The following is a 279,408-nucleotide window of genomic DNA, read 5'->3' on the forward strand; positions in this document are numbered from 1 at the left end:
TAGGAACACAATGAGCCATCCTACCCAAGAAACCAGCAGGCATCTATCTTCTGGGACTCCATAAGCCCATATACAGACTCCCCGGTGGGACTTGGTTCTCTCTTTGGTGCATCTAGATCCAGTTGTAACACTTTTCCAGCACACTTTGAGTCAAATTGCAACACGTCGCTCTGCATTGAGCCAGGAACTGTTCTAAAAGGATGGCTCAGAGGGGTATAAATAAACATAATAATTTTCCTGGGAAAGGTCCATCTGGAGCCCTGAGATAAGAGGTTTAGGAGGTTTCTGAGACTCACCTGTACCTAGAACATTCTTGGAACGCATTAGGCAAACAGCCAAGGAAAAGCAAGTCCTGCAAATGTTCTGTTTTAATAGGTCCATGATTAACACTGAACAAACACCAAGCAAGCCGTCCTTTTGTGTCTATATTTAGGTGTATTTGCACTGTGAGGGCAAAATACAGTTCCTGAAGATAAAGTGCACTACTCCTCCTTTTTGAAATACAGCTGCAGGCCTTCTTCCTTTTGGGGTTGCGCAAAAGGAGCTCCAATATGAAGACATACAAACATTGGTTTTCCCCAACTTGTTAATAAACCTCTTCCTTGCTGCTTACAGCAATCCATGAAATGGGGACGACCGCTGCAGCGTGATTGGTCTCTTTCAGACACTGAAAACCTCAGCAGCTCACCCAGCGGCTGCGTTCTAGTCCAGCTCTTCCACCCAGCAGCCTAGTTTGCCAGGAGGTCATTCAGGCAGCAGCCGGTCTGGGCGTCCTTGAGGAGCATGTTCACCACGTCATAGAACTGGTTGTCGTAGGCCAGCTTGTAGTAGACGTAGATGTCGTCGCAGTAGGTCAGCAGCCTTTTCAGGTTCCGCAGGGCTGCCTCACTGCCTGGGTGCTGCTTGGACCTGGAACGGAGGAGGTGCAACGTCAGCAAGGAGAAGCCTGCCTCATCACACAACGGCGGCGCAAGAAGGAAACATTCCAACAACATAGATAGTTGAAGGCTTTCCCAGCAAAAATCACTGGGGTATTGTGTGGTTTTCAGGCTGTCTGGCTGTCTTCTAGCAACATTTTCTTCTGACGTTTCACCTGCATCTGTGGCTGGCATCTTCAGAGGCTCTGATGATGGTAAAGCAAGTGGAGTATATCTAACTGTGGAACGCCCAGAATGGGAGAAAGAATCATTGTCTGTTAACCAAGCTAGATTTACAAGTGTTAAGTGGAATCTACACATGAGTATGTGAGTATGGCATCTGCATAGAAGTGGTGCGGCCTTTGTTCCCTTTGAATTGCTTACTGCCTTAGACATCCTTAGCAAGGGTGGTGTTCACTAGCCCTTGACTGCTTACTGCCTGGAGACCTCCTGTGCCTGGGTGGTGTTCATTAGTTACTGTCTTGATCTTGGTGCTTTTCAGTACTGGCTCTTATTTATTTATTTACTAGCCATACCTTGCCACGCATTGCTGTGGCCCAGTCTCTGTATATGTGTTTTGTGTGTGTGTATATGAGTATGTGTATGTTTGTGTATATGTGTATATATGTATGTTTGTGTATATATGTGGTTTTGCGCATGCGTTGTAACGTAATTTTTGTTTTTTGGCTTTTTAAGTTCCTTCTGCTGTTTTTTCCAGTGTTTTTATGAGTGATGGTCACTCATTGGCCTGAGAGGTGTATTGTGTCTAAATTTAGTGTCAATTCGTCCAGTGTTTTTTGAGTTATGTTAATCCCACAAACGAACATTGCACTTTTATTTATATAGGTCTATTTATTTATGGCATTTATATCCCACCCTTCTCATCCTGAAGAGGACTCAGGGCAGCTTACATATAATTGGCATTTTTCCATGCCCAAACAACAATAATTAAAAGCAATTAAACAACAAATTAAAACAACATATGTAAACATTAGATGACTATTGTGCATAGATCCAAAGTCAGATAGTCAAATAATCTTTCTCCCACCCTGAACGTCATTCCACAGATATAGGTATTCCACTTGCTTCTTCTATCATCAGATCCTCTGAAGATGTCAGCCACTGATGCAGGTGAAGTGTCAGGAGAAAATGCTGCTAGAACACATTGGCCGCACAGCCTGGAAACCACACAGCACCCCAGTTCCAACAATATGTCCACAGAACAGCTGCTTTCCTCCCTGTTGGCACACCTTTGTGGCAAAGGGCCCATGTTCTGGGGCCCTCCTAGGTGAAAGAGGCCCCTGACAGTGTGCCAATCTGAGGATCCATGTACCTGCCATATAAAATCCAGATTATCTGCTTTGAACTGGATTATATGATTCTACACTGCCATATAATCCAGTTCAAAGCAGATAAACTGTTTTTTACATGGCAGTGTAGATGGGGCCTAATTCGCACATAGCCTTTATTGACAAACAATAACAAAATCGCAGGCATATACAACAAGAGGAAGTCACAGATAAAAGCGGAATGCATACTTAAGCGTTTACTATTCTCATTTACAACAGTCTCACAAAAGAATGCATCAGAGTTGTTTAGAAAGTATGGGAGTTTATAATACACTTGCCATTGAGAACATTGTATTTCATCTGTATATTATATCTGTCAAGGGGGAAGCCCCCAGTGGCGCAGTGGGTTAAACCTGTGTGCCAGCAGGACTGAAGACCGACAGGTCACAGGTTCAAATCCGGGGAGAGTGTGGATGAGCTCCCTCTATAAGCTCCAGCTCCTCATGCGGGGACATGAGAGAAGCCTCCCACAAGGATGATAAAACATCAAAAAACATCCGGGCGCCCCCTGGGCAACGTCCTTGCAGACGGCCAATTCTCTCACACCAGAAGCGACTTGCAGATTCCCAAGTCGCTCCTGACATGACAAAAAAAATTGTCAAGGGTACTTTGTACTTTTCCTACAAGGAAGAAGGGGATTGGACTAGATGGCTCATGTGGTGTCTTCTGATCTTATGATTTTAGGGCATGCAAACAAAGAAAATGGGAAATGTTTCAACAGAAACCAAACCATGTTTTTATATCTCCCATCTCAAAGAGCTAATGCCACCTGACTCACTTGCAGGCGATCTCCTCAATGGTGCTGGCCTTAAGCAGTCCCCGCTGCTTGTACTCTGCCAGGTAGTTGAAGTCGCCCTTCAGGATCACATGCTGACAGAGGACCTCTGCCCAATCGGGAACGAAGTCATAGGCCTCAGCCACAATGGCCGCCTGCAGGAGACGAATCCCGGCATGGAGTCAGCCTGGGGAGGGATCTGAATGGCCAATCCTTGGCAGAAGACAGGAGATCCCCTCACTCACCTGGTAGAACCTGGGCAGGGCCATGATGCACTCCAGCAGGCTCTTCCTCCTCAGGTTGATCAGCTTGGTGCTCTGGCCGGTGTTGAGGAAGTGCAGCTGCAGCGTAATGAGTTTGGTCAGGCGGCTGCAGCGCAAGGACTGGCGCACACAGAAGTCCTGAAGCAAGACGGAGAAAGAAAAGAGTTAAAAAGGAGAAACAAGGACCCATGAAGTTGGAACACTCCAATTCCCCCAGATTTACCTTGGAATAACTTTCAGCAGCATCGATGAAGAGCGTCAGGGCTTTCATCAGGAGCTTCTTCAGGCCTGGCACGTTCTGGAGGCACTCCTCTGGAAAGGAGAGGCAGAGAGAGGGGGCCGATGGGGTGGAAGGCCTTGGAAGGGCACGAAGCTGCCATCCCTAAGCCTAAGGGCCCAATCCAGAGGTAAGAGGAGGCAGTCAGCAGGGATGACTTGGGCACAAGCATGCATTCCCTCATGGCAAGCTTTGTGGAGATTATCAACAGCCACCCCATCTTTTTAGGCCAACAACTGGGGCAACGCAATGGGACAACTGCCAGAGAGGATTGGCAACTCATAAAAGATCATGGGGGACAATGCCTGGCTCGACAGAAGGACTTGTGAAAAAGATCTTGGATGTGATGCAGCAGTTTAAAAAGCCAATGGGATTTTGGCCTGCATATACAGGAGTCTAGTGCCTAGATCCAGGGAAGTCCTGCTCCCCCTCTATTCTGCTTTGGTCAGACCACACCTGGAATCACACTGTGTCCAATTCTGGGCACCACCTTTGAAGGGAACTGGAATGTGTCCAGAGGAGAGTGACTCAAAGGATCAAGGGTCTGGAGAACAAACCTTATGAGGAGCGGCTTAAAGAGCTGGACATGTTTAGCCTGCAGAAGAGAAGGCTGAGAGGAGACATAAGGGTCATGGATCAAGAGGTGAGGGGAAGTCATCGGGAGAAGGAAGCAAGCTTGTTTACTGCTGCGCTGGAGACTAGGACGCAATGGAATAATAGCTTCCGACTATAGGAAAGGAAATTCCACCTGAACATGAGGAAGAACATCCTGTGAGAGCTGTTCACCAGTGAAACTCTCTGTCCTGGAGTGTGGTGGAGGCTCCTTCTTTGGAAGCTTTTAAACAGAGGCTGGATGGCCATCTGTCGGGGGTGCATTCAATGTGATTTTCCTGCTTCTTGGAAGAAAGGGGTTGGATTGTATGGTCCATGAGGTCTTTTCCAACTTCAGGAGTCTATGATTCTATAAACTTTCCCCACAAGCTGAGCAGAAGGAAAAGCTGGGACCCCAAAGCTAAGTAAATCCCCATTTTGGACAAGGTTTGGTGGATTCCCATGCAGATGCTCAGACATATGTGCCCCTTCTGCATCAGCATCACACTCCCCAAACCCAGTTTCCCTCTTGGAAGCAGACGTTCTGCTACACAGGAGGAGGAGACCTCCCTTCTCATCATTCTGCTATTTCTCCCATCTGCTGCAGTCAAAGCCCCTCCCGATTATCCATTTTCCATTGCGGCCCAGAGGGTCTCACCCCAGGGCTGAGACTCAATGAGCTTCAGCTGGATGTGGGCCGCTGCCTCGTGGTTCTCCCCAATCTCCCGGCACATGCTGAAGCAGAGCGCGATCATGTTGTGCTTCTCGCTGTCTCCGGGGCGGCAGCGCTTGATGTAGTCCAGCAGCGCCGTCTTGAGGGTCCCGCTCTGCAAAGCAGATGGTGGCAGCAGGGTGTTAGGAAAGCAAGTGGGGGCTTCTAAAAAGACAAAATGCCCCTGACCGCCCTTTGGGTGCCCTTGATGGAAGGGCTAGAAGAGACCAAGGAAGAGGGGGTCGGCCCCCGTTGTACGCACCGGATCCAGCTTTTTCCTCATCAGCACCTCAAAGTGATGCTTGTCATGTAGCAGGTCAAAGATGTAGGTCATCTCATTGTACCTGCCGATGCCGGTGAGGAGACGGACCTTGGAGGAAGGAAGGAACAGCCCTGGCGTCAGGAAAAGCCCCACAAACACGGATGGGAAGGAAAGAGCCATCTGTCTGGAGGGCTTTGATTGTGCTTTCCTTGCATAGCAGAAGGGAATTGAACTAGGCGGCCCATTGGGTCTCCTCCAACTCTATTACTTTATGTAATGAAATTTTAGAAATGTTCTGTTCCTGGTTTGAAAGTGTTATTTCCTATTTAATTGTGCGATCCTTACTTTAAAAGTTGTTATGCTCCATAAACTTCCTTTTTTGTGGCTGCATTTTTTGTTGAGACAGTCATTGAAAAACTAAAGCAAAATGTGCTACAGGATGTCCCACAAAATTAAGTTTTTGCAGCATAATGAACCTTTTCCATGTTTTTGATAGAACCAATTAGGTAAAATGGTAAAATATCCGGGCGTCTCCTGCAGGAGACTAATTCTCTCCACACACCAGAAGCGACTTGCAATTTCTCAAGTCGCTCCTGACACACAAAAAGAGCCACTGTGGGGAGAAGATTTCCGTGCAGGCCTTCATAACCTCTTGAATGTCATCTGGGCTGCAGAGAGATGCTGGGGGGAAGCAGGACAATGGTTGGCAAGAGGGGTCTGCACACAAGGCATTTTGGGGTCAGCCACTTACCACGAGACCGTACTCTTCGCTAGGCGCCAAGTGTTCCTCGGTGAGCAGCCTTGCAGCCTGGAGGACGCGCGTGATCCCTTCCATGTGGCAGGTCAAGCTGAAGCAGTTGTGGGCCAGGATCAGGAGCTCTGTGGCTGAGGAAGGAGAGGAGGAGGAGGCCCCACCAGTCATCCCACAGAAATGCAAAGCAAAAAAAAAAACTGGCCTGGAATGGACCCTCATCTGCCCAATGGGAACAGTGTCATGAACCCCTCTGAGATACCAAAGGACTCAGTTGCAAGTATGGGAATAGCTAGATAGAAGAATAGGACCCCTTTCCCTGTGACTGTTTACATCATAGGGAAGTGCAGCAGCCACCCCGTAAACTCAAACTGGCCCCATGGAGAACTGCAGGCCTCCCCATCCAGCTCCAACTACCCACAATTACAGTGGCACACATAGGAAGTAAAAGGTAGGAAAGGGCACAAGGAGGTTCCTCTGGCCAAACCCTCCCCATATTTTGCTTGGAAGAGACATCCTATGGACTTGGGTCATTCCTCACAAGAGACCACTTTGTGGAAGATTCCATAACACTATGAAACAAAATTGGATATTTTTTTTCTGTTCCTAGTTTCAAAGGGTTATTTCCTGTTTAATTGTGTGGTCCTTCCTTTGAAAATAGTTGTTCTACTCCAGAAACTTCATTTTTGTGGCTTCCACAAACTAGGTTGAAGTGGTTGAGACTCAATGATGACATATTCATTGAAACACTATAGCTAAATGTCCCTCCCACAAAAACAAAGTTTTTGCAGTTTAATAAACTTTCCCCATGTTTTGATGATAGAACCAATTAGGGAATGACACTGATAACCCAGGAACAAAATTTATAATGTTACATAGTGTAATAGCAGGGCCGCCCCATGGTCCCCTCCCTTGTCCTCCTCCACTTACTGCAGGCGAGCTCCCCGGGTGGCACTAGTGCAATTTTATCCAGAAGCTTCATGCCAACCAGAGTGCGGTCTGGGCAGAGTTTGGCCAGTTGCAGGAAGGTCTTGCTCTCCTCTGCGGGATTCAAGACTTGTTTTTGACCTGGACAGAGAGACAAGACTGTGAGTGAAGAGCATCCTGTTCCATTCCAGTTCCGGGAATGCTTTCATCGCCCGCCTGCGCCTGAGAAAGCAGTTCCACTTTCATACCAAGACCATCTTCCGCAGGACAGAAATGCCAGCTCAACATGGCTGGAACAAACATGTCAGAAATATTAAAAATTAACTAGGTATTTTTAATTAAAAAAATGTGAGTCAAGCACTGAAAGGGTTAAATGGATGCAATGACTCAGCAAAAGCTGCCGTTCTATATAAACAGGTATGCCTGTAGCTTAGTAGCCTTCAGTCTGAGGTAAACCTCAGTGGGAGAAAGGTCTCAGTCTGTGAGAAGGCCTCACAGTGTGAGGTAGGCCTTAGTCTGTGAGAGAAGCCTCAGTGTGAGGTAGGCCTTAGTCTATGAGAAGGCTAAGTGTGAGAAGGCCTGGTGTGAGAAGCTCCAGGTTGAAGGCCTCATGGTAAAGCTCCAGTATAAAGGCGGCTGTGTGTAAAAGGCTACAATGTGAAGCTCCAGAATAAGTTTGTTGTGAGAGGAAGATCTGTGAGAGCGAAGCTGTTTATCTGCATGAGGAAGAATCCCAGAATGGAAGCAAAGAAGGAAGAATAAAACACTTTATTTGTGTTGTGGAAATCTTGTTCTTGTAAATAGTATAACTATATTATTTTGCGACAAAGAAAAGCCTCCTATGGAAGAGATAACATTGGTCTGTGTGTTTTTGTTCTTTTTATCACTTTCGGCTACTGCTGCTGAGTCACGCTGCTTCTGAGAAGTTACTCTGCTGTACGTTTATGGGGAGGGTCTTTTGTTAATAAGCCCACTCACCCAGCAAGAAATAATCACATCAAGACAAACTGCAGGCTTACTAATGTCTTTCTGCAGCGAAGGTGCCAGTAGCTCCCGCAGGACCTCCTCTGCCACGAGCGCTGCCACATCCTCCGCCTTCAGCCCCTGGGCGCTGATGAAGGCCTGGGCCCTGCGGCACCGGTCCAACCGCTGAGAGGACAGGATCATGCGCAGGAGCCTCTCGGGATCGTGAGAGGAGATGTCGCTGAAGGTACAGCCCAGCTCCTGAAGAGAAGGAGGGGAGAGTGCTACTCATCAGTTACAAAAGCAGAGAGCCAACCCATGCCTACTTCCTGCCTCCTTTCTCCCATCACATGCGCACCTTGGCAAGTTCGTAGAGGCATTGGACCTGCCGGCAGTAGTTCCGCCCATGGACGCTTTCGGCTGTCAGCGCCTGCAGGCCTGCCGCGACTGCACCGCCTTCCACATTCGAGGTCCCCGCAAAGGACCAGCTCTCCAGGCTGGAGGCTGAAAGCAAAATGAAGGGAATGAGGCTGGATGGAGGTGCCCCACTGGCTGGAACAGGCCTCCAACACCGACAGAAGAAGAGCAAGAGCAGGCAGGACAGGGAAGAGCAAATCAGGTCGGTGCTATCCACCCGACACACACCAAAGAGAGAAGCTGGATCTCAGGAGAGGAATCTATTACTTACTGCTCTGTGGCCGGTTTTTCTGGGCTGCCTCCATCTCCTCCTTGCTTTCTCCCTTCTCTAGCGCTCCAAGGATCTCCTGGATCTCTGGGTGGAACCAGTCCTGGGGGCCTTCCTCGGAAGCCAGAGCGCGGCAGTGGAGGACAATCGCCACGTCCCTGCTGTAGAAGCCAAAGTAGCGGCAGACGCGGCTGGCCTCGTGCACGGAGCCCTCGTCCAGTAGTCGGCCGATAAGGAAGTCCAGCGCCTGCCTTTCCTCCCCCAGAACTGGGTCAGGAGAGGCTCCCGGGAGAGGCAGGCCCTCCAGCCGGAGGTATGCTGGAGCGTTCAAAGCGGCCATCTTGGAGAAGGAGAACTCCCTGGCCAAGGAGCCAAAGGACAGCTCACCAGTGGCCAAAACTGGGGTGGAAAAGGTGTCATCCGGTGCCTGCCCCACGCTCCGCCTCAAGGCCTGCTGGGAGACACAGCAGAGCCAGATCTCCTTCTCGATGCGCTCTAGGCCATCGAGCGGAATGGGGTCACCCCTGGCCAACCAGTGACCGGCCAGGGTCAGCAGGAGCTGCCTCTCCAGCAGGACGCAGCACTGCTCGCCCTCGGAGGACTCCACCACGCTGTCAGCCTGCGCCAGGAAGAAGCCGGATGCAGCCTCGGTAGAGATGGCATTCTGCACGTAGTTCTCGTGGCATTTCTTCCAGAACTCGGCCCTCGTCCGCTCCTGGGCCCAGTGGCCAATCTGTTTGAGATGCTCAATGCTCTGGAAGGCCTGCAAAGCACACAGAGAGAGGTAAAAGGGCTGCCAAAAAAACTACTAGATTGAATAACTCAGAAATGCAGCACAGGGGTTATTAAGGAAGGGAAGGACATCTTTACATTTACTCCCTCTCAAAAGGGGGCAATTTGGGACCCCCTTGGCTTCTGAATCTCCTTCTTTTCCCTTGCCTCTCACTTCCTACTTGGCACTCATTTTTGTGCATAAAACAGTACAGGACGGCAACACGATCCCTGGGATGGCTGCCAGCAGACACAAATAATGCAATTCGCCACATAATAGTCGCCACCACATAATGGTTGCACCCCCTTTTGTGGCTTCAAAAATAGGCTTCCATCCTTTCTTTTTTTCATATAATGGTCACAGAGCCGTTGAGCCTGATCCTGCCTTCTTTCCTTCTCTGAATGCAATCCAGTTTTTAAAAAACTGAAATGGAGATCTCCAGATCTCAGATATTCCTTCCTATCTGCAAAGAGCTCCATTTCAGATTTTGTGAACTACCTTGCCTTCAGAGAAAAAAGGGAGGGAGGGAGGGAAAGGGAATCTTCCTTCCTCCTTTCTCTGAGGCCTTAAGACAGTTTAAAAAACAAAATAAAAATGGAGCGGTTGGTTTGAGGCTGGATCCTCCCTCTTCTTTCTCAGAAGTAAGGCACTTTATAAATAAAAACAGAAACCAGAGAAACAAAGACAAATTTCTTTTCCTCACATAATAGTCGCATCCCCTTTTTATTTTAAAAAGGGGGAAAAGTGCAACTTTTATGTGGTGAAATATAGTACTTATGTTAAAGAGAGCTTTTCATCGAGAAATCATTCTAAAATGACGCAAAGTAAAGCAAGATTCAACGACAGCAAGTAGTTCAAAGGCAAGGTGATGGAGATGTGTGAGAGGAGGCTGTGTCCTGACACAACCACGTTGGAAAGAGGAACATGGCTGAGCGCACCTCCTGGATGACCACATTGTCCACAGGAAGCCCCGCCAGCTCTGCCACACTCCGCGCCACGGAAAAAGCACTCCTCTCCTGCAGCTGCTCCAGAATCCTCCTGCATTCCTTCTGGAAGTTCTCAGGGGAGAAACTGTGGAGAAGGGCACGGTCCATGGAGACGGGGGAGCCCCTCAAGACGTCACTCAGGGTGCACAGCTTCCTCATGTCGGGTCCTGAGTCCAGAAAAAGAGGACAAAATCCCATTTGAAAAGGCAGATTTGCAGAGAAGAGGTTCCCTGACATTAAGTTGAGTCGTGTCATCTTCATTTCTAAGCCGAAGAGCCGGCGTTGTCCGTAGACACCTCCAAGGTCATGTGGCCGAAATGACTGCATGGAGTGCTGTTACCTTCCCGTTAGAGCGCTCTTCTCACCCTGAAGGGGACTCAGGGCGGAGCACAACATATAAGCAGCAAACATTCAATAGAGTGTGCATACGTAGTGGGCATAAATAGTGTGCACATATATAAACATTAAAAAATTTAAATCATTTATCTCAACATTAACTCCACTATTTAAACCATGAACATGAACAATATCCAGCTACCAGTATTAAAAAACTCCAAAATCAGGACAGTAAATTAAAAAAAAAAACCACTCAGAAAACAGGGGAATTCCAGACAGGAAACAATCAGGGCCAGCTAACACCTCCCAACAAAGGATCCCGAGGCAGGAATCTGCAAGGCCATTCAATGCTAATCAAGGTGGCCAACTGCAACATTCACCCTTTGCCTTGAGCATACAAGAGTTCTTTCTTCCACCCTGGACCTTCCACATATATATAAACCACACTTGCCTAGTTTCCAACAGACCTCACAACCTCTGATGATGCCTGTCATAAATTTGGGTGAAATATCAGGAGAGAATGATTCTCGAACATGGCCATGCAGCCCGGAAAACTCACAGCAACCCACCCTGGAATCATTCTCTTGAGATTCCAGGATGGCACAAAAATATCTTAAGGGGATTCTGTTATGCCTAAATGCAGAATTCATTGAGAAGATAAACTCTTTGTTGCTCAGGCCTCGCACTTATGGGGTTCCACAGACAGAACGCTGAAAAACTGGGAACAAATGAATTCAAAAAGATGCATCTAGCAACAGGTCCAGGAAACCTCAGTAAGGAAAGAGAAAGAGAAAAAAAGAGAAAAAAAGCCATCCTTACCGTGAGGAAAAACCGTGTTGGCATCAGCAAAAAGCCGGAGGAGTTTCCCCAGTTCGTACTCGGTCCTGCACTGCTGCAGCATCAGTCCAAAGAGGAACGAGGCCTGCGACTCCAACCACGGCACTGGCAGTGGGGCATCTGGCTGCAAAGGGGCAGCTCGAAGCTGTGGGAGAAGAAAGCAAGTTTTACAAGGTCTATGTTTTTATTTGCAATTTGCCCCAGAATTCTCTTGCTTTTTTACTGGACCATTTAAAATATAAATAAGCAAGGCTCTGAAAAGTTCTGAAAAGATCCTTCTCCTTCCTCAATTTAGCTACCAAGAAGCCGACGGAGGCTTAGGAAACGAACTGTCACTCCACCATTCCTTCTACTTCTTTACGCAAACCTTTCCCTGAGAAAAGTTGGCGTCTGCCTTTGGGATCGTCCAAGGGATACTCTCTTCCATGGGCCAGGAGAAAACAGACACCCGAAGCAACTGGGCTTCCTAAATCTGAAGGTTGTGGGGTCCCTTTACTCAGGATGAACCACCTCCTGTCTTACCTCCGAAAGCCTGGCTTGAAACGCAAGGAGCTTGGCTTGGGCTTCGCTGTAATTTTTGTAGTCCATGCATAACTCATACACTTCGAGCACCGTCTTCAGAGGGGAATCCTTAATACAGAAACATCCCAAGTTGGCTGCATGATTGTTTTATTTTAGCATGGATAATAATAATAATAATAATAATAATAATAGTTGTTGTTGTTGTTTCCAAAGTGTACACATTATAACATAACCATTGGTGTATAAAAGCCACCAATTAACAGTAGCAAATTTACACTTGTGCCAGCAGGATTGAAGACCGACAGGTCGCAGGTTTGAATCCGGGAAGAGCACGGATGAGCTCCCTCTGTCAACTCCAGTTCCTCATGCAAGGACATGAGAGAAGCCTCCCACAAAGATGGTAAAACATCAAAACATTCAGGCATCCCCTGGGCAACGTCCTACACCAGAAGTAAACAGAGGCTTAATGGCCATTTGTCGGGGGTGCTTTGAATACAATTTTCCTGCTTCTTGGCAGGGGGTTGGACTGGATAGCCCATGAAGTCTCTTCGAACTCTATGATTCTAAGTGACTTGCAGTTTCGCAAGTCACTTCTGGCATAAAAAAAATTACAAGAATATTTTCTGATCCTATACCGAGATAACAGTCTTACAATAGTTTGTCCTATCAAGCAGTGTATCTTTATATATGTATAAATTTTACGTAAAGTATTTAAAGGTGACTTAATTGTACAGCATTGATCATAATCTTGATTTTCCTTCTGTCAATGTAGGTTTTTTAACAGCTGCCCAAGATGAATGGGCTTTCTGACAGACCCATCACGTTCCACTGCTGCTCCCAAGTCCTGCTGCACAAAGGACTGAGGCAGGCCTTTCAATTTGAGTGAACTAAGTGGATATCTGTTTGCGGGGGAGGGGGGGGGCTTCATTCAGTCCCATTGGGAACAATTGCGAAAGATCCTAGAAGTACTCCTAAAAGCCAGCAGCAGAGCCTCCGTCCCTGCCACACCTCAGCTGATGGAGATTACCTTCAGGAAGAACTGGAAGCCATGGAGAAGTGTCCGACTCTTGCACCTCCTTAGAAGCATCTGCCACAGAGCAGACAAGTCCATAAGATCCCACTGGCGGTCGTCAAGGCGGCCTTCTATGTGGTCTGTTACTTCGGCCATGGTGGAGCAGTCCAAGGATGTTATGATCCAAACACAGAGACAATGAATAACGGGGGCATCCTGCCAAGGCGAGAACCCATGGGCACACACACAGAGAAAGAGAGGGTTAGTTCAGACTACACTAACAAACTTTGGAAAATATTCTGTTCCTGGTTTGAAAGTGATATTTCCTGTTTAATTGTGCGGTCCTGACTTTGAAAGTAGTTGCTGTATTCCAGAAACTTTGTTTTTGTGGCTGCCACAAACTGTGTTGAATTGGGTGAGACTTGATGATGGGATATTCATTGCAAAAGTAGAGCAAAATGTGCTATAGAAGGACATCTTGCAAAACAAAGTTTTTGCAGTTTAATACATTTTTCCTACATTTTTATTTTATTTAAACCACTAGCCGTCCCCTGCCACGCGTTGCTGTGGCCCACATGGGGGTTCTGTGTGGGAGGTTTAGCCCAATTCTATCGTTGGTGGGGTTCAGAATGCTCTGTGATTGTAGGTGAACTATTAATCCCAGCAACTACAACTCCCAAATGTCAAGATTCTATTTTCCCCAAACTCCACCAGTGTTCTCATTTGGGCATATTGAATATTCGTGTGTAGAGTTTGGTCCAGATCCATCATAGTTTGAGTCCCCAGTGATCTCTGGATGTAGATGAACTACAACTCCAAAACCAAAGGACACTGCCCACCAAACCCTTCCAGTATTTTTTGTTGGTCATGGGAGAACTGTGTGCCAAGTTTGGATCAATTCCATCGTCGGTGGATGTTCAGAATGCTTTTTGATTGTAGGTGAACTATAAATCCCAGCAACTACAACTCCCAAATGACAAAATCAATTTTTGAGTGAATGACATACATTGGGTTGTGTCCAAATTTAGTGTCAATTTGTCCAGTGGCTTTTGAGTTCTGTTAATCCCACAAACGAACATTACATTTTTATTTATATAGATTGATTATAAAATAAAAATAGAAAAATAAAAAATAGAAAAATACAAGGAATTATAATTGAAAATAATAACAAAATGGTATAGAACACCAATTCAGCTGGCACATATGATTCAGGGATTAATTCCCAAATGTTGGCATTGTGGAAGTTGGGAGGCATGGTATTCACATCTATGGTGGGAGTGTGAAGAGATACAAAAATTCTGGAGTCAAATTCTAATCCAGGTAGAATTACATACTAAAATAAAATTTGATATAAATATGCAAGTTTTGTTAATAGGAATATATGGTGACAGAAGAGTTAAGGACCAAGACCAAGAATTAATGGTGATGATGTTTAGAGCTGCACATGCAGTAATAGCTTGGGGTTGGAAAGAGAAAAAAAAAGAAATGGATACTTGAAAATGGTATGAATATGTGTGGGACCAAATACAATTGGATATTATGGACATAATAAGAAGCAAAAAAACATGGTCAGAGAAACAGAAGAAAATTAAAGAAATGTGGAAATGGTATGAATTGAAAATGGTATGAATATGTGTGGGACCAAATACAATTGAAAATGGTATGAATATGTGTGGGACCAAATACAATTGGATATTATGGACATAATAAGAAGCAAAAAAACATGGTCAGAGAAACAGAAGAAAATTAAAGAAATGTGGACTCCATTTAAAAGATGGTTACAGGTCACTAAACCAGATAATGAAAGATGGAAGAAAAAATTGGATAGAATCAAAAGAAGGCTCATATAATGGGGGAAAAAGGATTATATTGTCAACAGGGCCTTCTCGGCTGTGGCCCCCCGCCTATGGAATACACTCCCAAATGAGGTAAGATCCGCTCCCTCCTTCCTGGCTTTTAGGGAAAAAAAAATCATGATTCTGGGACCAGGTCTTCGGACAGTAGATGTATGTAGCATTTTAGAGGGACATTGACTGGAACGGCGTTTCAACTGACGAGACTGTTTTATTGTTTTAATGTTTGTTGATGTATTGTTTTAATTGTGATTTATATTTAATTGTGGTTTTACTATTGTGATTGTTTGTATTGGAATCGTATCGGTGCCCAACGTAAGGGATTGAATCTTGCCATTATTTATATGTAAACCGCTTTGAGTCCCCCCAAGGGTGAGAAAGGTGGTATATCAATACTGTAAATAAATAAATAAACAGGGAAGAGGGAGGGGGTGGGAGTGGGGAGGGAGAAGGGAATGATAAAGGACAAAATGCATAGCAATTATGGTTATGTATAATTGTTTTATAAGAATAATAAAACATTTTATAAAAAGAATAAAATTTTCCTTGGTGGCTGTTAGGAATTCTGGAAGTTAAAGTCCAAAACACCTTTTAAAGTTTGCCCAAGCCTGCTCTAGAGTGTCAGAGTAAGACCCAATGGCATATGGCACTGCCTTATCAAGAAGGAAAACGTACCTGAAAACATGCAGCTAGCATACTCAGGACTGGCGCATGGTGCTCCACCGCTTCGCCTAGAAGGTAGCGCCAGGGCTGCGTCTGTTCCTGGCACCGCAGCAAAATGTGGAAGAGCTCCCCCGAGCTCGGCTTGGGCTCCTGCTTGAGCGGGTTGGTGCTGGTCCCTTGGTCTCTCAGGCGAGGACCGTCTGAGGACTGTGGAGCCTCCAGGGCCAGACGCATGTGATCCTGCAGAGGATGGGGGAACTCCCCTAGGAGGGGGGCGACCTGGAGGTGGGGAAGAACCCATAGGTGTCTAGGCCCAACAATTTAAGAGGGATATTGACTCTAAGATGAAGGTGAATCAAAGCAGAATTGTTTGACACAACTTCCCTTGATTTGGACACTAAGTAGGACCAATATTGTCCCACCCAAATGGCTCCTCACCTCACTTGGAGAGTAGCTGTACATTTGAGCCTCAATGAGAAACTGCAGCCACTCATTGGCTCTGGCGCACACTTTCAGGTACGATGTGCTCAGCTTGATTTCATGAAGCCTGCAGAACTGTATTACCAAAGACCACTGCTCTCTGGCCTCACTGGACGTCCTGCAAAGGAAAGCTGCATTCAAAACACTTATAAAGGTTTTCCCTTGATATTAAGTCCAGTCATGTTCACTTATGGTCACTAGCAACAACTCATGGTTTCCAATGGCAGTTTGTTATCTGCAGCCTCACTGGAGACAGCCACAGTAATTGACCACAAGAAGCAGCAAGAGGTGTCATTCACCTCTCTCTAGAATCATAGTTGGGAGGGAGCACCAAAGGCTATCCAGTCCTTCCTCTTCTGCCAGGCAGCAAAAGCACAACGTATCCCGGACTGATGGCCATCCAGCCTCTGTTTAAAACCCTCTCCTGAGGCAGAGAGTTCCACTACTGAAGCTGTACATGGTCACTTTACCCCAGTCAGGAGGTTCTTCCTATTTAATGTTCCGGTGGGATCTCCTTCCCTGTCATTTGAACCCATGGCTCCATTGAGTACTAATTCCAGGGCAGCAGGAACAAAACTTGTCCCTTCTCAACATGGCATCCTTTCCAAATATGTAAACATGGCTATCAGCCTTCTCTTCTTGACCCAGATCTTTAGGTTGCTACTCCTGAGAGGGATTCATGGTTTCCAGACCTTTGACTTTTTTAATTCTTGTGCTATGAGTCTAACTTTCTGGCAAGCTCTAGTTGACAACTTACTTTCCTATCTCCTGGTGCTCAATTTTATCCCAGACCGCTTCCTCTAAGCACAGAAGGAGCTCCTCCGCTGCAGTCTTCTGTCCACTAGCCAGCTCCGCTAGCTTTTCAACTGCAAAGAGAAAGCATTTCAGTGCTGCTGTAACTCTATGTTGGTAGAACAAACATTTTGATAAACATTGAAAGTGGTCCTTTCTTCAAGCAGAGACCTACAACAGTTCTGACACCATTTGTTGTTGTTTCGTTTGTTGTTTTGCACAGAGGCTCCACACAAAGTACAAAAATAGTACAAGAATTTAAACGAGGGCCAGCTGGGCCAAGTGCGAGAAGTAAAAATTGTAAAATCTATAGGTGAGGTAGATAAAGTGCTGTATTTAGTGAGAGACTCGGGTGGGATAAACAATGTAGTTATTCTCAGCTGAAGGATGAGTCTGTTTCTGTGGATGGTATCTTCAGAGGACCTGATGGTAGTCAAGCAAATGGAGTATTTATTTACTTACTGTATTTGTATACCACCTTTCTCAGCCTGTAGGCGATTCAAGGTGGTGGTTAACAGGGCAAAATTCAATACTTACAATGTCATAGATACAATTAAAAACATAACATATAATAAAAACTAAATAGTATATATGCTTGCGGAATTTCCAGGGTGAGTTGAAAAACACCAGTATTGAAAAACACCAGAATCAAGACATAATTAATGAACGCCACCCAGACACAAGAGGGGAGCAATTGAGGGCCTGTGAACACCATCCAGATAAAGTATGTCTCCAGGAGGTAAACAATTCAAATGGAACTTCTAGGTAGATGCCCTCACTAATTGACTATGCTATCTTCATGGTTACTCACATACTAATGGGTGGGTTCAACAATTGCAAATCTAGCTTGCTAATTGCACCTTTCACACTAGTTTAACAGACAATGGTTCTCTCTCCCACCCTTGACATTATTCCACAGGTATATTATATACTCCATTTGCTTTATTACAATCAGGCCATCTGAAGATGCCAGCCACAGAAAGGAGAAAATGCTGCTAGAACACATGGGCCACACAGCCCACAAAACACACAACAACACCCCAGCAATTCCAGCCATGTGAAAGCCTTTGACAATACAACCACAAAATAAAAAGCTTGCATTCATTCCAAGATGAAAACAAGAGAGGAAGGGCTACCCAAGGACTGCCGGATGGAGTTGTGTTGAGGCTCCTCCCTTCTGGACATGAAGCTCAAGATGACCCCTGCTGCCTTGACGTCCACCCGGAGTTTGAGGCTCTCCAGCCCCAGCAGCTCCAGGAAGCAGGCGCAGGCTGCAGCAACTGAAGGGACGTAGAAGGAAGAGAGGGCCAAAGCATAGGCCTCAGCACCTGCTTGCTGGATCCTAACAAAAGAAAGAAAGAAAGAAAGAAAGAAAGAGACATAAGGAAGCAAAGAGAGACTGAAACCCAAGTGCCCAACTGAGCACATACTTGAAATCCCAGTCGTCATCATCATTATCATCATGTTTATTTACAACCCGCTTTTTTTCTCTGCAAGGAGACTCAAAGCAGCTTACATTAAAAACATTTCAACACAGTTTAAAAGCTACCAATAAACAAACATTAAAACAGAATTAAATATCATAACACTGGTATTTAAAAATTCAATTTATAGAAATACATTTTAATATGTGCATTTGGGGTGTCTTTACAACACTTATGTGTTTTAATTACCGTATATATTCAGTTATAAGCAGAGTTTTTCAGTCCTTTTTAAGGCTGAAAAAGCCCCCTTCAGCTTATACTCAAGTCAAAGTTATTTATCATTTTACTCTGTTATTATTTTTCTTACATTTACTATTTTACTCTATTTGTTACTACTATAATTATTATTACATTTACATTATTTTATCCTATTATTATTATTAATAATAATAATAATAATAAATAGAGTAAATAATAAATGTAATAATAATAGATTATTATTATTAATAATAATAATAATTATTATTATTATTATAATTATTATTATTATTATTACAAACAGAACAAGAAGAGTCCACAGAAAAATAAGATTGCTCAGCTGGCTGTTGTATTGGATCTCATGTCGGATACTTCCCAAGTGTCTAGGACTGTGTGATGTATCGGCGAATAATGCGTGCAGATCCCAGTAAGGTGGCGTTTTGTAGCTGGCAGATGGTAATCTTGTCAGCGCCAATTGTGTTTAAGTGCAGGCCAAGGTCTTTAGGCACTGCACCCAGTGTGCTGATCACCACTGGGACCACCTTTACTGGCTTGTGCCATTATTAAATTGATTATTTTAATCTATTATTATTACATTTATTATTTACTCTATTTATTATTATTATTATTATTACATTATTTTACTCTATTATTATTTTATTACATTTATTATTTTACTCTATTATTACTGATATTCGTACATTTCCATTATTTTTCTCTATTATTATTTTTAGTACATTATTATAATCTCTTTATTATTATTGGAAGGATATGTAAGCACATTGACATTAAAGGTTAGAATAATGGTTTAACCAGAGTTGGAGAGTCTTACTTTAAATTACAGCTTTATGTAAATATTCAAAAACATTTAGCCTACGGATGCCTCATTTAATGTAATTTTTGGTGTCTATTTTTATTTTGAAATTGAACACTAGATGTCGCATTTCCCACCCTCGGCTTATACTCAGTGGACATGTTTTCCCAGTTTTTTGTGGTAAAATTAGGTGCCTTGGCTTATATTTGGGTTGGCTTATACTCAAGGAAATACAGTATACTGTAACCCGCCTCAAGCCACAAGAAGAGGCAGAAAATAAATAAAGTATCATAAGATATTCAAACCTAAAAACTACAGCTACCCCTGACTTGATCTTGAAAACCTTCTTCTTTAAAAGCCTGACTGAATAAAAAATGTTTTATAATCTCTTGCTAATGTAAACTTGAGGCCTTGGTTCCATTTCTTCTGTGGTCTATGCTTTCAATACTGCAGCTGGTTTTCTGTTTATTTTATATCTTTACATCCGGTCCTTGCTAACTTTTTAGATCAGACCTTTACAAACTGTGCATCGCGACACGCTTGTGTGTCCGCTGCAGCATGTAGGTGTGTCGCGCAAACATTAACAAGAAGCCTCTCAATCTATGTGAAACAACAATAAGTCATATATGAAGTTTTGATGAGACAAACTTACATATGACTTATTAAAGATGGGCTGAAAAATGGGCTTAAGCCAACCTTAAAAATTGTGGCATACACACCGAGAGAGAACTGGGAAGCCCTGGCTTTTGAGTGCTCTAACTGGAGGTCAGCTGTGACCAGCAATGCTGCAGAATTTGAAGAGGCACAAATGGAGAAACGTGCCAAGAGGAAGGTGCATCAAACCAACCCTGACCAGGACCACCTTCCACTGCGGGAGAACATGTGGATCAAGAATAGGGCTCCATAGTCATCTATGGACCTACCACCAAGACCCTACACTGGAGGACTATCATCCTTAGTGTACGAGGGATTGCCTAATGATGATGAATTTCATGAGACATGATGTGCCCCCAGGCATTTCGTTATTGCAATTTAGGTACTCTAAAGGGTTGGCTTAATATCTGGTTTAGCAGTAACACTGGATGACTGTATTGCGAAATGATGCATGTCTTGGAAAGCTCTGCTTGTTTACAAATATGTAAAGAGATTAAACTATTCTCCTTTTAACTGGAAAACTGGTGATATTGGTCCAGTTTTAACTTAAAACGCTGCCTGTGTTTGTGATATACCGTATATACTCGAGTATAAGCTGACCCGAATATAAGCCAAGGCACCTAATTTTACCGCAAAAAACTGGGAAAACGTAGTGATTCAAGTATAAACCGAGAATGAGAAATGCAGCTGCTACATTAATTAAGGCATCAGTGGGTTAAATGTGTTTGAATATTTACATCAAATTGTAATTTAAGATAAGACTGTCCAACTCAGATTAAACAATTATTCTAGCCTTCTTCAATGTAAATGTGCTTATGTATCCTTCCAATAATAATCAAGAGAATAAAATAATAAACGTAATAAAATAATAACAGTGTAAAATAATGGAAATGTAACAATAACAGTAATAATGGAGTAAAATAATAACTGTAATGACAACAAAAATAAAGTGAAATAATAAATGTAATAATAACAATAATAATAAAGTTAAATTATAAATAATAATAATAATAATAATAATAATAGCAGAGTAAAATGATAAATAACCTTGACTCGAGTATAAGCTGAGGGGGGCCTTTTCAGCTTAAAAAAAGGGCTGAAAAACAAGGCTTATACTTGAGTATATACAATATATGCGTTTCCGGAACCTCGCTGTCTTGAAGGTACTCACAGCTGCTTTGGGGTCTTGCTTTTCGCCAGCTGCTGAACTATAAGAGTCCCGAAAGCGAAAGAAGGGCGTTCGTGGCACAAATAGTAGGAGAAATCCAGGCGTTCAATAACGGCGTATTTGTTGACAAGAGCCGGGCAGGAGAAATGGGGGAGATCGCTACCAATATCTAGGCAGAAGAAACAGTGGACACATGCATCACTCTCCCATGGGACCAATTTTCCGGGCGACAACTAGACTTCTCCTGTATCAAATGGGCGGAAAGAACCCCCAAAAGCCTTCTCTGCTTCTTGAAGAATATGCTACCCTTAGTCACTAGGGCCGAGGTTAAACCCTTGTGCCGGCAGGACTGAAGACTGACAGGTCAGAGGTTCAAATGCGAGGAGAGCGTGGATGAGCTCCCTCTGTCAGCTCCAGCTCCCCATAAGGGGACATGAGAGAAGCCTCTCACAAAGATGGTCAAACATCAAAACATCCAGGCATCCCCTGGGCAAAGTCCTTGCATACAGCCAGACTCTCACACCAGAAGCGACTTGCAGTTTCTCAAGTCGCTCCTGACACGAAACAAAAGTCACTAGGGCTAGATCTACATTGCCACATAATGCAGTGAACCCAATTACATGGCAGTGCAGTCATATAATCCAGTTCAGTGCAATTAATCTGCATTCTGGAACTGCAGTGGAGTTAAATCTTTCATGGTAATAGGCCAAGAAAATCATAGAATCATATAGGAGAGAGACCCCTTGTTGCACTCTAGCACTGGAACACCTTTTCACCCATCATCACACCACAGTCCAGTAACACTATCTTAAAAAGTTTATTAAGGAAAGCAGACACAAAGAAAAAAAGAAGGGTACCTCCAAAAGTAGAATAGAAAATAGAAAATAGCAGTTATCCAAAAAATAAGAAATACAAAACAGAAGTAATCCAAAAATGGAAAATTACATAAAAACAAGAGAACCAGATTCCACAGCAGTTATTCAAACATTAATCCATAAACCAGTAAACAAGAGGTTCTTCCAAGGCAAACCCTTACAGGAACAAAGACATGAGTCAGAACAGGAAACTTGAATCATGAACTTGAGAGCAGAGACAGGAAAATCATCCTTTAGCATAATAATAATAATAATAATAATAATAATAATAATAATAATAATAATAATTTATTTATTTGACCAGTCATATGACCATTTCAAAATATGACAGAGACAGGAAAATCATATGACCTTTAGCAAAGTTGTTTCCTCTGAGAGGCCTGAAGCCAATCCACTTAATTTAAGCCTATCCAGACACCCCTGACATTATACCGAATACACTTGGACTTCAAGGTCTTCTCACGGAGTCTATGAGAATATCTAGTTTGTCTGTTTTTTACTTCCTCTGTTCTCAGGTCTAATCCAGTTTCCTGGGAAAACTACCCATCAGCCTAAGGACTTTCACTTTGCCCTGTTGCTTGGGAATCCCAAACATCAGCCTCCTCTGCTTCAGCCTCATCTGCCTGCAATTTTCTCTGATCTGAGGCCTGCAATTCTCTCCAATCACACACAGACTCCTCATTTTGAAATCCAACATCCCCCTCATCCTCTGACAAATCCTCATTCGCTTCATGTGCTACAATACCGCCAAAGGCCATCCAGTCCAACCCCCTTCTGCCAGAAGAGAAAGCACAATCAAAACCCTCCCAACAGATTGTCTATTCCAAAGCCTCCAAGGAAGGAGGTTCCACCGGATTCCAAGGTAGAGACTTCCACTGCTGAATAGCTCTGACACTCAGGAAGTTCTTCCTACTATTCAATTGGAATTTCCTTTCCTGACATTTGAACCCATGGCTCCTGTTGCACTCCAGAGCAGGAAACAGGGCCCTCTTGTCATTAATACACCACACCTTGGTTTAGGAAAAATACAATCCTTTTTATTGAATGATGAATATAAAATAGATAGAAGTCCAAAGGTTAAAAAGCCAAAATGAAACAGCAAACACCAATGTCCAGAAAGCTTGCAGAAAATCCAAAGCAGTAATGACCAGAAAACTTTCAATAGAAATCCATGAACAGATTAGCCCCCTGCTAATCTCACTTGAAGCCAGAAATTCCCTTAGAGACCAGACCACTGGAAACTGGAAAACCCAGGAGGTTTGTACTTGATACTAAATGATGCTTGGTCTGAGGAAAGCTCCCTCACAGCCACTCTTAAATCCCAAAAATTGATTCCGGCTAACTCTAATCTTTGGTTTCAGTTGTCGGATTCTTTCGGACATACGTAAACATTGAGCCTCCCTGCGATTCTGGCTTATCTCCAAACTGTGGCTGTTATCATTGACCCAGCCAGGTGTCAAGCTATCTTCTCTCAGTCTGACAGAAACTTTCTCATGAGAACTTGGCTTTTCCCTTGAAGCCTCTAAATCAAAGCCTGTAGTATTTTTATTGCCCAAAGTGTCTCCATCTTGAGCCTGTCCTCATTGATCACTTCAGCCTCACTATCCAAACTGGGCCCATCAACATTAGCATCAACATTAGCATCAGTGTTAGAGAATACAATCAGAGATTCAGGCTCAGGTTCACACACAGGCTGAATCCCAACAGCTCCATTGATTCCTGGTCTCCAGGACAACAGAAAACAAGGTCTGCTCCCTGTTCCTTGTGGCATCACTTCAAATAGCTGGGACCAAAGAACCTTTCCTTCAAGCACCTTGGGCCTATTTACAAGCACGTGACTCCCTCTCTGTATGACATGGTGGGAAACTCCACCCACCATGCATTTTATTGAGACATTGTGGGTCTGTTACTTACCAGGAATGGCAAGCACATTGGTTGACTGCCATCCAAACAATTTTGCAGGGTCAAACGGAGCTAATGACTGAAAAAAATTGAAAACAAGGCATTAACATTCCAGGGAGTTTAAAAAAAGAATAAACAGGTGATAAGCCTCGATAGCATGGCGTTTCTGGCCCTTCCTTGCTGTGTAAAGTCTAGGAATCTCACACAAGAAGGAGGTGCACTGCAGGCTTAGAGCTGGGAAATCAGAAGTACTCAGGGCTTTTTCTCACTTTGTGTTATAACCCAGGAACAAAAATCGTGTTACATAGTGCCGTCAATTATTAATTGCACAATAGCATTAGGTCGAAAACAATGATGCAGAAATAAAAATTTGTCAGGATATGATGCTGTGACACAAAATGTACAAATCTGATAGGCAACGAAATGACTTACTGTATATTGTTGGGGGGATTTGGGGTGAATTTAAATGTAATTTTAATTGTATTCACTGTATTTTAACTTTATAGTCACGATTTTTAAAATTTTTGTATTTGCTTTGTTTTAAATTGTCGTTAGATTGTGTGGCATGCTGCAAATCCCTTCTGGTGTAAGAGAATCAGCCGTCTACAAAAATGTTGCTCAGGGGATGCCCAGATGTGTTACAATCCTTCGGGGAAGCATCTCGAGCACTGAGAATTACCTGGGAAGGAATCCCACTGGAGCATTGCAGCACAACCAAAATAACTGGGAGTCACTCTGGACCGTGCTCTAAAGAAGAACCGCTTGACTATCAAGCAAAAAGTGAGCGCTAGAAACAATATCATACAAAAGCTGACAGGTACAACCTAGGGATCACAACCAGACACAGTGAAGACATCTGTCCTTTTGCTTTGCTATTCTGCCGCTGAATATGCATGCCCAGATACATTTGATCACGCTAAAACAGTGGATGTAGTTCTTAATGAGACATGCCGCATTATCACGGGATGTCTACGCCCTACACCACTGGAGAAATTATACTGTTTATCCAGTATTGCACCACATGACATCCATCAGGAAGTAGCAGTCAATAATGAAAGGACCAAGGCAGTGACATCTCTGGCCCACCCCCTGTTCAGATATGCCAACACCAGCATGCCAACACCTTAAATCAAGAAATAGCTTTCTAAGATCTACAGAAATACTTGCAGTAACACCTCAGCAAGCCAGAGTCCAAAAGTGGCAGGCAAACACCTGGAACCTCAATCTGTGGCTGATACCAAATGAGAGACTCCCTCCTGGGCACACAGAAGACTGGGCAACTTGGAAGGCACTGAACAGGCTGTACTCTGGCACCACAAGATGTAGAGCCAACCTTAAGAAATGGGGCCACAAGGTGGAGTCCACGACATGCGAGTGTGGAGAAGAGCAAACCACAGACCACCTACTACAATGCAACCTGATCCCCTGCCACATTCACAATGGAGGACCTTCATATAGCAACACCAGAGGCACTCCAAGTGGCCAGCTTCTGGTCAAAGGACATTTAGCATAATGCCAAGTTTTTAACTATGTTTGTGTTTTTAAATACATTACAATTGTATCCTCAATTCATTTCTGACAAATAAATTATATTGAGTTTCCACAGGGAGGGGTATAAATGATGATGATAATAGTAATACCTGAAGAAGGTGGTAGAGGGAGATGTCTGATGGGAGGAGTCCATGGGCAGCGCACTGGGGAAAGAGGGCTGCCCTGAGCTTCGGATATGGAGCAAGGGCCATGCGGAACAGCTGCGTGTCCACCTTCTCCCCTCGGTCTCCGTTCTGAACCACCTGCAACAAAGAAGAGACAGGAAATACTATTGAGACAAAGCGTGTGGCACAAGGTGTTATTTGCATCTGGGATGAATGGGACAGCTCCATCCCTTTCAAGAGAGTGAACTGTCGGTGTACAAAATTATTATTAACCAGCTGTACCTGGCCACGCGTTGCTGTGGCCCATTGTGGAGAAATAGGAAAGAAAGAAAAGAGGTAGAACTGGTTTCTAAGCAATCAATACACAACTGAAGCAGCAAAGTGTCAACCTAATATAAGCCCATTTCAGTCTCCTCGAGGCCAAAGGGTTATATGGATGTGTGGAAGGGCCCTGGGTTACCTGAGTCCACACTGCCATATAACCCAGTTCAGAGATGTTATATAGGTATTATTATTGTTATTATTATTACAGACATATAGATATTACTTTAGGCATATAGATATTATTCTTATAGACACAAATATTATTATTAAAGATATATAGATATTATTATTATAGACACAAATACTATTATTAAAGATATATAGCTATTATTATAGATGCTATCTATTTATTTATTTCTTATAAAAAGGATTGTGGGGGGGGGGGGTGTTCTTTTAATGCATGCTCTGTTTAGTCATTTAGCTTTGTGGGGTTTTTAAGATCTTTCCAGTTAATTTTTTCTGGGTTTCTTTTAGTGAAGGACATACATTGGTTTAATGTATTGTGGCCAAATACGATGCCAATCGTCCAGTGGTTTTTGAGTTATGTTAATCCCACAAACGAACATTACATTTTTATTTTTATAGACTAGCCGTCCCCTGCCACGCGTTGCTGTGGCCCACATGGGGGTTCTGTGTGGGAAGTTTGGCCCAATTCTATTGTTGGTGGGGTTCAAAATGCTCTGTGATTGTAGGTGAACTATAAATCCCAGCAACTACAACTCCCAAATGTCAAGATTCTATTTTCCCAAAATTCCATCTGTGTTCACATTTGGGCATATTGAGTATTCGTGTAGAGTTTGGTCCAGATCCATCATTGTTTGAGTCCCAAGTGATCTCTGGATGTAGGTGAACTACAACTCCAAAACCAAAGGACACTGCCCACCAAACCCTTCCAGTATTTTCTGTTGGTCATGAAAGAATTGTGTGCCAAGTTTGGTTCAATTCCATCGTTGGTGGGGTTCAGAATGCTCTTTGATTGTAGGTGAACTATAAATCCCAGCAACTACAACTCCCAAATGACAAAATCAATTTTTGAGTGAAGGACATACGTTGGGTTGTTAGGTGTCTTGTGTCCAAATTTGGTGTCAATTTGTCCAGTGGTTTTTGAGTTATGTTAATCCCACAAATGAACATTACATTTTTATTTGTATAGATACTAGTCCTGTGCATTTGTATAGAATCGCAATTCGTTTGGTTTGTTTCATTTGTCAGCCCCCCGCTTTCATTTTTGCGTGCCTTCCGAAAATTGGTACCTTTTTGAATGAGCTTTTCTGTTCCGCGTCTGAAAGAATAAAAAAATTTGGACCATTGGCCAACATGGGCAGGCAAATACCCCACTGCTCACCTGGTCGATCCCTCCTGGGCTGTACATGGTTGTGGCAAGAGCCAGCAAAGTCCGTCCCTCCAGCAGCATAGTGCTCACACTGGCCTGGTTGCTGGGAATCAGGATCTGGGCATTGGCCAGGCTGGCCTGGAAAATCAACGCTGTATCTGGGGAAGAGAAGGAGACACGCCGATAGCGTTTTCACTCAGAGACATTCACACACAGTGGTCTTAAAAGGCTGTAACTCCCAACCAAGAGTCCAGAGAGGAACACCTCCAGCAACTCCAAAGACCAGATCAAGCTGGTGTTGATGCACCAATATCTCTAGTCCCTTTACTTTCCAATCAAAGACTAGAAATGAGGAGATTAGACAATGTGATTGGACAATGTTTTTAACAGGAGACTCTAATGTTCATGTTTTTATTGATTTTGTTATAGCTTTATTATCCAGCTGTTTTTATTGTATTCAAATTGCATTTTATGGTCTTGGCACCAATTGTAAACAGTCCCGAGTCAACTGCAAGCTGAGAGAGACGGTATTCAAAGTGCTGGTTTTCACCTATGAAACCCTACACGGTTCCGGCCCAGTTTACTTGTCTGAATGTATTCTCCCCTATGAACCATCAAGACAATTAAGATTTTCTGGTGCGGCCCTGCTCTCGGTCCCGCCACTTTCGTAATCGCATCTGGCGGGAACGAGAGACAGGGCCTTTTCTGTGGTGGCTCCTCGGCTATGGAACTCTCTCCTGATTGAGATCAGATCTGCCCCCTCCCTTCTGTCCTTCAGGAGGCTGGTGAAGTCCTGGCTATGGAAGGAAGCATTCCCAGAGTAATGGCTGAAATCGGCTACAGAACAAAGTTATCGACCACAAATACAGACTGAGTTGGACATGATTTTATCTTGGTGATTTGGCTTATTTGTAATTTTAATCATCATGTATTTTAACTTGTTATTATAGGATGTTTTTAGATTGTACTATTAGCATTGAATCCTTGCTGTAAGCCGGTCTGAGTCGCTCTACGGAGGTTGAGAAGATCGGGATATAAAAGTTTTAAATACTGTATATACTCAAGTATAATGCTAGTTTTTCAGTCCTTTTTTTAGGCTGAAAAAGTCCCCCTTGGCTTATACTCGAGACAAGGGTATTTATTATTTTACTCTGTTGTTGTTGTTCTTATAATTATTATAATTATTATTATAATTATAATAATAATTATTATTATTTCATTCATTATTTTATTCTATTTATTATTATTATCTTTATCATTTTACTCTATTATTATACATTTATTATTTGGCGCAGTGGGGTAAACCCCTGTGCCGGCAGGACTGAAGACCGACAGCTCGCAGGTTCAAATCCGGGGAGAGGCGGATGAGCTCCCTTTATCAGCTCCAGCTCCTCATACGGGGAAATGAGAGAAGCCTCCCACAAGGATGATAAAAACATCAAATCATCTGGGCGTCCCCTGCGCAACGTCCTTGCTGACGGCCAATTCTCTCACACCAGGAGTCACTCCTGACACGACAAAAAAAACTAACTGCATAATTGTTGTTATTGCTACATTCATTATTTTACTCTTTTTATTATTGTTGTTACATTTATTGTTACTCTCTTTATTATTATTGGAAGGATACGTAAGTACATTTACATTGAAGAAGGTAAACAATCAATTAATCAGAGTTGGGCAGTCTTATCTCAAATTACCATTTTTGTAAATATTGAAAAATATATAACCTACTGATTTCTCAATTAATGTAATTTAATTGGTATCTATTTTTATTTTGCAATTTACCCATAGCGGCTGCATTTCCCACCCTCGGCTTATACTTGAGTCAATCCGTTTTCTCGGTTTTTGTGGTAAAATTAGGTGCCTTGGCTTATATTCAGATTGGCTTATACTCGAGTATATATGGTAAATAAATAAAAATATATAAATATAGTAAGTAGGTAAGTAAGTATGTAAAGATTAAAAATACAAATAGTTTAATTCTGCAGAAGAACTAAAGCAGAAATTGGCAAACTTGAGCCCTCCATGTGTTTTGGACCTCAACTCCCATCATTCCTAACAGCCTCAGGCCCTTTGCCTTTCCCTCTTAGCCGCTTCTCTTCACCTCTCACCCAAATCTATTACCGTCTTGGTGCTAATCAATGCTTATTTCTCCCATATTCCTTCACTCTTAACTTCTTTTTTTCTTCCTCCTCAACACTCTTTAACCTCTTCTTCCTTATGACACTCACCTTACATTTCCTGGCCCCAACACTGATAAAAAGTAATTTCCGCTCACAAAACCCCAAAAGCAAAGGCAGGTCCAGATGAGGCGGATTTCCCCCTGAGGAGTCTGAGGACTCATCATCCTCTCTATTCCACCAGAACTGCATTAGGGACATTTTAAAAATGCAACCAAATTACCGACACAGGGTCCTACCTTCAGGGCTGCTGGCAATGCTCCGGCACTGAACTAGAAATTCGAACCACGGATGAGCTTCGTGCAAGGCTTTATCGTTTAAAACAGAGCAGTTTGAAGGATATAAACTGGAAAAAATGAAGGGGAAGCATCTGTTCATGCGCCATAGAGAAAAACGAAGTGCTTTCATTTCCCAAGTATCTGTTTCATGCACCATAGAGGAAAAGGAAGCACTCTCCTTTCCCAACCAATGCGGGAAAGTTGGAGAGAGAGACACATGAAGGGATCTTTGCTTCACGAGTTCAATGTTTTGTCGAGGACAGTGTTTCTCAACCTGGGGGTCAGGAGCCCTGGTTGGGTCGCAAGGAAGGTGTCATGGGGGTTCTGTGTGGGAAGTCTGACTCAGTACTATCATTGGTGGGGTTCAGAATGCTCTTTGATTTAGATGAACTATAAATCCCAAGAACGACAACTCTCAAGTCGAGGTCTATTTCCCCCAAACTACACCAGTGTTCACATATGGGCATGTTGAGTATACATGCCAAGTTTGTTTCAGATCCATCATTGTTTGAGTCCACAGTACTCCCTGGATGTAGGTGAACTACAACTCCCAAACTCTAGGTCAATGCCCACCAAAGCCTTCCAGTATTTTCTATTGGTCATGGGAGTTCTGTGTGCCAAGTTTGGTTCAATTCCATCTTTGGTGGAGTTCAGAATACTCTTTGATTGTAGGTGAACTATAAATCCCAGCAACTACAACTCCCAAATGACAAAATCAATCCCCAAACCCCACCAGTATTCAAATTTGGGCGTATCAGATATTTGTGCCAAATGTTGTCCAGTGAATGAAAATACATCCTGCGTATCTGATATTTACATTACGATTCATAACAGTAGCAAAATTACCGTTATGAAGTAGCAACAAAAATAATGTTATGGTTGGGGGTCACTACAACATGAGAAATTGTATTAAGGGGTTGTGGTATTAGGAAGATTGAGAACCACTGCTCTAGGAGATACACACAACGATCTCTGAACATGCGTTCCTACCTATAGTAGTCCAAATAAGTGTAGAGAAGATGATCCAGCCCATGCTCTAAACAGTAGAGGATGAAACGGCCATGGAAATCCCTGCCATCTGGAGATGTGTATCGTGGGACCGGGTGTGGATTCTGCATCACTCCTCCCACAAGGGTCAGCCTATGCAGGAGGCATTCAAAACTGTCCAGTTCTGTCGGCACAAAAGTCCCATTTCTAAGCAAGACAAAACAGAGCAAGAGTTGCACGCAAAGCAAGCGATGGAGTTGCCAAATAAAACATTACATGACTAATAATCCCCATGAAAAGGGCACAAACCTGGCCAGGTTATCCAAGATTTCATTTTGCATGTAGGGACTGCACAACGTGCTCTGGTTTATGGTCTCGATAGTTAGCTGGGGCCATTTTGCGTTCCTTTCTTGCTGCTGGGAGTCTGCCATCCATGAACTAATATTTGCCCAGTCCTGCCAAGAGGACAGATACATCCACAGCACCTCCGGTTTACATGACTTGAGTTCTGCGTTTTCAAACATCCAATACATGTCATCAGTGTGAATGCTTGTACGTGACACACTGGCAAATACCTATGTCAAACGACATTCCTTTCTACCAGAGCCAAATAAAACATTCCTAATTTGGAATCACATATGAATACCAGCACCATCCGCTGCTCTGAGATCAGAATGAAGATAGGAGCCATAAAGGCAGTTCCATATTGTCTCCTTCACTGTGCTTATAATATAATATAATATAATATAATAATATAATATAATATAATACAATATAATATAATATAATGTATATACATATGATATTGATAATATCATAATGTATTACAATATAATGCTAATAATATGATATTATAATTATATATTTTATATTAAATGTAATATTACTAATAATATTATAGTATAATGTTATTGTACAATGTAATATATAATATTAATATTGTGCTATGGTAATAATATAATATATTGTATTTACTTTTTACTTGTAAGCCGCTCTGAGTCCCCTTCGGGGTGAGAAGGGCGGCATATAAATGTCGTAAATAAATAAATACTATACAGGGGGAAAAGAGTGAAGGGGGGGGGAGGCAGGGGACAGTTCCACCTTGTCTCCTATGCTATGCTAATAATATAATATTTATTATTTATTTATTTATTTATTATTTGCACTTATTGACCGCCACTCTCAGCCCTAGGGCGACTCGTGGCGGTGAACAGCAACATGGAAAAGACAGTGTACAGCAAATCACGACAACACATACCAAACTACTACTACATAACATACACTAAAAATCCGCTTCGTCGAAATCCTGGGGTCATAGTCAATTTCGTAGTCATAATCCATTCCAGTATCGTTCCAATGTTACACTCAATATTTATAATATTATAATGTAATACAATATAATAGTAATAATATATTATAATTATATATTTTATATTACATGTAATATTACTAATAATATTACAATATAATAGTATAGTACAATATAGTAATATATAACACTGATATTGTACTATGCTAATAATATAATGTATTGTATGTATATATATATCTCTTGTAAGCCTCTTCTGAGTCCCCTTCGGGGTGAGAAGTGCGGCACATAAATGTCATAAATAAATAAATAAATCTTTAGAGTAGAGTATGGAAATGCTTCCTACCTTCAAGAGATCGTTTGGGGAGAAGAATCATCTCTTGTGCAATCTGATCCCACCATTGGGTCCAGTTGAGCATCAGCTTATGTTCTCCTTTGCGCACCCTGTCTTCGTCGCAAGTCAAAAGGGTGTCTAAAGCATCGGTGTGAATAGAAAGGTCTTGTTCTCTCCTCCAATGCCTAGAAATGAAAACAGAACAGTTTCACAAGGTTCAAATGTTTACATCTAGTGATTGGTCCCAAAGGAAATCAAGCTCAAGCTCAAGTTCAAAAACATCACATGCGTAAGTACATACATTTCTATAAGAAAGGAAGAGAACAGGAATGCACTGCAGAATATCCAGAATTTAGCACCGAGTTCTCTCCAGCATTAGACTGGAAGAGCCTACAGTGGTTTAGGAATTTAAAAACAATCTAAACACCTATCTCTTCCAGCAGAAGACCTACACAGCCAGTTTTAAGCATGAATTTTAAACTCGATGTCTTATGTTTAATCTCTGTTCTATATATTTTAATATGTATTTTACAGATATATGTTTTAATGTGTATCTTTTATAGAAATACATTTTAATAGCGGTATTTATATATTTTTACAATGTTTATGCATTTTAATTATGCTGTAACCTTGAGCCACAAGGAGAGACAGCTAAGAATTATTGTTGTTGTTGTTGTTGTTGTTAAGGAGGAGAGAGAAGGCCTGATTCTTGCAGCCCAGGAGCAAGCCATCAGAACAAATGCAATTAAGGCCAGGATTGAAAAATCAGCTGATGACCCAAAATGCAGACTGTGCAAGAAAGCTGATGAAACCATGGATCATATCCTCAGTTGTTGCAAGAAAATCGCACAGACGCACTACAAACAAAGGCACAAGTACCACCTGCCAGTAGTAAAGAAGGGTGGGATCATAAACCTGCAAAGGTAGTGCAAAATGAACACACAAAAATACTGTGCGACTTTTGAATCCAGACTGACAAAGTTTTGGAACACAATACACCAGACATCACAATTGTGGAAAAGAAAAAAGTTTGGATTATTGATGTCGCAATACCAGGTGACAGTCGCACTGAGGAAAAGAAACAGGAAAAACTCAGTCGTTATTAAGAACTCAAAATCGAACAGCAAAGGCTCTGGTATAAACCAGTACAGGTGGTCCCAATGGTAATCAGCACCCTGGGTGCCGTGCCAAAAGATCTCAGCTGGCATTTGGAAACAATATACATTGACAAAATCACGATCTGTCAACTGCAAAAGGCCACCTTACTTGGATCTGTGCACATCATTTGAAAATACATCACACAGTCCTAGACACTTGGGAAGTGTTCAACTTGTGATTTTGTGATACGAAATCCAGCATATATGTCTCGTTTGCTTTGACATACTGTGTTTTTGTGTCAGTAAAATAATAATAGCAATAATAATAATAATAATAATAATAATATCCAGCATATATATCTTGTTTGCTGTGACATACTGTGTTTTTGTGTCAATAATAATAATAATAATAATAATAATAATAATAATAATCTTGTCTGCGGTGACATATTGTGTTTTTGTGTCAGTAAAATAATACTAATGAGTGAGAAGGACAAATGTCTCATCCCTTTCCATAGTTCAGACACTGGCAGCAAGAGACAACCAGGCCCCCACTCTTTCAAAGATAAGCTAAAAATCCAGAAATCCATGCACAAGTCCTCAGCACAGTCATGACTTTGGATAAATATGCATTACCTGGACTGGGCTGGACTCTCTCTATTCTCCTCAAAAGCTCCGGAATAAACACCTTCCACTTGATGCACAAAGTCTATCATTCCCAGACACTTGGGAAGTGTTCAACTTGTGATTTTGTGATACGAAATCCAGCATATATGTCTCGTTTGCTTTGACATACTGTGTTTTTGTGTCAGTAAAATAATAATAGCAATAATAATAATAATAATAATAATAATATCCAGCATATATATCTTGTTTGCTGTGACATACTGTGTTTTTGTGTCAATAATAATAATAATAATAATAATAATAATAATAATAATAATAATCTTGTCTGCGGTGACATATTGTGTTTTTGTGTCAGTAAAATAATACTAATGAGTGAGAAGGACAAATGTCTCATCCCTTTCCCTAGTTCAGACACTGGCAGCAAGAGACAACCAGGCCCCCACTCTTTCAAAGATAAGCTAAAAATCCAGAAATCCATGCACAAGTCCTCAGCACAGTCATGACTTTGGATAAATATGCATTACCTGGACTGGGCTGGACTCTCTCTATTCTCCTCAAAAGCTCCGGAATAAACACCTTCCACTTGATGCACAAAGTCTATCATTTCCTTCTCGGCATCAGAGAAGCCGTTTTCCTCTCGAAGCCTCTCCACCTTTGGGAGTCAGATCAAAACGGGATGTGTTTTAAAAGCTGTAGGAGAATGCAAACTTTCCAGAGAGGGGTGTTATGAAATCACAGATATGGCCAGGAGAAACCAGAGCATGGATATCTATCCCATCCTTGCTTATTGTAACAAACAATGATACATCCATTCAGGATTTCTGCTCCAGCTACTAAAGAGACAGCTCAGCCTTCACTGAGGCTTTGATGTATTAAGGGAGTGAAACACACAAACGTCGGGCTACACCCAAAAAATTATACATACGGACAGGAAAACATCAGTTTTTCCTGCACTCACCAAGTAGTCCCGGACATGCTGATCAGTCACATAGAAGCATATTCTGTGCAGTTGCTCCACCACATTGAAACCCTTACAAAAGTAAAATAAATATATAATGTCAGAAAATGTTTTTTTAATATAATGGTGTGTTTTGATCTACTGTATGTATGTTATTGTATTATTTTATGTTGATGTGTTTGGACTTTGCTGTCCTCTTGTTCAATCCACTAGGAGTGGCAGATTACAAGTAACATTTATTATTATTATTATTATTATTACTACACAAAGTTTGCATAAAGGAAGGCTTTATGGCAGGAGCAAACTACTTCTGGGGCAGGGGGAGAGTTTAAATAGTTGTAAGCCACTTTGAGTCTCTTTTGGGGGAAATAAAAAGGGTGGTATAAATAAAAATAATCATAGTAATTCCAAATGAGTTTAAAATAGGTTTTGCTGGATCATGCTCAGAAATATTTTTCTCCTAAATCAGTCTCCCCTTCTCCCCATCTTTAAGCAGAACATGGTCAAAGAGGAGAAAGATACATCAAATTACAAAGCAGCTCAAGGTACATTATGAATTTCTAAAATCAGCCAATGACCACTTGTTTGCCTTGTAAGGACCAATCCACCCCTCTCTTTGCATGGACACAAACAGAGCAAAACACCCACGTCCAATGCAAACATTTTCTACTCACCATGTTTCTTAAGAGCCTGGAAGCTTCTTTTATGTCGTATTTCAAAAGGCTTTTATAAACCAGATCAAGCCCAATTCGGGTCAGCTCCTTGAGCTGCTGCGCAGGGTTGCGAGTCAGACGGAAAAAAGTCTGAGCCTCTGGCAACTTGTTGTTCAATATGGCTTCCACAACAATCCTCTGGAGAAAAAAAAAGCAAAGAGTTTTTCCCCACCATTTGAAAACATCCTAAAAATCAAATGCCGTCTTCCACCTGAATATGAGGAAGAATTTCCTGACTGTAGAAGCTGTTCAACAGTGGAACTCTCTACTTTGGAATGTGGTGGAAACTTTTAAGGAGAGGCTGGATGGCCATCTATCAGGGTTGCTTTGATTGTGCTTTTCATGTATGGCAGGGAGTTGGACTAGATGGCCCATGGGGTCTCTATGATTCTTGAGAAGTTCAAGAAAAGGTTTAGATGGGGAATGGTCTACATAGATATTTTAATAATGGCATTTAAAGATCTGACATGAGGAACTGGACAGTTTTGGGTCAATTACATCTCAGGAGTTGAAACGAAAGCTCTGGTTACCTCTGTATCCAATGCTTCCCACGCATGGCTTTCCTCTATTGGGGGCACATCCTCTTCCGGGTCACAAAGCAGGGTCACAGCACTGGTTGTCTTGGGAGGGAACTTGATCATGAATGTCCGGAGTCTGGTGATGTAGCTGGTTAACATCTCAACACATCTGTCCAGATTGTCATCCAGTTCTGGGGAGAGCAAGAGGCACATCCGGATGAACTGATGCCTGAAGACCCATCATGATGTCAAAAATACTTTTTGAACCTTAAAAATGCTTTTCAATCCATTTTTTAGGGAGAAAGATTACATTAGGGACTTTCAGAGAAAGAAGTAGGCTCACAGACCCAGTACTGGTTTCATAATAGCAATATTCATTACACAGACAAAAAGGGGAAATATATATTCTGCATTCACTCCACATTCATTCAATCATATTACATTCTCACCATATTCTTCTTCATTCAGCCCATCTTGGAAGGAGGCTGGTGGACAGTTTGTATTCCTCCCAGATCTGCCACACTTTGGAAGAGAAAAGGGTCTTCTTATGTAGCATTTCTGCTGCTGTTGTTTTCGATTGATTGACAACTTGTTACTCAACTGAAACTTGCTGATGCTCCATCAATTCTGGACAGATGTTGTTTTTCTTCCTCAATTAAGGAACCACTGCATTTAACTTCCTTAACTTAGAGCCAATCCAGACAGTACCTTTATCCCAAGAGCTCCTGGTTCAAAATGGAGTGTGTCCAAACGATGCCTCCAGTAAAAGAGGATTAATTCGAGACAAAGCAGCCCATTACACCTGCACCTTTGTGGAAGACTCAGGTCTAATGGGCTATGGCTCTGCGGGAGCATCTAGACAGCCCCTCTAATGTGGGAGTTTCTGCAATAAAAAGAGGGCTGTCCATATGACTTCCTGGACAAACCCAAATGAATTGGCCACAAATCGGGAATTAATTTGATATTGGCGAATTAATTGATAGTGGGTTTATTCCGCACCTTCTAGTGTCTGGACTGCATTCCAGACAGTAGTCCCACAGTTTTCCGGGCTAAATTAGCCCAGAAAACTGTGAGAATACCAACCCCCTCCCCAAAAGCCCCCCAAAGCCCTTTAAAAAACAAAAGTATTTACCAGGCCTCCATTAGAGAGATGCTGGAGCTCTCCTGGCGTGTCTAATGGAGGCCAGGTAAGTACTTTTGTTTTTAAAGGGCTTTTTGGGGAGGGGGTTAGAGTGCCTGGGTGTTCTCCCGGGAAGTTCCAGGATAACATCTGGACACCCACCCCAGAAAGAGCGCACTTACTGTAGTATGTGTAGGTGGGCCTCTGGGAACATCCATGTTTTTTAAATGTGGATGATTCTGGGATAACGGCCTGTCTGGAAGCGCCCTGTGTGGACAGGCCCATGGGGAGTCCTGGGACTTCCCTGCAGCCTATCCATACACCCATCTTGCATCTTCTGGGCTCCTGTACATATGTACATATAATGGTACAATGTACATATAATGGTACATTCCAGGAAGTATGCTGCAAAGCCTAATGGTTGCTGGTTATTTTTTACTTTTTAGGGCTTCTAGGGTGGGGGATGTTTTCTGTCCTAGTGCCCTGCTGTGCATGTGGACACCCCCACCCTGCAAGAAAAGCACACATTTTCTGGAGGGTGTGTGGCATGGAACCCGGTGCAATTACGTTTTTATAATGTGACTGCTCCCGAGTTAAAGGGCTGCGTGGAACCGCCCTTAATGAGTCATGGTCACTGAACATGTAAACTTGTCCTATTTAAACCAGAAGTTCCAAGATTGGTTATCATCAGCAATTTCCTCCAGCAGCACTTTTCATGACACAAGTTAATGCTATCTTCCCCTCTTCCATAATGCCCTTTTCCCAGGTCCCAATTCTCTGAGGATGGTGTCTTCAGCTTTGGCGAGTCTTCATAGCCCCTTAGCCAAATGTCAATCAATCATACAATGTCAATCATACAATTTCATTCATTCATCCACTCATGACACTGAGAGAGGGGACTAAGAAAAACACCTTTTGTACAAGCATAGGATCACAAACCACCCCTCACAACATTGTGACTGGGCTAACACCCATATGCTCTTCTTCTTCTTTCATTGCCTGTGATTTAACACGTTGCATGTATATGTCGCATGTGCTTGCAAAAGGGAATCAATCAAGGAATGGGAACGTTTCATGGTGAGTGCAGAATGACAGGCTGACTCAAACACTATAGCTATTCACATGCAAACAGCTCTACCTTCTCGATGCACAAAAATCTCACAAAGCTGTTTGTTGAGAAAAGACAGGGTGAGATTCAGCAACTGCTCGGAGAAATGCTTGCTCTGCGCTTCCAAATCACTTTCTTGGATTGCCATACACAACAGGTCCAAAGCTGGCCTCAACTCCTTCATGCCTGCAAGAGAACGGGTAAAAAAATAAAACAGAGAAAATACCTTTTGAAAGAAAAAACACAATCTGAAAACACAGGGCACAACCCATATCCAGCAGCCACCCAACAGAGCTCCTGTTCTTTTCAATGTGGTTTTGTGCAGAATTAATTCCATCTCAACCTCGCCCCGGCACAATCACATTCCCAATGTCTTGTGCCCAGAGTTTCACTGACTTTTCAAGTACAGTTCCGTCCCGACGCTTGCTGGCTGGTCTTGCTCTGAGCAAGATGGCGAAGGGCTGAAAAGGTTCTCCTTGTTCTTTAGAAAGAAGTTCACGGTGTCCAACTGACGATTCTCCAGACCTGTCTAAACAAAGACAGGATGCCTGTCAAACAACAAAGGCTCTCCCAGAAGCTCTCACAATTCTGCTTCAGCAATGGGAGACTGGCTGAAGCAGAGTCAGAAATGCCACAGAAGGGGTTAAGTCAATTCCAAGAGAAGATTCTTTTTTTTAAAGAGAGAGACTCCAGAGATTGCAAGAAGCAGTCTCCCAAAAGAGTTGCTGTGAGTTTTCTGGGCTGTCCAGTCATGTTCCAGAAGCATTCTCTCCTGACGTTTCACCCACATCTATGGCACGCATCCTCAGAGGTTGAGTGGTCTGTTGGAAACAAAGCAAGCCTGAGGCCAGTGTGAATGTTGCAATTGGCGACCTTGATTAACATTTAATGACATTGCAGCTTCAAAGCCTGGCTACTTCCTGTCTGGGAGAATCCTTGTTTGGGAGGTGTTAGCTGGCCCTAATTGATTCTTGTCTGGAATTCCCCTGCTTTTTGAGTGTTGTTTTATTTACTGTCCCAATTTTATAGTTATTTATTTATTTATTTACAACCTTTATATCCCGCCCTTCTCACCCTGAAGGGGACTCAGGGCGGCTATTTGTTTATTTTCATAATCTCCTCCTTTCTGTTGAATTGTCCACATAATGCTTCTAGATTTCAATGGCTTCTCTGCGTAGTCTGACCCGGTGGTTGTTAGAGGGGTCCAGCATTTCTGTGTTCTCAAATAATATGCTGTGTCCAGGTTGGTTCATCAGGTGCTCTGCTATGGCTGAGTTCTCAGGTTGAATTAGTCTGCAGTGCCTTTCAGGTTCCTTGATTTGTGTTTGAAAATGAAAATTAACAAAATCTGGCTACCAATATTTTAAAAACTCTAAAATCAGGACAGTCAGTGCTCAAAAAGCAGGGGAATTCCTGACAAGAATCAATCAGGGCCAGTTAAGACATCCCAACAAAGGATTCCCCAAGGCAGGAAGCAGCCAGGCTTCAAAGCTACAAGGCCATTCAATGCTAATCAAGGTGGCCAATTGCAACATTTACACTTACTTCAAGCAGACAAGAGTTCTTTCTCTCACCCTAGACATCATTCCACAGACATATAAACCCCATTTGCCTAGACCTCACAACCTCTCAGGATGCCTGCCATAGATGTGGGTGAAATGTCAGGAAATAATGCTTCTGGAATATGGCCAGACAGCCTAGAAAACTCACAGCAACCCAGTGGTTCTGGCTACAAAAGCCTTCGACAACAAAGTCCCCCTAAAACCAGAAAGCAGTAGAATCTGAAGGTTCAATTTACCTCCAAAGTATGTATAGGAATGGAGCACCTTCCCCATCCATTGAGACGGCAAAGAGAATCCACAGTGCCTGCACTTCCGTGGATTATCAGGCGGTTCAAAAATTCCTCTTGAGTCAAGCCAAACAGAAACAAGGAGAGACCAGGCTCTAAGGAATCAGAGAGAATCAGAGAGAGATGTTCTTCACATCCATGCCACAATGTCAAGATTTCCAATGCTTTGTGGAACTGAAGGAAACATCCTCAAATCACTTTCATGCCATTAAGCTGCAGCCATAGGTTATCAGTGACAAGAAAGATGCTCACCTGAAAGGATGAGGCACAACTGCTCTTCTCTGCTACATTCCACAAAACAGGCATTCTTCCCCACATGAGAATGCACCATCTCCCGAGTCTCCAAATCCCACAGCACAACAGTCAGTCCTTTGCTCGCGCTCGAGATTGTAAACAACGCACTGAAGCCTGTCACCGACTTGCACTCAAGTTCCACCCCATCTTCTGGATCTCCCGAATATATGTTTTTCCACTGTCTATCTCCTTGGCTTCTGGTTGCCGTTCCCTTCCCTCTTGAATCTGAAAGGACGTAAGCAGCATCTTGAAGAAGGGATGTCTCAGAAAGTTCACGAGTTGCATGGTCTGGGTGCTCTGGGTGCAGAAAGGACTGGTACCAAAGCAAGGAACTCTCGGGGAGCAAATAGGGAGAATAGCACCTTTCTGTTTTGTCGCGCAAAGACAACAAATGTGCCTTCCAGGACCTGGGAAAAGAAGGGAGAATTGTACCAATGTTTTAACCAAGGGAACAATACAAACTCTTTCAGGTGTCTGTACTTGATGTAGTTGGGATGCATTAACATAAAGATGCACGAACCAAAAAATCAATAATATCTATCTACTGTTGCACTCCAGGACAGGAATAACCCTCTGACTTTAAAACGCCACACGTTGAGTAGGGGAAAACAATCCTTTTATTGAAGATAAGTAGAAGCAGCAAAGTAAAAAAGCACTTTAAAGGAATAGGTAAATCCAATTAGGTAAGAAGATAAGCAGGAACAAATTAATCAGCAAAGTCCAAAAACTAAGTCCACACTTCTCTAACAAAATCCAAAGAACCAGGAAACGTTGATCCAAGGCATGATCAAGAGACAAAAAGCCAAACCAAGAAACAAGAAATCCTTAAGCATAAATCTTTTAAGCAAGGCTTCATGAAATGAGGACAAGAACTTAGCAGGTTTCTAAATGATGCTTCATCTGGCTACATTTCCCATGCTTGGAACTTTTATCCTTTCGTTAAGCCATTCCAAGCACTCAGGAACTGGTTTCGCTTTCCTTGAGCACCCCTTATCTTTTTCTGGCAGAATGCCGAAGGCGTTGCTCAACCTGTCTGTTTTGACTAATTTCTTCCCATCTATCTATATGCTCATTAGTTCCTGCAGGTGCCAAGTTGTTTTCAAGCCCCAAATCCTGGGAACTCTCTGGGAGCAATTCAGGGAGTAAACCATCATCCCTAAACCCTGTAGGGACATTCTCATAGGAACTTTGAACAGGTGTCTCTGTGTCATTCTCTGCATCAATATCACTGACCAAACCATTGCCATCTTGAACCTCATTTACATTGTTCCCCACATCCAAAGCACCTTGATCCTGAAACACAATCACAGGCTGAACTCCAACATCTATCCTTCTCAAGAGGCAAGCAATATTTTCCCCTACTTTTCTAAAGATACTTTACCCTGCGATGGCACAAACAATAGCTTGGACCAGAGCAGCTAAAATGGCAAACATATAAAGGCCGACTAATTTGCTTCTTCCAGTTTCACTTATTATGCACAATACCCACCCTATCACCTTACCTGTCTGTTCGGAAGGCTTCTTGCACAAATGCCATGCTGTACTCTGAACTTCGGAGGTCATCCTCATCTGTTCCCTCCCACGGCTTTATGGGGCGGCTGTCCGTATTTCTCTTGAAAAGTAAGTGGTCAGGATACTGTCTGTGGGCAGAGTCAGTTATTTCTCATTATTCACCTCTTTGCTGGCACCATCATCATTCAAAAGTGCCATCATTAGCAGAAGTATTAATTTTACTGTCCTCCATTAGAGAGGAACATGCGTTGTAACTTTCACTGTTCAATCTAATCATAATGCAAATAGCTTCTGATGCAAACAGCTAACAGATATCGGCCACTCACAAGACAGTTCCTTCAGCAAAAGCCAGATACTGTATAAGGCAGTACATGATTCTGGATGGTTCTTGGGCACACTCTTAGCATTCCTGAACAAAGTAAATATTTCACTTCATGAAAAACTATCAGAGACTTAGAACCAAGGATTTTCCAGTTCGAGGTGGGCAACCCTTATTTATTTTTTTAGGAAGCAGCATTGGCCCACAGGAAAACTCAGTCAGGGCTGCCAGCAATGTTGGGCAGTGCCAGGCCAGTAGGAAAGGTGGCAGTATTGCATAGCTATTTCTTGCTGGGCAACTGCAGCCCTTTCCTGCACAAATCCAAGGGGGACAGTCTGGACGCTCCACAAAATATAGAGACTATCTATATTTATATATTTATATAAATAAAAAATGTAATGCTCGTTTGTGGGATTAACATAACTCAAAACCACTGGACGAATTGCCGCCAAATTTGGCCACAAGATACCTACTAACCCAAGGAGTGATCATCACTTAAAAAATTGATTTTGTCATTTGGGAGTTGCAGTTACTGGGATTTATAGTTCACCTGCAATCAAAGAGCATTCTGAACTCCACCAATGATGGAATTGAACCAAATGTGGCATACAGGACTCCCATGACCAACAGAAAACATTAGAAGGGTTTGGTGGGCATTGACCTTGAGTTTGGGAGTTGTAGTTCACCTACATCCAGAGAGCACTGTGGACTCAAACAATGATGGATCTAGAACAAACTTTGCATGAATATTCCATATGCCTAAATATGAATGCAGATGGAGTTTGGGGGAAATAGACCTTGACATTTGGGAGTTGTCGTTTACTGGGATTTATAGTTCACCTACAATCAAAGAACATTCTGAACCCCACGAACGACAGAATTGGGGCAAACTTCCTACACCGAAGCCACATGACCAACAGAAAATACTTAAGGCCATCCAGTCCAACTCACTTCACCAGGGCAAGAAAACATAATCAAAGTCCTCCTGACAAAGAGCCACCCAGCCATAGATAGGGATATATGATTCACACACAGAGATATAGTATCATAGATTTGAAAGGGACCCCTAAAGAAGGAAAATTATATGTCATATATTCCAGAGTAGGCAAACTAGACAATCTCCACATTAACACTGGCAAAGAAACAATAAGAAATACTGTTTCCCCACAAGCATAAAGAAATCACATATATTAGAAACCAACACTTTTTCATTACTTTATTTTCCAGATCACCAGACTGGGCCACAGCAATGTTTGGCAGGGGACGGCTAGTATCTATATAAATATAGAGATTATTATATTGAGCGCAGCATGAAATCCAGGTTATGATCCCATGTGGCACTTGAGTCACATAGTTCAGCCTACCTGAAGTATAAATTGAGGTCAATAGATGCAACAGAATTGCAGCAACTGGCAATCACAGCAACACTAAGATCATGAGATACATTTAACCGGATAAGCGGAGGCAGTGTGTCTGTACTCTTCTCCTCTTGCCCTTCTGATAGATAAAGGGAGATATCGACATAGGCCAGGTACGTCCCATCCGTAGCATCAAATAAATCTTTGTAGCCATGTCAAAGAAAGACACTAACTCAAATATGTAATAGGCATGCATATACTGTATTGTTTTAGGCATTATAAAGCACTTTGGGTTTTATTTTAAAGAGAAATAGTGGGATAAAAATAAATATAATAAAAATAAATGACAAGTATATAAATAATAAATTACCAAATAATAAATATTTAAGCATCCTCCCCTCCACTTTGCTGTTTCCAATTAAAGCATGAGTGAGAAATATTTCCAAATAAGTATTGTTATACCCAAGGGCTGCACAGGGTTGGGTGGGCATCTCCTTTGGGAAGTTTTAGTCATGTATTTCTATATGGCTGAGAGTTAAAAGTGGGAAAGAACCGCAAGGACCATTTAAGTCTATGATTCGGCCTCCAACCCACTTACTTTTACACATTCCTTTGAAATCTAGCCTCCCCACCACAAATAGCTGAGATAAGGAAAATGTTATCTGCACTCCTTTAATCACTGGTCAGATGTCTACTTTATCAGGAATGACCACAGAGAGGGTTTCCATGCAGAGCTAATAATGAAACGAGGAAGAAAAAATAACCAGTAGGTTTTAACAAAGGAAGGACTAAGTCAGAGAGAAAACACTTTGCCTAGACTGCTAGCCACCAGCTTCAAAGGATACAGATCCAACCGGACTTGTCTAACAAGAAGAGAATGCCTCTGCAAAGGGTCACATCTACTATTCTCTCTGATGTTTGTGGTGACAGATCGAGAGCAAAGCAGTCCTTCAGGGTTATGGCCTCTGGTTCTCCCGCAGGAAAAGAAAGGCGCGAGAGAATAACGTTGTTGAGCAACACTAAAGCTGTGCAATTTTCAAATGACAGCAGCCTCAATGAGGAGAGCGAAGAGAAACCTGTATGATTATGACAAATGGCATATTTTAATGATCTCAGGGGGAACAACAAAGTGCACAGAGACAATAGGTTTTACTTTTTGTGAAGGATAAATGCACACATCAAGGCACACCTCATTCCTGGATATGTCATTGGACACATATTCAGAAGAATGGAAACTGTTTTATCAATACATATCGAAAGGAAATACCTTCTGTACAGATCTGGAGACATAAAATATTGGGATATTCACTTGTAAACATTAAAACAAACAAAAGTGAGCAACTTGATGGACAAAGTGGAACAAAACACGTTGAATGTATAAAGAAAACGACAAAAGAGAAGCTGGAAATTCATGTTTAAAACTAATTTCTATATATATTGGTAGTTTTAGAGTTACAGGTAGAAATGTATTTATTTATTTATTTCATATACTTGTATATGAAATAATAAATAAATAAATAAATTTCTCACTAAGTCAGACACAAAACACTTTGTATTGACTGCTGGCCACCAGTTTCAGACACACAGCATCAAAGGCAATCATTGTCAAAGTATGTCTATGTTTATAATAAATAACAATAAACTTTATTTATACCCCACCACCATCTCCCAAAGGGACTCAGGGAGGATCACAAAGCACTAAAAGGCATGAACACGCAAAAGACAAAAATTGCAGAAACAATAACATGAAACAATAGCAGCCAACATAAATATCTCCCTACACAAAGCACCCTGGTTAAAATCAATAAAATACAGCAATAGCTGCAGGTAGAAAACAACAGTAATCTATCTCAGTCATGTAAAGTGGTGAAATCTATGGGTACTTATGTACTTATAAGTATTGTTGCTTTTCTTTTTGTGTGCTTCTTATTGTCAAAATTTTAATGAAAAATATTGGCGACTCACTCTTATCCTTAGAAGCAACCAGCGTCTTCAGTCTGTCTTTGGGAAGACTTTCCCAGAGTGCGGCTTCACACTTTCCAGCCTCCAGAGTCACTTCATATACGAAGAGGTCGTGGCTCTTGCTGAGAGCAAGCAGCCTGGGTCCCTCCGCTGTGGGATCCTCCTCTTCAACACTCTCCCACAGAAAGCTGAAATGACAACATTTTCAGAGATGGGACCTTTCATTCCAGTTCTTTTTAGAACTTCTAAGTAGAGCTTTTAAAGAGGCAATGGAAATGAAGGCCCCAGAACAAACTGCTTTTTGCCCAGATCCCAGCCTGGACATCATTCCACAGATATATAAAGCTCACTTGTCTAGTTTCCAACAAACTTCACAACCTCTGAGGATGCCTGCCATAGATGTGGGCAAAACATCAGGAGAGAACGCTTCTGGAACATCACAAGACAGCAAAAACCCAAAGCTGCTGCTGCTGTTATATATTTGGTCTTCTTTTGTGGCCAAGAGACACAGGCAGTGACTGAAGGTCCAAAACTTCAGATTTGGGTATTATTATTATTATTATTGTTATTATTATATATTTGGTCTTCTTTTGTGGCCAAGAGACACAGGCAGTGACTGAAGGTCCCAAACTTCAGATTTGGGTATTATTATTATTATTATTATTATTATTATATATTTGGTCTTCTTTTGTGGCCAAGAGACACAGGCAGTGACTGAAGGTCCCAAACTTCAGATTTGGGTATTATTATTATTATTATTATTATTATTATTATTATATATTTGGTCTTCTTTTGTGGCCAAGAGATACAGGCAGTGACTGAAGGTCCAAAACTTCAGATTTGAATATTATTATTATATTTGGTCTTCTTTTGTGGCCAACAGATACAGGCAGTGACTCAAGGTCCAAAACTTCAGATTTGGGTATTATTATTATTATTATTATTATTATATTTGGTCTTCTTTTGTGGCCAAGAGACACAGGCAGTGACTCAAGGTCCAAAACTTCAGATTTGGAGGCAGTGACTCAAGGTCCAAAACTTCAGATTTTAGCATTATTATTATTATTATTATTATTATTATTATTATATTTGGTCTTCTTTTGTGGCCAAGAGATACAGGCAGTGACTGAAGGTCCAAAACTTCAGATTTGGAGGCAGTGACTCAAGGTCCAAAACTTCAGATTTTAGCATTATTATTATTATTATTAGGTGCAAAGATTACGGCAGATGCAGACTGTGGCCAGGAAATCAGAAGACGCTTACTTCTTGGGAGGAGAGCAATGTCCGGTCTCGATAAAATAGTGAAGAGTAGAGACATCACACTGGCAACAAAGATCCGCATAGTCAAAGCCATGGTATTCCCTGTAGTAACCTACGGATGTGAGAGCTGGACCTTAGGGAAGGCTGAGCAAAGGAAGATAAGATGCTTTTGAGCTGTGGTGTTGGAGGAAAGTGCTGGGAGTGCCTTGGACTGCGAGAAGATCCAACCAGTCCATCCTCCAGGAAATAAAGCCCGGCTGCTCATTGGAGGGAAGGATACTAGAGACAAAGTTGAAGTACTTTGGCCACATCATGAGGAGACAGCAAAGCCTAGAGAAGACAATTATGCTGGGGAAAGTGGAAGGTAAAAGGAAGAGGGGCCGACCAAGGACAAGATGGATGGATGGCATCCTTGAAGTGACTGGACTGACCTTGAAGGAGCTGGGGGTGGTGACGGCTGACAGGGAGCTCTGACGTGGGCTGGTCCCTGAGGTCACGAAGAGTCAGAGACGACTGAACGAATGAACAACAACAACAACAATTATTATTATTATTATTATATTTGGTCTTCTTTTGTGGCCAAGAGACACAGGCAGTGACTGAAGGTCCAAAACTTCAGATTTGGGTGGCACAGTGGTTTAAAGCACTGAGCTGCTGAGCTTGTGGATTGAAAGGTTGCAGGTTCTATTCCGGGGAGCGGCGTGAGCTTCCGCTGTCAGCCCTAGCTTCTGCCAACCTAGCAGTTCGAAAACATGCAAATGTGAGTAGATCAATAGGTACCGCTCCGGCGGGAAGGTAACGGCGCTCCATGCAGTCATGCCGGCCACATGAGCTTGGAGGTGTCTACAGACAACGCTGGCTCTTCGGCTTAGAAATGGAGATGAGCACCACACCCTAGAGTCAGACATGACTGGACTTAACGTCAGGGGACTACCTTTACCTTTACCTTATTATTATTATTATTATTATTATTATTATTATATATTTGGTCTTCTTTTGTGGCCAAGAGATACAGGCAGTGACTGAAGATCCAAAACTTCAGATTTGGGTTTTCTGACATGATCAACATCACATTTGTGGATGGTGAATGATGTGTCAAACCACGTTCTTTCTAGGCTCATTACACTATGTAACATGATCCTTGTTCCTGAGTTATAACTGTGCAATGAGGCTTACTCTTCCCAGCGGCCTGGCAGCCGTGAGGGCAGCTCCTCGGCCTCCACACCGGACACAAGCAGCCCCGTCTCCGCCACGCTCGCCAGCACTCCTCGGGCTCCTCGGCTCAGCTTCGCCCGGCTCCTCTTCTCAGCCGGAAAGTCCCGGAAAGGAAGCAGCAGCACCTGCAACGGGGCCGCCATCCCACTTTGTTTTCCTTCCCTGAAGGAATAGTCCTTTTTTTCAAGAACCGGAAGCCGCCATCTTGGAAAAGGTGCCTCTTCCGGTTCCCGAGAGAAGTGGAAAAAAACTCCCTCTCCCGTCATGCCTCGCGCGGGGATTCCGCCTAGGATGAAGGGCGGGAGCGTCGCGGGCGTCGCCGGGAAATGTAGTTTAAAGCTCTTTTGGGGCTTTCCTGAGGCCTTCCTGAGGCAGATGGAGCCTCCGGAGCGGGTGAAGGGCAGTGGAGGGCGGGATGTTGTCGCTGGGGCTGCTGTGGAGGGCGCTGGCGGGCGGAGGCCATGAGGAGAAGAGGAAGGAGAAGGAGGACAAGGAGAAGCCCCTGCGGAGCCGAGCCAAGGCCATGGAGCAGGAGCGGGCACTCGAAGTCTACGGTCAGTGGCTCTATCTCAGGGATTAAGCAAATTTAGGCCCTCCAGGGGCTTTGGACTCCAACTCCCACCATTCCTAACAGCCTCAGGCCCTTTCCTTTTCCCCCTCAGCCGCTTAAGCGGCTGAGGGGGAAAAGGAAGGGGCCTGAGGCTGTTAGGAATGGTGGGAGTTGGAGTCCAAAGCCCCTGGAGGGCCTAAGTTTGCCCATGCCTGCTCTATCTACACTACCCTATATCCTAGAATCTGATCCCATATTATCTGCTTTGAACTGGATTATTGTTGGAATCCAACCCCACATTGCCCAAGTCAGCAGTCCTCAGTGAGGAACAGTTAGTTAGCATTAGAATTGGCTAAAGGAATCCTACTGCAGCCAGGAAATCAGAAAGGCACACCGCAACACCAATCCTAATTGACTTGACTCTCTCATCAGAAGGAATCCCACTGGAGCATCGCAGCACGCCCAAATACCTTGGAGTCACTCTGGACCGTGCTCTGACCTACAAGAAGCACTGCCTGAATATCAAGCAAAAAGTGGGTGCTAGAAACAATATCATACGAAAGCTGACTGGCACAACCTGAGGATCACAACCAGACACTGTGAAGACATCTGCCCTCACGCTATGCTACTCTGCTGCTGAGTATGCATGCCCAGTGTGGAACACATCTCACCACGCTAAAACAGGGGATGTGGCTCTTAATGAGACATGCCGCAATATCACGGGGTGTCTGCGCCCTACACCATTGGAGAAATTACACTGTTTATCCGGTATTACACCACCTGACATCCGGTGGGAAGTAGCAACCAATAGTGAAAGGACCAAGGCAGTGACATCTCCAGCCCACCCCCTGTTTGGGTATCAGTCAGCACATCAACGACTTAAATCTAGAAATAGTTTTCTAAGATCTACAGAGACACTCGCTGGAACACCTCAGCAAGCGAGAGTCCAAAAGTGGCAGGCTCAAACCCAGAACCTCAATCAATGGCTAATACCAAATGAGAGACTCACCCCTGGGCACACAGAAAACTGGCCGACTTGGAAGGCACTGAACAGACTGCGCTCTGGCACCACGAGATGCAAAGCCAACCTTAAGAAATGGGGCTATAAAGTGGAATCCACAGCATGCGAGTGTGGAGAAGAGCAAACCACAGACCACCTGCTGCAATGCAACCTGAGCCCAGCCACATGCACAGTGGAGGACCTTCTTGCAGCAACACCAGAGGCACTCTAAGTGGCCAGCTACTGGTCAAAGGACATTTAATCAACTACCAAGCTTGCAAACTTTGTGTTCTGTTTTTTTGTTTGTTAAAAAATGCAATGCAACTGTTTTGTCTGCTCCTGACATGATAAATAAATATCTCATCAGCCAAAAGTGGTCCCACACTTCCCACTGAAATACTTTCAAGTTTATGTTATTTACAATTGTTCCCCGTTTTAAATATTGTATTCTTTCATGTTTTTTAGCACTACAAATATTTATTTATTTACAGTATTTATATTCTGCCCTCCTCACCCTGCAGGGGACTCAGGGTGGATTACAATGTACATATACATGGGAACATTCAATGCCATAGACATACAACATATATTGACAGACACACAGAGGGTGTTTAACATTTCAACTTTTTCATGAGGGGATTCATAGAATCATAGAATCAAAGAGTTGGAAGAGACCTCATGGGCCATCCAGTCCAACCCCCTGCCAAGAAGCAGGAATATTGCATTCAAATCACCCCTGACAGATGGCCATCCAGCCTCTGCTTAAAAGCTTCCAAAGAAGGAGCCTCCACCACACTCCGGGGCAGAGAGTTCCACTGCTGAACGACTCTCACAGTCAGGAAGTTCTTCCTAATGTTCAGATGGAATCTCCTCTCTTGTAGTTTGAAGCTATTGTTCCGCGTCCTCCCTCCTCCCTGTGGCTTCCTCTCACATATTTATACATATTACACATATTTATTCTGGCCACCAGGGGAGCTGTTGCTTCACCGTCCATTTGTCACACCGATGAAGTACTTCCTCATTCGTTGCAGGCTTGCTGGAGATTTTTATGGCATCATAAATTACTTAAATTAGTCTCCCCTCGTGGGTGGTACCTAAATTTCCTTCTTGACAGATGCAACTGTCTTTTGGACTGCAAAGGTTGACAGCAAGCTACACAAATTGGTCGGACACTCACTCCGACCCAGGCTGGGTTCGAACTCATGACCTTTTGGTCAGTAGTGATCTTAATGCACCTGACTCCCAACCAGCTGCGCCACAGTCCCGGTGTAACAATGTAACACAATTTTTGTTCCTGGGCTATAAATGTCATTTCCTTATTGGTTCAATCCTACAAAACATAGAAAAATGTTTGTTTATTTATTTATTTACAACATTTATATCCCGCGCTTCTCACACCGAAGGGGACTCAAAGCGGCTTAGAAGATATATACACACAATATATATACATAAAATATATTACGTATATTATTAGCATAGTACAGTATCAGTATTATATATTACTATATTGTACTATACCATTATATGGTAATATTATTAGTAATATTACATATAATATAAAATATATAATTATAATATTATATTATTATTAGTATTGTATTGTATTGTTATTACTAATAATATTACAATATAATGGTATAATGCAATATACTATTATTTAATACTGATATTGTACTATGATAATATAATATAGTGTGTGTGTGTATCTTGTAAGCCGCTCTGAGTCCCCTTCGGGGTGAGAAGGGCGGCATATAAATGTCGTAAATAAATAAATAAAATAAATAAGTATCTCATAGAGTCTCAGCCAATTCAACCTAATTTGTGGCAGCCCCAAAAATGAGGTTCCTGAAGTAGAACAATTACTTTCAAAGTCAGGACCGCACAATTAAATAGGAAACAACACTTTCAAACCAAGAACAGAACATTTTTCAGCAAAAGTATGATAGCTGGGACTCAATGCTGGTTGCGTGACACGGATCTGAATTAGAGAAGTGAAGATGTTACATATTTGAATGTGTTTGCATATGATATCTGGATAGCCTCAAGTACTATGCTTGCCTGTTTGTTGTCCCCTCTCCTCCCGGCAAACTATCTTGCCATGACTCTGTCGCAAGTGTGTCTCTTACTTGCTACGCTGTCTTGGCATTGGGTCTCAGCTATCATACTTTTGCGCATTTTTCAAATGTTTTTACACAGTGTAAGATATTTGCAGTGAGCAGAGGAATTTGTTCATGTTTTTTGCAAACTATAGTCCAGCCCCCCAACAGTCTGAGGGACTGCAAGCCGACCCTCAGCTTAAAAAGTTTGAGGAACCCTGTTTTAAGGGGACAATGCAGAGGGTGCATGCTTTGCTGTTGCATTGGTTGCACAATGTGCTCTGGGTTGTGCAAACTTTGCAGTTCCCTAGCAAGGTTGTGTTGCACAACCGGGGCTCAGCCTCTTGGTTTGTTAGATTATATTAGAGCCGTGGCATTCGAAAGAACACTCTTCTCCTGAAACAGGCATCCACATCTATTATTGTTATTAAAGGCAGTACCCAAGTTACAGACAAGATTGGTTCTGTAGGCTTGTTCTTAAGTTGAATTTGCATATAAATCAGAACAAGTGCATTTTAAGTTCGATCCAGATAGATAGATGTTAGCTTTTGATATTATGGGGAAGGGTTAAAACCCTTGTGGTGTTTGTCCCTGTGATAATTGGATCTTGAAAAAAAATGGCTTGGTGTGGAAACAAGGATTGGAGAGAAAGCTTCAGTGGAGCTTTCTTTCCAAAGGAAGCCAATTTCAACATTCACACTTGCCTCAAGCAGACAACAATTATTTTTCCTACGCTGGACATTCCACAGATATATAAGCCTCACTTGCCTAGTTTCCAACAAACCTCACAACGTCTGAGGATGCCTGCCAGAGATGTGGGCAAAACATCAGAAGAGAATGCTTCTGGAACATGGCCATATAGGCCGGAAAACTCACAGCAACCCAGTCCCAAGGAGTGCTGTTTTTGCAGTGATGCTGAGGCACTGCAGCACAGAAAAGCAAACCCATGTGATGTGGAACCAGGTTGTGAAGAATTCAGGTTTGATCCTCCCAGTAGTTTTACAGCTGCATAGAATCGAGCTGGACTTTCCTCTTATAATCAAATAATTGTGATGTCTTTGTACCTGTTGTAGATATAATTCGAACCATCCGGGACCCTGAAAAGCCTAACACTTTAGAAGAACTAGACGTGGTGACAGAAAGCTGCGTTGAAGTACATGAAACCAGCGAAGATGAATATTTAGTTACTATCAGGTTTACGCCAACTGTACCTCATTGCTCTTTGGCCACTCTCATTGGTAAGGTCTTTGTGTGTTTATGTCTGTATTTTTCTGCTGCTTGGTTCAGAATTTAGACACTGTATTCCATAAAGAAAAATAAACCTTAGAAGGGATGCAAGTAGCAAACTATGTTTAAAAACACATTCTGTTTGCCATGTTTACAAACCAAATGTGTTAACAGGCTATTCAAGACTGCTTGCCAGCAGGTGTTTCAGTAAAGAGATGTATGTAGAAAGAAAACTGAAATATTTTTTGTTAAAATATAGGGCTGTGTTTGAGGATCAAGCTTCAGAGATGTTTACCTTTTAAACACAAGGTATGTCATTTGTACACTTCTTTTCTATATCTGAAACATACTGTATAATGAAATCCAAAGGCCAGTGGGTTAGTAAATCACAAAGGGAGAACCTGCTTCCCCAAATGTGTTAGTTACAACCAGAATTGGCTTTCTGAAGACACAATTATTGTTGGGCGAGTGTTGGGCGAGTGGATGAGGAGGGTATTTTGTTAATAATACCCTCCTCATAAACGTACAGCAGAGTATCTTACTAGCAGCAGCATGACCCAGCACCAGTAGCTCAAAGTGATAAAAGGAACAAAACACACACAGCAATGTTATCTCTTTCTTAGGAGGCTTTTCTTTATAGCAAAATAATATGGTTTCCATAACACAAGTAAAGTTCATTATACTTCCTTCTTTGCTTTCACGCTGGACTTCTTTTTCATGCAGATAAATAGCTTTCACTCCCACAGTCTCTTCTCACACCGAAGTTACACAGGAGCTTTGCACAGGAGCTTTTTACACACAGCAGCCTTCACACGCGATGGCCTTCAAACTGGGGCTTCTCTCACCGAAGCTTCTCACAGCAGGCCTTCTCATACTGGGGCCTACTAACACTGAGGCCTTTCTCACACACTGAGGGCTCTCTCAGACTGAGGGCTTTCTCCCATTGAGGTGAACGAACACTGAGGCCTTCTCATACTGAGGCCTGTTAACACACTGAGACCCGTCTCCTACAGAGACCTCACAGACTGAGGGTTACCAAGCTACAGGCACACCTGCTTATATTGAACTGTAGCTTTTGCGGAGTCATTGCATCCATTTAACCCTTTCAGTGCTTGACTCACATTTTTGTAATTAAAAATACGTAGTTAATTTTTAATATTTCTGACAATTATTACTTGTGTGACTTCAGAGACTCACAAAAATTGCCAAACTTTGAATGTACTCATAGAAGCCCAAGAGAAGAAAGACATTGAAAGGATCTTCATGTCATGACCATATTGGAGACTTATGGGGCTTCCCGGTGTTTAGTTGGCATCACAAATAGCCATCCTTGTAGTGGTGTGTATTCTGTTGTGATGTGGGAAAGAAATATATCTAAGGGGACAATTTTGTGTCTCGTTTAGCTAGAAATCTTCATATCTGAGGGAGCACATTCCATCGAGGAGGACAGTAAGTATGTCTCCAGGTTATTCTCTCACACAAAGGTGTGTTTCCTCGTGCGGCGGATGCGGGAGGGTGGTTTTCTCCAAGGACAGTACCAGGTGCAAATGGGAGTGTACTTCATTTTGTGGACTTGTGACACATTGAGGACATGAAGAAGTTAAGTCACTGCAACTGCAAAAAACTGTCTTGGAAAACAGTTCATAATCTCTGTCCTTGGAAAGCTGAGGCTGAGGAGCCTGTATTTTCTGAGTTTGCAAATGTGTGGCAGGGGCAGCATGGCAGTGTTTGTTGTTTCATTCCTTTGGTGTAAGAAATAGAGAACACTGGGTCATTTTTAAAATGGGTTTTAAGGGGCTAGACCGGAAGCCTTCCACCTTTCCCCTTGTTGCATGGGAAAAGTTCAGAGTTACTGCATGGGAGGCAGTTTTCTAATTTAGACTGGTTTAAGGATGTCCATTATGGGAGGCAGGCAGGCCTGTGAGATCTAGCATTTTGAGCCAAGTCAGAAGTGACAGCAAGGAAGAAGACATCATGAAAGCTAAGCTTGAAGGAAGACATTGGCTCCTGTGTTCCTAACTGTTGGAATTATTATTTTCATCTCAGCATTGTGTTTGTGCCACATTTTATTGTACTTTAAAGAAGCATTAGGCCTAGGCTTATAATTTTTCCTTCCTGACAGATACTAAAACATGGGGTGGGGAATTGCAACTAGCTGGTTCCTTAAACACACATTTCAATGGAACATGTACCACCACCAGCTTTTTTTGTTCCAGACTAATCTATATGGGGGCATACAAATATATTTCTGTCGGTAATCTTTCTATGTATCTGTACTACCTTAGGTATCCGGTGTTGCTCAGGTTTGCATTTGTATTTTAAGGGTCTTTATTAGTAAAAAAAAAATAGTAGTTAGTCTTATGATTGAATAGATGGCTCTATCACCAGAGTGAAACACAAGCAGGACTTTCTCTGTCCCTCAGGGAGCCAGCTGTTATCCCAAGGGTCACTGGAGAGTTGCAGGAAAAAGCCAGCTGTTACCTCAAACGGTCGCCCGGGAGCCATGGGAAAAACCCAGCTCTTACAGCAAGAGATCACTAGAGCAGTGGCTCCCAACCTGTGGTCTGTGGACCAACAGCAGTCCACAAAACTAAAATATAGTCGGCTGCCTCACTGTTACTGCACCGTTGCTACGAGAGCAACTGGTCTCGCAAAACCCTCTTATAGTGCCGAGGATTATTAAATATGGTTTTCTGTGGGCAAGCAGATGGCAGCTACTGGATGACATATGTTCTGTATCAGAAACTAGAGCTGATGTGGTCTATCCAATGCAGTTTTCTGAATCAGCACCCCAAATAACCAAACCAAATCTAAAGTTGACCAAAAACTGATTCGTAACCCTTTTGGTACTAATGTTGGAGAGTGCTCCCTGATCAAGTGGTTCCTGGTCAAAAAAAGATTGGGAACCACTGCACTAGAGGATTATGGGAAATAGCCAGATGTGACCCCAAGAGGGCCCCGGAGGGTTGTGGAACAGAGCCAGCTGTTATCCAAAGGGATCACTAGAGGGCCGTGGGAAAGAGCCAGCTGTTATCTGTTATTTCAGACAGTAGATGGGGGGGGGGGGGGAACCAAGCTGTTCCCGCAAGGGGTCACTAGAGGATTGTGGGAAATAAACAGCTGTGATTCGGAGAAGCTTCTAGAACAGTGGTTCTCAACCTGTTTTGGCCTTCAACTCCCAGAAATCCTAACAGCTGGTAAACTGGCTGAGATATCTGGGAATTGTAGGTCAAAACACTTGAGAACCACTGCTCTAGAGGAAGGCCTGCACAGCTTGTGGCTTTCCTGGTGTTTGGACTTCAGATCCCAGAATTCCTGACTATTAAACAATCTAGGATTTCTGGGAGTTAGAGTCCCAAACACCTGGAGGGCCACAGATTATGCAGGCTTGCTGTAGAGGGCAGCCATAGAGCCCTAAATCAGCCAGGTGTGCTTACTCTCCGAGGGACAGAGAAAGTACTGCTTTGTGTTTATATTCGGTGATAGAATCAGCTACAATTACAAAATGCAAATCTGGACAACGCTGGGGACCTAAGCTGGTTATGAATAAAAGCCTTCTTTTTTGTTTTTCATTCCTTTCCTGCATACTGCAGTCAACAAGCAAATTAATGATAAGGAGAGAGTGGCAGCTGCCATGGAGAACCCCAACCTGCGGGAGATTGTGGAACAGTGCGTCCTGGAACCGGACTAGCTCCCATGATGGCCACTGACAAGGGACTTTGCTGGCACATGGGTGTTAATATCTTTGTAAAAAAAAAAAAGATGGAGGCCTTGGATTTAATATTGGAGAGTACTTTTTACCTCTGCATATTTTTAAAGAATCATTTTATAAAAAACCATTTTAATTATAAGAGAGAGCGAGAGAGCAGTGTGTTGCTCAATCTTAAGTGAACTGCAAATGATTGTGGGAAATTCACAGTCCTTACTGAAAATCGATCTGTTGTCGCCTCATGTATATAGGCATCGCTGTTTTAAAAACTTGATTGTGAGTTAATTTTTCCTCTTGTGGGATGTATTTGGACAGCAGCAATGTGAAAGATGAATAAAATACTGATTTCCTCAAATCGGAGTTATTTCAATGTTGCTAAAATAAAGCTAGGTGGAAGCAGGCGAAGAAGAGTGCATTTTAGATCTGTCTCAAGGAAAGTGTGACAGAAATCCCACATTATGGCTGCAATCGACAAAATTTTGCTGAGGAGTCAATCCACTGAGCCCAGTAGAAGCCACTTCCAGGTTAACATACTTGGGATCTCTCCATATGTTTATAAAAATACATAATATAAACATATACACATGTAGGCCTTTCTTCCCCATCTTCATTTGATAGAAGTTCTTGCTTTTCTGAAGAGCTTGCATTAGTCATCTTCTCATATGACATATGAATTTCCACACAGACTTCTAGTGATGTTTCCTTTCAATTTTCTGACAGCTTCTTGCATTGTCTTCTCAATAAAACCCAAGCTTAATGGTGTAACATTAGAAAATGTTGACCATTTCCACTCCTTTGGCAGCCACCTCTCCACAAAAGTCAACATTGACTTACAATGTGAAATACAACACTGTCTGAGCTCTGCGAGTGCAGCATTTTTCCAAATTAATCAGAGAGAGTTTGAAGATCAGGACATCTGTAGGGATACCAAGTTGCTTGTTTATAAAACTATTGTCCTCCCAACCCTGTTATACGCTTGCGAAATGTGGACTGTCTACAGACGTCACACTCAACTCCTGGAATGATTCCATCAACGTTGCCTCCGAAAAATCTTGCAAAATCTCTTGGGAAGACAGGCAGACATATGTCAGCGTGCTGGAAGAAGAAGCAAAGACCACCAGAATTGAAATGATGTTCCTGCACCATCAACCACTGGACTAGCCACATTTTCCAAATGCCCAATCACCATCTCCCAAGCAGTTACTGTACTCCCAACTCAAGAACAGGAAACATAATGTCAGTGGAGATTTAAAGATGGACCTAAAGCCAACCTTAAAAACTGTGGCATAGTCACTGAGAACCAGGAAGACCTACCCTTTGAGTACTCTAACTGGAGGTCAGCTGTGACCAGCAGTGCTGTGGAATTCAAAAAGGCACGAATGGAGGGAGAAACGTGCCAAGAAGAAGGTGCTTCAAGCCAACCTTGACACCTGGAAACTAATGTCCTCACTGTGGTAGAACATGTGGATCAAGAATAGGGCTCCACAGCCACCTACAAACTCACTACACTTGGAGAACCATCATCCTCAGACTACGAGGGATTGCCTAATGAAAAGCCAAGAGTTATGTGATGTGGGGTATGAGGTCTGTGCTATCAATAAAAATGTCAAGATTTCACCTTTCCTTCTTTTAATCGTGGTACATTTGCAAAAGTTGCACGATGTTGGGCATTGGAGGCCAGAAGATGACAGTTTTGCATGTTTTGCTCAATTTTGACCAGGAGGTGGCTGTGGAGCTCTTTCCCACATTAGGAAAGAGAAGCAAACAATTTCAGATACAAAGGAAAACAAGAGGGTTGGCTTCTCTTTCAGAACAGATACAACTTTCAAGAGAAGGCAGTGTGCAGATTTTATTTGGCGCCAGCTTTTGTGGGCTGGAGCTCATCTGAAACATCTGAGGCTGTGCCTTTGGGTGGATTTAGTCCAGGAAAGCTTGATGCCAGACCAAATGTGTTTGAGAGAAAGTGGATGAGCCTCAGGAATGTTTGAAGATTGGGTTTTTTTGTTTTTGCAAAAACCCTGCATGTTTTGGCTGAAATATGTCAGGATTTCTTTAGAAAATAAGAACTATCTTTTTAGCATGTGTCTCCTTAGACCCTGTGTCTCCTTTTCTCCCTTGTTTGTTCTCCAGACTTGGCTTCTTTGAGATGTCACAACTCTTTGCTGCCATCGCTGTAATAGAACTATGAGATATTAATTGAAAAACTAGAGCAAAATGTGCTGCAGGATGACCCTCCCATAGAAACCAAATTTTTGCAGTTCAGTTAACTTTTCCCAAGTATTTATGATAGAATCAATAAGGAGATGGCTTTCGTAACCTAGGAACAAAAATTGTGTTACATAGGGTTATTGTAGCTCCCCCTGGTGGCGCAGCAGATTAAACTGCTGAGCTACTGAACTTGCTGACCGAAAGGTCACAGGTTAGAATCCGAAGAGAGCAGGATGAGCTCCTGCTGTTAGGCCCAGCTTTTGCCAACCTAGCAGTTTGAAAACATCCAAATGTGAGTAGAGCAATAGGTGCTGCTTTGGTGGGAAGGTAATGGTACTCCATGCAGTCATGCCGGCCACATGACCTTGGATGTGTCTATGGACAACGCCGGCTCTTTGGCTTAAAAATGGAGATGAGCACCACCCCCCAAAGTTGGTCACGAGTAGATTTAATGTCATGGGAAACCTTTACGGTTGTTGCTGTTATTGTAGGATTGTTGTTGTTATTATATAGAGCAGTGTGATTTCCTAAAGCCGAACCCTGTTTCTTCTATGTAGGATCTCAACCGTATTAGTTAACCTAACCAGACTAGACCCATTGAATCAATTGCTATGTAAACTGCCATGGTTTAACGGTTATATATTTATAGATTTTAAACTGTACTGAAAGACTTTTAATGTAAGCCACTTTGAGTCTCCTTGTTGGAGAGAAAGGTGGGGTATAAATAAACATAATAATAATAATAATAATAATAACAACAACAACAACAACAACAATGTGGAAGGTAGTTAAGAACCAACATTGATGGAAGTCAACAGTAGAAAACTGCTTAAAGTGCAAAAGACAAAGAGCGAATACCGTAAAAATTCAATGCAGAGCAGAAGAGAAAACTGGCCAAAGAAGGCTCTCCATGGACAGTTCCTGGGAAAAACTCAGAGCCAAATGGACAAGGAAAAACACGGATGTGGCTCACAAATGGAACTTGGAAAAAAGAGGCAAAGGAGGGTCTGATTCTTGCAGCTCAAGAACAAGCCATTAAAACAAATGCAATCAAAGCCAGAACTGAAAAGTCGACAACAGATCCCAAGTGTAGACTCTGCAAGGAAGCAGAAGAAACGATAGATCACATCCTCAGCTGCTGCAAAAAGATTGTGCAGACGGAGTACAAGCAGAGGCATAACACCGTTGCTCAGATGATCCATTGGAACTTGTGCCACAAATACCATCTGCCTGCAACAAAGAACTGGTGGGATCACAAGCCTGAAAGAGCTACAGAACGTGAACACGTCAATCTACCCTGGGACTAATAATAATAATAATAATGCAAAGACTGGCGCAAACCAGTAAAGGTGATCGGCCCACTGGGTGCAGTGCCTAAAGACCTTGGCCTGCATTTAAACACAATCAGCGCTGACAAAATTACCATCTGTCAGTTACCGAAGGCCACCTTACTGGGATCTGCACACATTATTCCCAGTCCTAGATGCTTGGGAAGTGTCCGATGTGTGATCAATACAACAGCCAGCAGAGTGATCTTGTTTGCTGTGGACTCATCTTTTGTGTATCAAATAATAATAATAATAATAATAATAATAATAATAATAAGGCAACGGAAATCCCATTGATTTGGCAGTTCCTTGCATCAAGATGCCAAAAGTGGCATTGGGAAGGCCATTAAAGCACATGGCTTGGAGCTCCTCGTATTAAACAGATGGGGTCCACAGGGAGAGGGTGGGTTTCCTCCTGGAGTCAGAAGTTTTCAGTTTGGGCCCAATGGCGGCTTTCCAGACACACTTTTCCGCTGGAAACATCTGCTGGAGGTGCTTCCTTTGGACGGAAGCCCCAGCCCCAAGGGGCTCCTTGTTGTGGCAGTTGTTGCTTCCCCAAATCAGTGGTTGCTGTTGCTGGGAAAGTCATTTCCTCCATCCGAGAAGCATCTGGGGTTCGGTCTGCCTTTTCTGTCTTTGCAGTCTGGGATTTTGAAAATCAAGGAACAGCAGCATGGCCTGCGGAACCCTTGAGTCTCTCTTGGAAAGCAACACAAAGTACGAACCTTCAATGTTTCTTTTTTAGATGACTGCATGTCTGGGAGTCTTTAGAATCACAAAGTTGGATGGGCACCCAAAGGTCATCCAGGCCAACTCCATTCAGCCAGGCAGGGGGGAAAACACAATCCAAGCCTTCCAATGGCCATCCAACTCCAGAGAAGCAGACTCCAATGGATTTCCAGGCAATCTATATTCCACTAAAGTAGCAAAAGGTCCAAAGCTCATCTAAACCAACCTCCTTCTTTCTGCCATGAAGGGGCACACAATCCAAGCCCTCCTGACAGACAACCATGCAGCTTCTGCTTAATCATCTCCAGAGACCACCTAGAGTCGATGCATTAAATAAGTTTTCAGTGAATTAGTCAGTTGATATATCCAGCGTATTCTACTGGTGTATTTCACAACTATGAAGGCAACATGCTCACTACACAACAGCCCCAAAGATACATCCACGCAGGTCTATAGCACCAAATTATCTTGGTTGTGATCATTTTCATTTTTAAACCCAGCAACATCTGGGTTTAAAAACCGAGTCATTCTAGGAAAACGGCCTGTTGGGCTGATGAGCTTCTCAGCAAAGTCAGAATGGCATTTCCAGACATTTCTACAAAGCGGCTGATTGTACAGAAAGGATCGTAGAAATATTTGTGTGGGCACAAGCGGACGGAGGACTGAAATGTTGAAGTGCCTTTGCACCTACTATCATTAATCTTTGCCAACAAAATCCTTCCACACTCTGCATTGGACATATAGGAGAATATGTAAAAGGATCAATAGTTACAATGCTGACATTAGAAATGACACTATCCCCAAACCACTTCCAGAACATTTCATCCTTTCTGGATATTCATTAAGGGATTTACAGGTCACAATCCTTAAACAAGGAAAGAAAGGCTACAAACAGCTGAATTGAATCATACTGTGTAACACGATTTTTGTTCCTGGGTTATAAAAGTTATTTCCTAATTGGTTTAATCATAAAAACATGGAAAATGTGTATTAAACTGCAATTTTTTTTGTTTTTGTGGGACATCCTGCAGCACCTTTTGCAACAGAGGCGGGCTTCACAGATTCTTTTTGCATGGTCTGCCAGGGCATTCATTGGATTGAAAGGAGAACAACTACATTCCAAGGAAGGACTGCACAATAAAACAGGGAATAACACTTTCAGAATTTTTTTTCAATTTTTGTGACATAGTGTTGGATTTGCAAATTGCAGTCCGTTGGCAGAGGTCTGTGCGCAGAGTCCTCGTTGCATAGAAGGAAAAGAATGTTCTCAGATCCCAAGGAAGTATGTCTTTCACAAGATCTGTTTCGCATTACACACATTGGAAATCTAGGGCAAGGAGCACGTTTTGCACCTTCCTTCGCCTTTCAAAGCATATACGGCTTTTTGCACTGGAAGAAATTCCCATATTTTGTTCTGAAATTTTGCAGCAAAGTGGTAGACCAGGCATGGGCAAACTTGGGCCCTGAAGGTGTTTTGGACTTCAACTCCCACAATTCCGAACAGTCTCAGGCTCTCCCCCCCCCCTCCCCGTCCTTATCTAATGTTGCAGTTTCTGGCTCCTCTGACTGACCTTGAAGCCCTGGGCCTGAGGCTATTAGGAATTGTGGGAGTTGAAGTCCAAAACACCTGGAGGGCCCAAGTTTGCCCATGCACAAGGTATACCCTGTGCATTTTGTTTGACCCAATAAATATAGCAGGATTTTGACTCCAGACGTTTCTCATTCCGACGTTTCTTGGCCTTTGAAGCAAAGGGAGGCCATGCTGGTCTGTTTTGCCGCAGCTTCCTTTGTTCTGGGTAGCTATAAGACCCATGGCCAAGAAACCCCAAATGGACATTGGTTACCAAGGGGACCAGATGTGAGTCAGTGTTTACAGGAAACAGACTTCTCCTTCGGAGAGGCATCTCATGAGAGAAACAATGCAGGATGGTGCCACTTTTTCCAGCCACGTGCCGCACCGGAAAGGAGCAGAGAATCCATGCATTTGGGGGGTTGTTAGTCATTTCAATGGAGGCTTGCATCTGCTTTCCTGAGCCCAAAGTCCCTGGGAAAACAGCAGGAGTCTACTGGTTGTGGGGGACGTTTGGGCTGGGACTGAGTGGAACATGCTGTTTTAGAGGCATTTGTATGCGTTTTGCTTGGCTAAAGGGAGGACTTTGGAAAATAACAGTCACACAACAATGGTTTAATTCACACATTGTGACGGTTTTTAGTGTTAGCTGTTCTGAGTCTTCTATGACAGAGAAAAGGTGGGTTATTAATATTATAATTAATAGTATTAATTATTAATATTTATTATTATTATTAATAATAATATTTATTTATTTATTTATTTATTATTTGCATTTGTTAACCGCCACTCTCAGCCCGAAGGCGACTCGTGGCGGTGTACAGAACATAGAACATAAAGACAACAGTTACAGTAAATTCAGGGCCATAACACACATCTTACTAACACACAGCTAATTAAACTAAAAATCCGCTTCGTCTTGTTTGGGTCATAATCAGTCTCGTAGTCATAGTCCATTCCGGTGGTCATTCCAACGCATAGCACTTATTATTATTATTATATTATTATATTATTATTATTATTATATTATTATAATAATAATAATATGCAACATGATTTTTGTTCCTGGTTTGTAAATGTAATTTCCTCTCTTTTCCTCTAATTTCTTCTATCATACAAACATGGGGTTGATATATCTGTGGAATGATGTCCCTGGTGGGGGAAAGAGCTCTTGTCTGCTTGAGACCAGTATGAATGTTGCAATTTACCACCTTGATGAGCATTTAATGGCCTTGCAGCTTCAAAGCCTAGCTGGTTGCTTCCTGGGAGAATCCTTTGTTGTTGTTGTTGTTGTTAGTATAAGAGAGAAGATAGGCAGGCTGTGGAGGAAGACACACACAAGGCTCTTTGTTTGTTATAAGAATTTAATTTAACACACTTGAGAGCTATAGTCATTTAAAAAAAAGAAGAAAAAGAAACCAAAATTGCAGCCATACTCTTGTATGTCTGTGCCAAAAGGGAAGGCATTTGCATTCCCGTTCTGTCTTTGTGTGGAGATATTTCATAGATAGATAAAACTGAAATTGAAGGCAACTCAGAAACAGGGACATTTGGAGAATTCCACTGCGTTCCCTTCCCGTGGCATTTTTTCGGAGCCTCTGTGAAGGAATACATGTGATAACAAACCCCCAAAGTATGCAATCTTTAGTTCCCAAAACAGAGCAAGACCAAAGTATATTAGGAAGAGAAAGGAAATCCTGCTCAATGGCGATGTTAATATGGAAAGGCAAACGTTTTTCCTGAGTTAAGAGACGAAAGAGAAAGATCTTGGGCCTCTTGTTTGGCCGAAGGATGGTGTTAAGGAGGGAGACCCACTGATCCTCAAAGGTCCCATCAAAAGGAACAAGTTGGATTCTCAGGCCAAAGTCAAACCATCCCCAAGACCATGAAGTTGGCCCTCTGAGTAGTATCGGGTTGCAACTCCCAGCAGTCCTGGCCAGTTGTAACGGGTCCTGCGAGGGGATCCATTCAACTCATTCCATCACGAAGCAAAGCCATGGCGGCAATCCAGGGAGGACTAAACAGAGATGCTAAACAAAGGGACAAGGCAATGCATCTTCAAGGCAAAGGCTACCTCTGGGTGCATCCACATGATTGAATTAATGCAGTTTGGCACTACTTTAGCTGCCTTGGCCCATTGCTATGGAATCCTGGGAGTAGCACCATGGACTCTTTGGCAGATTTTACAAGACGACATCTCCCGTGACACCATAGCACTGAACCATGGCAGAGGGCTCTATACTCATGGATGGAGGGGATGATGGGAGTTGCAATCTGACAACCGCCAAAGGCCCACTGGCGAGGAAGCCTCTCTTGGAGTTTCATTTGAGGTGGTTTGACGACAAAAAGAAGACCACCTGCAGAGTAAAAAAAGACCCATGCAACAAAACATACACCATTTGGAATGCTAGATGCTCAGTGGTATAAAATATTAAAAAATAAGGTTTACAAACAATGAAAACAACAACAGTCCAAAGAGCTTTGTGCTGGCCCGCCAACACCAAGAGAGAGACCTGAATGGAGCCAAATGTGGGATAGCACCAGAGAGCCTTTTGCGGCAGTATTGGAGCCAAAGTATAATTTCCTGAATTCAAGGCATCCAAGGTTGCCCTCCACTGCTGTGCGTTGCCCAGGAATGAGGCAAGGGGCCCATTGCCGCAGTAGGCTGAATGGGGAGGAACACCTGGAGAGGTGAGAGCGTCACTCTGGAAGCCGGTCCTGTAAAAGGGATAAGTGGTAGGGGTGGCTGGACCTCGGCCGTTGTGCTTTAGGGGGCGGTCTTCATTTCCGGGAGGCGCGCTGCTCCCCACGGTTTTGGTTGTCGCCCCGTTGGCAGGACTGGCAGCACTGGGCACGGACGGTGGGCAAGGAGCACCTCCCCAGGAGCCTCAGGGTCTGGCAGAAACCGAAGGAGAGCCGGTCACGGTCGCAGGAAACGCCTGGGCAAGGAAAGAGAGGACAAGGCATGTGTTGTAGATCACCCAGAAGATTATGGTTTAACTGATGATTTAGAGAGGACTGAGAGCTTTCCTTTGGCACAAAGTGATGGGCTCTCAAGTCTGGGAAATTATGGTACTCTCTGTGAGAAAACTGGCTTGGAAAGTGCAGGGCCTCAAGGTCTTTCAGGGGAGTCAGAAGTAGCAACAGCAGATAAGGCAGCAAGTGAAGAGCTGAATGATAGGGAGGGTTCCCAGGAGAAACTACCTGTAGCCACAGAGATCAACAAAAGTCTTTATTTACAAATCAGAGCCAAAAATAAATTGTATTGGTCAGAGAGATTACGTGGGAAAGTTGTGGAGAAAATTCACGGAAGACATAATGCTTTCATGGATGTCTATTAAACAATAAGTTGTTTACCGTCAGGACAGTTCAGGCAATGCTGCATTAGAGTGAAAAACTAAGCCTGAGTTCTCTTGTTCCTGGTTCAAGTCTAGCCTTGGTTTTGGATTTAATATATCCTGGAAATCTTCTATGTTCCATGTACTCCTGTTCACATTTTAGTTATACCTTCTTGCTGGTGGACTTATGCTGTACCTGTGATTTCTGGCTGTTCCTGGACTTTGTCACCTCTGGAACTTTATGAGACATTTGGATTACTGTTTGGTTTTCACCTGTTGCTAAACCTTTTTTGGATTATATATCTTCCTTCCTTATTTCTGAATTTCATATGCTTATTATGTGTTTCTATAATAAACTGTTTGCTTATATTCTTGGACTCTTGTGTGGTGCAGTGATCATTGGTATTTCCAGGCCAGGAGTGCAACAGCAGGGCTAATTTGGTTGGGATTCTGTGTTCAGTCTATCAACAAGAAAAGCTAAGTATCTACCCCATGAATCCTGTAGGACTGGGGTATAGCACCATTTTTTGGCCCAATAAACCCGCCAGAGAGGCCTAGAGGAGGTCAGACTTGGGGTCCAGGTGACTCAATTCAGGAAACAATCCCACGGCCTCTGCTCCACTTACTCGGCTCGCCGAGGCTGCAGTCTTGCGGGCTGCACTTCTGGATGTTTTCCGGCCAACGTTCGTGGCTGCAGCGGCTCCGGTCCTCTTCTGCTTCACCTGTCTTTGTGTTCATGCACTTCACTTGCCTCCGCTGGATGCCCCCGCCGCACGAGACCGAGCACTGCAAGGCAGAGTGGAAATTGAGTCCCAAAGATTGGCTTCCGTGGGTCACGGCTCTCTCCCAAAGATGACCAATGTTAGGTATTTTTGTACCTTAACGTTCTGTCCATGTACAAGCGGAAGCTAGCTCTTAGCTCCCTTACACACAGCTATATAAAATCTATATTGAACTGCAATTTATGGCAATGTGGACTCAGATAATCCAGTTCAAAGCAGATATTGTGGATTATCTGCCTTGATATTCTGTGTTATATGGCTGTGTGGAAGGGCCCATAGTAACTCTGGAGTTTACCTGATTTGAACAGCAAAAGTATCTTTCTAAATCAATAAGGCTTTTATCTCTTACAGCGATACAACACATAAACAGTCTGTACAAAACACAACCTCTCCTTCTTTCCACTTGCAACCAATTCTTCGACATCTCTCTCTCTCCAACAAAACATCAAAAACACCAGTATGATGTTTTTGATGAATTTCTATCCCAATTCATAGAAATATCATCCAATTAAGTATTGCATTACTTCATCTTTGTTGTGTAGGATTACTGCATAGTTGCACCAGACAATGAATTGCCTTATGCTCACAATTAATTGTATACTTGTATACACATCCTAGCAGGACTTGCAAACCATCCGTATTCCCGCCCATTGGGGGTCCAAGGCCAGCTTACCTGGCCCCAGGGCCCCACCGTCCACTTGGTGCAGGGTTGGTTGTGGCATGGCCTGGTAGCGTTGGGCCGGAGGGCTTCGTCGCACCGTCCAAACTCAGGGCAGGTGACCAGGCGCTCCTGCTCTCCTCCTCCGCACAGCTCAGAGCACTGGGTAGGAAAGAGGCTATTAGTGGGAAAGGAGGCACTTTGAGAGATGCTGAGATGGGACACTCCAAAGCAGAACAGAGATCAGGTTCAGCACCTGGGAGGGCTCCTTTGGACTAAATAACAGAGCGGACACCTCTGTGACCTCATAGCCACCTGCTTCCATTTGTAAACTGTGGGTCTCCTTTGCTTAAAGTTTTCTGAATGTCACCTAGTGGTTGTTTTAGATGTTTACGCAAACCTATTGTGCAGTGTTTCTTTTTTTAAGATAGAATTTTACTTAGTCATGCAGATAAATGATAACAATGACAATTACATTTCTGTACTTTTCTACTATTTATACCTATCCATTTATTTATTTATTTATTTACGCACGCTATTTCTATCCAACCCATATCAGCCCAAAGGCAACGCATTTTCCCTCCCCCCTGGGAACAGTAATACTTCTGCTCTTTATATTATTATATACGTTCGATCATGAAAATTGTCTGATTCAGTTTATTTTTCTTTCCCTTTTACTCTGTTAATATGTATTTTTATAGAAACTTTTCAATATGCATATGTACATATGTATATGTGTGTGTGTGTATGCAGTAGCCATCCCCTGCCATGTGTTGCTGTGGCCCAGTCTGCAGATCTGGAAAATAAAGTAATGAAAAAGTGTTGGTTTCTAATATCTATAATGTCTTTATGCTTGTGGGTGAACAGTATTTCTTGTTGTTTCTTTGTCAGTGTTGATGTGGAGATTGTCTGGTTTGCCTACTCTGGAACATGCAACATATAATTGTCATTCTTTAGGGGTCCCTTTCAAATCTATAATACTATATGTGTGTGAATCATATATATCTATCTATATCTATGGCTGGATGGCTTGTTGTCAGGAGGGTTTTGATTGCCCTGGTGAAGGGAGCGGCCTTAAGTATTTTCTGTTGGTCAAGGTCAATGCCCACCAAACTCTTCTAGTGTTTTCTGTTGGTCATGGGAATCCTGTGTGCCACGTTTGGTTCTATTCCATCATTGGTGGAGTTCAGAATGCTCTTTGATTGTTTGTTAACTATAAATCCCAGTAACTACAACTCCCAAATGACAAAAATCAATTTTTGAGTGATGGTCACTCCTTGGGTTAGTAGGTGTCTTGTGACCAAATTTGGTGTCAATTCATCCAGTGGTTTTTGAGTTATGTTAATCCCACAAACAAACACTACATTTTATTTATATAGATAATTTTTACAATGTGTATGTGTTTGAATTATACTGTAAATAAAATAACAATTGTTGTTGTTGTTGTTGTTATTATTATTATTATTATTATTATTATTATTATTATTATTATCGAGATTAGGTTTTTCAAAGAGGAGCTCCTGAAGCTGCTTTTCCTTTGGCTTTGGCTCAGCACTAAGAGGAGTATATTACGCAAATCCAATATGCACCCTCATTTTGGGAAGGTCATTTGGGAAGCTAGTTTGGATCTCATTTGGAAGTGATATAGTGAGATATACATAAAATAAATATATTATTATTATTATTATTATTATTATCATTAATAATAATAATAATAATAATAATAATAAAGCCAAAACCAGGTGAACAATTAGATTTGAGTAAATATGGTAAACCTAGATCTGGAAAACAGAGGTGTGCCCAACGGGATCCCCTCTGTCCCCAACTACTTTCTCTATGCACAAGAATCGATGCTCTTCCTACACTTCCCAGAGCTCCACTCACTTCTCTCCAGGCAGAAGTGTACCATCCGAGGCAAGGATCGGTGTGGCAAGGCATGCGCGTCGGAGGCTTGGAGGGGACGGCCTGGCAATGGAAGGGGCGTAAGGGGCGCTGATCTCGGGTGTCGACGCACTGGGCATCCCGGACCTTCACTCCGCCTCCGCAGGCCTTGGAGCACTGAGGGGGAAGCAAGAATTGGGAGGGGTCCATAAAGGTCATTTAGACAAACCCCTTACAGTAGGCATGGGCCAACTTCGATCCTCCCTCCAGGTGTTTTGTACTTCATGCTGTACGAGGGGGAGTAATGGGAGATACAGCATGAGGACATCAGGGGGTGCTTCCTTATGATGCAGTGCCTTGCCATGGTTGCCTTCACCTACCTTGCTCCAGTTTCCCACTCTCCAGGTGGAGCAGGGCCTCAGGTAGCACCTTCGGGCCGGAACGGGCCTCCTGGCTGCGTTGCAGTCCTTCTCATCCCCAGTGCTGCAGTGCACGGTCCTCCATATGGCCCCCAGGCCACAGGTGGTGGAGCACTACAACCAAGAGAGACCACAAAATACCCAGCTCAGCCCCATGGAGGTCAATGGGGCATGAAGAGACCCACCTCCGTTATTCCCTGGACATTATTCCATAAATATATAAACCCACTTGCCTAGTTTCCAATAGACCTCACAACCTCTGAGGATGACTGGCATAGATGTGGGAGAAACATCAGGTGAGAATGCTTCTGGAACATGGCCAGGCAGCCCAGAAAACTCACAACCCACCAATTGAATTCTTTGATGGCTTCGGTAAGGAGGCTTCTCGTTATAATGGTTTCCTTATAAAGAGTCTATGTCAGGCATTAGCAAACTTCGGCCCTCCGGGTGTTTTGGACCTCAACTCCCACAAGGGCTGTTAGGAATTGTGAGAGCTGAAATCCAAAACACCTAGAGGGCTGAAGTTTGCCCATGCCTGGTCTTTAGTCTTCCTAGAAAGAAGTGAGGGCCCAGCTTTGTCCTTCCTCCATCAGACTCGACCCTTCAGTCCCACCACTCTAACCTCAGAGCTCTGCCATTATGTTGTGCTACTTCTCAACGGGATGCTGGGCAGAGAACCGTTCCCTGGAAAGGGAAGAGGGAGCTCCTGATTCCCACCACAGAACTTGCCTCGCTCCAGTTTCCGGCTTCCCAGCTGGCATTGAAGACAGCTGCCGCGATAGAAGATGGTGCTGAAGACGCCACCGTGAGGTTGGGCTCAAGACCAGCAAAGACCCAGTTGAGCCCGTTGGGTGCGCTTTCGTTCCTGCCCCCGAGGAATTCTTGCCCACCAGGAAAATAAAGGTTCCTATTTTCCGAGTCTATTTTCATCTCACTGGGTTCCTTCGATCTTGGTGAGGTTGGCTTGGGAAGCAGAGGGCCAGGTGAGGTAGAGCCCTGTGCCAGAGACGTAGGTGCAGAAGGCAACTGTAGCCTTGGACCATGAGATAGAAACGGTTCTTTCTGGGGTGCAGGTGAGCCAGGATAGTCAGCCGTGTCCTGGATGGAAAGGGCAGGGGTCGTTCCTGCAAAAGGCATTCCCTGGGAGGAGACCTGGAAAGACCACTGCTTCGTTCTTGGAGCTACAGTTGTGACCAAACTAATCTGGGCATCTGGAGTTGCTGGACTGTCCCCACGTTCTATCGGGACCGCAAGGGTAATGCTTGCCTCCTCCTTGCCGCTCTCTGTCGTCTTCCACGAGCCATTGGGAAGCGCTGAACCTTCAGGATCTTCCATCCTGCTGTCGGGAAGCTGTGCTGTTACAAATTCATCGCCATTGTTTCCATTGCCAGAAGGCAAACTGGGATTCATATTGGCCAACGAAGGAAGGGAAGTTGGAGACAGCCCGTCCTCTTCGGAAAGGTTTTCCGAGGTCTCTTTAGTGGAGGAACGGTGACTGTTTCCAACGAGGAAATTCCTTGTTGCGGCTGATGTGGGCGAAGGATCTGTCTGGGTGCCTTCCCTTTGCTCTGGAATGGAGGGCCTGGTTGAGGTGTCAGCAACAAAGCCAAGGGAATTGGGTAAACTGGCATTGATGTTGCTCCCCTCAACCTTGACAGCTTCTTGTTTGTTCTTTTGTTCAGAAACTGGAGTTGGCAAGCTTCTGCTTCCATCTTCTACCTTCATGGTTGGGAGGAAAGAGGGCCCCTTCTCTGGAGAATCATCCTTTGCATTGCTCACAGTCTTCACCTCAACGTCTGGGACTGTCTCAGTTTTCCTACTGTAATCTTCCCCGATTGAGTCATAAGAAAGGTCTTCATGGAAATTGATGAAATTATAGTCATAGTAAAAGTCATCCACAAAGACGTTCCCCTTTTGATTGCTGTCGGGAGATGAAAAGTCCTCCTCGGTGATGACGTTGAGGTCTTCGGACCTGGGCGAGGACGGGCTGAATCTGGGCATTGGGCGCTCAGGGATGAAGTTGATCTCGTTGGAGGAGCCACTCCCAGACCAGTCTGGAAGGGTGTTTTCCACTTTATTATTATTATTACTATTTCGGCATGGCAGCTTCACGCAAGACATTTCGGAGGCCGGCCTTTGCAAGGGGTCGCAGCTGGCCCTGGCGTCACGGGGGCAGTAGACGGGGCGTCTCTGAGCTCCACTTCCACAGGTCACCGAACACTAGAAAGGCAAGAGAAAGAGCAGCCTCAAAAATCCTGGAAAATCATGCTAGGACTTATTTGGGGAGTAGGTCTCATTTTTTTCCAAATTGGCATCATCATCATCATCATCATCATCATCATTATTATTATTATTATTATTATTATTTTACTGACAAAAAAGGAAAGTATGTCACAGCAAACAAGATATATATGCTGGATTTCATATTATTATTATTATTATTATTATTATTATTATTATTATTATTAGAAACACAACAAGATGAGTCCACAGCAGAGAGTCCTCTGCTGGCTGTTATATTGGATCACACGTTGGACACTTCCCAAATGTCTAGGACTGTGTGATGTATTGGCAAATACAGATCCCAGTAAGGTGGCCTTCTGCAGCTGGCAGGTGGTAAATATGTCAGCGCGGATTGGTTTGAAGTGCCAAGATCTTTAGGCACTGCACTCACTGGAACCACCTTTACTGACATTATTATTATTATTATTATTATTATTATTATTATTAGATACATAACAAGATAGGTACACAGCAAGCAAGATTGCTATGCTGACTGTTGTATTGGATCATATGTCGGACACTTCCCAAATATCTAGAACAGTGTGATATATCAGCGAATAATGCACGCAGATCTGAGTAGGGTGGCCTTTTGCAGCTGACAGATGGTAATTATGTCAGCGCTGATTGGTTTTAAGTGCAGGCCAAGGTCTTTAGGCACAGCACCCAGTGTGCTGATCATCACTGGGACCACCTTTACTGCTATCATCATCATCATCTTCATCATTATTAGTATTAGATACATAACAAGATTGGTACACAGCAAGCAAGATTGCTATGCTAACTGTTCTATCGGATCACATGTCGGACACTTCCCCAATATCTAGGACAGTGTGATGTATCAGTGAATAATGCATGCAGATCCCAGTAAGGTGGCCTTCTGTATTATTATTATTATTATTATTATTATTATTATTATTATTATTAGGCTTAACATGAAATCATCAGCATAACCATTTAAAATATACAAATATGTGCACATTAAAACAGGATGAATAATAAGGCAAAAAGGTAAAGGTTTCCCCTGACATTAAGTTCAGTTGTGCCTGACTCTGAGGTGTGGTGCTCATTTCTAAGCTGAAGAGCCGGCATTTTCCATAGACACCTCCAAGGTAATGTGGTCAGTACAACTGCATGGAGCGCCGTTACCTTCCCGCAGAAGCGGTACCTACTGATCTACTTGCATGTTTTCAAACTGCTAGGTTGGCAGAAGCTGGGGTTAACAGCAGGAGCTCACCCCGCTCCCCAGATTCGAACTGCTGACCTTTCAGTCAGCAAGTTCAGAGATCTGATGCCTTGAGGATATTTAAATGCCTGTGTTTCTTTGTTTTAATAACATGTCTTAAGTTGTGCTCTCCATGTGTTGTAATTGTCTTTGTTTTTACTTGAACCTTTCAATGACTTAACTAACTAAAAAGTCTGATGCCCGGAGGCATCCAAGGCCATCCATATGTTTGGTTTTTCCGAAGGCAAAACACAGTACAGAGATTCCTCTTGAAGGCAGGAACGCAAGACTGTGGTTTGCCCACAAACAACAAAGGAGACTGTCTCTTGGGAAGAAAGGAGATAAGACACTCGCTGACCTTTCTGCAGCCTCAAAAACAACCCCCTAATCTCACAAATGCATTCCACAGGCGCATGCGAAGGCCTCCCCATTGAGAAAGAGCGCACTTTAGGGAGACCCACGTCTGAAAACAGCCCTTGTTTCTGCTCCATAGAAACCCCACTGGGCCTGGCTGTTTCCTCCCAAAACACACTGATTTACAGTTTGAGCAGAGGTCAAAAATCCTGGGAAATCATGCTACGGCTAGGCCGTTTTAACTTAATTAATACCACAGTGCAGAGGCACCCAAAATAACAGAAAAGCAAAGAACGAGATAAGAAGTTCCTTTTCCAACAAGGCAATGTGTAGCAGCTGATGCAGAGCTTTCTAAATGGTGTGTCGCGACATATGAGTGTGTCACGGCTGCAGTGTGTCGCTGTGTCACACAAACGTAATGAGAACGCTCTGAGTCTATGTGAAATAAGCAACAAATTATATACATTTAAAAATATCAATGAAAGGCTTTTGTGAGATACCTTGTTTCCCCATGTATCTTGCTGTTACAATTTATGTACATCTCTTATGAGGGTTGATTTGCTAATAAAACTGAGTGACCGTGTCGCAAAATGATCCACGCCATCAAAGTGTGTCACCGGCATGCAATGTTTGGAAAGCCCAGGTCACGTCATGGGTCTGCTGTGAACAGACTGCGGGTTTTAGTCCAAACTTTAGAGGAACAGCATTTGAACCTATTACATTATGTAGGCAGGTTAAAAAAATAAGAATAAGAAGTAGTAGCAATTGTAGTAGTATGAGGCAGCTAACTAATATTAATAGTAATAATAATAATAACAATAATAATAATATGTAGTAGTATGAGGCAGATAACAAATAGAAATAGTGATAATAACAATAAGTAGTAGTAGTATGAGGCAGGTAACTAATATTAATAGTAATAATAATAAGTAGTAGTAATATGAGGCAGGTAACTAATATTAATAGTAATAATAAGTCGTAGTAGTAGTATGAGGCAGATAACAAAAAGTAATAGTAATAATAACAATAAGTAGTAGTAGTAGTATGAGGCAGGTAACTTTTCTTTTTTTTGGTCGTGTCAGGAGCGACAAGTTGCTTCTGTTGTGAGAGAATTGGTCGTCTGCAAGGACGTTGCCCAGGGGACTCCCGGATGATTTGATGTTTTTATCATCCTTGTGGGAGGCTTCTCTCATGTCCCCGCATGAGGAGCTGGAGCTGATAGAGGGAGCTCATCCGCCTTTCCCCGGATTTGAACCTGCAACCTGTCGGTCTTCAGTCCTGCCGGCACAGGGGTTTAACCCACTGCGCCACTGGGGGCTCCAGGCAGGTAACCAATATTAATAGTAATAATAAGTCGCAGTAGTAGTATGAGGCAGATAACAAATAACAAATAGTAATAATAATAATAAGTCGTAGTAGTAGTAATATGAGGCAGGTAACTAATGTTAATAGTAATAATAATAATAATAAGTAGTAGTAGTAGTAGTAGTAGTAATATGAGGCAGGTAACTAATGTTAATAGTAATAATAATAATAATAAGTAGTAGTAGTAGTATGAGGCAGATAATGAATAGTAATAATAAGTAGTAGTAGTAGCATGAGGCAGGAACTAATATTATTATTAATAATAATAGTAGCAGTAGGGGGCAGGTTAAAAATAATGATGATGATGATATAATAATAAGTTGCAGTCATAGTATGAGGCAGGTAACTAATAATAATAATTAGTAGTAGTAGTCGTCGTATAAGGCAGGTTACAAATAATAAGAAAAAGAATAATAATAACTACTAGTAGTATGAGGTAAGTAACTAATAATAATAATAATAATAAGTAGTAGTAATAGTAGTAGTACTTGTAGTACAAGGTAGGTAAGAAATAATAATCATCATAATCAATAGCACTAGTAGTAGAAAAATCATGTTACATAGTGTTATGGTGACAGGGTTCAGCCCCTTGAACCTGAACAATGTAGAAGGCAATTTGGCAAACAGTGTATGGTGGGCACGAGCAAACTGGGCCCCTCCAGGTGTTTTGGACTTCAACTCTTACCATTCTTAACAGCCTACCGGCTTGAAGTCCAAAACACCTGGAAGGGCCAAGTTTGCCTATGCCTGGTGTATGAAGTATCAGTAACAATGGATTTTGCAACAGGAGCTGTTCTCGGCTCATCTTACCTCGGACCAGTTGCCAGTGGCCCACTTTGCCGGGCAGGAGACCTCTCGGTTGCAGGGGGCTGTGGCGTCCGGCCTGGAGAGGTGCTGGCAGTGGCTCGGTGGCAGGGCCTTCTGCTCATCCAGGGCCACACTCTGGATGCAGAGGACCGTCCTCTTGACCAGGCCAGAGTCCCCACAAGTGGCAGAACATGACTGCCATTCACCTGTCCACCACCTGGCAAAGGAGGAGAGCGGGAGTCAAGCTCTAGAGCAGGAGTTCTCAACCTGTGGGTCCCCAGATGTTTTGGCCTTCAACTCCCAGAAATCCTAACAGCTGGTAAACTGGCTGGGATTTCTGGGAGTTGTAGGCCAAAACACCTGGAGACCCACAGGTTGAGAACCACTGCTCTAGAGAATGGGCAATAATACTCTCATAGAATCATAGAAGAGTTGGAAGAAACAACATGGGCAATCCAGTCTAGCCCCTTTTTGCCAAGCAGGAAAAGCATAATCAAATCACCCCTGACAGATGGCCATCTAGCCTCTGTTTAAACACCTCCAAGGAAGGAACTTCGAGGCAGAGAGTTCCACTTCTTATGGTCAGAAGAAGAGATTTGAAGTAGGCAGCAACTGTAATCAACACCTTTTTTCGGCCAAATAATTAAGAGCATACTTTTGGCCCCTGAACCTTACGTTCGGCAGAAAATACTTCTTTTTGGGTTTCAAGGTTTAAAAAATTGAGGTGCACAATAGATTCGATGGCGCATGAGAGTCGAGCCAATACAGGTAGCTTGAAATGCAATTAGCAAAGCGTTCAGCTATTTTTATTTTGTCGTGTCAGGAGTGACCTGAGAAACTGCAAGTTGCTTCTGGTGTGAGAGAATTGGTCGTTTGCAAGGACGCTACCCAAGGGACGCATGGATGATTTGATGTTTTATCATCCTTTTGGGAAGCTTCTCTCATGTCCTCGCATGAGGAGCTGGAGCTGATAGAGGGAGCTCATCCGCCTCTCCCCGGATTCGAACCTGCGACCTGTCGGTCTTCAGTCCTGCCGGCACAGGGGTTTAACCCACTGCGCCACCGGGGGCGTTCAGCTATGAAACCTGCACACTGTTCACCTTCTATTATTATTATATCAAATACAGAACACATTATTCATACAGCCCAGAAACCACAGAACACTCCAGTGATTCCAGCCTTTGATAATACATTGATCCTTTCAGTGTTGGCAGGTTGAACGAAGGAGGCAAAAGCCTGCTAGGAGAGGAAGGAGCTGACCTGGCTGGACAGGGGTCTTCACTGCAGCTCCTCTGCTTGTCGTCCGGCCGGCCGAGCCCCTCGCAGTAGCGCTCTTCCACGGCTCCAGCCACCTTCTCCATGCAGTGCACCATCTGCCTTTGGACCCCTGCGGAAGAGAAGGGAAGAGAATGAAATGTTATGAGTGTGAATCTCATAAGACTAAAGTTCTATAAGTAAGTTGAAAAGGAAAACTGAGAGAGGAAGGAATTGGAAGATTTGAGAACAGTGTTCCTCAACCTTCCTCATGCTGCGATCCCTTAAAACATTTCCTCTTGTTGACCCCCAACCATAACATTATTTTCGTTGCTACTTCATAACTGTAAGTTTGCTGTAAGGTTTGTTACGAACCATCGTGTAAATAAATATCTGATATACAGGGTGTATTTTCCTAAACGGTTTGGGACCCACCTACCTACGTGACCGCATCTCCGTATATGACCCCACATGATCCCTTCGTTCATCCAGAGAGGCCCTGCTCACGATCCCACCTGCGTCGCAAGCGCATTTGGTGGGGACGAGGGACAGGGCCTTCTCTGTGGTAGCCCCCCGACTCTGGAACTCTCTCCCCAAGGACATCAGACAAGCTCTAACGTTGGCAGTATTTAGGAAGAGCTTGGAGACCTGACTGTTGTGTGCCTTTCCAGAATACGAAACTCCCAGCATCATGTCCCAAACGCACTTTATTAGAGATTTAAGACTGCCTGCACATTGCACTTACCCTCAAATCCTTACATTTCACCTGTCACGTCCAGCACTGTTTAAATTTTATTCACTACATTTGGCCTGGCCCTTAGTTTTTAAATGTGTCATGATGTTATTGTTTAATGTTTTATTTGTTTGTTTTATGAGTTTTATTGTTGTATTTGTTATGCTGGTGTTTTATTGAGGGCCTTGGCCTTTGTAAGCCGCACTGAGTCCTTCAGGAGATGTTAGCGGGGTACAAATAAAGTTAATAAATAAATAATAAATAAATATTTTCATTCACTGGACCACATTTGGCACAAATACCCAATACACCCACATTTGAATACTGGTGGGGTTGGGAGGGGGTTGATTTTGTCATTTGGAAGTTGTAGTTGCTGAGATTTATAGTTAACCTACAATCAAAGCATTTTGAATTCCACCAGCAATGGAATTGAACCCAACTTGGCACACAGAACTCCCATAACTAACAGAAAATACTGGGTTTGGTGGGTATCGGCCTTGAGTTTGGGAGTTGTAGTTCACCTATATCCACAGAGCACTGTGGACTCAAATAATGATGGTTCTGGACCAAACTTGGCACAAATACTCAATATGCCCAAATATGAACACAGATAAAGTTTGGGGGAAATAGACCTTGACATTTGGTGGTGGTAGTTATTGGCATTTATAGTTCACTGTAGACTCAGACAATGATGGATGTGGACCAAACTTGGCACGAATACTCAATATGCTCAAATGTTGCATATTGAGTATTGGGGGAAATTGACCTTGACATTTGGGAGTTGTAGTTGCTGGGATTTATAGTTCATCTACAATCAAAGAGCATTCTGAATCCCACAAATGATAGCATTGGGCCAAATTCCCACACAGAACCCCCATGACTAACAGAAAGTACTGTGTTTTCTGATGGGCTTTCGCAACCCCTCTGACACCCCCCTTGCGGCCCCCCAAGGGATCCCGACCCACAGGTTGAGAAACACAGATCTAAAAGCTCATTCTGCCAGTCTCTGCTAGACAAAACAGAGATCAGCCGGAGCCTCAGATAAGCAATTGAGAAAGATGAGAGTGGGTAAAAAGGGTTCAAAAGGACTTTATGTCCTGAAGAGAAAGGAGGAAGAATGGAAAACAGTAAGAGGATAAGAGGCCCTGAAAGTCGAGAGGAGTGTGAATGGGGAAAAAGTTTGCACGCACATGTTTTCTTCCTTTGGAATATAAAAAGACCGAGCTGCAGCTTAGAGAGTGTGGCACATTTTTTGGTTCAGAATTGGGTTTTTTAAAATACTAATGAGGTTTAATACTGTTTTCATGTTGGTATATTTTAAATTGTAGTGTAATGCTTTTTAATGCTAGCTGCTTTGAGTCTCCTTATGGAGAGAAAAAGCAGGATATAAATAATCATAATCATAATAATGGAGCCCCCGGTAGCTCAGTGGGTTAAACCGCTGAGCTGCTGAACTTGCTAACTGAAAGATCACAGGATCGAATCCAGGGAGAGGGGTGAGCTCCCGCTGTTAGCCACAGCTCCTGCCAACCTAGCAGTTCAAAACATGCAAATGTGAGTAGATCAATAGGTACCCCTCTGGTGGGAAGGTAACGGCGCTCCATGCAGTCATGTCTGCTACATGACCTTGGAGGTGTCTACGGACAACACCAGCTCTTCGACTTAGAAATGGAGATGAGCACCAACCCCCAGAGTCAGATACGACTGGACTTAATGTCAGGAGAAAACCTTTACTACTACTGCTACTACTACTACTACTACTACTAATAATAATAATAATAATAATAATAATAATAATAATAGATAGACACATAGCCACTTTGGGTCACTTTGTGAAGAGAAAAAGTAGGGTATAAATAATAATAATAATAATAATAATAATAATAATACATTCTAATACACCACCCCCAGAGTCTGACTCGACTAGACTTAATGTCAAGGGGAAACCTTTATCTTAGCCACTTTGAGTCTCCTTGTGGAGAGAAAAAGTGGGTTAATAATAATAATAATAATAATAATAATAATTCAGCCAACAAATGAATTGATCAATTAAACTTGCTTTCACCATTTGATTGGATAAACATAATAATAACAATAACAATAATAATAATAATGGAACCTGTGCCACAAATACCATCTGCCTGCAACAAAAAACTGATGGGATCACAAGCTGGAAAAAGATACAGAAAATGAAGCCGTTCCTCTGTGACTTCCAAATTCAGACAGACAGGGTTTTGGAGCACAATACTCCTGACCTCACAATCGTGTTAAAAAACAAAGTGTGGATTGTTGATGTTGCAATCCCAGGTGACAGCAGGATTGAAGAGAAACAACTGGAAAAGCTGACACGATATGAGGATTTATAGATCAAACTGCAAAGACTCTGGCACAAACTAGTAAAGGTGGTCCCAGTGGCGATCGGCACACTGGGTGCAGTGCCTAAAGACCTTGGCCTGCATTTAAACACAATCGGCACTGACAAAATTACCATCTGTCAGCTGCAGAAGGCCACCTTATTGGGATCTGCACACATTATTCCCAGTCCTAAATGCTTGGGAAGTGTCTGACGTGTGATCCAATACAACAGCCAGCAGAGTGATCTTGTCTGCTGTGGACTCATCTTGTTGTGTTAATAATAATAATAATAATAATAATAATAATAATAATAATAATAAAATACATCACACAGTCCTAGACACTTGGGAAGTGTCTGACGTGTGATCCAATAAAACAGCTAGCAGATTGATTTTGTCTGCTGTGGACTAATCCTGTTGTGTTTCAAATAATAATAATAATAATAATAATAATAATAATAATAATAATAGAATGGAAGAAGATGAAGATGCAAAATGTTTAAAATGCCCCTGTTCTGTATCCACTCTTGTACCCTTCCCATTCTTCATCTTTTTGCAATAACAACTATAGGGAAAACAACAACAAAATCAAAATGTTGTCCGTTGCACACACTGGCTCTTTTTGGAGCAAGGGAAAAGGTTAATGGCCGGGAAGGCTCTCCAAAGCAGGACTGAAGGCTGAGCATTCCTGGCTGCAAGAGACAGATGCAGAGGGAGGTCTGGAATGCGATAATTAAGGAACGGCAGAGAAGTAAGGGAGGGCCGTGGGCAGGGGGTCAGCGGGGTCAAGTTGAAAATGCATTGGGCCAAGACACACTCGCAGGCACACAGGGATCGCCCAAGACGCAACAAAGAGCTCTCTTTGTGTGTGAGCCAGCAGCCCTCTTTAAGTCCCTTCCCCAAGAAAGGGCTGGGTTGCTGGAAATAATAACAACAATGGGTTGCTGTGGGTTTTCCGAGCTGTATGGCTATGTTCCAAAGGATTCTCTCCTGACGTCTTGCCCACATCTATGGCAGGCATCCTCAGAGGTTGTGAGATTTGTTGGAAACTAGGCAAGTGAGGTTTATATATCTTATATACAGTTTCTGGAGTAGAACAACTCCTTTCAAAGTAAGGACCGCACAATGAAACAGGAAATAAAGAATTTCTAACCAGGAACAGACATTTTTTTCAAGTTTTGTAACATAGTGTAATACTAGTGTAGAATAGTGCTGACTCTCTTGGATTCCATGTAACAGAATCCTTTTTTGGGGGCGGCAGAGGAGGAGGAGGAGGAGAAAGGGGCCCGCTTGCAAAACGTTCCAGTTTGGAATCTGATGCGACTGTTTGTTCAATGCTGCTGCCTAGAATAAGGCAGGAGGGAGGAATCTCAAGGGTAAATCCAGGCTTTATTCATAAAAAAATAATTATAGTCCAACCCTTCAATTTATTGCTCTGCTCCATATTGAATGGTGGTTGCCTAGCAATGGGGACGCCCAGAGGGCCAGCCACGGACAATGCCACAGATTGTCTGCTGCTGCTGCTGTGGGAACAACAAGGGTGCCTTTGTTTTCCCCCAGTGATGGCGGGAGAGGGGCATTCGACTTGCGGATGGCATTTTTACTGGCTTGGAACAGAACTTCCTTCTCTGCAGGATTTATAAGTAGAGGGTGCATGGCTATCTGTTGGGAGGGCTTTGATTGTGTCTTCCTGCCTAACAGATAGGAAGGCCTTGGGGAATCCCTTCCAACTATAGGATTCTATTATTATTATTATTATTATTATTATTACACAGGGGCTGGATGGCCATCAGGGGCGGATCAACCCATTACGCAAAGTAAGCATTTGCAGTATATTTGATTTTGCCCAGGGGCGCTCTTGAGGCGCTCTTGGGGGGAAATAGACCTTGACATATGCGAGTTGTAGTTACTGGGATGTATAGTTCACCTACAATCAAAGAACATTCTGAACTCCACCAATTACGGAATTGAACCAAATATGGCACACAGAACTCCCACGACGAACAGAAAATATATATCAGTGATTGGTTGGGGGGGGGGGGGGGAATACTGTTTGCTTACCATTGAAAATTACCTAGGGCCGCCATCTACCAAGAGAGCTTTGATTGTGTCTTCCTGCCTGGCAGAACAGGGCTGAACTGAATGGCCTTTTTTTTGGGGGGGGGGGGGGGGTCCCATCCAACCATAAGATTCTATAATAATAATAATAATAACAACAACAACAATAATAATAAGCAGAGACTGGATGTTCATCTGCCAAGAGTGCTTTGATTGTGTCTTCCTGCTTGGCAGAATAGTGCTGGACTGGATGGCCTTTGGGGGTCCCTTCAACCATAGGAATTATTATTATTATTATTAGTAGTAGTAGTAGTAGTAGTAGTATTAAGCAGGGGCTGGGTGGCCATCTGCCAGGAGGGCTTTGATTGTACCTGGAAAAGCAGGGGGAGCCTCTGGTCTTCAAAGCAGATGGGAAGAAAGGAAGGGGCAGCTAAGGATGCAGGAGGCAGCAGAGGTTGTCCTTGGCTTTGGAAAAACACTACTTTGTTTAGAGATTCCAGTGACAATGAAGGACCAACTTTTGATTGTGTTCTGCTCACCTCAAACCATTAGGACTGGCTAGTAGCAAATAAGAAGAACAACTAGACGTAGCAGTAGTAGTTGTAGTATGAGGCAGGTAACAAATAATAATAATAAGTAGTAGTAGTAGCAGTTGTAGTAGTATGAGGCAGGTACTACTACTTATTGTTAACATTAATAATAATAAGTAGTAGTAGTATGAGGTAGGTAACAAATAAGAATAAGTAGTAGTCATCATAGTATGAATCAAGTAACAAGAATAAGAATAATTAGTAGTAGTAGTTGCTGTTGTAGTATGAGGCAGGTAACATAATAATAAGTATCTGTAGTAGTATTTGTAGTAGAATGAGGCAAGTAACTAATAATAATAAATAGCAGTAGTAGTTGTAGTACTATGAGGTAGGTAACTAATAATAATACATAGTCATAGTAGTTGTAGTTGAAGCAGGAACTAATATTAATAAGTAGCAGTAGTAGATATTGTAATAGTATGAGGCAGGTAACTAATAATAATAAGCAGCAGTAGTAGTTGTCGTCATTGTAGTATGAGGCAGGTAAGTAATATTATTATTAATAATAATAACTAGCAGTAGTAGTATGAGGCAGATAACAATAATAATAAGTAGTAGTAGTAGTACTATGAGGCAGGTAACTTAATATTATTATTAATAGTAATAAGTAGTAGTACTAGTAGTACAAGGCAGGTAACAAATAATAAGAAGTAGAAATAGTAGTAGTATGAGGCAGGTAAATAATAATCATAATGATAATAAGTAGTAGTGCTAGTAGTGTGGGGCAGGTAAATAATGATGATAATAATCATCATCATCATCATCATCAAACAAAGGGGTACAGTTCCAGCAGGTGATGGAGCAGGCATGGGCAAACTTTGGCCCTCCAAGTGTTTTGGACAGGTGTTACCGGCTGTTAGGAATTGTGGGAGTTGAAGTCCAAAATACCCGGAGGGCGGAAGTTTGCCCATGCCTGCAATAGAGGCAGGAACTGTGTGTGTGAGCGAGAGTGATGGAGTTGCTCCAGATCTGCCACTCGGAACCTTTTGTGGCTGCTCTCCTTGGGAGGCTTCCCTTGCCAAGAGCTCTCCCTCCTTCCCAAAGAGGCCCTGCCTGGCCCAGCCGAGGGGAAATACAAGCCGGCCCCTCCATCCTGCAGGGTTTGCATGAGGCTGGAGCCGCGGGGCTGTTCCCCTGGGCAGGCGCCTGCAGGAACTGAGACGCGTCTGGCAGCCTTTCGCTCTGGCAAGGAGCCCGAGAAGCAGCTCAGCCGCCAACAATCTCTGCTTTCTGCCAGGTAGTGAAGGGACCTCCTAACAGACCGCTGGGGGAAACAAAAGCATGCGAGGCATCACTGTTATTATATATTTGGCCACCCAAATGGGCCAGCGGTGTGGCTACCTGTGCCACAGGTGGCAGTGCATTTGGTCCAGGGACCGTATTTCCAGGAGAACTCGGCTGGCATGATCTCATTCTCAGCCTCCGATTCCCTCTGAATGGTGTACTGGTAGCGGACGCCTGGGTTCTTCTCCTGGAACAAGAGCTGAGAAGAGACAGAATGGGGTCAATTGCTATATTTAACTCAAATCTAATGCTCACCCTTTTTGGGCTAAACAACCTTGCCAAAATTGGGCAGCACATTAGATTCACATCATATGGTTGTCGTAGTGCTGAGCCAAAACCAAAGAGGAAGCTGCTTCCGGAGCTCCTCTTTGGGGGACCTCATCTCTAATTCAAAGGTCAGGGCTCAATGCTATGGGGTCCTGGGATTTGTAGTTTGGTGTGGCATCAGCATCCTTTGAAAGTAGTTGTTCAACTCCCGAAACTTTGTTTTTGTGGCTGTCACAAACCAGGTTGAATTGGTTGAGACTCGATGGAAAATTCAATGAAAAACTAGAGCAAAACGGGCTGCTGCAGGATGTCCCTCTCGTGAAAACAAAGTTTTTGAAATTTTATAAGCTTTTCCTATGTTGTTACAATAGAACCAATTAGGAAATGACATTTATAACCCAGGAAAAAAAATCATGTTGCATAGTGTAATAATAATAATAACAGCAACAACAACACAACAACAACAATAATAATAACACAATAATAATGCAATAATATTAATAATAATACTGCAATAATAATGCAATAATAATATTAATAATAAAAATGCCATAATAAGAATTCCATAATAATACAATACTACTAATAATAATAATGCAATAACAAAAACAACTAAATGGGGCAATCTACAGTGTTGTTGTTGTTGTTATAATTATAATTATTTGAAACACAACAAGATTAGTGCACAGCAAACAAGATCACTATGCTAGTTATTGTATTGGATCACACGTTGGACACTTCCCAAGTGTTTAGGACTATGTGATGTATCGGCGAATAATGCAGATCTGATTAGGGTGGCCTTTTGCAGCTGACAGATGGTAATTTTATCAAGACTGATTGTGTTTAAGTACAGGCCAAGGTCTTTAGGCACTGCACCCAGTGTGCCGATCACCACTGGAACCACCTTTACTGGCTTTTGCAGTTTGATCTATTATTATTATTATTATTATTATTATTATTATTATTATTATTATTATTATTATTTTGAAACACCATAAGATGAGTCCACAGCAGACATTTTGCTGGCTGTTGAATTGTATCACACGTCAGACACTTCCCAAGTGTCTAGGACTGTGTGATGTATTGGTGAATAATGTGTGCAGATTCCAGTACGGTGGCCTTTTGCAGCTGGCAGATGGTAATCTTGTCAGCGCCAATTGTGTTTATGTTTAGGCCAAGGTCTTGAGGCACTGCACCCAGTGTGCCAATCACCACTGGGACCACCTTGACTGGCTTGTGCCAGAGTCTTTGCAGTTCGAGCTTTAAATCCTCATATGGTGTCAGCTTTTCCACTTGTTTATCTTCAATCCGGCTGTCATTATTACTATTATTATTATTATTATTATTATTATTATTATTATTGAGGCACCCAGTTTGCCAAACCAATACGTCTCATGCTATTGCATTTGCAGGGATAGCAATTTCTCTTTCAATATGGAAATGAACTAAGAATCAGTAGCAAACAGTCCTCGGATGGACCACTGCTTTGAGTAGCAAAGCGACTATAAACTCACTCCTGGCAACAGCAAGTCTGTGAAGGAGTGCCAAAACCATGGACCAGATTTCCTCCTGGCCTTGGCGGCATGGACAAAGTGCCGTGGCCATTTAAAACAGCTCCAAGCGGCCTTTTCAAACTGGTTTGACTCCAGATTGGCTGAGCCCGGCCAGTGCTCTCCAGGCTTCCCTTCCGGCCAAAGCCTTGTTGATCTTGGAAGGAAGGATGGCGCCGCTCCAAAGAGCCCTTGATGGATATCCCACATTTCTCCTTCTCTTCCTCTCCCCTTTATATAAAAAATGAGGTTTTTCAATTACACATTGCACCAAGCTTGCCAAGGGATTATCTGGTGTTAGGCTCCTCCGAGCTGTGAACATAGATGCGATAATCTTTTAAAAGAAGGAAGAAGGGAACTTGACACGTTCCCTCCGGCAGTTCGTTCTAACTAGCACTCATCTATCCACACGCCAGCCAATTTCCCCACTTTCACAAAGTAGCAAGAAAAGGAATAAAAACAGTGTTGAAACCCAAACTATTTGGATCGGAACCCATAGTTCTGCTGATGAAATTCAAAGTCCTAATCCAAAGGTTCCCAAAATAAGGCCTGCAGGCCAGATCTGGCCCTTTAAAGTCATTTACTTGTGCCCCATTCTAAACTTTAGACCAGGCATGGGCAAACTTAGGCCCTCCTTTCAGGTATTTTGGACTTCAATTCACACAATTCTCCATCTGTTGGGGGTGCTTTGAGTGCAATCTTCCTGCTTTTTGGCAGGGGGTTGGACTGGATGGCCCATGAGGTCTCGTCCAACTCTATGATTCTATGAATCTATAATTCCTAACAGCCTCAGGTTCTTTCCTTTTCTTCACCCAATTCCTTATCTAATGTTGCAGTTTCTGCCTCCTCTGACTGACCTTGAAGCCCTGCACTTTTCAGTCAGCTGAGGGGGAAAAGGAAAGTGCCTGAGGATGTTAGCAATTGTGGGAATTGAAGTCCGAAAGTCCTGGAGGGCCCAAGTTTGCCCAGGCCTGCTTTAGACTATCGTCGCTACCATTCATGCTATCTCCATCCTCTTCTTGCTCCTTAACTCTCCTTTCCTTTCCTTTGGTTTCTCTATCTTCCTTCAAAACGGATTCTCTCCATCTCCCTCTTGCTTCTTAACTCTCCTTTCCTTTCTGTTCCTTTTCCCTTTCTCTATTTTTCCCCAAAAGGGAGAGAATCCTCTCCATCCCATTGTTGCCCCCTCCAAAACATAGGCAGGGAAGGAGGGAAGAAAGAAAGAAAGTAAGAAAGAAAGAAAGATAGAAGGAAAGAAGGAAAAAAGGAAGAAAAAGAAGAAGGAAAAAGAGAGGGAAGGAGAAAACGGAGAAAGAAAGGTAGGTAGGAAACAAAGAGGGAAGGAAGAGAAGAAAATGAGAAGGAAAGGGAGTGTTGTAGATCAGGCGGATGCTCCTGAGGCTGATGGGTTCACTGATGATTTAGAGAGGATTATGGGATCGCCTGTGGTATTTCCTGGGGCATGAAGTGATGAAGATTCAAGTCAGGGGAATGATGCTTCTCTCTGTGAGAAATCTGATTCAGAAAGTGCAGGGCTTCAAAGTCAGTCAGAGGAGCCAGAAACTGCATATTAGATAAGGAGTTGGGTGAAGAACTGATACAGAAGGCCTGGAGCTACAGAGATCAACAAAGGTCTTTGTTTACAGATCAAAGCAGAAAATAGACATCGTAGGTCAGAGGGATTACATGAAAAAGTTGTGGGAAAAAATCATGGGAAACTGAATGCTTTAATGTGTATCTATTAGCAACAGGAAGAGAGGAAACAGAAGGAAGGAAGGAAGAAAAAGAGAGAAAGGAAGGAAGGAAACAGAGAGGGAAGGTAGAGAAGAAAAGTACAAAGAAAAGTAGAAAGAAAGGTAGCCAACGGAGAGGGAAGAGAACAAAGGGAGAAATGGATTATATGACCATGTAGACTCATATAATCCATTTCTCCCTTTCTTCTCTTCTTTCCTTCTTTGTTTCCTATGTGCCTTTCTTTCTCCTGAATTAAATGAGTGTACACTTCCATATAATCCAATTTAAAGCAAATAATCTGGATTTTATATGGCAGTGTAGATGGAGCCTGAGTAACTGAGACAGAAGCTTGTGTCCCTTGCTTTCAGGTTTTGGCACTGAAATTGGTGCTGCTCCCAAATGGACAACCTGATCCAGATTGACCCCAGATCCCATCCTCCCCGGGGGTCTCTGAAGCCCCCTCATTCTTCTGTCTCGGACTTGGATGCAGCTGGAGGAGAGAGGCCTTCCTTGCCGCTCAGCAAAGAAGGTTGGAGGGGGGAAAGGCAAAGAATGCCTTGGCTGGAAGGGTAAAGACTGCTAAAGTAAACACCTCCCTGCGAGGATAAATAAACCCCAAAGAAACTCATTAACTCCTAAGTGCTTTCCTGGGAAATCTGGTTGACTCCAAAGCTGCAAGGCATGGAGGTCTTTTCTGCTGAAATACAAGTCATTCTCTAAGGAGTCAAGGAGCCGCTCTCCTTCCTCTCCGGTCTCTCTTTCTCTCTGTCCAGAAATCCAGGATTCTGGCCTAGAAACAAGCTCTTGCAAAAGGTCTTCCCATTGGGTGTATCTTTAACAGCATTGCTACTGTCTTGTCATAGCCAAGAATGGAGAATGTCCAAAGCAAGAGTAAAAAGGGAGCTGGCCATGAAAAGCTTTTGGACACTATCCTTTCTTAGGGCTATGCAGCCTCAAAAAAACTCGGCATTAATGGTGTCGTGCAACACTTGTGCTGAGCAAGGCCCTTGTGCAACCAAACCAAGGCTGCATTGACACTACAGAATGAATGCAGCTTGACACCACTTGAACTGTGGCTCAACGCTACGGGTTCATGGGAGTTGTACTTTCACAAGGTTTTCAGTCATAGCTGCCCAAAAGTGCTGGTGCTTTGCCAAACTACAACTCCAGGGTTCAATAGCATTCAATGGCAATTAAAGTGGTGTCAAACTGCATTAATTTTACAATGTAGATGGACCCTAATATAGCCATTTCTTAAAATACAGCTGTCAAAATACCCATTTCTACAAAATTCTAAATTTAAGTTATTACACTTTGGTTTGTAAACTACTACAAACATAAATGGGTTGAAACACACTTAGCATTTACAGTGGTTATATAGTTTACAAACAAGTAAGTGATAAAGATACATATGTTTGTCACAGAGGAATAATAACAAGATACAAACACATTTAGTAAGTATAAGCTGGAAGTGGCTTCTATACCATCTCCCCCCTTCCCAAAATGTGAAGTGGGCCTCTCTTTCTCTCATTGCTGGAGATGTGCGCCGGTTTTGTTGCACAAGCACTTTGCTTGGCACAAGTGTTGCATGGTGCAATGAGTGTGCAATGAGCATGTACCTGTATCCAGACGGGCTCCCGGGTGGGTCCCGGGGAGGTGAGGTTCTCCCAGTTTCCCATCCGTTCGTAGGTGAAGGTGGTCCCAGCTACCTTGTACTCGCCGTTCCACTGGATGGTCCAACCGCCATTCAGGAAGTACTTTTCTGGATCCTCGCTCCTCAAGGCCAGGAAGTTCTCCGCTTCGGCCACTTCCTCAATCTGGATCTCCCGAGCTCCTGCCGGGATCAGCCCCACATCAACGTAGCCTTGGTCAGAACAGAGGAAGGACACCTTGATGGCACCAGAAAACCTTTCTCATCATCATAAGGTTCTCCTGGGGGCTGACTCTTTCCTAGGATGCCTCTGAGCACAGTGAATGGTACCATTTCCCAGGAGGCCCTGGTCCCTCTCTGCAAAGCACAGGGAGGCCTCACCCAGTCCCTCGCGTTCCTCAAAGGTCTTGGTCACTGTCTGGCAGGTGGAGCCGTCCCCTCGACAAACGCCGCACCGGTCTTCAGCCGCAAAGGAGTCGATTTCATAGTCACAGCCCACATTCTGGAAGGAGGTGGAAGAGGAGGGAGATGGAGATGGAGAAGGTGAAGGAGAAGATGGAGCAGACGAAAAAGGGGAAGAAGGGAGATGGAGAAGGGAGAAAAAGACAGAGAAAGTGAAAGAGAAGACAGAGAAGAAGAAGGGGGAAGGAGAAGGGAAACAGAAGGTGAAGGAGAAGATGGAGAAAGGAAGGAGAAGATGGAAAATGGGAAGAAGGGAGATCGAGAAGTAGAAGCAAGACATAGAAGGTGAGCGAGAAGGAGACAGAGAAGGGGGAAAGGAGAAGGAGATGGAGCAGAAGGGAGATGGAGAAAGTGAAGTTGAAGATGAAGAAGAGAGACAGAGAAGGAGGACAGAAAAGGGGAAGGAGAAGGGAGAACGAGAAGAGAGAAGGGAGATAGAGAAGGTGAAGAGAGAAAGAGACAGAGGAGACAACAAGGAAGTGGAAGAAGTAGAAGAAAAAGAGGAGAAGAAAGAAGAGAAGGAAGAAAAGGAGGAAGAAGAGGAAGAGGGTAATTAACAAAAAGAAGAATTAGAAGAAGAATAGGAAGAGGAAAAGGAAGGTGAATTATCTGGAATTGATGGGATCACTATTTGGATCCATGCCTAAAAGGGCAGATGCATCATCAGAGACCCATATTACCACTATCGCTTCCGTCAGTTATCAAGTCATTGCTTTCTCATCAAGGTCCACCACTTCCCACCTTTATATCTCCTGCAAAAGAGACCCCAAGACCTCTGCTTACCTTGCAGATCCCATTGATGCACAAATCCCGGCTGGACGTCCCTTCATAGCAGGGGGTTCCATCAAAGACAGCATCCCGGAGCTTCTCGGCAAAATACTCATTCTCTGGGCGGCAGTGCAGTTCACAGGGGCTACCTGCCAAGGCAGAGAATGCCATTGGGAAGTTCACCAGACCAGTGGCATTTAACTGCTTCTCCCTTTGCCATTTCCATCTGTCACAAGCCAAGCCAGATCTCAGCATGTTTGGCTCAGGGATCAAGAGGCAACAGGGAAGCTGTTTCCCTTCATGCAGCGCATAGTAAAACTGTGGCCACCAGATTGATACCTTGCCAAGTGGGATCGCTTTCAAATGGGACTGGGCATACTTCACACTCATTGGTGCCATGGCTGCACGCAAGTTAGAGAAGGAAGAGAGACTTACTGTTATGAGGAACGGGAGTCCATTTGTAGAACTTCCCCTTGTAGGGCCGGGCATCAAAGCGACTGCACTGAATCTGCCGGAAAGAAGGCTGCTCTACAGAGCAGGGCTGGGTGCTGCAGACCCGGAAACGCTTCCGTTCTCCCAGGCAATACCTTCCGCCGTATTTTGGCCTTGGAAGCAAGGCAGAAGAAGAGGAAAAGCAATTTCAATTTTTCTGTTGTTTTGTTTTTAACTTTGCTGTATTATTTTTGGCCTTGGCTTCATGTTAGCCGCCCTGAGTCCCCATTGGGGAGATGGTGGTGGGGTATAAATAATAATAATAATAATAATAATAATAATTATTATTATTATTGTTATTTCAACCTCTCTGAGTCATGAAGACACCCTCCCTGCTTTCGTTTCATAGCTTCCAGCTCTTTGCACTGGGGTTAGAATCCTGAGAGAATGGACTCCTGACAAAAAAGCGTCATCCCTTCCTCCAAGCTATTGCCATGTTTGCTCCTGAAGTCAAGATCTCCAGTCACTGCATGCACCCCAACACCCTGAAACCCGCTCCGCTCCCTTTGAACCAACAGACACACTGCGCACAACATCCGGCTGCTCACATGGGGCTGTCGCACTGCCTTTCCGCACTCTGCACTCCAGCTCCGCAAGTCCGGGAGCAGCTGGCCCAGGAGCCCCAGGCTGACCAGCCTCCGTTGGTGGACTCCGGCCGGTAGCCGACGTGGACACAGTCACCATCAAAGCACCACTGGGGATAGAAGGCACACCTTTAGAGCATCTGATGGGACAGCCTCCCATATCGACAGCTTGGGTCTGACATGCACTCATACATTCAGATTGTGGTGGAAACAATTTTTAAAAACTGGATAATATAGCGATGTAAACACCCTGTGCTGGGAATGGCTGCCGTCTGAGTCCCCCTCGTTGCAAACAGGCTGCAGCTCATGTGAAAGCATGCACTACATAATATAATTTTTCTACCTGGGTTATAAATATTGTTTTCCAATTCGTTCTATCATAAAAACATGGAGAAAGTTTACAAAACTCCACTAACTTTGTTATTGCATGGCATCCCGCTATAGGACCTTTTGCTCTGAATATTTTATCATAAGAGTCTCAATCAATTCAACCTAGTTTGTGGCAACCACCAAAACGAGATTTCTGGAGTAGAATAATGACTTTCAAAATAAGGACCACACAATTAAACAGGAAATACCACTTTCAAACCAGGAACAGAACATTTTTCAAATTTTGTTACATAAGGTAAAGGTTTCTCTTGATATTAAGTCTAGCCGTGTCCGACTCTGGGGGGTGGGGCTCATTTCAGTTTATAAGCCAAAGAGCCTTCGTTGTCCGTCGATAGCGCAGGATGCATGCATTTACCTTGTTCTCGTCGCATTTGGTGCCATCGACAGCAGCATCCAGCTTGGAGTGGCAAGTGTTCCCCACAGAGCACCAGAGAGTATTGCAGACGCTCTGTGGAAGGAAGGGGAAGATGGATGACCCACTCAGGAACAAAAAAAAATAATCAAATTTTGTTACATAGAATAATTTAGTTCAATGCCACTTGAACTGCCACCACTCAATATTATGGAATTACAAGGTCTTCAGCCTACTCTGCTAAAGAGGGTTGGCACCTTACCAAATTGCGATTTCCACAATTCAATAGCATTGAGTTGCGGCAGCTAACTATATTTATTCTACCATGTAGATGCACCAATTGGCACTGTATTTGGGTCCCTTGGCTACAACTGCTTCTCGTCAAGATTATGTATCTGCACTGGGTTCTGAACGCCCTGCTTCGAGTAGCATATATTCAGCAGGTTGCATTTTGCCTGAAGGACGATGGCCATGGCTTTCTTTACTTAGCTTCCCCCGGATCCAATTTGCAATGGGCTCTTCCCCATGCCAGTATCGGTCGCTTACTGGAATGGGAATGATCATAGGCAGAGCAGACCTCCTCAGCAGCCCTCTCCCCGCACCACTCTTTCCCAGCTCCCGAAAGAGGGGCCCCAGACCTCCATTCACTCCTTACGTCCATGTCGTCGCAGTAAGTGGAGTAAGGCCCATACTGGAGGCGGCACTGGTGGCTGACGTCATAAAGGACCCCTGGCGGAACGGAGGGGAAGTCGATGACGTCTTTGGTGGGAGGGTCATCCAGGCAGAGCCCCCAGCCCCGGCTGCAAAGACACCCACAAACAGAGTCAAGCATCAGGGTGAGAGCACATGGGAGGAACAACCACGGCATTTTTGTATAACATTTTCCCACCAGAGAGTGGAAGATCAAAGACAAAAATCCATCCATCTGTCTGTCTCTCCATCTATCTGTCCATCCATCCGTCTAGCCATCCATCTAGCCATCCATCCATCCATCTATCTATCTATCTATCTATCTATCTATCTATCCATCCATCCATCCATCCATCCATCCATCCATCAATTCGCCTAGCCATCCATCCATCTATCTATCCATGCATCTATCTGTCTAGCCATCTATCTATCCATCCATCTATCTATCTAGCCATCTATCTGTCTAACCATCCATGCATCCATCTAGCCATCTATTTCCATCTGTATCAATCCATCAATCCATCAGTCTAGCCATCCATCTAGCTATCTATCCACCCTTCCATCTAGCCATCTATCTATCTAACCATCCATGTTTGCACCCGTCCGTCCGTCTGTCCATCCATCCATATCCATCCATCTATTCATCTGTCTAGCCATCTATCCATCTATCTATCTAAAAGTTAAAGCATACACGTATGTATGTATGCTGTTTGGTTTGTACCACAAAGGCTCATCCATGTCTTGATGTATCTGGACCAAACTTGGCACATGGACCCTTCATTATCCAAGAACAAAATCCAAACATGGGCAATACCAGGTATATAGTCCACTATGTATATAACACACCCAACATCCCACCGGAATATTCAAAAATAGCCCCAATTATGTCCTTTGAGTATCACAAAACCTTGAGAAGAAGAATCCTGCACTGAAGAATTCAGGGCTCCAAAATGGATTTTTTGCACAGGAAATCATACTAATAGAAAACAATATTATTTTCTGCACTGAAAATGTTTTCTGCACTGGGAATGCATTTGAATTTTGTGCAGAATATGCCCTGAACCGTGCTTAGTCTTCAAAGGTTGCACCATATTTTAACTCTGTCTTGCATTGAGAGGGAAAATGCTAACATGGGGACTCTTTATTCTGAGGAGGGAGATAGGCTGCCTTTACATTGCTGTAACTTGCATTGTGTCGTATTTATCATTAGCTGCCTTGAGTCCCCCTATATTCGGAGAAAAGTGAGGTGAAAACTAAATAAAAAACAACATCCCAGAAAGAACAACAACAAAAGAGGATGGTCTGCTGTCCAAGGCTGGATCTTCACTGACCATTTAATGCAGTTTCAAACTGCATTATACGGCAGTGTAGATGGGGGCCCAAGTGACTGTATTTTGGCCAGAAGATGGCTTCAAGGAAGCCGTCTTGGGGGCCGCATGGAAGGGATGCTATTTCTGGAAGGAATGCACATTTTGGGCAACCCCCTCCTTTTCCTGCTCCGATGGAGACAGGCATTTTGGGCCTCTTTTTCCCTCCTTGTGAGGAAGGAGAGAAGGAGACGTCTGGCACGTCATTATTCGCTCGACTGTGATGAAAATGGGACCTGGCTGTGTTTATTCCGGGAGTGTTTGATACATGAAAGGGCCCAGCTGTCCCTCCGGAAAATCCAGCTGCGGAGAGGAAGCAGTGTGCGGTCACAAAGAGGTCCTTTGGCCAAGAGGCAAGGGACCGGCAGCGGACAAACGGAAGGAGCAGACAAAAAGAATACAGCAGAAGACCCTTCTTTCCTCCACTTCCCAACAAAGGCCAGCAATGGATCCTGGGGGTCTCCTCCATGTGGAACCGACCACCAAGCTGCCTCCCTCCCCCCACCCAATGGAACTGGCTCCAGAAACCACATTATGGCTGCACCAATGCTGTGCACACACAGAGGCCCCAGCCCTGGTTGCAAAGAGAGCCACAATCAGAGTCATGCATCAGGGTGAGAATGTATGGGAGGAACAACCACAGTATCTATGTATATATAACATTTTTCCATCAAAAGGTGGAACATCAAAGACAAAAATACACCTGTCCATCTGCCCATCTGTCTTCCATCCATCCGATTATCCATCCATCCATCTGTCCGTCCATGTGTCCATCTATTCATGCATCTATCCATCCATCCGTCCATCTGCCTGTCTATCCATCCGTCTGTCTATCAATCCATCCACCCGTCTATCCATGCATCCATGCATCTATCCATCCATTTGTCCATCTATCCATTCATCCATCCATGCATCTATCCATCCATTTATGCATCTATCCATCTGTCTGTCCATCCATCTGTCTCCTCCTTCCATCCAGCTGTCTGTCTATCCATCCATCTATCATGCATCTATCCGTCCATCCGTCCATCCATCCATCTATTCATGCATCTAGCCATCTGTTCGTCCATCCATCTGTCTGTCTATCCATCCATCTATCCATGCATGCATCTATTCATCTATCCATCCATCTCTCTATCCATCCAGCCATCCATTCATGCATATACGGATGTCCATACGTCTATCAATGCATCTATCCATCCATCTGGCCAGCCATCTATCCATCCATTCATCTCTCCATGCATATATTAATCCATCCGTCTCTCTATCTACCCATCCACCAATCCATCTGCTATCCACCTCTCAGCAATGGCCAGTAATGGATCCTGGGGGCCTTCTCCGTGCAAAACTGACATCCGGAATCCACATTATGGCTGCACCAATGCTGTGTGTACAACATGAGAACCCAAGCCATTCCCAGCAGGGCCAGATCAGGCATTTCTATTCCCTTGCAATGCCATCTGCAATCCAGCTGTGATCTGCAGGGACTCCTTTGTGCATTTCTGGTTCCCTAAGGAAAGCAGACAAGGAAGGAGGGGGGAGTGTGAAAGTGTGTTTGTGTTATGTGTCTAGGGGGTGGGGACGCACAGATGCAAACCTCCCAGTGACAGTCACGTGCAAAGCACAAGGAGTCTGCAGCAAACCAAGGCTAAAAATAAATGGAGGCTGGAAAGAATTTGGCTCCAGGGCCACGCACCAGTTTTTGTTAACTGATGTTGTTAATATCATTGTCTAATATGTTGATGTTGTCCAAGGGCAGCACAATCCCTTTTGCCAAAGGAAGAAGTTGCAAGCCTATGGCTACATGGGATCCTTGAGAACCCCCCTCCCCTCAAGTCCCAACTTTCCCAGCAGAAAACAACCTAGATTGGGGCAAGGAATTCTTTAGCATGCTCTCATGTGGTCCAATATGCTGTTTTGGGGGCACTTCGAAATTGCATAACCTCCTCCTTCTATTTCAGAGTGACATAAGGTCCCACCAGAGGGATTTTTGTTCATCTAAAGCAGGGCTTCCCAAACTATGGCCCGCAGTCCGGATGCGGCCCTCCAGGGCCATTCACTCGGCCCCTGCATTAACTTTAGACTTAGGACCACCCTGAGTCTGAAACATCATGAAGGCACACAACAACAATCCTAATGAACTTGAGCATCTGATCAGCCAAAAACAGGCCCACATTTACCATTGAAATACTTCCCCAGGACTGTCCGGTCCCTTCCACTGACCCCAACCAAACCCTCTCCCCATTCCGTGCCCCAAAGAAGAAAATTGGAAACGTACGGAACCCGGTCCCTTCAATGGGGTTTAATGGGGGACTTACTCGAGGAAGCGGGTGATGTACTGCCGGCTGCAGTGAGACCAGGTGAGGGGCGAGGCGTCGTACAGGAGCTGTGGAGACATGATGAAAGGTCTTTTCCCCACTGGCTCACAGTCATTGCCGCTTCCGTCATGTTGAATCCCAAAACTGCAAGAGCACAGCCCCCCAAGGGGAAGGTGAGCCGCACGCCGGGAGGACCCCACAAAGGGGCTTCTTGCAGGGCCTGATGCACACCCACTCCCAGGGCCTCCTCTTCAGGGACCACAAGAAGGGCCAAGCTACCAAGGAGGGTTTCCAAACTGGCAAGGAGTGGTAACTGGGGCCAAGCTGGAAAGGAGACCCTACAGCCCCCAAAGCTGTCTTTTCATTGCAAAAGATAGGCAGAGGAGGCCCCAATATCTGTGGGGTTTGCAGATACCAAAACCTATGAACACTTCCATTCCACTGTATGCAATGGTGGAGTAAAATGGGGTCCCTTATATACAATGGTCAAAATCACAGTTGCCTTTTTGGAATTTTATTTTGAATGTTTCTAAGCCATAGTTGGAATCTGTTGACATAGAATCAGTGGAAATGGAGGGAGGACTGTACTATTTTTACTTTCTCTCCTCCAAGAGATGCATTTTGTATTTTTAAATAAAAATTAAGACGAATTGGTTGATTGAAAAAAACAAACAAACAAACAGAATAATTGTTTGCAGTGCCTCATTCCAAGGTACAGAGACACCAATGGTGCTTTGAGGCATGTTTTGCAGGTATTCCTTTCAGCTTCCATGCCTTCTGTGTTGTGGACAGGGTAGCAATCGTGCATTCCATTATGTGGTATTGTATTGCAGCTCCCATTGTCCCCCATCTTTGGTTCTCCTGGCTCTTACCTGTGTCCCAGTTCATGTGCCACAGTGAAGGCCAACGGGAGCCCCGTGTCCTCATTGATGTTGCAGCTCCGGTGCGGCTGGCACATGCCAGAGACGTGCGACAGGCCCAGCGTCTCGCAAGGGTGGTTCATGGCAGTGCAGAGATCCTTCCTTGTTCAGATCAGACAAGACATACAGAAGGAGGAAGAGAAGATGGTTACTTACAAGTGCCCTCTGAGTGCCGAGTAAGCTTTCCAAAAACAAAAAAACAGAAGTTGAAGCTGATGGATTTAGGATAAACGAGGCCCTATGTTAGTTAAGTGATGGGGCCCCTTCCTTGGGTCCTGAAGGAAGGAAGTCTATCTGCTTGATGGCACACTCCCATAGACCACATGTTACCTGACTCATACTACTACAACTTATTACACTATGTAACATGAGTTTTGTTCCTGGGTTATAAATGTCATTTCCTAATTGGTTCAATCATAAAAACGCGGGAAAAGTTTATTAAATGGCACAAATGTTGTTTTTGCCAGAGGGACATCCTGCAGCACATTTTCCTAGTCCACTTCCCCACTGAAGCAACATGGCTGCCTTTTTCCAAATGTCCTCAGCAGTTTGACCTTTGTGCAGATAGATGTTGCTGAAGTGGCACAATTCTAAATGTGAAGGCATTCTTTTTCAGAGTGATTCCAGACATTCCAGACATAATGATAGAGTTGACAGCACTGAAAAAATTCTGTTCCTGGTTTGAAAGTGTTATTCCTGTTTAATTGTGCAGTATTTACTTTGAAATTAGTTGTTCTACTCCAGAAACTTAGTTTTTGTGGCTGCCACAAACTATGTTGAATAATGAATGGCCATCTGTGAAGAGTACTTTGATTGTGCTTTTCTTGCATGGCAGCGGGTTGGGCTAGATGGCCCATGTAGTCTCTTCCAACTCTGTGATTCTATGGTTGAGACCCGATGCGATATTCCTTGAAAAACTAGATAAAAATGTGTTACAGAATGTTCCTGCCTCGAAGACAAAGTTTTTGCAGTTTCATAAACTTTTTCCATGTTTTTATGATAGAACCAATTAGGAAATGGCACTGATAACCCAAGAACAAAAATTGTGTTACATAATGTACTACTACTAATAATAATAATAACCCGGTGGCGCAGTGGGTTAAAGCCCTGTGCCGACAGGACTGAAGACCGACAGGTCGCAGGTTCGAATCCAGGGAGAGGCGGATGAGCTCCCTCTATCAGCTCCAGCTCCTCATGCGGGGACATGAGAGAAGCCTCCCACAAGGATGATAAAACATCAAAAAAAATCATCCAGGCGTCCCCTGGTCAACGTTCTTGCAGACGGCCAATTCTCTCACAACAGGAGTGGTCGCTCCTGACACGACAAATAATAATAATAATAATAATAATAATAATAATAATAATAATAATAATGAAATAATAATAATAATAATGAACACGTCAAACTACTCTGGGACTTAGATAGCAAATTCAGATAGAGAGAGTTTTGGAGCACAATACTCCTGATTTCACAATTGTGTTAAAAAACAAAGTATGGATTGTTGTTGTTGCAATCCCAGCAGAATGGACAAGAAGCATCAGGAAAAGCTGACACGATACAAGGATTTAAAGATTGAACTGCAAAGTCTTTGGAACAAGCCAGTAAAGGTGGTCCCAGTGGTGGTCAGCACACTGGGTGCAGTGCCTCAAGACCTTGACCTGCACTTAAACACAATTGGTTCTGACAAAATTACCATCTGCCAGCTACAAAAGGCCACCTTACTGGGATCTGCGAGCATTATACACCGATACATCACACAGTCTAGACACTTGGGAAGTGTCCAACGTATGATCCAGTACAACAGCCAGAAGAATGATCTTGCTGTGGACTCATCTTGTTGTGTTTCTAATAATAATAATAATAATAATAATAATAATAATAATAATAATGGCTCCCACTGGCTTGGAGGGCACATTATTATTGTCAGCCGAAGTCACCAAGGAAAAGCAGGACTACCTGGTGAGCAGGATGGCCACGTCGTGGTGCAGCGGGTGAGAGTCCCCTTTGATGTTGATGGCTTTCTGCCACTTGCAGAAGCTTCTCAAGGTGTTGTCTGCGTGGTGGGTGATTTTGAGGTCCTCCTACAGAAACAGAGATCGGGACCCAAACTGTTGGATGTGATACTCGACGATGCCAAGGACGTGAGAGAACAAGATGGCCAAAAGAATATCCCAAAACATCAAAAGGAGTGCAGCGTTGAGGCTAAAAGGAATCATATTCCCATCCTACTATGTGAGCCTTGTCCCGTTTTCAGCTGAGTACTCAACCCAATAAACCAACATTGACAGAAGCATGATTTCCCACAACTGCACTTATCCTTTGGAAAGAGCGGTAACCTGAGGAGGAAAAACTAACCAACTGCTGGAATTACTCTAGGGAGAAAAAAAACAGCTGCTGTTTGTAGGGTTTTGTCCATAGGATTAGAAGGAAATCTTACTGAGTGGCTGGAAGCAACACCACAAACACAATAAGCTTGGTGTACAACAACCCTACTATTTGTGGTGAAGGGACCAAGGCAAAGAAAAATGGAAAATTACCATGCCAGGGAAGGTTTCGACAAAGCGGGGGGGGGGGGGGGGGCTGAGAGGGAGATAGTAACTTTCTAGCCAAAGCAACAAGGAAAATTAGATGGAAAAGGAGAAAGTTCAACTGGATGATCTGCCAGCCTAGAAGAGGGGGAAATTGTTGTGAATTGCTGTTGTAAGTTGCTGATAAGGAGGCACCAGAAGAGAACAAAGAGGAAAGAGAAGTATAAATGAAATAGTTTGTGTGCACATGCTTAAAACCTTTTGACTATAAAATACTGTGAGCTGCATCTCAGAAGGGTGGCACTTTCTTCCTTGTCGACCCAACAGGGAAATTTGTTCAAATAAATACATTGTACCCAATCTCCTCGCTTCATAGTGTCTAATTGAATAGAGACCCTAGTGGATTTGGGGTTGCCTTTTAAAAGGGACACAGCAGCGGTTCTCAAGTTGTCAGACTGTACTAATTCCAGATCTGTATTGCAATTCTCTCCCCATTTTCTTACCTCCTCCTCTTCCAAAAAGATCAGGCGCACAACGGAGATGTGGATTGGGTTCCCAATGCTGGCATCGTGGAACAAACCAGCCACCTGGATTGTGGAATAAAGGGAAACAGTAGAGGAAACACATGGAAAGGGAAGTATCACTCTACTCCCCGGCACGCACACAAAAAGACTTTGAGATGTTACTTTTGTTGGACTACAACTCCCAAGATCCCCCAGCATTTGGAGGACTTGTACTCCAATATTTTTTTCACCCATTCCAAAGCTCTGCGTGCCGTTTATAGGTTGCGAATTGAGCAGTAATGCCTGCCTTTTTTTCCTCAAGCCTTTCTTGGGAAATGACCATACATCATTGGAGAGCTTTATTGGTGGTAAATAGCTGCAGAGCGTCGTCTTCAGCAGACAGAAATACCCCAAGGCTTCATTTGAATCCCCCCACTGGAAATGGGCCCTAAACAATACATTTTCCCCCAAACTATCCTGCAGCAAATGCTCCATATTTCAGACCTGAATGTAATGGAAGGCTGCTGGAAAATAGATCTAGAACAAGGTGAAATGAAGCAAGGGAACGGAACCGCTCAGATCCATTGTAATAGGTAAGAGCATAGTTGAACCAAAGGGCTGCCACTTAGGGACTATTGAAAAGGACTATTCCCAGCCATCTAAAGCATATGCCACATTGTTCCTCTCTTATGTCAAGGACTCTAGAAACTATCTGCCTGGTGCCATAGTTAAATCCATATTCAGACTTTCTCTGATTGCATCTACACTGCTGAATGAATGCAGTTTGACCCCACTTGAACTACCATGACTCAATGCTATGAAATCATCAGAACCTTGAGCCATGACAGCTTTAAGAGGTGCCAAACTGCATTCTTTCCAGGGTGTAGATCAGTGGTTACCAACCTGTGGTCCGTGGACCACCAGTGGTCTGCAAGAACTAAAATATGGTCCACGGCCTCACTGTTACTACACCGTTGTAATGAGTCTGGTTTCACAAAACCCTCTAATATTGCCCGAAACTTATTAAATATAGTTTTCTGTGATCGAGCAAATGGTGACTACTGGATAGGATATGTTCTGTATCAGAAACTAGAGCTGGTGTGGTCTAGCCAATGCAATTTTCTGAATCAGCACCCTAAATACCCAAACCAAATCTAAATTTGACCAAAAACGGATTTGTAACCCTTTTGGTACTAATGTTGGAGAGTGGTCCCTGGTCAAAAAAAGGTTGGGAACCACATAGATACACCCCCTGCCTCTCTCTGCACATGAACACAGACACAGAATCCCCTTCTCACCATGTTCATGACGGTCAGGACGTATTTCTCAACGTGGTCAACGCCATGGTACTCCACCATCTTGGTGTCGGCCACCACCAACGTCTCCACCCATTTCTCCTTGCTAACTGAGCGCTGTGTGATCCGCCGCTTCCGCCGCTGCTTCTCCTCCCACTTTTCTCTCCGCTTCTCTGAGTCTTCAAGGCTTTCTTGGGAAAGGAGAAGAACGGAAAGCTTTTCAGGGCAGACCTCCATTCAGATTCAATTGGGGCTCTCCCCAAAACTACAGTGCAGATATGGCCCTCCAAGACCATATACTTGCCCCCTGCACTAAGTTTAGACTGAGGGCCGCTCTGCATCTGAAGCAACTTGAAGGCACAACAACAACAATAACAACAACCCTAATTAACTTGATTCTCTCATCAGGTAAACACTTCCCATTCAAACATTGGAAAGTGGGATTCCCAAATGGGGTCACTCCGTCCTCCCAAAGGTTTGCACATCGGGAGAATAATTACCTCGCGCTCCGCACTTCTGAGCCAAAGCAGATGGTGTCCGGCTCGCCACCGAAATGAGCTCTTCTGCCTCAAACTCTGGAGCGTGACGCCTGTATATTCTGTGTGGATGGGCTGAGTTCCCTCTTGGTTTGTTTGTGGTCAGCGGCTCAATGAAAAAGTCTTCATTCGCAAGCCGGAATATGCCTTTCTGGAAGTAAGAAATAGGAGGCAGACTATCAGTTCCACTAGATTCGATATAGAGAGTGATTGTCCAGCCCAACCCCCTTTTGTCAGTCAGGAAGACACTATCCAAACCCTCTTGACAGATGACTACTGCAATACCAGGAGTCAGAATAATAATTTCCAAACAACTGTCTGGAAGTTCTTCCTCATGTTTAGGTGTAATTTCCTTCAGTTTGAATCCATTGCTTCATCGTGTCCTACAAGCCTTGCTCCTTCCTCCTCAATGTAATAATAAAGCAAGGTTCTCCTGTCTCCTTCTCTCAACCTTTGCTTCTCCAAGCTAAATATCTGCATCAACTTCAGTCGTTCCTCATAAGGAATCAAGGCTTCCAGACCTTTGATTCTTTTGGTGGCCCTTTACTGGACCCCTTCCATCTTGTCCATCATCTCCTCCTTGAATTGCTTTGCCCACAACTGGACTATTATTTCAGGTGAAGAGGTCTGACCAAAGCAATAGAGATGGGACTATGTCTTCCCTCGACATACCTACTAGACTCCTATTGATCCAACTGAGAATCGCATTCACCTTTCTAGCTGCTGCATCACACTGTTGGCTCATAGTCTACTGATAGATCCCTTTTGCATTGAATGTTTACAAAATAGAAGTCACTTATCTATATCCTAAATTAGTTCCCTCCACTGTTGATGCGGCCTAGAATCACATTTGACCTTTTTAACAGCCACATCACACTAGTCAGCTTGTGGTATACCATAGCTGGATCTACATCAGCATATAAAATTCAGAATATCTGATTTGAACTGGATTATGTGGCAGTGCAGACTCATATAATCTCATTCAAAGCAGATAATCTGCATTACATGACAGTGTAGGATCCACCCTAAGACTCCTAGATGCCTTTCACATGGACTGTTTCATAGAATCATAGAAGAATAGTTGGAAGAGACCACATGGGCCATCTAGTCCAACACCCTGCCATGCTGGAAAAGCACAATTGAAGCACCCCTGGTAGATAGCCACCCAGTCTCTCTTTAAAAGCTTCCAAGGAAGGAAGATAGGTGTCACTTATCTATATCCTATATTACTTCCCTTGATATAGACACTAAGCCTAGAATCGCATTAGCCTTTTCAGCTGCCACATCACATTGGCTCATGTTTAGCTTGTGGTCTACTCCTAGATGGCTTTCACATAGACTATTTACAAGATAGATGTCACATATCTATATCCTATATTACTTCCCTTGATATCGACACTAAACCTAGAATTACATTGGCCTTTTCAGCCGCTGCATCACATTGATGGCTCAAGCTCCCTGGCTGGTTATGGGCTTACCATTCCTCCGCCGCAGGTGCTGAGGGCAGCCATCCCACCACCTCGGCCCCGGCTGCGTACCTTCCCGGTCATGTGGCAGGGGTTGGGGCCCGGGGCCCGGATCCTGGCCTGGGCGAGGCCCCCACGGCGGCGCCTCTCGCTGACAAAGCCTGGGGCCAAGAGGTGGCTATTGAGGCTGAGGGCAAAGCGCAGGGGCTGCCCTCCCAGGAAAAGTCGGTAGAAGGCCGAGGGGCGGCTCTGCGGAGAGAAGGCGTCCCGCTTGGAGAGCAGCCTGTGGGTCAGGTCGAAGGAGAGGAAGCGCCCGCCCTCATCCACCTTCACTGGAAAGACCACCTCACTGTCGTCGTCATCATCACCATCGAAGGGGGACTCCTCTCCCGGGAGAAGGGATCCTGCAGCAGAGACAGAGAGGCAAGGGATGGGTAGGTAAAGACGCCAGATTGGGACTGACCCCACGGCTCTCCAGGAATGCTATTGCCATCGTCGTCATCATCATTATTTGTATCCCATTACTATCAAGGGGCTATTATTATCATCATCATCATCATCATCATCATCATTTGTATCCCATTGCTCTTCAGAGGCATCTATTATTATTATTATTATTATTATTTGTATTATTATTTTTTGAAACACCATAAGATGAATTCATAGCAGACACTCTGCTGGCTGTTGAATTGGATCACATGTCGCACACTTCCCAAGTGTCTAGGACTGTGTGATGTATCGGTGAATAATGTGTGCAGATCTCAGTACGGTGGCCTTTTGCAGCTATCAGATGGTAATCTTGTCAGCGCCTATTGTGTTTAAGTGCAGGCCAAAGTCTTTAGGCACTGCACCCACTGTGCCAATCACCACTGGAACCATCTTTACTGGCTTGTGCCAAAGTCTTTGCTGTTCAATCTTTAAATCCTCATATCGTGTCAGCTTTTCCTGATGCTTCTTGTCCATTCTGCTGTCACCTGGGATGGCAACATTGACAATCCATACTTTGTTTATTAACACGATTGTGAAGTCAGGAATGTTGTACTTCAGAACTCTGTCTGTCTGAATTTGGAACTCCCAGAGTTCATTTTTTTCAGGCTTGTGATACCACCAGTAATTTGTCGCAGGCAGGTGGTATTTTTGGCAGAAGTTCCAATTAATCATCTGAGCAACGGTGTTGTGCCTCTGCTTGTAATCTGTTTGCGCGATCTTCTTGCAGCAGCTGAGGATGGGATCTATTGTTTCATCTGCTTCCTTGCAGAGTCTACTCTTGGGATCTGTCATAGACTTTTCAATTCTGGCTTTGATGGTCTTTGTTCTAATGGCTTGTTCTTGGGCTGCCAGAATCAGAATCAGAGTTCCATTTGTGAGCCACATCCATGTTTTTTCTTTGTCAATTTGGCTCTCAATTTTTCCCAGGAACTGTCCATGGAGAGCCTTCTTTGGCCAGTTTTCTCTTCTGCTCTGCATTGCATTTTTACGGTCTTTGTCTTTTGCACTTGAAGCATTGACTTTCCTCAATGTTGGTTCTTGACTGCCTTTCACGTAATCTGCCAGTGCGTGTTTCTCTTCTTCTACCATTTGTTTCACTTGCAGAAGCCCTCTCTCTGCCTCTTGATTTTCTGGGCAGGTCAAGTCTGTCGATATCACTACGTGAGTACAATGAGTAGTGGATTGTCGTCAGTTTTTTTGTTTTTCTTTCCAGATCATCCAGCTCTGCTTGCGTCCAGTTCTCTAAGAAAAGACTCAAAGAGGCTCCCCATAAAACCAATATAATGCCTCACAACCTCTGAGGATGCATGCCATTATGCAGGCAAAACATCAGGAGAGAATGCTTCTGGAATATAGAATCATAGAGTTGGAAGAGACCTCATGGGCCATCCAGTCCAACCCCCTGCCAAGAAGCAGGAATATTGCATTCAAAGCACCCCTGACAGATGGCCATCCAGCCTCTGTTTAAAAGCTTCCAAAAAAGGAGCCTCCACCACACTCCAGGGCAGAGAGTTCCACTGCTGAATGGCTCTCACAGTCAGGAAGTTCTTTCTCACGTTCAGATGGAATCTCCTTTGTTGTAGTTTGAAACCATTGTTCCGTGTCCTAGTCTCCAGGAAAGCAGAGAACAAGCTTGCTCTTTCATCCCTGTGACTTCCCCTCACATATTTATACATGGCTATTATGCCTCCTCGCAGCCTTCTCTGCTTCAGGATAAACATGCCCAGCTCCTTAAGCTGCTCCTCATAGGGCTTGTTCTTCAGACCCTTGATCATTTTAGTCGCCCTCCTCTAGACACATTCCAGCTTGTCAATATCTCTCTTCAAATGTGGTGCCCAGAATTGGACACAATATTCCAGGTGTGGTCTAACCAAGGCCAGACAGTCTGGAAAACACACAGCAATCCAATACAATGTACTTTAAAACCTCAAAAGATACGCACTTTAAGTTAGAATTAAACAATAAAACTGTTTAAAAACAAAAAGTGAAAACCCTTAAAACTAATGGAAAACCTATGTGCCTAGCTCAAACCACAGAACCCCCTGCTGTGATCCTAGTGGGAATGATTATGGAAAAACTCTGGTGCATGCACATTGCAAAAGAAATGCACTTTGGCACCACTTTAACTGTCTTGGTGGAATGCTGTGGCATCCTGGGAGGCTTTGGAAGGCAAAGACCAGCCCTTGCTGTGCAAAACTTGCCTAGAAAACTTTTTTTTTCCTGGGGAGGAATACAGAAAGAAAGCGAGAGGCTTGGCACACCAGGGAGGGATTCAGGGGGCTTCTGCGTGCAAGGCTTCTCTCCCCCTCCGCGCCCTCTGCGCATGCTCCGGGGACCCCTTGCCCCCCCCACCCCACCTCCAGGTCTCCCTCCCCTCTTTGGCAATCTCAAGGGGCCCGGACCCACCAGCGGAGGATGCGGCGAAGGCGGCCAGGAGGAGCGCCGGGAGGAGGCGTTGGGCCATGGCCGGGAGGGTCGGGGGTCTCTCTCTTCCTAGCTGCTGGACCCAGGAAGAAGAGAAGGAGGAGGAGGAGGAAGACCCCCGGCCCCCTCCATGCCGGCCGAGGCACGGCTCTGCGAGGGAGGAGGAGGAGGAGGAAGAAGGCTCCTTCGGCCACTCCTGCCGGGACCCTGCGGGACGGAAAGGGGAGGGGCCAAAGGGGAGGGGGAGGGGCTCAAGGGGACCCCAACCTCCTCCTGACACGCCCCTCCCACCCCCACCCCCCATGAGGAGGCACCGCAGCCCCGAAAGAGAAGGAAAGAGGCTCCTCTTCTTCCTCTTTTCTCTTCGTCTTCTTCTTTGTCCTCTTCCTTTTCCTCCTCCTCCTTCTTCCCCATCTTTCTCTTCTTCCACATATTCTTCCTCCTCTTCTTTCTTTTCCTCCTCCTCTTCCTCTTTTTCCTCCTCTTCTTTCCCTTCTTCCTCTTTCTTCCTCATCTTCTCTGTCTTCTTCCTTTTACTCCTTCCTCTTCCTCCTTTTCTACCACATTTTTCTCTTTCTCTGCTTCTTCCTTTTCCTTCGTTCTCTCCCTCTTCTTTTTCCACCTCCTCTTCTTTGTCCTTGTCCCTTTCCTCCTTCTCTTCTTCTTTCTTCCCTCTTATTCCTCCTCTTCCTTTTCACTTATTTCTCCTCTTTCTCTTCTTTCTTTTCCTCTTCTTCTTCCTCTTTCTCCTCCTCTTTTTCCTCCTCATCTTTGTCATCCTTTTACTCCTTTCTCTTCCTCCTTTTCTACCTCATCTTGGTCCCCTTCCCCTTCTTCCCTTCCCTTCTTTCTCTCCCTCTTCTTTTTCTTCCTCCTCCTATTCCTTCTGTTCTTCCTCCTCCTCCTCTACTTTGTCCTCTTCCCTTTCCTCCTTCCTCATCTTTCTCTTCTTCCACTTCTTCCTCCTCCTTTTCCTCCTCTTCTTCTTTCTCTTTTTTCTCCCCTCTTCCTCTTCTTCTTCCTTTTCACTTCTTCCTCCTCTTCTTTCTTTTCCTTCTCTTCTTCCTCTATCTCGTCCTCCTTCCTCTCCTTCTTCTTCTTCTTTTTTGTGCTTTTCCTTTTACTCCTTCCTCTTCCTTTTTTCCCCTCCTTGTAAGCTTGGCCATCTGTTGGGAGTTCTTTGTGCTTTTCCTGCATGGCAGGGGGTTGGACTAGGTGGCCAGGTGGTTTTTTTCAGTTCTATTATTCTATGATTATTCTTTCTCTTCTTCTTCCTCTTTTTCTTTTTCCTTCTTCTTCCTCCTCTTTTTCTTCTTCCTCCTTTTCCTCCTCTTCCTCCATTCTTTTACATCCTCCTTCCTCTTCCCAGGACTAGCAGAAAACACTGTTTGGCAATCCCTCTGGCACCCTCCTTGTGACCCCCAGATTGAGAAACCCTGGTGTAGATGTACCCATTGTCCCAATTTAAGCCATTGTTGTTGTTTATTAATTGAGTCACTTCTGACTCTTTGTGACCTCATCAACCAGCCCATGCCAGACCTCCCTGTCGGCCGTCTCCACCACCAGCTCCTTCAAGGTCAAGGATACCATCCATCCATCTTGCCCTTGGTCGGCCCCTCTTCCTTTTTTCTTCCATTTTCCCCAGCATAATGGTCTTCTCTAAGCTTTCTTGTCTTTTCATTATGTGGCCAAAATACTTCATCTTTGCCTCTAATATCCTTCCCTCCAATGAGCAGTCGGGCTTTATTTCCTGAAGTATGGACTGGTTGGGTCTTCTCATGGTCTAAGGCACTCTCAGAATTTTCCTCCAACACCACAGTTCAAAAGCGCCTCTCTTCCTTCGCTCAGCCTTCCTTCTGGTCCAGCTCTCACAACCGTAGGTGACTACGGGGAACACCATTGCTTTAACTATGCGGATCTTTGTTGTCAGTGTGATGTCTCTACTCTTCACTATTTTATCAAGATTGGCCATTGCTCTCCTCCCAAGAAATAAGCATCTCCTGATTTCCTGGCTGCAGTCTGCATCTGCATTCATCTTTGCATCTAGAAATACAAAGTCTATCACTGCCTCCATGTTTTCTCCCTCTATTTACCAGTTATCACCCAGTCCGGTTGCCATAATCTTGGTGCTTTTGATGTTTAAGGGCAACCCAGCTTTTGCCCTTTCTTCTTTCAACTTGGTTAGAAGGCTCCTCAGCTCCTCCTCGCTTTTAGCCATCAAAGTGGTATCATCTGCATACCTAAGGTTGTTAATATTTCTTCTAGCAATTTTAACCCCAGCCTTGCATTCGTCAAGCCCTGCATATCACGTGGTGAGTTCTACATACAAGTTGAATAAGTCAGGTGAGAGTAGACAGCCCTGCTGTATGCCTTTCCCAATCATGAACCAATCTGTTGTTCCATGATCAGTTCTTACTGTTGCTACTTGGTCCTTATACAGATTCCTCAGGAGAGAGACAAGGTGGCTTGGTATGCCCATGCCACAAAGAACTTTCCACAATTTATTATGATCCACACAGTCAAAGGCTTTAGAATAGTCAATAAACAGAAATAAATGTTTTTCTGAAAAGCCCTGCCTTCCTCCATTATCCAGCATCTGGATATTGGCAATTTGGTCTCTTGTTCCTCTGCCTTTTCTAAAGCCAGCTTGTCTTTACTTAGGCGATCCCTCGTTGGACGAGGGTCTTCCATGATCAGCATTCTTGTGGATCCGTAGGTGGCTGTGGAGCCCTATTCTTGACCTGCATCTTCTCCCACAGTGAGGGCATTGGTTTCCAGGTGGAAGGCGATCTCAGTCAGGGTTGGCTTGACACGCTTTCCTCTTGGCATGTTTCTCTCTTTCACCCTCCATTTCTGCCTCTTCAAATTCTGCAGCACTGCTGGTCACAGCTGATCTCCAACTGGAGCGCTCAAGGGCCAGGGCTTCCCAGTTCTCAGTGTCTACTTACTTTACTTAGGCGATCCTTCGTTTTCCGAGGAGGATTGTCTTCCAGTATTCTTGTGGGACTGTATGTGGCTGTAGAGCCCTATTCTTGCTCTGCATCTTCTTCTGCAGTGAGGACATTGGTTTCTAGGTGGAAGGTGGTCTTGGTCGGGGTTGGCTTGACGCACCTTCCTCCTGGCACATTTCTCTCTTTCACCCTCCATCTGTGCCTCTTCAAATTCTGCAGCACTGCTGGTCACAGCTGATCTCCAACTGGAGCGCTCAAGGGCCAGGGCTTCCCAGTTCTCAGTGTCTACTTACTTTACTTAGGCGATCCTTCGTTTTCCAAGGAGGATTGTCTTCCAGTATTCTTGTGGGACTGTATGTGACTGTAGAGCCCTATTCTTGCTCTGCATCTTCTTCTGCAGTGAGGACATTGGTTTCTAGATGGAAGGTGGTCTTGGTCGGGGTTGGCTTGACGCGCCTTCCTCCTGACACATTTCTCTCTTTCACCCTCTTCAAATTCTGCAGCACTGCTGGTCACAGCTGACTTCCAGCTGGAGCGCTCAAGGGCCAGGGCTTCCCAGTTCTCAGTGTCTATGCCAGAGATTTTAAGGTTGGCTTTGAGCCCATTAAAGATGGGCCAGCTTGTCCATCTGGCAACTCTCTCTGTGTGTCTTGCTGGAGTCTTCCTTGCAGGATCTTGAGCATGAGAAATAGTCATAGGACACATCAAAGCTTCCTTGATGCAAAAGTGCCCTCTGGCGGCACAAGGAAGAAAGGTGCTTGTCTTTGATAAAAAAGCAACGATTTCGAGGCACACAACCAAGATAAAGGAGTAGTGAGTGTTATTATTTTCCTGTTCAGGCCTGGGCAAACTCCGGCCCTCCAGTTGTTTTGGACTTCAACTCCCTTTCCCCCCTCAGATCGCTTAAGACTACTGAGACCGGCATGCCTCGCGCGAGGGAGGGAGGGAGGGAGGCGGAGGCGAGTCGGGCTCCCGTTTACTGCGCACGCGCGCCTCAGGCCCCTCCTACTCTCTGGCCCGGACTGCGCCTGCGCGGGCGAGCAAGCGGGGCGGAGGCGGAGCCGCGTATAAATGGCGCCCAAGCAGGACCCGAAGCCCAAATTCCAGGAGGGTGAGGGGGCCGCCGGGGGAGGGAGGCCAGGGGTAGCCGGGGCACGCTGGTGGGCACACTTATTTCCCCTCAGGAAGGAGGAGGAAGGCCTTCTCAGGGAAGGGCACCCCCTTTGAGGGGCCTCTCAGCCAGCCAAGGAGGCCTACACGCTCCCCTGGGATGGGAGGCCTTCTGCCTTCCACAGAATAGCATTTCCTTTGTGGAGGATGCATCCCTTCCTCTCGTTCTCCTCACAGACCTTCTCCCCTTCTCTTCTCCCTTTCCCCTCTCCCTCCCTCCCTTTTCATCTTCCTTTGCTGTCCCTCCTCCACCTTCTTCCTCTTCCTTTCCTCGTATCTTTTCCCCTTTCTATTCAGTTCCTGCCCTCGTTTTTTCTTTTTTCCACCATCCCTCCCTTTCTTTCCCTTCTCTTTCTCTCTTTTTTCTCTTCCTCCCCTTCATTCTCTCTCTCTTTCTTCCTTCCCTTTCCCATTCATCTCATCCCCTTCTCTTTCTCTCTCCCTCCCCTTCGTTCTCTCTCTCTTTCTTCCTTGTCTTTTCCATTCATCTCCTTCTCTTTCTCCTTCTCTCCCTCCCCTTCTTTTTCCATCTCTTTTCTCTTTTTCTCTCCCTCCTTTTTTCTCTTTCTTTCCTCCCTTTCTCTTTTCTCTCCTCTCCCTTTCTTTCTCTTCTATTTCTCTCTTTTTTCTCTCCCTCCCCTTCATTCTCTCTCTCTTTCTTCCTTTCCTTTCCCATTCATCTCATCCCCTTCTCTTTCTCTCTCCCTCCCCTTCCTTTTCCCTCTTTCTTCCTTGTCTTTTCCATTCATCTCCTTCTCTTTCTCCTTCTGTCCCTCCCCTTCTTTTTCCATCTCTTTTTCTCTGCCTCCTTTTTTCTTTCTTTCCTTTCCTTTCCTTCCTCCCTTTCTCTTTTCTCGCCTCTCCCTTTCTTTCCCTTCTATTTTCCTCTTTTTTATCTCCCCTTCCTTTTCTCTCTCTCTTCCTTCTCTTTTCCATTCATCCCTTTCTCTCTCCTTCTCACCCTCCCTCCCCTTCTTTTTTTCTCTTTTCTCTCCCTTCTTTTTTCTTTCCTTCCTTCCTTCCTTCCTCCCTCTTTTCTCCCTTTCTTTCCCTTCTTTTTCCTTTTTTCTCTTCCTCCCCCTCCCTCCCCTTCCTTTTCTCTCTCTCTTCCTCCCTTCTCTTTCGCTCTCCTTCTCTCCCTCCCCTTCTTTTCCCCTCTCTTTTCTCTCCCTTCTTTTTTCTTTCCTTCCTTCCTCTTTTCTCCCTTTCTTTCCCTTCTTTTTCTCTTTTTTCTCTTCCTCCCCCTCCCTCCCCTTCCTTTTCTCTCTCTCTTCCTCCCTTCTCTTTTCCATTCATCCCCTTCTCTTTCGCTCTCCTTCTCTTCCTCCCCTTCTTTTCCCCTCTCTTTTCTTTTTCTCTCCCTCCTTTTTTCTTTCTTTCCTTCCTTTCTCTTTTCTCTCCTCTACTTTTCTTTCCCTCTTTTCTCTCTCTTCCATCTCTTTTCCTCCCACCCTTCGCTTTCTCTCCTTCTCACCCTCCCTCCCCTTCTTTTCCCCTTTTCTCTTTTTCTCTCCCTCCTTTTTTCTTTCTTTCCTTCCTTCCATCCTTCCTTCCTTCCTCTTTTCTCTCCTTTTCTTTCCCTTCTTTCTCTTTTCTCTCTCCCTTCTCCTTCCTCCCCTTCCTTTTCTCTTTTCTCGTCTTTTCTCCCTTCTTTCTTTCCTTTCTTTGTCTCTCCTCTTCCTCCCTTCTCTTTTCCATTCATCACCTTCTCTCTCTCTTTCTCTCCTTCTTTTCCTCCCCTTCTTTTCTTTCTTTTTTCTCCCTCCTTTTTTCTTTCTTTCTTTCTTTCCTTCCTTTCTCTTTTCTCTCCTCTCCCTTTCTTTCTTTCCTTCTTTCTTTCTCTCTTCTCTTTTCCCTCCCTTCCTTCTCCCCTCGTTTCTCTCTCTTCTCTCCTCTCTCCCTTTCTTTTCCATTTGTCCCCGTCTCTCTCTACTTTTCTTCCTTTCTTTCCCTTCCTTTTTTCTTTCTCTCATTCTCTCCCTCCCATCTCCTTTCCGTTAATCTCTTTCTCATTTTCTTCTCTCCCTTTCTTTCTCCTCTCCCTTCCTCTTTCCTTTCCATTTGTTTCTTTTCTCCCTCTCTTCCTTTCCCTTCTTGCTCTCTAGTCTCTCCCTTCTCCTTTCCATTTGTCTCTTTCTCTCCTTCTTTGTCCCCTCCCCTTTTCTCTCTTTCTACTCCTTCTCTCCATCCCTTCTCCTTTCCGTTTCTTCCCTTCTCTCTCTCCTTCTCTGCCTCTCCCTTCCTTTCTTCCTCTGGATTGTATGCCATGAAGCATTTGTATGTCATGTTGGTCCATCTCCATCAAGCTATAAAGGGAGTCTTTGTAGTACCAATACACATACATAGACATATAGATATATATCTCAATACATATATGAATGATAGAATATATAAAGCATAGAGTGCCTCCACATCAGGCACGGGCAAACTTGGACCCCCCAGGTGTTTTGGTCTTCAACTCCCACAATTCCTAACAGGCTGTTAGGAATTGTGGAAGTTGAAGTCCAAAACACCTGAAGGGCCCAAGTTTGCCCGTGCCTGATATACAATGTAGAATGAATGCAGTCTGACCCTATTTTAATATTTGACAATTTGGGGGCAGTAATCTCCCGAGGGAGAGCCTGAGTTGGCCACATTATTATTGTTACTTATAGTATTGAGATAATCAGAGAAAACTACCAAAACTTTATTGAAAAAATAAATATGAAAACACAAGACAGTTAAGCATTTGTTAAAAGAAAATTATTGAACACTATTAAAAGGCAACATGTCCTTGATTCCTAGTGGCAGATAGCAAAGCCCTGCCTGTCTTTGAGAGCAGAAGTCGAAATATACCACTGCCTTAGGATGATGGGATGTATAACCCCCCAAACACATCTCACTCTGAAAATATTGAAGTTGCATCTACATTGCCATATATCCCAATTGCTAAATCCAGATTACACCATGTAACGAAGTTGGGGAAAAATCTGTTCTTGGTTTGAAAGTGTTATTTCTTGTTTCTTTGTGCTGCACTTATTTTAAAAGTCATTTTTCTACTCCAGAAACATTATTTTGGTGACGGCCACAAACTACCGCATGTACTCAAATATAAGCTGATTTTTTCATTCCCATTTTAGGCTGAAAAAGCCTCCCTTGGCTTATATTCAAGTCAAGTTTATTTATTATTTTCGTCTGTTATAATTATTTTTATTATTACATTTACATTATTTTACTCTATTTTAATTACATTAATTATTTTTTCTATTTATTATTACTTTTATTATTTTCTCTTTATTGTTATTACATTTATTATTTTACTCTGTTATTTTTATTATTACATTTATTAATTTACTTTGTTTGTTATTGTTAGTATTACATTTATTATTTTACTCTATTATTCTATTTATATTATTTTACATTATTATTTTTATTGTTTTTATTATTTTACTCTATTATTGTTATTACATTTCTTGTTTCTCTCTATTATTACTCTTTCTCTATTATTACTCTTAATACATTTCCATTATTTTACTCTATTATTATTTTATGACATTTATTATTTTACTCTATTATTATTGGAAGGATACATAAGCACATTTACATTGAAGAAGGTTAGAATAAGGGTTTAATCAGAGTTGGACGGTCTTATCTTAAATTTAGTTTTATTTAAATATTCAAAAACATTTAATCTACTGGTTCAATTAATGTAATTTTATTGATATCTATTTTTATTTTAAAAATTACCAGTACCTGCTGCATTTCCCACCATTGGTTTATATTCAAGTCAATCCATTTTCTCACTTGTTTTGTGGTAAAATTAGGTGCCTTGCTTATATTCAAGTATAAACACATTTTCTGTTCCTGGTGTGAAAGTGTTATTTCTTGTTTAACTGTGCGGTCCTTACTTTGAAAGTTGTTGTTCTACTCCAGGAACTTTGTTTTTGTGGTTGCAATTTTGAAAACTGTGTTGAATTGGTTGAGACTCTATGAGAGATTCATTGAAAAATTAGAGTAAAATATGCTGCAGGATGTCCCACAAAAACTAAGTTTTTGCAGTTTAATTATTTTTTCCATGTTCTTATGATAGAAATTACATTTATAACTCAAATCGTGTTACGTAGTGCCTTTCCTTCCTGGCAAAAGGGGCTGGGACTGAATGTCCTTTGGGGAGGCGTCACTTCTGACTCTTATAGTTCTATGTATGGGCAGGCCTTCTTTTCTTACTAAACAGACCTTTTCTCGCAGGTGAACGGGTGCTGTGTTTCCATGGACCTCTTCTCTATGAAGCTAAGGTATGTGGGCTGTGGCTTGTGGTGGCCGGCAATGCAAACTCTCTGGTGGCAGTGCTGGACTGAAGTTGGCAGTGGATGGGGCTGCAATGGGGTTTCTGTGCTCTGCTCACGCTTGTTCTGTAGATCCAGCTCTCGTGGTCTTAACACCACGCTTTCCTCCACCAGCACTCTTGCACATGTGCCATGGGCTGCTTTGTTCCGTCCCATTCTGTCTTTCTCATGCTCAGAGGGACCCTTTGGGCAGCCGCCGTCTTCCCCATGGCAAGGGATACGTAAAGACGGCCACCTTCCTGCATAATAGGGAACCTCCCAGGTTCCACTGGGGCTCCTGTCTTGTCGGCTGCCTGATATGTTTAATATCCCAGCCTCAAATGGCCTTGGACTTTTTGAGCACACCTGGCTAGTTAACTAAATGAATGTCCTTCTTTATTCTAGTGTGTAAAAGTTGCCATCAAAGACAAACAGGTGAAATACTTCATACATTACAGTGGCTGGAATAAGAAGTGAGTATTTTGGGGTCTTTTTTTCCTCCCTAGAAGTTAAATGAGTACTTTTGTTTCTCTGGAGGGATGAGCAGATATATGCTGATGGGGTGCCACTCACCACTGGTATTTGGCCATATTTGCATGACTCTGTTCCTGGGAAATTGGGTTTTCCCCCCCTATGATTCACGCCAATTGCCAACATTTGAGGGTTGGAAGCAGCTTAACTTTTGTTGTTCTAACACCAGTATGGCCCCAGGGCTTGAGGTGTGAGTATTGAACACCATTGCACAAATGGACAAATAATTATAATTGAGTGTCCTTGTGGAGAAAAAAGTGGGGTATAAATAAACATAATAATAATAGTAAAAGGTAAAGGTTTTCCCTGACATTAAGTCTAGTCTTATCTGATTCTGGAGGTTAGTGCTTATCTCCATTTATAAGCCGAAGAGCTGGCATTGTCCATAGATACTTCCAAGGTCATGTGGCCGGCATGACTTCATGGAGCGCCATTACCTTCCTGCAGAAGCAGTACCTATTGATCTACTCACATTTGCATGTTTTTGAACTGCTAGGTTGGTAGAAGCTGGACCTAACAGCGGGAGCTCACCTCGCTTCCTGGATTCAAACCGCCAACCTTTTGGTCAGCAAGTTCAGCAGCTCAGCGGTTTAACCTGCTTTGCCACCGGGGGGTCCTAATAGTAATAGTTGTAGTAGTTTTATCCTCTCTCTGGAAGGAAAGGACTATTCCTCTGCAGTATTCTCCCCATAGCTGAATATGTTGAAATGTTGTGAAGGAATACTTTTGCATAGAAAAACAATGGGGGTGGGGTCGTACACAAAAAATGTTTTCTGCACAAGAAACGGAGATGTCATTTCTCTGCACAGTCACTCCTTCACAAGAATTCTGGATATTCAAATAAGAAGAGAAATTGCACAAAGCTCTTGTTGTTCTGTTTACTCTTTCACTCTGGAAGTCCCCCCCCCCCCTTTTAACCTGGGATAATAATGAATAATTGCAGATAATCTTTCAACCCCTCTCTGGTTGAGAGATGATCTGGGGGTTACAGAATAGGATCTTTGGCAGGACCTAATTACACTACGACACAAAATTTGAAAATAAATTCTGTTCCTGGTTTGAAAGTGTTATTTCCTATTTCATTGTGTAATCCTTACTTTGAAAGTTGTTGTTCTACTCCAGAAACTTTGTTTATGTGGTTGCCACAAATTAGGTTGGATTGCTTGAGACTCAATGAGGCATTTATGGAAAAATTATAGCAAAATGTACTATAGCAGGATGTCCCGCAAAGACAAAGTTTTTGCTCTTTAATACACTTTTTCCAAGTGTTTATGATAGAACCAAATAGGAAATAGCATGTATAACTTAGGAACAGAAATCATGTTACATAGTGTTATTTATGATGCTGTGAGCTATAGAAGTCTGCTGTCAGCCCTGGTTTTTGGTCCAGAGCAAAGCGTGGTCCCTCTTTATTAAGCCTGAGACGGATTGGGACAAAGATTCCTGGTGTTTTGCCTGCCTTTGCTTGTGCCTGCTTGTTTTGGGGAGGGTTGTAATTGAAGCCCTTCCTTGGGTTGCTTCATTGGTGGAGGTATGTGGTTTTGGGGGGACAGGCCTTTGGAATGCCTCAACTGTTCTATTCTTAGATAAACAGGCAATTACTTTTTTGTTTTTGTTTTCCTCAGATTGTTTCATTCTGCCATGTTCTATTTTTCTGCTGTCTTCTAGATTTGCTGCCTTTAAGCTTCCTTTTCATGTCTTTTGTTGTGTTTAAGTATTTTGTAATATAAATATCTATATATATATGCCAGACCATGTTGTGCACTCATGTAGGCTCTCAATTCTTCACCTCCCGTTAGAGAAGTACTAAAAAAGAAAAAGGCCGTATTGATCCCCAGGGACAAAACAAAGTCCACAATTCACAGGTGGGCAATACCTTTATTAGGATCCACTGTATTTTCACAAAATGTACAAGCTTTTCAAGCTCGGCAGAACTTTTCCTAAGTGGTTAAAACAAAACAAAACAACAACAAAAAATATGGAAGACCAACAAGGGTTTTGGAAAGGCTCTTTAAACTGGGCTGGGTAACTGAAAGTCTAGGGAGGCAGATTAGTCCTTCATTGTTTGTCTGCTCCTGTTCACACTCAGAAAAATTATATATATATATATATATATATATATATATTTATATATATATATATATATATATATATATATATATATATAGGGAGAGGGAGAGAGAGCGAGAGAGAGAGATTGAGAGAGAGAGGGAGGGAGTGTTATGTGCCCAAAGATCCACCACTGTGGGACATGGAACCTCTAAGAGACCCTTTGGTATATTTTTGAATGTTCCAAGCATATGGAAATGACCTTTCTACACCACTTAAGAGATCATTTTGGAGCCCCATTTCCATTCCATGGTGGGGTTTAGCAAAATGCATGTAAAATTTTACACTGTGGGTAATAGGTTTTCCCTTTTAAAAAAAATGACACAGGATTCTTTGACAAAGATTTGCAATTATTCCATTGCTTTAGAAACATGAAACTTGTTTACGTGGGATAATGCAATTACGGGCAGTCCTCAAGCTATGCACAAGATAGGTTCTGTAGGTTTGTTCTTAAGCTGAATTTGTATTATAAGTTGGAATAGGTACATTTTTAAAGTGTAACTCGAGTATAAGCCTAGTTTTTCAGCCCCTCTTTAAGGCTGAAAAAGCTCCCCTTGGCTTATACTCAAGTCAAGGTCATTTATTATTTTACTCTGTTATTAGTATTATTTTGATTACATTTATTATTTTATTCTATGTATTATTGTTATTATTACATTATTTTACATTGTTATTACTTTTATTACATTTATTATTTTACTCTATTATTACATTTATTATTTTTCTCTTATTGTTATTACATTTATTATTTTACTGTATTATTGCTTTTATTGCATTTATTTTACTTTATTTTTATTATTATATTTATTATTTTACTCTATTATTGTTATCATTACATTTATTATTTTACTCTATTGTTACTGTTATTAAATTTCCATTATTTTACTCTATTATTGTTATTTTTATTACATTTATTATTTTACTCTCTTTATTATTGGAAGGATACCATAGCATATTTACATTGAAGAAGGTTAGAATAATGGTTTAGTCAGAGTTGCACAGTCGTATCTTAAACTACAGTTTTATGTAAATATTAAAAAAAATTAACCTATGGATTCCTCAATTAATGTAATTTTATTGGTATCTATTTTTATTTTGAAATTGACCAGTAGCTGCTGCTTTTCCCACCCTGGGATTATACTTGAGTCAATACATTATTCCACTTTTTATGGTTAAATTAGGTACTTCGGCTTATATTCATGTCAGCTTATCCTCGAGTATATATGGAGGTAAATATATTTTAGCTTTGAATTGCATAGGGAAGGATTACCACTCCTGTGGTGTTTGTTTTACTGTGTGTGCCACTCTTCATAAGATCTCACCCCACTTTCTGTCCCTGTGAGAATTGGATTTTGGCTTGTGGAAACAAGGATTGGTGCTAAAGCTTCAGTGGAGACACCTTTTCCCCAGAATAAATAACTCTTCCAGAATTTCCCTTCCCAAGAGTAGATATCCTCTTGCTTCCTCTTGTCTCACCCCTGTTCTTAACTAGGATTCCTATGTAAGTCGGATGTCTGTAACTCAGGGACTGCCTGTATACCCTTTTGTTTTTTTTGCTGAAAATGATCATGCTTGGTGTATTTCAAAAACAGTTTAGGCATATAAGTAGTTACAAGTTGAATTTGCTTTATTATTATCATCATCATTTGTTTGTTACCAATGGAACCTCAAGGCCGTGAACTGAAAGGAACCTCTTTGGTTTTGCAGCTATATTAGGAGCAGGCAACAAGCAGAAGAAACTTCCGACGTTAGCAAAGCAGACCGCAAGGACCTTTGCCGCCCTTATTTGGGTGCGACAAGGAATGCAGGCTCTTTCTGCCTTTCCCTCCATCTCGGATTCAGGAGAAGCCCCCAATTTGTGTGTAGTTGAGGCATATAGGATCTGTTGAGTCACAGAACCAATGCTCACTTGATTTCTCTAAACTGACTGAAGTTGTTCCCAGTTAGTTATCTGGGATTTGACAGCTGTTCTCTTTCCTTTTAGCTGGGATGAATGGGTTCCCGAGAGCAGAGTCCTCAAATACGTCGACACCAACCTGCAGAAGCAGAAAGAACTTCAAAAGGCCAATCAGTAAGTCTTGCCCGAGCTTTTGCAGCTTGCTGTCTGACATGGATAAAGAACTGGATAAGGTCAAGAAACGAAAGCCATTGAATTTAGAGGGACGTAATCTGAGATTTTGCTGGCATGCATACCTATGGTATAACGAGGCTAAAATAACTGCATACTTTACAAATCATTGTGTTAGGGAAGCTTTATTGAGAATTCAGAGTGCACATAAATCCCCCGATGCCCGTTATGCCTTTCAGCCCAAGAAATATTTTACGGAATTCAGAAAAATTATGATGAGATGGTGAATATATGAAGGGCTAAATGAGAAGCTGATAGCAGGGGGATGAAATATGAACTGGTACAGACAATTGTGGGAAAAATATGATAATCATAATAGTAATAGTACTAATAATAATACTAACAGCAACAACATCAATAATATAATAATAGAAACCCTTCAAGAGCAATGGGATACTCCTCCTCCTCCTAATAATAATAATAATAATAACAACAACAACAACAACTGGTAAAAGAAGGCTCTCCATGGTCAGTTCCTGGGAAAAATTTAGAGCAAAATTGAGAAGGACAAAACATGGATGTGGCTCAAAAACGGAACTTTGAAAAAGGAGACAGAGGGCCTTATTCTTGCAGCCAAAGAAGAAGCAATTGGAACAAATGCCATCAAAGCCAGAATTGAAAAATCGACGACAGATCCCAAGAGTAGACTCTGCAAGGAAGCAGACGAAACAATGGATCACAAAAGATCGTGCAGATGGACTATATGCAGAGGCATAATACCGTTGCTCAGATGATCCATTGGAACTTGTGCCACAAATACCATCTGCCTGTGACAATAAAACTGGTGGGATCACAAGTTACAGGAAATGAACAGTTCAAACTGCTGCCCCCTCACCCTCCTTACCTTCCTCTTCCTCCTCGTCGCTGCATGGGGCCTCTTGCTGCCGCTTGGGCCCCGCGACTCAGGAGGCGTTGCGGAACCCAAGCAGCGGGAAGAGGCCCCATGCGACGACAAGGAGGAGGAAGAGTAAGGGCAAGGAGGGAAGGTGAGGAGGCATTCCTACATTGCGGAATTTCACTTATCGCGGGTGGTCCAGGAACGTAACACCCATGGTAAGTGAGGGACCACTGTAGTTTTAGAGTTATAGGTAGAGATGTATGTTTCTTAAGCAATCGTTGCAAAGTATGTCTCTGTTTATGTACTTATAAGGATTTTTTGCTTTTCTTGAGTAGCAGGCAAGATTGATGAAATATTGGTATTATTTTAGTATGCTTATGTTTAAAAACTTCATGTGTCTTTTTCTCCTTCCAGGGAGCAGTATGCAGAAGGAAAGATGAGAGGCGCTGCTCCAGGCAAAAAAACGTCCGGCCTCCAGCAGAAAAATGTTGAAGTGTGGGTAATTCTTTGTTCATTTCCTTCAGATTCTTTGCCCGATTCTATTGACTGACAGTGGCCAGCCCTTCTCCTGACTGCCTTTTGCAGGCTGCAGGGGAGTCTTCTGCAGATTGCATCTGGCCTATGGGCCGTATGTTGTGCAGGCCAGATGGAGACTGTTCCACTGCATGCCCTTTTAATCACATTTCTTCCTCAGCCTTACTCTTAATCTTTAGTACATCTGTTGTTCACTTCCAAGGAAAAAATTGCTTGTGAGAATATTGTTTTCTCAGAGGTTCCTTGCCACTGATGTGTGTAGGCTTGGGGTTGATTATGGGTATTATCTCTATAGAGGGTAAAGGTAAAGGTTTTCCCCTGACATTAAGTCCAGTCGTGTCTGACTCTGGGGGTTGGTGCTCATCTCCATTTCTAACCCGAAGAGCCAGCATTATCCATAGACACCTCCAAGGTCATGTGGCCGGCATGACTGCATGAAGTGCTGTTACCTTCCCACCAGAGCAGTACCTATTGATCTACTCACATTTGCATGTTTTCAAACTGCTAGGTTGGCAGAAGCTGGGGCTATCAGCAGGAGCTCACGCCACTCCCCAGATTCGAACCTGTGACCTTTCAATCAGCAAATTCAGTAGCTCATCATTTTAACCCACTGCGCCACCAGGCACTCCATAGAAGCATGGACAAAATGCATTAGTTTGAAGAACTACCCAGTTGGTCTTGCTTTGAAAAAAAAACCTATCACCCGTATATGCCATATTTACTCGCATCTAATGCTCACCTTATTGGCTAAATTACTTAGCCAAAATTAGGGTGCACATTAGATTCTCGTCGCACAGTCATCTTAGTGCTGAGCCAAAGCCAAAATGGTTAAGAAGTGCCTGGAGCTCCTCTTTGAGGGATGCTGCCACAAATTTTATTGCCACAGCTCAATGCTATGCAATCCTGGGCTTTGTAGTTTGGTGAGCCACTAGCATTCCTTGGCAGAGAAAACTCAGGACCTTGTAAAACTACTGTACGTGATTGCATAACATCGAGTCAGGGCAGTTAAAGTGGATTCATTCATATGTGCACACCAAGGTTTTCCTGGAAAGAAGGTAGGAATTCTAAGCAGACAGCACCAATAATGCATGTTGGGCAAGTGGGCTTATTAACAAAAGACCCTCCCCATAAATGTACAGCAGAGTAACTTACTAGCAGCAGTGTGACCCAGCACCAGTAGCCCAAAGTGATAAAAAGAACGAAAACACACAGATCAATGTTATCTCTTCCATAGGAGGCTTTGTTTTGTAGTAAAATATGGTTACACTATTTACAAGAACTAGGTTTCCATGACACAAATAAAGTCCTTTATATTTTCTTCTTTGCTTCCACACTGGGCTTCTTTCTCATGCAGATGAACAGCTTCGCTCTCACACCAAACTTACTCAAGAGCCTCACACAGTAGCTTTACACAAGAGGCCTTCAGCCTGCGGCTTCTCTCACTGAAGCTTCTCACAGACTAAGGTGTACCTCACACTGTGAGGCCTTCTCTAACAGACTAAGGGCTACCTCACACAGAGACCTTCTCACAGACTAATGTCTAACTCGCACAGAGGCTTCTCTCGCAGACTGACACCTTTCTCCCACTGAGGCACACTTAACACAGAGGCCTACTAAGCTACAGACACACCTGCTTATATTGAACTGCAGCTTTTACAGCTTTTACCCTTTTTTTGCATCCATTTAATCCTTTCAGTGGTTGACTCACATTTTTGTAATTAAAAATACCTAGTTATTTTTTAAATATTTCTGACAATGCACACCTTTTTTTAGCCAAATTACAAAGAGTGCACTTTTTGCTGCTATGCACAACATTTGGCAGCAAGTGCACTTTTTTTGGTTTCAAGGTTTTGCAAATTGAGTTGCACATTAGATTCGATGGTACATTAGACTGGAGTGAATGCGTGTGTGTGTCTGTGTGTATTTAGAACAAATAATAGCTAAAAGCCCAGGTTGGCTCCTTTCCTCCCTTCCAGGGATTTGTGGTGTCAGACCATAATACCTCCTCCCTTTAACGCTGTGTCATTTTTTTCCAAGCTGACCTGCCTTCTCTCAAAGGTTCTTTGCATTGTTGGGTCTGACACTCTCTCCTTAACTCAACCCCTGCTGTGCCTAGATTTTTCAGACGAGATGGAGCGCATACTGTTTGCGGTTTGGAGTCCCCTGCGATATCGACGCGGTGAGTTAAGGATGGATTGTCACACCAGGATCTGCATCCTGAACACCCAGACTTCCTTGCGTGTGTAGATGCTTTGAAGACACTTAATGTTTCTTTTCCCACTGAAATACAATGCAGTTGTGAAATAATAGGATATGCACATTGTCTTCCACGGAGATGGCTGGTAGAGAGCACAGCTTTGCAGCTTGTCCCATGTCAGGCTAGCTCTAAAGCACAGGGGACAAACTTAAGGCCCATAGGCCAAATCCAGTCCACCATGTCCTTTTATGTGCCCCTCCTCCAGATGCTAGGCTACAGTGCCTGTATTCTTCATCATTAGACATTTTCATGGCTAGAGATTATGGGAGTTGGGATACAGTCACATCTGGAAGGCTGCCGTTTGTTCTGTTGAGTCAGGAGAGCAAGGTGTAGATTTAGATAGAAAACTTGTGGTTAGGATGGCTAAGGTTTAGATGCCCTTTAACCTTTGTCCAAGGCCATTTAAAGGCAACCATAATAAGGCTGATGTGGCCCTCCATGTGGAATCCTGTCAATCATCCACACATCGGCATACATTCCCTATCTCTTGGGGAATAATATAACTTATAATGCATAAAGGGAGAAGTACTGGGTTGCTGTAAGTTTTTTGGGCTGTATGGCCATGTTCCAGAAGCATTCTCTCCTGACGTTCGCCTACAACTATGACAGGCATCCTCAGAGGTTGTGACCTCTGAGGATGTCTGCCATAGATGCAGGCGAAACGTCAGGAGAGAATGCTTCTGGAACATGGCCATACAGCCCAAAAAACTTAAAGCAACCTAGTGATTCCTGCCATGAAAGCCTTCGACAATACACGAGAAGCCGCTGCTTTGCAATGTCACTTTCTAAAGCAAAGGTTCTTTTCTCCAGCTGCACGCGAAGGAAGCGGATGGGGAAGATGTGCTAACTATGCAAGGACCTTAGAAGCATTTTGGCCTCACTTCCTTTATTCTTGCGAATACAGAGAGATCAACGTCTTCGCCATCCCATTTGGATGACATCTCTTTAAATTCTGAGCACCCATTGTGGCTGTTGGGATTGTTTGCTCTGGAACTCAAATTTTTGTTAGTTGAGGGCTTGTGATTGGTGTTGACGATTGTGTTCTGCATGCGCAGTAACATGTCTCTCTTTTTCCTTTTTGGCAGGAAGACCAAAAAGAACAAACAGAAAGGTAACAGCTTCTTCTTAGCTATCCCTCCAGTGCGGGTTTAGGTTCCTCAATATTGCAACCAATGTTGCCCTCTGTGAGTGGTTTGGGAAGGTGGCCGACCCCCTTATGGTAAACAGGACTTGCTTTCCGGCTGGGAGGACAGTTAGACTGCAAATTTTGAGGAGAGCATTGTTGACCATATTTAGGACCCATTGATTTCACCAAACACTCTACATGACTGAGATGAATTACTGTTGTTTATACTTGCAGCTATTGCTGTATTTTATTGATTTTACAGAGGGTTTTGTGAATTGAGATATTTATGTTCGTGGTTATTGTTTTGTTATTGTGTTGTTGAAGGCTTTCATGGCCAGTATCACTGGGTTGCTGTGAGTTTTCTGGGCTGTCTAGCCATGTTCCAGAAGCATTCTCTCCTGACGTTTCACCTACAGAGGTTGTGAGGCTGCCTGCCATAGATGTGGGTGAAACATCAGGAGATAATGCTTCTGGAACATAACCATGCAGCCCAGAAAAAACTCACAGCAACTCTGTTATGTTATTGTTTCTGCAATTTTTGTATTTTGCATATTTGCACCTTTGAGTGCTTTGCGAGCCGCCCTCGAGTTCCTCCAGATGGTGGTAGGGTATAAATAAAGCCTAATAATAATAATAATAATAATAATAATAATAATAATAATAGTTATTTGAAACACAAGTAGAGTCCACAGCAGACACTCTGCTGGCTGTTTTATTGGATCACACGTCGGACACTTCCCAAGTGTCTAGGAGTGTGTGATGTATCGGCAAATAAGGCGTGCAGATCCCAGTAAGGCAGCCTTTTGCAGCTGGCAGATGGTAATCTTGTCAGCGCCGATTGTGTTTAAGTGCAGGCCAAGGTCTTTAGGCACTGCACCCAGTGTGCCGATCACCACTGGGACCATATTCTACTTATTATTATTATTATTATTATTTGTGTTTTTACTTAGAATCTCTTGACACTTTTGCCTTGGACAGATAGATGCATTTTTGTAAATTACACTATGTAACAAAATCTGAAAAAAAATTATGTTCCTTGTTTGAAAGCATTATTACTGTTTAATTGTGGGGTCCTTTCTTTGAAAGTATACTCGAGTATAAACCTGTTTTGTTTTTGTTTTTTGCCCTTTTTTAGGCTGAAAAAGCCCCCCTCGGCTTATACTTGGGTGAGAGTCCTGGCAGGAAGGCATGGGGCTGAAAGAAGGGCTTCTTTCACCCCCACACCTTCCTCCCAGGACCCTCACCTCTCCACACAGCAACCCATCTCTCCTTCCTCTCTTCCCCTCTTGCGCAACACATACCTTCCTCTCCCCCTCTCTTAACACCAGTCTTTCCCACTTTTCCTTATTCATATACACACAGCATTTCCTCAAAGTGTATAGTTAAAATAAACTATGGTGATTATTGGAAGGATACCTGAGCACATTTACATTGAAGAAGGTTATAATAATGGTTTAATCAGAGTTGGACAGTGTTATCTTAAATTACAGTTTTGTGTAAAAATGTACAAACATTTAACCTATTGCTGCCTCAATTCATGTAATTTTATTGGTATCTATTTTTATTTTGAAATTTACCAGTAGCTTCATTACCCATTCTTGGCTTATACTTGAGTCAGTAGATTTCCCCAATTTTTGTAGTAAAATTAGGTGCCTTGGCTTATATTCAGCTTATACTCGAGTATATACGGTAGTTGTTATCCTACAGAAATTTTGTTTTTTGCGGCTGTCACAAACTAGGCTGAATTGGTTGAGTCTCGATAAATAAGATATTAATTGAAAAACTAGAGCAGAATGTGCTATAGCAGAATATCTTGCAAAAATAAAGTTTTTGCAATTTAATAAACTTTCTCCATGTTTTTATGGTAGAAGCAATTAGGAATGATATTTATAACCGAGAAACAAAAATCATGTTCCATAGTGTTATAGAACTTGCAAATCCCCAAACCTGACAACTTTCATATCAAGCCATGACTGAGGCACTAAATATCTCCAGAATGCTTTGTAAGAAGTCATTGAATCAGATAGGAAAAATGCACAGTAGTATAACAGATAAGCCAAGAAGTCCTTGTTATTATATATTAAATGAGCCTCCAAAGTCACCTTTAAATTTCCATCAGTTAACAGGGTAAACATATAAGACACCATGCTCTGGTTCTTGCAAAGGGTTTCTTGTATGTTTCTTTCTCAGCCCTCTCTTCTGCTTTCATCAAGAGGCCTCTTAGAGATGTGTGTGTGTGTCACATAGAATTAGCTTTAAAAACCAAGCAATGATTTTCTCTTGGATGCTTTCAGCTCTTGGAACCGGTGAAGGAAGCAGCACCAATGAAAACCCTCAGCCTCCCAGGAAGAAAAGGGCTCGTGTCGACCCCACTGTTGAAAGCGTGAGTGTTGCTGGTTTTAGGCTTCATGCCCACCCACCCCTTTTGATTGCAGCCAGTGCGTGGCTATAATGGTGGTGGTTACCAGTGCAGAACAGGATTCTCAGTATCTTGGGCTCCAAAATATAATATCTTATCCCTTGGAAGAAGAATAAGATATTGTAATGTCTAAATTTCTTGCTGAGTTGTTTCATCTCAGGAAAAAAACAAAAAAATTAGCTAACTTCCTGAAACTATGATTTAGATCAGGGGTCCTCAAATTATGGCCCAAGGGCTGAATACGGCCCTCCAAGGTAATTTACCCGGCCCTTGCTCAGGGTCAACCTAATTCGGAAACTACTTGAAAGCACACAACAACAACAACAACAACAACAATCCTATCTCATCAGCCAAAAGCAGGCCCACACTTCCCATTGAAATACTTATAAGTTTATATTTTATTAAAATTGTTCTTCATTTTAATTATTGTATTGTTTTTAAGTATCTTGTACTACAAATAAGATATGTGCAGTGTGCATAGGAATTCATTCTTTTTTTCCAAATAATAATCCGGCCCTCCAACAGTTTGAGGGAATGTTATCTTGCCCTTGCTTTAAAAAGTTTGAGGACCCCTGATTTAGATTAACTGTGAGCCCTGAGAAATATCATGCCTTGAATTCCTTCTTATCCTTCTTTAACATCTGCATTCAACCAGGGTTCATAGAGATGTTTGGGTTTGCTAATCCCATAATCTCCAGCCAGTGTGACCATTGGTCCTTGAATCAGAGCGTGGCTTTGGTCTTGGGTCCAGGCTGACAGGATATTTTTATCTTGGGGTCCCCAATAAGAGGACCACCCTTTTCGGGTGCCTCGTTTTGGAAACCTGTGACCAAACCAGGTTCTTCTTTGCACTCTAGTGTCTGATAAGAACTTTCTCTCATTTGATTCTTTAGGAGGAAACATTTATGAACAGAGTAGAAGTCAAAGTGAAAATACCAGAAGAGCTGAAGCCATGGCTGGTAGATGACTGGGACCTGATCACCCGGCAAAAGCAGGTAGTGTGGAAATAGTACCCGCAGCATGAACATATCCATCCTGGGTTCCTGCATTGGGCTCGGGATGTGGGCCACTGGGTGTTCCACCCATCATTGGGTTGGTTCTGGTTGAAGGCTGGCAGTTTCACCCTTTCACCTACAAAAGCAGGTAGAATGAGCAGAGTTTGAGTTGGCTCAGGTGTCTTTTGCTCCCCTCCCCCTTGTAGCTCTTCTTCCTTCCTGCCAAGAAGAACGTAGACTCCATTTTAGAGGACTACGCAAACTACAAGAAGTCACGGGGCAACACTGATAACAAGTAAGGAGGAAGAGTTCACTCGGAACATCTGTGTATATGTTTGTGGGGATTCCCTCAATGCAGCACTACTCCATGATGCATTTCCAGGGAAGTTGAGTCAATGGGCTCAAATAAGGACCACCTTTACTGGCTCGTGCCAGAGTCATTGTTGTTGTTGTTGTTATTATTATTATTATTATTATTATTATTATTATTATTATACTTCATTTTTCTCTCCACAAAGGAGACTCAAAGCGGCTTAAGTTAAAAGCAACTTTAGTCCCTTGCTTCCATTTTGGAGCAAGCCATGGAGCTGGGCAGCTGTCCTAAAGAACCATCTTTACCATTTCAGTCAGGATTTCTGAAAGCATTGCCCCAAGTGTCTTAGAACTCCATTCATTTCACCCCTTCAGTTGTCTATTCTTCCTCTTGCATTGTTTCTCGTTCTTCCTTGTCATGCATTAGAGAATATGCTGTGAATGAAGTCGTGGCCGGCATCAAGGAATACTTCAATGTCATGCTGGGCACGCAGCTGCTTTACAAGTTTGAACGGCCTCAGTACGCGGAGATCTTGGCTGACCACCCCGATGCGCCCATGTCCCAGGTGTATGGAGCACCCCACCTCTTGCGGCTGTTCGGTAGGTAGGAAGGCGCTCCGCATTGGGTTGATTATTGGAAACAAACATGGGGAATCCTGGGAGCATTTTCCTCAATGTCTTCTCCTTCATGTGTGTTTAAACAGTCCGGATTGGCGCAATGCTGGCCTACACACCTCTCGATGAGAAGAGCTTGGCCCTGCTGTTGAACTACTTACACGATTTCCTAAAGTACGTATTGTAGACCCAGGTTTGGCTCCTGGGGTGTTTCCTAATGGGTTTATTGGGGCTTGGGAGAAGGGGATTTTGTGCCAATTGCTTGACCATAGGGTTCATATTATTATAATTAGAAATTAATAATCAGGCATGAATGGGATTTTGGTCTGCATCAGTAGGAGTATAGTGCCTAGATCCAGGAAAGTCCCACTCCCCCTATATTCTGCCTTGGTCAGACCACATCTGGAATCACACTGTCAGAAATGTTGAAAATTAACTGGGTATTTTTAATTACAAAAGTTTGAGTCAAGCACTGAAAGAGTTTGTAGGCCAAAACCTGCTTGAATCAGTGCGCTAAAGCTACTGAGGGGTCTGAGGTAAGCCTCTATATGAGAGAAGTCTTGTGTGAGAAAGCTGTGTATAAAGCTAATGTGTATTTGTTTATTTGTGTTATGGAAACCTAGTTCTTGTAAATAGTCTAACCATATTTTACTACAAAGAAAACTCTCCTATGGAAGAGATAACATTGGTCTGTGTATTTTTGTTCTTTTTATCACTTTGGGCTACTGTTGCTGGGTCACATTGGTGCTGGGTCACACTGCTGCTAATAAGTTACTCTGCTGTATATGAGGAGGGTCTTTTGTTATTAAGCCCACTTGCCTAACAAGTTCTTCCTAACTGTGAGAGCTGTTCAGCAGTGGAACTCTCTGCCCTGGAGTGTGGTGGAGGTGTCTTCTTTGGAGGTTTTTAAGCAGGGGCTGGATGCTCATCTGTTGGGGGCACTTTGAACGCAATGTTCCTGCTTCTTGGCAGGGGGTTGGACTGGATGGCCCACAAGGTCTCTTCCAACTCTATGATTCTATTATTATTGTTGTTATCATTATTAATGACAACACTAAATAACGACTTTTGTTCCTGTGTAATAAATGTCATTTTCTAATTGATTCTGTCATAAAAACATGAAAAAGTTAACAATTATTTTCAAAATAAGGACTGCACAATGAAACAGAAAATAACACTTTCAAACCAGAAACAGATTGGGTTTTCCCCCCCAAATGGTGTTACATAGTTCCAATGTAAGAGAATGACATAGTCTTTTTTCTCCTAAAATTTCAACCCACTGGTTTGTGTTGTAGTCTTTGGAGGAGCAGAAAACAAGCTGGCTCCCAGCTGCTTTCAGATCTTTAAAGATGCCTCCCGCCTCATACCACAGACTAAACACCCCTGGCTCCCCAAGCTGTCCCTCGCTAGGCTTGTCTTCCTGTTTACAAATCAAGCTTGAAATATCAGAATTACCTTGAGTGACTGTGTCGGATCTGTTGGGTGAGTGGGCTTATCAACAAAAGACTCTCCTCATAAATGCACAGCAAAGTAACTTAGCAGCAGCAGCGTGATCCAGTACCAGTAGCCCAAAGTAATAAAAAGAACAAAAACACACAGACCAATGTTATATCTTTCATAGCAAAATAATATTGTTGCACTATTTACAGACCAAGGTTTCCACGGCACAAATAAAGTTTAACCTTCACACTAGAGCTTGAAACACAAGGCCTTCTCATTCCAAGGCTTACCTCACACAAAGGCTTCTCTTACAGACTTAGGCCTGCCTCACACTGTGGGGCCTTCTCTGTGACACCTTTCTCCCACTGAGGCAAACTAACACAGAGGCCTCTCTAAGCTGCAGGCACACCTGCTTATATAGAACTGCAGCTTTTGCTGTGTCATTGCTCCATTTAACCCTTTCAGTGTTTGATTCACATTTTTGTAATTAAAAATACCTATTTAATATTTCACAGGATCATATACTTTCTCCTTCCTTCCCTTTCTTTGCAGGTATCTTGCCAAGAACTCTTCTGCGTTGTTTAGCGCAAGTGACTATGAGGTTGCACCTCCCGAGTATCACCGGAAAGCCGTGTAAGCCTCTCTCTGACTGCGGGTGGGAAAGGGGACTGCTGGGAGCGGGGGCCCGTTACCGGAAAAGGGGTCCTTGTTTCACTGCGGCCACACAGCTGCCCACTTCCACGTTCCTCCATGGCCTCCCTTCCTGTGTGGTTGACACGAAGGTCAATGGATATTACGTCTTCGGATGGAACTGATGCCACTCAATTCCCAAAGGACTGAATTCTCCTTCGGTCCTGAAACAGAGTGACTTGTCTTCTGGAACGTGTTGTTGCGCCAGTTGGTTTTTTTGGAATGTTTCTGGGGAATGTGACAAGACATTTTGCAGTCCTGAAGTCCCGCATGCTTCTTGGTCCATTGTTCTTGCAAACCAAGCGTTTACTGGCTGATGGTCACTTACAGGGAGGTGCCATCTTCTTTTTTTCCTGCCCCAAAACAAACTCTTATGATGAAGAGAATGGGGGAGGACCAAACACAGTTGTGCAGCTACATTGTTGTGGAAGAAGTGTGTGTGTGTATGTGCGTGAAGGAGTCGGGGGGGGGGTGTTTGTGTTCATTTAACTTGTTTGTGTTGGGAGGGTACATGTCCTAAGTCTCCGTTCTTTTGCCTGCCTAGTTCGAGAATTGTGGTGTAATTTTGTCTGTTGGGTTTGTTTGAACGCACCTTCTTTAATGTAGGATGGAACGACCATCACCCCCCTCTCTTTCAAGGGTCCTCAAATAAACTTTTATATTTCAACTGGTCAAGGTTGGGTCTGGTTTTGCCCGTGAAAACCTTACTAACGCCATCCCCACATTGTTTGTGTACATAGATGCCTGAGACCATATCGATAATTGGCTTATGAAATGGATCTCCAGTCTACATATAAACCAGAAAAGAATGGGATGCCTGTAAGTCGGGAATGGGCAAATTTTGACTCTCTGGGTGTTTTGGATTTCAACTCCCGCAATTCCTAACCACCTACCGGCTACTAGGCACTGTGGGAGTTGAAGTCCAAAACACCTGGAGGAGTACTGAAAGCTGATTCTTGATTCTTGTAAGCCATTGAAATCCACAAGCATATGAACAATTTCAACAGAAAGGAGGAAACCATGAAAATGAACAAAATCTGGCTTCCAGTATTAAAAAACTCTATCAGGGCAGTAAATAAAGAGGAATACTCAAAAACTGAAATTCCAGACAAAATTCAATCAGGGGCAGCTAACACCTAGCAACAAATGATTCTCCCAGGCAGGAAGCAGCCAGGCTTTGAAGCTGGAAGGCCATTAAATGCTGATCAAGGTGGCCTATTGCAACATTCACACCTGCTTCAAGCAGAAAAGAGTTCTTTCTCCCACCCTGGTCATTCCACAGATGTATAAACCTTAGTTTCCTAGTTTCCAACAGACCTCACAACCTCTGAGGATACCTGACATAGATGTGGGTGAAATGTCAGGCGAGAGTGCTTCTGGAACATGGCCATATAGCCCGGAAAACTCGCAGCAACCCAGTGACTCCAACCATGAAAGCCTTCAACAACACATTTTCTGTTCCTGGTTTGAAAGTGTTATTTCTTGTTTACTTGTGTGGTCCTTACTTTGAAAGTCATTCTACTCCAGGAACTTTGTTTTTGTGGCTGCAATTATGCAAACTATGTTGAATTGGTTGAGACTCAATGAGATATTCATTGAGAAACTAGAGCAAAATGTGCTGCAGGATGTTAGCATCTGGCCTGTCGATGTTATTCACCTCTCCATCTTTCAGGGCCAGGTTGGTTCTGCCAGGAATGGTCCTAATGCTCCTTTCCTTGAAGGAGGCTTGAACTGCCCTGTCTTCCACAGAAGAGCCAACCACCTCATGGCATTGCTTACTGAATAGGTGTTCTTTGCCAACCATTTGCTTTCCAGATCCAAGCAGCAGCTTTCTGATGGGGGCTGCTTCTGGGTGGGAACTAGAGAGCAAGCGAGTGAGCATGGAGCTGTTGCTTTGTTGTCTCAGGGCTGCTCCATCGCCTCGCCTTTTCCTTCCTTTCTCTTGCAATCTGATCATTCGCTTCCTGCCTTCCATGGGACGCTTTTCTCCCACTGGTATGCGCCCCATTCATTGCTGGAATCAATCAAACAGAACAGCTTCATCCAGCCTCACTGGGCAGGGTCTTTGCTTTGGCGATCTGTGCCCAGTGTTCAGGAAGAAAGGGCATTGGCAGGGCAGCGGCCATCCTTGCGGTGACCAGAAGGCTGCAGCAGATCAAGCAGCAGGGGATCAACAGGCCAAACAGGGCAGTCCAAGGAGACCCCTTCCTCCTTTGGATTCACCAGAGTGCAAAGATGTCCGCTTTATGGGTGAGACTTTGTCCAAAAACTTCTGACAAGTTTTGGTTGGGAGGGAATGTGTTTGTGTTGGCTTTCTGGAAGAGCTGCTTGATCTTGGGTTTTGGGCGTGTCTCACATGTCCTCAGATGTGGAAAGCTCCCTTTCCTTTCCTATGAAACTGCATTTTAAATTACACCATGTAACATTTTTTTTAAAATGTGCCTGGTTTGAATGTGTTATTTCCTATTTAATTGTGTGGTCCTTACTTTGAAAGCCATTGTTCTACTCCAGAAACTTCGTTTTTGTGAGTGCCACAAACTAGGTTGAATTACTTGAGACTTAATGAGATATTCATTGAAAAACTATAGCAAAATGTGCTACAGCTGGATATCCCTCCCACAAAGACAAAGTTTTTGCAGTTTAATAAACTTTGACAATGTTTTTATGATAGACCCAATTAGAAAATGACATTTATAACCTAAGAACTATTATTATTATTATTATTATTATTATTATTATTATTATTATTATTATTTTGTTGTTCATTCGTTCAGTCGTTTCCGACTCTTCGTGACCTCATGGACCAGCCCATGCCAGAGCTCCCTGTCAGCCGTCACCACCCCCAGCTCCTTCAAGGTCAATCCAGTCACTTCAAGGATGCCATCCATCCATCTTGCCCTTGGTCGGCCCCTCTTCCTTTTTCCTTCCATTTTCCCCAGCATCATTGTCTTCTCTAAGCTTTCCTTTCTTCTCATGATGTGCCCAAAGTACTTCATCTTGGCCTCTACTATTCTTCCCTCCAATGAGCAGTCGGGCTTTATTTCCTGAAGTATGGACTGATTGGATCTTCTCACTGTCCAGGGCACTCTCAAAAATTTCCTCCATCACCACAATTCAATAGCATCTCTCTTCCTTCGCTCAGCTTTCCTTATTATTATTATTATTATTATTATTATTATGTTTATTATGTTTATTTATACCCTATTTTTTCCACTCCACATGGAGACTCAAAAATCATGTTACATAGTGTTACATATCTTTACTTGGCACTACTTTCCATGCTCATGTCAGGTATTCCTGAAGGCCACTGAGCTCAAAAACCCTGTGATTATTCAAAACAATTAGACAGCTATTTTCCTTTTTGTTGTTGTTTATTCATTCAGTTGTTTCTGACTCTTTGTGATCTCCTGGACCAGGTCACACCAGAGCTCCCTGTCGGCCGTGGCCACCCCCAGATCCTTCAAAGTCAAGCCGGTCAGTTCAAGGATAATATCCACCCACCTTGCCCTTAGTCGGCCCCTCTTCCTTTTTCCTTCCAATTTCCCCAGCATCATTGTCTTCTCCAAACTTTCGTGTATTCTCATGATGTGATGAAAGTACTTCATCTTGGCCTCTAATATCCTTCCCTCTAATGAGCAGTCAGGCTTTCTTTCCTCGAGTGTGGACTGGTTGGATCTTCTTGCTGTCCAAGGCACTCTCAGAATTTTCCTCCAGACCACAGTTCAATAGCATCTCTCTTCTTTGCTCAGCCTTCCCTATGGTCCAGCTCTCACATCCATAAGTTACTTCGGGGAATACCATTGCTTTAACTATGCAGATATTTGTTACCAGTGTGATGTCTCTACTCTTCACTATTTTATCAAGAATGGTCATTGCTCTCTTCCCAAGAAGGAAACATCTTCTGATTTCCTCGCTGCAGACTGCATCTGCAGTCATTTTCTTACCTAGAAATACCAAGTCTGTCACTGTCTCCACCTTTTCTCCCTCTATTTGCAGTTATCAGTCTGGTTGCCATCTTGGTTTTTTTTATGTTTAACTGCAACCCAGCTTTTACGTTTTCTTCTTTCACCTTGGGTAGAAGGCTCCTCAGCTCCTCCTCGCTTTCAGACATCAAAGTGGTATCATCTGCATATCTATGCTAGTTTCCTTACATATTACAAAAAAGTAAAAGCGTATAAAAAAAAGGAAGGACATCTCCCATTCTCTTATTGTCACAACGTTCTATGGTGCACGGTTTTTGTTCCTGGGTTAGTAAGGTAAAGATTTTCCCTGACATTAAGTCCAGTCTGGTCCGACTCTGGGGGTTGGTGCTCATCTCCATTTCTAAGCCGAAAAGCCGGCGTTGTCCATAGACACCTCCAAAGTCATGTGGTCAGCATGACTACATGGAGGGCTGTTACCTTCCCACCAGAGCAGTACCTATTGATTTACTCACATTTGTATGTTTTTGAACTACAATGCCTTTTTATAATTGGATCTATCATAAAAACATGGGGAAAATTTATTAAACTGGGACATCTTGCAGCACATTTTGCTCTAGTTTTTCAATGAACACCTCAGGGTTATAGTTTGCGGCAGCCAAAAAAAACCCCCCAAAGTTTCTGGAGTATAACAACTACTTTCAAAGCAAGGCTGTATAATTAAACAAGAAATAAGACTTTTAACTCTGAAACAGTTTTTTTTTTCAAATTTTGTTACATGGTGTAATTTAACACAATTAGCTATTTTCATTACATATTACACAAATGACACAGTTTCAGAAAAAGGAACCACTTCTCCTATTCCCTGTTTTGCCCTGATATCATCCTATGGCACATTATCTTGGGCTTGGGAAAAGATGCCAAAGGGAGCTGGACTTTGGCTTCATTTTGCTGACTGTAGAGGTATTGCTTTTATCATGGTTAATAATATATTGGTTTTATTATACCAGACGTGGAGGCATTGGTTTCTTAGCAAAGGTAATAATATTGTTTTCACCTTGTATGTACCAAATGGTGCTTGAATTGTTCCGGCTGTGTTAGTGAGCGAACTGTGCCAAAAGTAAGGCTGTGCATCGTCCCCGGTTGTGTTTGCACTCTCTCTGTAGGAAGCTAACCTAGAAATAGTGCTGACAGGGAAGGGAGTTAACTTCTGTGGGGAAAAGCCACCCCATCAGCAGGTTTACAGATGGCAGACCACACTTTTATACCCAGCCCTGCTGAGGCAATGTTTTCACTGACACAAAGCAATTAGGGAAATAGAACGAAAATTGTGTGAAAAACAGTGGCACATGGGGGAGGGCTTTCTCAGGAGTTGCAAAGCGTAACTTTGGCAGCATGGGCCCTGCCCTTCCTCCCTTTCTCTCTCTCTTTCAATGTGGTGGATGGTTAGCTCTTTGCCCTCTGCGCTCTTCACAATGAGGGCTTATCTTTAAAATGGGCTAAGCATGAGCAAAATCTTGGCCTCTGTTACTCTGCAATGTGTGGTGTTCAGGAAGGCGAATCTATAGATATTTCATCTCTCTTTTTGAGGTTTACCGACAATGTCAAAGACACACCTTTCTTTGCCATAATCAAAATAATGCGTAGTTCATGTTTTATCAGTCCACAAACTTGTCTTGCCAGAGAAAGAAAACATGCCATGCAGATGATCATTAAAGAACAAGTAGTTTACTCTTTGTAATGCAGAGCAACATATATACAATCATGTGAACAGTTGAATTGACTCATACAATGTTCTTTTTGAGAGGTTCAAATGGTCTTTAGGTGTCAATCTGGAAAGTCTTCCAGCAGATCATGAAGCAAGAACTGTCTCTAAGCTCCTGTATAGCTAATAGCCCAAATATGTAACTGTTTCCAAAACTCCCAGGCTCAGCTAGCTCTCTGGTAGTGGCCTAACCAATTGGCTTTGTGCTTTGCATTTTTAGATAACACACTCACCAACTAATCTTTTACATGTTCTTAACACTTTGAAAAGCCTCTTATCAGAAATCTAAACATTTATTTATTTATTTACGATATTTATAGCCTGCTTTTCTCAGCTATACAGCGACTCAAGGCGGGTTACAGATTGGCACAATTTGATGTCAGGCATTCATAAAAGTGCCATTCAAAACAATCAACATTACAATATAAAACATAAAAACGATTAAAGCATATAGTCATCAGTGTCATCCTGTTAAAAAACGTTATCCAGTGACATTGTCTGGCCATTCCGTGTTCATCATTCATAGTTCTGTGTTATCTATTCCACTGCATTCTCAAAAGCTTGCTCAAAGAGCCAGGTCTTTACTTTTTTCAGAAAGTCAGGAGAGAGGGGGCTGATCTAATATCCCTGGGGGGAGAGTTCCATAGCCAGGGAGCCACCACTGAGAAGGCCCTGTCCTTCGTCTCTGCCAATCGCACTTGCGAGGCAGGCGGGACTGAGAGCAGGGCCTCCCCAGACATTCTTACACTCCTAGATGGTTCATAGAGGAGATACGTTTGGACAGGTAAGCTGGGCCGGAATTGTTTAGTTCAAATTTTGGACAATGAGTATCCCAGATGGCTTTTGAACTTGTGGGGGGTTGTATCAGCTCAGCACAAGTGGAAACATCATCCCAAGAATCACAAGAGGGCAGTGCTGCACACAATGAGGAATTACAGATAACACTCTTAATATGATTTTTGTGCCTGGCCTATGAATGTAATTCCCTAATTGGTTCTATCACAAAAAAAAAAAAACATGGAAAAGTTTACTAAAGTGCAAATACGTTGCTTTTACAGGAGGGATATCCTGCAGCACATTTTGCTCTAGTTTTTCAATGAATAGATTTTGGTCAATGATGGGCCAAAGCTAACACAATGAAATTCAACAGGGACAAATGCAAGATACTCCACTTAGGCAGAAAAAATGAAATGCAAAGATACAGAATCGGGGACGATACCTGGCTTGACAGCAGTAAGTATAGAAAAGATATTGGGAGTCCTCATGGGGAGAAAGGGGAACATGAGCCAACAATATCATGCGGTGGCAAAAAAAGTCCAATGGGATTTTGGCCTGCATTATGAGGAGTCTAGTGCCTAGATCCAGGAAAGTCCCACTCCCCCTCTATCCTGCCTTGGTCAGACCATATCTGGAATCCCACTGTGTCCAATTCTGGGCACCACAATTGAAGGGAGACGTTGACTCTAAGCTGGAATGTGTCCAGAGGAGGGCAACTCAAAGGATGAAGTGTCTAGAGAACAAGCCCTATGAGGAGCGGCTTAAAGAGCTGAGCGTGTTTAGCCAGCAGAAGAGAAGGCTGAGAGGAGGCATGATGAGGGCCATGGATCAAGATGTGAGGGGAAGTCATTGGGAGGAGGGAGGAGGCTTGTTTTCTGCTGCCCTGGAGACTAGGATGCAAGGGAGCAATGGCTTCAAACTACAGGAAATGAGATTCCACCTGAACATGAGGAGGAACTTCCTAATGGTGAGAGAGAACTGTTCAGCAATGGAACTCTCTGCCCTGGAGTGTGGTGGTGGTGGTGGGGGGGCTTCTTTGGAGTCTTTTAAATAGAAGCTGGATGGTCATCTGTCAGGGATGCTTTGAATGTGAATTTCTTGCTTCTTGGCAGGGGGGTTGGACTGGATGGCCCACGAGGTTTTCCAACTCTATGATTCTACGATTCTATGAATATCTCAATCGATTCAACTTAGTTTGTGGCAGCCACTAATTGGTTCTATCATTAAAAACATAAGGAAACTATTCAACTGTGAAAATTTTGTTTTTGGGGGAAGGCCACTCTGCAGCAGCACATTTGGGACTAATTTTCCCATAAATATCTCAACCAATTCAGCCTAGTTTGTGGTAGCCACAAAAACAAAGTTCTGGAGTAAAACAATTCCTTTCAAAGTAAGGACCGCATAATTAAACAGGAATAACACTTCCAAACTAGGAACAGAGTGCAATTAAATAAAGCCAACAATTAAACTCAAGCGAACTACAGATTTATTTTATATCCCAGCTTCTCCCTTCTCTAAGACCCAAAGTGTGATTTCTTTTGCCTCTTTAGTCTCCAGACATTTGTTCAATCGCAGAGGCCGAGTGTGTTCTTCAAGAGCTTATGAGAGCCACCACTAAGTGTTCATGTCACTCTTGCTCTTTGGGGACCAGTTTGGCTCCTCACTTTTCTGGGAGGCCTCGGTTTCCAGACCGTAAGGATGCTTTCCTTTGGAATCTCACCTTCCAAATAACCACAGCTTTTCTAACTCTGGCGCAGACGCACGCTGGGTTTTCCATCCTGTGTCCAAGGCAGGCTTTTGGGCTGGTGGGGGGGAGATGTTTTGACCCCCAAAGGAGCATACCTTGGATGGTTGTCGTCATGTGTCACCCTGCAGGTTGGGTTGCAGGGCATCATGCGCTGCCTTATTTGTATCTGTTCAGTCAAGCGCATCCAGCGAGGAAACAAACGCGGCAAGAGACGGGAAGGCTGTCTGGTATGCTCCTGATGCTCCCAAATCCACAAATAGCCTTCTGGGGGAGGCCCGGGGCCCCAGCGGAGCTACTTTTAAAAGGATAAATATCACGTCTGTAACCTATAATTTTAGGTCACCCAAGGCATGGCCGGGATTCCTAGCGCTGAGGCTTTTCGGTGCAGGTATAAATTTAGATGCATTATTTTCAGATTGCGTCGTCCCAGTTGGGACATTGGAAGGAGACCTTCATGCAGGGCTGCAGAGAAAGGGCATGAAATAGACCTACCGCGAATGGTTAACTGGCAGAGTCCTCAAAACATTGGACTGTTTGGCTAATCTTCGCATTTTGGAGTTCAATGTGGTAATGCTTTAATGCAACAAACCTATACTGGAACTTAGGATTGTGTATGGCTGGGAGTCGAATAGATGCAGAGTTATTGCAGAGCCATGTTGGCCCATGATGTATGAAACTGCAAATCTATATTAATAAAAATGTAATGTTCGTTTGTGAGATTAACAGAACTCAAAAACCGCTGGGGAATTGACACCAAATTTGGACACAAGACACTTAACAACCCAATGTATGTCCTTCATTCATAAAAACACTGAAAAACACAACAGAAGGGACTTAAAAAGCCCCAAAAAGCTAAATGACAATACAGAAAAAAGGAAGAAAGAGGGAGGGAAGGGGAGAAAAGAAAGAGGGAGGGAAAGAAAGAAAGAAGAAAGGGAGAAGGAAGCATGGAAGCAAAGAGAGAAGGAAGGAAAGAGGTAGAGAAGGAAGAAAGGAAAGAGGAGGGAAAGAAAAAAGGGGAAGGAAGGAAAGTTAGAGAAGGAAAGAAAAAAGGGAAAGAAGGAAGGAAAGAGGGAGTGAAGGAAGGGGGTAATGTAGAGAAAGGGAGGGAAGGAAAGAAGAGAAGGAAGAAAAGAGACAGAAGAGAAAGAAAAAGGGGGAGGGAAGGAAAGAGGTATAGGAGGAAGGAGAAGGAAAGATGGGAAGGAAGGAAGGAAAGAGGGAGGGAAGAAAGGAGGGAACAAAGGAGAGAAAGAGGGAAGGTTGGCCACAGCAAAGCGTGGCGGGTACAGCTAGTCTATATAAATAAAAAATGTAATGTTTGTTTGTGGGATTAACAGAACTCAAAAACCACTGGATGAACTGACACCAAATGTGGACACAAGACACCTAACAACCCAATGTATGTCCTTCATGAAAAAGAATTGATTTTGTCATTTGGGAGTTATAGTTGCTGAGATTTATCGTTCACCTACAATCAAATAGCATTCTGAACCCCACCAACAATGGAATTGAACCAAACTTGGCACACAGTTCTCCCATGACCAACAGAAAATACTGGAAGGGTTTGGTGGGCAGTGTCCTTTGGTTTTGGAGTTGTAGTTCACCTACATCCAGAGAGCACTGTGGACTCAAACAATGATGGATCTGGACCAAACTCTACACGAATACTCAATATGCCCAAATGTGAACACTGGTGGAGTTTGGGGAAAATAGAATCTTGACATTTGGAAGTTGTAGTTGCTGGGATTTATAGTTCACCTACAATCACGGAGCATTCTTAATCCCACCAACGATAGAATTGGGTCAAACCTTTCACACAGAACCCTCATGTGGGCCACAGCAACGCGTGGCAGGGGACAGCTAGTTCAACATAAGTTTGTGGCAATATCTGATGGGAAAATGATACTGTACTAGAGATTTTTGGGGCACCTAGCCTCAGCATTAGCAAACAACAATGGCCACGGAGAAACATCAGCTAGGGCAGTAGTTCTCGAGCTTCCTAATGCCACAACCCCTTATACAGTTCATGTTGTGTTCACCCCCAACCATAACATTTTTGTTGCTACTTCATAACTCTAATTTTGCTGCTGTTCTGAATCGTAATGTAAATAAATATCTGATATGCAGAATGTATTTTCAGTCACTGGACCAAATTTGGCACAAAAACCTGATATACCCCAAATTTGAATACTGGTGGGGTTGGGAGAAGGATTGATTTTGTCATTTGGGAGTTGTAGTTGCTGGGATTTATAGTTCACCTACAATCAAAGAGCACTCTGAACTCCACCGACGATGGAATTGAGCCAAACTTGGCACAGAGAACTCCCCTGACCAAGGGTTTGGTGGGCGTTGACTGTGAGTTTTGGAGTTGTAGTTCACCTACATCCAGAGAGCACTGTGGATGGATCTGGAGCAAACTTGGCACAAATCCTCAATATGCCCAAATGTGAACAATAATTAAGTTTGGGGAAGATAGACCTTGACATTTGGGAGTTGTAGTTGCTGGGATTTATAGTTGACCTACAATCAAAGAGCATTCTGAACCCCCAATGATAGAAATGGGCCAAATTCTCACACAGAACCCCTGTAACCAACCAAAACCACTGTGTTTTCTGATAGTCTTTGGAAGAAGCCAAAACCAATGGCAAACTATCTGTCCACACAACTCTTGGGCTGTCCAGTGAAGTATTTGGCACATGGGAACCAGTTCTTTGCCATTATTCCCTATGTCAGCATCCAGAGCTCCTGGGGTTCCCGTTGCAAGCGCATGACCTGATCACCTGCCCGTCTGTGCACCCCACCCTTCATTATTCAGGACACGAGACTATGTGATTCCCATGTATCCTGCCAGACTCACAGATTGGTATTTCTGAAATGCAAGCGATATCCAGGAACGAGGAACCCGCGAGGCCTTAATTTGCACGAGGCTCAGGCAGGATCCGGCAAAGCCAGGAGGCACACAACAACAATGCGTGATACACCTGCCCAGACAAACCAGCAGAGCCAGACCAGAGGAAGTGAGGGTAAAGACAAGAAAAGGACTCCCCCAATTCCTCAAGAAGGGAACCCTTTGACTTTTGCCGCTACAATTAGAAGCAAAGTTTGACTATTTTTATTATGTAGTAGGGCTGTGCAATTTTTTCGTTGGTCTTTGTATGTCAGATTAGTTAAATTCGTACTTATGACGTTATCACATATCCCTTGGTGGTGCAGCGGTTAAACCACTGAACTTGCTGACCAATAGGTACCACTACTGCAGGAAGGTAACGGTGCTCCATGCAGTCATGCTGGCCACATGACCTTGGAGGCGTCTATGGACAACGCCGGCTCTTTGGCTTAGAAATAGAGATGAGCACCAACCCCCAGAATTGGACATGACTAGATTTAATGTCAGGGGAAATCTTTACCTTTAGTTATGTTGTGATAGCCGACATGCGGCAAAAACTTAAGAATCAAAACTTACCCAATCCTTTTTTTAATTTTGTAACTCTTGGAAGCCTCCTACAGTCAGTTTCATTTTCAACCCAAGGAAGCAAAGCAATGCCAAAAAGGCTGCCATTCTTCTTTAATTAATGAGGGCCATGGATCAAGATGTGAGGGGAAGCGATAGGGAGGAGGGAGCAGGCTTGCTTTCTGCTGCCCTGGAGACTAGGACGCAATGGAACAATGGCTTCAAACTACAGGAAAGGAACGAGATTCCACCTGAACATAAGGAAGAACTTCCTAACTATTAGAGCTATTCAGCAGTGGAACTCTCTGCCTCGGAGTGTGGCGGAGGCTTCATCTTTGGAGGCTTTGAAATAGAGGCTGGATGGCCATCTCACAGGGGTGCTTTGAATGTGATTTTCCTGTTTCTTGGCAGGAGGTTGGACTGGATGGCCCATGAGATCCCTTCCAACTCTATGATAGAACCAATTAGGAAATATATTTCTAATTCAGGAACAATAATCGTGTGATAGCCAATATTCCAGAAGACAGAATTCAAAATGATCTTAACAGATTAGAGAGATGGCCAAAACGAACAAAATGAAGTTCAACAGGGACAAATGCAAGATACTCCACTTAGGCAGAAAAAATGAAATGCGAAGATAGAATGGGGGACAATGCCTGGCTCGAGAGCAGTACGTATGAAAAAGATACTGGAGTCCTCGTGGACAACAGGTTAAACATGAGCCAACAATGTGATGAGGTGGCAAAAAAAGCCATTGGGATTTTGGCCTGCATCAATAGGAGCATAGTGTCTAGATCTAGGGAAGTAATGCTACCCCTCTATTCGGCCAAGGCCATACCTGGAATATGGTGTCCAATTCTGGGCACCACAATTGAAGAGCGATATTGACAAGCTGGAATGTGTCCAGAGGAGGGCGACTCAAATGATAAGGGTCTGGAGAACAAGCCCTATGAGGAGTGGCATGTTTAGCCTGCAGAAGAAAAGGCTGAGAGGAGACATGATAGCCATGTATAAATATGTAAGAGGAAGCCACAGGGAGGAGGGAGCAAGCTTGTTTACTGCTTCCATGGAGATTAGGACATGGAACAATGGCTTCAAACTACAAGAAAGGAGATTCCATCTGAACATGAGGAAGAACTTTCTGACTGTGAGAGCTGTTCAGCAGTGGAACTCTCTGCCCCGGAGTGTGGTGGAGGCTCCCTCTTTGGGGGCTTTTAAACAGAAGCTGGATGGCCATCTGTCAGGGGTGATTTGAATGCAATTTTCCTGCTTATTGGCCAAATGGGTTTGGACTGGATGGCCCATGCGGTCTCTTCCAACTCTATGATTCTGGGCCCTTCCACACAGCCATATAACCCAGAAATACAAGGCAGAAAATCCCACAATATCTGCTTTGAAGTGGGTTATCTGAGTCCACATTGGCATTTAATAATATATAATATTACTTTATTTATATTCCGCGCTATCTCCCCAGGGGGACTCAGGGCAGTTTACAACAGAAGTAATAGAGGAAGAAACATTTAATACCAAAGCAAACAAACAACAAATCAACTGGAGCTTCCGTGGCCTGCTGAAGGTTGATGATGATGAGGCCTTCTTGGGCCCAGCCTGCTGAAGGGCAATGACAAGGCCCTCGAAGGCCCAGCTTGGTGGAGGACAATGACGAGGCTCTCCTGGACCTGGCCTGGTGGAGGCCGATAATGAGTTCTCTTGGAACCGGCTTGATGAAGGGCAATGATGAGGCCCTCCAGGGCCTGGCCTAGTGGTGGCCAATGATGAGAGGCCTTCTTGGGCCCAGCCTACTGAAGGGCAATGATGAGGCCCTCCAGGTCCCAGCCTGGTGGAGGGCAATATGTGCTGTCGCACGCTGGGCCTGTGCATAAGACTGTAGGCAGGACATAAATTCTGTGTGCCCAACGGGACGCCAGGGCTGCCTCAGATTAAAGGCCTTTGGATTTCCTTAAACAGTCTTTAGATTGCTTAAAGGTTCAACAAAGTTCTTTATTAATGAAAATAAACACGTACTTTAAGGCTTTCTTAACAGTCTATTGGCTCTCTCTCAATCTTGTCCACAGGGAACAGGCACTATCTTCATAACAGTAACTAATGAGGAAAACCTTAACTTCTAATCTGGGCAGTCTGTCTTTACCTCTGTTGGCGTGGAGCCCCTGCACCTGGTACCAACTGCTTCTGGCTTCCGCGAGTGACCTTATCAAGCAGAGCTTTGTAGACTTCCAGGGGAAAAGGAGTTCAGGTGTCAGGGATGGCTGACTGAAGTCCCTCCGCAAAGGAGCTGTAAGGCTGTATGATCCTCGGCCAAGCTGTGGGCTGTATAACCCCTGCCAAGCTGTGGAAGATGAAGCTTTCTACAGGAGCTCTTGGTATTATGTCCTGCATGAAAAGCTTCTCTGTGTGGACTGAACTCAAACTGGCTTCTATTCCCTCCAAAACCCAAAAAGAGGGCAGGACCAGGGAACCTAACTATAATTGACAGGTGGCTTTCCCTATGATTGCAGCCAAAAGAAGCCACCTATCTGCAGAGGCCCTGAAACTTGGGACTACAACAAACATTAAATGCAAAGCAAACAAAATTGGAGCTCCTGGTACAGTTGTTGTTCATTCGTTCAGTCGTCTCCGACTCTTCGTGACCTCATGGACCAGCCCACGCTAGAGCTCCCTGTCGGCCGTCAACACCCCCAGCTCCTTCAAGGTCAGTCCAGTCACTTCAAGGATGCCATCCATCCATCTCGCCCTTGGTGGGCCCCTCTTCCTTTTGCCTTCCACTTTCCCCAGCATCATTGTCTTCTCTAGGCTTTGCTGTTTCCTCATGATGTGGCCAAAGTACTTCAACTTTGTCTCTAGTCTCCTTCCCTCCAGTGAGCAGCCGGGCTTTATTTCCTGGAGGATGGACTGGTTGGATCTTCTCGCAGTCCAAGGCACTCTCAGAACTTTCCTCCAACACCACAGGTCAAAAGCATCTCTCTTCCTTCGCTCAGCCTTCCCTAAGGTCCAGCTCTCACATCCGTAGGTGACTACAGGGAAGACCATGGCTTTGACTAGGCAATGGATCTTTGTTGCCAGTCTGATGTCTCTACTCTTTACTATTTTATCGAGAGTGGACATTGCTCTCCTCCCAAGAAGGAAGCGTCTCCTGGTTTCCTGGCCACAGTCTGCATCTGCAGTCATCTTTGCACCTAGAAATACAGTCTGTCACGGCCTCCACATTTTCTCCCTCTATTTTCCAGTTGTCAAGCATCGATCTTCCTTCGCTCAGCCTTCCCTAAGGTCCAGCTCTCACATCCGTAGGTTACTACAGGGAATACCATGGCTTTGACTAGGCAATGGATCTTTGTTGCCAGTGTGATGTCTCTACTCTTTACTGTTTTATCGAGATATATTGTACCTGCACACAATATATTCTGATTCAAAGCAGCTAATGTGGGATTTTATTCAGCTGTGTAGATGGAGTCACAGTGTTATACACCAGATCTGAACTGGAGGGATTCTGGGCTTTGGAATCCATTCATTCTCCAATAGGACACTCCATTGAGAGACACCACCTTGAGGCCGCTTTGAAGAAGACTGCCCTCAGCAGTGGCGTGCGCGCCCTTTTAAAGCCTCGGCATGATCCAGCCCCGCCCACGGGGGCGTGGCCCACCCGTCCGCCCCGCCCCCTTTCGCTCATTGGAGGAATCCTTAGGGGGAGGAAGTCCCGCCCTCCGGGTGGGAAGAAACGCGGCGATTGTCTGCGGCGTGTTCGGTCGGGCGCCTCCCATTGGCGAGGGGGCGTGGCCGAGGCCTAGCGAGGCGGAGGGGGCGGAGGGGGCGCGGCCGCGTCGCTCGCTCGCTCGCAGTGGCGGCTCGGGCTGCTCGGCGGCCGCCATGAAGAGCCTCAAGTCCCGGCTGAGGAAGCAAGAAGGGCCGGGCGGAGGAAGCGTAGGCGCAGGAGGGGTGAGTCGAGGGCCTCGGGATCCCTGGGCCTCGGTTGGGGCTGTTTTGGCCAGCCTGGGCGGTGTGCCTGGGCTTTCCTGTCACGGTTTGTCTCGAGAAGGCGTTGCCATGGCCTCCCTCTGAGGCTGAGAGAATGTGACGCCCTCAATGCGTTTCCATGGCTTCCTTCCTGAGAGTTCTCCTTATTAGTTATGCTTATTGATACCCTGATTTTATTTATTTATTTTATTTATTTACTGTGCTTATAGACCGCTGTTCTCAGCCCAGGGGCGACTCACAGCGGTGTACAACGTGTAAAAAATAAGGTGCTATTTACAAAACATAAATCTAACAACAACTAGCAATATCAAAAACATCATCGTCAATAACGTCAACAATCTCAATATCAATAATACAATTACAACAAAGTCATTCGCGTCGTCTCATCGTTGAACCACAATCCAATATCGTTTTCCGTTGTTCCGATTCCTATCGTCATTGTCAATTATTGCACCACTTGTTCGAACGCCTTCTCGAACAGCCACGTCTTTAGTCTCTTGTGGAATGTCATAAGGGAGGGCGCCAGTCTGATGTCCACGGGAAGGGTGTTCCACAGTCGAGGAGCCACCACCGAGAAGGCCCTGTCTCTTGTCCCCGCCAGGCGTGCCTGTGAGGCAGGCGGGATTGAGAGCAGGGCCTCCCCGGACGATCTCAAAGTCCTCGTGGACTCGTAGGCCGAGATGCGGTCAGACAGGTATTTTGGGCCGGAACCGTTTAGGGCTTTATAGGCCAATGCCAGCACCTTGAATTGAGCCCGGTAGCAAATCGGCAGCCAGTGGAGCTGGTACAACAAGGGCGTTGTATGCTCCCTGCGTCCCGCTCCTGTTAGTAACATGGCTACCGCACGCTGGACCAGCTGAAGCTTCCGGGCCGTCTTCAAGGGCAACCCCACGTAGAGAGCGTTGCAGTAGTCTAGGCGGGATGTGACCAGAGCGTGTACTACCTCCACAAGGAGGCTCAAAGCTGCTATGTATCTATTATTAGTATTAGAATGTCTTATCATAATAGTGATATTAATATTAATATATTATTATTATTAGTATTATTATTTGGATCTCACTTTTTCTCTCCACAAGGAGACTCAAAGTGACTTTGTATTCCTTATTAGTATTAGAATGTATTATTATCATTCCAGTGATATTGTTCTTAATGTATTATTATAATTATTTGTACCCAGCTTTTTCTCTCCCCAAGGAAACTCAAAGCATGTATCAGTTATTAGTATTAGAATGTATTATTGTCACTAGTGATATTGTTCTTAATGTATTATTATTATTGTTATTATTGTTATTATTATTATTATCATTCTAGTGATATTGTTCTTAATGTATTATTATTGTTATTATTATTATGTATTATTATCATTCTAGTAATATTGTTCTTAATATATTATAGTTATTATTATTATTATGTATTATTATCATTCTAGTGATATTGTTCTTAATGTATTATTATAGTTATTTGTACCCCGCTTTTTCTCTCCCCAAGAAAACTCAAAGTGGCTATGTATCTATTATTAGTATTAGAATGTATTATTATCACTCTAGTGATATTGTTATTAATGTATTACTATTATTATTATTATTATTATTATTATTTGTACCCCACTTTTTCTCTCCACAAGGAGTCACGAAGTGACTTTGTATCGCTTATTAGTATTAGAATGTATTATCATTCTAGTGATATTATTCTTAATGTATTATTATTGTTTGTACCCCACTTTTTCACTCCACAAGGAGACTCAAAGCAGCTATGCATCCATTATTATTATTAGTATTAGAATGTATTATTATCATTCTAATAATATTGTTATTAATGTATTATTGTTATTATTATTATTTGTACCCTGCTTTTTCACTCCACAAGGAGACTCAAAGCGGCTATGCATCTATTATTAGTATTAGAATGTATTATCATTCTAGTGATATTGTTATTAATTTATTATTATTATTATTATTAGTAGTAGTAGTAGTAGTAATAGTACTCATCTTTTTCACTCCACAAGGAGACTCAAAGCGGTTATGTATTATTTGTATTAGAATGTATTATCGTTCTAGTGATATTGTTATTAATGTATTATTATTATTTGTACCCTGCTTTTTCTCTCCACAAGGAGACTCAAAAGTAGCTATGTATCTATTATTATTATTAGAATGTGTTATCGTCATTCTAGTAATATTATTAATGTATTATTATTATTTGTACCTCACTTTTTCTTTCCACAAGGAGGTCCAAAGCGGCTATGTATCTATTATTAGTATTAGAATGTGTTATTATCATTCTAGTGATATTATTAATGCATTATTATTATTATTATTACTATTATTTTACCCCGCTTTTTCTTTCCATAAGGAGGTTTAAAGCGGCTATACATCTATTATTAGTATTAGAATGTGTTATTATCATTCTGGTGATATTATGAATACATTATTATTATTTTACCCCGCTTTTTCTTTCCATAAGGAGACTCAAAGTGGCTATGTATCTATTAGTATTAGAATGTATTATTATCTATCTAGTGATACTGTTTATGTATTATTATTATTATTATTATTATTATTATTATTATTAATCCCTCCTCTTTTCTCTCCACAAGGAGACTCAAAGTAGCTTTGTATCCCTTATTAATATTAGAATGTTTTATCATTCTAGTGATATTATTATTATTAATATATTATTATTATTACTATTATTTAAACTATCACAGAAAAGACCTAAGAGAAACACAAGCATCCTTCTGGAAAGATAACACTATGTAACAAAATTTGAAAAAAAAATGTTTCTGGTTTGAAAGTGTTATTTCCTGTTTAATTGTGCGGTCCTTACTTTGACAGTAGTTGATCTACTCCAAAAATTTCAAGTAAATTGAATATTATATATATAATATGAAATATTTATTGTTGTTTCCTGAGTAGCAGGAACCCTGGAGACAGTCAGAGTCTGACAGTCAGAGTCTGGGCTGAAGTCAAAGCCTGGTGAAAACAGCAATAGTCACGGAAAGCTTGGAAAGGTCCAGCAGCTATTTTGTGTGATAGTTGCCTAGGAAAGGAAGGACTTTTTGCCTTGTGGGCAGTTTTGCTCTCTAGGCAGCTGGTTTATCTGAAAAAGTGGTGAGGTTGGCAGCCGGTAGGCTGTTAGGAATTGTGGGAATTGAAGTCCATACATCTGGAGGGCTGAAGTTTGCCCATTCCTGCTTTAGATGCTCTAAAAGTGTAAAAAAGTGGTCTTCTGCATATCGAAAAACCAGTCTTCTTATTTAGTAGCACTGAGTGATGGAGCTTTGATGAAGTGGGTTGAACTTTGATAAGGTTAGATGAGGTTAGAGACCTAGCTTCAAGACTAAAGTGACCCTTGGGATTGTAACTCTGGGAGATGTTTCTAAGCTTTGGTTAAGGCTTATCTTACATTGTTGATGTGTGTATGTGGGTGCATGATTGGCTATATATCATTCTTGCCACTGAGACAAGACTCTGGGAAGCTTTGCAGTTAAGTTTGTTGTTTGCTGTCAAGTTGGCTTCATCTTATGGCTGGCCTCTGAAAAAGAGATTTCCCAAGAGCATCAATGAAATATTCTCCAAGAGCTATGGCTTCCTTGATGGAGCCTACTTATCTCTGATGAGGTCTTCTTATTTTTTTTCTCCTACCTTTGCTTTTACTGTTACTGTTGTTGTTTATGTTGTATGCCTTCCAGTAGTTCCCAACTTATTCCTGACCTATTTCAGAGTTTTCAGGGAGGGTTGACTCTCTTTGAAGTTGGGAGAGTCCGATTTTCCTTTGAGTGCTCAGACTGACATTCAAACCACTGCACTGCATTCTTCAAATCAATTCTTGGCTTATAGGAACCCTGGTATGGGGTTTTCTTGGCAAGATATCTTTCAGAATGGGCTTGACACCATTGCCTTTGAAGGCTGAGAGAGGACAGCTTGCTCAAAATGACCCACTGGACTTGCATGACTGAGCAGTGCTCTCTTATTGCCATTTCCCTCAAGATGTGTCCAAAATACAATAGCAAAGCTGCTCAGGAAAACTGTTGTTGCACTATGCAACAGAATTTGAAAACTTTTCTGTTCCTGGTTTGAAAGTGCTATTTCCTGTTTTATTGTTCAGACTTTGAAAATAGTTGTTATCAAAGAGTCATTTTTGTGGCTGCCACAAACTATGTTGAATTGGTTGAGACTCGAAGAGATACTCATTGGAAAACTATAGCGAAATATGCTGCAGGTTGTCCCTCCCACAAAGACAAAGTTTGTGCAGTTTAATAAAACGGTTTCCATGTTTTTTATGATAGAACCAATTAGGAAATGACATAACCAAGGAACAAAAATCATATTACATAGTGTTGCTGTTGCTGTTGTTGTTGTTAATATGCTACTTTTTCTCCCTTAACAGAGAGAAATGGTCAGGAGCGCAGGCCTGTCCCATTTCTCCTTCCTTCCCTATCACCCTGCCATTGTGTAGTAAAGGCAGGTTGAATTAGAATGCAACTAGAGCAAGATGATCCAAATTTGCAAAGTTTGCTATCTTGCATTCATGTGAAGGGCGAAGCTTCCACTTCTTTTGGGCCGAAGATGTGTGTAGCCTGTCCCTCGTTCACCTGGGTTGTGTAACAGCCCCATCCAGTTGTTCCACCCGTATTTTCCCATGTTTGGGTGCACCTGTCTTGGTGACACTCCTGTTTCCACTCTTGTTGCTTATCTGGTGATTTTTCTCAGCACCTGGAGCACTTTGCGGTTGGGCTTGGTATCGTTGCCTGCAACCAAAATTCCCCTCTTTTCTTGGGGTTCCTGTTTGCTTGACTTTCAGGCGAGGGTGCCATGCATCATTGGAGCTGACTCTTGTCACTTTGCAGCTTCGCAGCCTGAGGAGGGGTTGTCCTGCAAGTCAGGATCCAACTTCCATTTCTTCTCCTTGTTGCAAAAACACAGCAAGCAGAGTGTTTCCCACATTAACAGAGGCTACATGGAAATGCATATTGGTATGGTGACAGCCTCACTTTGTCTCCTGGTTCGAACATTTTCTTTCCTGCATTATTTGACCCTCACAAGAGAGTGGAGTCATTTTTTAGTCCTCAGTCCGTGTTCGCTCTGGTAAAGCCATAAGTATCCATTTAGCTGTCCGCTCTCTGCCTCGCTCTGGGGCTGTGAGAAGAGCAGGTGACTTCGGAAAGGCTTTTGTCTGTGCTTCTAGCCCTATATCCCTGTTTTTCTTGTCAGTCAAGCAAAACCCTGTCCTCCCTGTCACCTGCTCTGCTGGTCGGTGGGATAATTGATGGAAAAATGGGGCAGGGAAGAGGAAGAGGAATTGGGACTTTACTGGCTAAGGGCCTGATGGGAATACTCATCTTAACAGCTTTTGGGTAGGTCCAGGTTATTTATTATTATCCATTGATTGACTTAATTTTATCCCACCTTTATCCTAATATAGAGACTCACGGCAGCTAGCAATAAATACCTGTATTGATTTGAGTCTAATGTGCCATTGAATCTAATGCACACCTCAATTTTCAAAACCCTAAAACAAAAAAAAAACAAAAAAAGTGAGTGAGTGAGAGAGAAGTATTTTCTGGCAAATATAATGTGCAGCGCCAAAAAGTGTACTCTTTGTTATTTGGCCAAAAAAGGCATGCATTATAGTGGCTGCATGCTTATAATTCCTTCTTTAAAAACAAAAATGTTAGGACACCAAAGCTTCTAAGCCATGGGTCCTCAAACTAAGGCCCAGGGGCTGAATGCAGCCCTCCAAGGCCATTTACCTGGCCCTCACTCAGGGTCAACCTAAGTCTGAAAAGACTTGAAAGCACACAACAACAACAATCCTATCTCATCAGCCAAAAGCAGGCCCATGCTTTCCATTAAAATACTATATTTGTTAAAAATAGTTTGAATTGTTCATTTTAATTATTTTTTTTAATTATTGTATTGTTTTTAAGTGTTTATTGCACTACAAATAATATTTGTCCAGTGTGCATAGGAATTCATTCAAATTATATTCTGGCCTTCCAACAGTTTGAGGGACTGTGACCTGGCCCTCTGTTTGAAAAAGTTTGAAGACCCCTGTTCTAAGCAATGGCAAAGAAAACTTTGGGATGCATTGATGCTATAGAATGAACCCACTTTAATTGCCTTTGTTCAATGTTATGGGGTCATGGGGGCTTTGGTTTGGTTTGGGATCATGGGGTCTCCCAATGGATGCTGATGCCTTGCCACACTGCAAATCCCAGCATTGCATAGCACTGAGCCAGGGCAAATGAGAGATGCTGTCTCTCAAATAAAAGCTCCAGGTACTCCTGAAGTAGCTTTCTCTTTTGCTTTGGTTCAGAACTAAGATTACAATATCATGTAAATCTAATGCACACCCTAATTTTGGGAAGGCAATTTAGTCAAAACAGTTGAGCATTAGATTTGAGTAAATATAGTATGTCACAATGGAAATAAAACAATGTATATGAGTATTAAAATAAAAAAAAGAAACATTAAACCCATTGTGTCGTTAAACTATTAAACATAAAATACATTAGAAAAGTGTGTACATACCTCAGAATCCCAATCACATCAGCCCATTTCTCATACCCCGAAGACCTGATCAGTTGAGCTACATTGGTTTGGGAATAAAATGATCAGTTTTTTGATTCCAAAAGCTGTTCTGAACCTATGGGACATAAATAATCAGGAGTTCATTTAATGGAAGTGCTGATTTTTTCAGTTCCCTGGCCTGTGAGCATGAACTTGCCGTCACATGACTCTCAGCATAGCAAACGGCTGTTTTTTATTGCTATGTACTTTGCATTCAGGAAATGGCTCTCTTTGGGGATGGTTGAAAGTAAAGGGGAAGGGTGGATTTCCATTGAAAGTACACCTGGCTCTGGATCTTATACATGTGATGCCTCTAGGATCCCTGCTCATTGAAATAATGAAACATTAGACTATTGATATGCATTAAAACTCTACACCCATCCCATCATCCCGGTCACGCCATTCCCTAAATGCCCAATGGCAGAGGGACGTGTCTACCTGCCAATGAAAGGTAAGCAAAGATGCAGTCTCTCAGACAAAGGGAGTCTCAGAGCGATGGAAGAGGCCCAGTTGAATGTTGTGTCTCCATGAGAGTCAACGTGTAGTTCTTTACCAAGTGTTTATTTGTAGTCTGTGGTGCCATGGGAAAGGCTACATTTGCATGGAGGGGGAGCACTAGTAGTTTGGGGTTAGATCAGCCAAGATGCACAGCTGTTCACCCTGTAAGAGGGGACAGCGCGGTCCTCCTGTTCCAATATGTTCCCTCACTTAACTCAGTTGGGGGCAATGTATGGCTACTTCCTCGCAGAGCCTATGAAATCACACTGGAAAAGAGTGTCAGACACATTCCTGCGCTTCAGGAAACAGTAGGGCCCTTTAGATAAGCAAAAGGCACTTTTTAGTGGACTGGGTGTTTCAGAGAGCGCCTGGTTCCAGATGTTCAGCTCTAATAATAATAACAATAACAACTTTATTCTTCCCTGTTTTCCCTAAAATAAGACATACCCATAAAAATAGGTATTGGGTGTCCTCAGAGGGAAGACGTAAAGCTGTGGCTGCTGTTTTACTCAGCACTGTGGGTCTCTCTCCCCCAGCATCAACCAGCAATAGGGGGAAAGCTTTAACAAGCAGTTTGCTATGAGCCCAGAGAGATCATCCCATAAATGCAGAGTGTTGTACCATACTTAATAAAAATAAGACATTCCTTGAAAATATGTCCTAGTTTGTCTTCTTGAGGAAAAATAAATATAAGTGTCTTATTTTTAGGGAAACACAGTTGTATCCCACCACCATCTCTCCGAAGGGACTCGGAGCAGCTTGCACAAGGTGCCTAAAACAAGACATGACATAAAATGTATTTATTTACTATATTTATATACTGCTTTTTTATTCTGGGGGCGGGGGGACTCAAGGCGGTTTACAACATATTAATGGCAAAAATTCAATGCCATGTAGATCTAGAAAGAAAAAATTGTAATAGCAAAACATTACTCTATAACTATAAAGTAAAATCATTAAAACCGTTAAACGTAAGACATAAACAACATTTAAACATTAAAACAAAGCACTAAAAACATCCTAGTTTAAATATTAAAACCACTTGATCCAAACATTGTACACCCTAGCCACTCCAGTTATCATTGCACATATGTCCTATAAAACACAATATAAAATACAAATGTAAACATGTAGCAACAAGATAAAACTCAGGGCCTTCGGATTCTCTGTAATTCAAAAAGTATGGCTAACTGGAGCATTTATGGAGTTGCATTTTTTGTAAACCCTGGGAGGAGCTGTTTCGGCAGTTCTGTGCAAGGAGGAAACGAAATGTGCAATTAGTGTGCAAATCAGTTAAGACTTGCCCATCTTAATTACAGGGCGGAGGATTAATCTCAAACCGGCTGTTCTGCCGCCACAATGTATAGTGTTCAGAGGCGGGTCTCATGCCACAACAGGAGAGGACACCATTTGGTCCCATGGGTCATTTCTAAGGGGAAAGCCATAACAACAACAACAGGCGAGCATAGTGTAATATGGTTGGGCAAATTCAGGATGTCTGGAGCCCTCCATGGACCAAACTGGGCCATCTAAATAACACCGAATGTGCCCAGAGAGTAAGTTCTGATTTGAAAGCAGTTTTTTTTTAAGATAAGGGATGTGTGTATGAATGCATTGATTAGAGGTAAATTATACTCCTGCAAGAGATAGTTCTTAAATTTTTTCAGGAGCTTTTTCTGCCATAAAACATTTCCTCTGCAGACTTCTAGGCCCCTCAAAATGGCCTTTTGGACTGCAGTCCCACCCCTGCCCTGCAAGGGATGTTTGGTGTATGCATTGCCATTAGGATCACAAATCACCAACCTGCCCTAAGAATGCAGTCAAAAGTTTCTCCTTAACTTCAGGTGGAATGTATCAGTTGGAAAGGGATGCTTTGGCGGCTTAATGCCTTCTAGAGCTTTCCAAATCCATTGGCTGACTTGTTGGTTTTTACCTCCAAGAGGGGCGTTTTCCATCTTGCAATTTATTTTATAACCAGATAAGGAATGTTTGTGGAGGAAAAAATCAATGGGTTGATACTTATCCTTTTATTTTTCGTGTCACAATGCATGCGGGTAGCTGTCTTTGCAAACAAATCGTAACTTCAGACGCCTGCAATGTTGCATAAACATCCAACTCCCTTTTCTTGTGGGTTGAGTGGGAGTCGTGTGTGAAATTCCACTGGGATTGCTCATGGACGTCCCTTGGAATCCGCTCTGCCCCCTCCGGGTCATCCCTTTCAAAGCTCTTACAGGGGTAATGAGCCGTTCAAATGCATTAACCTCTTTTTCTCCTCCCCATATGACAAAGGAAAGGGATATTTGCAAAGCTCAGCTTGATGTGGCCTAACAGTGATTTTCCTGGGGAAAAATCTGTTTTGGTCATTAGTATTGGTGTCTGATATGTATTAATAGGTCAGAAGGTATTTATAAGCACAAACTTATTATTATTATTATTATTATTATTATTATTATTATTATTTTATGTCTTACCCAACTGTCCTCATGGTGGGTCACAGCACAGTCAAAACATAGAAACATTGCAGAAATTCTATAAACATGCATATTAAAATTTAGGTCTATAAAAGATACATATTAAATACACAGGACAGAGATTAAAACACGGGACATGGATTTACAATACATGCTTAAGCCATGCTTAAAATAATAATAACAATAGTAATAATAGGTATTATTTATTACCTGCCTCTCCTAATGGCTTGAGGCTGGGTACAACAAATCAAAAATATTTGGACATAAAATATATACAATAAATTACATAGCTAAAAACACAACTGAAATAGAAGAGCTGTAAGAGAAGAGAAAAGAACCTATTACTTGGATGCAGATTTGGTCATACTTAGAGACCCATTGATATGTTAGCCACTCTGATTTCAAGGTCATTACAAGCCTTGGTTAATGTAAGAAAGCTATGACAAATGTAGATCTCATTGGTTTCAATGGTTCTAATGATCTAAGTTACTATCAATGATCTAAATTGCTGGAAGAAACATTATCAGCCTTAGATATGCAGATGATACCACTTTGATGGCTGAAAGCGAGGAGGAGCTGAGGAGCCTTCTAACCAAGGTGAAAGAAGAAAATGCAAAAGCTGGGTTGCAGTTAAACATCAAAAATTAAGATGATTGCAACTGGACTGATAGATAACTGGCAAATAGAGGGAGAAAACGTGGAGGCAGTGACAGATTTTGTATTTTTAGGAGCGAAGGTTACTGCAGACACAGACTGCAGCCAGGAAATCAGAATATGTTTCCTTTTTTTGGGGTGGGGGGGAGCAATGACCAATCTTGATAAAATAGTGAAGAGTAGAAACATCACACTGGCAATGAAGGTCCACATAGTTACAGCAGTCATATTCCTCAGAGTAACCTATGGGTGTGAGAGCTGGACCATAAGGAAGGCTGAGTGAAGGAAGATAGACGCTTTTGAACTGTGGTGTTGGAGGAAAATCCTGAGAGTGCCTTGAAGATCCAACCAGTCCATATTCCAGGAAATAAAACCCGACTGCTCACTGGAGGGAAGAATATTAGAGGCAAAGATGAAGTACTTTGGCCATATAGGAAAGCTTGGAGAAGATAATGATGCTGGGAGAAATGGAAGGAAAAAGGAAGAGGGGCCAACCTTCACACAATGGATGGATGGTATCCTTGAAGTGACGGACTTAACCTTGAAGGAGTTGCGGGTGGTGACAACCAACCCGGAGCTCTGGCGTGTGCTGGTCCATGAGCTCATGGAAATGACTGAACGAATAAACAACAACAATGATCTAAGTAGGGATCTGACCCATAGTTGTGCATAAATTTGGAAATCAAGGGATGCCACCTCACAGACCCCACACATTGAAAGGTGTTGTGTTTAAAAATAATAATAAAAAGTTATGCGAAGCGTTCATATGTTATGCTGATATAACAAGTCTGGGCAGGCGGGCAGGAAGGTGCATAAATGCATGTAAACACATTCCACACTTTTCACATGAGGGAAGACAAAGAATCCGGTGATTCATGGGTGTGTTTGGCATGGGGTGCCACTGTGGCCACAAATGTGGTTGTAAAAGGGCTGAAAGGATTTCTTAATGGAAGGGTTATTGCCGCAAGTGGAGGGTGGAGCTATTTCCGTGTTGTCAGGGGCCCGGGCCTGGTGCCTGGCTCTTTATTGTTGCAGTTGTTGTGCCTTTGAGGTATTTCTGACCCTGTTGTGGGTTTCTCTTGGCAAGATTAGCGCCTTCCCTAGAGGCTGAGAGAGTGTGACTTCCCTGGAGGCTGAGAGAGTGTGACTTACACTGAAACCCAGTGAGTTTCAGTGATTGCTTGGCAATTCGAATCCAATTTTATGCTGGCTCATGACTTCTGCAAACAAGGGCTGCTTGGCCCAGTTTCTCCCATCTATTCTGACACAAAGGCCCTGAGAAGGAAGGCATGGTCACATTCCTGGGAATCTAAGTGGATCCCATGCTCCTGAAATGAAGGGTGTTGCTAGATCCTATCTGACGATGTGAAATGTTTCTGAATGGGTGTGCATCCACATATGTTGATCCCTCCCTACCTCCCACTGCAGGTGTGAATGTTTTTGATTACAACCGATTGCAGAAACACATCTGTGTCCCATGAAGTAGCCATGGCATGGCTTGGCTTGGCTGTCCGAGTGGGATTTCCTTATGTGATGTCCCTGCAAGATTCCTTTGTGGGTTGTTTATTGTGTGCCTTCCAGCAGTTTCTGATTTGTAGCATTCCTAAAGTGAACCTCTTGTGTGGTTTTCCTGACAAAGAAGTTTGTCTTCGCCTTCTGGGAGACTCACCTAACTAAAGTTCCCCAGTGGGCTTCCACGGCCAAGTGGGAGTTTGGGCCCTGGTTTTCCTAGTGTCCTAGTCCAACATGGGCTCCCTGATTTATTCTAGGACCCATTTCCTAAAGTAAACGAGAAAGCCGAAAAGTTATCGTGGTTTGGTGTTGGACTTCATCCCACACCCCATTGCAGGTGTGCTGATTCTCTTCCTGGCGGGTTGCATCACAGTTGAGCTTTTACAATATCTAGAGAAATTCACCTAGTGACAAAACAACACCCTTATTCAGAGAAATTTTTTTTCAGCAGGGGATGTTTAAGTCTTCTCCCTCTGGTTCTTTTTAAATATTATTTTGTTGTGCTAGAGATGAAATGGTGTCCCTCCATATTAGGGCTCTAAGCAAGGACATTGCACCTTTCCTGGAAAGTAAAAAAACACAAGTGCTTGAGAGTAGATGTTTTGGGTGGTTAGCCTTGAATTTATTAATTTATTTACAACATTTATATGCCACTCTTCTTACCCTGAAGGGGACTCAGAGCAGCTTTTTTTTTTTTTTTTTGTCGTGTCAAGAGTGACACTCCTGTTGTGAGAGAATTGGCCGTCTGCAAGGACGTTGCCGAGGGGACACCCGGATGATTTGATGTTTTATCATCCTTGTGGGAGGTTTCTCTCATGTCCCCGCATGAGGAGCTGGAGCTGATAGAGGGAGCTCATCTACCTCTCCCTGGATTTGAACCTGCGACCTGTTGGTCTTCAGTCCTGCCAGCACAGGGCTTTAACCCACTGTGCCACCGGGGGCTCCGGTGGCTTACAAGATATATATACTTACAATATATTATATTAGCATAGTACAATATCAATATTATGTATTACTACATTGTAATCTACCATTATATTGTAATGTTATTAGTAATATTAAATATAATACAAAATATATAATTATAATATCATATTATTAGTAGTATTATATTGTAACGGAATCAGTCCAGTGCTGGATTCTGTGTTTGCTCCTTGGGTAAGCAAAGAACTGCAGCACTCCAGACCTCTCAGAAGGAGAACCTATTAATAGTCTTCATTGCGGGCAGCATTGCCCAGTGCCCCTCGTTCCTGGTTGTCAAAGGCAGCTGCGCTCCCTTTCCACTGCTTCCGGTAATCCAAGGACATCCTGTCTTGTTTGACACTGATCATGTATGAGATATGTGGCAGGAGCACCACCTGGTACCTTCACAGCCAGGTGCCACAAATTAGAAGGTATCCAGAGGACCATTTTGCTTAACCCCATTCTGCCAAGCCTTCCCAACAGATAGACATCCAGCCTCTTTCAAAACCTGCAGAGAAAACGGAGACTCCAAGGCTATTGATCGTTCTCGCTATCAGGAAGTTCTTCCTAATACAGTAGTCTCACTTATACAACCTTCATTCATCAAGTGCAGTTTGCCTCCTGCCTGGAATAATGCCAGGGAGTCTATTTTGGAGCTAAATTCATAAATACAGTAATTACTATATAACATAACTGTGTATTGAGCTGCTTTTTCTGTCGATTTGTTGTAAAACATGATGTTTCGGTGCTTAATTTGTGAAATCATAACATAATTTGATGTTTAACAGGCTTTTCCTTAATTCCTCCTTATTATCCAGCATTTTCGCTTATGCAATGTTCTGCCAGCTTGTTTATGTTGGATAACCAAGACTCTACTAAATTTAGATGGAATCTCAGCTGGGATTTTCCGATGTATTGATTTGGGATACAGTGTTCAATTAGGACTTGATGTCAGCAGTACAAATAAGAGGCGTCACACTCTCTTTGACAAGCAGTTTCATTGTGGACTCTGTTGGAGCTTCCCGTTTTCATAATAGAAGTCCAGGCTGTGATGGTGTCACACGCAGCAGCCAACCCAGTTTGTGTGGAATTTTTCTAGGCATCTTGGTTTATTTTTCTTCTTTTTACTCCTGGAATGCTGCTTGCATGTGAAAACCCTATTGGGCTGCAGCTGGCTTCCTGGCGCGCTGCGTGTTTTCAAGAGAAAGTTCAATTTGATGTTAGCACATGGGCGTGCCTTTGGAACGCAAGGCGAAGAGGAAAAAGCAGCACAGCGGTGTGTGGTGTGTCTCTATATGTGGGAAAGGACCACCGGCCCCTTTCCCACTTCATTGTGGAAAGTCTCCTGTGCAAACAGTACACCCCAAATTCCACTGTAATGGACAGTGGACCTTTTGCTCTTAGATTTCCCAGCCAACAATTCATCTTTGACTCCAGTGATTTTGAAGAAAAACATAAATGCCCATTGAGGAGAGAATGCTTCCAGTGTATGGATACTATGTATGGATACTGTCACTAGTGGCCCATAAGTCTGATTGTCTTTCAAGGGAAGAGTCTTGTCAGTGGGTCTGCAAGTGACTTTAGAGACTGATTCTAGATCAACATGGTCTTTCTTTCGCTGTGAGAACATTCATTTCCAGAAGGAAGGTGGTCCCAACAACGGTTGGCTTGGGGTGCCTTCTTCATCTTGGCACATTTCTCCCTTTTGCCTCCCATTTGTGCCTTTTCAAAACCCACAGCACTTTTGGTCACAGCTGACCCCCAGTTTCAGTGCTCGAGGGTCAGGGCTTCCCAGTTCATGTTTATTCACATTTTTAAAGGTTAGCTTTAAGCCCCTCTTTCAATCTTTTGTTGTCCATTGCGTTTTCCGTTCTTGAGCTGAGAATAAAGTAACTGCTGTGGGAGATGGTGATTAGATATTTAGGCAACATTGCATTTGGTCTAGCAAAGTTGATGTCGGAGGATCATGGCTTTGATTCTGGTGGCCTTTGTTTCTTCTTCCAGATTCTAACCTTTGTTCGTCTATCTTCTTCCCAAGAGATTTGCAGGGTTTTTCAAAGGCAATATTTCCAGAAGTCGGGAATGACGTTTGTGGACCATCTATGTTTATAGATAAGCATCTTGGTCTCCCTTCTATATGAGAAGTTAGGTTTGGAGAGCCATTCAAAGAAGCCCAATGAAGGGCTAACCAGGAAGAACCCATGACCTTAGTTAGGATAGCATTGTGTGTATTTCAAAACAACATATATTGGTCCTGCTGTGTGGGATGGAAGTGTTTAAGGTATCCCTTTAAGTTCAACAAGACTCCTTGCCTAGGCAACCTCTTGTCTCATCAGAGGGACGGACGCCACTTCTTTGAATCTTACTAGAATGGCAATTTGAGGAAACTATACTTGGACCCCCTGACTTTGTCTGATACTTTGGCATTTAGAGCGAATCATTTATTTTGTGGGCTGTTGTTTGGAAGGACATGTTCAGTGTCATTATCCAAGCGGTCCCCTTGTCCATTTCATGCCTTGACTGCCTCAGAGGGGCCTCTCGTCTGGCACCCGAGGAGACAGGCTGGCAGCGAAGGTAAGCTGAAACCTCTTTGCTTTCTGGGATGGGGTTCTGGCTTGTAATATTTCTTTTTTATTGACACGCATGTCTTCTAATTTAACATCAGAAATGCTTTTGTCAAAATAGACTCCTGCATTCCTTGTGCTGCTGCGCCAGAAGGTTGTTTGCTGTGGTCAGATGATAAGTGGCTGACATGATGAGCGCAGGGGCTAGTTCATGGTGTGTGTGTATATTATATATCTATCTTTGGGTGTGTTGTGCCAGTGTCCACAATGCCCAATTTCATAGTGGCTTAGGGGAAAGTGTCAATGCAGAGCTAATTGGATGCAGCGCATTCGGTTGTGATTGTTGTGGTAGTGTGTCGCCCGCTGGTGGCGGGATCTTGGGGCTCGTACTTGCAGCCGACAGCGACCCCAACGTATTACTCACCCTTCGAGCATGCCCTGAATGTATCCTGAGCTATTTCTTTCAGTCGCTTGGCTATCAAGTACCGGGTGAATCAAAAAATAGCTCCGGACTGGTGTGAGACTGTCTGCATATTGTTTACAGGATATTTCAGAGCCAGGGGGGATATTTACCATGTCTGAGTCGCCGAGGCGGTAGTTGGTGCTCCAGTAAGGAAGCAGAGAAAACAAAAGCCGTGTTGATGCAGGGTTTCCTTTCCTAGTGTCCGGCGAGGGCAGCTGGAGCCATTGGCATCACCGGCCAACTGGGAGGGACATTTGGGCCGGGCAGAGACTGGCACCAGATATTACTACTTGGCCTCCTGAGCATTATGAAGTCTGAAGATGACCCTGAAGATGGAGAAGATCTGACCGGAGACCCCAGCTAAGAGCGAGGCTGCCAGGATGAACGTGGGAGGCCAGGGAGTCTGCCAAGGTCCGAGGGCATATCCTCAGCTGCCTCCTGCTTTATAGCCGAATGCCCCGAACAGTGTTTACTCTCAGCTGCAAGGACCCGGGGAATTTAGGATGAGTTGCCTCTTCTCCTGTGCCCTTAAACATGTGGTAGGTATCCCATGCGGGTTGGCAGAGCCACACGAGCCCTCAAACCTGTGCCTCCCAGTTCTGACCTGCTGATGTGAAGGCTGGGAAAAGGGGATGTGAGAGCCGTGTTTAGATCTCTGAAAGGATGTCCCATTGAGGAGAAGGGGGGCAAGCTTGTTTTCTACTACTTCAGAGACTTAGACGCAAAGGAGCCATGGATACAAATGGCAGGAAAAGAGATTCCACTGAAACGTTAGGAAAGTGGAATATGCTGACTAGAAGTCCGGTGGAGTCTCCTTCTATGGAATATTTTTAACAGAGGTTGGATGTGTGTCTGTCAGGACTGCTTGTGTTGTGTCTTCCTGGTCCCTTCCAACTTTATCGTTCCATGCATCCTGGAACTACATTATTGTCCTGCTTCTGTTAACACCTGTTCAGGCATTTCTTTTCATTTGCAGCTACTTTGCGTCATAGATGGATGGTCAGTTGACACGATGGAAAATGGGGGCAATAATGGGCTGAACTGGAAATGCGTTTTTACTGTAATCTGAGCGTCTCAACTGAGGCTGGCCCATTGTTTCCTATTCTGTGGGTTTTTGTCCTGAATGAGATATTATTTCATTGCTTTTCTGTGCTGCTGTAAAGTAGAGAGAGGACACGGCGGAACCATTGTGGTATTTTTCCTGTAAAGGGTTTGCCCTTGGGGGTTGCTGCATTTTCAAATCAAGGAAGGCGGCTTGAACTGTTTGCTGAAATTGTTCATCGAATTGAATAAGCTACAACTTGGCTCTCCCTCCTCTGCAGCCCAGACCCTTTCTGGCCCCAAGAGGCTCATTTTCCCCCAGAGTGCCTTCTCCTTCAGAGCCCTGCTCCTGCTTGATGTTGAGAGCCAGGAATGGCCCGGAGAGGGACTTGGTAGGAAAGCCCTGGCAGGTTGGAGAAAACATAATGTTTTAAGTCTTAGAGGCTGTTCCTTGCAAAAGCCTCCATCCCCTGCATTAGTAGAAACAGAAAGGCGTTCCAAAGCCCACTTTTTTTTCTTTTTCAGTCTCAGGTTTGGTCCTGAAGGGAGTAAGGAGCCTGATGGATCCAAAGGGATTTTTCCATCCAAGGCTTGCTGTTTTGCCTGAGTACTGCAAAGGATGTGGGAGTCTTGCTGGAGACGTAGACTTGCAAGGCTAAGATATGAAAGAAAAAACACTTCATGTCACCCAAGTCCCACAGAGACCAAAGGCAGTGGCTGACAGCTTTTGTGCAAGTTTTGCTTAGTTACTGAGCAAACAAAATCTGTTGCAGATGCTGTGATCTGAATATCAGATGCAAAAGTACACTCAGACCTGTGAGTGACCCGGGAGATTGCTCCCCGGGATCTCCAAGCTGTCGACACATTTGGGATTGTGTCTCTCTCTGTGTTTAAATCTGGCTGCAGGGAGGGGAAAGGTTCTAAACATTCCCGCAGGTTGCTTTAATTGCCTTGTCCATCTGTCCTGGCACATTGGGAGCCGTCCCTCACTGTCAAGGGAATGAGTGGCATCAAAGCCTGGTCAGTACGTGCCGCAGAAGCAGGCACTCAGTGTTTGAAAGTTCTCAACTGGAGAAAGATGTCACCGAAACCCTTGCCTTGATGTACAAGATTAACATTCCTTGCCTTTCCTTGGTGCCGGATGCACAGAACCAAATGGGGCATTGTTGGCCTTCCATGTAGCAGTACAGTATCTGCTGTTATTGACTCTCTGTTATTTCCATGATACCGAAACCGCTATAAGAAAACTATATGAATGATGCTGTGGCTCCGTCTCTTGTTTGGGTGGATGCATTTGCTAGGAAGTTGTGCTGTATCTTATTCCTCCTTTGTGGACAAAATTGGTTGTCTCGTGATTCAAAGAGACATCTCACCGTTTTGTGGGGAAAACAATAACACGCAGTGTGGGCTAAGAAGCAGGGGAGCTTCAGAAAGGACACACTTCTGCATGGCTGTTTGTTCATTGATGGCAAAACCTGCAGCTCTTGGACAATGGCCTGGATTTTACTGGGAGGAGGTGGAGAGGAGGATTGTTTTGAAACTTGGAGGGAAGAATGCTTGAAACTCCTCTTTCGCTGGCAGTGTTTTTCTCTCCCCAAGAAGATATGCAGGGAAAAGGGGTGGAGAAGAACCTTGATTTGTTTTCAGGGAGAAAATAAGGTGGGTTCAGCACAAATCCAGAAGGAATGCTGTGGCATTTTGACCCTAATCCTCTGGAAACAGGCAGGAGGGAAGATACCACAGGTTGCTTCTATTTATCAGAACTTGAGGGAGAGAAGGCAATTTTAGCATTGTTTCAGGAATTATAGCCGCACTGTTGCTTCATCTGTTGCTTCATCTGTCCTGTTGTTTTCTGCTCTGGTTCTTGTTCCCATCAGCTCCACCCTGACATCCATTGAATCGAAGCTGATCGTTAACTGGATCAGCGTCTCAAAGCTGAATAAAATCCCACATTTTCTGCTTTGAACTGGGATATATGGTAACGTGGATTCATATAACCCAGTCCAAAGCAGATATTGTGGGATTTTCTGCCTTGATATTTGGGTTCTATGGCTATGTGGAAGGGCCCAGAGAGACATTGCCAGGCAGAGAAAATAGTGCGACTGGCTTTTAAAATGACTGTTTTAGATGTCCAAATCATAATGTGGTGCTTTCTCCAATACAAGCCATGCTGAGAAAGATGGGTGGTCTTGATTCTGTTCTCAGTGGGAAAATGAAGCAGATCAGGTCAACTAATAGAACACAGAATGCTAGCGCTTTTGAGCAAGATGCAGGCAGTCCTCAACTTACGAACAAGAGAAGTTCTGTAGGTTTTGTCTTAAGTTGAATTTGTTTGTAAGTCAGAACACATACATTTTGTAAGTGTAACACCAGCCAGAAACATATATGTTTTAGCTTTGTATAACAAAGAAAAGGGTTAACAACACCCCTGTGGAGTTTCATTTGCTGCCTGTGCCTCCTGTTCAGAAGATTTCCCCTCACTTTTTGTCCCTTTGATAATTTTGGAAAGTTTGCCTTGTTGTGGAGACAAGGATTGGAGATAAAGCTTCAGTTGAGACCCTTTTCCCCTATGATAATAACTCTTCCAGGAGATAATTTCCCTTTCTAGAAGTAGATTTCTGTCACTTCTTGTTGTCTCAGGCCCGCTCTTAATGTGAGTCATTTGTAAGTCGGATGTTTGTAACTCATGGATGGCCAGTAATATTTTTATGTCAGAAATGACTTGAGAAACTGCAAGTAGCTTCTGATGTGAGAGAATTGGCCATCTGCAAGGACGTTGCCCAGGGGACGCTCGGATGTTTTTGATGTTTTTACCATCCTTGTGTGAGGCTTCTCTCATGTCCCTGCATGGGGAGCTGGAGCTGACAGAGGGAGCTCATCTGTGCTTTCCCCGGATTTGAACCTCCGGCCTGTCAGTCTTCATTCCTGCCGACACAAGGGTTTAACCCCTTGTGCCACTGGGGGCTCCTATTGCCTGTATTCAAGAAAGTATATCAGTTGGATGAGTTGAAGTTAAAATGGTAGCAGCTTTTTACCCCATCAATCAAGAAACTCTGCTGTCCTGACTCCTCCAGGTAAACGGATTGACATTTCTGGGATGTTTCACTCTTCTGACCAAATGGCTGATAAATCCCACTTTCCCCCTTCGTTAGTTATTTACAAAGCATGGGAGGCAGAGGCTTTCCTGGCATCCGTGGAATTGGTCCATTGTAGGACACTAAACACGTTTCCCTTGCGTTCTCCCCACAGTTGACTGCCGACTGGAACAAATACGATGACCGGTTGATGAAAGCAGCTGAAAGGGGCGACGTGGAGAAGATCTCGTCCGTCCTTGCAAAGAAGGGAGTGAACCCCACCAAGCTTGATGTGGAAGGCAGATCAGCGTGAGTACAAGCAAGGCTTTGAAGGCAAATGTGCACTTGTCCCCAGTTCCCCCAGCTTCAGAGATGTGTCTCGTCTCTTGCCCTAGATCATCACACTATGTAACATGAGTTTTGTTCCTGGGTTATAAATGTCATTTCCTAATTGGTTCTGTCATAAAAAAACGTGGAAAAAGTTTATTAAACTGACTTTTCCCAATAAAAATGATAAACTTTCATTTATACGGGACTTCCCGCAGTGCATTTTGCTGTAGTTTTTCATTGAATATCTCATTGAGTCTCAACCAATTCCACCTAGTTTGTGACAACCACAAAAACAAAAGTTTCTGGAGTAGAACAACTACCTAATATACTCTAGTATAAGCCGTGATTTCAGCCCATTTTTTTAGGCTGAAAAAAAACCCCTTCATCTTACAATTGAGTCAAAGTTATTTATCATTTTACTCTGTTATTATTTTTATTATATTTATTATTTTACACTATCATAATAATTATTACATTTACATTATTTTACTCCATTATTATTTTATTACATTTATTATTTTACTCTATTACTATTGTTACTATTAGATGTACATTATTTTACTCTATTATTATTATTACACTTATTATTTTACTCTAATATTACTGTTATTACATTTCCAATATTTTCCTCTATTATTATTATTATTACATTTAAATTATTTTTCTCTATTATTATTAGATTATTTTACTTTATTGTTATTATTACATTTATTATTTTACTCTATTATTACAGTTATTATTTTACTTTATTATTACATTTATTATGTACTCTATTATTACTGTTATTGTTACATTTCCATTCTTTTACTCTCTTTATTATTATATTTATTACATTTGTTATTTTACTCTATTTATGATTATTGGAAGGATACATAAGCACATTTACATTGAAGAAGGTTAGAATAATGGTTTAATCAGAGTTGGACAGCCTTATCTGAAATTACAGTGTGATATAAATATTCCAAAACATTTAACCTACGGATGCCTCAATTAATGTAATTTTATTGGTATCTATTTTTATTTTGAAATTTACTAGTAGCTGCTGCATTTCCCTTCCTTGGTTTATACTCAAGTCAATACTTTTTTGCAGTATTTTGTGGTAAAATTAGGTGCCTTGGCTTATATTCGGGTTGGCTTATACTTGAGTATATACGGTACTGAACAATTAAACAGGAAATAACACTTTTAAACCAGGAACAGATTTTTTTCCCCAATTTTGTTACTTGGTGTTATTTTTCCATAGGGATGCTAGCGTTTCTCTTAGGTCTTTTCTGCCCTAATGGTTTCAAAACACACTTCTTGAGAAGGCCTCTTTGAATCTTAGGAAGGTGCCGTGTAAACATGTTAGTGAAATAAAAAGCTATGCACTCTTACTTTTGCAGAAGAGCGTCTCACGTTTGCAACAAACAAGCCAGCTTTATAAATAGTTGCTAGGTATCTATATGGAAGCCGTGGCTCGAAGTCCCTTTGCACACAATTATCACAGTGCCTTATGCTTTTACGACCAATTAGAATCCAAGCTGGCCCTTGTGTGTGCAGCGCTCGACATCTGTTCCTTCCATTTAAACCAAAGGATCACTTGCAGCATCAACTGAGGAGGGTTTATTTTGTATTTCTCAACTTATGCCTCAGTGGCAGGGTGGAGCTGACCTGAATGGATCCCATCCAGCCGATTGAAAAGCAAGGAACTGGGTGGTCTGTGCCAGGTTTTCTCAGCTGTAGTGGGAATCTGGGCTGTGTGTGTGGTTTGCTTTATGGGTTTTTTTCTTGGGAGGAGAAGAAAAAGCAAAGGCTTCCATCTTTGGGGTTTTGTGTTGTTTCCGGGCTGTATGGCCATGTCCTAGCAGCATTTTCTCCTGACGTTTCACCTGTATCTGTGACTGGCCCTTGATTGCTTGCTGTTTGGAGACCTGCTGTGTCTGGGTGGTGTTATTAGTTAGTGTCTCGATTCTGGTGTTTTTCAATACTGGCTCTTTCTCCCACCCTGGTTATTCCACAGGCGCGCATGCGTGTATGTGTACACACACACACACACACACACACACACACACGTATATAGAGAGAGAGCGCCCGGTGGTGGCAGTGGTTTAAATAGCTGAGCTGTTGAACTTGCTAACCAAAAGGTCAGCGGTTCAAATCTGAGGAGTGAGGTGAGCTCCCGCTGTTAGCCCAGCTTCTGCCAACCTAGCAGTTTGAAAACATTCAAATGTGAGTAGATCGATAGGTACAGCTGTGGTAGGAAGGTAATGGTGCTCCATGCAGTCATGCCGGCCACATGATCTTGGAGGCGTCTGTGGACATTGCTGGCTCTTCAGCTTAGAAATGGAGATGAGCACCAATCCCCAGAGTCGGACACAACTGGACTTAATATCAAGGGAAACCTTTACATATATATATATATATATATATATATATATACACACACACACACACACACACACCTCTACCTCCACACTTCGCTTGCTTTGCTACCATCAGATCCTCTAAAGATGCTAGCCACAGATGCAGGCAAAACATCAGTAGAAAATGCTGTTAGAACACAGTTATACAGCCGGGAAACCACACAACACACTAGTAATTCGACAATACAACACTTACATCTTTCCCATGTGGTTTCTATTACTCCCTGGCCTCCTCCTCCTCCTCTGTTCTTTTTCCAGGCCTCTTTATTTGCTTCTCTCCCTGAATTCTTGTTCTCAGAGGGGTGCGATTTGTGCATCATCAGAACCTTTCAAACACCCAGCATTTCCAATAGTGCTCTCAGGTCTCTCTTGAGTCTTAAATGGGACACAGTGAGGTCTCCCAATGCTGGGGTCTTTTCTTTGGTATTGAAAGACAGTTCAACACGCAAATCCCATAAGTTTAGATTTCCATTTGCAGGTAGAATCCTATCTGTTAAAACTTTTTCATTTTCTCCTGATGTCTTTTTAAAAATCCCTCCCAGTTTTATATCTCTTCCCAGAATATTTTTGGCCGCAGCTCTCAAACCTAGTTGGAATGGTAATGGTGCTAATGCCCATTCAGTTGGACTTGGGACCAAGTGCCTCTGATAATCTTCTTTCCCTTTGCTCCAGATTCCACGTCATTGCCTCCAAAGGAAACCTTGACTGCTTGAATGCCATTCTCCTCCATGGTGTCGATATTGTGGCGACGGATGCTGCAGGTATTTGTACATCTGTGTGTTTGTATGTACGTATGTATGTGAGGATACATTGGGAGGTGTGAGATTGAGAGAGTTTATAATCCTATCATATGCCTAGAAAATGCATGTTAGCTTGTGTCTCTTGGATTTCGCTTCCCAGTTCAGGAGGTTGTGCACCTTTTTTTAAAGTGGTTGATAGTTTGGCCCAAATAAACTGAAAACAATGTACCCCTTTCCCCAAAATTGCTGTTGTGTTGAATGCTGTCATCTGGCAAAGCAGCCAATACATTAGGTACCGTCCTAGGGCCACCAGCAACTCTCATACGAGGGTTGAATGAAAAGTAATGCCTCCAGCTTCGTAACTCCTCAACAGTTGGCAGTACTGGTATGAGGAAGGTACTGGCTTGTTCAGTAGAGTCTCCTCTACAGTTCCATTTTGGAGGGAAGCCTTAGCATTGAATAGTTGTGTTGTTAAAGTGCGAAGTATGAAACCCTGCGCATCTTGACAGTAATTACAGAAGAATTTGGAATATTTTGCATGTACACTTGTCCTGTAGACATGGAAAACTAGTGCATATATTGAGTGGACAGTTTCCTCCTGTCAAGTGGTTGGATTCTGGAAAAATGCCAGCAGAGTGATGTTTTGGTATACGTGGAAAATATCAATTCAAAGGGCTACCTTTTGCTTATAGAAACAGATGTAGGGGTTATCCACCCATAAGCCAGACAGTTTGCTGACCTCTTGGGCCAGGGTGACTGCAACCCTGGGTGGTTTTGTTGGAAAGGCAGGGAAGTTCCACTGAGACTACTGGCGTAAAGTAGATTTTGAATAATCACTATAAAACTAGCTGCAGATTCCATGCAGGAGCTAGAAGGCATTGTTGTGATTCAGCCAATGATTGTACCTAATTTCAATGAGGAAATGGATGTGGATGATGGGATTTCTGGGCCTGCTGAGCCTGCGAGCCAGCAAGAGATTTTAAGTCCTGAAATTGAGTGTTCAGTGACTCCTGTAGTTAGTGAAGGCCACATTCCAGAGAGGGGCCCAGATTTCTCTAGGAAGCGAGTTCAGAAGATGAATTGTCAGGTGGAGAGGTTAACGAGCCTAAAATATAGGAGGCACAGTTTTAGTAAACTCTGAGCTGATTCTCAGGCTCGACAAAGGTCAATCGCACTTGTTAGAGACTTAAGCAACATGCAGTCATTGAATTTTTGACAGCAGAAGGTGTCACCCCAAAGGAGATTAATCAGAGAATGCAAGCTGTTTATGGTGATTGTGTTGATGTGAATGCTGTGCGTCGTTGGGTGAGTAAGTTTAAAGATGTCAAGGTGGGAACATCTGACTTGCATGACAAACAAAGAGTTGGATGTCCTGTGACAGCAACCACTGAGTTTCACAAGCAAAAGTTTGACAGATTGATTTAGGACGATTGTCATATCACTCAGAGAGAAATTTCAAGAATAATCGGCATTTCACAAGAACATGTGGGTCACAATATTGTTTTGCTTGGCTATTGGAAGATCTGTGTATGATGGGTTGCGGAAATAGTGTCGACTTCTTCCGTGATGGCTTCAGAAAACTTGTTCATCGTTGGCAGAAATGTATCCAATGTCTGGTGATTATGTGGAAAAGTGAATAGTGGTAGTTAAAGAGCACATTCTAAGGATTATTTCTGCATTTGATTTATTAAAATATTCCCATCCAAACCCAAGTAACCAATGTGGAAGCATTACTTTTCATTCAACCCTCGTATATGTCTCATGTCTGCGATACGTGTTTCTCCAGCGTATCTTTTTAAGGATTATGTTGAGTAACTTTTTGCCCCTGTGGATTCCTCTAGGAAGGAACGCTCTGCACCTGGCTGCCAAATATGGGCATGCACTCTGCCTGCAGAAGCTGTTGCAGGTAATGGATGCTGAACTAGAAAGCACATCGTGGGAGTTTTTTTTGGGGGGGGGGGGAATTTGGTGCAGAGGGATGTCACTTGTTTGTGGGAAGAGGCCTGAAGAAACCAGTAAATGGGATACCATACCACATATCCCATCTCCCCCTGTTATTGATGCCAAAGGATTCAGTTCAGGATGATACCCCAGAGCTTTAAATACCACCCAAAAGGACACTTCCTTTTCAGAAACGGAACTGAATCACCTTTTAAATGCCCCTTGAAAAGCATTTATAATCAGAATGCTGTTAGGAAGTAATTCTTACCGAGTAGAGGCCTGATAGTGATAACAATGCATTTGGTTGTTTTGACAGTACAACTGCCCAACTGAGAATGCCGACCTGCAGGGTCGAACGGCCCTCCACGATGCAGGTAAGGATGTTCTACATTGCATTGAGAAGAACAGTGATTAAATAGACTGCCTGTACATGGTCATTTCATTGCCACAAATGAGCAAGGGGGTTCTTCAGGGAGGTATTCAGAAACCAAGAAGCAGCTGGTTTTCTTTCATTCATGGTATGTCTTTGGCCTACTGATAGAGAGGAATAGTTAAGTAAACGACTTAAAAAGATTATGAAGGAGCTTATGGCTCAATGTAAAAATGATTCTTCCCAATCATCATCTTAATCATCTTATTATTATTAATAGTAGTAGTAGTAGTAGTATTCGAAAGAGCCAACTTAACATCAAACCACAAGCCAATTATTATTTAACATTATTATTGACTAGCCGTCCCCTGCCACGCATTGCTGTGGCCCACATGGGAGTTCTGTGTGAGAGGTTTGGCCCAATTCTATCGTTGGTGGGGTTCAGAATGCTCTGTGATTGTAGGTGTACTATAAATCCCAGCAACGACAACTCCCAAATGTCAAGAATCTATTTTCCTCAAACTCCACATTTGGGCATATTGAGTATTTGTGTAGAGTGGGTTGTAGGTTTTTTTGGGCTATATGGCCATGGTCTAGAGGCATTCTCTCCTGATATATTCATGTAGAGTTTGGTCCAGATCCATCATTGTTTGAGTCCACAGTGATCTCTGGATGTAGGTGAACTACAACTCCAAAACCAAAGGACACTGCCCACCAAACCCTCCCAGTATTTTCTCTTGGTCATAGGAGAACTGTGTGCCAAGTTTAGTTCAATTCCATCATTGGTGAGGTTCAGAATGCTCTTTGATTGAAGGTGAACTATAAATCCCAGCAATAACAACTCCCAAATGACAAAATCAAATATTTTTTCATGAAGGACATACATTGGGTTGTTAGGTGTCTTGTGTCCAAATTTGTGTCAATTCGTCCAGTGGTTTTTGAGTTCTGTTAATCCCACAAACGAACATTACATTTTTATTTGTATAGACTTGTGGCTTGATGTTAAGCTGGCTCTTCACTATTATTATTATTATTATTATTATTATTATTATTATTACAACAGCCATCTTAACATCAAACCACAAGTAAATAATAATATTAAATAATAATTGGCTTGTGGTTTGATGTTAAGATAGCTCTTTTGAATACTACTACTACTATTAATAATAATAAAATGATGAAGATGATGATTGGGAAGAATCATTTTAACATTGAGCCATAAGCTCCTTCATAATCTTATTATTATGGCTCTTCGCTATTATTATTATTATTATTATTATTACAACAACAGCCATCTTAACATCAAGCCACAAGTCAATAATAATAATAATAATAATAATAATAAGCTTGTAGCGTGATGTTGAGTTGGCCATTATTATTAGTGGCTTGATGTTAAGATGACTCTTCTGAATAATAATTATAATTATTATAATAATCCTGACCTTATGATGATGGGAAAAAACATGGATGGATTGTTGATGTTGTAATACCAGTTGACAGCAGAATTGGCGAGGAGCAACTGGAAAAGCTTACACGATATGAGGATTTAAAGATAGAACTGCAAAGGCTCAAGCTAGTCAAGGTGGTCCCAGTGGTGATTGGCACACTGGGTGCAGTGCCTAAAGACCTTGGCCTGCATTTAAAAACAATCGGCGCTGACAAAATTACCATCTGTCAGCTGCAAAAGGCCACCCTACTCAGATCTAAATGTATTACTCGCCAATACGAGTAATGCGTGTTTCCAAAGTTTGATTGAATACAAAAGCCAGCATGATGATCTTGTTTGCTGTGTACTGATCTTGTTATGTATCAAATAATAGTAACAATAATAATAATAAGCTTGTGCCTTGATGTTCAGATGGCTATTATTATTATTATGATTGGGAAGAGCCCTCTGAACATCAAGCTGCAAGTCACTAATAATAAAAATAAAAATAATAGGCTTGTGGTTTGCTGTTAAGATGGCTATTATTATTATTATTATTATTATTATTATTATTATTATTATTATTATTGGATTGATGTTAAGATGACTTTTCCCAATAATAGTGATAATAGTAGTAATTTTATTTCTTACTTACCTCTCCTCGTGGCTTGAGGTGGGGCACAACATAGTTAAAAACACATAATCATAAAACATTGTGTAAAATACATACAATGAAATGTATTTCTGTGAGACACATATATTAAAGATGTCCTGTCTAGTTGCTCTTAAAGCAGGGCTTACATACATCTGCTACAAAGAGCTACAAATAACCCACTTGTTGCGTAGTTCTCCCCTTAATGCAATTCCCTTCTCTTTCCTGAAGCGATGTCTGACTGTTCCTCCGGGATACAGCTGCTGTGTGACCATGGAGCCATCGTGAATGCCAGAGATGCAGTAAGTCTCACAAAAGCCCCTTTGGAGGAGGTCTCTTGATGACCCACCTTCTTTGCTGACTTAATGCAGTTTGTGGTGCCTTTTCTTCACAATTCCCTTCTTTTTCTTCCAGGACGGAAGGACCCCGCTGGTGCTGGCCACTCAGATGTGCCGTCCAACCGTCTGCCAACTTCTGATTGACAGAGGGGCTGAGGTCAACGCGAGAGATAAACAGAACCGGTAATGCATCTCTCTAGAGAAGGGCTAACCCACACCAGCCTTATTATGGTGGCTTCAGAGGGTTGTTGAATCCATGGATGATGATGATGGTGATGATGATGATGATAATAATAATAATAATATCAACAACAACAACAGCAATAATATGATAGCTCTGGCGTGGGTTGGTCCATGAGGTCACGAAGAGTCGGAAGCGACTGAATGAATGAACAATAATAATAATAATAATTTTATTTTTTCTTTGCCTATCCTCATGGCTTGAGGCAGATTACAATGTCACTAAAACACATGTAATCATCTAAAACATTCTATAAAATACACATATTGAAACATAGTTCTACAAAATATATGTTAAAATACTCAGAACAAAGATAAAACATAACATACAAGTTTAAAAGAATTCAATGGAAGGGTTCTTATTGATAGTAAATCTCTGAGAGGTTTCAACCTATCGGACTTAAAGATTTCCTTTGAAGCTTTGGCGATTTCTTGAATCAGAGAATGGATAATATTAGAATATTAGAATGCACTTGGGCTTTAGGAGACTTTGGAAGTTATTTGAAAGCCGCCATTGACAAAACTTTCTTGAATAAAATTTTACAAAAAGCTCTCTTGAGAATTTGGAATTAAAGTAAACCAAAGTTTTGTCATGGGGTACCACATTGGGTTCCATCAAATGAAGCATTTCCGGTGACAAAGAAACCTACAACGAGGACTGGATCAGATACAAAGATATAATAAACTTATTGATATGAGTATATTATAGTATTTTCCCGGTGTGAAAGTGTTATTTTCTGTGTAATTGTGCTGTCCTTGCTTTTAAAGTAGTTGTTCTACTCCAGAAACTTCATTTTTGTGGCTGCCGTTTTTAAACCTTTCAATGTGCAATTTTTAACCTTTTGTGCTGACCGCATAAAAAAAAGTTTTTTTCAGTATAATAAACTTTTCCCATTTTTTATGATAGAACCAATTAGAAAATGACATTTATAGCACAGGAATAAAAGATCATGTTACATAGTGTAATAAACCTGGAAAAATAGAATTAAATATTAATGGTATTAATAATAAACAGTTGAAACCAATTAAAAACCAATTCATAGCTGCTTCTTGGCAGGGGGTTGGACTGGATGACCCATGAAGTCTCTTCCAACTCTTTGATTCTATGATTCTATTATTCTATTAGCATAGCTTTTCTCCCTGATGTGTACTCTCTGTTTGTGAGGTGAAGGGAATTCACCTCATCTGACCTCAAGCAAATTGCCAGGAAAAAAGATCCTGGCGCTTGTTCCATGCGACTGGTTGCGAGCAGCGAGCAGCGTTCCCAGTGGTCCCTGGAATGCCTCATTGGCCTCTTTCATTCATTCATTCATTCATTCATTCCTATTCTTTCTCTCTTCCAGGACTGCTCTGATGCTGGGTTGCGAATACGGCTGCAAGGATGCAGTGGAGGTTCTGCTCCGGAACGGAGCTGAAGTCACACTGGTGGATGCCCTCGGCCATGACTGTGCCTACTACGCGCGGATTGGGGACAACGTGGAGATCTTGACCCTGGTCAAGGCAGCCATGGAGGAGTCCGGCAAAGGTACAACTGGTGGGGAAGAAAAGGATGGGCTGGGGAAAGTGGGGGTCGCCCCTTGTATTTCTGTTTTCCTCTGGAGGAGTTCTCTACCCATTTGGGGATATTTTTGTGTTTTGGGCATCATTTTGGGTACTACTTTCAATCCAGTCATGCTTTTATATTATTATTATTACTGTTGTTATTATTATTATTTGTATCCTGTTTATTTTAGGGTTGATTGATTTTATTGTGTTATTGTTTTATATGTTGATGATGTAAGTTATGTTATTACTTTTGGTATTGATGTATTTGTATTTTATTGCACCATGTGTATTGTTACATTATGAGTGCTTTGTAAGCCGCCCCGAGTCTCTTTCGGGAGATAGTGGTGGGGTAAAAATAAAGATTATTATTATTATTAATCTCTCTAAAAAGGAGACTCAAAATGCCTCACCAGAATACCAATACAATAAAAGGAGCCATTCGAAGACTGACCTCATTACTCTTGAGAGGCTTCTATTATTATTATTATTATTATTATTATTAGTAGTAGTAGTAGTAGTAAGAAGTAGTAAGTAAGTAGTAGTAGTAGTAATAGTAGTAGTAGTATTTCTAACCAATTGCTCTTAAGGGGCTTCTCTTCTCCTTCTTTGTATCCCACTTTATCTCTCTAAAAAGACTCAAAGTAGCTCACCATAAAACCAAGTACAATAAAAGGGGCCATTCGAAGACTGACCTCATTGCTCTTGAGAGGCTTCTATTGTTATTGTTATTATTATTATTATTAGTAGTAGTAGTAATAGTAGGAGTAGGAGTAGTAGCATTTATCTCCTATTGCTCTTTAAGGGGCTTCTCTTCTTTTTTGCATCCCGCTTTATCTCTCTAAAAAGACTCAATGTGGCTCACCATAAAACCAAGTACAAAGCAATTTGAAACCTAAACATATGCAAACATTAAAATGTAATTAAATAGGAATGGTGTTTAAAAAGTAAACAATATAAACCGATTAAAAATCTGTTCATAGCTAAACCACAGCACCCCCTGGCTTTCTTTTAAAAACCTTATTTTAAAGCTTTCCTGCATAAAAAGGTTTTAGCCTGCCACCTTAAGATGGCAAGGAGGGGACCATTCTGAGTTTATTTGTTTTCACGTGGAGGGTGGCTTCTGCATTTCCCCATTAGAACCATTGGTCCTATTATTGTGTTATTTGCTATGACACCTGAGAGCTAAATCCTTCTCTCTAGGTCAGCTTTTCCCAACCTGGTGTTCTGCATATGTTTTGGACTGCAACTCCTAGCATCCTTTGCCAGCATCAGTTATTCTGCAGTCCTTGAGGCTTTCTGAGATCTTCCCAGTCACCTACACTTTTTTGATGAGCTTGTGAAGTTGTCGTGGCAGCTCCGACCCACCTTTTTTAAAGATTGCAAGTGGGATCCCATCAGGTCCACTGGCTTTGTGATAGCCTATGATGATGATTCTGTGGTCCAAAGATCTGATTGGCACCAGACCGTGGAAGACCACTTTAAGTTTATCTCCATAGACTATACTTGATTTTGTTGGTTTATGAAGGGTGTAAACACTTTGCAAATAGCCAGGGGTTCACTCAACTTGTTACAGATATGTCAGAGTTTGTCTTATATTCTGTCTAAAATGGGAAGGAATGGCTAACTGCCTTTTTTGTTTTGTTTAGCAAGTTATGAAGTTATGAAGAAAGGTCAGCCCATACCAAAGGTAAGGACCCTGCAAGGCATGTGACACATTGAGGTCCCCACATTCCCCTTCTATTTTTGCATGTTGTGGGTATGTTTTTGTAACGGTTCTATATCTTGGCGTTGTGTAACAGGTGGCCAACATTCGGCCGAAGTGGACTCAGCCGAACGCCTTGGAGGAGCAGGGCTTCAAGCCGATCCAGAAGGAGCCATGGAACCTGCAACAGGTGAGGGAAGGATCCTGGCTTCTCCCTTCAGGAGACTTCCCTTTCTTTGGTGGGGCTTGGTGACTCTATAAGTACCTTTTCTCCCAGTTGGACACTAGACACAGGAGATCCAAACTACAGCTTTATTATTGGCCAGTACAAAACCAAGGGTGACCAGCAAAAAAGGAAAAATGTGCCTCAAGATCTGAGATGCAGTTCAGTACTTTTCCTATTCATACTTCTCTTGGCTTCTTTTTTTCTCCTATTGGTGCATCTTATCCACAACATTTTTCTCCTTTCTTCCTCCCTTCTCTGCAGGTCTTGAACCCTTTTTACCCATTCCCAACTTTCCCAGTTGTCTATCTAAGGCTCCTCCTGTGCTCTGTTTTGTCTAGCAGAGACTGGCAGAATGAGCTTAGAGCAGTGTTTCTCAACCTGGGGGTCAGGACCCCTGGGGGGTCGCGAGGGGGTTTCACAGAGGTTGCCAAAGACCATCAGAAAACATATTTCCAGTGGTCTTAGGATCTCCTTTGGCAGAGAAGGCTGAAGATCTCTCCACTTCTCCTACTCTTCCTTTTTGGAAACAGAGGGAGAATCCTCCCACCAAAAGCCCTCTTCCACTGTGATTGGCCAGCTTCTCAGCCAAGGGGAAGGCTGTTTCTGAGACACCAAGCGGGGAGGGGAGAGCAGGTGTACTCAGTACATGGCAGCATGGTGCACAGTTGAGCGAGAGCGTGCGAGGTTGGAAGGAGGCTCACACCAGCGAGTCCCTTCAAATCATGGGTTTCTGTGTGGGAAGTTTGGCCCACTTCTAACATTGATGGAGTTCAGAATGTTCTTTGATTGTAGGTGGACTATAAGTCCCAGCAACTACAATTCCCAAATGTCAAGGTCTGCTTTCCCCAAACTCCACCAGAGTTCACATTTGGGCATATGGAGTATTCGTGCCAAGTTTGGTCCAGATCCATGACTGCTTGAGTCCACAGTGCTCTCTGGATGTAGGTGAACCACAACTCCAAAACTCAAGGTCAATGCCTACCAAACCCTTCCAGTATTTTCTGTTTGTCATGGGAGTTCTGTGTGCCAAGTTTGCTTCAATTCCATCATTGGTGGAGTTCAGAATACTCTTTGATTGTAGATGGACTATAAATCCCAGAAACTACAAGTCCAAAATCTTAAGATCTATTTTCCCTAAACTCCACCAGTGTTCACATTTGGGCATACTGAGTATTAGTACCAAGTTTGGCTGAGATCTATCATTGTTTGAGTCCACAGTTCTCTCTGGATGTAGGTGAACCACAAATCCAAAACTCAAGGTCAATGTCCACCAAACCCTTCCAGTATTTTCTGTTGGTCATGGGAGTTCTGTGTGCCAAGTTTGGTTCAATTCCATAGCTGTTGGATTTCAGAATGCTTTTTGATTGTAGGTGAACTATAAATCCCAGCAACATCAACTCCCAAAACTTTCTTTCTTGGTAGCTTTTAGGTCGAGGCTGGATGGCCATCTGTTGGGAGAGTTTTGACATTGTCTTCCTGCCTGGCAGAAGGGGGTTGTATTGGGTGGCCCATGCGGTCTCTTCCAACTCTGATTTTATTATTCTTCCTGACTAAAGTGGATTTACTGTCTTCTGTCCCTCTCATTTGATACGCCAGTTTACCCTCAAGTGCCCTCTTTTTTTTAATCTAAGACGTTACAGAAATGAGATTCTACTTGAATATCCTAACTGCAAGATGAGCTGTTCAACAGAGGAACTCACTGCCTTGGGAGTGTAACAGGCTCCTTCTTTTGAGGCAGGATGGCCATCTCTTGAGAGGGCTTTGACTGTGCTTTCCTTGAAGGCAGAAGGGGGTTGGACTGGATGGTCCTTGGGGTCCCTTCTAACTCCTAAGATTCTGTGAAGGGTTTGGGAGCCGAGTAGTTTCATCAATTGTCTTTCAAGGCTAGGTTTCAGGTTGGCACCTTGTACCAATGGAGCTGCCCCTTTGTCCTGAAGCTGGCCAGGAATGGATGGTGAGGAAACACGGCTTCAGGGCTTCCCTCGGCTGTTGACAGCTTCCCGATAAGCAGCTGAAGTGCTCTTGATGTCTGTTTAAGTGCACGAACAAGAGAAGGATGCTGGCTGCTTGCCTGCTATTTGTAGCTAAACACTCTCCAATGCCGTCAGCTGAGATGGGTTTGCTCTTGTTGCATCTTTCTCCACGTTGCTTGTAAGGCTGATTTTCAGGGGCCTTTTCTTCTCTTCCAGGAAGTGGAACGAGAGAATGAAGATTTGAAAGGCCGGCTGCGGGAGATCCAGCAGGAGCACCGCATCCTCCTGGACAGAATAGGCGGCCTGCAGCTCCAGCTGAACGAGGTAACTCTACCTTCAGAGTCACAGGGGGCCTGGACAACCCCTCTGGAAACTCAGGGGTTTTCTTGTTCTTTGCCTTCGAAAAAAGAAGATACATTTCCAGTAAAATAGACAAGAACAAAACTAACAAAATGAAGTTCAACAGGGACAAATGCAAGACACTCCACTTGGGCAGAACAAAATTAAAATGCAAAGATACAGAATGAGAGATGCCTGGCTTAAGAGCAGTAACGTGTGGGAAAGATCTTGGAGTCCTTGTGGAGAGGAAGGTGAACATGACCCAAAAATGTTATGTGGTAGCTAAATAAGCCAATGGGATTTTGGCCTGCATCAATAGGAGCCTAGTGTCTAGATCCAGGGAAGTCACGATACCCATGCTCTATTCTGCCTTGGTCAGACCATACCTGGAATCACACTGTGTCCCATTCTGGGCACCACGGTTGAAGGGAGATGTTGACTCTAAGTTGGAATGTGTCCAGAGGAGGGCAAATCCAAGGATCAAGGGTTTGGAGAACAAGCCTAATGAGGAGCTGCTTAAAGAGCTGGGCATGTTTAACCTGCAGAAGGCTGAGAGGAGACATGGATCAAGATGTGAGGGAAAGTCATAGGGAGAAGGGAACAATCTTGTTTTCTGCTGCCCTGGAGACTAAGATGCAATGGAACAATGGCTTTAAACTGCAGGAAAGGAGATTCCACCAAAACATTAAGAAGATCTTCCTAACTGTGAGAGCTGTTCAGCAATGGAACTCTTTGCCCTGTAGTGTGGTGGAGACTCCTTCTTTGGAGGCTTTTAAACAGATGGCCATCTGTCAGGGGTACTTTGAATGTGATTTTCCTGCTTCTTGGCAGAATGGGGTTGGACTGGATGGTCCACGAGGTCTCTTCCAACTCTATGATTCTATGATTCTTCTAGTCCAAAAAAAAAAAAATCAGTGATGGAGGTTTGAGCCCATCTTTGCTGGAGGAACACAATGAATCAGCCCCAGTCATACTTAAACTTAGTTTGAGATCTCTTCTTAATCAACATAGTAAGTTTATCAATTTCTGTAAGTTCTCTTATTTTCATAAGCAAATCTTCTTCTGTTGGAATAATTGAGTCTTTCCATCTTTGGACACAGATAATTCTTTCTGCCGTTTTCTTGTATAGCAAATAACATTCCACATTTTCTATTGAGTTGATCATCTAACATCTCAAGCAGATAGAGAGGCAGATAGAGTTCAGGTTTTGTTTCAAATATAACTTTAACAATTTCTTCTAAATCATATTTATTCCTGGGTCCAGTTTTTCCAGACCCTTTTACACAACCAGCACATATGATGCACCAGGACTGTGGTGCAGCTGGCTGGGAGCTGCATTAAGATCACTACTGACCAAAAGGTCATGAGTTCCAAGCCAGCCTGGGTTGGAGTGAGCTTCTGACCAATTTGTGTAGCTTGCTGTCGACCTTTGCAGCCTGAAATACAGTTGCATCTGTCAAGTAGGAAATTTAGGTATCCCTTATATAGGGAGGGTAATTTATGACGCCATAAAAATCTCCAGCAAGCATGCAAAGAATGAGGTAGTACTTCATCAGAGTCACAGATGGACGGTGAAGCGACAGCTCCCCTGGTGGCCAGAATACCCTCATGAAAAAAGCTGCAATATTAAATAGCCTCTGTGTGTCTGTCTATATATGTTGTGTGTCTATGGCATTAAATGTTTGCCATGTATATGTACATTGTAATCCGCCCTGAGTCCCCTGCGGGGTGAGAAGTGCAGAATATAAATACTGTAAATAAATAAATACACTAAACAGAAAGAGAAAAGAAAGAGCAAAGCAAACTTCCTTGTTGGGTTGGAGATGTATATTTTTATGAAAGACAGAAGAATAAAGAGAAGCGATTTGTTTATTTTTCTTGACAATTCCAGGTAGTAGAATATACAGTTGATAGTAAATTATAGCAATGCCTTTGGTGAGAAAAGCATACACTGATTGGTCCATCTTTGTTTTGTCTTGCAGGAGCAAATGATTGCTGATGATCTGGAAAGTGAGGTAAAGAGACAGAGAAAATGTATCTCCCCTCATGCCTATCTTTTCCTGTTTCTGAGATCCCTAAGGATGGCATTCTTCTGCTTTTTTGGGGGGGGGGGGGGGGGCATTTTAGCTTGAAATAATAAGTTGGATTTCCATATTGATATTCCTTTGGTGTTCGCTTTCAGAAGGCTGAGCTCAGGAAGCTTCTGACCACAAAAGAGAAGCAGCAAGATGAAAGCTTGCGAATGCTTGAGGCTCTGAAGTCAAAGCTGAGGTTCTACGAGGTGCGTAGAGCCTTTAATAGAGGGAGAAATATCGAGTTGTATTCTAAAAACCTCAGGCATTTATTGGCCAGGTATTTTGTGTCTGAATGTTCCCTTTTGTTTTGTTTTTTTCAGGGTGACCACACAGGATCTGGAAACAGTTTTGGAAACAGTGAGTCTTCCTGTTGTGAGGCTCTCCTTTTGCAAAGGATAGTCCAGCCTCAGCGCTGTCCTCGCTGGGGCCCTTTGTACAGCTTTGTCATTGTTTGCCACTCTCAGTCCATAATATTGTTATGTTCCTTCAGCATGTTACCAAGAATGGTTGATTGGTCCCTTAATGAAGCAATTTTATTTATTTTGTTTAATTTATAGTATTTATATTCTGCCCTTCTCACCCCGCAGGGGACTCAGGGCGGATAACAATGTACATATACTTGGCAAACATTCAATGCCGTAGACACACAACATATATAGACAGACTCACAGAGCCTATTTAACATTCCAGCTTTTTTCATGAGGGTATTCTGGCCACCAGGAGAGCTGTCGCTTCACTGTCCATTAGTTACAATGATGGAGTACTTCCTCATTCTTTTTGCATGGTTGCTGGAGATTTTTATGGCATCATACATTAGTTAAATTAGCCTCCCTGCATAAGCAGTACCTACATTTCCTACTTGACAGATGCTACTGTCTTTTCGGACTGGAAAGGTCAACAGCAAGCTACACAGTGGTTGGAAGCTCACTCCTGGGCTGGTCAGTAGTGATCTTAATGTAGCTGACACCCAGCCAGCTGCGCCACAGTCCCGGTGCCGATAAATAAACTTCCGACACAGAACCCCCATGACCAACAGAAAATACTGTGTTTTCTGATGGTCTTTGGTAACCACCCCCCCCCCCCCCCCCAAAGAGGTCCCGACCCCAAGGTTTAAAACCACTGCCCTAGGCCTTACTTTTTGCCTTCTTCGGGCGTTTTTCTCCTGAACCAACCCTAATGCCAGCCACTAACTTTACTTGACTGATTGATACACTTGTTCTCTGCCACGACCACTGTTTGCCACGCAGTCCATCACAAGACCAGTTCTTTCTGGTTTTTCTTACATTTCTTACAGTTCTTACATTTCAAGGCATCCTGGCCCAATGATGAGACAGTTTGGACTGTCGTCTACAAAAGCTATATTTCAGTATTCCTCAAAATGCCACATGAAACACACACACAACATGATTATCCTCCTGGGACATATTTTGCATAGATATTTTGCTTATGTTTTGTAAAGGAGGCAATGAACTTGTTTGTTTTGTTTTTCTAAAGGGAAAGAAGATGTTTTGCTTAAGCAGGAGTCTGGCTATTCTGCAGAACCACAGGTAATCCGGTGGTTGTCTCTTTTTGCATGTACGAACACGACTTGCGCATCCGTGGTGTTCCTGCTAATGAAATAGTGCTGTGCTCTTCTGTGATGCTTTCTGTCTCATTGAGCCTGGCCTTTGGAGCTCTCTGGGGGCTTCTTGGCTCTGCTTCATGGTTTTCTGTTGCTCCATTCCTCGGCAACTCCCTTAAATGGCTCATTTTGCATTAGCAGCGATGTGTTTCACTCAGAAATAAGGACAAGGCATGGGCCATTGGGTGAACCTAAAATTATTTGGCTGAGAAGAAAGGGAAAGGTGAACAAAAATATCTGTTAGGATAACAGATTCAGTTCTAAAACCTAGCCATTGAACTAGGTATGGGTTATATTGTTGGGTGAGTGGGCTTATTAACAAAAGACGCTCCTAATAAATTTACAGCAGAGTAACTTAGCAGCTGCGTGACCCAATACCAGTAGCCAAAAGTGATTTTTTTTTTGTGTCAGGAGTGACTTGAGAAACTTGCCAAAAGTGATAAAAAGAACAAAAACACACAGACCAATTTTATCTCTTCCATAGGAGACTTTTCTTTATAGTTTTTTTTGTCGTATAAGGAGCAACCTGAGAAACTGCAAGTTGCTTATGGTGTGAGAGAATTGGCCGCCTGCAAGGACGTTGCCCAGGGGACGCCTGGATGATTTGATGTTTTATCATCCTTGTGGGAGGCTTCTCTCATGTCCCCGCATGAGGAGCTGGAGCTGATAGAGGGAGCTCATTCGCTTCTCCCCGGATTCAAACCTGCGACCTGTCGGTCTTCAGTCCTGCCGGCACAGGGGTTTAACCCACTGTGCCACCAGGGGCTCTTCTTTATAGTAAAATAATATGATTGCATTATTTACAAAAATAAGGTTTACATAATGCAAATAAACAAATAGATAGTAGCTTTACACGCAGCAGCCTTCACACTGGAGCTTTCCCACACAAGGCTTCTCTCACACAGAGGTTTACCTCACATTTCTTAGGACGACACTAGCTTTGGCCCACTAAATCTAACAGGCTTCAGCCTATTCACTCTCCTCAGGATGACACTAGCTTTGGCCCACTAAATCTAACAGGCTTCAGCCTACGCACTCTTTCAGTGCTTGACTCACAGTTTTGCAATCAAAAATACCCAGTGAATTTTTCTGACATATATTTTCAGAAAATGTGGGGAGACGACTATTCAGGAACTCACCTGATGGGTCTGTCCTTTACCTGTGCCATGGCAGTGTTTCCTTAATCCTTTCCTTGACTTGGAGTTGATGCTGGGACCTTGTGCAGTGAAGGTGTTCTGTGAAGAGCCTTTGTGTTGTTCACAGTACTTTGTCAAATGTAGAACAACCTGCCTGCGAGACTAATGATTCCATGTGTCTGTTGTTGTTATTATTATTTATTATTAATATTTACTTTGTTTTTGTTGTTCATCACAGGCCCCTGGACCCATGGCAGCTAGCCTACAGAGCCGGTCCATGGTGCGTCCCTTGGAGCTGCTGGGCCCAAGCCTCTCCTCAGCCTCTGAGGTAGATGCTCTAAAGCGGGAACTGGGCAGCCTAAGGGGCGGATATGAGGCGTCCAGGGCCGAGGTCAGCCGGCTGCAACTGGAACTTTCCCACAAGGCCTCCGAATGCAAAGCTCTGGCCTCGGAGTGCGAGCGGTCCAAGCGAGAGTCCGACAAGCAGATCAAGCAGCTGGAGGACGCCTTGAAAGATGTCCAGAAGAGGATGTTTGATTCAGAAGGCAAAGTGAAGCAGATGCAGACACACTTCCTGGCCCTGAAGGACCACCTGACCAGCGAGGCAGCGTTGGGCAGCAGCAAGGCGGCAGAGGAGCTGCGGGATCAGCTGAAAGACATGAAGGCCAAGTATGAGGGAGCCTCGGCCGAGGTGGGCAAGTTGCGCAACCAGCTGAAGCAGAATGAGCTCCTGGTGGAGGAGTTCCGGAGAGATGAAGCAAACCTGCTGGAAGAGAACAAGAGGCTGCAAAAGGAAATGGGCATGTTGAAGATGGAGCGTGAAAAGAGGGAGCGGAGGGCGGTGGAGGCAGAGGGGCAGCTGAAGGAGACGGCAGCCAAGCTGGCCGACCAGTATGAAAAGATGAAGGCGTCACTCTCCGCCGAAGTGGACGAAAAGGCCCGGAGGTTGGCTGAGATGGAGAAGGAGCGTGAGAAGCTGTTGGGAGAGACTCAACGCCTGAGGATGGACCTAGAGGGCCAGAGAGCGCAGTTTCAACAGTTTGTGAGGCCGGAGGAGCACAGACTTATGAAAAGCAAGTATGAGCAGAGGGGCAGGGAGCTGGAGAGGGCGCAGGCGGGATTGAAACAGGCAAACCAGAGCCTGCAGAAGGAGCTGGAAAAGGCCCAAGCAGACAATAGCCTGCTCAAGCAGCATGTGGACACGCTCAGGAGTGAGATGGACAAGCAATTCGTGCCTCGGAAGGTCAATGAGGAGATGAAGAAGGCCAATGACTTGATTGTTGGGGAGTTGAACAGAAAACTCATGGAGGTCACTGAAAAGCATCGCGTGTGCAAAGGGGAAGCAGAGATATTGCTGGCAGAGAAGAGCTCTTTGCAGGACACCGTGAACCACCTTCAGTCCATTTATGTCCCCCCTGAGAAGCATGAGAAGGAAACTGGGGCCTTGAAATCCACCGTGATAGAACTGAAGAGGCAGCTTGCTGATCTGGGCCAAAAATGCAAGGAGGAGCAAGCCAAAGTAGCCGAACTTGTGTCCAAAAATACTGCTCTCCAGGTTGCCCTGAAAGAGCGGTATGTGCCAGCTGAAACCCATGAGGAGACCAAGGCTGCCTTGAACAGCACACTGGAGAAAACTGGCCAGGAACTCTCTGATCTGAAAGAAAAAATGGAAGGTGTCAAGCAGGAGTTTTTGAAAGTCACTGAAGAAAACAGGGCACTGGCAACTAAGCTGCGAGCCCTGCAGAGCCAAATGCAAGGGGAGTACATCAGCACACGCGATCATAACAGCCAGGTCGCGGCTCTGAACCAAAGCATCCAGGAGCTCCAGAACAACAGTTCGGAAATGCTTGCAAAGTATCAGCAGAAACAAGAGGAGGTTGTGCAGCTGCACGTTGAGATTGAGGCACAGAAGCAGGAGCTTGATATGATCCAGGAATGCATCACGTCCAAGTATGCCCCACTGGCCAGCCTGGAGGAGAAGGAGCGTGGCTTCGAGGCTGCAGTGAAGGAGCTGAGGGGCCAGCTGGCCGAACGTGGGGAGCAGTTGGCTGGGAAGGAGGAGGAGATCAGGACCTGGCGCCAGGAGAATGAAAAGCTGAGGGCCGGCCTCCTGGCTGTCCAGAATGATCTCCAGCACAACTATGTACTGGCAGAGAAGTCGCATGAAATGGAGCGGACCTTCACTGCCAAGGTGGAGGACCTCAACAAGCAGCTGCAGGAGCTGCAGCAGAAGTGTGCAGACATCCAGTCGGAGAAGGAGCAGCTTCAGGAGGAGAGCGCCAGGCAGCGCTCGGAGGCCCAGGAAGCCCAGAGCCGCCTCCAGGGCCAGTATGTGCCAGTGGAGCAAGTGGAGGTCCTGAAGCGGGAGCTTAACACTGCCATTGAGGGGCTGAAAGGAGAGCTGAGCAGCCATGAAGCTGGTCACCAAAAGGAGCGCCAAAAGGCTGAAGAGCTGCGGCAGGAACTGGCCCATCTTAGGAGCACCTCTGTCTCCTTGGCGGAGCACACTCGGATCAAGGAAGGGCTGGAAGGAGATGTGGTGAGCGCAAAGGCCGCCTTGAAAGAGAAAGAGCAGGAGAGCCAAGCCAGGGGTGAGGAGATCGCTACACTGCAGTCAGGAATCCAAGGTGCAAAGCAGTCGCTAAGGGAGCTGGAGAGCCGAGCGGAGGCTGAGAGGCTGGAACACAAGATGGTGACCCTCAAGCTGGAAAACCAGGTCACCAGCATGACCGAAAAGGTGGCCTCGCTAAGTGCAAAGCCTGATGGAATGTGTGAGAAAGCTGTGCAGGTGAAGGCGGAGGAGCTGCCACCGACTGAAGGCGAAATAGAACAGCCCCAGTCTCCAAGGGGCTTCAGCATTGAGCAGGAGATCAAGGACCAGAAGGAGCGGTGCGACAAGTCCCTCAGCACCATTGTGGAGCTGCAGAAGAGGATCCAGGAGTCAGCCAAGCAGGTGGAAGCTAAGGACAACAAGGTGAGCTTAAAAAGCCAATGGGATTTTGGGCTGTATGAAAAGGAGTACAGTATCTAGATCGAGGGAAGTCATGGTGCTCTCTGTTTTGTTCTGGTCAGACCTCTTTACCTGGAATACTGTGTCCAGTTCTGGGCACCACAGTTTAAGAGAGAGATTGACATGCTGGAAGGTGTCCAGAGGAGGGAGACTAAAACAATTAAAGGTCTGTAGACCATGAGTAATCCTTCTGAGGAGAGTCTTAAAGAGCCGCTCTGAGTCCCCTCGGGAAGATAGAACGGTATATAAATAAAGTATTATTATTATTATTATTATTATTATTATTATTATTATCCTGCAGAAGGGAAGGTTGAGAAGGAGACATGAGAGCCAAGTCAAGTTTATTTGATGCTTAGACCATAGATCTTTAACATATATAGCAAATAGATAAATACATGAAAACCAGATTATTAAATACAATGTAAAATATACAATTAAAATCCTATAAATTATTAAAATGCTACGTATATCGATGGTGAGATACTACATACTTAAAATACTGCATACTGCATGGACTAGCACCTGGGTAATTAAAAACCAGGTAGATACAGCATTATTAAAACTATATAAACAGCCACTATTAGTTAAAAGCATCCTCAGCACGGCTGACTTCAATATCAGAAATTAGTCTTGCCCGAATTTTCTGTGCTGCCAGGGCGAAAAGAGACACTAACCACAGGGTTAGTGTCAGCCAAGAAATAGAAAATCTTTTCTGACACAGTGTTGGTTTGAAGGAGATGAAGAACAGGCCCCAGGATTTTAGTTCTTGGCTCAGGGTACAGAGGGCAGGAAAACAAATAGTGAGGCAAATCCTCAATTTCTGGGGCCCCACAAACATATAAATGAAGACCCAGACGGGTGCCCGTGTATCTACCATCAATCACTGCTTTGGGCATACTTTGAAAATGAAGGGCTGTGAAGGCTTGTCTAAGTTTTGGAAATGTGAGCCTAGTCAGGTAGATAGTCCTATAATGGTCAAGTTTATACTGTCTGAACCAGAGGGAAAATTTGGAGTTATTAATAGCCTGCAGAAGGGAAGGTTGAGAGGAGAGCCATGTATCAACATGTAAAAGGATGTCATGAGGAGGAGGAAGCAGGCTTCCTTTCTTCTGCCCTGGAGACTAGGACTCAGTGGTATATGTTTATTTTATAATATGTTTGATATGGCATTGAATTGTTGCCTGTTGTAATGCCGCTCTGAGTCCCCTTTGGGGTGAGAAGGGCGGGGTACAAATACAGCAAATAAATAAATAAATAAATAAGTTCAAATGACACGGAAAGAGATTCCATTGAACCTCCTGACTGTAAGATCTGTTCAACAGTGGAACTCTCTGCCTTGGAGTGTGGTGGAAACGCCTTCCTTGGAAGCTTTTAAACCAGTGGTTCTGAACTTGTGGTTCCCCAGATGTTTTATTATTTATTTATTTATTAACTGTATTTGCATACTGCCCCTCTCAGCCTTCAGGTGACTCGAGGCAGTTTACAAGGCAAAATTCAATGCCACAAGTACAATTAAAAACATTAACATTAATAAAATCATAATAATAGCAATAAAACATAAGTCACTAGATCTTCATTAAAATATTGTCCAGTCCCATCATATAGTTGTTCCGTTTTCTCAGTATTTCTCCATTACTCAGTGTTTGCAAATGCTTGCTCGAAAAGCTATGTCTTGAGTTTTTTCTGAAGTGTTAGGAGTGAAGAAGCCGATCTGATCTCCCTAGGGAGGGCATTCCATAGCCGAGGGGCCACCACTGAGAAGGCCCTGTCTCTCGACCCCGCAAGACGTACTTGTGACGAAGGCAGGACCAAGAGCAGGGCCTCCCCAGACGATCTTAAAGTCCCCATGTATTTTGGCCTTCAACTCCCAGAAATCCTAACTGGTAAAGGCCAAAACACATGGGGATCCTCAGGTTGAGAACCACTGTAACAGAGACTAGATGGCCATCTTTCAGGGTTACTTTGAATGTGCTTTTCCTGCATGGCAGGAGGTTGAACTAGATGGTCCATGTGGTCTCTTCCAACTCTATGATTCTATGTGAGTGGGTGGAAGAAGGACTGCGTGGTTCAAATGAGAGGGAGTCCTTATGCCCTGTATCGATAAAACTCTGGCTCTGTTTCTCTTTAAGATTACTGAGCTGCTCAATGATGTGGAGAGGCTGAAGCAGGCCCTCAATGGTCTCTCCCAGCTGACCTACAACAGCGGAGTCCCTACAAAGCGGCAGGTCGAAGTTCTCCAGGGCCAAGTGCAGACCCTACAGCAGCAGCTGGCTGTAAGTAGATGAGGGCCAGCTAAAGAGCTCACGGCAGGGTGGGTTGTACCTAGATGGCTATTGCTTTTATTGTTTTTATATGGTTTATACTATATGTTAATGTTTGAACTATATTTTATGTTGTTGGGGGCATTGAATTATGCCGATTGTAAACCGCCTTGAGTTGCCTTCGGGCTGAGAAAGGTGGTATATAAATATGGTAAGTAAATAAATAAGTAAGTAAGTAAGTAAGTAAGTAAATAAATAAATAAATAAACAAGAAGGCCTGAAATTCTCCAGGCAAGCATTTGGAAACAACAGGTTTCTTAGTCAGGCAAAGCATCCTGGAGAAGAGAGGAAGGTGGGAAGGGTGGTGCATAGGCCAATATAGTGTGCATATTTGGGAGTTGGTTTGGAGGAGGCACTCATCTGGACACAAAAACCCCAGAGAACAAGACACATTGTCAAAGAAAAGCATTTGGAAACAACAACAAAAACAAAAACAAACCTCAAATGCCACCACTTTGAATCCTCAAACCTGCCTGCGCTCATGACAGAAATCACAAAGTTCAAAGCTTTGTAGGAAGGGAGCAATTATTTTCTCAGAATATTAAGGCTGGAGAGAAATGTAGGCCCTGGACGAAGCAAAGAGCACTGATTGGCTGGCAAGAACTCATTTGCTTCTCCTAGACGAGGCCCTTGTAACTTTTTCTTTTTTCTTTTTTTAAATTATTTTTTATTAAGAATAAAAGATTCCAGAAAAGATTCCAGAGAAAGAAAATAATAATAATAATAATAATAATAATAATAATAATAATAATAATAATCCCAGTATGGGGTATTTGTTTACATAGAAAGTAGGTGAACAATGTAATTAGGAATATGAAGATAGTAGGAAAGGGAAGAAAAAAGAAAAGAAAAAAAGGAGAGAGTAAAATAAAATAAAAGGTAAGATGAAAGCAGAAGAATATAGTTGTACTTCCAGGTCTCTTCCAGCTGGGGAGTCTTCTTTTGTTTATTTTACTGTTGTATTCTTCTCAGTGTCAGTTTTTTTTTAAATTTGATTTTGATTTTACCTTTCTTTTAAGTCATTTTTACATATATCTTGGCCCCTGTAACTGGTCAAGTGAGAGGAAAACAGTGGTGTGGGCTGTTTTTTTCCTCCAACCATAGAAAGGGACCTTAGTTTGCAATCTCAGGCAGGTGACATGAACTTCCTGTCCAGTCCGACCTTCATTTTAAAGAGCCTGCTTCAGGTCCTTAAAACTTGTGGTTTGCGGGTGGTGCTCAGGGCTGGTTGGGATTTGACAGCAGCATGCATGAGAATAGGGTTCCATCTTGCACAAGTGGAGATTGGTCAAGCTGTAAAGTGGAATGCTGGGAAATGACGGCACCTTCTTTTGTCCTAGGATGCTGAGCGGCAGCACCAGGAGGTCATCTCCATATATCGAACACACCTCCTCAGTGCTGTCCAGGTTGGTCTTGTTCTGGTCTCTCATCTTGGATCGAAATGGAGGAAATATTATAGATAAAAAGAGTTGAACAAAAAACAATTATTTACTCAGAAAATAGATTTTGTGTGTGTGTGTGTCAGGAGCAACTGGAACAACTGCAAATATATTCTGGTGTGAGAGAATTGGCCGTCTGCAAGGACATTGCCCAGGAGACGCCTGGATGTTTTACTATCCTGTGGAAGGCTTATCTCATGTCCCTGCATAGGAAGCTGGAGTTCACAGACGGGAGCTCACCCTGCTTCTTGGATTCGACCCACCAACATTTGCGAGCACAAGGATTTAAGCCAAATAGATGGTCAAGGTGGAAATAAAGAATGGGGCCAAATTGTAAAATACATGATAGCAGCCTCACCCAAGCAACGGTGCCTTAGGATGGCAAGAGCAAAGGGAATGGGAACTTTAAAATGGCATGAATATTTGATTATATACTCCACAGTTAGATTTAAGGAGAATGAAATATACAAATGGACATCCTAAGGAGAGCTAGGCGTCGAAATGGAAAGGGTTTAGAGCCAGGGTAAAAGGGAAAGGAAAATACAAGGAATTGAATCAGATGATCTTCATGATCAAACAAATAAAACAATACATAAAGCAGAGGCACAACTGTTCCCGGAGGGAGGAATGGAAAAATGGATAGGTATAAGTAGTAGATAAGTAAAGAATTGTAAAGGATAGGAAAACAGGAATCATCAGAACGTTATGAGACTATATGGAAAAATGTTTTTTGGAGACTGACAGTGTTATAATTTACTTACATATGGGGGCTTAACTTACGTACGCAGCGGGTTAACCCGCTGAGCTGCTGAACTTGCTGACTGAAAGATTGACATTTCAAATCCGGAGAGCGGAGTGAGCTCCCACTTTTAGCCTCAGCTTCTGCCAACCTAGCAATTGGAAAACATGCAAATTTGAGTGGATCAATAGGTAATGGTGGGAAGGTAACAGTGCTCCATGCAGTCATGACCTTGGAGGTGTCTACTGACAACGCTGGCTCTTTGGCTTAGAAATGGAGATGAGCACCTCCCCCAAAGTTGGAAGGCTGTTGGGCAGCAAAAAGGAGCCGGTTCTCTTTAGCTCCAAAAGGCAGGGTTAGAAACCTGGGGGTGAACCTCCTGGTGAAGAGAGCTGTGTTCTCGGCTACTGGAGGGATTTCATTTCAGACTGGGCAGTCATTTGCCTAGGTTATTATAGATCAGGATACTCAGTGAAAAGGCACTCAAACTATTCAACGAGTGCAAAACAAAGAGTTGGAAAAGGTTTTCTAGTATTCTAGAATCATATGTATATGTATATTGGACCCCCTGGTGGCACAGTGAGTTAAACCGCTGAGCTGCTGAACTTGCAGACCGAAAGGTTGGCGGTTCTAATCCAGGGAGTAAGGTGAGCTCCTGCTGTTATGCCCAGTTTATGTCAACCTAGCAGTTCGAAAACATGCAAATGTGAGTAGATCAATAGGTATGGCTCCAGCAAGAAGGTAATGGTGCTCCATGCAGTCATGCTGGCCAAATGCCCTTGGAGGTGTCTACGGACAACTCTGGCTCTTTGTCTTAGAAATGGAGATGAGCACCCCTTCCCCCACCTGAGTCAGACCCAAATGGACTCAATGCCAGGGGAAACCTTTACCTTTACTTTAGATTGATTTCTCATTGCATTATTTTGCTTTGCTTTATTATATTCTTACGTTTTATCTATTTTGTTGTGATGTTAGTTCTGTTGTTTTATTTTACTGTATTTTGCTGTAATGTATTTCTGAGCTCGACCTCATGTAAGCCGCCCCGAGTCCCCTTTGGGGAGATGGTGGCAGGGTATAAATAAAGATGATGATGATGATGATGATGATGATTATATTGGAGTGGGTGGCCCTTGGAGTCTTTTCCAACTGTATGATTCTATGGTACTAAATGACCTCTCAGACCCTTTACAACTCTTTGTGTGTGTATATATAGAGAATCATAGAATTGGAAAGGATCCCAAAGGTCATCCAGTCCAACCTCCTTCCTGCCAGGCAGGCAGACACAATCCAAGCCGTCCCGACAGATGGCCATTCAGCCTGTGCTTAAAAACCTCCAGAGAAGGAGACCCTACCAGACTCCTAGGCTGACAAACGGCTCTCATCACCCAGAAATCTTTCCTCAGAACCCGATTCTGCAGCTAATAAATCTGGCAAAATTAGAAGGAGGTGGTTGGTGGGGACTGTTTTTCCAGGATGCCTTTCTCACAGTCTCTCCTTCTGTGTTTTGACAAACCCCTTCTTTCTCCTTTTGCAGGGTCATATGGATGAAGACGTCCAGGCAGCCTTGCTGCAGATCATCCGCATGCGCCAGGGCTTGGTTTGCTGAAGGGGTTGGCGCGGCGGTCACACCCGCCAGACCGCTGTCCCCTGTAGCAGCTTTGCGGGGCTTTGCGTTACGGTAGTTTTTGCAGATATTCTTGCAGGAAAAAAAAATATATTAACACAAGCCTGCTTTTTTAACACCAACAAGGGCTCGCAAAGCTTGCGATCTGAAAGTTTTTTAAAAGTCTCATTTTTATTTATTGGTGGTCAAAATGATGACAAAAGCAAAGGTCTTCTGAATGTCGGATTGACAACAGTAAAATGCTAAAACAAAGTTCCGGGCCCCTCTTCCCATTTCATTGCAGAGCACAAAAATAGGGGCAATTGAGGGCCTGAGGCCAAAACACACTCACTGTGGCCTATTATCCTGTACTGTTTTTTTTTCAGACTGGGTTTCATTTTTCAATGGATTTTGGGAAACACTGCATGGCTGCGGCTTGGCTGGCCAAGTTGCAGCTTCTTTTAAAAGGAACAGTGCCTTCTTCTTGCTGTTTTTTCCCCCCGAGAGAAAAGAGCAAAGCCCACGAGACACTACCTGGCTGTTCTTTTTGTACAAGATCTTTCTTTTTCTCCCTTCTTCTTCCACTAATTCTTTGTTACTGATTTACTCATAGTTTCGGAGACAGCGGGACTGAATGGAAGGCTATTTACGCAGCAGCCGAATGCGTCTTTTAGATAATGCTTTTTGTTGTCGTCGTTTTTTAAAAGAGAGAGAGAGAAAAAGCACAGTGGTTTGGAATGGTGTAAGAAAGGCAGTCTGTTGAGTAAATAATTTGCAAGAAAAAAAGAAAGAAAAAGAAGATCTTGGCCCCATGAGATCTCACTTTAGGGTGCTTTGGGGAAAGGAGAAGCCGTTCGTATATGGGTTTTTTCAGGATCTGGTGCCATGGATGAGAGGAGAGCAGTGTTGCCCAAACTCTGGTCTTCCAGGTGTTTTTAGGCCTTCAGCTCCTGGAATCTCTACTCATTCAGTCACCTGGAGGACTAGTATTTGGGAATCACTGGTTTTGAGGATACGGCGCAGGATGGGGCCCAAGATCATCATCGTTGTCTCCTCCTCCTCTTTCTCAATCATCTCCTTCTCCCTCTCCTTCTCTTCCTCTTCTTCCTCCTTCCTCCTCCTCCTCATTTTTGTTCTCCTTCTTCCTCCTCCCCACTTTCTTTTACTCCCTATTTCTTTTTCTCATTCTCTTCTTTCTCTTCTTCTTCTCATTCTCCTTCCTCTCTTTCTCCTTCCACCTCCTCCTGCCTTCTGCTTCTCTTCCTCCTTTCTCTTCCTTCCTCCTCCTCCCTGCTTGCTTTTTCCTCCTCTTTCTCCTTCACTTCTTTCTCCTCTTCTTCTCTTTCCTCCTCCTCCTGCCTCCTCCTTCTCTTCTTCCTCTTCTTATTCTCCATCATTTCTCCTCCTCTTCTCATTATTGTTCTGCTCCCTACTCTTCTTCCTCCTCCTTTCTTCTACTCATTCTCCTCTATCATCTCCTCCTCCTCCTCCTCCTTTCTTCTTTCTGTTCTCCTTCCTCCTCTCCTCCTCCTGCCTTTTCTTTCCCCTTTCTTTCCTCGTCTTTCTTCTCCTTTTCCTCCTCCTCTTCTTCCTCCTCCTCTTTCCATACCCAAATCATCCCATTTGATCCAGCAACCACTCGTTGAACCCTATTATGGTCAGCTAGGTTTGGATGGATTTGCCAACCCCTTCTCCCTCTATCAGTTCTGGAAACACTACGATGTGTAAATGATATAACCCACTACAGTAGGCGTCTCTTTATGCAGGAATAGGCCTGGATCTGGGGGTGGTTGGGGGGGGGGGGGGGTAACGCGGCCTCACAGGTCTATGAATAAGCACTACAAAAGCCAATAATTAGCAGCTCTTTCTTTTTTTCCCTTCTTCTCTCTGAAGACATAAATGTGCAATTATCCCAAAGGCAGAAAACACTGTTTTTTTCTGGAAAGAAAATGGAAAACCTTTAAGTGGGGATGGTAAATGAGCCTTTTGCAAACTGTTCACCTATTTGGAGAGCGAAGGGGCTTGAATCCTCTGCCCTGATGCCTCTGAAGGCCTTCCTGGCTCCACCAATGTGCTCTTTTTGCGCTTCCATAGATCCATAATGGCATGCCCAGAAAGATCTCAATGGGATCTGCGCACTGACCCACTCCCACTGGGCCTGTCCTCCTTTATGCTGGTGCTGCAAACGGCAGGCTCCCGAGGCGGCGCAAGCACAAATGTCTTAACTCGTTCCTCCTCGGTGCGTCCGTACCAAAGCGTCCTTCCTGTCTCGAGGGGGGGAACTCTGCCTCTGCCAAAGTGGAGCCGGTCATCGGAGCCTCTGCCCCTTTGCAACGTGGGTTCGTTCTGGCTGCTCCTCTCCCTGCACAAAAGCCCCATCGATTTCACCAAGTGCTCTTCTTCTTGCTCTTTTTGCGGCAGCCGTTTTTGTAAACTGGACAGTAACTGACTAGGTTGGGTTTTTTTTTTCTCCTTTATTTTCTTTCTTTTGATATACTAATACTGGAAGTATTGTAACTCCCCCCCCCCCATTTTGTGTACTTTTATCCTCCAACACTACATATCGATCAATAAAAAAGTTTTATTGTGTTAACTGCGGAGCGTTTTGTGGAGACTGTGTTTGAAAATAACCCTTAGTTGGGTGATTCCACCATAAATATAGCTGAGTACCAGAAGTAAACTTCATAACCAGCAGAAACTTACATGTAATGAGCTGGAATAAACTTCTATTCCTTAGGATGGCACAGGATTGCAGAGTCACAACTCTGATTTTGTCATTTGGGAGTTGTAGTTGCTGGGATTTACAGTTCACCTACAATCAAAGAGCATTCTGAACTCGACCAACAATGGAATTGAACCAAACTTTGCACACAGAACTCCCATGGCCAAAAGAAAATACTGGAAGGGTTTGGTAGGCATTGACCTTGAGTTTTGGAGTTGTAGTTCACCTACATCCAGGTACATCACTGTGAACTCAAACGATGATGGATCTTGACCAAAATTGGCACGACCAACAACAGAATTGACCCAAACTTTGCACACAGAACTCCCATGACCAACAGAAAATACTGGAAGGGTTTGGTGGGCTTTGACCTTGAGTTTTGGAGTTGTAGTTCACCTACATCCAGAGAGCACTGTGGACTGAAACGATGATGGATCTTGACCAAACTTGGCACGAATACTCAATATACCCAAATGGGAACACTGGTGGAGTTTGGGGGAAATAGACGTTGACATTTGGGAGTTGTAGTTGGTGGTATTTATCATTCACCTACAGTCAAATAGCATTCTGAACTGCACTAACAATGGAATTGGACCAAACTTGGCACATAGAACTCCCATGACCAACAGAAAATAGTGGAAGGGTTTGGTAGGGGAAATCCAGACAAGAAATAATCAGGGACAGCTAATCACCTCTCAACAGAGGATTTCCCCAGGCACTAAGAAACCACACCAAAAAACTCCCAGGCCATTAAATGCTAATCAAGGTGGCCATTTGAAACATTCACACCTACCTCCAACAGACAAGAGTACTTTCCCCTACCCTGGATATCCCACAGATATATAAACCTTACTTGCCTAATTTCCAACAGACCTCACAACCTCTGAGGATGCCTGCCATAGATGCAGGTGAAATGGCAGGAGAGAATGCTTCTGGAACATGGCCAGACAGCCCGGAAAACTTATAACCCACTTCAAGTGGGATATTGACTCTAAGCTGGAAGGTGTCCAGAGAAGGACGACAAGAATGATCAAAGGTCTGGAGACCAGGAATAATCCCTCTGAGGAGCGGTTTAGAGAGCTGGGTTTGTTTAGCCTCCAAAAGAGGTGGAGAAGAGACATGAGAGTCATGTATAAATATCTGAAAGGATGTCATAAGGAAGGAAGAGAGAACATCTTCCTTTCTGCTGCCCTGGAGACTAGGACTCAGTGGGTTCAAATGACAGGATAAGAGATCCCACCTGAACATCAGGAAGAAGGAAGGGTTGCTTACTTGTAGCCATATTTCTTTGAGTCATCTGTGAAATTTGCATATATGGACTTTCCGGCGCCTGCGCAGCCCCTCCCACTGGCTATATATCTCCATGGGGAGTGTGGGCGGGCTTCTGCCAAAATGTATCGTAGAGCTTCTTGTTTTTGTTGTTCATTCGTTCAGTCGTTTCCGACTCTTCGTGAAATCATGGACCAGCCCATGCCAGAGCTCCCTGTTGGCCATCACCACCCCCAGCTCCTTCAAGGTCAATCCAGTCACTTCAAGGATCCCATCCATCCACCTTGCCCTTGGTCGGCCCCTCTTCCTTTTTCCTTCCATTTCCCCCCAGCATCATTGTCTTCTCTAAGCTTTCCTTTCTTCTCATGATGTGGCCAAAGTACTTCATCTTGGCCTCTACTATCCTTCCCTCCAATGAGCAGTTGTGCTTTATTTCCTGAAGTATGGACTGGTTGGATCTTCTTGTGGTCCAAGGCACTCTCAGAACTTTCCTCCAGCACCACAGTTCAAAAACATCTATCTTCCTTCGCTCAGCCTTCCTTATGATCCAGCTCTCACATCTGTAGGTGACTATGGGGAATACCATTGCTTTAACTATGCGGATCTTCGTTGCCAATGTGATGTCATAGGTTTTTAAATTCTTCTGTGTTATTGTCTATGTCTGAGTTATACTAATTGTATTGTTTATTTTGCGTATTGCTTGTTGTTTTTATTATTGCTTGTTGTTTTATCGATGTGTTGCTGGGCTTGGCCTCATGTAAGCCGCTCCGAGTCCCTTGGGGAGATGGTGGTGGAGTATAAATAAAGTTTTTTTTTAATTTATTTTTTTATGTCTGTACTTTTCACTATTTTATCGAGATAGGACATTGCTCTCCTCCCAAGAAGTAAGTGTCTTAGAGCTATTTGAAGATTCTGAACTGACTGCGCAGGTGCAGGCAAACCCATATGTGCAATTTCACAGAGACCACGATGAAGAACTTCCTTTCCATAAAAAGAGCTGTTCAACAATGGAACTCTCTGCCTTGAGTCTGGCGGAAGCTCCTTTGGAGGCATTTAATCAGAGACTGGATAGCCATCTGCTGGGATGCTTTGATGGCCCTTTTCTTGCATGGCAGAAAGGTATTAGATTAGATGGCCTTTGGGGGACTCTTCAAACTTAAAAAACCGCTATTATTCTATGATTCTGTAATACATTTAGGGTCTTGGGGCTAAATCATTGAATTGGAGTTTGAAGGAAGTTCTTATGTGTCAGTGCTGTGAGCCGACTTTCTTGCACCATGAAAACTTTGCTTGCCTTGATGTTATACATGTGGACTCACCACCACCAAGAACACGCCTTGCAATGAAGAAAATGCTTGCGGAGTTTAAAGAGAAATAATTTTTAAAATGAGGCGGATTAATCTTTAATCAATCCCCTTTTCTCGGCAGAAAGAGAGAAAAATGCGCCCCAAAGGCTGAGCAATTAGAAGACTTTCCTTTTCCACTCAAATGCAAATGAAGGTGCCTTGTGACTGCAGGAAAGAGGACGCCAAAGATCAAAGCCAAGCAACAACACTGGGAAGGGGCAGGATGACAGGAAAGAATAACCAAAACATTAAGAGATTTTTAATAAAGGCGGCAATGAGTCGAAGCCAGCGCAGAGGGTTCAATTAGCAGTCGATGGGCATTAGGGGCATTTTGGGGGCTCTGAGAAGGACTTGGAGGAGGGAAACAGCGGCTTACCTGGGGAAAGCTGGAATATATCCAGAGGAGGGCAACTAAAATGATCAAGGGTCTGGAGAACAAGTCCTATGAGGAGCGGCTTAAGGAGCTGGGCATGTTTAGCCTGAAGAAGAGTAGGCTGAGAGGAGATATGATAGCCATGTATAAATATGTGAGAGGAAGTCACAGGGAGGAGGGAGCAAACTTGTTTTCTGCTGCCCTGGAGACTAGGATGCAGAGCAATGGCTTCAAACTACAAGAAAGGAGATTCCATCTGAACATTAGGAAGAACTTCCTGACTGTGAGAGCTGTTCAGCAGTGGAACTCTCTGCCCTGGAGTATGGTGGAGGCTCCTTCTTTGGAAGCTTTTAAACAGAGGCTGGATGGCCATCTGTCAGGGGTGCTTTGAATGCAATATTCCTGCCTCTTGGCAGGGGGTAGCCCATGAGGTCTCTTCCAACTCTATGATTCTATGAAAGGTGGAACCAAAGGGAAGAGTCAACAGGGATCTTGATGGACGCACTGAAAGAAAAGCAAGGAGACACAACAGACACAGAGCGCAAGGGTTCTCCTGATAAAGGGCCATCCAGCCATTCACACACACATTCACACACAGAGATACATATGTATATGAGAGATATAGTATCATAGATTTGAAAGGGACCCCTAAAGAAGGACAATTATATGATGCATGTTCCAGAGTAGGCAAACCAGACAATCTCCACAGCAACACTGACAAAGAAACAGCAAGAAATACTGTTTACGCACAAGCATAAAGAAAAGAAATTACATATATTAGAAACCAACACTTTCTCATTACTTTATTTTCCAGATCACCAGACTGGGCCACAGCAACGCCTGGCAGAGGGCGGCTAGTCATTAATGAAGGTGTTGAACAGCTCTGACTATTTGGGTGCCATCAAAGTCCTCTTTATGGCACCCAAATAGTCATTTCTTTCCAGGGTGAAGAAGAGGATCCATTGGGTAGAAGCACCCTTTGTGGTTCTGTCACTTAGGAACATCAGTATTCTCTGTTTGCCATTGGAGTTCTGTGTGCCAAGATTGGTTCAGTTCCATCACTGGTGGAGTTCAGAATGCTCTTTGAGTATAGGTTAATTATAAATCCCAGCAACTACAATTCCCAAATGACAAAATTAATTTTTGAGTGATGGTCACTGCTTGGGTTAATAGGTGTCTTGTGGCCAAATTTGGCAGCCATTCGTCCAGTAATTTTTGAGTTATGTTAATCCCACAAACGAACATTACATTTTTATTTATATAGATGGATGATTGAAGCCAAACTACTTTTTGGCCAGCAGGGGGCGGGCTTTCTACATGAAAACAAAGAAGAGGGGTTTGAAAAAAAAAAGCTCCCCCCCCCCAATACACTCCACTCTCATTGGTCCTAAAAACTCAGTTTGGTCCTGATAGAAATGGATGCATGAGAAGGTTTTGGAAGAGGAATTGACTGGAGGAAATAAACGCCTCCCAAGAATCTAGCCATTTATCATCTCTCTATATATTATTTCATCTGCATCTATTACATCTTTCTATACCTATTTGTCTAGAAAAGTCGCAGGTTGGAATCTGGAGAGCTTCCCCAGATTCAACCTGTGTGAGCTTCTGCTGTCAGCCCCAGTTTCTGCCAACCTAGCAGTTCGAAAACATGCAAATGTGAATAGATCAATAAGTACCGCTCCTGCTGGAAGGTAATATTGCTCTGTGCAGTCATGCTTGACCACATGACCTCGGAGGTGTCTATGGACAACGCCAGCTCTTTGGCTTAGAAATGGAGATGAGCACCAGCTCCCAGAGTCCAACACAACTGGACGATGTCAGGGGAAAACCTTTACTTTACCTTTACCTGTCTATCCATCTATTTCTGACTATCTATCTCATCTCCATCTGTCTTATTATATCTATTTCGGACTATCTCTGGGTATCTATTTCTCCATCTCTTCTATCTATCTATCTATCTATCTATCTATCTATCTATCTATCTATCTATCTATCCATCTATCTATCCATCCACCCATCCTTCCTTCCTTCCTTCCTTCCATCCATCTGTCTGCATCTGTTTATTTCTTTCTATATCTAGCTCTATCCATCTATTTCTGACTCTCTCTGGGTACCTCTATGTCTACTATCTATCTCACTTATTTGTGTCAAATTTTGGTCCAGATCCATCATTGTTTGAGTCCACAGTGATCTCTGGATGAAGTGAACTACAACTCCAAAATTCAAGGTCAATGTCTACCAAGCCCTTCCAGTGTTTTATATTGGTCATGGGAGTCCTGTATGCCATGTTTGGTTCAATGCCATAATTGGTGGAGTTCAAAATGCTCCTTGATTGTAGGTGAACTATATATCCCAGCAACTACAACTCCCAAATGACAAAATCAGAAAATTTTGAGTGAAGGACATACATTAGGTTGTTAGATTTATGCTGTCCAAATTTCGTGTCAATTGGCTCACTGGTTTTTGAGTTCTGTTAATCCCACAAACGAACATTTTTATTTATATAGATTGGTGTCTGTCTTTCTCACAGATTTTAAGTTTTGGTCCCAGAAATCTCAGGGCTTGAGGAAGTCCTGACCTGAGCTTCTTTGAGACTCTTAAGAGAGGAAAATGGGTTAGAAGTAAACATGGCAACTAATGATGACGATGATAATGGCCCTGGAAAGGGCAATTGGTCATGAGCCTCAGTCGTCTTACATGAGTTTTCCTTTACGACTTGTCAGGACTCAGCATGGCTCACAAAGGCTTGTCTATAAGTCTTTGGGGGTGATGAGGGGAAATAATCCATTTTTTCCTAAATGAAGAAGATGGAATTCAGGATGTAAATCTAAAGGGAATGAGACAGAAAAGCAGGAAGGGGGGGAAGGAAAGGAGAAAGAGCAAACGTTCCTGTTAGGAGTGGAGATAAATGATAGCTTGTCCACGCTAATGAAGTGCCTTTTAATGTTGGCTCTCATTAACAGATTGCAAAGCAAAAGGCAACGGTGGCGGAGGGAACTCCATGGAGCCCTTTAAGGAAGAAGGATGGCCCCCAAACGCAGCACATAATCTTTATCAGGAGCTTGGCTTCTGATAAAAAATAAATTTGGATGCTTAATGAGAGAAGTAGGTGCGTGGAGAGATCGCCTCCGGGGTCTGCAGCGTTGTGCAAGGGGTTTCCGAATCCCCTGGGCCCATAAACCTTTGTTGTTTATTTGTCCAGTCGCTTCAGCCCACACCAGAGCTCTCTGTTGGCCGTGGCCATCCCCAGCTCTTCCAAGGTCAAGTCAGTCCCTTCAAGGATACCATCCATCCTCCTTGCCCTTGGTCGGCCCCTCTTCCTTTTCCCTTCATTTTTCCCAGCATCATTACCTTCTCCAAGTTTTCCTGTCTTCTTATTATGTGGCCAAAGTACTTCATCTTTGCCTCGAACACCCTTCCCTTCAGTGAGCAGCCAGGCTTTATTTCCTGGAGTATGAACTAGTTTAATCTTCTTGCGGTCCAAGGCACTCTCAGAATTTTCCTCCAGCACCACAGTTCAACAGCATCTATCTTCCTTCGCTCAGCCTTTCTTATGGTCCAGCTCTCACATCCATAGGTTACTATGGGGAACACCATTGCTTTAACTATGCAGATCTTCGTTGCCAGTGTGATGTCTCTACTATTCTCTATTTTATCAAGATTGGTAATTGTTCTCCTCCCAAGAAGTAAACGTCTGATTTCCTGGCTGCACTCTGCTTCTGCAGTCATCTTCATGCTTAGAAATACAAAGTCTGAAAGGCACTATAGACTACTTCAACCAGAGAAGTCAGCCATAGCAGAGCACCTGATGCACCAACCTGGGCACAGCATATTAACTGAGAACACAGAAATGCTGGACCACTCTCACAACCACCATGTCAGACTACACGGAGAAGCCATTGAAATCCACAAGCATGTGGACAATTTCAACAGAAAGGAGGAAACCATGAAAATGAACAAAATCTGGCTACCAGTATTAAAAAACTCTAAAATTACAACAGCAAAACAACAGAGGGGAAACAATCAGGGACATCTAATCACCTCTCAACAAAAGATTGCCCCAGGCACTGCCAGGCCATCAAATGCTAGTCAAGATGGTCACCTGAAACATTCACACCTAGCTCCAACAGACAGAAGTTCTTTACCCCACTCTGGTCATTCCACAGACATATAAACCCACTTTCCTAGTTCCAGTTGACCTCACTACCTCTGAGGATGCTTGCCATAGATGCAGGCGAAACGTCAGGAGAAAATGCCTCTAGAACATGGCCACATAGCCCGAAAAAAATCTACAACAACCCAATACAAAGTCTGTCACTGTTGCACTCCAGAACAGGAATAGCCTTCTGACTTTTAAACACCCCACGTTGAGTAGGAAAAACAATCCTTTTTTAAAATCAAAGATAAGTAAAAAACAACAAAGTAGAAAAACACTTTAAGGGAATAGATAAATCCAATTAGGTTAGAAGATAAGCAGGAACAAATTAATCCAAGGTATGGTTCAGCAAAGTTCAAAAACAAAGTCCAGACTTTTCTGTTAAAATCCAAAGAAACAGTGAAACGTTCATCCAAGGTATGAATAGGTAATCACAAGAGACAAAGAGTCAAACCGTACAGCAATAATTCCTTAAACATGAATCTTCCTCCAAACACCGGCAAGGCAAGAACAAGAACTTAGCAGGGATCTGAAACAATGCTTCATCTGACTATATTTCCCATGGTTGGAACTTTATATCCCCTTGTTACGACTCAGAAATTGGTTTCATTTTCCCTGAATGCCTCTCATCCTTATCTGCCGAAGCCTGGCCAAACACCGAAGGCCTTGGCCAAGCTGTCTGTTTTGGCTAATTTTCACCCACCTGTCTATATACTCATTAGTTTCTCCAGGTGCCAAGTTGTTTTCAATCGCCAAATCCTGGGAACTCTCTGGGAGCAATTCAGGGAGTAAACTATCATCTCTATCTGTAGGAACATTCTCATGGGAAACTACACCGGTGTTTCTATGTCAGGCCCGTAGCCAGGATTTCGATTTTTGGGGGGGGGGGGGGCTGAGTTTTTTTCAGGGGCGGGTTTCGGGGGGGGTGAGTTTTGGGGGGGGCTGAGTCTGAGTGAAAGAGGGTCTACTCTAGCAAACCTTTTGTATCGTTACCCCAATACCCCCATGCATATGGGATATATTGAGTATGGTGATCAGATCATGATATGAATAAACATAACAGTTTAAATAATGCACCAGTAAGGCCTTTTTGTGAACCGCCATAAGAATTTGGGGGGGGGGGGGGCTGAAGCCCCTCAAGCCCCCCCCCCCCCGGCTACATGCCTGCTCTATGTCATTCTCTTCATTAATATCATTGACGAAACCATTGTCATCTTGACCCTCATTGAAATCATTCCCCACATCTAAAGCACCTTGATCTTGAAACACAATCACAGGCTGAACTCCAACAGTCGCTGCCTCCATGTTTTCTCCCTTTATTTGCCAGTTATCCATCAGTCCAATTGCCATCATCATCCAGCTATTGTACTTTCTTCTTTCACCTTGGTTAGCAGGCTCCTCAGCTCTTTCTTGCTTTCAGCCATCAAAGTGGTATCATCTGCATATCTAAGGTTGTTAATGTTTCGTGCCATAACCCTAAGTAACATAATGTTTGTTTCTGGGTTCAAATGTCATATCCTAATGGGCTCTACAAAAAAAAACCCAACAACATGGAAAATGTTTATTAAACTGCGAAAACTTTATTTCTGCGGGAGGGACATCCTGATATAGCACATTTTGCTATAGTTTTCCAATGAATCTCTCATCATCGAATCTCAACCAATTCAACCTAGTTGGAGAAGAATGACTTCTTTCAAAGTACCACACAATGAAATGGGAAATAACACTTTCAAATAAGGAACAGAACATTTTTCAAATTTTGTTACAGAGTGTAATTGCTGCCCCAGAGATTCCTGCCTTCCTCTCTGCCCTTCGGACAAGGTGGTTGCTTCATCTAGATTCTGTTTTCCAAGGAGCAGACGGGAATTGTGGGATATGGTTCTAATTCCTGTGGAAATCTATCTTTGCTTTAAAAAGAGAGATACAGGCAGAGAAATCAGCATTTCTCACTATGTTTTTTTTCCTTTCCTCTTTTGATCCTTGAATAATCAGCTCCGTCGGCCGATTTAGCCTGGGAAATTAAATTAATTCTCTTGCTCGCTTTCCTTCCAATGTAGGCTCTGCAATGAATTATTGAAACAGTTTTATTTATGCAGTTTGAATCCTTTTCTCTTCCTCGGTTTTAGGGAAGCAATTAAGTGTTGCTCCCAGTTGCTAATCAGACTGCCATCATTAACGGAGGCCTTCTATCTCCTACTTCGGCAACTCCAGCTCCCGTCATCCCCTGACATTGGCTGGGTCTTTAGTCAGATGGGAGACAAAAGGGGGCATTTACAAAAAAGTTTGAAACTGGAAGAAGGGGATGCAAATCTATTTTCTCTCCCTTGTTTTGGAAAAAAGCAAGCATTTTTTTGAAAAAAATGAGAGGAAATGCAACTTCGACACCTTCCTTTCCCAATTGGAAAATCACTGCCTCATCTAAGACTTCACCTGCAATTTTGAAGTTGTAGTACTGTGTTAAGTGTAGTGAGCTACTCCAGTCATTTTAAGACACTGTTTCTCAACCTTCCTAATGCCGCGACCCCTTAATACAGTTCCTCATGGGGTGCTGACCCCCAACCATAAAATTATTTTCGTTGTTACTTCATAACTGTGATTTTGCTAATGTAAATATCTGATATGCAGGATGTATTTTCATTCACTGGACCCAATTTGGCACAAGTACCTGATCCACTCACATTTGAGGGGATTGATTTTGTCATTTGGGAGTTGTAGTTGCTGGAATTTATAGTTAACCCAAAATCAAAGAGCATTCTGAACACCAATGATGGAATTGAACCAGACGTGACACACAGGACTCCCATGACCAACAGAAAGTACTGGAAGGGTTTGGTGGGCATTGAGCTTGAGCTTTGGAGTTGTAATTCACCTACATCCAGGGAGCACTGTGGACTCAAACAATGATGGATCTTGACCAGAATTGGCAATGATACTCAATATGCCGAAATGGGAACACTGGTGGAGTGTGGGGAAAATAGACTTTGACATTCGGGAGTTGTAGTTGCTGGGATTTATAGTTCACCTACAATCAAAGAGCATTCTGAACTCCGCCAACGATAGAATTGAGCCAAACTTTCCAGGCAGAAACCCCATGACCAAGAGAAAATATTGTATTTTCTAATGGTTTTTGGTGACCCCTCTGACATCCCCTTGTGACCCCCCCCCCCCCCGGGGTTCCTGCCCCCAGGTTGAGAAACACTGCAATGAGAGAAGAAAGCAGAAAAGGAGGAGGAAGAGGAAGAAGAAAAACAGGAAGAAGAAGAGGAAGAGAATGAAGAAAAACAGGGAGGAAAAGAGGAGAAGGAAGAGGTGGAAGAAGAAAAACAAGAAGAAGAGGAAGAAAAACAGGAGGAAGAAAGTAGAAAGTAATAATAATAATAATAATAATAATAATAATAATAATAGTCTTGAATATTTTATCCATTATTCTAAAAAATATCTTATGACCATCATTTCAATTTTAATGTGGGGAGATGGATAAAATCCAATTTTAAATATCTTTTTTGTGTTCATCCCCCTGGATCCTTCATGTATCTATTTCGGAGCTGCAATTCAATGGTGTTTGTCCACCTTATTCTTATTCCTGATGTAAAGCATGCCAAAGTTGCTGAACTGGAAGGGTCCCCAAAAGGCCATCTAGTCCAACCCAATGCCAGCTGAGGAACAGATTATTAAAGCAAACCACCCAAATGAGGTTTGCATCACCAGCCAGCGGGCATGGCTTCCATCCCAAGAAAGAAGGCGGGTGTTTTGTTGCACATTGATGCAGATTGAGACCTTTTTTTTTTTGGAGGGGGGGGGGGTGATTTATTTGGACTCCTGCCTCCCAGAACTCCCTCCCTAACTTTCACAGTAAGTCAATCTCAGATCCGTAGCCCAAAGAGTGAACCTTTGCAAGGAGTGTCCAAACCTGAGCAGGTTGGGTCCAGACCTGAAGAACTGGGGGACTATGGAGCAGACCCTTGGGATGGAGGAGACACCCAGGGAATCCACTGTTAGACTGCATCACCCAGCTTTCTCTTCTAATGGCAATAGGGCTTTTGAGAGTCCTGGATTGCTGGGCCCAAATGTTTAGAGGATGGAGTTTTGGAAGAAGCAGGCATCTCTCCATCATCCAAAGAAGCCTTCCTTGTGGCACCAACCCCCTCAAAGAAGGAGCGGCAGGGGTCCGGAGGCATCCTGCATTATTCTCTTTCTTGCTTCCCTCCTGCTGCGCAACATCCTCTTTCATCTCTGTCTCTTGCTCTTTCTGGAAGATGGGACACATGAAAGGCACTTGAGGCAGAGCAAGCACAGAGGTGGCGGCCAGAGCATTAGTTTTGGGGTCCTTGGTTGTTCTGCCTGAAATCTTGATCGTCCCGGTGTGCTATATCTCCCAAATTGATCCAATGAAACACACAGGAGTTGGAGGCAGGAACACAAACCAATCTGTTTGGGTCATTCACAAATCCCACTTATTTTTCAGTTACAAACATGGCCATGATATAGAAAAGGTACACACATCCGTGAACATGAAAAATGCCATTGGTGCAGTTCCAAGATCTGCAATCTCATTGGTTCAAAAGAGCATTCCTTAATAGTTTGTGTTTGGTGCATTGTGTGAAATAAATATCAAGGGTTGCCTATGGAGCTGTCTGTTGCCTGGTGCCTCCACCTCTTTGGGTTGGGCAGGGTTGGGAGACAATGGGGGCTTGGCAGGATTATCCCTGGGATGCAATTCCCAGGTTCAAGATCATACGATTCCTATATATATATATATATATATATATATATATATACTGCTGACCAACAGGTCAGCAGTTCAAATCCGGGGAGAGAGAGCAGGTTGAGCTCCCTCTGTCAGCTCCAGCTCTCTATGCGAGGACATGAGAGAAGCCTCCCACAAGGATGGTAAAACAACAAATATCTGGGTGTCCTCTGAGCAACATCCTTGCAGACGGCCAATTCTCTCACACCAGAAGCAACTTGCAGTTTCTCAAGTTGCTCCTGACATGGAAAAACCCCCCCAAACATATCCACCTAATAGTTCTAGTCTTTGTCATTTGTCTCATTAATACCCTTCTTTCTGCTATTTGTAATACTTTATCATAAAGATTGCTAATTTTCCCAGTTCCAGCTTTTATGTGAACTATGTGATTGCCACCAGTGAAGTACCATTGATGGAACTATAAAAAAAGTAATGTAAATGAAATTTTAGAAGCTTGAAGCTGTTTCATAGCTAAAAACACAGCAAAGATCTTAAATATTTAATTAAAATTAATTAAAATAATTAAGAAAAAGTCAAATTATTTGCAATGATGCCATGCTATGGACTTAGGGTAAAGGTAAAGTTTTTCTCCTGACATTTGTGTCTGACTCTTGGGTATGGTGCTCATCTCCATTTCTAAGCTGAAGAGCTGGCGTTGTCCATAGACACCTCTAAGGTCATGTGGCTGACATGACTGCATGGAGCGCCGTTACCTTCCCACCAGAGCGGTACCTATTGATCTACTCACATTTGCATGTTTTTGAACTGCTAGGTTGGCAGAAGCTGGGGCTGACAGTGGAAGCTCACACCGCTCCCCGAATTCGAACCTGCGACCTTTCGGTCAACAATCTCAGCAGCTCAGCGGTTTAACCCACTGCGGCACCGGGGGCCTGATATGGACTTAGCTTCCATTTATTTAAAAGGACTAGAGGACCGAAAGCACACAGTAGATTTCCAAATCGAAATCTGGGAAAAGCTGGGAGAAGATGACATTTCCCAACTCAGGAGAAAGAGATCTTTGCTAGAGAATTTGCCTTTATGAAAGAATCAGAGATGCTCTTCCTCGAAAACATTGTGCTTCGGTGAAGCCAATGCAAAAGATAGAGCCATTGGATCAAATGGAAACTATCTGGCATGGAGGGGATGCAGAGAGGGAAAGCACAACAGGATAAAAGGAATATTTGAATGGCTCTCTCAGCCTTTCTCACAAAGAAGCCAACAGGTTGGATTCTTCCTCTCTGGGAAGGTGCTGCTGCCAAGCCTTTCATGTAAGGACTTAAATGGAATCCAAAATGAGAGGAAAAGTCTCACCGGGGCCCTCTGTGATCCTTGAAGCCCTCAATTAATATTAAGGCGGGCGTTGATCTGTGTGCGGTGCATTAATGTGTCGGCTGCTGAAGGGAAAGGAGGGCCTGCTTCCATCAACAACGAGGGACTTCAATGTGTCTGCAGCTCTGAGGGTCCCCATGTCCCTCCCAGCATTTCCCAGGCAGTGTATAACTAGCCCTTCTTGTTAGATATAAATGGCACAGCATTTCTAGTCATGGAAAAATACTGTTTGATGAACATGCGGTTTATTGATAGCACCTGGCAGAAAAAAAATGAAATGCAAAGATATAGAATGGGGGATGCGTAGCTCGAGAGCAGTACGTGTGAAAAAGATCTTGGAGTCCTCGTGGACAACAAGTTAAACATGAGCCAACAATGTGATGCGGCGGCAAAAAAAGCCAATGAGATTTTGGCCTGCATCAATAGGAGCATAGTGTCTAGATCAGTGGTTCTCAACCTGTGGGTCCCCAGATGTTTTAGCCTTCAACTCCCAGAAATCCTAACAGCTGGTAAACTGGCTGGGATTTCTGGGAATTGTAGATCAAAACACCTGGGGACCCACAGGTTAAGAACCACTGGTCTAGATCCAGGGAAATCATTCTGCCTTGGTTAGACCACACCTGGAATACTGTGTCCAATTCTGGGCACCACAATTGAAGGGAGATGCTGACAAGCTGGAATGTGTCCGGAGGAGGGCAACCAAAATGTTCAAGAGTCTGGAGAACAAGCACTATGAGGAGCAGCTTAAAGAGCTGGGCATGTTTAGCCTGAAGAAGAGAAGGCTGAGAGGAGACATGATAGCCATGTTAAAGTATGTGGGAGGAAGTCATAGAGAGGAGGGAGTAGGCTTCCTTTCTGCCCTGGAGACTACGATGTGAAACAATGGCTTCAAACTATAGGAAAGGAGATTCCACCTGAACATTAGGAAGAACTTCTTGACTGTGGGAGCTGTTCAACAATGGAACTCTCTGCCCTGGAGTGTGGTGGAGGTTCCTCCTTTGGAGGGTTTTATGGCCATCTGTCAGGGGTGCTTTTAATGCAGTTTTCCTGCTTCTTGGCAGGGGGTTGGACTGGATGGCCCATGAGGTCTCTTCCAACTCTATGATTCTATGATTCTAATGGTGGTAATAGTTGAGTTATAAACACATGAGGGTTATTGCAAAGGGGTTGCATCAGCCAGTGTCTCCTACTGATGACTCAGTAGGTGCTATATAAGTAGGAGGAAAGAATCCAGCTTTCTCTCTCCTGTGTGACTCAGTGTGAGTATCTGCCTAGGTTGTTTATTTATTTACTTCATTTCTACCTCACCTTTCTTGACCCAAAAGGGGACTTAAGGTGACTTAGAAATCCGGCAAAAATTCAATGCTGCAGAGGTAAACAATAAAACACATCTCATTAAAAATATAAACAATCTACACATATAAGGAATTTAAACATATGTTGTATGTGACTATCTGATAACTCTGATAGTTTGCAAGAACAAGAAATGAGGATCTGCGAATCCTGATTATATATTTGTGTATATTGCAATGGTGAAGTTCAAAACCTCCTGATATATTGGATGAAAACCTGATTCAGGGAGTTTACGAAACTGTGTGTGTAGATAAGGTCAGATGCTGGCAGTTGGACTCTGTTGATAGATGGCCGAAGCATGTGTTTGCTGTGAAAGGACTCTGCTGGACATTGCTAGCTTCTGGGAGACTTGCTATCCAGTTTGCAGCGGTTCAGGGAGGTTGTGATTTGGAAACTATAAATCACTTCACGTGCCATCATCCAGTGATGATGTGGTGGTGACACTTCTCTCTTTTCTCCAATTAGCCCTCCATCCTTACAGCTTGCTGTGAAAAAGGAGGGACTGTGGAAAGGAAGGAGAAGCTGCAAAAACATCCCAAGCGAAGGCCTTCCCTCTCTACTCATCGCAGGACCGAGACCTCCATTGCTTGGGAGGGCCTTGGCGGTGCTTTCCTCTCCCTATTAATCTTGGTCACGCTTTTATCTTTGTCAGATAAATGAACGGCCAACAGACTAATGAGGCTCGCTCTAGGCAATGACGGAGGGCACGCGGTGACCTCTACCCCCCCCCCCCCCATTACAAGCAGCAGAGGATGGCAGCGGTTCATGGATGAGTTAAAGAGGGAGCTCTGGATGGCACTTCCCATTTTATTACCTCTTTGGGGGGGGGGGATGTAATTAGATGTCGCCGCTGCTTTATTAATAAGTAATGGGCAGCGTTGTCACTATGGGCTCATCGAGCTGCATCTGCTGGTAACGGAGGGCATTGATGTGGCTTTATTAATTACTTAATTAACGTGGGAGGCAGTGGAAAACAGCCCTCTTATGGCTAGTGAGAGAGACATCTCTGGCGGCCAAGGGCTTGGCTTCATTGTCATCAGGGCAAGGAATCAATTGAGGCGAAGGGGGCTATCCAAGGTCCTGAAACTATATCCAGGACCATGATCCCTATGAGGAACGTCTTGAAGAGCTGGGTCTGTTTGGCTTCAGAAGAGAAGGCTGAGAGGAGACATGATCACCATGTTTACATATCTAAAAGGATGTCCTAAGGAGGAGGGAGCAGCCTTGTTTTCTGCTGTCATGGAAACTAGGACTCAGTAGAGCCATGGATTCAAATGACAGGAAAGGAGTCAACTCATAAGATCATTACTTATGAGTTCAAAGACAACCCGGGTCGGAGTGAGCTTCCGACCAATTTGTAGCTTGTTGTCAATCTTTGCAGCCCGAAAGACAGTTGCATCTGTCAAGTAGGAAATGTAGGTACCACTTACGTGGGAAGGCTAATTTAACTAATTTACGAGGCCATAAAAATATCCAGCAAGCATGCAAAGAATGAGAAAGTACGTCATCAGTGTCACAAATGGACAGTGAAGCAACAGCTCCCCTGGTGGCCAGAATACCCTTATGAAAAAAGCTGGAATGTTAAATAGCCTCTGAGTGTCTGCCTATATGTGCTGTGTGTCTACGGCATTGAATGTTTGCCATGTATATGTACATTGTAATCTGCCCTGAGTCCCCTGAGGGGTGAGAAGGGCAGAATATAAATACTGTAAATATAATAAATAAATAAATAACATTAGGAAAAACTCCCTGACCATGAGAAGGGCTGTTCAGCAGTGGAACTCTCTGCCAAGGAGTCTAGTGGAAGCTCCTTCCACTTGGAAGCTTTTAAACAGAGGCTGGATGGCAATCTGTTGGGGGTGCTTTGATGGTGCCCCCCCCATCCATTACCTTTGACTAAAACCTGGGCCACTCTCTGGAACAATTTTGACTCTTACGAACTCTTGGGATCTGTAGCTTGGGAAGTCAGATTGAAGGGTAGGTGGAGGTTGATACAGGCATCCTTATCTCTGGAGAGGCAATTATGGGACTCTATGGGGTCATGAGAAGCCTTGGACATGGGGAGCCAGCGCTTGTGATGGCACTTTTACTAGTAAGACACTGGGACCCATTAGAAAGACCTTTTATGGAAGAAGAGCTCCCCCAAGTGGTGAAAGATGTCTGTTTGTCATAGGCTGTACTTTACCTCCATTGTGTATCTTGCATTGCTTTGTTTTTGTTAATCGGAAGGTATGGAAGTCCTTGATTTTGGGAACTGACTACAAACATAACATTATGGTCCCTGTTCCGAATGGGACCAGCAACATGTCTCGAGAGGTGTGTTCAAGGATTTTTGGCCTCTTGGCCTGATGTAAGCTGCTGCTGTGTTGACCGTCCTCTAAAAACAATGGGACAATCAAAGCTGTTGAGTCAAGCTCAAGCCCACTATTAGTCTTACACAATTTGTTTCCGTTTTGCTGAGAATCATCTATTTGTTCCAGCCATAAAAGTTGGATTGCTTTCCTTGTTTCATTAATCTCCACTCATTTAATTATTTACTTAATCTTTTTAATCACCAGCTCAAGTGGGAAGAGGACACAGGTCGCTCCTTCTCACAAAGTGGATTCAAGGACTATACTATTCCAAGTTGACTTATGAACTTCTGAAAAGGGCTTGGCTGGCTTTGCAGGGGCTGGGACGAGGCGGCGGCCTTATTTGCATCTCATTTACATTTTTGTGGCTTCCTCCTTTCTGTTGAAATGGTCCACATGCTTGTGGATTTCAATAGCTTCTCTGTGTAGTCTGACATGGTAGTGAACATGAAAATGTACAGAATATGGCTACCAGTATTTTAAAAACCTCTCAAATCAGGACAGTAAATAAAGAACACTCAGAAAACTGGGGAATTCCAGACAAGAATCAATCAGGGACAGCTAACACCTCTCAACAAAGGATTCCCCCAGACAGGAAGCAGGCAGGGTTTGTTTGTTTGTTTGTTTTGGTTGTGTCAGGAGCAACAGCTCCTGTTGTGAGAGAATTGGCCGTCTGCAAGGACGTTGCCCAGGGGACGCCTGGATGATTTCTGATGTTTTATCATTCTTGTGGGAGGCTTCTCTCATGTCCCCGCATGAGGAGCTGGAGCCGATAGAGGGAGCTCATCCGCCTCTCCCGGGATTCGAACCTACGACCTGTCGGTCTTCAGTCCTGCTGGCACAGGCTTTAACCCACTGCGCCACCGGGGGAATCTGTAAGGCTATTGAATGCTAACCAAGCTGGCCAATGGCAACATTCACACTTAGATTTGTGGATTTCAGTGGCTTATCTGTGTGGTTTGACATGGTAGTTGTTAGAGTGGTCCAGCATTTCAAAGGATTCCCCTGGACAGGAAGTAGCCAGGCTTTGAAGCTGAAAGGCCTTTCAATGCTAATCAAAGTGGCCAATTGCAACATCCACACTTTGATTTGTGGATTTCAGTGGCTTCTCTGTGTGATTTGACATGGTAGTTGTTAGAGTGGTCCAGCATTTTAAAGGATTCCCTCAGACAGGAAGCAGGCGGGCTTTGAAGCTGCAAGGGTATTAAGCGCTAACCAACCTGGCCAATGGCAACATTCACACTTGGAGTTGCGGATTTCAGTGGCTTCTCTGTGTGGTCTGACATGGTAGTTGTTAGAGTGGTCCAACATTTCGAAGGATTCCTCCAGCCAGGAAACAGCCAGGCTTTGAAGCTGAAAGGCCATTCAATGCTAATCAAGCTGGCCAATTGCAACATTCACACTTGCCTCCAACATACAAGAGTTCTTTCTCCACCATGGACATTATTCCACAGATATTTAAACTTCATTTGCCTCATTTCCAACAGACCTCACAACCTCTGAGGATGCCTGCCATAGATGTGGGTGAATGTCAGAAGAGAATGCTTCTGGAACGTGGCTATAGAGTCTGGAAAACTCACAGCAACCCAGTGATTCAGGCCATGAAAGCTTTCGACAACAAATACTTTTTTTGTTTTTGTTTCGTGGTTTTAGAAATGGGGGTGCGCATTAGATTTGATGGCGCATGAGACTCGAGTCAGAACAGAATATATAGAGTTCAGTATCTGAATTGGGAAGTTACGAGTGTATGGACAACTGTGACTAAATTATCCTTGTAGCCCTTTCCAGGGAAAGTATGCAAGCCAAACTCAGAGTCTGCCTTGCAAGCGGGGTCTCCTTCCTCTTTTCCAGCCAGAGCATCCTCCTCCCTTCTCCTGCTCCTTGCTGAATAATTCATGGCTGCCCTCTTGCCTCCAGATACCATCTCCTCCTCCCTCCTTCTCCGCTCTCTCTCTCCGTCTATCGCTCCCTTCCTTCGGCCCACTTGGGAGAACTTTATGATGCCTTTGCTCTTATTACAGAATGTACGGATAAAAGATAATTGCTTGGCTTGACTTTGCCATTGATATGAAAATAAGATTTAAATTATTCACTCGCACTTAAAGGTTAGTTGAAGGTTATTACAACGGAGGGAGCCTTGAAAAGAAGGCGGCAAACGTCGCTCGGACGCGTCGGAAAACCCAATTCGCACCCTGAGCCAACACGGATGCCCACAATATTTTAATCACTTACTTATTCATAAAAGGTGACCAATGCATATTAATGGCCCTACTATATGCTTAATGGGGGCAAAGACAAGGAGGCGAGTTTTGCTGTCATTTCCCTGCACTCTGTAAGACAAGTTTGCCTTTTCAGGAAGCCCTTGCCATTGAATGCATTGGGGCCAATGAATCAATGTCTGCTTTTAGCTTGAATTATAATGGAGCTGTCCAATTCGCTTGCGGCTGGGATTTGGTACCTTGGACAGCTCATTTTGGGGATTTATGCTATGGTCTTTGGAGGTCCCTTCAAATTGCAGGATTCTAAATCAGCATTTCTCAACCTGAGCGTCGGGACCCCAAGGGGGTGTCAGAGGTGTCACCAAAGACCATCAGAAAACACAGTACTTCCTGTTGGTCATGGGGGTTCTATGTGGGAAGTTTGGCCCAATTCCTTCATTGGTAGGATTCAGAATGCTCTTTGATTGTAGGTGAACTATAAATCCCAGTAACTACAACCCCCAAATGTCAAGGTCTATTTTCCCCAACCTCCACCAGTATTCACATTTGAGCATATGGAATATTTGTGCCAAGTTTAGTCAGATCCATCCTTGTTTGAGTCCACAGTGCTCTCTGGATGTTGGTGAACTACAACTCCAAAACTCAAGGTCAATGCCCACCAAACCCTTCCAGTATTTTCTGTTGGTCGTGAGAGTTCTGTGTGTCAAGCTTGGTTCAATTCCATCTTTGGTGGAGTTCAGAATGCTCTGTGATTGTAGGTTAACTATAAATCCCACCAACTACAACTCTCAAATGACAAAATCAACTCCTCCAACCCCACCAGTATTCAAATGTGGGCATATCGAGTATTTGCACCGGGACTGTGGTGCAGTTGGCTGGGAGTCAGCTGCATTAAGATCACTACTGACTGAAAGGTCATGAGTTCGAATCCAGCCCGGGTCGGAGTGAGTTTCCAACCAATTTGTGTAGCTTTCTGTTGACCTTTGCAGCCCGAAAGACAGTTGCATCTGTCAAATAGGAAATTTGGGTACCGCCTACGCGGGGAGGCTAATTTAACTAATTTACGATGCCATAAAAATCTCCTGCAAGCATGCAAAGAATGAGGAAGTACTTCATCAGTGTCACAAATGGACAGTGAAGCGACAGCTCCCCTGGTGGCCAGAATACCCTCATGAAAAAGTTGGAATGTTAAATAGCCTCTGAGTGTCTGTCTGTCTATATATGACTATATATGTTGTGTATCTAAGGCATTAAATGTTTTCCCTGAGTCCCCTGCGGGGTGAGAAAGGCGGAATATAAATACTGTAAATAAATAAATAAATAAATAAATAATTGTGCCAAATGGGGTCCAGTGAATGAAAATACATCCTGCATATCAGATATTTACATGACGATTCATAACAGTAGCAACATCACAGTTATGAAGTGGCAACGAAAATAATGTTATGGTTGGGGGTCACCACTACATGAGGAAGTGTATTAAGGGGTCGCAGCATTAGGAAGGTTGAGAAACACTGTGCTATGAGGTCGTAATTTTGCAAGGTCTTTGGCCCTTTCTGGTGAAGAGAGCTGGTGCCTCACTAAACTACAAATCTCAGGACCCCACAGCTTTGAGTCATGGCAGTTCAAGTGGTGCCTGTTATGGTTCAGCCAAATGACAGTGAGGGGATTTGGGTTTCAGAGCCTGTTGGGTCCATAGATGAGGAAACAGAGGGGGTTTTAGCACAAGATGCTGTTTCGAAGATGGAGTGTGAAAGTGGAACTGTTTTGGAATCCAGCAGGCAGGGAGAGGATGATAACATTAGCTCATCCAAGGGAGCAGCTGGCTTAGACAGAGATACCAGGCTGCTTCTGAGTGGGCAGAGATTCAGGTGCAGAAAGTAAGAAAGAATCTGTTGAGAAAGAGAAGCTGAAGCAGGCCCCTCAACATCAAATAATAGGGGTTCATGTCTTGCAGTCCTTAAATTAGGGAGCACTCTGTTGGGAGTTTAGATCAAGCAACGTCGCTATTCGAGGAAGGAATTCCTGCCTTATTCCTAGCTCAAGCCTTAGTTCAAGACCTAAGATTTATCCTCATATTTTGTTCCCGGAAACCTTTGGATTCCTGCTCATGTTTTGCTCCCTGTTTACTGGATTTATTTTGGGATTCATGTTCATGTTTTAATCCTTGCTTCCTGGATTTATGCTCATGTTTGGACTCTGGTGACTCCTGCTCTCTGAAGCAGCTTTGAGCTGTTTGGATTATTGCCTTTGTGACTTGCTTCCTTTATTAACCCATTGGATTTTTACCCTTCCTTTTGCTTATGGTGTTTTCCCCTTTTTATATGTGTTTTTTTTAATCAATATACTGTTTATTATCACATGTGGCTTCCTCGTGAGTGCTGTGAGCACAGTGAACTCCTGCTTAGGTGCAACAGAGCTAAACGGCTTCGGCCCAGCGTACCTGTCCGAACGCATCTCCTTCTACGTCCCGCCTCGGAGTTTAAGATCTTCTGGGGAGGCCCTGCTCCCAGCCCCACCTCTATCACAAGTGAGATTGGTGGGGACGAGGAGCAGGGCCTTCTCGGTGGTGGCCCCTCGCATGTGGAATTCACTTCCCGGGGAAATTAGGTCATCGACATCCTTCCTCTCTTTTAGAAGGAAACTAAAAACATGGATTTGGGACCAGGCCTTTGGGTAATCTGGCAGATAGACAAAAGACAATGACGACTAGAATTGATAGGATTTGACAATGTGGAATGAACTTACGGATTCTGAGCTGGCAAATGTTGAACATTAGATTGGTTTTTATTGATTGTGATGTATAACTTGATTGTTTTAACTGTTTATAATTGCTGTTGATATATGTTTTATTTTATTGTCTGTTGTTGGCATCAAATTGTGCCTTTTTAAAGCCGCCCTGAGTCCTCCCCTGGGGGTTGAGAAGAGCGGGGTAGAAATGTGCAAAATAAATAAAATAAATAAATAAACTGCATTAATTCTATAGTGTAGATCAGGCATGGACCAACTTTGGCCCTCTAGGTGTTTTGGACTTCAACTTCCACCATTCCTGACTTCAGGCCCTTTTCTCCCCCCCCCCCCCCCCCCAGCAGCCAAAGTTTGCCCATGTCTGGTGTAGATGCACCTTGCATCTGCAGCCCAGTGGAAGTTTCCTTCCTATCCCTAAATAACTTTAAGACCTCCCTTAAAGTTCAGACCAAACCCCAGGATGGATTGTAACTGCCACTAAAAGAATATGCATCAGTGTTTCAGGCTTCCCCACGAAATCCGTCCTTTTCATGTGCAAATGTCTGACATCTTTGCACGAGTCTTTTCCATGTTCACAAGGCGGCAGCCGCACTGTCAATCAAAGCCTGCCTTTCCTGGCTCCCCAGACAAGGCAAGAGGCAGATCACAAAGCCAGGAAGTGTTGCATGGGAACTCAGAACTGACTTTGAAACTGGGGGGAGCGGAAGGCAATCGCCTCTGGAAGCATGATTGCATGGAACGAGGGCTGGCATTGAGGTTATGTGGAATACGGTTCCAAACTGTGCTGTGCAACTCTTACGCTGCAACTGCAAATCTGCAGTCAAATGCACATCAAGATGCCCATGTGCTTCCATACACAAGGCATATACAGTAGAGCCTCGCTTATCCGACATTCCGTCTTATCCGATGTTCTTATCCGATGCCCCACTTTTCCTCCAGCATTTCCCTTTCAATTAAAGGAGCGCTCCTCAACTCTCTCTTCATTCCCAATAAGTGAAAAAGGTAACAAGAGGAGGAGGGAGGAAAGGGGCAAAAGAGGCTGGACTGGAGGCAGAAGCGTCCTCCCTTCTTCCCTTCCACACTCCTCTTCCACATCTGGACACTTCCTTCTGGGCCACTCTAGCCCTGAGGTACTGCCTTGCCTTAACCCTTTGAGTCCCTGTCTAACTATATATGTTGTATGTCTAAATGCATTGAATGTTTGCCATGTATATGTGCATTGTAATCCACCCTGAGTCCCCTGCGGGGTGAGAAACGCGGAATATAAATACTGTAAATAAATAAATAAATAAATAAATAAATAAATAAATAAATAAATAAGACCCCCCCCCCTCCATTGTGGTTTGCTTATTGCATTGACTTTCCACCTTTCCTCAACGTTCTGCAAAAACTTTCTCCCTCTTCTCCCTCTTTTGAAACGTCATTGCTTTCTCATGATGTGTCCAAAGCGCAACGGCCGCAATCCCATCATGTTGGCTCCAAGGGAGAGTTCAGGCTTGGTTTGCTCTCAGAGCCCTTTGTTTATTGGCCTTTTTGGCTACCTAGGATCATTCCCTTCTCTGCAAAAGCCTGACCAGTTGCGTTGACATCGTATGAATGGTCTCCTTGCTCCCTTGGGAAGCAGTTAGAATAAACCTCAAATGGTGTTCAAGGAGCAGAGGAACCTGTCCAAAAAGAAACATTTGTGCCCATTATCCACTCTTAGACTTGGCACATCCTTCTCTGTGTCTGCCTTGAACTTCAATAAACAGCAAATGCGACATTTCGGAGCTGGAAGCCATTTGGCTCGGATCCAGCCGACTTTCCTCTTGTTTATGATGTCGGAAAACACCAAGCGCACGTCCCTTGAGATAAGACTATGGAAGCGCATGGGAAGTTTGGGTTTGCCTGTAAAAATAGCAGCACTGAAGGCGAAACCCTTTCTCGAGGTCGAAGGTTCACCTTCCCAGAGCTTTCGGTCCCTGCCTCCATCTTGGAACGCTTTCCACCTATTCTTCACCCGCTTTCTTTTGAACTCCTTTTAGAAACAACCGCCGCCGAGCCAAATCCCGGTCCCTGAGCAACGAGTGGCTTCCGTTCCTTGTTGTCCCACGTTAATTAATTCATTGCAAAAGCTGGAACTTTAAAGAGATACCAGAGGCGGCCCTTAATATCCCTCGTGGGACTCTTCTGTGCCTCTGAAAACACAGGCGGCAGCTGCTGCACAGAAACTGTCTTTAGCAGTAATGAGAACCGAGAGGAGTTGCAAGGCCGAGACTTTAACTGAAAACAGTGATTACACTCTGTAACACAATTTTCGTTCCTGGGTTATAAATGTCATTTCCTAATTGGTTTGATCATAAAAACATGGGGAAAGTTTATTAAACTGCACAAACTTTGTTTTTGCGGGAGGGACATCCTGCTATAATTTTTCAATGAATCTCTCACTGAGTCTCAACCGATTCAACCTAGTTTGTGGCAGCCACACAAACAAAGTTTCTGGATTATGACAACTACTTTCAAAGTAAAGACCACACAATGGGCCAGGAAATAACACTTTCAAACCAGGAACACGTTTCCTTTTTTCAAATTTGGCGACATAGTGTTGTTCAATCCAATTAGAATCCTACAACTCAAAGGGATCCCCAAAGACCATCTAGTCTGACCCTAACCAGCCATTAAAGTACCCCTATGGAGGAAAACCAACCATCTGTTTGGACAACCCAATCTTTTCTAAGGCCAGGCTTTTCCAGATGTTTCAGGCATCTGAACCCATCATTCTGTCTGGGGATGATGAATGACAGCAGTCTTCTACATATGGAAGGTGCTCGATATGGAGAAGACTCATCCAAAGGGACTAGACCAGTAGTTCTCAACCTTCCTAATGCCGTGACTCCTTAATACAGTTCCTCATGTTGTGGTGACCCCCAACCATAACATTATTTTTGTTGCTACTTCATAAGTATAATTTTGCTACTGTTATGAATCATCATGTAAATATCTGATATGCAGGATGTATTTTCATTCACTGGACCAAATTTGGAACAAATACCTAATATGTCCAGATTTGAATACTGGTAGGGTTTGGAGCCCAGTGGAGTCTCCTTCCTTCTCTGGAAGCTTTCTAAGCAGAGACTGGGTGGCCATCTGTCAGGAGAGCTTTGATGATGTCTTCCTGCCTAACAGAAATAGGTAGGACTGGATGGCCTTTGGGGTTCCCAATTCTAAGAAAAAGTGTGTTTATATGGTATTATCCAAAAGTAGATCACCTGGGAGCCCGGTAGAAGCCTTCTGTCAGGAATAGGTTGGACTGGATGACATTTGGGACTCCCAATTCTAAGAAAAAGTGTGTTTATATAGTACTATTGAAATGGAGTAGATCACATGTGAGCTGGTTGGAAGCCTTCTATCAGGAGGGCTTTGATAGTATCTTCTTGTCTGACAGAAATAGGTTGGACTGGATGGCCTTTGGGACTCCCAATTCTAATAAAAAGTGTGTTTATAGAGTAGATCACCTGGGAGTGGGTGAAGGCCATCTGTCTGGAGGGCCTTGATGGTGTCTTCCTGCCTAACAGAAATGTGTTGGACTGGATGGCCTTTGGGGTTCCCAGTTCTAATAAAAATTGTGTTTATGTGGCATTATGAAAGGGGAGTAGATCACTTGGTAGGGGTGACCGAGCCTCACTAAACTATAAATCCCGGAATAGCAGCGCTTTAACAGCATAGTGCGATCATCAACATGGCAGAGTGAGCCTGAACGGGCCATTGAAGGGTATCTGTGGGTCAATAGAGGCAGTCATGCAAAAGGAAGGCATTGCCTCATAAGAAAGATTTCTGATCTCCACCTGAAACCTTCACCCCCTAAATTGCTAGTATTGCAGCAACATAAGCTTTATCCCTTGAGTTTGGGGACTCAATGGCCAAGGGACCCAGTAAAGATGTTACTATTACTACTACTACTACTATTAGCTACGAAAATAGATTGTTGCTGAAGTTGCTGAGGTTATGGTAAACAGAGGCATTGGGGAGAGGAACCATATACCATCCATCCCAATGCTCTTGGACTCCATCTCCCATCAGGCCTATCTAGCTCCGTGAAGGGATGATGGGAGTTGTAGTACTACAATATCGGCGAAGAGACCCGCCGCCAAACTCGAGTGCAGATTGCCGCGCATGTAAGAGCATCCCATAATTAACCGCCGAGATCATTTACATTGTCGCTTAGCTCATTTTCATAATGTTTTCTTTATTATCAGAGGAAGAAATTAACCCAAGAATTTATTTACATACCCGGTCTCAAACAGTAACAGCTTGCTAATTGCCTGTTAGGTGATTAATAAGCTTACAGCAGATGCTAATGAATCGAGGGCTCCCCCGTTTCAAAGGTGCGCCAGGCGGGCGGCAGGATTCCTGTTTTGGCAGCTTAATTAGTGCCATAATTATGCACTTGTTGCTCTTGCTTTTCAAGCAAAGACTGTCAAACGCTTAAAAGATTAAAGTGAATTATGTCGCTGAGAAGGAGCAGTTCTTGAGGATTCTGATGCAGGAGAGGAATGCTCCCCAAACATTTCCTTCTGTTTTGAATGTATATTGGAGTCGGAAATGGAACACAACCATTTGCCCAGATGGGCTTTTTGGCGATGTTAAGGGATCCCGCCTCTCTGGCCTTGAAAATACGTCATGCAGTGAGATCGAGTAGAAGACAGGGGTCACAATGTAGTGATTTATCTAGGACCACGGATAAGAAGGTCCATGCCTGGCGAGTGTAGGCTCAAAACAGAAGTTGTCTGGACAGCGAAACAACTTACCAGGTTAAAGACAAGCTTCAGAGGTTTATGACGATTTGGCCAAAAGGGATGAAAGTACAAGCAAGATGCTTCAAAAATGTACAAGTATAAACATACAGAGCAATACAAGACATCTTATACAGTTCCGACAGCTATTCAAACCTCCCGCTCCCTCCTCTGATTGGCTGGCTAGGATCCGCACCAGGACTGGCCAAAGGCTACACTGACGTTACATTTTCCCTTCGTGGGGAGAATGGCAGCTGGGGATTGGTCAGGCAAAGGACCAATCAGCTGTTGGGATACTCTGAGGAAGGGTGCGAACCAGGGGAAGACAATGCTAATGATATGTTGATGAGCCACTCAGTCTTCTTTGGGAGAGAAGAAATAGGATATAAATGCAAATAATAATAATAATAATAATAATAATAATAATAATAATAATAAATGCCATCAAAGCCAGAATTGAAAAGTCGACAACAAATCCCAAGTGTAGACTCTGCAAGGAAGCAGATGAAACAATAGATCAGATCCTCAGCTGCTGCAAGAAGATCGCGCAGACAGACTACAAGCAGAGGCATAACACTGTTGCTCAGATGATTCACTGGAACTTGTGCCACAAATACCATCTGCCTGCGACAAAGAACTGGTGGGATCACAAGCTGGAAAAAGTTACAGAAAATGAACATGTAAACTACTCTGGGGCTTCTGAATTCGAACTGACAGAGTTTTGGAGCAGAATACTCTTAACCTCACAATCGTGTTAAAAAACCAAGTATGAATTGTCAAAGTTGCAATCCGAGATGACAGCAAGATTGAAGAGAAACAACCGGAAAAGCTGACACAATATGAGGATTTAAAGATCCAACTGCAAAGACTCTGGCACAAGCCAGTCAAGGTGGTCCCAGTGGTGATCAGCACACTGGGTGGAGGGCCTAAAGACCTTGGTCTGCACTTAAGCACAATCGGCGCTGACAAAATTACCACCTGTCAGCATTATTTGCCGATACATCACACAGTCCTAGACACTTGGGAAGTGTCCAACGTGTGTTCCAATACAACAACCAGCATAATGATCTTGTTTGTTGTGTACTCATCTTGTTGTGTTTCTAATAATAACCATAATAATTGTTCTTTTCCACTTTTTAATTAAAATCAATACATATATGTCTACGGGAGCCCCAATGGTGCAGCGGGTTAAAGAGCTGAGCTGCTGAACTTGCTGTTTGAAAGGTCGGCGGTTTGAATACAGGGAGCGAGGTGAGCTGCTGCTGTTTGCCCCAGTTTTACCAACCTAGCAGGTCAAAAGCATGCAAATGTGAGTAGATCAATGGGTATAAATAATAATAATAATAATAATAATAATAATAATAATAATAATAATAATGTATTTTTTTTCATCTCTCTCTATGTTTCAGTTTACATATTCTATGGTTCGCTGCTCTGAGTCATCTTTGGGAGAGGAGAAGCAAGATATCAATAATAATAGTAACAACAACAACAACAATTTATTTGCTCTTTTTCACTTCTTAATGAAAATTAATATATATGTGTGTATGTGTGTGTGTATATATATATATATATATCCATCCCCTGGACCTTGAGCGCTCCAGCTGGAGGCCAACTGTGACCAACAGTGCTGTAGAATTTGAAGAGGCATGAATGGAGGGCGAAAGAGAGGAACATGTTCAGAGTGATGCTACTTGACACAATGGGATTGGGCTGGATGACCTTTGGGGTTCCTTCCAACTCTAGGATTTCCTCCGACTCTTTGGAACAATACCAAGGCCCTTCAGCATCTATTTTGCTGCCAGCGAGATCTCATTTTCTTTCTCTCTTTTCTCTCTGTCTCCTTTCCTTTCTTAATCTCCCCACTTCTGGAAATGTTATGCTGATAGCATATTCTCTCCTTTATGTCAGTTGCCTGCTGCGGAGGAGAGAGAAAGAGGGAGGGAGGTATTCAACCTCCATCGCAAGTCATTAATTTTCAAAAGTTGGCTCCGGTGTTTGCAAAGTGTTCAGCATATAAAAATTAATGTTGACAAACCTTGGAGGAATCGAGCGAGACAATGGGAATCAATTAAAGGAAATAGCCTGCAGTTAGCATCCAAATGATGCAGCTGCCTAAAATGCAAAGCGGATGGAGGGAGAGAGAGAGGGAGGGAGTGCCTCAAAAGGTGGGAGGAAAAAGGCCTTCAATCTGGCAAATCACACCAATAGCAACCTGATTGCTGGACTCAGTGGCTCCTGAACATATGCAAAGGGCCATTGGTGCCTTGCATTTTATTCCTGCACAGACTTAGGCCTTGGAGTAAGCTGCCTTGGACTCAGTACAACAGACTTCTGAGTAAAAGCAATGCTTGTTCAGTTTGAAATCCAGAGAGAATGAACAGACTATAGCTGCATCTACACTGTAGGTTTAATGCAGCTTGGCACCGCTTGGAAGGCTCCGGGTCAATGCTAGAGAGTAGGCTTGTTTGATCCCCCCCACCCAATGGTTCAAAACTCGTTTCAGATTTAGGGGGCACTGGTCAATTCCACTTCTAAAGTCAATTCCGATTTTCACAGAAAAAAATGTTCAAAACTTTTCGAAACTTCCGAGATTTCCGAATCCTTTTGTTAATGGTTTGAAAGTGTTATTTCCTGTTTCATTGGGTGGTCTTTACTTTGAAATAAGTTGTTTTACTCTAGGAGCGGGGAAAAGCAAGTGGAGGAAATTCACCCTTCTCTGGTTTATAACTGGCTTCTCTGATTTGAGCCAGAAACGGGGGGAAAGCAAACAGGAGGAAATTCACCCTTCTCTGGTTTATAACTCACTTCTCTGGTTCAAGCTAGAATCAGGAAAAGGAAACGGGAGGAAATTCACCCTTCTCTGTTTTATAACTGGCTTCTCTGGCTTGAGCCAGAAGCGAGGGAAAAGCAAACGGGAGGAAATTCACCCTTCTCTGGTTTATAACTCACTTCTCTGGCTTCAGCCAAAAGCAGGAAAAACAAATGGGAGGAAATTCACCCTTCTCAGGTTTATAACTCACTTCTCTGGCTTCAGCCAGAAGTAGGAAAAGCGAACGGGAAGAAATTCACCCTTCTCTGGTTTATAACTCACTTCTCTGGCTTGAGCCATAAGCAGGAAAGGCAAACGGGAGGAAATTCACCCTTTTCTGGCTTATAACTCATTTCTCTGGCTTCAGCTAGAATCAGGAAAAGCAAACGGGAGGAAATTCACCCTTCTCTGGCTTATAACTGACTTCTCTGGCTTCAGCCAGAAGCAGGAAAAGTAAATGGGAGGAAATTCGCCCTTCTCTGGTTTATAACTCACTTCTCTGGCTTGAGCCAGAAGCAGGAAATTCAAACGGGAGGAAATTTAATTCACCCTTCTCTGGTTTATAACTGGCTTCTCTGGCTTGAGTTGAGGCCAGGGACCAGAAGTGGGAGAAAAGCTGAATCATTTCCGACTCACTTCCTGAGTCGGAAAAAAATGGCGAGACTAGCTTCAGAAGGGCAAGGGGACTTCCGGTTTCCTAAAAAAAAAGTTCAAAGTCGCTTCAAAAGGGTAATCTTTCCAACTTTATTCCGCATAATGACAATTCCGACTAGACCTAACTATGCCTACTAGGGAGTAGTGGGAAACAGAGCAATGGCAGGAAAAGAGATTCCTAAACCTTAGGAAGAACTTCCTGGCAGTGACACATGCTGCCTAGGAACCCAGTGGAGCTTCCTTCTCTGATGATATGTTTCTCGGTTTCCTATGTCTGTCTGGAAAAGGCCTTGGATGAGTTGGAATAATAACCCAACCTTTAATAGGAGGCCATTCCAACTGCTTGCCTGAAAGGGAGAAATTGTATCCGGTCTTGCTGTACTTACTTACTTTACTTACTTAGGTGATCCCTCATTGTCCAAGTATGATGGCTTTCTATGTGTAATGTCTTGGTGGTGGATACATCGGTGACTGTGGAGCCCTATTCTTGATCCATATGTTCTCCTGCAGTGAGGGCATTGGTTTCCAGGTGGAAGGTGATCCCGGTCAGGGTTGGCTTGACGCGCCTTCCTCTTGGCACATTTCTCCCTTTTGCACTCCATTTGTGCCTTTTCAAATTCTGCAGCACTAATGGTCACAGCTGACCCACAGTTACAGCACTCAAGGGCCAGGGCTTCCCAATTCTCGGTGTCTATGCCACAGTTTTTAAGGTTGTCTTTAAGCCCATCTTAAAATCTATTTTCGTTTTCTGTTCTTGAGTTGGGAATAGAGTAACTGCTTTGGGAAATGGTGATATTTGGGCATTCGGACAATGTAGAATTCAGTCCGGCGAAGTTTATGGCGTAAGAGCATTGCTTTAATGCTGGTGCTCTTGGCTTCTTCCAGAATGCTGACATTTGTCCACCTGTCTTCCCAAGAGATGTGCAAGATTTTTCAGAGGCAACACTGATGGAATCGTTTCAGGAGTTGAGTGTGGTGCTTTTAGACAGTCCACATTTTGCAGGTGTATAACAGGGTTAGGAGGACAATAGCTTTATAAACAAGCACCTTGGTCTCCCTATGGATGTCCTCAAACACTCTCTGCTTCATTTGGAAAAATGCTGCACTCACAGAACTCAGGCGATGTTGTATTTCAGTATCAGTGTTGACTTTTGTGGAGAGGTGGCTGCTAAGGGAGCGAAAATGGTTAATATTTTCTAATGTTACACCATTAAGCTATATTTCTGGCATTGCAGATGGATTGGCTGGTGACTGCTGGAAGAGCACTTTGGTTTTCTTGATGTTCAATGACAGGCCGAGCTTCTCGTTTGCTTCTGCAAAGGCTTTTAGAGTGGCTTGTAGATCATATTCTGAATGCGCACAGACTACATTATCATCAGCATATTGGAGTTCTATAATAGATGTTGTTGTGACGTTGGTTTTGGTTTTCAGTCTGCTGAGGTTAAATAGCTTGCCATCTCTCTGATAGATGATTTCCACTCCAGTGGGAAGCTTCCCATCAACAAGATGCAGCATCATAGTGATGAAGATGGAAAATAAGGTTGGGGCAATAACACATCCCTGTTTGACACCTGATTCAACCTTAAATGGGTCACTTTGGGAGCTATTGTTGTCCAAGTCTGTGGTCATCATGGAGGAGCCGCAGGATGTTCACAAATTTGCCAGGGCATCCGATTTTTTGGAGAATGGTCCAGAGAGCACTGTGATTAACTGTGTTGAATGCCTTTGCAAGGTCAATGAATGCCATGTACAGAGGTTGCTTTTGTATTATTATTATTATTATATTTGAATTATTATTATTATTATTATTATTATTATTATTATTATTATCTGCCTCTTTTTGTGGCTCATGGCGGTACATCATTATAACAGAGAGGCAAACACGAGACAATTTAAAATACATATAACAAGATCTATATATGCGTATCATCCATATCATCTCTATCATTTGTATATCTGTCTTTATATCTATATTAATAGGAATTTGCCCCAACTTTTGCAGAGATGCAAATTAGCCCAGTTCCATCCATGTCACAGCAACCCACAAAACCCAGTGACATTTCTTGTCCTGTTTACTTTTGCATTTTGCTCGCTGCCATTTTCACAAGTCGATTTGCTCTCCGAGAGAAAACATCTGGACTTATAATGTGCCAAAATAAAGAGGGACAGGGGACCATTTGGGAGCCTGTTAGGCCCTTGCTGGCATTTTGGCTTCTGGACCAATTCCTCTTTGAGGAAAGTCATTGAGCGCCGATCTGCGGTGGGCTTCGTCTTGGCTCCCGCTTCCCGTTGTCTGCCTGAAAGATTAGCAAATTCTATCCTAATTAAAATTTAAGGAAAGCCAAGATGGGAGCGCAGGCTGTTTAACCAGCGCGTCGTCCTTGGCAATTAAATCTCCTACTGAGCCGGCTGCCCAATATTGACATCCATTTCTGTTGGGCTCCTTTCCTCCCTCCTCCTGCCTTCCGACAGCCTTATTATTTTGCCATCATGAATAACAATGAAGGGAATTAGACTCCTAGAAAGGATTTTCCTCCACAAAGACCCAGTACAATAATTCACCTTCTTAAGCTTGGATGCGTCCGCTGCTTTGCTTGGATGGATCTCCCAGTTCTGCCACTGGGGAGCATCCGCACGGCGAAATTAATGCAACTCGGTGCCACTTTGACTGCTACGGCTCGATGTTATGGAATCCTGGGATTTGTAGTCTGATTGCTACGGCTCGATGTTATGGAATCCTGGGATTTGTAGTCTAGTACAACTCAATACCTTGTAACATCATGATCCAGCATTGAGTCTCTATAAACATAAACAAACGTGCAATGTGTGGAAAGCAAATGCCCATAAATCCTGTACAACATGAGTTTGCCTTACCTAATTCTTCTAATATTTGATAGCTTTAGTATACTCAAGAATGGAAGCTTTGTCTTTTTTGTAGGAAGTCTATACTTTTTTGTCCCATATCCATATGCATACCCATAATCATAGTCATAGGCATACCCATAACCATACTTATACCCATAACCATACCCATTGCTGCACCTCAGTAGGAGTTCGCCTTGCTCACAGCACTCAGCAGGAAACCAGACATGGTAATAAACAGTTTATTGATAAAACACATAGAAGAGCCAAAGGCACCTTAAGCAAATAATTGTGTAAAATCCAAGTGTCAATATAGAAAGCAACTTACTTACTTACTTGGGCGATCCCTCGTTGTCCGAGTAGGATAGTCTTCCAAGATCGGTGTACTGGCAGTAGGTCCGTAGGTGACTGTGGAGCCCTATTCTTAATCTGCATTTTCTCCCACAGTGAGGGCATCGGTTTCCAGGTGGAAGACGGTCAGGGTTGACTTGACGCGCCTTCCTCTTGGCATGTTTCTCTCTTTCACCCTCCATTCACGCCTCTTCAAATTCTTCAGCACTGCTGGTCATAGCTGACCTCCAGTTGGAACGCTCAAGGGCCAGGGCTTCCCGGTTCTCGGTGTCTATGCCAGAGTTTTTAAGATTGGCATTGAGCCCATCTTTCAATCTCTTTTCCTGCCCACCAACATTCCATTTTCCGTTCTTGAGTTCAGAGTAGAGCAACTGCTTTGGGAGACGGTGGTCGGGCATCCGGACAGCGTGGCTGGTCCAGTGGAGTTGATGGCGGAGGACCATCCTTTCAATGCTGGTGGTCTTTGCTTCTTCCAGCACGCTGACATTTGTCCACTTGTCTTCCCAAGAGATTTGCAGGATTTTCCAGAAGCAACGCTGATGGAATCATTCTAGGAATCATTCTCATATGGCGTCTGTAGACAATTCATATGTCGCAGGCGTCTAGCAGGGTTGGGAGGACAATAGCTTTATAAACGAGCACCTTGGTCTTCCTAGGGATGTCCCGGTCCTCAAACACTCTCTGCTTCATTCAGAAAAAAGCTGCACTCACAGAGCTCAGGCCGTGTTGTATTTCAGTGTCAATGTTGACTTTTGTGGAGAGGTTACTGCCAAGGCAGCGGAAATGGTCAACATTTTCTAATGTTAAACCATTAAGCTGTATTTCTGGCATTGGAGAGAGGATTGGCTGGTGACTGCTGGAAGAGCACTTTGTTTTCTCGATGTTCAGTGATAGAAAGCAAGTCCCATAGGCAATAAGTAAATCCAAAAACAAGAGTTAAAGCTTGAACATTAATCAAGAAAACAAGGAACAAAACAAGAGCCTGAATCCTTAGGTAAATCCATAAAGCAGGAAACAAAACTTGGATAGGAAACTTGGGCCTTGAGCTTAAAGCATGAACCAGGAACAAGACAGGAGCTTCTACTCCTGTAGCGACGTTGCTTGATTTGAAATCCTAACAGCTCTCTCTCTCATTTAAGGGCTGCAAAACATGAACACATTCCTTTGACCTTGAGAGGCCTGCTTCTGCCTCTCCTTCCCATGGCTTTGCTTGCATCTGAATTTCCTCCCCCTCAGGAGCAGCCTGGTATCTCTGTCTAAACCAGCTGTTTCTTCGTTTGAGTTAATGTTATCCTCCCCTCCCTGCCTGTCAGCTTCCATAGCATTTAGTCTCCAATCAGAAATAATATCTTGCTCCGAAACCACCTCTGTTCTCCCAACTGGAGAACCATCTTGCTCCAAAACCCCCTCTGTCTGGGCACCCACAGAACCATCAGGCCCTGCACCACCAAACCCCTCATCAACTGGCTGAACTACAACACCCATAATGTGCCGTCGTGCCTGGGGGCTATTATTCTCAATAAAGGAGGGATGGACGTGGCATCTTTCCCCCAGGGGATTGCTTCTTGCCCTTCTATAGGAAACTAGAACTCCCAAAAACCCAAAACACTGTAAATAGCTCAAAATAAGTTTTATTTATCACAAAGTCATTTCTTCGAAGCAATGAGCTGGAAAACTTTAGAGGGGTGAAGAAAAACATACATTACAGTCTCAATTAGCTCTGGGTCCAAGGGGTTTGAAGATGAGAAGCCTCACCAAGTTTCCTCTTTCCTCAATGGCTGTGAATGCCGGAGCAAACCACAACCCCAGTTCAGATGGCCTATGTTTTGAAGACTCAGGATCTTCCTCTGGTGCCAAAAGAACCGGCTTGAAGGAGCTTGGGAACTCCTCAATAATTGTCCAGGACGATCTGGACATAAAGCATGAGTCCCAGGGCTAAAAAACCTCAGAACTGGTGCTAAGAGGTAACTTAAATCAGGGTCCTTTAGAATCAAGTATTTTACTCACGTCCATGTGGTATGAACCCTGATGGCAGAATGAAGAAGAAAAAGGAAGCTCTTCCCTCTTGCAGGAAGAGGTGGAGCCAAACAGTACTGATTGACAGCTACAAGCAACCAATCCATACAACTATACATAAGCAGGGTAAAAAGGGGCAGGATTAAGCATTAAACAACAGTTTAAATCTTACAACTAACAGTTCTATACATAGGTGGCGCCACTCGCGCCGTCACACATAACCATAACCATACACATATCCATAACCATAACCATACACATACTCATAATAATAATAATTGAAAAACTACATCTCCCAGGACTCCATAGCCTAGAGCCAAAGTGGTGTCAAACTGCATTCAGTGTAGATGTACCCTGGGAGGAGTTGGATCTCTATATTATTTGCATAAAGCCATGATAACAAGGCTTTGGCCTCCATTCCTTCTTGATGTGGAGCCTCTCTCCATCCCATTGGTTTCTTCTTTGTGCCTCTAGCATTTTTGCTTCCTTCCCCCTTTTATTGTGCATCTTTCCCCTCTTTTCCCCTCCTTTGTTTTCTTTTCTTCCTCAATTCAGTCTCAATCAGCCTATTGGAGGAAATAGGCCCAGGCTCCCCAGCAGGACTCAATATTGCAGAGATGCAGAGAGGCATAAATAAATAAGCAAGCAGCAATCTGTCGGCTGCAGAGAGGCATCGCTTCCATCATTAGGAACTGAGGAGGCCTTGGGGAGCCCCAAAGCCGGGCAAAAAAAAAAAAAAGCCCACCCGGCTTTGGGATTTGGGTCAAAGCAAACAAAACCATCAAAACAAGTATTGATTGCCTCAGCTGATGGGAAGATTTCCCCTTTAGAATGGAGAGAGAGACATAAATTGGATGTCTGCTCAGCCATGGGAGGCAAAAAGCAACACAGAAGACCAACGCCATGGGAGTCCCCAGTGGTGCAATGGGTTAAACCCTTGTGCTGGCAGGACTGAAGACTGACAGGTCCGCAATAAAAGCCTTTGTAGTCAGAATCCGACTTATGACGTCTTCCTTGCACAGCTGCCCAAGGCCTTTGGGGGACTCCTGAGCTCACACAGAGTTTGTTTAGAGTACTTGTAAGCCCGGACCCCTACATCTTAGCAAAGGAGATAAAACAGTGTTTCTCAACCTGGGGGTCGGGACCCCTGGGTGGGTCATGAGGGGGTGTCAGAGGGGCACCAAAGACCACCAGAAAACAATATTTTCTATTGGTCATGCGGGTTCTGTGTGGGAAGTTTGGCCCAACTCTATCCTTAGTCAGCAACTACAACTCCCAAATGTCAAGGTCTATTTTCCTCAAACTCCACCAGTGTTCACATTTGGGCATATTGAATATTTGTGCCAAGTTTGGTCCTTTTGAATCCACGGTGCTCTCTGGATGTAGGTGAACTACAATTCCAAAACTGAAGGTCAATACCTACTGAATCCAGTATTTTCTGTTTGTTCATGGGAGCCAAGTGTGCCAAGTGAGGTGCATTTCCATTGTTGGTGGTGTTCAGAATGCTCTTTGATTATAGGTGAATTATAAATCCCAGCAACTACAACTCCCAAATGTTAAGGTCTATTTTCCCCAAACTCCACCAGTGTTCACATTTGGGCATATTGAATATTCATGCCAAGTTTGGTCTATTTGAGTCCACAGTGCTCTCTGGATGTAGGTGAACTACAACTCCAAAACTGAAGATCAATGCCCACCAAACCCTTCCAGGATTTTCTGTTGATCACGGGAGTTCTGTGTACCAAGTTTGGTTCAATTCCATTGTTGATGGAGTTCAGAATGTTCTTTGATTGTAGGTGAACTATAAATCCCAGCAACTACAATGCCGAAATGACAAAACCAATTCCTCCCAACCACACCAGTATTCAAATTTGGGTGTATCAGATATTTGTCCCTAATTTGGTCCAGTGAATGGAAATGGAATGGAAATCCATCCTGCATATTAGATATTTACATTACAATTCATAACAGTAGCAAAACGACAGTTATGAAGTAGCAACAAAAATAATGTTGGGTTGTTGTAGGTTTTTTTCTGGCTATATGGCCATATTCTAGAGAACATGGCCATATAGTCCAACAAAACCTACAACAACCCAGTGATTCCGGCCATGAAAGCTTTCGACAATACAAAAATAATGTTATGATTGGGGGTCACCACAACATGAAGAAATGTATTAAGGGGTCACGGCATTAGGAAGGTTGAGACCACTGAGATAAAACATCCCTTTCTACATCAGCGGAGGTGCAAGGAAGTTGTGACAAATCATTTTGGAAAGGGCTCAGCACTTTGTTTAATGAGGAGTAAACTTTCGGAAAACGTCCTTTGCTTCTCACACAGGGACCTTTGGCGTAATTTTTCTCTGCAGCTGCTCCCCTCCAAAAAAGATTGGCGTTTCTCTTCCAACTGTTTGAAGAATTAGAGATCCTTGCACGATGCGTGGTGCATCTGTTTTACAACACAATTGAACACAGCCTTTAATGGTCCAATTATGGGGAATGGCTTTGCTGGAATATGGGAGGAGAACGTTCGTTCATTCCTTCCTTCCTTTGCAGTCCAAAAGGAGCAAAGGAAGGTATTTCAGGATGATAGAAACCGATGGAGAGCCCTGACAGTACACAACGGAGACGGGCCCAGCTTATTGTCAGGGAATTTTGTGCCGTTATTAAATTAGATGATGTTTTCCAAAGGAATGACAAGCCGATCTGTTTCATTCCAGTAAATATGTAATTTACATTTAATTCCAAGTAACCTTTCCAGGGTTGCTGAGGTGTGAAAGAATTTAATGATACGATGCTACATTTGCGGAGGCGCCATTCATATTCATTAGGCGGGCGCATTAGCAAGCCGTCCTGTGGCTTCTGGTGTGGAAGCCTTTATGGCTGCAGTTTACGAGATGGACGATGGCTGCGGCACAATCGAGGCACAAGGAGGCACAATATTAACAAGGGAGCAGAGGTGAAAAGGCATCCTTCCAAGGCAGGAGGCCTGGGTGAGCTTTCCTCCTTTCCAGCAAGTCACCTTTGAGCCAAGATTTTGCAAGATGGAAGGGGATTTTGGAGAAGGTGAACCAGTTTGCTTCAGGTCACAGCTTTGTAAATTGAAATGGAAGGGACCTCAAAGACCATCTAGTCCAACCCTCTTCTACCAGGCAGGAAGACACAATATAAGCCCTCCTGACAGATGGCCATCCAAGACCTTCCAAGATGGATTCCCAGGCAGTGTAATCTATGGTCAAATGGCTCTTCCTAATGTTTACGTGGAATCTCTTTTTCTGCCGTTTGAACCCATGGCTCCAATTGTGTCCTTGTCTTTGGAGCAGCAGAAAATAAGCTTGCTCCTCCTCAATGGGACATCCCTTCAAATGGGCTGTTGTGAGTTTTCTGGGCTGTATGGCCATGTTCCAGAAGCATTCTCTCCTGTCGTTTCACCCACATCTATGGCAGGCATCCTCAGAGGTTGTGAGGTCTGTTGGAAACTATATATCTGTGGAATGGTGTGCAGGGTGGGAGAAAGAACTCTTGTCTGCTTGAAGCAAGTGTGAATGTTGCAATTGGCCATCTTGATTAGCATTGAATGGCCTTGCAGCTTCAAAGCTTAGCTGGGGGAATCCTTTGTTGGGAGGTGTTAGCTGGCCCTGATTGTTTCCTGCCTGGAATTTCCCTGTTTTTGGAATGATGCTCTTTATTTATTGTCCTGATTTTAGAGTTTTCAAAACACCCCTAGCCAGATTTTGTTCATTTTCAGCTCCAAAGCAGCCAAGCTTTGAAGCTGCAAGGCTATTCAATGTTAATCAAGGTGGCCAATTGCAACATTCACAGTTGCCTCACATGGAAAAAGTTCTTTCTCCCACCCTGGACATTCCACAGATATATAAATCTCACTTGCCTAATTTCCCCCCTCAACCTCTTCCATAGATGTGGGTGAAATGTCAGGAGAAAATGCTTCTGGAACTCACATCAACCCAGTGATTCTGGCCATGAAAGCCTTCGACCATATATCCCTTCAAATATTTATGCATGGCTCTCCTGAGTGTTTTTAATAATACTCTTTTCGCCAAGCAAAACATTTCCAGCTCACTCAGCCACCACCCAGAGCTGTCCATGGTTTCCAAACCTTTTACCATCTTGATGGCCTTTCTTGACACCTTCCATCCTGTCCATCTCCTTCTTGGATAGTTTTGCCCAGAACTGGACAATCTTTACCACTGTCTTGCTAGAGAAAAGATATGCCACGCAGATGATCAGTAAAGAATAGGGAGTTTACTTTTTGTTTTGCAGAACAACATATATACAGTCATGTGAACAGTTATATTGACTCCCACAATGTCCTTTGAGAGAGATTCAAATGGTCCTTAGGTATCCATTTGAGAGATCTTCTTCCAGCAGCTCAGAAGCAAAAATACAAAACTGTCTTGGTTAGCCCCTGCACAGAAAACCTAAAAATGTAACTGTTGCCAAAACTCCCAGACTCAGCTAGTTTCTTGGGCATAACCCAACCAATCAGCTTCGTGCTTTGCATTTTTGTGTTAACACACTCACCAATTGATTTTTTCATGCTCCAACAAGAATCACATTGGCTTTTTTCGCTGCTGCATCACATTCTTGGCTCATGTTCAGCTTGTGGTTGGCAAAGTTGGAGCATCTGGAAATGGCAAGTTGTTGGGCACCAGGGAAGGAGTTTTCTCACCTTCCAAATGTATGTGTCACTAGGTGTTTGTGCCCTTCTCTGGTTGCTTTACAACTTCAGTTTTGGTGCCAAAACGGAGGCACTTTGAGGTGAGATACAAAACACACTCAAGAGAGAGCCTGGTATCGGCTCTGCTGCTGCTTTGCATTCCTCCCACGTCCTCCAAAAACTGCAAATGGAGATTTGTTACATTTCATTTGCTTTTGTCCCTGAGAAGCTGTTTGCGATGAGTTTGTGTCTCCCAAGAGGCTGTGTTCAAATCAAAGGAGAAAGAGAGGAGTTGGAGGCGGCTTCAGAGGAGAAGAAAACAGCAGATATCTATCTGGGCAAGGTAGCCATGGAATCTCAGGTAACTTAGGCCTTGAGTGCATGATAATGATCCAATCCAGAGTTGCAAAACCCATTTACACGGGGGTTAAGCATTGTATCAGTCGTTCTATTCTAAAAAGGATTCTTGGCCCAGTTTAGCCCATCCATTAAAGTGTGTTTTGCTTCCAGGCACTGCTTGGAACGGAGTTCTTTTAGAGCATTTGTATCCCCAACAACAAATGCATTAAAATCTGCCAGGCAACATAGCTTCTGCTGGTCTCTGGGGTGAATGCTGGAAATTGTACCATTCTTGCTGCTAAAATTGCGTGGATTTGATCACTGTGGGGCCGGTCACATGTTCAAATGTTGGTATGGTTTTGGAGAGAGATTTATTTATTTACAGTACTTCTATTTTGCCCTTCTCACCCTGAAGGGGACTCAGAGCAGATCACAGAACACACACACACACACATATCAGACAAACATTCAATGCTGATTATGCAATGACACGGTAGACAACAGATAGAGGTATATATGGGCGTCTTCTCATCATTTGGCATCTTTGGAGGCTGTGCTTGGTTCCGGCCACAGGGGAGTGCTGTTGCTCCATCTCCTTGCCAAAACTTTCCTCTGAAACACTGTACCTAAGATACCTCTACGCTTAATGTGGTACCTATTCATCTACTCATATTGCATTTTAGATCCACTAATGGGCAGGGAGCTGTGCTGAAAGCCAGTAGCTCGCCATGACCTGGCTTCAAACTGTCAACGTTTCAGTTGGCAAGATTTGCTGCAGCTGGTGATTAACCTGCTGTGCTAAAGCCGGTCCTTTTGAGTTTCCAGATGTTGTCAAGAAAAGTGAACCCCTCCCAACAATATGAATTATATAAAATAAAAATCTCTCTCACTTTTTCTAGGCAAAGCACCTTTTCCTGTTGGGGCATGTTGTCATGTCCCTCTGTTCTCAAATGGCCCAATAACCTCCAGAGTCACTTTATCCAATCAAACACTGGAAGCAAGGAGATGGTTCAACAGGTTTATTTGATCAAATCGCCCTGCTGGGTGAACAGAAGAAAGTGCCACTCAGTACTGAGACACATCTCTGTTTTATGGACAAAACCGAGAGCATGCACACAGGCTATTTTCTCTGATGTCTGTCTCATCTCTATCTATCTCCCCCCCCCCCCCCCCCCACATTTCTGGTGTCAGTTCTTATCAGTATTTGTTGGGATGTTGCTTCACCGAGGACTCCAGGAAACAATGTCCCACAACACCATAATCTCTGAATATGTTGTAATGGATTTTAATTGTGAATTTTAATGGGGAAAGAGCATGGCAATTTCCAATTGTTCTGCATTACTTCTCCATTCCATCTAGTGTCTTATATTCACGTGTTCACAGTTGGGGCATGTCAGTACTTTGAGCACTAGCTCTGCTGATATCCCTTCTGTCCAGGAAGAATAAAGGCCTCTGCTTTTGCCTTCTGTGTCCTGATTTGACTTTCTGGCTACTTAGTTCGCTGCGCTCCAGAACCCTACGATTTAGGGAAGCTGCAATCACACAACAACACATACATTTGTGCCTCATTGAAGAACAGAGCATAAAAGGAAAGCTGGTGAAGAGTTTTAAGACATAATATACAAGGCTCGAATGAAAAGTAATGCCTCCACCTTTGTAACTCCTCAGCAGATGGCAGTACTGGTATGGGGCAGGTAGTGGCTTGTTCAGTAGACTCTCTTCTACAGTTCCATTTTGGTGGGAAGTCTTAGCATTGAATGGTTGTGTTGTTAAAGTGTGAAATATGGAACCATGCGCAGACGGTTGATCAATGCGACTTAAGCAATGTACAGCCATTGAATTCTTGACAGCAGAACATGTCACCCCAAAGACAGATTCATCAGAGAATGCAAGCTGTTTAGGGCGATTGTGTTGATGTGAGTACTGTGCATTGTTGGGCGAGTAAGTTTAAAGATGTTAAGGTGGGGACATCTGACTTGAGTGAAAAACAAAGAGTTGGACGTCCTGTGACAGCAACCACCGAGTTTCACAAGCAAAAGATTGACAGATTGATTCAGGACGGTTGTCGTATCACTCGGAGAGAAACTTCAAGCATAATTGGCATTTCACAAGAACATGTGGGTCACATTATTGCTTTGCTTGGCTATTGGAAGATCTGTGCACTATGGGTACTCAGGATGCTGACGCCTGAAATGAAAGCACACAGACTTGAAACTTCAGAGACTGGATCTCACCACCGTCCGACCCCCTCCATACAGTCCAGATTTAGTACCACCTGACTTCCATCTGTTCCCGATAATGAAAGAAGATCTGTGGAGACATCATTATGCTTCCGATGAAGAAGTTGAAAGAACTGTGAGCAGCGGCGGCTCAACCCATTACGCAAAGTAAGCATTTGCAGTATAGTTGATTTTGCCCAGGGGCGCTCTTGAGGCACTCTTGGGGGAAAATAGACCTTGACATATGCGAGTTGTAGTTACTGGGATGTTTAGTTCACCTAAAATCAAAGAGCATTCTGAACTCCACCAATGATGGAATTGAACCAAATATGGCACACAGAACTCCCATGATGAACAGAAAATATATATCAATGATTGGTTGGGGGTGGTGGTGCCAAAATACTGTTTGCTTACCATTGAAAATTACCTAGGGCCGCCTCTGACTGTGAGACGCTGGTTGTGGAAACAGAGTGTCGACTTCTTCTGTGACGCCTTCAGAAAACTTGTTTATCATTGGCAGAAATGTATCCAATTGTCTGGTGGAAAAGTGAATAGTGATAGTTAAAGAGCACATTCTAAGGATTATTTCTGCGTTTGTGTTATTAAAATATTCCCATCCAAATGTAAGTAACGAAGGTGGAGGCATTACTTTTCATTCAACCCTCATAATGCTCCCAACTATTTTAGGAGGACTCTGGAGTGGCGCAAACGTCTTTGGGAAGCCGAGACCAAACGTTCTCAAATCAAGTGTCAAAGGGAAGAAAATTGGTTCTGAAACCACACATTTTTTTTCTCCCCCTGAGGCTTTTTAATGCACTGCAGCCACACATTAGGAAGCAATGTTTCATTTCTGACAGCAATCAGAATGCCAAAACCTATATGCCTATAAAATGGAAGCAGGAACCCTCCCGGATTTGATTGATGAGGAATTCTTGGGAAAAAGGGAAATCTGGGAAAGTGTTTACACTCAGGCCAAGGATTGAGAGTTCTGGACTGCAGGTGCCAAAGATTATTTTGCCACTCTGTTGGTTTTGGGGCCAATTTCCCTCCTTTGCCTTCAAAACAAAACAGACCTTCTCCCAACTCTGTTCCGGGATCCTTTCATGCAAATGGACGGTCGTCGTTTCCTTGCATTGCGAAAATAGTAGCCTTATCCCAAAAAGAAGGACATCTCGCCAAACAGACACATTCCATTTGGAAGCGACACTGGCCACGGCATGTAATTTATTCCAGCGATGGGAGAGCCAAGGCCGCAGAGCCTCGTGCCAGCTCCCAGCCCTCCAAGAAGGCAGCAAAGATCGCAAGGCCTTATTACGCTGCTAAAATAACCCAGGATCTTGGGGAGCAATTCTTGCCTTGGCCCCTCCCAGTCTCCCATTTCGCAAACAAGATTTTCCATGACATTTAGGTGGCCTTTTAATCTATCCTTGAGCAGAATGGTAGGCACCATTCTCAACATTAGGGAGGACTTCCTTTTTCAGTATAGGAATACACTGCCTGGGAGTCAAGTGAATCTCCTTCTGGTTGAGGTTTTCAAGCAGAGGCTGGATGGCCATCTGTCGGGAGGGATCGGATTATAGCTGAATGAGGTTGGACTTGGGTGGTCTTGTGAACTCTTCCAACTCTTTTTGAGACTTTTCAATAGAAGTCGGATAGCCAACTGTTGGGAGGGCTTTGATTGTGTCTTTCTGCTGGGCATGGCCTTTGTGGATTCCCTTCAACTATAATGAAATGTGAGCTACCTGAGTCTGGTGCTCCTTCTTTCTGGAGGCTGGATGGCCATCTGTTGGGAGCGCTTAGATTGTGGCCTCCTGCATGGCATGGCCTTTGCAGTTTCCCTTCAACTATATTAGAATGTGAGCTACCTGGGAGTGTGGTGGTGTCTCCTTCCCTTTGGAGGCTGGATGGCCATCTGTTGGGAGGGCTTTGATTGTGCCTTTCTGCATGACATGGCCTTTGTGGATCCCCTTCAACTATATTGGAATGTGAGCTACCTGAAAGTCTGGTGCTCCTTCTTTCTGGAGGCTGGGTGGCCATCTGTTGGGAGGGCTTTGATTTTGTCTTTCCGCTTGGCATGGCCTTTGTGGATTCCCTTCAACTATATTGAAATGTGAGCTACCTGAGTCTGGTGCTCCTTCTTTCTGGAGGCTGGATGGCCATCTGTTGGGAGTGCTTAGATTGTGGCCTCCTGCATGGCATGGCCTTTGCAGTTTCCCTTCAACTATATTGGAATGTGATCTACCTGGGAGTGTGGTGGTGTCTCCTTCCCTTTGGAGGCTGGATGGCCATCTGTTGGGAGGGCTTTGATTGTGCCTTTCTGCATGACATGGCCTTTGTGGATCCCCTTCAACTATATTGGAATGTGAGCTACCTGAAAGTCTGGTGCTCCTTCTCTCTGGAGGCTGGGTGGCCATCTGTTGGGAGGGCTTTGATTTTGTCTTTCCGCTTGGCATGACCTTTGTGGATTCCCTTCAACTATATTGAAATGTGAGCTACCTGAGAGTCTGGTGGTGTCTCCTTCCCTTTGGAGGCTGGATGGCCATTTGTTGGGAGGGCTTTGATTGTGTCTTTCTGCTTGGCACGGCCCTTGTGAATCCCCTTCAACTGTATTGGAATGTGAGCTACCTGGGGGTGTGGTGGTGTCTCCTTTTCTCTCTGGAGGTTTTTAAACAGAGGCTGGATGGCCAACTGTTGGGAGTCCTTGAATGGTGTCTTCCTGCCTGGATGAATAGAGATGGACTGAATAGTCCTTGGGTGGTCTCTTCCAACTCTAGAGCTATTTGATTGTGGAATATCCTGCCTTGAAGTCCAGTGGAGTCTCCTCCTCTGAATGGTCATCTATCAGGAGGGCTTGGATGGTTTCTTCCTGCCTGGCAAAATGGGGTTAGATTGGTAGCCTTTGGGGCACTCTTCTGACTCTACGGTTCTATGCTCAAAATATAAGATGGGGCTTAGATCTGAACTTTTCAGCATCGAAAAGCTCTCATATTTCAGCATCCACCAGGACTCTCGCTTGGGATCTCAATACAGAAATGATTCAAGGGCAACTGCTCTTCTTTCCAGAGGAGGAGCCTTGGGCAAAGCCACATCCGGCCCCTTCACCACCTTATGACTCACTCCTTTTTTGCTGGGTGTATTTGGGGGAGAGCAAGCGCTTCCTTTCCTCCCGCAGGAACCGCACTGGTTTCCAGAGCTAGGTGTTAGACATGTGTTTGTGTACGTGGGGGCGCAGGCAGCGGCCGGAGCCCCGTCTGTCACATTCAACAGTGCGCTTCACTGCACAAGAGTGGCCACATGACAGGTTGAGCCCTCCTGGCTTTAACGTCTTGCCTTCCTGGGAAGCCTGGGCCGCAGCGTCAAGCGCATGCAGGGCAAATGGTGCAGAGGAGGGTCTGAGGGCGGCGCATGACACCAAGCCTTTAAAGGCTGCCTGGCTGTGGCTTGTGGCCAGGCCTCCCTCTGAGAAAGAACACATGCGGGCGCAAAAATTGACTGAGCAAAGGGGGAAAAGCATCAGCTGGAAATCCTGTGGTTTCCATATTTTTGGATATCTTTGTGGAACATCAGCACGCAATTGACACTTGTAGCACCAATGGGCGTGCAAGGGCACCTTTGCTGGTGCATTGTTTCACCAATCTTTGCACATTCATTGCCCCAAATTATCATCCTGCACCTCTCTGGAGGGCTTTGAAGCAAAGGCTGGATGGCCCTCTGTTAGGAGGGTTTTGATTTTGTCTTGCTTCATGGCAGAATGGGGTTGGACTGGGTGGTCCTTGGGGTGTCTCTAAGATGTTTGCTGACCTCTGTGCAAAGCAATTTATTGCAATGCATATCTGATGTGGCATCTCAGCCACAGTCTTGGAAGGGAGCCTAGTTTGACCCTTGATGCTGGAAGAAGCAAAGACCACCAGCATTGAAGCGATGGTCCTCCGCCATCAACTCCACTGGACCGGCCATGTTGTCGGATGCCTGACCACTGTCTCCCAAAGCAGTTGCTCTACTCTGAACTCAAGAACGGAAAATTGAGCGTTGGTGTGCAGAAAAAGAAATTTAAAGATAGGTTCAAAGCCAACCTTAAAAACTCTAGCATAGACACTGAGAACTGGGAAGCCCTGGCCCTTGAGCACTCCAAATGGAGGTCAGCTGTGACCAGCAGTGTTGTAGAATTTGAAGAGGCACAAATGGAGAGCAAAAGAGAAAAACATACCAAGAGGAGGCCGCATCAAGCCAACCCTGACCGGGACCACCTTCTACCTGGAAGCTGATGCCCTCACTGTGGGAGAAGATGCAGATCAAGAATAGGGCTCCACAGTCACCTACGGACCCACCGCCAGAACACCGAACTTGGAAGACAATCCTACTCGAACAACGAGGGATCACCTAAGAAAGGACACCAGATATATGTTGTTAGACAGTGTTCAATTCAACTGAAGAGACGTAGATAAGATTCCAGAGGCTTTAATCCAGGTAAACCTTGAAAATGTCATGCAACAGTAGGTGAAAAATGATAAATTCCCAAGAGCTGAGCAGCCATGTTTCCTTCAGAACAACAAATATAGCATTGAGAGGTGATAGTGGTGGTGGTGGTGGGAAGCTATTACATCACATCTAGAGGTACAGAAGGAGCCCCTAGTGCCACAGTGGGTTAAACCGCTGAGCTGCTGAGCTTGTTGACCAAAAGGTCACAGGTTTGAATCTGGGGAAGCGGCGTGAGCTTCCGCTGTCAGCCCCAGCTTCTGTCAGCCTAGCAGATAAAAAACATGCAAATGTGAGTAGATCAATAGGTACCGCTCTGGCAGGAAGGTAACAGCACTCCATGCAGTCATGCCGGTCACATGACCTTGGAGGTGTCTACGGACAAAGCTGGCTCTTCGCCTGAGAAATGGAGATAAGAACCAACCCCCAGAGTTGGACATGACTGGGCTTAATGTCAGGGGACAACCTTTACCTTTACCTGGTGGTACAGAAAGCCACGAGGGCCAAACTACAAAGCAAACACAGTATCATAGATGCATGCTGGCTCTTTTGCAACGGGGCTAATAGAACTCCTTGCCACAATAATGAAACTGCTATGCTCCAGTTTTTGCAAAGCACCCAGAAAGAGCTGGAAAGGGTTTTGGTTTTCAGGTTGGGCATCCCTTACTCGAAACACTTTCAGGAAAAAACAGAAATCATGGTACTGGGACCATGCCTTTGCACAACAGACGTAGCAGCACTTGGTTATGGAACTGAACTGGAATGGCTTATGTTTTGACAAAATTATGGAATTGAACTGGACTGGCTTCATGGTGTTGACACATGTTTTAACTGCTTTTAATTTAATGATTTATTTATTGTTTTAAACTATCGACATATTGTTGTTTGTTTGTATTTATGGCATCGATTTGTTGCCAATGTAAGCTGTCCTGAGTCCCCATTTGGGGGTTGAGAAGGACGGGATAGAAATGCCTGAAATCAACCAACCAACCAATCAATCAATCATAAAAATCCAGTGATGCTCCACAGGTTGATGATACCAAGAAAAAGCTATTCACTCATCTTGAAGGATGAATGTGGAGCAGAACAGACAACTCCGCATCTGTATGCTTGTCCACTATGCCCTGCCTCATGTACAGAGGAAGAATTGTTGGAAGCTACAGACAATGCCACTGCTGTTGCCCGTTTTTGGTCAAAGGATATTTAGCTGCCTGTGCTCCTTCTATTTTTATCAGTTTTATACTAATTTATACAATGCTTCTGATACAAAATAAAATAAATCTTGCAGGGAACTCTTGCCAATTGGGACTTACCTGTGAAAGAACATCTCGAAGGACCTCCATTGTGGAGGAGAACATTGGGTTGCTGTGAGTTTTCTGGGCTGTATGGCCATGTTCCAGAACCATTCTTTCCTGATGTTTTGCCCACATCTATAGCAGGCATCTCCAGAGGTTTATTTATTTATTTACAGTATTTGTATACCGCTTTTCTCACCCCGAGGAGGACTCAAAGCGGTTTACACATAAGTAATGGCAAAAAATTCAATGCCAGTACAAACAATTACAATTATACACTACAATTAAACATAAATCAAGTTAAAACAGTGCATCCACAAGCAATAAAACAATAATTAAAACAATAAAACAAGGCTGTGAGGTCTGAGGGTGCCTGCCATAGATGTGGGTGAAACGTCAGGAGAGAATGCTTCTAGAACATGGCCATACAGCCCAGAAAACTCACAGGAACCCAGTGATTTGAATGAGATTTTCCTACTTCTTGGCAGATTGGGGTTAGACTGCATGGCCCATGAGGTCTCCTCCAACTCTATGATTCCGACCATTAAAGCCTTTGACAACACGAGGAGAGCATTGCTAGGGCATATAATAATGTTAACGCGATGGTGATAATAGAGCTACCTTTGAAAAACAAATCTCAATCAGTGATGCAAATGCCTCCTTGGCATTAACGGGGTGCTAATTAAGAAGCAGCCAATGTTGCTGGGCATTTGGGGTCTGCATTGCAGCTGGGGACCAACAAAGAAGACTGTTGGACGATGCGGTTCAGAGCATGGAACATGGACAGCCAAGGCTGGGGTTGCCACCATGCCTCCCATCAGAAAAAAAGGGGTTTTGAAAGGCCAGGGTTGCAGCTGTGAGAAAGCAGGAAATGAAAGCAGTGTAGAGCTCCCAAACCGCAATCGCACAATCTCACAGGAAGCAGCAGGGCGGCTGCGGTGGTGCATTTCCGCCTACGCATCTCCCCATTTGTGGGCCTTTCTCACTCTTCTGTCAAATAGCTCTCTTGGTTTCTCTGATTTTCTCACCCTACCTGCTTCACAGGTGTGCCCACTCCTGCCCTTGGTTTGAGCCTATTTCTTCTGTTTTTAATAGTCCCATTTGGAGAATGGGTGGCCCTTGTGACCTTTGTACAAACATCCTGCAAAATCGGGAAGTCCATGGCGAAAGCATTTCCTGTTGCGCTGCTCCCACGTCTCTCTTTCTGGCCGGGGTTCCCCAGTGCATTTCTTGCCCTTTGGGGGCAGAACAAGCCCAATTCCAATAGCAACCAAAGCCATCAAGGCACAAATCAAAGGGAAGCAATGGTGGATTCTGCAGTGCCGCATGGGGCTCTTCGTTGCCACTTTGGGGGTCAAATGTATAAAGAAACAATACTGACCGGTTCCATCTCCACAAGAGCAGGCCTTTTGTAATGTTGTGGCGCAATGCCCAACTACTGTTTATACTTGTCATATGGTCTGCAGTTGATGGTGGAAAGGTTAATGTGAGTATTAGTTCTAGAGTACTGGTTCTCAATCTGTGGGTCCCCAGATGTTTTGGCCTTCAACTCCCAGAAACCCTAACAGCTGGTAAACTGGCTGGGATTTCTGGGAGTTGTAGGCCAAAACACCTGGGGACCCATAGGTTGAGAACCACTGTTCTAGAGGGTTTGGTGATCTGTAAGTGGGAGTTCATGGGTGAAAGCAATTAGGGGTGGAGGTGTGCAGGAGATGGTTTGCAGCTGGGTGTTACTGGATTTAAGGAGCTAACTTTGGGACTGATGTTTGGGAGAAAAGTATCTGTTGTATTTTGGTGGTCGATGCTGCTGGTTCCCCGCCCCAGATCTGATGGATTTTTCAGTATCCTGACCTGTCTCCTGTAATCCTGGAGCCTTGAACCTTTGGACTGGCTTTTGACTACGGTATAGACTCTGGATCCCTGGACTTTGTTTATTGAACTCTCGGCATTTGACCATTGGACTGGACCCTTTTGACTACGAAGTTATTTTTGCTATCAGTTTTTGCTTATTCTGTAGTTGAGTGCTATTTTTGTGTTTTATATTTTGGTCTATTAAAACAGCCAGCGAGTAAGTGCTGTTTTAATTAAAGTGTTTGATAAAGCTGGGAGTTTGATTCATCTCTACCTAAATAAGGTAGAGCCCTGGCAACATGACAATACTCAAGTATAAACTTAGTTTTTCATCCCTTTTTGTAGGCTGAAAAGATCTGCCTCGGCTTATACTCGAGTCAAGGTTATTATTTTATTCTGTTGTTGTTGTTATAATTTTACATTTATTATTTTACTCTATTTATTTATTTATTTAAAACTTTTGTATCCCGATCTCTACTTCCGTAGAGGGACTCAGACTGGTAACAGCAAGGATTCAATGCTAACAATACAATCTAAAACATCGTACATTAACCCTAAATTAAAATACATATAGATTAAAATACATAAAAGCCAGTTCGTCAAGATAAAATCATGTCCCACTCAGTCCACATATGTGGTCGTTAACTTTAGTCAATTGCCAGTCTCCACCATCATTCTGGGAATGCCTCGTTCCATAGCCAGGATTTCACTAGCTTCCTGAAGGTCAGGAGGGAGGGGACAGGATCTGATCTCAATCAGGAGAGAGTTCCATAGCCGTGGGGCCACCACAGAAAAAGCCCTGTCTCTCGTCCCCGCCAGATGCGATTATGAGGGTGGTGGGACCGAGAGCAGGGCCCCTCCGGAAGATCTTAACAGCCTTGATCATTCATATTATTATTATTACATTTATCATTTTACTCTATTATTATTATTATTATTATTATTATTACATTTATTATTTTACTTTATTATTGCTATTACATTTATTGTTTCACTGTATTATTACTGTTATTATTATATTTCCATTATTGTACTCTATTATTATTATTATTATTACATTTATGATTTTCCTCTATTATTATTAGAAGGCTACATAAGGACATACATTGAAGAAGGTTAGAATCATGGTTTAATCAGAGTGGGGGAGTCTTATCTTAAATTTCAGTTTGATGTAAATATTCAAAAACATTTAACCTCCTGATGCCTCAATTAATGTAATTTTATTGGTTTTTATTTTTATTTTTAAATGTACCTGTAGCTGCTGCATTTCCCACCCTCTGCTTATACTCGAGTCAATCAGTGTTCCTAGTTTTTTCTGGTAAAATTGAGTGCCTCGGCTTATATTCGGGTCGGCTTATACTCGAGTATATATGGTATCTCTAGTCCCCAATCATAAACTAGAAACAAGGAGATTAAAAATTACAATAGTTTAATTCTGTAGAATAACGCTAAGAGGTGACTGCCAAATTGCAAAAATGGAGTGCCACAGTTGACTGTCATGCATCATGGGATTTATAGTGGTCCAGATTGATGCAAACAGGCACACATGTAGTCAAACCTTTCCCCCTCTTGCCTGTCTGCAGTTTTCCCTCACAACACTATCCTTCAGTTCAACGTCTCCTTATCTCTCTTGTTCTTCTTTGTTCCAAAACAAAACAATCTTTCTGTGCAGTTTTCTCTCCTCCCATCTCTGTCGAATTATTTGGATTTCTTCTTCACCTTTGGCCCAGATCTCTTCTCCTGGTGCCTGGCAACACTTATCTATCCCCAATTCCTTCACTCTTCACTCTCTTCTCACTCCGTCCTCCCCTCTCCTTTTACCATCCTTAAAATGTTCTTCTTGTAAAATTCACTTTGCACATCCTTTGTTGTTCATTCGTTCAGTCGTCCCCGACTCTTCGTGACCTCATGGACCAGCCCACGCCAGAGCTCCCTGTCGGCCGTTACCACCCCCAGCTCCCTCAAGGTCAGTCCAGTCACTTCAAGGATGCCATCCATCTTGCCCTTGGTCGGCCCCTCTTCCTTTTGCCTTCCACTTTCCCCAGCATAATTGTCTTCTCTAGGCTTTCCTGTCTCCTCATGATGTGACCAAAGTACTTCAACTTTGTCTCTAGTATCTTTCCCTCCAGTGAGCAGTCGGGCTTTATTTCCTGGAGGATGGACTGGTTGGATCTTCTCACAGTCCAAGGCACTCTCAGAACTTTCCTCCAACACCACAGCTCAAAAGCATCGATCTTCCTTCGCTCAGCCTTCCCTAAGGTCCAGCTCTCACATCCGTAGGTTACTACAGGGAATACCATGGCTTTGACTAGGCGGATCTTTGTTGCCAGTCTGATGTCTCTACTCTTTACTATTTTATCGAGATTGGACATTGCTCTCCTCCCAAGAAGTAAGCGTCTTCTGATTTCCTGGCCACAGTCTGCATCTGCAGTAATCTTTGCACCTAGAAATACAAAGTCTGTCACGGCCTCCATGGTTTCTCCCTCAATTTTGCACATCCTTGCTCCACCAGTAAAGTGTTGGGCAAGTGGGCTTATTAACAAAAGACCCTCCTCATAAATGCACAGCAGAGTAACTTACCAGCAGGAGCATGACCCAACGCCAGTAGCCCAAGGTGATAAAAAGAACAAAAACACACAGACCAATGTTATCTCTTTCTTAGGATGCTTTTCTTTATAGCAAAGTAATATGGTTGCACTCTTTACAAGAACAACATTTCCGTAAATAAAGTCCTTTATACTTTATTCCGTAAATAAAGTCCTTTATACTTCAATGTATTGTCGAAGGCTTTCATGGCCAGAATCACTGGGTTGTTGTAGGTTTTTTCGGGCTATATGGCCATGGTCTAGAGGCATTCTCTAGACCAGGGGTCCACAAACTTTTTAAACCGAGGGCCAGGTCACAGCCCCTCAAACTGTTGGAGGGCTGGATTATAATTTGAAGAAAAAAATGAATGAATTCCTATGCACACTGCACACATCTTATTTGTAGTACAAAAACACTTAAAAACAATAGAATAATTAAATGAAGAACAATTTTAACAAATATAAACTTATTAGTATTTGAGTGGAAAGTGTGGGCCTGCTTTTGGCTTTTTGTTTTTGTCATGTCAGAAGTCGCTTCTGGTGTGAGAGAATTGGCCGTCTGCAAGGACGTTGCCCAGTGGACGCCTGGATGATTTGATTTTTTTTATCATCCTTGTGGGAGGCTTCTCTCATGTCCCCGCATGAGGAGCTGGAGCTGATAGAGGGAGCTCATCCGCCTCTCCCCGGATTCGAACCTGCGACCTGTCAGTCTTCAGTCCTGCCGGCACAGGGGTTTAACCCACTGCGCCACTGGGAGCTCCTGCTTTTGGCTGATGAGATAGGATTGTTGTTGTGTGCTTTCAAGTTGTTTCAGACTTTGGTTGAGGCTGAGCAAGGGCCGGGTAAATGACCTTGGAGGGCCGCATCTGGTCCCCGGGCCTTAGTTTGAGGACCCCTGCTCTAGACCATGCCTCTAGACCATGGCCATATAGCCCGAAAAAAACCTACAACAACCCATCCTTTATACTTCTTTCTTTGCTTCCATGCTGGGCTTCTTTCTCATGCAAATAAAAAGTTTCGCTCTCACAGAGTCTCTTCTCACTCTTCTTAGACAGGAGCTTCACACAGTCATCTTTTACACACAGCAGCCTTCACACTGGAGCTTTACACACAAGGCCTTCAACCTGGGGCTTCTCTCGCCGAAGCCTTCTCACACCAGGCATCTCACACACTGAGGCCTACAGAGGCCTCCCTCACACTGAGGCCTTTCTCCCACTGAGAGCTCTCGAAGAAGAACTTTATTTTTCTACCCTGCTTCCATCTCCCCGAAGGAACTCGGGGCAGCTTACATGGGGCCAAGCCCAGGCAACATACAATTAAAAACAGAATAATAACAAATTACAAATTAAAATTGCATAAAACAGCATAACAATAATAAACAAGCATCAAGCATGCTTGATGGGGAAGGAGGCCAAAGGGGGGAAGGAGGCCAAAGACTGACACCTTTCTCGTATACTGAGAGGAACTAACACTGAGGCCTACTCATATTGAGGCCTATTAACACACTGAGGCCCTTCTTCCACAGAGACTTCTCACAGACTGTGGCTACTAAGCTACAGGCCAACCTGCTTATATTGAATTTAAGCTTTTGCTGAGTCTTTGTATCCATTTAACCCTTTCAGTGCTTGACTCACATTTTTGTAATTAGAAATACCTAGTTAATTTCTAATATTTCTGACATAAAGATGGGATGTTATACTCCTTCTCCTGGTTTATTTCCACTTTCCTACCATTGCCATCTTAGTCCTGTAAGACTAGGGTGCCTTCCTCAAGGAGATTCATCCACATTGGATAGACAACGGGTCCTATCACATTATCTTTAACCTATTCCATCAGGAATCCATTGAAATCTGTCTGCAAAATGTTGCAGAAATTGAGCAATTGTGCACAGGATTCTAATAGTCTTTTTTGATTTACGGTACTATGGTTGGGAGGCACTGTTTTGATATGTAATTGTAAAATCAGTATGCATTTCGTCAGCTAAAATATCACGAGAACAGTTGCTCAAGACTTCCATATAGTGGAAGTCTTGAGCACTTTATAGTATAAAGTGACAGATTGTGAGGAGCCACACTTCCGTAGTCTGATGAGTCAAAGTGCAGTATTTTCAAAATGTAAGAGTCGGTTGTGATGGGGTCAGTATGCATCCCATCTGAATACAGTATGCATCCAGTGCTTAAAAAGTACAGGATGCATATGGATATAAACAAAGTATATCCCAATGTGATAAGGTCCTAAGAGACCAACTGCTTTTGATTTCTTTCCCTGGACAGCAGCCTCTCCACAGCTGATCCTCTCCACATTTCTGTCCTCTTTGTCCTCATTTGGGCAAAAGCTTCCTTCTCTTCTTCTCCTTCCGCCTCAGCAACCCAAACAACGTTCCCCCCAAATGACTTCCCGGACCACCCAAGGCGCCGCTGCCTAAACAAAAGCCCAGTGGCTCAGCACTTAATCCCGCTTGCCCTGTTTCTATCAGGCTCTTAACGTCCGGGAGAGAAAGAGGATGTTTGCCTCCAGTTGAGGTTGAGAGCCTGGAGGGAGGCATAGCAGTCCCTCAGATGAAGGACCAGCTTCAAGCACTTGGGGATGTCTTTTGTCCTAGGGACTCCCCTTATAATGAGATATGGAATAGACCTCCAAAGCAGAACTGAGCAATGGACTGGCCAGTGTCCCACAACGACCTCACAACGGATCACTCTCCATAGTTGGCCTGTTGAGTCTGGACCTCAATTGACTGAAAGGCCAGAGAGAGACATGATGTTCCCTCAGATGAAGGACTGGCTCTGAGCTTTGCACAGCCCTCAGAAGCCTCTCATGCCCTGGGACCCTCAACTCTGCCCTGAAAAGGTCAAGCTGAGCAACGGATCTGGTCAGTGCCCTACTATGGGTCACAGTCCAAATCCGGACAGCTGGGTTTGGACCTCAGAAGGGAAGGATCTCCCAAACATGTCCGGGACCTGGGACATACAATGGGGTTCATATGCACCTGAACTGGGAATGCAGCCCCCGCCCCAGATATGGGTCATCTCCTCAAGTGGAAAGCCAGCCCTGCCCTTGGTGAGATCAGCCATCACAAGGCAAATTTGTTTATTTATTTATTTACAGCATTTATATTCTGCCCTTCTCACCCCGCAGGGGACTCAGGGTGGATCACAATGCATATATACATTGCAAACATTCAATGCCATAGACACACAACATATATAGACACGCACTCAGAGGCTATTTAACTTTCCAGCTTTCCTGAGGGTATGCTTTTTGAATTCCAGCCACTGGGGGAGCTGTCGTGTCACCATCGACTTGTGACCCTGTTGGAGTACTTCCTCATTCTTTTGCATGCTGCTGGAGTTTTTTTATGGTGTTGTAAATTAGTTAAATTAGCCTCCTTGCATAAGCAGTACCTAAATTTTCTATTTTACAGATGCAATTGTTTTTCGGGCTGCAAAGGTCAACAGCAAGCTAGACAAATAGCTGGAAGTTAACTCTGACCTGAACTGTCTTCAAACATGACCTCTCGGACAGTAGTGACTGTAATTCAGCTGACTCCCAACCAACTGTGCCACAACCCGGCAAAGGTAGGCATGGTGGTCCACCAGATGGAGATGAAGGCCGGACCCCAAACTTTCACCCTCTCCTATTCTTGGACCCCAACTTACATCTAAAAAGGAAAGTTGGGAGGCCTGCGCAAGCAACAGTCCTGATCAATGTCACTTATGGACATCTCAATGGGTTGCTGTCTAGAGCTGGCCAGTTGAGTTTGGACCTCAAAAGGCCTTTGATGAGGGTCCACCAGCTAATATCTCAGGACACCCTACAAGAAGTGAATGGGAGCTGGGCAGATGCACTGTCCTGACACAATGGGCTTCATACACACCCAATCTGGGGTTGCAGCCCTCCAGATGTGGGTCATCAGCCCACAGTGAAAAGCCATCGCTGTCCTCGGTGAGATCAGCGGGTGCGGAGCATGTGCGAACAACCCCAATTGTCAGGCAACATAGCAATTATTCCTCTAATTGCAGGATGCTGTTCGTGACGCACGGCGGCAAGAGAGACACAGGGCATGTAAGTGCCAATTAAGCAAGGCATTGCAAGAGAAATTAAATCAAGATGGAATTAAAACTCAATTACAAGCAGGGAATAGAAAGCAGAAGCTTCATTTCTCTTCTCCCACCTTTTTTTTTGTTTTGTTTTGGAGTCAATCAGGAGCACAGAAATCCCCCTTCGCGCCTTTGAACACCAGGAATTGGTGCACCAGATTAACACAAAATTTGGGGGGCATGTTCCAAAAGACAAATGTCCCCTTACTCCATGCCCAAATGATGCATTTTGGTAATGCTTTTTGTGGACTGTTTTGGGGTGTTTGTGCAGCACCATCAAAACCCTGTTTGCAGCAGATGAACTTGAAATAAGTAGGAAAACTGTCCCGACCGAGGGCTGGTATCCATTTCTGCGCTTGAGGAAGCCATGGGCATTTTTGCCCAACAACAACAAGCAGTTGTATCTGTTTATTATTTATTTATTTATTTCATATACTTGCACCCCGTCCTTCTCACCCCCGAAGGGGGACTCAGGGCGGCTTCACAGCAAGCACTATTTAGTGCCATCACAATAATCAAAACAATCAACAAATTCATTAAAAACATAACATTAAATAGTTGTTAAAGTATGCCAGGTGTGGGTCAGTTCATTGTCACTTCAAGTTGCTTATGTCTTTCTTTTCACTAGTCGCTATTCAATTGTCAAACGCAAGGTCCCACAACCAAGTCTTGAGTTTCCTTCTAAAGGACAGGAGGGAAGTGGCTAATCTGATGTCTCCGAGGAGGGAATTCCACAGATGGGGGGTTACTGCTCAGAAGGCCCTGTCTCTCATCCCCACCAATCTAAGCATTGCAAATAATACAAATATACAGATAATACAAATGTTTGGATTTGCACAATGCTATAGTTCTCTTTGAAGCATGCATGCCAGTCTGGAGCCATTGGCTTCCGGTCTGTGGTGCCTTTTCAGGAAAGATGGAAGCCTTTGCAGGCAAGGAACACCATCATGGTGCCAGTTCTTGGCATTTCAGAGAAGGATCAAATTAGTTTTGGTGGTGGCCAGAGCATTTGCACAACTAAAACTTGTGCACCAGTTGCGCCCGTATCTTGGAAAGTCAAACTTGTCCATGATAGTCCACGCTCTGGTTACATCCCGAATAGACTACTGCAATGCGCTGTACATGGGGTTGCTTTTGGAGGCTGTTCGGAATCTCCAAATGGTCCAATGGGCGGCAGCATCTGATTATATGGATGACAAGCTGGATGGCGAAGCTCACTAGGGTGGTGTACAAGGAGCATACAACCCCCCTGTTACATTAGCTCCACTGACTGCCAATCTGCTGCTGAGCACAATTCAAAGTGCTGGCTTTAGCCTATAAAGCCCTAAACGGTCCCAGCCCAGTTTACCTGTTCGAATGTATCTCTCCCTATGAACCACCTCAGAGGTTAAGATCATCTGGGAAGGCTCTGCTCTCGATCCACCCCCCCCCCCCGGCAGGCATGACTGGTGGGGACGAGAGACAGGGCCTCCTCAGTGGTGGCCCCTCGCCTGTGGAACACCCTCCCTAGTGATGTTAGATCAGCCCGCTCCCTCCTGACCTTCAGAAAGAGAGTGAAAACATGGCTTTGGGACCCAGCCTTCAGAGAAGAACTATATTGCAATAAATGGACTGGAATTATGTGCAATGACGACCGGAATGACCTGGACTATGATTGCAGTGGTTTTATAGTGATTGTAATGTTTTTGAAATGTTTTAATGTATTCCAATTTTGATCTTAATTTTAATTTAAAAGCTTGTTTTAATTGTATGCTGTTAAGACATTGAATTGTTGCCTATTTGTAAACTGCCTTGAGTCCCCTTCGGGGTCAAGAAAGGCGGGATATAAATATAGAAAATAAATAGTGTGAGTCTGGAATATGTTTGTGGAAGTCGATCATGTCCCAACATGGGTTGTTTGGGGAAGACCGCCTGCGTTCTCCACTGATTGTGAGTTCCTGAATCCTGCTTTCAATGCTTCTGGCTCGGTCCTCCCTTCGTTCCATCTTCCGATTATATGGATGACAAGCTGGAAGGCGAAGCGGAGGGGAAAGAAATTGCCTAATCCATCAGGCCTCGGTGAGATGCAATGGAAAGGCTGCTCTTCAATTGGCAGAAATGGGGACAGCGAAAGAGTATGGATCCCAGCCAAGCCCCGTAATGAGAATAGGAGGTCGTTGCAGACATTGAATTGTCGAAGGCTTTCACAGCCAGAATCACTGGGGTGTTGTGTGGTTTCCGGGCTATATGACCAATGTGCATTTTCTCCTGTTCGGGAATCTGAGCTGTTGCAAGTCGCTCAGAAGCTGTTGCAATTTCTCAAGTTGCTCCTGAAACCAAAAAAAATAAAGTAAAAACAAATCTGAGTCGTTGGCCTCAAAAATGACCCTCAACTGGGGTGATTCCACCATAAGTATAGTAGAGTACCAGAAGGAAACTTATAACCAGCAGAAATTTACATGTGGTGAACTGGGATAAGCCTCTATTTCTTAGGATGGCAGAGTCAGAACTTTAGGTTCTAAAGGATTTATTGAAGTAAAAGAAATATATTCTTGATAGAATAGGTCTTGGAGCTCACTAGCTTACTATTATTTATTTTATTATTTATTTCAAACATTTCTATCTTGTCCTTCTCAACCTTCTCAGAGCGGCTTACAACGGCAGCAATTCAATGCCGGCAACATACAAGACACATTACAATACAATATTACACAGTGGACAAAAACATTAGGTTAAAATCCATTTAAAACCATTATTATTAATCATATAGCCATATCCGAGTTTGATTCGAAGACCAATGACCCAGTCCAAAGCCTGTTCATAGTCAAATCTCAAAAACATTGTATTTTCTATCAAACCTGCTGTTTGAATGCCTGGTCTCAAAACCATGTTTTGAGCTTCTTCCTAAAGGAGAGGATGGATGGTGCTGACCTAATTTTGCTGTGGAGTGTATTTCACAGGCGGGAGGGCCACCACCGAGAAGGCCCTGTCTCTCGTCCCCACCAAACTTGTCTGCAAAGAAGGTGTAATCGAGAGCAGGGCCTCCCTGGATGATCTTAGATTTCGAGGCGAGACATAGAGGGAGATACATTCAGATAGGTAAGCTGGGCCAAAACCATATAGGCCTTTATGGGCCAAAACCAGCACTCTGAATTGTGCCTGAAAGTGGACCGACACTTCTCATCTTCTAAAGAGGGTAAAAGGTAAAAAGTCCATGCAGCTACATTTTATTTATTATTATTTACTAGCTGTCCCCTGCCACGCATTGCTGCGGCCCAGTCTGTGTATATGTGTTTTGTATGTGTGTGTGTATGTGTATATGTGTATATATGTAGTTTTGTGCATGTATTGTAATGTTTTTTTTTTTGCTTTTAAGTCACTTGTCAGTGTTTTTATGACTGATGGTCACTCGTTGGCCTGATAGGTGTATTGTGTCCAAATTTGGTGTCAATTTGTCCAATGGTTTTTGAGTTATGTTAATCCCACAAACAAACATTACATTTTTATTTATATAGATTTATTTATGACATTTCTACTCCTCCTTTCTTACCCTGGAGGGGACTCAAGGCTGCTTTACATCCAGGCAATGATTCGACGCCTTAAAACACAATGTACACCTAAATAAATGTTTAAAAGTACATTAAAAACAATTAAAACATTTAAAAACAATACATCCAGAGCTAAACACATAACCCACGAGTGTAATCTGGGCTTTTCCAATAGCCATTGAACATTGTTCCAAGTCTATCTATTTTACAAGTTCTCTAAAAGCTTGGTGACACAGCCACATTTTCACACTCTTGATGATGTAGTATCCCTGGGGAGGGAGTTCCACAGCCCAGGGGCCACCACTGAGAAGGCCCTGTCTCTCATCTCTACCAATCGCACCTCTCTGGATGATCTTAAACTCCGAGGTGGTTCATAAAGGAAGATACGTTCGGACAGATAAGCTGGGCAGAACATAGAGAGAGGCAAATTGTGCATCATCATAGGTAGAAAGTAAAGCAGAACCCTGAAAATGGTGGAGACCACGTGGTCAGCACAGTGCAGTTTCAAACTTAAGAGGAAGTTCCCTCGCATAATTCCATTACTACATCATCAAAGGGAGAGGAGACAGTGGTTAACAGTGAAGAGGAAAGACAAAGCCCTTTAGGGAAACATGCATAGGAATGAGGGGGAAGGAATCCCTCAGCATTTATTTATTTATTTATTTACTTTGCTTATATACCGCTGTTCTCAGCCCGAGGGCGACTCACAGCGGTGTACAACATAGGAAGAACACAGTTCAAGACACAGTATAAAATAATTCACAATCCAGCATTATACAAAAAAAAAAAAAAAACATCATTACTACGAAAACTATTCCGCGTCGTCTCATCGTCCAAACCACAATCCAGTATCATTTTCCGTTGTTCCATTCCTATAGTCATTACCAATCATTGCACTTCTTGTTCGAACGCCTTCTTGAACAACCAAGTCTTTAATTTCCTAGACATAGCCCTGTCTCTAGCCTAGCTACTTATTGAGGACTGGAAACTTGATGACACAAGAGACTTGTGCAGTCCAGGTGTGAAACCCAATATCTCCAGACGTCTCACCTGCATCTGTGACTGGCAGCCCGGAAATCACACAACACCCTGTTGCAGACATTTCTTGTGGAAATCACCAGGGCTCAGCTAACTGGTGGGCTGCTGCTATCCAAAGGGTGGCATTCCCCTTCCCTGCTGTGGACCCCCTTCTTCCAATTCAGCCCCCCAAACTGCCAAATAAGCCCCTCATTAAATCTGCAGGACTTTGCCCCCTGACTTGAATGAAATGGTTTGTAACTGATGAATTATTCAGCGTCCCCTGCCAGCCCAGAGAAGCTGAGCTGCCACCCGTCCGCTGTCTCTTTGGGAAGCCTTTGGGTTTTTATCACACTCTCGCTTGCTCCAGGTAAGGCGCATTGATTTAACAAGACTCCTGGGACCCAGGGCTGAGGTTTCTCATTAGATCCTCTGGATGAAAGGCATCTGATAGGAGGGACATAATAGATGTCTTGTATGTTTGAGATGGTGGAATGAAGGCTCTTCCTACAGGAGAGCAGTCCCAGGGAAAAGGACAATTGCTCCGGTGTCTTGCGTATGTTCCTTATGGAAGCAGTTGGACATTCATAGTTAGGCATTGATGTGCATTCATGTGGATGTGTTTGTTCATGAATTTGTTTGTTCAACGTAACGCATGACTCTACCTGGGGAGTTTTATGCAACGCAACCCCAATGCAGGATCTTGGCAACACGGCTGCTTTCCTTTCTCAGCTTCATAACACAGTGTTTCTGAACACGAGAGAACCAAATGCTTAATCCACATTGTATGTGCAACAGTGCAGCACTGACATTCGACACAACTCAAGGGATTGTATCACAACTATTGCATGACTCCCTGCATGTCAAGATGTACACTATGCAAACCTGCAGTTGGATCCTGGCTCTGGCTAATCAAAGGAGACTATGTCTGCTGCTCACATCTCTCCATCTGGACTGGATGACCTTTGGAATCCCCTTGCCAACCAGCATTTTATCCCAACTGGGCCACATGGCAAACACATCACCAAAAGCTCCTATGGCCACCACACCATTGAGGATCTGTTCAGAGTGGAAAAGTTAGTATGGATGACGGGGAGCAGCACATCTCCCAAAATGGTCAGAGAGGACTCAACTCTGGATCTTCTGCTCCCACTGTAAAATAACAACAACAACAACAACAACAACAAATACCATGCGCCTGCGACAAAAAAACTGGTGGGGTCACAAGAATGAAAAAGTTACGGAACATGAACATGTCAAACTACTCTGGGATTTTCGAATTCAGGCTGGCAGTGTTTTGGAGCACAAGACTCATGACCTCACAATTGTGGGGGGGGGGGGGGGAACAAATATGGATTGTCCATACTGGAGTCCCTGGTGGCGCAGTGGGTTAAACCGCTGAGCTGCTGAACTTGCTGATTGAAAGGTTGCAGGTTCAAATCCAGGGAGCAGCGTGAGCTCCTGCTGTTAGCCCCAGCTTCTGCTAACCTAGCAGTTTGAAAACATGCAAGTGTGAGTAGATCAATAAGTACCACTCAGGCGGGAAGGTAACGGTGCTCCATGCAGTTATGCTGGCCACATGAACTTGGAGGTGTCTAGAGACAGTGCTGGCACTTCATCTTCGAAATGGAGATAAGCACCAACCCCCAGAGCCAGACATGACTGGACTTAATGTCAGGGGAAAACCTTTACCTTTACCTATGGATCATTGATGTTGCAATCCCAGGTGACAGCAGGATTGATGAGAAACAACTGGAAAAGATTGCACGATATGAGGATTGAAAGATTGAACTGCAAAACCCAGTGGTGATGGGCACACTGGGTGCAGTGCCTAAAGACCTTGGCCTGCACTTAAAAACAATTGGTGCTGACAAAATTACCATCTGTCATCCGCAAGAGGCCACCCTACTCAGATCTGCATGCATTATTTGTCGATACATCACATAATCCTAGACACTTGGGAAGTGTGTGATGTGTGATACAATACAAACGCTGGCATAGTGATCTTGTTTGCTGTGTACTAAATTTGTTATGTTTAAAATAATAATAATAATGATATAAATAAATGCATTTATTATTAACCTCTCCCTCCTGCTTGAGGTGGGCTACAGCATTGGAAGGCCAACATTTGCGGCGACAGAGCGTTGCCTACCTCTCCCCCTCCCCACAAAGCCCTGACCCTCTCCCCCGTCTCAGACTCCTGGTCTGTGACCATATAATAAAATCCATTCATTCTTGCCCTTCTCCCTTCCTCCCTCTTTCAGCTTGAACTCCACTAAATAGCCTTATTGATTACGCTGTCTGTATTCTGATACACGAAAATGACTGGGGCCCGAGAGCGGCTCTGTTGAGGTGGGCCGCTCAATAAATATTATTAGAAAACTGAAGATAATTATGACCTCAATTACCGGCTGTGTATGTATTCCATCAAGGGCCCTTTGCTGGGGAGACGAAGGCACTTAGCCTGGGTGGATAGGGATGGGGCCGGTCTTGCCCTTGAGAGGGGTGTCCATCCATTTTACCAATGAGATTCCTAATGGTGCGTAATGCCCTTCCACCTGGCAACAGGGACGAAGCTTTGGGGTGATGTGGTGAGCGACCCGTGTCCCCAGTGAACAGGGACCAGAGAGACAATGGCTTCCAGTGTCATTGCATCTAATCTCAGTGCCGGAGGAGAGATGAGAGATAGATGGGAGGCCTTCACAAGCAATAGTTCCAGTGAATGTTCCATAAGGGACCTCATCACACTAGGAATTACTCCATTTCTGTGTTTTGGAGGCTTTCATGGCCGGAATCACTGGGTTGCTGTGACTTTTCTGGGCTGTCTGGCCATGTTCCAGAAGCATTCTCTCCTGACGTTTTGCCCACATCTGTGGCAGGCATCTTCAGAGGTTGTGAGGTCTGTTGGAAACTAGGCAAGTGAGGTTTATATATCTCTGGAATGTCTAGGGTCCAGGAAACAATCAGGACTAGCTAATACCTCCCAACAAAGGATTCCCCCAAGCAGGAATCAGCCAGTCTTTGAAGCTGCAAGGCCATTCAGTGCTAATCAAGGTGGCCAATTGCAACATTCAGACTTGCCACAAGCAGACAAGAGTTCTTTCTCCCACCCTGTACATTCCACATAGATAGATAGATAGATAGATAGATAGATAGAAAGATAGAAAGATAGATATCTGCGCTTTGGAGAGCATAGAGAAGGTATTTCACATATAAGGCAAACTTTATTATTATTATTATTATTATTATTATTATTATTATTCTACATTTATACCCCACCCTTCTCACCCCAGTGGGGGACTCAGGGTGGCTTACAATCCATGGCATACAATGCCGCATTTCACATATAATAATAAACATAACATATGAATTTAAACAATTAACATATCAATTTAAACATACAATAATAAACATAAACATGAGATAATAACTCGAATATAAATACAATAACAAGCTTAGAAGTAATTCAAATAGAAATACACTAAAAAAGCTTAAAAGTAAACATACAATATTTCAAATATAAATACAAAAAAGAGCTTAAAAGTAAACATTGAATCATAACCAAAGTGGGCTAATGCCTTATATGTAAAAGACCTGTAGTCTAAGCATTGAATAAACTGGGTACTTGGCACAGGGAAGAGTTCACACCCATGTGGTGTATGTTTTACCATCTGTGCCCCTGTTCAGAAGATTCCCCCTCACTTTCTGTCCCTTTGATAATTGTATTTTGGTAAACGTGGCATGTTGTGTAAACAAGGATTGGAGAGATAGCTTCGCTGGAGACACCTTTACCCTGATAATAACTCTTCCAGGAGTGCATTTCCTTTTCTAGAAGTAGTTTCCTCCCATTTCTTGTTGTCTCAGCCCCATTCTTAACGCTGAGTTGTTTGTAAGTCAGATGTCTGTAACTCGGAGACGGCCTGTATATCGCAATGTGATAAGGTCTGAGGACATCACAATGGGTCACTGCTCTAGGAAGACTCTGCAAGTCAAGCGTGGGAAGGGAGCGAGTTGGAGGTTGGCAGCAATGGCCTTCATCCTCTCTCCTGAGCTGGCATTGCAGATGCCCATATGGTCACTTGGAGATGCTGGATGCCCCTATAAATAGATAGGGCAGGACCTCTCTCTTCCTCCTGCCATCTGTGCATCAAGAGACACACGTTTGTACGGGGCTGGCAGCGAAGCCCTGGGTACAAAGCCTGAATCATCCCTCTCCTGCTGCTGCCCTTTCGCCTTGCACATGATGAGCATGCAGGACGGCTCTGCAAGGAGGCTGCGGGCTTTGAAGGCATTTCTTATCTCGTCTCAAGGATAAGGAGTATGTCTTTATGCTCCCAGCGCTATGGGTAGTGTTGCACAACGGAAGGACGTGCAATGTACAATATGTGCACAATGCACGACTGCTAGCACAGCATGAAATGTCCATGCATCTCTGCTTTTGGAACTTTGAACTGAAAGCAGCCATTCTGTGCTGGGCACAAATGCCCGACTGCTTATTTATTTATTTATTTATTTATTTATTTATTTATTTATTTACAGTATTTACAGATTACAATATACATATACATGGCAAACATTCAATGCCAGAGACACACAATATATATAGACAGACACACAGAGGCTATTTAACATTCCAGCTTTTTGATGAGGATATTCTGGCCACCAGGGGAGCTGTTGCTTCACCGTCCATTTGTGACACTGATGGAGTACTTCCTCATTCTTTGCATGCTTGCTGGAAATTTTTATGGCGTTGTAAATTAGTTAAATTAGCCTCCCCGCATACGAGGTACCTAAATTTCCTACTTGACAGATGCAACTGCAAAGGTTGGCAGCAAGCTACACAAATTGGTTGGAAGCTCACTCTGACCCAGGCTGGCTTCGAACTCATGACCTTTCGGTCACTAGTGATCTTAATGCAGAAGAACCTATGTGTGCACAAGGCAAGAACGGGATCCATAGTTCTTGTTTCTCTTTCTCTCTTTCCCTTTTTGTAACATCTGTAAAAGGAATGTAGATCAGTGTCCGAAACACAAGAGCCAGCATGGTATAGCAGCCTGAGTGTTGAACTAAGGCCCCATCTACACTGCCACATAACGGGGCTGAAACTGCATTATATATATGATCAGTGTATATAGGACCTCAGGTCCCAGGGGACTTGGATTCGAACCCGTGCTCAACTATGAAAATTTATTGAGGAATATCATAATAACTCAAGCTCAGAGGAAGGCCCAAGGACAAACCCTTTGGAGCATATCCTACCCAAAAAAACCAATAATAATAGAGCCAGAAACAGCTCAAATGAATATGACAACAGTGTTAGAGCATGTAAAAATCAGTTGGTGAGTGTGTTAATTGAAAAATGCAAAGCACAAAGCTGATTGGTTGGGCTATGCCCATAAACTAGCTGAGCCTGGGAGTTTTGGCAACAGTTACATGTTTAAGTTTTCTGTGCAGGAGCTTGCCAAGAGTTTTTGGCTTCTTGGCTGCTGGAAGAAGATCCTTCACATGGACACCTAAGGACCATTTGAATCTCTCTCAAAGGACATTGTGTGAGTCCTTTGACTGCATATAAGTTGCTCTACATAACAAAGAATAAACACCTTATTATTTACTGATCATCTGTGTGGTATACCCTTTCTCTAGCAAGACAGTGTGTGGATTGGTAAAGACGTGAGTGTGTGATTTTCATACCGCCACAAACAGCATGCCTGAAATGCAGCCATAGGGTGGCATATGTTGGAGATGTTATGAAGTGAAGGAGTTGGAAGGGACTAGGAGACCTATCTAGTACAACCCACCGGTCATCTAGGAATGCACAACTCGAGCTCTCCTGAGAGATGCCCATCCAGCCTCTGTTTAGCTCATGTCCAAGTCTCTGGGGCTGCAGAAAATGAGCCCTCTCCACCTTCTCTATGATGTCCTTCCAGCCTTTGGATCTGGCGACCCATGAGGGCAGAGCATCATCCACACCCCCGAATTGCACCTCTTTTTCTGCAGGCTTTCCCTTGCCTCCGTGGGTTTGCTGCATGACTTGCTGCCTGCTCTCGCTTTCCATCTCACAAATGAGCACAATAATTAACATCTGCTCTTGCAGAAGAGGAAATAAAAACAGGACGTAATGAGAAGGATAATGAGCCCACTCCAGTTGGGAGGATGGAAGGCGGAGGCCAGCGCAGACTCCTCTCCCTGTCGCTGCATCTTCCAGCGAAGGAAGTCTATATGTCCTTATTTCAGTTGGGTTGCTGTGAGTTTTTCGGGCTGTCTGGCCATGTTCCAGAAGCATCCTCTCCTGACATTTTTCCCACATCTATAACAGGCATCCTCAGTGGTTGTGAGGTCTGTTGGAAACTAAGCAAGTGCGGTTTATATATCTGTGGAATAATGTCCAGGGTGGGAGAAAGAACTCTTGTCTACTTGAGACAAGTGTGAATATTGCAATTGGCCAGCTTGATTATTTATTTATTTATTTACAGTATTTGTATACCGCTTTTCTCACTCTGAGGGGGACTCAAAGCGGTTTACACTTAAGTAATGGAAAAATTCAATGCCAGTACAAACAATTGCAATTATACCCTATAATTAGACACAAATCAAGTTAAAAACAGTACATCCACAAGCAATAAAACAACCATTAAAACAATAAAACAGTCTCATCCGTTGAATCATTGTTCCAGTCATTGTCTTTCTGAAATGCTGTATACATTTACTTCTACTGCCCGAAGGCCTGGTCCCAAAACCATGATTTTAATTTTTTTTTCTAAAAGCCAGGAGGGAGGGAGCAGATGTTACCTCATTTGGGAGTGTGTTCCATAGACGGGGAGCCACAGCCAAGAAGGCCCTGTCTCTCACCCCCACCAGACGCATCTGTGCTGTTGACAGGAGCGAGAGCAGGGCCTCCCTGGATTATTTTAGATTACGAGGTGGGATTTAGGGGTGGATGTGTTCGGACAAGTAAGCTGGGCCAGAACCGTATAGAGCTTTATAGGTCAAAACCAGCACTTTGAATTGGGCTCAGAGATAGACTGGCAGCCAGTGGAACTGGTGTAGCAGGGGGGTGGTATGCTCCCTGTATGCCGCCCCAGTTAGTAATCTGGCTGCCGCCCGTTGAACTAGCTGAAATTTCCGAACCGTCTTCAAAGGCAGCCCCACGTAAAGCGTGTTGCAGTAGCATTGAACGTCCTTGCAGCATCAAAGCCTGGCTGCTTCCTGCCTAGGGAAATCCTTTTTTTGGAAGGTGTTGGCTGGCCCTGATTGATTCTTGACTGGAATTCCCCTGTTGTTTGAGTGTTGCTCTTTATTCCCGTTTTTGCTGTTGAGCATGATATCTTTCTGGGTCATTTCCATGATATTTGATTTCTAGCTCCGTTCCTCCCTTTTGCACTTTGGACTCAATTTACAGCAAACAGAGGACAAAAGGAAGGAAGGAAGGAAGGAAGGAAGGAAGGAAGGAAGGAAGGAAGGAAGGAAGGAAGGGAAGGAAGGAAGGGAAATCGGGACCTTTTAATAAAAAGTGGGATGGCAGAGGAATGTCCTTGCCAAATCAAGACAGTGGCATCCTTTGACCATCTCCAAGCATTGGCCTTGCTTTCTCCTCTGAAGGAAAAGTAATCAGGCCCCCTTTTTGCCCCCATTTCTTTGTCCTTTATGAACGTTGTCCATTCTTTCGCCTCAATGAAAGAGAAGTTGCTGGCCAAGTCACGCATGCTGAGCAAGAACAGGCGTCCCTCTCATGCGCTGCACAAAGGGCGCTGGTGGGGAGCAGGGCCTTGGCACGGCCAAAGAGAAGGGAAAGGAATGGGTGGCAGCTCCCAGCAAGCTTCCCAACTGCTGGGACTTACAGTCCAGCAACAACTGTGTGATTCCTATCCTTGTTCTCGGACCCTCCTGCATGACACCATTATAGCTTTAACAGTCAATAGCAACATCCTGTGGAGACCTGGAAGTGGAAGTTTGGTGAGGAAATAACCCGCCGTCAAAGAGGAATCCAAGGATTCCAAGGGACATGAAAATAGAATCATAACACTATTATTATCCAGTGCAAAAGGACTCTAAGGATCGTTTAGTCAGGCTACACTATGTAACACAATTTTTGTTTCTGGATTATAAATGCCATTTCCTAATTGGTTCTGTCATTAAAATGTGTGAGAAATTTATTAAACTGCCAAAACTTTGTTTTTGCAGGACATCCTGCTATAGCACGTTTTGCAATAGTTTTTCAATGCACATCTCATCGAGTATCTTAAGCAATTCAACATATGTATTGTTGAAGTCTTTCATGGCCGGAATCACTGAGGTGCTGAGAGTTTTCCGGGCTGTATGGCCATGTTCCAGAAGCATTCTCTCCTGATGTTTCGCCCACATCTATGGCAGGCATCCTCAGGGGTTGTGTGGTCTGTTGGACACTAGGAAAATTGGGTTTATATATCTGTGGAATGTCAAAGGTGGGAGACAGAACTTTTGTCTGTTTGATGCAAGTGTGAACATTGCAATTAATCACTTTGATTTGCATTTAATGACCTTGCAGCTTCAAAGCCTGGCTTCTTTGAAGCTGAAAATGAACAAAACCTGGCTACCAATATTTAAAAATATCTAAAATCAGGACAGTAAATAAAGAGCAACAGTCAGAAAACAGGGGAATTCCAGGCAGGAAACAATCAGGGCCAGCTAACATCTCCCAACAAAGGATTCCCCCAGCTAAGCTTTGAAGCTGCAAGGCCATTCAATGCTAATCAAGCTGGCCAATTCCAACTTTCAAACTTGCCTCAAGCAGACAAGAGTTCTTTCTCCCACCCTGCACATCATTCCACAGATATATAAACCCCAACACTAACACCTCACTACAAAGGATAACTCCAGATAGGAAGCTGCCAGACTTTGAAGCTACAAGGTCATTCAATGCTAATCAAGCTGGCCAATTGCAACATTCACAAACAAGAGTTCTTTCTCCCACCCTGAACATTCCACAGATATATAAACCCCACTTGCCTAGTTTCCAACAGACCTCACAACTTCTGAGGATGCCTGCCATAGATGTGGGTGAAACGTCAGGAGAGAATGCTTCAGGAACACGGCCACACAGCTCTTAAAACTCACAATTAAACAGGAATTAACAATTTCGAACCAGGAAGAGAACTTTTTTCAAATGTTGTTACATAGTGCTATAGATCCTCCATTACTTGGAAGACACATTGGCTTGTCAGAGACCTTGGGGGCACCTCAACAATGAAAGGTTGTCCCCAGAATGTCCTCAAAGGGGCAGGTTTTGTCATATCTCCCATCTCTGAGCATTTTAATCTCTTTTTTTGAAAAACAATGGGGAATGACCTGAAATGACCTTCCTGTTTTAAAAGAGGCCTCTCTCGGGTCTGAAATGCTCCATAGTGAAAACGCCACCCGCATCCATAGAGACATGGGGGTCATGTGAGGGCAAGGGATTTCTTTGGAATGTCTTCTCCCCCAAAGTGCTTTCCATCTATGGGGAGCCTTGGTGCGTCCCGCCGGCAGCCCTTTCTGCCCCATGCACTCATTGTGCTCAATGCCCAAGCACCAAGGGATGTGTGCAGCATGACCCTCTCCCATTGACTCCATCCAGAGCTTCATCCAAAGCCATGACGAGCCGTGACCACCGACGCAAAATGCTGTGATGCGGTCAGCCGTCCTTCCTTTCAACTTAATTTTTAAATACCAATGATAAATAATCTTGTTTTAATGTTTGTATATTTGTAGATTTTACATTGCTGCAAAATGTAAGCGGCTTTGAGTCTCATTGTGGAGAGAAAAAGCAGGGTATAAATAAACATAACAACAACAACAACAAAACAACAACAACCCATTCTGATACTAAGAACACATACATAACTGCTTTGAGTCTCCTTGTGGAGAGAAAAGGGGGGGTGTAAACAAACATAATAATAATAATAATAATAATAATATAATACAAAATATGGATTGTTGATATTGCAATCCCAGGTGACAGCAGGATTGAAGAGAAACAACTGGAAAAGCTGACACTATACGAGGATTTAAAAATCAAACTGCAAAGACTCTGGCACAAGCCAGTCAAGATGGTCCCAGTGTGATCGGCACACTGGGTGCAGCGCCTCAAGACCTTGGCCTGCACTTAAACACTATCAGCGCTGACAAGATTGCTATCTGCCAGCTGCAGAAGGCCACCTTACTGGGATCTGCATGCATTATTCGCCAATACATCACACAGTCCTAGACACTTGGGAAGTGTCCAACGTGTGATCCAATTCAACAGCCAGCAGAGTGTCTGCTGTGGACTCATCTTGCTGTGTTTCAAATAATAATAATAATTGTGTGGTTTTCTGGCACTCTATATTTCTGCCGCATCTGTGATTGTTCATTTGTATTTTGATTCTGTAGCCCACTAGTTGATGGATGTCCAGAATTGGCACACTGGGATTGGCACACTGGGTGCAGTGCCTAAAGACCTTGGCCTGCACTTGAAAACAATCGGTGCTGACAAAATTACCATCTGTCTGCTGCAACAGGCCACCTTATTCAACTCTGCACGCATTATTCGCTGATACATTACACAGTCCTAAATACTTGGGAAGTGTCTGATGTGTGATGAAATACAAAAGCCAGCATAGTAATCTTGTTTGTATGTACTAATCTTGTTGTGTATCAAATAATAATTTCTAATACTAATAATGGATACATAGTCACTTTGCATCTCCTTATGGAGAAAAAAAGCAAGGTATAAATAAACATAAACATAAACAAACTGCCTCCTATTTGCAGAAGAAGGCTTCCCGTGCTTGGTACTTGTCTTCTCAGAGAAGGCGTCTGACAAAAAGTTAATCTCAGCCACAAGCGTCATCCCACAATGTGCCAGCTTTGCAGGGGTGACACAGCCATGAGAACAAGGAGCACTTGCCAGCAGAGCAAGGCGAAGCAGAGGCGGTGCCTTCGTCTGTTTGGAAAGCGTTCACTTGCACATTGAATTGAATGTTATTATTACACATTTGGTTGTGCAACATTGCCACCGCTGTATGACTACACAACCCAGATCTTGGCCAGCATTCAGAAATGGAGCCCAGTCCAGTGATGCAAGCAAAGCAAGCTTCGCTGGATGTGACTGGAGATCCCATGCTCCTTGATGACTTCTGTGGCTCTCCATGGGAGATGTTTTGCAATGGGAAATGCACCTGCAAACCTTGGCAAATTGTGGTGGAGGTTTAGCCACTTTGGTAAGCCTCGAGGGAGTCGATGCAAAGAGAACTCTGTAATCACTGGGAAGAAGGTGGAAAATCATCATTGGATGAAAGAGAACCATGTGCCACATCAAAGAAGCAGTCACACATGCTGTGCGCTCAGGAAGGGTGTCTCCGTGCATCTTGGACACTTTCTTCTCTCCGCTGTAATCCAAAGACCAAAAGGTGCTGTTGGTTGGAGCTAAATGATGGGAAGATCCAGGATGGATAACAAGCAAGAACAAGTCATTGGGTCTGTGGGACTCCCTGCCACTTGATGCAAAAATGGCTGCCAACTTGGAGGGCTTCAAAGAGGAACCGGAGACATTCGTGGAGGAGGACAGGACCATCAATGGCAGTGAATCAGGATATGAACTTCCAGTGTCAAAAAGGCAGGGTGTTCCTGTCTTATCAGTTGCTAGCAGTTGGAGGGCCACACAATGCTCTTCCATTGGCAACAATGGGTCAAATTGGCGTTTGGGGTTGGATTCAACAGGGACATCCTAACATTTGTATGTTCCATGTGCTCCATTGTCAACACAGCCCTCCATTTACTCTTATGTTCCATGTTGTCCATTTTTCCCCTGGAGAGCTTTCTCCAGGGTTTGGGGGCTTCCATGTTAGTTGAATGTGCTTTAAAGAAACTATCCAAAGTGCTGAGAGCCATCAACAAGATGAGTTCAGCCCCCTTAAAGTTCAGACTAGAACCCACAGTGGATTCATTGCTGCATCGACATGGATCAACAGGGTTTACTTCTAAGCTCTTCTCCTGTTTCCTCCAAGTGTCTTCTTTGCACCATTCCTGAATTGTCCCTGTGTGCATCCATCGCTTCCACTCCTAAACAATCCAACAACAATGGAAAAAGGAGAAACAAACCACTGGCAAAGGCAGCTGCAGGCTCCGCAGGCGTCATGTTGGCAGAGCCGGAGCCTACGGTTTCCAAACAATCCTTGGCACCAATCTGGGACGTTGCAAACATCAATTAATTAATCCTTTTGAACTACACCCTTCCGAAGCAGGTGTGCAAATGTGGCGCTCGTTCCATGGGAGACGCTAATTGGAAATGAAATGGGTGAAAGGAAGAGGCACCACCAAGGCTTCCCATCCAGGAGGATCACCTTTTTGGCCAGCTGCCGGGAACCATTTGCGATTCCTTACATAATGCAGAAGGGACTTGCAATGTCCACGAAATCCATGCTCTCGCTGATCTTAATGCATCAATGCAGCCCAAGACACGTGGCTGCCTGAGGCAAAGCTGGAGTCTCTGCAGATGCTGGGTCAAAGAGGCCTGTTGTGTCCTGACGTCGGCTAATCCCTGCCCCATTACAACCGCCATAAATATTAATTAGAGCTTGGAGAGCAGCACCTGAGTGTTTGTTGCTCCATCCTGTACTTTGGCAAACAGATGTCTATCACTACATACAGGCCACAAAAGCTTGAGCCCGAATCAAGCTTCTCCATTTTGTCAGTGTGCAAGAACCTTTTTGGGTAGGTTCTTTTGAAGGCTTTCATGTTCTTTTGAAGGCTTTCATGGCCAGAATCACTGAGTTGTTGTAGGATTTTCGGGCTGCATGACCATGTTCTAGAAGCATGCTTCTAGAACATGGCCATACAGTCCAAAAAACCTACAACAACTCAACCTGTTTGGGTGTTTTGTTCCTATGTTCCTTCACACATGCAGTTCTGCTTCTTGGTCCGTCATGCACAGTTGTGAGTGAATTACACAAGCATCACAACTGCACATAACAGCCAGAGTTGTTGCATCAACTGGATTTACTGATTTGTTGACTCCTGATCCATACATTAATTAAATGGATCTACCGAAGTCCCCGGTGGCTGCTGAACTTGCAGGTTTGAATCCAGGGAGCGGGGTGAGCTTCCGCTGTTAGCCCCAGCTTCTGCCAACTTAGCAGCTCGAAAACATGCAATAGGTACTGCTCCAGTGAGAAGGTAATGGCGCTCCATGCAGTCATTCCGGCCACATTACCTTGGAGGTGTCTATGGACAATGCTGGCTCTTCGGCTTAGAAATGGAGATGAGCACCAACCCCCAGAGTTGGACACGACTAGACTTAATGTCAAGGGGAAAATCTTTACCTTTACCTACTTTTGTTGGGCCTAACAATTGGTTCCTAGCCATGCAGTTGTGCATCCTGGGACAGTAACTCTTTGTCAGTGCCTAACATGATTTCTATTCATTATCTATATAGGGCACAAGTATATAGATATGTATCTATGTTTGTTCCACAACATTTCCTACATGTCTCAATGGATCTAGCTCAGACTTGGCACATATACCCATCATGATCCAACTTAAAATACTGGTAGGGTTTGTATAAAAAAAAAATCAACCACATTTGGGGTTAAGATCTCCATAAATGAATAGATATATATGTATGCAGCACTCGGATGCAGCCACAAGGGGGCAGTATATAGATAGGAAGACTTCCTTGGAGAGAGAGATAAGAAATGGAACAGGGCTAGAACTTCAGCATGGAGACTCTCTAAGAGTCCTTATCAGAGGGCCAGAGCATTGCCACGGAGACATTCAGTGGGTGGCTTTCTCAGATGGAAGCGAGCTGGAGAAGGGAGAAAGGAATCATTAAGATAACAATCTTGAATACTGAATCAGTTTTTCACAGGATCCCATACACATATCTGAAGAACTTCAGGTATGAATGCTAGTTGTTGTTGTTGTTGTCCAATTTTCTTCTCCTAAACAAGTCTCGTTGTTGTTGTTATCCAACTTTCTTCTCCTAAGAAAGTCTCGTTGTTGTTGTTGTTGTTGTTGTTGTTGTTATCCAACTTTCTTCTCCTAAGCAAGTCTCATTGTTGTTGTTGTTGTTGTTGTTGTTGTTGTTATCCAACTTTCTTCTCCTAAACAAGTCTCATTGTTGTTGTTGTTGTTGTTGTTGTTATCCAACTTTCTTCTCCTAAGCAAGTCTCATTGTTGTTGTTGTTGTTGTTGTTGTTATCCAACTTTTTTCTCCTAAACAAGTCTCGTTGTTGTTGTTATCCAACTTTCTTCTCCTAAGAAAGTCTCGTTGTTGTTGTTGCTATCCAACTTTCTTCTCCTAAACAAGTCTCGTTGTTGTTGTTATCCAACTTTCTTCTCCTAAGAAAGTCTCGTTGTTGTTGTTGTTATCCCACTTTCTTCTCCTAAGCAAGTCTCAGTTGTTGTTGTTGCCCCAGTTCTTTCTCTGAAACCTTTCCCACTTGATTCCCTGGGAACTCCAAATCAGCCCCTTTATTTCCCCTTGTCAGATCCATGACTGATCGCCCCATTTAGATATTGAGACTGTGTCCTACAGCCAATGAGAAGCAACTCTGGAATAGATTTACTCCATGCAAAACAATGGAGGATCTTGACCTTTGTGTCGCAGCCCATTAGCCTGGAGACCTTGCCCTGCTGCTTCCTAAGCATTTTTGGGTGAGTCCTATTGGCCATAAAACAATTAAAGCAAACCAAAGACCAAACTCCGTCTCTGAAGATATCTTTGTTAAAGAAAGAGAAGCACAACATGCGATACGTGTGGACTTTTCCATCAGTCATTAACCTCTTTGTTGTAGATTTAGGGCTTTTCCTCAAAGTCATAAAAGCCCTGAAATGCAGATCTGGGGCCAACCTGCTTTTTGTAGGTTTTGGCGCAGAACATGCAGAGTAAAATCCTAGGTAAAAACTAGACCAGGTTGTAATCTAGGAGTCATTATGCAAAAGCCACCTTTGGGTTGTGTGTGTGTATATATATACTGCAAAGTGCTTTAAAAGCACCATATAAATCTCAAAGGTAGTTTGACTGTGGAGAAAGTAGGACCTCTGATTTCTGGAAGCCTAGAATCATAGAATCATAGAGTTGGAAGAGACCTCGTGGGCCATCCAGTCCAACCCCGTTCTGCCAAGAAGCAGGAAAATTGCATTCAAAGCACCCCTGACAGATGGCCATCCAGCTTCTGTTTAAAAGCTTCCAAAGAAGGAGCCTCCACCACACTCCTGGGCAGAGAGTTCCACTCCTGAACAGCTCTCACAGTCAGGAAGTTCCTCCTAATGTTCAGGTGGAACCTCCTTTTTTGAAGTTTAAAGCCATTATTCCATTGTGCCCTAGTCTCCAGGGCAGCGGAAAACAAGTTCGCTCTCTCCTCCCTGTGGCTTCCTCTCACATACTTATACATGGCTATCATGTCTCCTCTCAGCCTTCTCTTCTGAAGGCTAAACATGCCCAGCTCTTTAAGCCGCTCCTCATAGGGCTTGTTCTCCAGACCCTTGATCATTTTAGTCGCCTTCCTCTGGTCAATATTCCAGCTTGTCAATATCGCTCTTCAATTGTGGTGCCCAGGATTGGATATAATATTCTAGGTGTAGTCTAACCAAGGCATTACAGTATTGACTTGAATTACTGTATTGACTGGAGTCTCATGTGCCCTTGAATCTAGTGTGCACCTCTATTTCCAAGACCCTGAAACACACACACACACACACACACACACACATGTGTGTGTGTGTGTATAGATAGATAGATAGATAGATAGATAGATGGCATGTGATAAGTAATAACGGAATGTAGTGATTTGCGACAGGACTAAATGCTACAATTACATTATACTCCCCTCCCCACACACATACACACACGTTGGATTAAGTCCAAAGGCCCACATATACTCTTATTTCAGGAGGCAATGATCTGTGCTAGCTGCCAGCTGGGCTCCTCCGATGGTCGTTGTGAACCTCAAAGAAAATATGCCCAACTCTAAGAGGCAGAGAAGGCCGCTCAACAAGGAATTTAATGGGCTCAGCCGCCACCAACCTGCGCTATCACCGAGGCAGGCGCTGCTTAATGATTTAATGGAGTGGTCCATGTAGACACTTTCTGCCTTAGATGTCAAGGAGCCTGTCCAATAAATCATTGCTTGGAGGACTAATTCCTTCCAAGAGGAAAAAGGCTTCGGTTCGTCTTGCCTTCTTGTTCTGGAGGAGAGCAGAAATAATGAGAGGAAAGCCTCTTCTAGTTGGATGTTGTTGAACCACAGTGCCCACCCCTCTGGAAGATCTATAGTTTATCAAGGGCAAATAAATACATTATTTTTCTATTTTTCCATGGGTTATTTTTCTATTTTTCTATTTTTCCATGGGTTTTTCCATTGAGATCAGAAGCGGATTGGCAACAGCTCCCCCCCCCCCCCAAGACTTGTTTCCAACTTTTTAATAAATTTTATCTATTTCCTTTGACTTTCTGTGTCACTTGTATGTTACCATGTTCTGTATCTATTCCATCTATCTATCTATCTATCTATCTATCTATCTATCTATCTATCTATGTCCTATCTATCTATCTATCTATCTATCTATCTATCTATCTATCTATCTATATCTTTGTAAAGTGTAACAAAATGCAGCCCAGAGACAGTCACTTCTGAGATAACAAGAAGGTTGGGCAAATCCCTCTGGCTGTTTCCCAAGCCAGGCAGTCATCAACATCGACTTTTCATATATATGCAGAAATAGGTAATTTCACATGTCAGCCCAAATCAACCCAGAATTGTTTGTCAAGTTAAATTGTTCACTTGAGGCTAAGAGACTGCTCACCACTGAGACAGAAGATCATAGTATGTACTGTACATTTATTTATTTACAGTATTTATATTTCGCCCTTCTCACCCCACAAGGGACTTAGGGTGGATTACAATGTACACATATATGGTAAACATTCAATGCCAAAGACACGCAACACATATAGACAGACTTTTCTGAGCACGAGGGGAGCTGTCGCTTTCATCGTCCATCTGCGACACTGATGAAGTACTTCCGCATTCCCCGCATGCTTTGCTGGAGTCTTTTTTATGGCCTCGTAAATTAGTTAAATTAGCCTCCCCACACATAGGTGGTACCTAATTTTCCTACTTGACAGATGCAACTGTCTTTTGGGTTGCAAAGGTCGACAACAAGCTACACAATTGGTCGGAAGCTCATTCCAACCCGGGCTGGCTTCAAACTCATGACCTTTTGTTCAGAAGTGATCTTAATGCAGCTGACACTCAGCCACTTTATTGACAGCCAAACCCTTTGTCTCAGGAGCCTCACACCTATATTTGCTAACATGGAACTGGACAGTTGAGCTAATAAAAAACTCATTATCATTTCTTTAATGTTATCTTTGCTGATTACGCTTCCTCCAAGGTGGGCGTCCCATATGCTGATTGGTCCCTAGCCGGCCAATCCCTGACTGTCATTTCCCCACAAAAGGGAAATCCTGCCTGAAAGCCGTGACATCAACAGAACTCCCGGCCAATCAGGACACAGTTCTTGATCAATTAGGGGAGGGTGCGGGAGTTTTGAATAGTTGTTAAACTATATAAGATGTCGCACTTTCTCTGTATGTTTATGCTAGTACATTTTGAAGTATCTGCTCGTACTTGCATCCTTTTTGGCTTGTCTTCAACCTGGTGAGTATTTCTCTGTCCCGGCCCATTCGGTTTAGCTTGCTCTCGCCGGGCACAGATCCTTTTATCCACGGTCCTACCTTATCAACTTCAGGGAGAGGAACCTAGAATCATAGAGTTAGGGAAGACCCCAAGGGCCAACCCCTTTCTGCCTGGCAGAAGGACACCATCCAATCCCTCCCAACAGATGGCCATCCATCCTCTGCTTCAAAACCTCCACAGGAGATTCGGATAGACTCCAAGACAGTCCGTATTCCCTTGTCAAACAGTTCTGAGCCCCAGGAACTTCTTCCTGATGTTTTCATTGCTTTTCGCTGGCAAGGACCCCTAAATGAAGACCCTATTATTATTTTGTGCCCTGTGTTTTCATCTCTGACCTGTGTATTTTAATATGTATTTTATAGATACACGTTTTAATATGTATCTTTTATAGAAATACATTTTAATATATTTAATTATAATTTTTTAAAATGTTCATGTATTTTAACTGTGCTACAACCCACCTTGAGCTATGATTATTATTATAATTGTTATTATGACTATTATTATCATATAAAGACGAACATTCAGAGGATCTTTGCTCGTGTATTGATTTGGGGGGGGTCATTTCTCACCCCCAGAGGCAATCTAGTCCAACCCCATTTTACCTATGGTTATATAGAGGCATAGAGTTGGAAGGAAAGGGAATCCTGGGGTTTGTAATTCAATGAGGCACCAATATATATTATTTGGCAAAGAAGGCAAAGGACCTTGCCAAACTACAACTCCCAAGAATCCATAGCCTTGAGCCATGGCAGTTAAAGTGAGGTCAAACTGCATTAATTCTGCAGTGTAGATGCACCCTAGGAGTTTCTCCCTTTCCTGGAGAAACAACAGGAACAAATAGAAACAACAACAACAATAATAAACAAATTATCCTATTATTAACAATAATACATTATTATTATTATTATTATTGCTATTAATAGTGCATCCAATATTATTATTGTTATTATTATTACTAGGGCTCCCATTGTTGTTGTTGTTGAACAGGAGCAAATGGAAACAACAATAAATCATCCTATTATTAACAATAATACATTATTATTATTATTATTATTATTATTGCTATTACTAGTGCATCCAATATTATTATTGTTATTATTATTATTACTAGTGCACCTATTATTGTTGTTGTTGTTCTTCTTCCTGGAGCCACGAATGAAGCCCCCTCCTTCTCCTCCCTTTCTTCCCCCCTCCCAAGCGAGAAAGAGCGAGCAAAGAAAGGAGCCATCTCATTGGTCCCTTCTCCTTTCTCCCGCGTGGCTTTGATTGACAGTCGCCCCGAACTGGAGTGGCAGCCTGGAAGGTGGCGAACCAATGAGCGCCGAGGACGCAGCTCCCTTTCCTTCTGATTGGCCGGCTGCTCTCGCTCCCACACTCTCTTCACCACCCCTCCCCTCCGGCAGTCTCCAGCGCGCATGCGGAGTTTGCTTTTTCCCCTCAACCCCACGTGGGTTCAAAGCCCAGGAAAAAAAAGGGAGGGGGAGGGCTCTTTAGCCCCGTGACGTCACCGTGCGTGCGAGAGAGGAGCCATTTTGTGCTTATTCAAAGGGGGGGAGGAGGAGTGCTCCCTTAATTGCTCCCCCTCCCACTCCTGCAAATTTTGCATATGCAAAACAGGGAGCATTGCACCTCCCCTCCCTACTTTTGCATGCTTCGTTAGCATGCAAATTGACCCCCCCTTTTTTGTCTCCAAAGCCCCCTCCCCCTTTTGGTTGGTCCAAACTCCAGCAAATTCTATTATTATTGTTGTTGTTATGGTTGTTATTATTAATGTCACCATTACTAGTGCACCCATTATTATTATTATTATTATTATTATTATTTTGCTATTACTGTTATTTGCTAGAGACAAAGTTGAAGTCCTTTGGCCACATCATGAGGAGACAGCAAAGCCTAGAGAAGACAATTATGCTGGGGAAAGTGGAAGGCAAAAGGAAGAGGGGCCGACCAAGGGCAAGATGGATGGATGGCATCCTTGAAGTGACTGGACTGACCTTGAAGGAGCTGGGGGTGGTGACAGCCGACAGGGAGCTCTGGCGTGGGCTGGTCCATGAGGTCACGAAGAGTCGGAGACGACTGAACGAATGAACAACAACAATTACTGTTATTACAAACTCTATTATTATTGTTACTGTTATTATTAAGGTCACTATTAATAGTGCACCTATTGTTATTATTGCTATTAGTATTATTATTACAAACGGAATTGTCGTTACTGGTATTAATATCAAGTTACTAGTGCACCCATTATTATTATTATTATTGCTATTATTATTACAAACTCCATTATTGTCGTTACTATTATTAATATCACATTACTAGTGCACCCATTATTATAACTATTATTATTGCTATTAGTATTATTATTACAAACTCATTATTATTGTCGTTACCGTTATTATTAATGTCACATGTCTAGTGCACCCATTCTTATTATTTCTATTATTATTATAAGCTCCATTTTATTATTATTGCTATTAGTATTATTACAAACTCCATTATGATTGTCATTACTGTTATTATTAATGTCACTATTACTAGTGCACCCATTATTATTATTATTGCTCTTAGTATTATTACAAACTCATTATTATTGTTGCTATTATTAGTATTATTACAAACTCCATTATTATTATCGTTACTGTTATTATTAATGTCACTATTACTAGTGCACCCATTATTATTATTGCTATTATTATTATTATTATTACAAACTCCATTATTATTATTATTATTATTGCTCAAAACTCAATTATTATTGTCGTTACTGTTATTATTAA

General features: G+C 43.5%; 5 protein-coding genes across 8 annotated transcripts; 3 read left to right on the forward strand and 2 right to left on the reverse strand.

The window, feature by feature from the left end:
• Nucleotides 1–350: 350 nt before the first annotated feature.
• Nucleotides 351–48,359, reverse strand: SPG11 (SPG11 vesicle trafficking associated, spatacsin). Its single transcript, XM_060755410.2, has 40 exons — nt 48,092–48,359; nt 45,659–45,843; nt 44,539–44,769; nt 43,700–43,895; nt 42,007–42,144; nt 40,463–40,911; nt 40,160–40,305; nt 38,758–38,890; nt 38,392–38,547; nt 36,146–36,324; nt 35,577–35,753; nt 34,903–34,974; nt 34,469–34,596; nt 32,233–32,405; nt 30,887–31,085; nt 30,581–30,784; nt 29,552–29,658; nt 27,145–27,290; nt 25,461–25,613; nt 23,833–23,899; nt 21,047–21,212; nt 17,862–18,067; nt 16,691–16,799; nt 15,892–16,051; nt 15,466–15,732; nt 12,953–13,153; nt 11,926–12,033; nt 11,386–11,548; nt 10,183–10,397; nt 8,476–9,235; nt 8,146–8,291; nt 7,844–8,048; nt 6,828–6,965; nt 5,898–6,031; nt 5,147–5,254; nt 4,831–4,999; nt 3,528–3,616; nt 3,287–3,442; nt 3,045–3,196; nt 351–909 (listed from the first exon to the last, which is right to left on the reverse strand). Exons 1-40 carry the CDS (start codon nt 48,271–48,273, stop codon nt 729–731), a joined length of 7,254 nt encoding a protein of 2,417 aa, XP_060611393.2. The 5' UTR covers nt 48,274–48,359; the 3' UTR covers nt 351–728.
• Nucleotides 48,360–48,450: 91 nt separating this feature from the next.
• On the forward strand, nt 48,451–57,067 carry CIAO2A (cytosolic iron-sulfur assembly component 2A). Its single transcript, XM_060755413.2, has 5 exons — nt 48,451–48,684; nt 52,850–53,014; nt 53,263–53,312; nt 54,407–54,452; nt 56,597–57,067. Exons 1-5 carry the CDS (start codon nt 48,546–48,548, stop codon nt 56,692–56,694), a joined length of 498 nt encoding a protein of 165 aa, XP_060611396.2. The 5' UTR covers nt 48,451–48,545; the 3' UTR covers nt 56,695–57,067.
• Nucleotides 57,068–63,893: 6,826 nt separating this feature from the next.
• On the reverse strand, nt 63,894–106,939 carry ADAMTS7 (ADAM metallopeptidase with thrombospondin type 1 motif 7). Its single transcript, XM_067471372.1, has 24 exons — nt 106,699–106,939; nt 103,816–104,207; nt 102,302–102,488; nt 101,805–101,992; nt 100,507–100,590; nt 99,432–99,556; nt 97,427–97,576; nt 96,555–96,698; nt 92,835–92,979; nt 92,183–92,275; nt 91,402–91,547; nt 90,797–90,966; nt 90,377–90,510; nt 89,513–89,633; nt 89,100–89,344; nt 83,987–84,128; nt 76,917–77,043; nt 75,660–75,873; nt 70,355–71,845; nt 69,587–69,739; nt 69,210–69,383; nt 67,341–67,487; nt 66,512–66,671; nt 63,894–65,486 (listed from the first exon to the last, which is right to left on the reverse strand). The coding sequence occupies exons 1-24, from the start codon at nt 106,754–106,756 to the stop codon at nt 65,329–65,331; spliced, it is 5,148 nt and encodes a 1,715-aa protein (XP_067327473.1). The 5' UTR covers nt 106,757–106,939; the 3' UTR covers nt 63,894–65,328.
• A 3,728-nt stretch (nt 106,940–110,667) lies between these two features.
• MORF4L1 (mortality factor 4 like 1) lies at nt 110,668–131,810 on the forward strand. Of its 2 annotated transcripts, XM_060755408.2 has the most exons (14): nt 110,668–110,778; nt 115,065–115,111; nt 115,547–115,614; nt 117,472–117,537; nt 119,766–119,852; nt 121,162–121,242; nt 123,398–123,460; nt 124,624–124,649; nt 126,959–127,047; nt 127,977–128,078; nt 128,285–128,373; nt 128,818–128,990; nt 129,095–129,179; nt 130,998–131,810. In XM_060755408.2, the coding sequence occupies exons 1-14, from the start codon at nt 110,739–110,741 to the stop codon at nt 131,080–131,082; spliced, it is 1,101 nt and encodes a 366-aa protein (XP_060611391.2). In that variant the 5' UTR covers nt 110,668–110,738; the 3' UTR covers nt 131,083–131,810. The 2 variants fall into 2 exon arrangements, with proteins under 2 accessions (XP_060611391.2, XP_060611392.1); XM_060755409.2 differs by lacking the exon at nt 117,472–117,537 and having other exon boundaries at nt 110,669–110,778.
• A 1,545-nt stretch (nt 131,811–133,355) lies between these two features.
• UACA (uveal autoantigen with coiled-coil domains and ankyrin repeats) lies at nt 133,356–197,361 on the forward strand. Of its 3 annotated transcripts, none has more exons than XM_060755406.2 (19): nt 133,356–133,385; nt 166,776–166,909; nt 170,005–170,093; nt 171,914–171,978; nt 172,330–172,387; nt 174,693–174,763; nt 174,876–174,982; nt 176,383–176,564; nt 178,231–178,271; nt 178,384–178,476; nt 180,702–180,809; nt 182,807–182,839; nt 183,007–183,105; nt 183,220–183,256; nt 184,394–184,446; nt 185,895–188,630; nt 190,796–190,939; nt 192,328–192,393; nt 194,700–197,361. In XM_060755406.2, exons 1-19 carry the CDS (start codon nt 133,371–133,373, stop codon nt 194,769–194,771), a joined length of 4,203 nt encoding a protein of 1,400 aa, XP_060611389.2. In that variant the 5' UTR covers nt 133,356–133,370; the 3' UTR covers nt 194,772–197,361. The 3 variants fall into 3 exon arrangements, with proteins under 3 accessions (XP_060611389.2, XP_060611387.2, XP_060611390.2); XM_060755404.2 differs by lacking the exon at nt 133,356–133,385 and adding an exon at nt 146,525–146,749; XM_060755407.2 differs by lacking the exon at nt 133,356–133,385 and adding an exon at nt 162,485–163,024.
• Nucleotides 197,362–279,408: the final 82,047 nt, after the last annotated feature.

This window comes from Anolis sagrei, chromosome 9 (genome assembly GCF_037176765.1).
Source record: "Anolis sagrei isolate rAnoSag1 chromosome 9, rAnoSag1.mat, whole genome shotgun sequence".
Taxonomy (NCBI): Eukaryota; Metazoa; Chordata; class Lepidosauria; order Squamata; family Dactyloidae; genus Anolis; species Anolis sagrei.

Bases quoted from the DNA above. Each gene is read 5' to 3' on its own strand.
- UACA (XM_060755404.2), top strand. From the start codon at position 146,681: ATGAAGAGCCTCAAGTCCCGGCTGAGGAAGCAAGAAGGGCCGGGCGGA. The intron at 174,764-174,875 runs GTAAGTCTCACA...TTTTTCTTCCAG, and splicing joins TCGTGAATGCCAGAGATGCA to GACGGAAGGACCCCGCTGGT. The intron at 174,983-176,382 runs GTAATGCATCTC...TCTCTCTTCCAG, and splicing joins GCGAGAGATAAACAGAACCG to GACTGCTCTGATGCTGGGTT.
- ADAMTS7 (XM_067471372.1), bottom strand. From the start codon at position 106,756: ATGGCCCAACGCCTCCTCCCGGCGCTCCTCCTGGCCGCCTTCGCCGCA. The intron at 66,672-67,340 runs GTAAGCTGGCCT...TCTGCCTTGCAG, and splicing joins CGGTGGGGCCCTGGGGCCAG to TGCTCGGTCTCGTGCGGCGG. The intron at 65,487-66,511 runs GTAAGTGGAGCA...TTCCTTGCCCAG, and splicing joins CTGCAGCCTCGGCGAGCCGA to GCGTTTCCTGCGACCGTGAC.
- SPG11 (XM_060755410.2), bottom strand. From the start codon at position 48,273: ATGGCGGCCCCGTTGCAGGTGCTGCTGCTTCCTTTCCGGGACTTTCCG. The intron at 42,145-43,699 runs GTAGGCTGAACT...CTCTGCCCACAG, and splicing joins GACCTCAATTTATACTTCAG to ACAGTATCCTGACCACTTAC. The intron at 23,900-25,460 runs GTATTACTATTA...AATTTTTTTCAG, and splicing joins CCCTCTACCACCTTCTTCAG to TCATTAGCTCCGTTTGACCC.
- CIAO2A (XM_060755413.2), top strand. From the start codon at position 48,546: ATGTTGTCGCTGGGGCTGCTGTGGAGGGCGCTGGCGGGCGGAGGCCAT. The intron at 48,685-52,849 runs GTCAGTGGCTCT...TACCTGTTGTAG, and splicing joins GCGGGCACTCGAAGTCTACG to ATATAATTCGAACCATCCGG. The intron at 54,453-56,596 runs GTAAGTATGTCT...TGCATACTGCAG, and splicing joins ACATTCCATCGAGGAGGACA to TCAACAAGCAAATTAATGAT.
- MORF4L1 (XM_060755408.2), top strand. From the start codon at position 110,739: ATGGCGCCCAAGCAGGACCCGAAGCCCAAATTCCAGGAGG. The intron at 115,112-115,546 runs GTATGTGGGCTG...TCTTTATTCTAG, and splicing joins CTCTTCTCTATGAAGCTAAG to TGTGTAAAAGTTGCCATCAA. The intron at 128,991-129,094 runs GTAGGTAGGAAG...GTGTTTAAACAG, and splicing joins CCACCTCTTGCGGCTGTTCG to TCCGGATTGGCGCAATGCTG.